Source organism: Atractosteus spatula, chromosome 2, assembly GCF_055471065.1.
Source record: "Atractosteus spatula isolate fAtrSpa1 chromosome 2, fAtrSpa1.hap1, whole genome shotgun sequence".
In the NCBI taxonomy this organism is placed as follows: domain Eukaryota; kingdom Metazoa; phylum Chordata; class Actinopteri; order Semionotiformes; family Lepisosteidae; genus Atractosteus; species Atractosteus spatula.
Window position 1 is genome coordinate 34857887 of NC_142707.1, and position 276795 is coordinate 35134681.

The 276795-nt window shown below is 39.1% G+C and overlaps 6 protein-coding genes across 6 annotated transcripts; 4 read left to right on the forward strand and 2 right to left on the reverse strand.

The window, feature by feature from the left end:
* Window positions 1-13506: 13506 nt before the first annotated feature.
* On the reverse strand, window positions 13507-39411 carry ints7 (integrator complex subunit 7). Its single transcript, XM_088908733.1, has 20 exons — window positions 39156-39411; window positions 37468-37597; window positions 36433-36579; window positions 35299-35436; window positions 33854-33900; window positions 32805-33004; window positions 31629-31751; window positions 31077-31194; window positions 30323-30457; window positions 29695-29792; window positions 28295-28534; window positions 27040-27177; window positions 24906-25112; window positions 21824-22018; window positions 20939-21042; window positions 20584-20652; window positions 20063-20195; window positions 19051-19149; window positions 18077-18262; window positions 13507-14146 (listed from the first exon to the last, which is right to left on the reverse strand). Exons 1-20 carry the CDS (start codon window positions 39247-39249, stop codon window positions 13835-13837), a joined length of 2913 nt encoding a protein of 970 aa, XP_088764859.1. The 5' UTR covers window positions 39250-39411; the 3' UTR covers window positions 13507-13834.
* A 456-nt stretch (window positions 39412-39867) lies between these two features.
* Window positions 39868-53142, forward strand: dtl (denticleless E3 ubiquitin protein ligase adapter). Its single transcript, XM_088908674.1, has 15 exons — window positions 39868-39919; window positions 40781-40906; window positions 42380-42472; window positions 42923-42984; window positions 43415-43535; window positions 44434-44499; window positions 44744-44859; window positions 45841-45914; window positions 46090-46193; window positions 46803-46907; window positions 48345-48457; window positions 49472-49561; window positions 50389-50527; window positions 51770-52446; window positions 52872-53142. Exons 1-15 carry the CDS (start codon window positions 39868-39870, stop codon window positions 52935-52937), a joined length of 2004 nt encoding a protein of 667 aa, XP_088764800.1. The 3' UTR covers window positions 52938-53142.
* A 16825-nt stretch (window positions 53143-69967) lies between these two features.
* On the forward strand, window positions 69968-171459 carry ppp2r5a (protein phosphatase 2, regulatory subunit B', alpha isoform). Its single transcript, XM_088928683.1, has 13 exons — window positions 69968-71035; window positions 119014-119210; window positions 134535-134636; window positions 138375-138467; window positions 146372-146502; window positions 152923-152982; window positions 157627-157735; window positions 161121-161174; window positions 161516-161566; window positions 163010-163129; window positions 163242-163369; window positions 168291-168392; window positions 170324-171459. The coding sequence occupies exons 1-13, from the start codon at window positions 70888-70890 to the stop codon at window positions 170466-170468; spliced, it is 1440 nt and encodes a 479-aa protein (XP_088784809.1). The 5' UTR covers window positions 69968-70887; the 3' UTR covers window positions 170469-171459.
* A 673-nt stretch (window positions 171460-172132) lies between these two features.
* pacc1 (proton activated chloride channel 1) lies at window positions 172133-186470 on the reverse strand. Its single transcript, XM_088928697.1, has 8 exons — window positions 186330-186470; window positions 185244-185319; window positions 184635-184850; window positions 181966-182120; window positions 178600-178742; window positions 177697-177841; window positions 175515-175622; window positions 172133-174932 (listed from the first exon to the last, which is right to left on the reverse strand). Exons 1-8 carry the CDS (start codon window positions 186363-186365, stop codon window positions 174771-174773), a joined length of 1041 nt encoding a protein of 346 aa, XP_088784823.1. The 5' UTR covers window positions 186366-186470; the 3' UTR covers window positions 172133-174770.
* On the forward strand, window positions 180997-196862 carry nenf (neudesin neurotrophic factor). Its single transcript, XM_088928710.1, has 5 exons — window positions 180997-181156; window positions 188652-188764; window positions 189412-189472; window positions 191893-191996; window positions 192912-196862. The coding sequence occupies exons 1-5, from the start codon at window positions 181066-181068 to the stop codon at window positions 193086-193088; spliced, it is 546 nt and encodes a 181-aa protein (XP_088784836.1). The 5' UTR covers window positions 180997-181065; the 3' UTR covers window positions 193089-196862.
* Window positions 196863-199491: 2629 nt separating this feature from the next.
* Window positions 199492-214230, forward strand: opn8c (opsin 8, group member c). Its single transcript, XM_088909522.1, has 4 exons — window positions 199492-199606; window positions 204782-205075; window positions 207780-208111; window positions 213772-214230. The coding sequence occupies exons 1-4, from the start codon at window positions 199492-199494 to the stop codon at window positions 214228-214230; spliced, it is 1200 nt and encodes a 399-aa protein (XP_088765648.1).
* Window positions 214231-276795: the final 62565 nt, after the last annotated feature.

Genomic DNA, 276795 nt, shown 5'->3' on the forward strand with positions numbered 1-276795 from the left:
GCCTGGTACCACCGAGCCGGGCATAGTATCCATGGTTGCAGGACATAGTATTTTAAAAGCATAATCACGAAATGTTACTATTTGTCTGTTGTAAAAGGCTTCTGATACTGTTCTGCCTTAGCTGAGCCAATACCGGCACTTTCTGGGCAGTTACACGGTAGTTTCAGTCTCTAAATACCCACACACGCACTACTACAGTGTCTCCAGAAAGTACTCCCACCCACCACTTGAACAATTGCAAATATTGTTGTGTTATAACCAGAGTTTTTAATACAGTGAAATATTTTTGCGTTCATATATGAAACAATATTTTTATTATACAACAAATGATTATGAAAAACTGAAATATCTTGTATACTTAAGTATTCACTCACCTGGGTCAATACTTTGTTAGAAGTAATTTTGCAGCAATTACAGCTTGGAGTCTTCTTCAGTATGCCTGTATCAGCTTCGCACACCTGGATTTGGGGATTTTTGCCCATTCCTTCTATCAGATTTGCTCCATCTCTGTCAAGTTGAATGGGAAGCTCAAGTGAACAGCAAACTTCAAGTCCTTCCACAGATTCTCAAGGGGATTCACGTCTGGGCTTTGGCTAGGCCACTCAAGGACATTCACCTTCTTCATCTGAAGACACTGCAGTTTAGCTTTGGCTTTATACTTGGGGTCTTTTCCCGGTTGAGATCTGTGCCACAGGTTTAAGGTCATTTGCTGACTGAACCAGGTTTGTCTAGAAGATTCGCCTGTAACTGGCTTCGTTTACTGTGCCCTCTATCCTCACAAGTGCCCCAATCCCAACCACTGAAATGCCTCTCCATATTATGATGCTGCCACCCCCATGCTTCATGGTAGGGGTGGTGTTCAGATTATGCCATGGATAGCTCTTTGCATTCAGGGCTTCATTAGATTTGAGAATCTTGTGCCACATGGTCTCAGGGTCTCTGCCATATGCCTTTTTGCAAACTCCAGGCATGTTGTTATGTGGATTTTTCTCAGGAGTGGCCCCTGTCTAGCCACTCTCCCATAGAGGCTAAATCTGTGTGGTGCTACAGAGATTGTTGTCCTCAGGACAGGCTCTTACATCTTAGCCATGGATCTCTGCAGTTCTCTCAGGGTGGTCATTGTGTTCTTGGTCACTTCTCTGACCAAGATCCTTCTTGCCCAGTTGTTCAGTTTGGGAGGACGGCCTGCTCTAGCAAGAGTCTGAGTGTTACTGTATTATTTTCCTGTGTTATGAAAGAATAGGTGGTGCTCCTTATAACTTTCAATATCCTAGATATGCTTTTATACTCCTCCCCAGATCTCTGCAGATCTATAAATCCTCATAATGCCATCACGGAGTTGTACAGACTGCTCCTTGGTCTTCACGGCAGTGTTTTTACTCTGACGTGCACAGTCAACTGTTGTATCTTATATAGACAGGTGTATTTCTGATGAAATCATGTCAGCCAATTGAACTGACCACAGGCGGACTCCAGTCAAATTTTAGAGTGATCTCTAGAGGAAATTAGATGCACCTGGGCTCAGTTTGGACTGTCGCAGCAAGGAGGCGAATATTTATCAAATCAAGACATTTCACAGACTTTTTGTAAACTACATCTAAAATCAAATCCAGCATTTACAATGTAATTTGATGCTGTAGGGTAATTTGTGTAGATCAGTGACATAGATCCCACTCAGGATATATGTTTACTGTCTACGAAAGGTGCTGAATTCAGTTTGCATCTGACTTTGCAACATAACTGTGAAAAAATCCAAGGGGGTGAATCTCTGAAGGCACTGTACAGTATATCCCATATCATTAGTCTGTCCTTGAACAACTAATTTAATTGTTAAACGTGACTTGATTTTATGATATAAGGTTTCATATCTGGCTTGTTTTGTGACCAGGCTGAACACACCAAACTAATTTGACTACTTCCTGACATTGTCCCAAGTGTTTGGAGTTTAAAGAATAAAGAATTAATGATTAATGACATACCACCTTCCTACAGTGAAACAGTCATATTCTCCTGCTATTCTAAGCTGGTGTGTTAATTTATGGGCTGTATATAGGAGTAACTATAGTATAGTATTCAGAATGAGGACACATGAGGCTTTATATTTGGCAGGAAAACAATCAACCACAGAAACAAGACTCAGTGCTCCTTACTAATGGCCAATGTGCTTAGAGAAATACAGTGCCCAAACAAGTCATTATATACTACAGTATCTGAATTTGCTTATCTGTATTTTCTTCTTACCAATGGCAGTAGTTTCTCTTATCTCACCACTCAACACAGAAAATACAAAACTGCTGCAAATAAATGCATAAGAGGAAACAAAACATGTAACCAGTGACAGTCTGAAAACTAGGGTGAGTCGGAACAATTTCTACAGTCTTAGATTAGTAAAAAAACATATTTTTGTTACACTGGTGATGCAATAATCGCATTTTCTATTACCACTCAGCCTGTTTTTTTTTTTTGCTGTCTGTGAGAGGGGGCTGAATTTAGCATTTACCTTTGAAATGATACTGTATATTTAACATTTTCAAGTCCTGATGTTTTGAGAAATCTAGAAAAGGGCAGTACAAGCAAATGAGAAGAAAATGGCAGGTGATTGTTCATGCATTTGGGATAATGATATCTTCTATTGTGGGCTTTCCTTCAATGTACTCAGAGGTCTGAGATGTTTGGAACTAAATTATCTGCATTGAGAGTTAAGACATTTCATTTCAAAGAATAAACTATGCTTTACACCCCTGTCCCCCGTGCACTCATTTTTGTGTCTGACAATCCACCACTGCATATTGGGCTCTTTTACATGTCTGCACTTTTGTGTGTCAATGCCTTTTGGAAAGCGTCGTGCTTTCCAAAGCTGGTGTTTTGAACATGTATGGACAGAAATTGTGTCTGCTGACTGCCCCCTGTTGGCCTGTCTCATAATCTTGAAACTAAAGGAAAACTTTTTCAAACCAGAACATAGTAAAGGTCTCATCGTGCTCACTTGTAGAAAGGATGCCAGCTTCAGTAACTTGTCTTGGCAGCAGAACAGAAACAGAGCTGCATACACTTTTGAAGAAGGATTAAATCAACATTTCTAGTCCTTACACAAGTTGCTCAAACCTGGCACTCTTGTTTTTCTCTGAAACTGAAACACACTTCTGGCAGTGGAAGCCCCCAAACTATCTTAGAGTTCAGTAAGCAGAAGCAAATAGTATTTGGAAAACATGCAAATCTACATTAAGCATAAAAAGAAATATCCCATATAACAAATTTAGAAAGTTATCACAGACTAGCGGAAGATGCCATGTCTTCCCAGCTCATCCCACAATAGAGTTTAAGGCTGGCAAGTAGGGTATCTGTGGAAAAAACATTTCCCAAGAAGGCTATTGTCACACCAGCAGCACGAGGATCTGTGAAGTCCTGCTGGGACATTGTACTGTACCTTCAGGAGTAAGGGAAAAAGGAGGTCACAGGACACTTGGGTCTCCCCAAACCTTATTGGCCTGTTGCACACTACTAATGCATTGTTCTGCACACTTGTGCCAGTCACTAACAAATCTAGAGAGGTTTCCACAAAACCTTGCTGCGAATGACCTGATGTCACTGCAAGGCCAACTGTGCTGAAGAAGCTCAGTCCAGCCTCCTGCACACCAATCACACCAAGGCATTTTTCTCTTCAAGGTGGATATATTGGTATTTTTTGGATTTCATTTTCTTAATTTTCATTCAGCCAGTTAAAACATCCCATCAAGTGTAACTCTAATGAAGTGATAATGCCAGTAACACCAAAAATAGTCAATCAATATCCATAATCCATGTACTTTATTTAAAAAAAACACACCCATGCACGCATAGAGTGATATGTTTCTTTCAATGTTCTGCATATGATGGACGCAAACTGCATTATATCCATTTAATTAATAATTAAAATGAGCACAGATTGATAAATTAGAGGAGGTTAATGTTCACTTGTTTATTCCTGCTAAATGGAAAATACTATCCCTCCTCCACCTTATTCATGCCTAATCACTTATTAATGCATAATCACATCTATTGTGAAACCAGATTATTTCTATCAAAATCTGAACTGGACACCATATGTTGTTTACTGTGATAAGTGGAACAAAATAGTGGTGCTATAAAGGTCTCAGCTCCCCTCTGGGGATTGAGATGAGTAGCCATGGCCTCATTAATATTCATTCTGCTCTCACAAGCAGATATGTGTAGAGTCTCACTCAGTTCCCTTCATCTGGTTAGTAATCCTGCAAATTCAAATGTGATTGCTTGGGGTGGTCAACCACAATGGCAGTTAGCCTTGTTGTCTGGAAACTCTTGGGTTCTGGGTTTGATTCTGTGCAATGGTGCCTCCTGTGTAGAGATGCCAATTTTTCCTAGGTTCGCATGGGTTTTACTTCGTTTTGCTCCCGCCTCCTGACATGCTGGCTGGGTTTGATTGGCTGTTCCTCACTGGCCCTTTCTGTGGCGAGAAGACTCATATGCTGTCAGCCCTGCTTTATGCCTCAGGCTTCCAGGAAAGGATAGGCCACAACCCTCACCAGAACACGTACCTCCCTGGTACTGGGTGGATGTGTGGACATTGCACTTATTTTTATCATGACAAATTAAAGTTCAGAGTTCACAAGGCTAAATAAGCACACTAAAATCAAAGGTCAGATATCAGCATCTGACAGCATACGGATTCTAAGGATGGATACTGCGTAGAATTGAAAATACAAGGAAATCAAAATCAAAAGATGCTATGGTAACAAAAAGATAACAACAACTAGCAGCCCACTGAAGCTAAGCAGGTGTGAGCCTGGTCAGTACCTGGTCGGAATGACCTCCTGGGAAAAACTAAGGTTGCTGCCGGAAGAGGAATTAGAGGGACTGGTAGGGGGCACTCATCCTGCGGCCTGTGTGGGCCCCAATTCCCCAGTATAGTGATGGGGACACTATACTGTAAAAAGGCGCCGTCCTTCAAATGAGATGTAAAACCGAGGTCCCGACTCTCTGTCGTCATTAAAAATCCCAGGGTGTTTCTTGAAGAGAGTAGAAGTGTTCCTGGAATCCATTTCCCTCTACCAATCTTGGCCTCCTTATAATCCCAATCTCTGAAATGGCTTCATTAGGGTTCTCTTCCTCACTGATAGCTGGTGTGTGGGTGGTGAGTGTACTGGTGCACTGTGACTGTTGTTACATCATCCAGGTGGGGGCTACACATTGGTGGTGGTGGAGGGGAGTCCCCATTACCTGTAAAGTGCTTTGAGTGGAGTCTCTAGAAAAGAGCTATGTAAGTGTAAGCAATTATTATTATAATTATTCAGGTGGGTAGCTGCGTCAGCAAGCGTAGGCTGCAAAGGAACAAGTAATAGGTTTAATTCTATGCTGAAAAGAGAAGAAAGAAAACACAATGTTTCGGCCGTGGAGCCATCTTCAGGTGTGAGATCTGAAGAAGGCTCCATGGCCAAAACGTTGTGTTTTCTTTCTTCTCTTTTCAGCATGGAATAAACCTATTACTTGTTCCATTATTATAATTATTAATTATAAGTATGAAAATAAAAAAAATAAACCGTTCTTTATATAAGGCCTTACAAATATATCCACCCCTAGCAATAATGTCCTATTTTGTAGCCTTGCAAATGATGGATACACATTGTTTAAAGTGATTATTTTCATTTAAAACTGTAATACTCAGACCAAAAACTTACTTTCCTACTAACACTTTCACGGATGAAAGGTAAATATCAGTGAAAACTGCAAGAAAGTATAAAAAACTGCATTAGAATTTACCCCCTTTGCTATGGCAGACCAGCACTAGTTCATGCACAGAATCTGAACACAATAATCTGAATGACCTATGTCTGTGTGAAGTAATAGTGATGATTTCAGAATAAATACACTTTCTCTGTAAGGTTACTCAGTCAGGTAGGGAACTTCAAGCACAGATTCAACCATGAAGACCAACCAGTTTTAAAACAATTCTGGAATAAAGCTGTAGAATGCCATAGGAGAAGGATGAGACACTGGACATCCCTTTGAACACAACAAAGTTTATCAGTAAAAAGCGGAAGATGTATTTTACCATCTGGACAATGGCTAAATCAGGCTGTCCCTCCAAACTGAGCAGCTGGGCAGGGGGAAACAGGACAGGGAAGCTACAGTACCATGAGCCCAGCATTGGCTTTGAGTGAGATACAGTGTTCAATGGCTAAGATGGGAGTAAATGTCCGTATGTCAACAATATCCCATTCATTCCACAAATAAGGTCTGTAAGTGACACTGCAAATATGTGGCAAATGTTTTTGTGGTCAGATTAAACCACATTGGAAATTTGGGGTCAAAATGCAAATTGTTATGTCTGGTGCAAACCCAATACAGGGCATCACCCAGTCAACACCATCCCTACAGTCAAACATGGTGCTGACAGCTTTATGTTATGGGCTGCTTCTCTTCAGCTAGTACCTAGAGTGACAGGAGTGACTGGGAAGCTTGCCAAAATTGACAGGAAACTGGATAGAGGAAAGTAAAAGGAAATCACATCACTTTCAATAACCGCTTATCCAATTCATGTCAAGGTGGCCCCGAGCTTATCCTGGGAAGCACAGGGCACAAGACCAAAGGGATGGGACACCAGTCCAGTGTAGGGACACACAGAAACGCACACTCTCACACCAGGGCCATTTTTTTTTACAGAAACCAGTTTTTGGACTGTGGTAGGAAACCAGAGAACCCGGAGGAAGCCGACATGAACACGAGGAAAAAATTCAGACTCCACGCAAATAGTCCAGGCAAATCTTACAGGAAAACCTGCTTCTATCTGCTAAAAATCTAGAATTGTGATTGAAAAAAATCTTTCAGCAGAACAGTGACCCAAAGCACAAGGTCGAAGCTGCACTGGATTAACAAGAGGAACATTCTGATTCAAATGTGATTGAAACTCTGTGGCAAGACTTCAAAACTGCAATCCGTCAGCAATCCTCCACAACTTGACAAAGTTTGAACAATTTTGCAAAAAAGAATGGGCCACAATTTGCTGTACAAATGTGGTAGAAACTTATTCTCAAAACTCACCGCATTGAGCAGCCTTAATTAAGAAAGAGGAACAGAAAACAGTACATGTGTCTTGTCTGTGCCTAAAAATACTGATATCTTCACAAAGGTATTTGTATTGGATTTTGATTTCTACACCATAAAAAGCAAACCAGAACTTCATATTTTTAACTCTTTTCACTAGATTGACATTGGTGAGTAGCTGTTGCTTACAGCTTCAAAATGAGGCACACTAACACGAAATAAACTGTCCAAATGAAGAACTCTATTTATAGCTTATATAACCATGGCAATCAGTCCCCATGCTTCCTGTTGTGGGCTATTGGATTCTGTCACTTGCTCTCTCAGCTGAAAGGGAAAACAATAATTTTCTCCCTGCTATGCTTAACAGTGAGAGGGATGAGGTCAACAGTTAGGGAGCAAAATATCAATTGCGCACAGTCAGAAATGTTCTTGCTCTGCTTCGTTTTATTGGAAAGCTCAGTGAAAGTGAAAAACAACAAAGAACAATCTCTTGTACAACTTGAAACACTGATTTTTTTATATACAGAACTGCATTTCTGCATCTCATGCGCCTACTAATAGAAGATGTGTGGTAGGAATCCTCAACTAAACATATACTGTCCCAAACAAAGCTACATGCGCCCTCATTTCAAAACAGTTTTCATCCATCCATCCAATTTCTAACCAGTCTATCCAATACAGAGTCACGGGAGAGCTGGAGCCTATCCCTGCCAGAAATAGAAGCAAGGTAGGATACACTCTGGACAGGACTGCATTGCAGGACACACACAGATACACACACTCACACCAGGGCCAATCTTCAAAAAGCCAATTATCCCTTACCACAAGCATAAAACTTATAGAACTATTTGTTTTTAAATTAGTTCCATGATACAGATGTAAAATTTACACAAAAAAGTGGCAAATCAGAGACAGGAAGGAAATGGTGTACTGGTGGTACCAGTAATTCAAAACAAAAAAAAACAACAGAAATTTCCAAGTGATTTAAGCAGTAAAGGTGTTCACTCAGTGTCACAGGGATTTCCCAAGCAGTGGTGAACAGTCAACAAGAGCACCAGTCGAATAGTGTTAGTCTACTAGAACACATTAATCAGCTTTCAGCAAAAAAGGCACTCTTGCATCTTGTCACACAACTGCAGGCTTGTAGTGAACCAGAGTGTCAGGCAGAGATACGCCACTCCTCCAATTAGTGCAAGCTTTCCTGTAAGGCGCCGTGTTGTTTACAGTGTGTCAAATGAAAAACAAGCCCAGAAGGAAGGCAGGCCTGTCCAAGGAGCATGTCTGTGTCTCATTCTCAACTGAGAAGGTACCGGAGGAATTGTTTATTTTGTTAAGAGGAACTTTCTGTAGCTTCTCAGAATAGGCACCTAGATTGTCCAATTTAATTTCAAATTAAATATAATGGAAAGTAAAAAAAAAAACAAATAGTTGGAGCCTCATTAGCAATATAAGTAGACAAATCAATTTAAAAAATCAGCCCTAACTAGTATCCCAATGTAACTATTTGCACTACTCCAAACATTTCCAGTATTTGCCCTGAGGGAAAAATATTGCTCTACCTTACCAATTCTTCTAATTATAAGCACTCAGATGCAGCCTCACCTGATGTTCTTCAAAGTCTCACAAAACTAAATTCATGATCAGAATTCTTATAACATAAAACAGATATCATAAAAGTTGAATGGAACTGCACTGATTCCACCCTCTGCTCCTGTTTTAATAAAGCCCTTTAACAAGCTTTTAATTTTTTTTTTGGACACTTCAACCAAAGTGAACAGAGTGGAAGTAATGAAGGCCCATGTGAAAAACAGCCGTCCGCTTTCAATAATCTCTTAAAGCTGTGGTGAGCAGGATCCAAACCCAGAGATAGATACAAGGAAAGTACCCCCTAGACAGGGCATCACACACAGCATAATTTAGAGGCTCCAATTAACCTAAACAAAATATTGTCTGGACTGAAGAAATCATTTATTGTGGAGAGAAATTGCAGACTCCACTCAGTAGGCTCTGCAGACTGGAATAAATTACAGGACCCAGGAGCTTGGAGGCAGCAGCACCAACTGCCCCTTCCTAATGTTACCCCCATCGTAAAAACAATTGCACACAATTTTAAAAAGTAACAATGAAAATTAAAGAACCCCCATGAGCTCTTTATTCAATATGAGTTTCACACCATCTTCCAATCCTTTCACTGAAAATGGATGAAAAGAATCGCTCAATTTCAAAATCTCTACGTTAACTCCTGGTTCGTTCACAGCTCACACCTTGCCTTTCAATGATTAAACAATATTCGATCAGCCTATAAATTTGACGGAAATGAATCCTGTGCAAGAGTAGTGGTGATAGTAATGGTGGAGGCAGCTCACTGTTGATCAGCGCTTCATACTGAATAATTGAAATATGGAGCTGCTGGACTACAGCAGGTACTCCAAATGCCAATTAAGATGATGCCATGGACTGATGCAGAATAGAAATACATTAGTTAAAATGAATAGGAAATGAATTGGCTTAAAGAATTCAGAACATTGAAGACTTGGGAGTAAAAGAGAGGTGTGTTTGTCAAGACCACCTGCAACATATATATAGTATACTGTATATTTCAGTTCAGTAAGGGTCTGTCAGCTTAAATGCTAAATTACATGTTAATGAACTAGACATGTACATTAATATCTACAATGTTAATGAACTAGATTGTAAGTGCTGATAGGTCATAACCAAAACAACTTTTCAAAGACGCAATCTTCAATGCCTAAATGCTCGTCTAAGTCAGACAGTGTGCCAGACAGGTACAGACTGAAAAGCTAAACCAGATGTTAATTTTTTTTCAGTAACTTTCCTACTGTATCACTGAGCTTTTCTAGGTATTCAGATTGAGTGCTCGTCTGTCTGTATTGCTAGTAGACAGACATCCATTAGGCCTGGGAATCTTTCTTTACTATGCAAGAAGAAAAGAGTTCAGCCAGGATCAGCATAGAGAACTTACCATAAAGGCCTACAGACATATTGTACAGGAGGCCAGCACATCTGAAATAACCTAGTCTTACCACTCCTGAAGAAGTAATGACAAGAAATTCTTAGGAAACAAAGATTTCTGACTGATAAAGTATGATGCAAAACTTGTGTTCATAAATTATTATTTTGCTAAAAGCTGTGAAAAAGCTATTTGTAAAAAGTGTGTTTTCTGATCCACTGTTGTCTAAAGGCTTAGCTTAGGGCAGATTGTGCTGCTACCTCTAGTATAGCAGCCTAATGCATTATGCAGACACAAATAAGAGGGGAATTAATGAGTAGCATTAGCTGAACAGAAACATGTATCCCTGATTATAAACTAAATTGAATAGAGAGCTCACTGGTGTTGACATATCTATTGAATTGCAAAAGCCCATGAAGCAATAGGCTCTTCATTTCTGAATTTATTTAAAAACAACATTGTTATATACATCAAGTGTTCACCTCATTACAAACAAAAACTGCTCGAAGGCTTTCAAATTATGTTTGAAATGCGTTGGTTTGACAGTAGGGTTACAGTCTAAGATGGGAAACATCCATTTACAAACCCATATAGAAATTAAGCATACATCTTGGTATAATGCTTCAAATGTGTTCAAGCCATGGCAGACTTTGAAAGCAAGTAGTAAAAGCCAAGACTGCTTTGTACTGGGGCTGTTTATCACAAAATGGCTGCTTGCCCAGTTGGTGCTACACTTCACTGCTAGATGAAGGTAGTACCCACCTACTATTTAAATCCTTCAAGGTGAAAGGCATTATATAAATTCAAGGAATTATTATCCAGATATTGGAGCAAACAGAGGCTGAAAATTAAGGTTAAATTAAAATTCAGGTTCCAACACCAGCTTGAATTAAGCAATTATGAAAACTAAAATAACAACACAGATTCACTCTTAGGGAAACCAGCTGAGGTCATTTGGCATCTTTTATCTTTCATAAATAATTTGGTTGTAAAGAAATAAACTACCAGGCAATTGCTTGGGACACATATATTTATTAGACAATCCTTCAATCATCCAAAAGAAAAGAAATACACACAAAAATTGCTAGTGTTTCTGATAATTTAGCACAGGAGAGAGTTCTCCGACCCCAAACTGTACCATCTAACTTTTTTTTACTAGATCCTAACCTTGATCACTTCAAAGCATTCAAAACCTTACAGCGATGAACAAGGCCTTTTTCATAAACAAGACAAGTCTCTACAAGTAGGCCTGCCCTCTGCACTGATGCAGAACAAGGACCCACCTTCCGTACCTGACAAAAATATGTTGCATTTGAACAAGACCTCTGCCTGGTGGATTCACAAAAAGAATTTCAGCTCCATTAATATGAAATTACAGCTCCCTTCCGTTTTAGATAACGGGAACATTTTGCTTCACTCCTGCCCCTTAGAGTTGGACATTCACACACTTTTCTGCTAGTGCTTTATAAAGCCTACCGCATGATGGTCATTCCTTGGAGATGGGAGGATTCTAGAAATTTCTAATCTGCCCAGTGAACCCAAGTGTGGTTCTCACTGTTACCTTAACCGATTAGGTGAAGGACTGCCTGCACAAACCCTAACAGTCCCCTAAACCTAGATACCAGCCTGAGAGGGGACTTCTCTCTTATGTACAAGGAACTAATCGATAGGGACCTTTCTTTAAAATAAAAAAAAATAAATAAAGATTTTTGTAACTCAGCACACATTATAAATTTCCAAAATGTCTGCCACTGAAACCTTACACACCTGCAGGAACTCGTCTAATTTTAGACTTCCATCAGTTAAGAAATGGCCTGATCTGGATTCGGAGCACACTCCTGGCTATTGCCTTTTGTCTTACAGCTGCAGCTGTAATGACACATGAAAAGAATTCCTGTGGAATAATGAAGCTTGTTCCAATACAGTTCTGCAGTGCTTTATGCTTACTGATTACACAAGGAGAGTAAGTAAAGGACAGGCACTACCAGAATGACAATTTGCAATTCCGTGTCTACGTGCTGTGAATTATCTGATATCAAAGTCATAACAGGGAGGGCAGTTTGACCTTAGCAAGAAATGTTGAGCTATTTGCTCAGCTGGGTCACTTCACTTCCTTTTGAAAGTAAAAACATTTCTGAAAAAGGCTTAATACTGACCACGCAGTAAAAATGAACAATTAATGCAACTTGTAGTTGACGGTTCCCTGGCTTAAACTAAAAATAGAAAATTATAAAAAGCATAGAAAATAGTGGCATTCAAAGAATGTTCTCCTTACTTAACATGTAGGACGTGGAGATTATTACTCAATTAATACAAATAATTAAAAAAGATTAAAAATGTATTTGGAAGGGAAGATTTTCAGCTAAAATAATTATTACTTCAGCTGAATTCAGTGTGAAACGAGGCTTAAGGCTTGAGGCTTGTATAAAATCAGTTCCTAAAAATGTAGAACATTAATGTAATTGCTTATTCCCTAGTGAGCTTTTTTAGTTATTTACAAATTTAGAATTCTTCATGGGAAAATAATTCTTCCAGTCTATAATAATTTAAGTGCCCGACTACTTATAACAATACTGTTATTTACTGTTCTAAATACATTTACTTAAAAAATCAATTTGCACCCCCCCCCCCCAGAATATCAAGATTAAAAATGAATTGAATTAAAATTATTAAAAAACTATTACTATTAAAACTATTTAAAAAATAACTATTAAAAAATACCTTGTGTGCCCCACACTCCTTATATAAGTAAACCTAGTCTCTTTGCCAACTTCTGCTGCTGGGTATTTTCGAAATAACAACAAAAATGGTTCTATACAGTACGTACCATAAAAGGACAGAGAAGCAAGTGTGCACAACAGGAAATGAGCTAAATAAAAGTTCCTCAGTGAAAAAAAAAGGCAACATAATAAACTGCATATGAAGTGATTATCCATAATAAGGACATAATTGTTAATGCCAGAGAAAGGTCAAAGAATTTGAGTATGTGATATATGGTGGAGTTTTGCTCAAGTGACAGAGAATTAAACTCCTGCACCTCCTGTTAGAACATTTTCATTGGCCCTAATTATCGTCATGTAACAACTGAAACAGTTTAAACTGAAAATATTTACTGGGTTTTTAAAAAGAGAAAGGAACAAATATCAGATTTTTCTGTAACAGGAACAACCAGACACAATCCTATGTTAAAATACATCTTACTGCCCCCAAATCAATTTTCTTTTCACAAATTGTATAACCTTATCATCTAGCTAGCTGTACATCACATTAATTTCATTGTCTAGAATGTAAAACACCACTGTGTGTACCATGAAGCTGAAATTCAAATCGAGAAACAATTCTGAAGCTTAAAACCCCTTAAGTGTGAATTTCCCATTACAATAAAGGTAGAAAAATAAACAGACAATTCTGCTCAACTTACCAATCACTGTTCAGCAGCAAACTGAAGGTGGGGTTAATAAACTACAACACCAGCTGCATTGGCCAGAACCATTTTATTAAAAAGACACCATTTATTCATTCTTATACACGACAGCATACTCTGGCACTTCAACAAGCTTTGCCCAGCCTTCGTCACAGTGTGAAAAACGGAAAGCACTATGGAGGTCGTTATCATCGGATAAAACAGAAGCTTTACTGAACAGGAATTCATTTTTCAGGAGATAATTTGAGAAAAGGTCAGGAGGTAAAACAGAGAAAACGTGGTCTGAGGGAGCGTTCTGTGAAAGACGCGCTGCTGGGGTGTCGAGAAGCGGTACTGTGCTCCAGCCCTGTCCCTCACGTCAGTAGCTGTGCCCACAGGCCTCACTGGAAGCGGGTGTACACGCTCCTCTGAGGCGGGGGCTGAGCGATGGACTGCTGCTGCTGCTGTTGCTGCTGCTGCTGCTGCAGCTGATGCCGGAGCTGTTGGGAATAGGGGTCCTCCAAGGACTTGATGGCCAGAGTGGTTTTTGGGCCCGTCTTCCACACTATGCCATTACAGTCGACCACCGACGCCTCCACCGTGACGGTGTGGTTTCCCAGGACGGCGAAGTTCAGCAAGAACTGCGTGCTAAAGTAATCGTTGTGGGGCTCGACCCTCTGCTCCATCTCATTGGTCATGTTATCCAGGGGAATCTGTGGAGGGCACGGAGGGATAGAACAGGAGTGTTACACTACCTCCTTAAATTCCAGAAATGTCCGGTAAAACAACATTCACGCCAATGCATTTGAGAATACCCATTTTTCACTACCGTAAAAGCACATCAAAAAATTAAACAAAAGCCTAGTCTGCGATGCAAAACCAAGAAACTACAAGAGTAAACAGATGCTCAGTGTCTCTGTCAAAACTCAAACTAACTGAAAAGATTAAACGACCTAATTGGATGCATAATGAGAATCTAATTCAACTACCACAGCCCATTCTAGACTTATGAAAGAATGCAAACTGGCAATAGGATGATAATAGACCAGATTTCAGGAACCCAACAATAGGGTTGGTAACAAATGGAATATTGATGAGCATTAGCATATAGGAATAAGGTCTGAAGCACAGTTACAACTCTAATTTTAAATAGTAATCCAGTCACATAAGTACAAGCTACAGTAGAGAGAAAGCAAAACTCAAAAGTTCAAGTGGACATAGGTGACATGAAGGGAGGAGATTATGTCTGCACCTTGTTATTAATATTACAAACTTATTTGTTTAACATTTGCATGAATGTGTTACACTGTTCAGTCAACAGAGGGAGGAGAATTAGAAATTATTGACTCATTTGATCACTTTATTGGTGACAGAAAAAAGACTGGCTTTCTCTCAAAACAACCGCAATGAAAGAAAGATATAGCTGCCTTGAAGGCTTCCCTATAAGCCTTCTGATGTTTATAAGCCTGTGGATAACCTGTCAGCCCCCTCTTCCTCCACAAAAGAAAGGAGACACTTTTTTATATGAGCTAGGCTCTCAGTAACTCGTGTTAGGAAGTCACTGTAAAGAGCTACAGAATCCTCAAGCAAAACAGAATGAGCCGTGCTAAGTGCGAGGTTTTGTGGTCTCCTGCACAAAACAACATGAATTCACCAGATTCAGTCTACAGAAGGTCATGGTTTGTATGCTACAGTAACTGCTGCTTTTTTTCCTGAACAGAGGCCCGGGTGGAAGAGTCAATATTTCTAGCCTGGCTGTCCCCTGAACATTCCCCTGAGAACATGCAACTGCCTGGTGGAGTAGACACTGAGCCATACCTTGCTCTTATACAGCAGGTGGAGCTACACCCTTTCTTGTTTCCCTCCAGGCCTTCTAAAATAATGGTACACTCCCTCTCCACTGCTGGGAACTCACCTGTGTTTGGTTATTTGCTGTAAAAAGTTAATAAAATCTCTGCTCAGCATTAAATTGGAGCTCGCTGTATCACCTGCAAGTACATATCTAACACCACATTCATTCAAGGCCCCCCCAGGACAATTCCGGATCACCCAGATGACATTGTGTACCTCCAGCAACCTTATTTACTGTATCTCTTGCAGTGAATGCCCAGCCATCTACATTGGAGAAACAGGAAGGAGACTCGGAGACAGCTTCAGAGAACATGTTAGGGCTGTGAAGATTAAAGATCTCTCCAAGCCCATTGCTTCTCATTTCACCTCTGACGGCCATGATCACACTAATCTCTCTGGCTGTGTTCTCAAAGATGGTTTTCCTAACTCCCACATAAGAAAGACTACTGAAACTAAAATTATCCTGCAGCTAGGATCACACCTTTCCCCCTCTCTCAACGACAGACTCATTTTATTCTAAATTCTCTCTATTCATTGTTGGTTTCATTTCACTCCTCTCCTCGCCCATCCTGACTTCACACTACCTGATTGGCCACTCTATCTGTCCCCTGCCCCCGCCTCTTGCTCCTCCTCTCTCCCATCTTTTGTTCTCCTGCTACATCACCTTTGCTTACTGCCCTGTCTTTCTCACACCTGAAGAAGGCTCCATGGCCGAAAAATTGTGTTTTCTTTCTTCTATTTTCAGCATGTAATAAACCTATTACTTGTTCCTTTGCAGCCTATGTGTGCTGATGCAGCTACCCACCTGAACTACATTAAATTGGAGTGATTAGTGAACCCCATTATTAACACAACGCTATTAGCCATACATAAAGGAGCTGCCAGGTCCAGTAAGACAACATTATAGTCAGAAATGCCCAGTTCAAATGCTTGTAGGTTGGAAATGGCCTAAACCACAATCATGAACTAATTACTAAAGTTATATTTCACATGTTGAGTAAAACCAGAGGAATGTAAAATAAGAAATTTGCAGTAGCCAGTAAAAAAAATTAATATGTATGTTGACAGAAATCATGAAACAAAATACTGCAGGGTAGTTATATACCTGCAGAGGTGAGTATCTCTGAAAACTCAGGTACAACTAAAGTAGGTTTGGTTTAGGGAGGATGCAAAATCCAGAACTGCCAGCTGAGGCCAAATATCCGTTTGTATTAAAAAAAACAGGCATTCAAAAGATGCAACATTCTGAACAGTGACAATATTCAGACCAGCATCTAAGTGATGAATGACTACTAAAGCACCACCCTGACCAGAGTCGTGAGAAATTTCTACATAGCCATTCTGTAATCCTATTCACCTACAGTACAAACACTAAATTCACTTTCAATAAACTTATCAAGAATCAGTGCCTTGTTATTTCATAATCAATCACTGAAGAGAGCAAATCCTGTTGAGACCCATTCCAAATTAAAGCTCAATTTGGAATGGGTCTCAACAGGAGTTGCTCTCTTTAATGATGCGGTTTTTGGAAGAATCAACGTCAGACAGGGGGAATCAACACCACTGCTCTAGAAGTAATACAGACATTGAAGGAATCAGATATTACATTAACAGGATCAACATTACATTTTACTAATATTGCATTTACATGTATTAATATAGACCGAATGGCAACCTGAGACCCTATGCTGATATAGGTGGCTGTGTAGAATTCCCAAAAAGAGCATACAAAAAAGAAAGAACATAGAACAGTTTTTTTTCTATGTATAAAACAGTGAAAGTGCTGTGGATTTATCATATGTACTATCTTTACAGACTAAACTGCTAAAAATGATTATTTAACTGGAGACAAATTCTGAAAAATAATTATCTTTAATGAATACATTCTTGATTATCTCAGTCTAAACAAAATAATCATCCTTTGCATCTGTATTTTAATGTTCCTGATCCTTCAATGCCGGAGTGCACTGCTCTCTGCCCACTGCCCTGTCAGCTTCTCTCCCTGATGGACAGAACTGCAGGCCTGTACTTGAAAAGGCTTTAAAAGGGCATTTTCCCAATTGCAGAAAGTTCTGGCACACATCGGCACTTTCGAAACAATCACAGCAATCCACAGCAAAATAAACAAAAATGAGCCAACATGCCTTTTTTTCCCAAATCAAAATAAAAAAGTCATAGTTCTCATAGCAGTTATCATGAGTTTCCCGCTCACGGCTTCAGCAGGAATCGTTTCAACTCTCTAAAATCTCCCAAATGCAGAGGGTAGTGTGATGCATCTTACAACGACAAATACAAAACACAGAACGTCATACAACTACACAGTCTTTCCAATTGATTTTTTTTTTACTGCAGGTACTGCTTCACAGCCTTTGCAAATAATAGTTTTTTTTTGTGAGAGTATCAACCCAATCCTAAGAATAAGTCACTCTGAACCACTGCAGGCTAAGCCAAGTGGAACATCTGCTGAAACAACAGAAAGCACAACAAAGAACACAAACATTTTACGCTGATAATACAACCTTCTCTGTCGATTCTAAGTTTAATTTACTGATGCAAACATTACTGGCCACAGCAAAAAGGGGGAAAATTGAGCCTGTAAGCTTTTTTTTTTTTACAGTATCTCAATTGGAAAAAAAGCATGGCCATACATTCTTAGATAAAGTTATCACGGGCTTCCCACTCATGGTGCTAAACTGTGCGAATGTGAATGCTGAACCACTAACGGCTCTCCAGGTAATTACAAAGCTTCTTGCGTCTAGTGTGAGTAGAGACACGATGGTGCTGTGTATTACCTTGTAGTCCTGCCCTGTTTTGCTCTGTAGGGTAGAGCTGACATTCAGACACACTGACTGGATCTTGCGGAAGAGACCAGGGCTGGAGCCGTGCTGGACCACCCCCTCGACCTTCAGCGTCAGCTGCTGGCTGTTCTGCACTGTGATTGGCTCACTCAGGCTCCGGGGTGAGGGGGAGAGGGCAAGCTGGTAACATCAACATGTCACACGTTAAAGTGCTTTACCTTTTAATCAGCAAACACAACGATAAGACAAGAAAAGTCAACAGCCTCATTCGCAGTACACTGTGGTACAGAAAAACTGCCAATATGTAGAAATTTCATCCCTTCAAGCTTCTGAAAAACTCTTGACGTGAATTGTACTGACAAAGAAGCTTTGTATTACATTTAACTCTATTTAAAAACAAATGTCTGCATGTAAGATGCACAAAGTTTCTAGAAACTTAAATACAAAAGCCAACTGTCTTATGTTTCTAATATTTTGTGTGGGCATTCCAGACTTTTCATGAAAAAGTAAACTCGCAGAGAACCACATGCACATGAAATAAATGTCACGTAGGTTAACTGCCGGGTGGACTGGAAAGGCTCATGTTCAGAGTGCAGTGCATGACTCAGCTTTCTGAGCCGCCCTGTGACTCAGTCCTCTGGCAAAACTTTTAGTTTTGTTTGCCCTAAACAAATCATATGATGTGGTTTCCTCTCTGCTCTTGATCTTGAAGATGAAGGACCTGTAACTGTAGTGCACTCTGTGAAACAGCACACGCTTGGCCAAAGCACTGAATTTTGTTTCTTTCTTCAGGCCTTTTCAGAACCGCTACTGTTAACATGTAAAAGTGACTGGGCAGTGCAGGGAACATCAAAGTTTCTAGTCCTTCCTGTGCTCCTTCATTCAAACAAGAATAAAAACTGAGTTCCTACTGGAAATGACTGCAGCAGCAATACCAGATAAACAGATAAAGAGTGCACTTTACTTACCTTGATGCTAGTGGATTGCAATTTTTGGAAGAAGTACCTTTGAAAAGAAAGCGGTACCTTCAGCAGGGCAATAACTGCATCACAGAGACAACCTGTGTGCTAAATGAGAGGGAGACCACAGAGTGAATGAAAGAATACAAGAATGTGAAAGCGCAGGGTGCATTCTCACTCTCCTATAGTGTATAAGATACACTCATAATCTATAGCTCATTGACCTATACATGATTATCTATTCAGCTCTGTAATAGTCCGGCCAAAACTGTATTGTCTACAGGGCCCTTTTAATGCTTAGAAGATCAAAGAATCATTACACATTTACAACACCGAGGGCCAGATACAAAACAACTGCTTGAAAATGTCGAGTCCACTGAACGCATTCAAACTCAATACATATAATATATTTTTGTACATAATCAAAGTTAGAACACCATATCCTAAGTAAAATTTCAAATATAATAATACAATATTATATAATAATATTCAAAAAAAAATTCCAACAGTACTTTAATGAATGATAACCTGATCATTCCTGAGAGTCAAACTTCTCAAATCTTATTCATAGTTTTCTTCTCAATTTTGTTCCACAGATAAACTCTAGCAAATATCAGCATTTGTACAGAAACACTGTTCACAAACACTGGCAAAACTGGCTTCCAAAGAAAACCAGGAACAGGATATACAGGATATGCAGAAACAGGAATGTGTAAAATAAGCAGGTTTGTTTGTTAGGCTATTGTATTGTAGTTGTAGACAAACATTCGTGAGATATCTTGACAAAGTGATCTGAAGCATAATTAGAAATAAAATTTTAAAACAGTTAAATGTGTGACCAAGAAAGAGATTCACATATTATGCAACTCTTAGAGTAAGGCCAAAACATTAATGACAAACTCCAAGATTTAGGATTATGATCTACACATTATAACATGGTAGCCTTTGTATATGAAACTAAATCTCATGCTACTTTTGATGAGGCCTGTACTTGTCCTTTGCAATCACACTTTTTTCTCACCAAGTAAGAGACAGGGGGGTACTTCCTGCCAAGTGATTCTACTTCCTCCAGGACACGATTGAAAACTGACATCATCTTCCTCTCGTATTCACTCTCCGCCTGCACCGCGCTTAAGACCCCATAGTCCTGAAAACTGGAGAGCAACACAAGTTCTTTTCTATTTCTTTGTTTTCCTCTTATTGTTGTCTGTTTAGTTTGCTACTGTTACTAATTTATCCAAATTAGTTCACCTGCAATCAAAAATATCCTACTGAATAAACTGCACGTTTCTGTGTGCTGGTCCTCAGTTTAAGAGAGAGCCAAGACACAAGATCTGAGCCTGTGAAAACAGTAGAAGCTGGAAAACCTTTACTCAAAATGTCACATAAAAATTAAAAAAAATTTAATCATTAACTCTTCAGTGGCAAATTAAGGAATGTTATATATAAACAACTTGCAAACAAAACTGTGTATTACAATATCCTCCTCAAAATATGTATATTATAATACAATATCTAAAATGCTTGGCTTAAAAGCCTCACCTTCCTGTATGTGGATCCAGGATAAGAGCCTCAATTACATGAGAAATCAACAGGCAGCTCTGTTGCTGTCTAAGATAAAGATTAAGGGCAAACTATTCAAATATGTTTCCATCCTGAAAAAAAATAATTCACAGTCTATCACAGTATTAATGTTATCATTAAGAAAAGTAAAAATTAACTTCACTTATGAGTGCATTATTTCACAAAACAAAATTAGACGTATGTTTCCGAATGATTAAAAAAAAACAAGTTTTACATATATCAACCAGTCATTCAGGCTTCTAAATTCCACATATTGTATCTGATTGCTCCAGTACAGACATATGTTATGTGTACTGTAGTTTAAGAAGGATACAACTCCACATTCCTGAGAGTGGCTGAATCAGCATCAAATGAAGACTGGTACAGATCTGCATAACGGGTGGCCAGGGCTCTGAATTCATCCATGGACACTTTCATCTAGAAGCACAGCACAAACAAAATTAAACACAAACGATCGAAAACCTTAATCACACTGCTATCTCACCAAGTAAGAGACCGGAGGGTGTTTCTTGTCGAGTGATTTGGACAAAACTGCACTGCTGGTTGTCAAGGCCCTTAACTGCTGTGAATTTGAAGCAGCTTGCTCACAGGCTGTTGTTCAAGTCTGCGCACATCACTTTTGAATAAGAACGCAGGTCTGCATTTTCAGCAGTGGATGGGTGTATGCCAGTGTAACCCAGAATTAATACGGATATCTTAAAAACTCATATTGAAAAACTGTTTCGAGTATATATCTGACAATGCTATCAGGACCTTATTGTAAAAAGATACTTTGTGTGAATACAAGGCATCAAGCACATTTACAAGGCCCTAAGTTACGTTATAAAATTCCACAGCTAATGGGCATTACAGTACCTTTCTTTCGTGGGAATGAAGAAGGAAGCAGCAGCACACAAAAAAGATACATACAATCAATATTCAGTAAAAATATCCACTTAGGAGTTGTGTTATCAATGCAAATATGGCCAAAATTGTTAAGGAAACCTTCTACAGATCACATCAAGGCCAGCAAAAGCACACTGTGCAAAAATGCAATTTTCAGAGCACGGTGCATCTGTAATTATGGCCTCTTTTTTTTGCCTCACGACTTCCATTCACCAGTTCACCTTCCTGAATTTCCAGTGAAATCCCAGGCTTCCCCAGGAGGAAGAACCCATGAGCTCCGGCCAGAGGAGCGCCTCTCCTCAATCCGCAGTACCTGCGTGGAGATGCGGCCGCAGCGCTGCAGCTCGTTGCCGGAGGTGAGGGCGATGGTGGTGGCAATGGCCGGCGGGGGGCTGGTCTTCAGGCTGTTGCAGGTGCAGATGAGTTGGGAGAGGGCCTGCAGAGTGTCAATGCGCAGCTTCACAAACTCGCACTGAAAACTCAGGGGATTCAGCGGGGTGCTGGCAGCCTGGGAGGAGGAGAGAAACAACGTAAACACCACACAGGCCTACTTTTCCCAAGACTTCTAGGTGGGGGTACCTTGCCGATAGTTATCAGCCGTTATTTCTTTATTTCACTAGATAAGTCAAATTAGTGCCAATTCTTACTCACAGTGGCAATCTGAAGACCTACAGTATTTATACAGAAGGGCATTTTCTGGAGCAACTGAGTTAAGTACTTTGCTCAAGTTAACAACAGCATCGGTCTCAGGATTTGAACACAGAACCACTGCTGCCCTTCTGGGAATCAGGATTCAGCCCCTCACCCAGAACGAGTTTAGACACTTTATGAGCTTTTGGGGGGCAGCACAGTGGCGCAGTGATTAGCATTGCTGCCTCTTGGCACTGGGTCCCTGTGTTCAATTCCTGGGGTGCCGTCTGCATGGAGTTTGTATGTTCCTCGCATGGTCCAAAGACATACTGGGAAAGCTGGTCCTGGTGTAAGTGTGTGTATCTGTGTGTGCCCTGTGATTGACTGGTGTTCCACAGGTCTACCCTATCTTGTGCCTGTTACTTGCCAGGACAGGCTCTGGCTCCCCTGTGACCCTGTATTGGATAAAACGATTGGAAGGTGGATGGATGGATAAGCTGATGAAGGAATGGTTTTTCTAACGTGTAGCATTTGTCCATAAGGACTCAAACCCCGTCTCCAATGAATGTGGGCAAACTTGTTTGAAGACAGGTATCCAAGCCATGGGCTAGCCAAGACAGAAAGAGAGTTATGGAAAAAAAGCCATTTGCATGACATGAGCTACAAAATACCTCTAAAACGAAATATTTCCACCCGCAATCCCAAGTGAGCATGAGGAGAACATACAAACTCCAGACAGACAGCACACCAGGAATTGAACCCAGGGCCCCAATGCTGTGAGGCACCACCATGCTGCCCCCCCTGTGATCTCTCAACACTCAATGTCATCCTTCAACACCCCCTACACTGTTATCGCACTGTGGTTTTTAATTCTCAGGCCATGTTATCTGCCAATGCCACCTACTGTATACATGGAACACATATCAACAGGGTGTTTAAATTTCTCCTTCCACATCCTCTTCTAGTTTTCTTCTGTTTTAGTCTACTTGCACAGCACTGGTAGAGCCCCTCCACTATGTCATAGCTTCAGTATTATTTTATCTATTATTTGTACTGTATTGTACCCACATTATGATTCTTTGTACCTAGAACATACCCACAAATTACACTATGCGTACGCCACCCTAGATATTGGTGTTTTCTATGCAAATAAAGAACAAACAGCATGACAGAAAATAACTGGATGAAAATAAGGAAGTATCGCACAGGTTCAATTTACATGGCAGAGTTATTTTGCCTGAAGAGTTGTCTGAGTGAGCGTGAGAGGATCCCTCATGGATGTGGAAAGGTGTTGAAAACACAGCGCAAGCCTGCTGTATCTTGGCTGCGTTTGGCCGTCACTGCTGTTCTGAATATTCAAGCCTTTCCGTTCAAAGCCTCAGGTAACGTCTCTGTGTTTCTTATTTTAACTTGATTAAGCAGCTAGTTGACTTGACTATTTAACAGTATACAAATTTGGAGCCAAATTATGATATATTTGCCTTCAAACCACCAATTGGTTACTCAGGTAAAATGAAAACTCAGAGATGACTGCATAAAAAAAACAGCGAATCCACTCTTTGTAGACATTTTGCCCAAGAGAATGATTTGGCAGTGCTGAGCAATACACTTTTACAATTACTAGATGAATCATCACTAAAATCAATGTGTGCAACTAGAAGGGAGCCAGTGCTTTTCCCAGCAAGCAACAGGTGCAAAGCAGGGTACACCCTGTAGGGGATGCCAGTCCATTCGCAGGGCACACACAGACACAGACACACACCAGAGTCAATTTTCCCCAGAAGCCAATTTACCTTCTGTGGACTGTGGGAGAAAACTGGAGCATCAAACAAATACAGGGAGTACATACAAACTCCACACAGCTAGCCCCCCAGGTGTGGAACTGAAAGCATGAGCCCAGCACTGCAAGGCAGCAATGCTAACCACTGCACCACCATGAGTCATACAAAACACTCTTTTTAATGCTGCTTTGATGGATAAAGATAATAAACAGTACTTTTAATATTGGGTGAGTATTTTGCAAATAATATTTTGTGTACAACTTTTAAAATGCTTTAAGAAGTACGATTCAGGAGATATGGTGGTCTTATATTTTATTACTATAGCAGGGTCTCGACATCTGCAAATTTGGTCTGGCCAACAGGGTCTTGAATGAAAGAAGAGCAGTGCAGGATGTAACCGAGCGGAAGGTTGCTAACTGCAGCTTTCAAAGTAGTGGCACAACGGACTACAATCATGAGGCGACTTTAGCTAGTGAGCCATCCTCTTCCTGCTGCCTAGCCAAGCACCCACCTACCCAGCGTCCATATCTCAATGCGATCTTGTTTTCGTATTGCAACAAATGCTACGGCTCCGTGTCAGCAGTGTGGGAAATGACAGGCTGGAGACGACTTTACAGGCTGTTAGTTTTATTGCCCATTTCATTGTAGCGGGGCGTGTTAATCAGGAGGCAGGGCAGGCATCTGCTGCACACAGATGAGGGATTCATGTTATTTAACTGATTACTATACGTTTATGGCTACTGTTGTTTGTTTTAGTTGATCAATGATATTTAAATTAACTAAAAGCCAATGCATTAGTACTGTAATTATCATATATGGGGAGGGTTTTAACCATACACACTATCTACTGCAATACATTATGCGATGGCCTAGGGGTGGACTTGGTTATAAGCTAATGGGGCTTTTCGAAATGGTTCTCTGCACCGACCCCTCGCGAATGTCGAGACCCTACTAGTAGAGAGCTAGCAGCTGTTGCACACTAACCGTAAGCGACGCGATTCCTTTCTGGTAGGACTTCAGGGCCTCCGCAATGGCAGCCATGGCCCCGCTGTAATCTCCTCCTTCCAGCTGGCTCAGGCACTGCTCGGCCTGCGAGAACTCCCTCAGGCTGTTCAGCCAGAAGTAGAAGTGCTCGGAGGCCACCCGTGTGCGCAGGCTCTGGTACAGCTCACTGGAGATCTCGTGGCAGCCCTGAGGAGACACGCGACAGCATCACTGTCCACAAATCTGGAGAGCACACCTTCTGCGGCAGGAAACATTCTTGACACAGTATCGCCTCTAATGGGCTGCACCACTCTATTTCACATTAAATAGAAATCAAAGGACAATTTAATATAAGTGAACAGGAGTACTGCCTGCATTCGATATGAAATGTGTGAGACACAAACCCACTGCACTTAGAAAAAAGCGTTAAAAAAGAAATATAGGAGTTATAGAGAGTTATAACTACGTCGCCTTTTATATAAATAATCCATTACATTACCAGCACGTTAAACTGTAGAAATTAAATGTAAAAATTACACTACAACAGAAATGATTTCAAGCGGAATTACCACTGTGCTGTGGAAAGCTGTTGTGATTAAGCCAGCGTTTGTTATGCTCCAACGAAGTGGAGAAATAACAAAACAAAACACTTCCAAACCATGTCTTTTTTTTCTAATTATTTTTTTTAGTCCACACAAGATTAAAACATCTTTGTGGGTCAGGAACTTAAACCTGAAGTTACTCCTGGAAGGTTAGTGTGGGAGAGCTAATTGGGAGAAATTACTGAAATGTTTCAGTCTCGACTTATTAATTATGCAAGGCTAAGACACAGGGGTGCTCAAGGTCCACCCCTTCATCATTACTAAACTCCAGCAGCAGCAATTGTATTACTGATTTTAATAACCAGTCTGAGAAATAAGGACTGCAGTCCTCTTGTAAGACAGTGTTCCTGGGAAGGCAACATGAGGATCCCTTAAATGGAAACATGGATCAATATGACTGAGCAGCATGATGACCACATGTGACAGCTACCCTGATACAGGCTACGAGTGGACTTTCCTGACCAATTCCCCTTCTGCTCCTGATTTAGCAATGGCAGAGCATGCATATGCAGGTAATGCAATAAAGAACTATCTGAAATTTGTATCCAGGTACAACCCTGTTTTTGGACTGGTACAATAGTGTGATTAATAGTGTCATTAAAACTGGAAGTCAGCTATTTGTTCTGCATTATAAACTCGCTGCACAGTCCATGCTCCACTCAAAGCAACACCATCATTGATAGAATTCATTGCTCATGCTACCAGGGTAGAAGTCAACCCAAACCTTTTCCTTCATTGTGGGTTCAGTCCTGTAGTAGAAACATACTGTATGTCACCATCTAGCAGATCCTAATAAGATCCCCCATCTGGTACTTGCTTTATGGACTGAATCTTTGCTGTCTATGACACACTGCTTGCAGTCATGAGGGGATACCTCGCCTGAACTTACCATGCGACAAAATGTGTGCCTTTGGAATAATTACTAATATCAAACACAACCTTACAGAACAAACCTAACTCTTGCTTATCTGATCTTTTCCCTTAAACTGGGGTTACATTTCTGAAGCATTTCAGCACAGCATTTGAATTGCTCTACTACTAAATTCAGATAAATGTTATGCTGAAGATAAGTATTGCATGATCCCTAAAAAAGACACCTTGAATAAAGAACCATACATTAATTATGTAAACAGACTTAAACTGATAATTTTAATAAAAAATCTAACATTTACTATGAGTACAAGGAAGTCTTGCTTAAGTGTTTCAGTTTATGACAGTTCATATCTCAGAGGAAAATGTAAGTTTGGTTCACCCTTGACGTTAACAAGGAATTATGGTTTTGAGAGCTATGACTTTAAGCGACTGCTCTAAAAGTCTGCATTTTCTAGTAACAGGTTTGTTTGTTTTTTTTAAACTGAAAACCTCGGTGAATTTTGTTGGCAAGCAATCTGATAAACCTCTAATGAAAACGGTACCAGCAAGCCAGCAATCAAACTGAACACCATCTGTTAATTCTGATTTCTGCTGCGTGGTACAATTCCACCGCGAAAGCGTCAGCAGTGGAGAGAATTGCTGCTGCACGCAGGACGTACCATTCTGGAGGCCTGTCTGGCGATCCTGTACACTGTCCAGCCATTGGCCACATCCTCCAGCTGCTGTTTGATCACAGTCTTCACCTCTGCGGAAAGAGCCGACTGACTGGCTACAAAGATCACCGTCGCTAAGGTGACCTGAAAGAAAGAGCCCTTCAGGTGAAGCCGCAGCCTGAGGCACAGCCGGAAGAAACCAAGCTGAGCAATCGATGAACAGGACCTCTTTGTCAGTGAAAGATTTCTAGCTGGGGCGGTCCCCAGTTCAGCAGCGCGGCACAATCACCTCATTAGGCTGCCTTAGTTGAATACGGATTGAGAGTCCCGTGAATTTGGCTTTTAAAAACCACTGACAAAGCACAGCCTGCTCTAAACAGCTGTGAATTAGTTCTACTTGAAGGCAGAGTAGTTAGAATCCAATACAGCATCATACATCATCACACACTGCTGCGAGTGCATAGCAATTACTCAAGAGCTTACTCCAGACCTTGGAAGCACCTGTAGCAGTTGGACATTAGACTAGCAGCAGCCCTGAGGACATACTCTGCCTACATGACTGCAATCTGACATCTTGACAGTCACAACAACCTAGCTTAAAAACACCCCAGCCAGAGAGCATTATTTCCCACAACTTCTGCATATTCAATTTTATGCAGGCTTTCTGCAACTTGCTCATTAAGAATGTGCTCCTTTCGCTCTGACTAAAATGTAATAGATGATCAGACACAATTATGATGAACAGGCACAGGTGGGAATGATAATGTAATATACAGGCCTAAAGCTACAGCTAATAAATCTGAACGAGGGCAGCTCTGAAACACACTAATTAGCACTGGGTTGATAAAAATTACTAATGCCCCTGCCCCACAACCAGGATTAAGAACCACTGTCAGGATTTGAACAATTAAAAGAAAAATGATATGTAAGTTAATTAAAGAGCTGAAACAGTGTACTGTATGATGATACATAACATTACATTTTTTCAGGCAACCTCATTCATGACTTCTTTAAAAAGTTGTGCAAAAAAATACATATACTGTATATAATGATAATAATGAGAATTTTGTGAGTTCTTAGGACTACAAATACCTGCTTATTACATGGAGATTAAGAAAAAATAATTTCAGAAAAGGCCAGGGACACCTCTGCTATTTAAAAGGCAAACTTCTATGTCTTTGCTGTCTTAGTGGTTAAATACAATCCTCTCAGAAAAGCTTCACTGGCTGAATACTAAGAAACAACAAAGATGTCATCTCACCAGTAGCTCCTGCTGCTTGTCGGTGGCTGAGCGGCCAATGACTTTAAAGAGGTCCACCAGGTCTCCCAGCATGCCCTCGCCGAGGACTGGCAGCTGCATGGCAATGGCCGCAAGGGAGTGGCACATGAGGATGCGGGCAGTGTCCTGCGCCGAGTGGAGCTGACACAGCAGGAACTCCACCACAGACTGGCTCAGGTGAGGGCGGCACTTCACCAGCTTCACCATGCAGGTGAGGGCTGTCTGCACCACAGCAGAAGAAAGGCGAGCAACAACGCGTTAAGCTACAGCGCCTGGCAAACTGATGCCCCCTCCTCTGGGCCTCCCATGATTTCCCATTGCTCTGGATTACAAATGATGTAATGATGGGTTTCGACATCTGTGAATTTAACATTTGCAAATTCGCTTATGCGAGATTCGGTCTGGTCGCCGTGATCTTGGAGCGGAGCAGGATGAAACCAAGCTAAAGGTTGTTAACCACAACCTTCAAATTAGCGACGCAACAGACTAGGATGGTGAAATTAATCTAGCTGGTGAGTGAGCTTCTCCCTGCCTCCTGCCCAAGTACCCACAGCCCAGCATCCGCATCTCAACGTGGTCCTGTTTATCTATTGTAACCAACGCTCTAGGTTCTGTGTTGGCAGCATGGGGAATGAGAGGCTGGAGATGACTTTTCTGAGCCTGTTTTACTGCTTGTTTAATTATAGTGGGGCATGCTAACCACAGAGGTAGAACGAGAAAGAGACAGTGGGAGGCTGGAGGCAGACGAGTGATTCATGTTGTTTATTTTAACTGTTTACTGTAAGGTTGTGATTACTGTTGTTTCTTTTAGTTGATCAATGTTATTTAAATTAACTTAAAGCCAACATATTAGCACTTTAATTATCATCTAAGGGAAAGTTACCTTTGTCTTTCAACATAACATACTTTATATTGTAATACATTATGCGACGGTAAAGGGGTGGACTTGGTTAAGATGTGCGTATGCGATTTGTAATTCAACATAATGGAACATCACTGGAAGGGGGTGAGAACTTGGCACAGTATTATAGAATCATCTAACCATGCAACTGTTTTGGGCCTCATGCATTTCAATGGGGAAGTTTAACTTTGTTTCCAATATAAAAAATAATCTGCTTGTTTTTCACTTACACGGGTTTAACCTCCTAACAGTTTCCTTTTAAATACTCCTGGCCAAAGTAAACCAGGAGCACATTTCCTGGATGCTCCAATTAACAGACTTGCACAATACTGTGTTAACATTTTATGGCTGTTTAAGGTACAGGATGACAACAAAATAGCTAACTCACCAACAGCAGCATTTTAGTTGAAGTCCAATGAACAAATACGATAATAAAAAGAAGAAAAAGAGAGGTTGCAGGTTTTAAATAAAAAAAAAATACCTTTAAAGTGGCCTGAGCACTGGCACTATCTTCTTGACTGCAGAGAACCAGCAGAGACTCCAGGCCGAGCACAGCATCTTGCTCCACCTGCAGGAGATCTGCAGAACAGACATGATAAACTGATCCTTTGCTGAAGGGAGAGACACCTCATAATCTCTCCACACCACTTTATTCCTGGTTTCAGAACAGCTCAAGAGAACAAGACGTTTCCTCCTCTGCCCATTACCCAAAACAATGGAATGTCATTTTCGTGGAATTCAGAATTGTGTTTTTAAGCAGATTAAATGCTAAAAATATCCTAAAATCCAGCACTATTCTATAAGGTTTACTGCAGAGCTCTTTAGGGCTGAAATGTGCAATTCACTGCTTTGTACCTCTCTCCCTCCGCGTTATCTTGGGCTTTAAGATGGATGAAAACTTATGTAAAATCAAAAACAAACTACATTAACCATATGGACCCTGGTAGAGAAACTATTTCCATAGAATTTTTGTATATAAAAGCAGAAAAGCAAAGATGAATGAAAAGTAAAGGCAATAATTAACGAGAAAGTTTTTAGAAAACTTGGAAAGGGTTATCCTTTTTGTTTGAAAAGGCTTGTGAAGCTCTGGAGTGTCTATTTAAGCCTACCTTTCTCCTGACAGGTTATTGCAATATTGGACAAAACGGTGACGCCACGAGCTACCACCGCCAGGTTGCTATGGTAACAGCACTCTTGCGCTAACCTCACTAGATCAGTGGGTCGTGGGGGAGCAGAGCTGCTTCCTGAGAGAGGAAAAAACAGGATGATTAGCCAAGCAAGTTATAAAACGTGCAATCGTTTTATTTTCTACTAGGTAGCATGGTGTCCAGTCTTGTTCCTCACTTCTTTTTTTCAGTTTTGTTAATGGATTTGGTCTTTTCTGGAGTTTATTGATAATCAAATATTAAATCCTAGAGGTCAGGCCAGACAGATTCCCAGATTTCTCCTAGGTCTGGTGACATTAATGTGGTACCAAGTTACGAAGTTATCACTAAGTGTTTTCCCATTTTGTTTTGGAAGTAAAAAAAAAGGAAAATCTTATCTTAAATTTACCTTTCATTTCACCTGAAATGAAAAAGTTACATGCAAACAGTAGGTTAGCTTTTGGAGTCCAAGCAAAATTTCTTAAGATAAATTATTTTGTTGTGTTAAAACTGCTGATCTATTGCTGTTCCTGTATCGCACCGGTCAAAGCACTGTAAAATGTTCTCTCTTAGAAGGTTTACAACAATGGACAATAATGGACTTTAACTTGTGAATACAATGTGACAATGCACCGTTCCATCCCTGCAATCACACAAATAGAAAAAATGAACGTTTCACAGATTAAATAAAATGTTCCTGGGTCACATTTCACTTTACCTGCTGCAGTGCTGAAGTACTGTTTGATGGCGATGGTCCCTGACAGAGTGGACAGCACAGACAGCATGCCAAGCTTCAGACTGTCATAGGGAGTGTTCAGGGCACACTCGCACAATGTCTGTAGCCCAGAGAAAAAAACACTGAGAGGTCACTTTACGCATTAAAAGAACATCTGAGATTTTGTTCCAAATGCAATTTATCACCCCTTCTTAAATTCCACAAAAAATGTATAATAAGCAACAGGAATTAAATTACTTTGTTGCAGCTTAATGCTTAAGGAGCACCTATAAATCTGTGGGCCAGCAATGAGAGAGGCCTTATATGTTGTTTTAAATTGCTGCAATGGAGAAAATGTTTAATGTCAGAGATGTCTTTAAAATTGGAGAAGAACTAAAGAAGTAGGCAAAAGCTTTAAGACAAGTTAAAACTGTAGATTAAAAATGGGAAGAACAGTAAATTCAGTAATACACAATGACTATACACTGCCTTAATTAAAATGTTTTAACAAGAGCCTAACTATGCTGAAAGATAACTTTGTGAAGGGTCACATACTTGAATATTCTCTCTCATCCACAGGTGAGGTGCCTTTTTTGCCAGGAATTTCAGGTCTTGAACAGACAGCCTTTTAACAGCTTTCCTAGGGTCTTCCTTCAAATATTGCAGCAAAAGCTGAATCTGGGAAGCGAGACGTTAAAAAGGTGTTACTCATCTGATTGACAGAGGGGAAACTGCTAACGCTGCATGTCTCTCTGCTGAAATGTAGAAAAAATAAGCAAGTTCCTACTGGAGCTGAAACTCAAAACTCAACCCTTAACCAGGAGGGCATGTGACCAGACAGCACTCCCGGGCTACAAGCATCCTGGAATGCAAGGAAGAGTAACTGTTTAATAGTTATACTGTCCACTGGACTGCATTATAGTGATGGTGGTTAAGCTATGACCAGGACCAGTGCTGAACATTTCCTTTGTTAACACAGCCTGTTGCAAATCTGTAGCATCCAAGGTTTTTTTGTTTAACTGCTTTATGGAAAAAAGCCTCAACTATTCCAATCTACTGAATTAAAAAAGCCTAGATAAGATAACTCCTTTTTCCAAAATGCTTGAGACTGCAGACTACTTGCAAAAGTTTATTAGAATTTTGAATGTGTTGCTTATTGCATGATAAGTACATCCATCCATTTTCTTTACACTTTCTTTACAAATGCTTTATTCAATACAGGGTTGTGGGAGAGACTATCCTAGTAATCAATGGGTGCAAGGCAGGGATGCACCCTGTTTGGGACACCAGTCCATCACAGGGTACAAAGACACACTCACTTTTCCCAGAAGCCAATTAACCTACAGCACCAGTATGGCATTGGCATTTAAATGAAACCCACACAAACATGAGAAGAACAGGAAACTCCACGCAGATTGCACTGACCTGATAAATTCATCTTTCCCTATGCATAGCTTTTGAGGCTTCTTGAATGTCATTCTTTAGTGAATGACAAATTTTCTTCGTAAAAGCTACCAAAAACTGAGCACATCAACCACAAAACCTACTGAGGTTTGCAGCTCATCTCTTCTTCTGACAGAGGACAAAAGTATCCTGGTCACCTTGACAATGCTGCTCCAGTCCCACAGAGCGAACCCATGTGAGACAGAAGAGCAGTGGGCAGGGGAGAACGGGAAGAGGGAGGAACGAGTGTGAGAGACGAAGGGACAGGGCGTGCTTGGGTAACCCCACCTGCTTCGGGATATCGATGAGGGAGGAGGCTGCGAGCTGGGTGAAGGTGTGCAAAGTCACGATGACCATCTGAGTGGAGGGGTAGGAGGTGACCAGCTGCTGGAGGAGCTGCCGGCTGCTAGAAGCCAGGCTGGCATCGTGGTGCATGTGCTGCAGAATGGGGATGAGCTTCAGCTTCAGATCCACGGGAGTGTCAAGACCTGGGGATACAAGAGCACAAGAACGGCTTCAACTGAGCGAAAGCCACCCAGCCCGAGTATGCCATTTGGTTTTTAGAAACTATCTGATCCAACAATCTCATTCAGCGATGGTACTGGCTTCGGCAACGTGGCTGCATAGGTCGTTCCAGACTCCCACAACCCTTTGTGTAGGGAAGATATGAGCAGAGCCAGACTACTTCCATGAAATGCTGTGGTGCGACCAGCATTAACAGATCCTGACCAGAGCCTGAGCGCAGCCCTGAGTAAAGGGCAGGTGAAAACAAGCCTACTTTATTTAATCCCTAGTATTACCCAAAAGAAATGGAAACAAACATACAGTTGTATTAGAAAAGAACTCAATGTGGTAATCAAATTCTTTCTATAATCCACATATGATTTGATATATTATAATGCCATTAAGAATGAAATGCTATATCTGTTGGAAAGCTGAGATCAGGTGTTCTAAAACAGTGTCATAAAATCAGACGAACAACACAGGCGTGTTTAGTTCGTTCACATAACAGAGATGCTGCCGTTGGCAATGAAACCAGTGAGTGCTTTGTCAAATCCACTGTCTTGCTCCTTGGCTTGGCAATTTGCGCTGTTGGCCAAACAAAACAGATGAGCTGTCGGACAACTGTTGTTTTGTTATAAATGACAATTTCCAACTGGGCTGTGGAAAACAAAATGCATACAATAGGGCGACAGCACCACTAACTGAACTAAATGGGAGGACAAATTTAATTTAAAGGTCAGTGACCGTATATATAACTAAGTAAGAAAATTACAAGACTGACAGAACAACACCTTTCAAGGAGGAATAAAATGGGCTTCAGCAGAACAACCTACCTTGGATCATTTCACCAATTTTGTTGCAAATTCCTGCTGCAAAATCTCTGCAAATAAAACGCAGACATACAAAATCAGACCAATGCATTTTATAACACACATGCATTTTCTTGTGGTGAATACTATTAAACCATTATCAGTCTTATTGTGTTCATCCATTTATTGTGTGACAACTATATTTATATAACTGTATGATAACAGTTGTGTAAACATATATAGTACTCTATCCCAAAGGACTTAAAAATGCTTTATATATAGGAGGGGACCAGTTCATCCATCATTAAAGTGCAGGTCAATCCCTGAGGTCTTGCAGCAGCCATAATGCATCAGCAGTCCTGCTACACAATCTATGAGGCGGAGAAGTGACAAGTTGCTTCACCAGTTCAATTAAGGAAATCTTTAGAGAAGCCTGATTCTGCAACCCCAGACAGAATCCCCAGCTGAACGTCAAATCGAAAAGATGAGACTACCTCCAGCACAGGAGAAACTGTTTGAAGTCCAGAGAGAAGGGTCTCCCATTCCAGTACTGTACAGGCCTAGCCCTACGTAGCATCCAAGATGTGACAAGATTAGACTAAGGAGGGGCAACCCTGCTCATTCCTCTGCTAAGGGTCAAGCAAGGAAAAGCGAGAGTCTATCAGGAAGTAAAAGAAGCAAGGAGGAATTATATCTAGCACCAAGTTCAGAACTAACACATACTGTTAGTTTATTGCAAAACAGAACCTGTGTTCATTTGCCCAGCAAGGATGTCCGCATCATTGTAAGGGAATGTGGCTTCAATCTGGCTATGGTTATTACCAATGGTTCCTTCAGTACTGACTGCATGACAAAGTCACATGAGCAGGTGTTAGGACCTGAGTTTACACTATGTCACATTAGTGACATTAAGTGACTAATGTTTCTTTAAAGAGCTTTATTTTTAGTGAACACGTCTCACTGAGACACTTAGAAAGCACAGAATAGTACCTGGCCAAAAACACCTAAGAAAATCAAGAACCAGGTAAGTAGCAAAGTGATATAACGGGCTCCTTTAATAACCACATGTTTATAGGAATATTTCACAATAACCACCTTTCATACTTACAGAGTTTCACTTTTTGGAATGTTTTTTAAATTGTCGGTCATTTTTCGACTGATCTCTCCCAGTTCCCAACTCTTTTGAGAGGCTTTGTGAGGAAATCACACAGGCGAGATCAGTTTCACACCACACTAACCTTTATGATTTGCTTCTTTCTGTGCCCTCACATTCAGCTTGACCTGAGAAGTTTTTTTTCCAGAACTTATTTTTGGTGGAAGGGTTCATTACCAAGGCAATTACCAAAACCAAGCGATACGAAATGTGGAGTGTGACAATCCCCGTGCATTCACTGTGTGAGATAATCTGTTTAAGGAAATGCTTCCCCCCCCAAGCGACCCCTGACTCTGGACAAAAATGTGACACTGACTTGGACTGGGCAGAGAAGCTAGCCGCAGAAAAAAGCGCTGCTTCCACTTCCACGTTGTCGTGAGAGTCCAGACTCTGGCGGATGCTGTGGTGGGCATTCTTCCTCTCTGGGATAATGGAGGCCATACTACCCAGCATTCTTCAAAATGAAAAGAAAAACTCGAGTCACCATTGAAAAAAATCACCAAAACAGAAACAAGCGGCATAAACGGGGATACGATCATCACTTGACAAGGAAAACCTTTATTATGGTATATCATTCAGCACACAGAGTGTACTACTGCCATTTCCCTATCCATTTATCTAGTATAGGGTTGTGGGAGGAGCTGGAGTCTATCTCACTCCATCACAGGGCACACACAGAAACAGACATGCACACACTCGCACCATGGCCAGTTTTCCCAGAAGCCAAATTAACCAACCAGTATGTCTTTGGACTGTGGGAGGAAACCGGAGCACCCGGGGGAAAACCACGCAAACAGGGGGAGAGCATACAAACTCCAATTAACCCCCTGTGCCACCCCATGAGGAACCACCTTCGTGTAATATTTCACCTCAACCCCCAAGGAGGTTTATAAATGGAAGCACTTCAAGGTGAGCTCTTTGTAGGAGAAGGAGTCTTGTAAGAGTGACAAAGCTAATTCCACACTGAAAAGCAGAAAGAAAAAAACAATGTTTTGCTTGTTAAGCCTCCTTCAATTGTGCAACCACTTCTTCCAGCCACACCTGAAGAAGGCTCAAAAGCCAAGACATTGTTTTTCTCTTTTCTACTTTTCAATGTGGAATTAACCTCTTCTTGTTCCTTTACAGCCAACGCACACTAACACAGCTCCCCACTCAAACTTCATATAAACCTGAACTTTCATCGGTGAGCTCCTCTGTTTAAGCTCTCACTTGCTTGGAATTTGTGAAAGCTTAGAAACCCACTGACAGCAAAATAACAATGACAGAGAGAAGTCTTCTGCAATACTTTTCTAAGCAATTTCTTTTTACAAATGCCTTAGTGAGGGATCTCTGAGTGTCATGTAACCGATCCGCAGGCTTGCTCTGGTATCTTTCTTTGAAAAAAGGCCATGTTTGATGATCCCTTTAATTATATAATTCTTACTTAATTATCATTGATAATTCTCGGTACCTGAGAGTGATGGCTCTGGCCACTGGATCATTGCTGTGAATGACGGAGAAAATCCTCTTGACAAACTCATCAACATTTAAGATTTTCTCCAGGTGCTTCTCACTCTGTTGAGTCACCTTCAGCACACAGAGCCGTAGAAAATTGTTTCTGTGACAGAAAGACAGAACAATTGGAAGATAATGCCTACTGTTCATAAAAACACAAAAACTAAGGGTCCATCTTATTTTAAGATGGTTAAAAAGCAGACATTTGTGACATACACCCTGGTATCACATTCAATTGGGTTTTAACATTACAGAATTTTAAAACAAGTCAGAAAGGAATATGATAACATTTCTCATTCAGCTCAAAAAACACAAGTTACTTTTTTATTTTTGAAAAACATGTAATGACTCATTGGAGTCTAAGTAATAAAATAATAAACTGTGACTGCCAGATGAGCTCTGTTGTTGCCTGCACTTTCAAAATTTTACAGGAAACAAAAGAGACCACCCCTTCACTTGGGAATTCAAGGGAACAAAGGTGACATTCAGAAATGATGCTGTGAGATTTTGTTTGTAATGTCAAATTCAGCTTTTGTAGAGTAGCATTGTACTACCATGCAGAAGTCAGTGAGTATCCCGAAATCACTCATTTCTAAAGTCTGGGACCACCTGTACTTTTTGTTCAATTAGGCCAGTAATTTTTCCAATTAAAGGAACACTTGTCCTTCGGGGCTGAAGAGTTTTGCTCCCAATAATCTTCATACTACTTAATTTAACAAATCATCTGTGACTGATCACGAGTTACCTTTTGCATGGCTTCAGAACATGGTGAGTTCATGCTGACATACTGTATAAAACCTTCTGTGTTGAGGCATGCAAAAACTAAAACAGCCTGAAAAATCACACTAAAAGCAGCTACGGAGTTGGCAAAGTTTTTTTTTTCCAATTTAGCAAGAAACCCTAAGAAGCAACTCAGTTAAGCAGAGCGGTAAAAAGTCTTGTGCACAAGACGAAGTGCTGTGCTTGGAGGGGAGCTCATTTCAACACATACCCCAGTCTGAAGATGTCTGCCAGTTTCAGAAAGGCGGAGTTGATCAGGATAGGGAACGGGTATTTCTGGAACAGCTTGGGAAAGAGCACCACAGCTTCACACTGTTCTCCAAGCTTGCCGGACCGCAGCCCTTCAGAGAGGAAACGATTTTTACAATACTGGTTAGTAAAAAAACTGTGCTGCTGCACATCTGAAGATTCCAACTTAGGATTTAATACAGTAAATGACTTAAGATAAAAGAATTCAGGTGATACAACAATCTTACAGTCTTTACAAGGATTGGTGCAGGATCTAAAAAGGATTTAGAGTCTGTATATACGATTCAATGACATATACAGAAATAAAAAGCTAATGGAGGAAAAACAGAACTCATTCATTACATTAAGCAATTAACAACCCAGCATTCTTAGGGTCATGTATAGAAATGCTGGACAGGCCTGGTTGCCCTTTATTATAACTTCAAGGGAAGACATCAGTGACTTTGAAAGGGGAGGCAGAGGTATTCTTGGGTTGTGTTTAGCAGGAGCTTAAGTGATCAAGAGTAATGGTGTCTGAGCTGATTTCAGCATGGAACTCAATAGAAAAGACATCTTCGGTCAATCCTAACAATGGGTCAGCATACTCCAGGATGGTGATATCCAAGCGTTAATTAGAACTGCAAATTTCAACCTGGGGCACAAGCAGCCAGTTTAATCAAAAACAGTCCGCTGAGAAATCCACACAGCAAGATCATTTAGACGGGTTGCACAGCACAAATCCCTCATTACCTCTTGTAACACATGCCTGTAAGTCTAGTGGTGCAAAGAGCACAGCAAATGGACTATCAAGTACTAGAAAAAGGTCATTTGTTTTGATCAATCATTTTTCACCATTTTTGGCACCATCCTATAGAACTCCACAGCCCTGGGTACAGTAATGTTAAGGGGTACATTTTCCTGGTACAGTTCGGGTGAACTCCTTCCCTTAGAAGGTAAGGTTAATGTAACCACTACTTAATGGCACTGAGTGATCACCTTCACCCTGTGTTGCAGAACTTCTTCCCTGCCTGGAGGGGAGTCTTCCAGGATGTCAATGCCCTTAGAGCACATGTGGTCACCCAGTGGTTTGATGAAGGCGACACTGCAGTTTTCCAGATCACATGGCCTTCTCTGTTACCTGATCCAAACTCTATCAACCATTTATGGGATATTCTGAACCACGGGTCGAGACAGTGTTTTCCACTTCCATTAACCAGGTGAGAGTTGATTGGCTTTCTCATGGAAGAATGGTGCTGGATCCCTTCTGCAGAATTGCATGGCACATGCATTCATTCCATTGGGTTTTGCATATTCTGTCTACTATCTGTATATGCATAATTATTAATATACTGTATATGCTACGATTTAGATTACACTATATAGCATAGCAAACACTGAATAATAAGGACTGAACAAATTCGGCTCTCTCAGTAAAATGATTAATCATTGATCCAACAATTACGTTAACTGCCTAATCTATACTGTGAGCAGCAGAGTCACAGTGGAACGGGAGAACCAAAACGGCCTAGACTGGTGTTTACATTAATCCACCAAAACAAAGTATTTTTATTACAGAACTGCAGCACCCATGAACGACCTCTTACATTTTTAACAGCTCGTAGCTCGAAGCTCAAATCATTGCACGCGTTTTACTCAGGTGTGTGTAACTACCTTTGTCCAGCTCCATCAGAGCAGAATTGGCATCTAATTCTTGCTCCCCGTAACCAGCTTCTGACAAGAATGATCGCGCCGTTGTTAAAGACATGATTCCTAGACTGAAAGTCAAATATAGTCAACAATTTTCTCTATTTCAATATACGTTTGAGAATCTGATTTTAAAAAGGACTTTTCAATTAAAACAAAATCATACTGCATACATGGCACAAAAGAAAATGCTATATCCCAGCAGTGCAAAGCGGCAGGAAGTGACATAATCACTCGACTACCCGCCCATGACGTAAACATGCTGCCGCCACTAGGCGGCAAGAAAGGCGCAATAATGTGACATCAGTGGATATTCAAAATGCTAGATGGCCGGGAAGTTTTGATACCTGTTTTAGGAGGTAATATTCTCTGTAGGTTATGGGAGATGGTTGGGATCTGTACTTTATTGAGTAGTTAATCTGGATCCAGGTATCTCTGACTGGTACTCGCTTTGTTACGCAGAGCGGGTGGAGTCTGACCACTCTGTGCTTTCTTGACCAATCATGTAGCGAAACGTCATTTAGGCGGGTGTTTCGTATTCTTTTCTCGTTTTTGAGTTCGCGGGAAAGGGTACTTGTGTATTTCATTAGGAAGAGATACACAGCTAGTCGTGCTGCATTGTGAAATTTAGATCCATTTAATTTGCGATTAAGTTTTAAACACAATAACAAATTGCAAGATGCTGTTTCGTTCCATTGTTGATAGAGGAGTTCTCAGTAGGAGGCACAATGGTAAGTTAAATTAACCGCTAGGTGATGATTTAATATAGGGTACTGGCTCTCTAGTCAATTAATCTTCAAAACTGGGAGAGGAATGTGTTAGATCTTCATATTTTGCCTCTTAAATACCTTGCATAGTAATTGAATCAAGACTTATTTAAAGAGAGAAAGTCACAAGATCGACCATTTCTTGTTTCACTTGTTTCTTTTTGGGCGATCTGAAATTTGCTTTTGTGTAAATGCTATTATCTTCCAATTACGAGGTGATCAACGCGGATGAATATATTTAAAGTGCTTTTCATTCATTTTATTTTTCCTAAAGTAAAAGGATTCACTTTTGCTGCTCAAAATGGTGCTCTTTCTTCCTCTACGGTGGGGTGTTAAAATGCAAAGATGAGGGGGTTGGGTGGGAAACACGCTTCAATACGATTCATTTTCGGCTTTTCTCCGTGTGAAACCATCTAAAATCAGATTCTTAACTCATCAGTTTGGAGAAAGCAATGCAAACATCCATTATATTGATGATATTGGTGATCGCGGTGTGGACACGGAAGCTTTTATCAATGCGATCAGTATTTCTAATGCAGAGACCACACTGTAAAACAGTGTGGCCTCTGCATTAGAAAGTTACTTCGTTTAGACCAAAGAAACTTTTATGATTCGTTGAATTTATTTATGAAACTCTTAACTGTTCTATTTAACGTTAAACTATATTTTAAAGGATTTAAGCAAAATCGCGTACGAAGTAGATCGTAGAAACTTACACTCGGACCGAGTTTTTTTTAAATGAATAGATGTGGACGGGAGCGGTCGCGCGGGTTCAACTTTGTCTCACAAGAATGAATGAACTCTCAACACTGTTTTCCCTTACAGGGCCGGAGCGTGTGTATCCGCTTTCCTCCCTGTTAGATTGTTACCAGTGTGCTAGACAAGATGAGCACATCTCGTATGGCGATATGGGGGTTCCAGTTCCTCCCTTCGGATGCACGTTTTCTACAGGTATAGGATCGCCAAAAAGTGTATTTGTGTTTTAGCCTGTTACAAGCTAAATATGATGTGGATTGAAATAAATCGCCCTCATCTTAAATCTTCACTTTTTCCTCATTTCCTTATTTGGTTTAATATTAAATCCAGTAACGTGACTGGGTTTTTTTCTTTAAATCCCACTCTGTAGCCTCACCTGGTGGGGGCACCTCGTTTGAGTTCTGAATTAGAAGAATGAATTTGAGGATTATCTTCGATCCTGCTTCATTTTGAAACCCACGTAGTGGATATAAAAAGTCTACACACCCTTATTGAAATTAAAGATTTTTGTGATGTAAAGCCAGAAATCAAGAAAAATGATGTCAGACATTTTCCCATCTTTAATGTGACCTTGCAAGCAACACAATTCAAGAGAAAAACAAATAGATAATTATTAGGAAAAATAATTGAAATAAAAAAACTACTTTATGCACAGTGCTTGTTTTTCCTTCTTAGAAATATTCTAGGTTACCTCCTAAGGTGTCTGCTCTTTAGGGGGGGAGGTTTCTGCATTTCTTTGTGCAGGAATCTCTAGGCTACTCTTAAATTACAGTATGTTCAAAATTTGGAAGCTAAATCCCGACTAGATCACTCACAAATGATCTCGTTACCTCACTCCTGTTTTGGAGTGTTCGGATTCCTGTTCCTGTTAATTTACAAATCCTTCTTACCTTCGTTAGTTTACATGGTGCGACCCTCCGGTATCTAGCCAGTATCTATACCCTTTTGCTCCCTTCCACTCTTTTTGACTTGGATCTTTTTGGTGTTTCTGTGGTTCATCTACACTTTCGGGGTGATACCACATTCTGTCGCTATGCTCTGGAATACCATCTATGAGTAAAGCAGCAACTTTTTAGTGCTTTTAATTCTAGTCTAAAACCTTTTTTCTGAAATTTTCCTGAAAAACATTGTCACTGTTTTATATTCCTTATCTCCTTTGTTTTTTGGCTTTGTGATTTGACTTTATTGTGAAATGTACTTTTTATGTATTGTAAATTCTGAAATTACTTTTTAACACAACTATATTAAAGCTTGTTATATAGATGTCAGGTATAGGTGTTTAGCTTTTAGTCTTTATCAGAGGTGTTTAAAGAACAAATTACAACTAAAGAAGGATGAGTTAAGACGAGCATTATCTTTTGCACAGCTGAACAGTTTACATGTATTATTAAAGGACTTTTATGTCTAGAAATACAGGGCAAGTTAATGACTGTTGACAAACAGCACACTTCTGTAAAATTAATTTGGTGTTGACTGGAGTTCATCTGCTTGTGAGATTTCTTTTCTGAAAATTGTGAATTAGCAGTATTTTTTTTTTAAATTGCTTAGTGTCAGATTTTTTAAGACGTGAAAATGGATTCTGTTACTTGTAGTTAGTTCCTCTGGTGTTATGCACAGAAAACTCTTCTCAGGATAACTGCCGCTGTAACGTGGGTCTCTGTTCACTAGCTCAAGGCCTGCAGCAGATCCTGGCTGTGGCAAACGAAGAAGGTGTCGTCAGGCTGTACGACACAGAGTCACGCAGGCGTCCACTTTTGAAAGGTATAGAGTGATTGAAAGGGTCTCCGTTCATCTGAGTCAACTCTGCTTCTTTTATAATAGTTATAACATCATCATACAGCACAAGCCGTTGCTTATAAAGTTTCCATTTAACAGACCTAAAGTGGGATGAACTACTACTGTTGGAGCCATTGTCCTCCCTGTTCCAAGACCTTGCAATACCTTATTGCCACACTTCACATCCTGAAAAGATCCTGATGTGAATAGTGTCCCCTAAGATGTGAGCACTCGTCACTTTTCTACACAAAAGCAAAACACCAGACCAGGAGGTGTTTAGTAAATACATCTGTATCTGTGCATTGATGAATGATAATTTCATTTTGTAAAGGAAGTAAAAACCTTTTACCAATTCCTTCACAGAAATGTACATGCGGGTGTCTTCTGAAAAGTATGCACTTGAACCTTAGCTCTTTTTCCCCCCCCCCTCTTTAGAGTGGCTGGCTCACACGAATGCCGTCTTTGATATTGCCTGGGTTCCTGGAGAGCCACGACTTGTGAGTGCAATTGATTTCTTACATGTGAAGAAACCGGGTCTGAAAAATTCTAAATTAACTAAAGTAACACCCAGTATCTTTTTAGATATTTAGGTATATTTCAAGCAGAGCTCAGACATTCCGTCTTGTGGTTGTAGATCCTCTATTGTTTCTGTCTGTTATCCTTAAGGAAAATGAAATTACTTGGAATTCAAGTGTAATCTCAAAACTCTGTACAGGACTTTGCTATTAATAAATATTGATCCTTTTCGGTCTGGAGTTTTTGAAAACTCTACAATGTAATGGGAGTTTCTGCAAACGTTTTCTCTGTAAGGGGTATTGTATCTCCTTTACTGGTTTATTACCCTCTAGAGATGGACATGTCTGTCCAGTGACTCAGGACTCATACACCTGCTGTTCTCCAGTAATGGATCCCCTTGTTACCTCACAGGTTACAGCATCTGGGGACCAGACAGCGAAGCTGTGGGATGTGAAGACAGAAGACCTCCTGGGCACCTTCAAAGGGCACCAGTGCAGCCTGAAATCGGTAGCTTTTGCAAGGCAGGAAAAGGGTGAGGCTCACATAACTGAGCAATGACTTTTCTACCCCCCAATAAAACATGTCTTGCTCCAGTGTTACGTCTGGAACCTGGTGAAGATGTGAAAAAATGGACACGACAGAAAAAGACGTTGCAAAGGTGGAGCCTCTCACCTGAAGTTCTAATGGGTTGGTAACAAGTTGGAAGGACCTCAGTCTGGTAGCAAAAATACCTTGTGATCTTTGGGGAATATTTTTGACAGCAGATATTTCTTATATCTGGGTAGATTTTCCACTAGAGTCTCAGCACTGATACTCTAATTCAGAATTGCAGCCAGCATTGACGGTTAAAAGTTGTTCAGTTCCTCATCACCTTAGTGAATAGTAATGAGAATCACAGCTCTGGGACTCATGCAGAATGAATGAAAAAGTACAATGCTTAAATTCTTTAGCACAACAACACAACACCCAGCGTATTAGTCTCGTTTATTTCCTTGGCTAATGTAAATTCAGAGCAGAAAACCAACGCGTTAGTCTGTGACACTTATTTAGCTTATGAAACTCATTGTTGACTGTATATAGTTATAAACTTTCACCAGTTCGGTCCATTACTGAAAATAGTATTGCAATGCTGCAGCTGTAGATTCATCATCTTGAAAAAAGTAAATATCCTGAGGTGGACTTAGAGGCTTAACCTAGTAGACACTCCTCTCTGATCTCCTCTCCCCTGTTGTCTTGGCTGCCCTTCGCTTGGCAGCTCTTTGAAATAACAAGCACTCTATAAATAGTCCTGGCAGGCCACTTTACTAGCTTGGAAGGGAACTTAAACCTACACATCAGCAGATGTCATAATCTGCAGCTATTTTTTCTTTGAGGCAGTGGAATTAAGCTTTATATCATTTCAGATTGTAACGTGTTCTTTCTTTCTGTAGCTGTTTTCTGTACTGGAGGCAGAGATGGGAACATCATGGTTTGGGATACAAGGTGCACTAAAAAAGGTAGGAGCTCAGTCACTTGTGTATCAGAATGTTGTGGTGTATTTAATTTTAGAATTGTGTTGTATCCCTGTTTTCTTCACTGCACCATTCCTGATATTATCTTTTAGTTTAATTACAAGGAGAATGTAGTTTTGTGGTTGTGGCCTAGGACAATTTGCCAATTTCAGCTAAAAATAATGAGGCTGTCGGGTCTTGCGTTTGCAAAATGGTGTGCAAAGCTCCTAATGTGTAAAATATTTTCTAGATGGATGTTACAGGCAAGTGAAGCAGATCTGTGGGGCACACAATAAGCCTGAAAAACACACTCCCTCCAAACCCAAGAAGAAGCGACAGGTTGGCAGAGGCATTGCACCTGTAGTGGTGAGTGTGTCTCTGGTCATTGCCAAAGAGATCAGCCAGGAGATGTCTTCGTTGTTCTACTCATGTCTGGGTACAGCAAGCTAATTGAGGTGAAAAACCTTTAAAGGTGAACGCGGTGCTGGTTTTCACTGGTCTTGTTGTGCAACATAGAAGAACACCGCATGGTTGCTTGCAATTCTCTAACTCAAGGACTCTTTCATTGGAAGTATATTTTTCAGATTTTTTCAACAGAAAAGGGTGGGATGGCGGAGCATTGGTAATGGTGCTAAGTTAGTTTTAGAACTGCATATTTGGAAACCAGGATTTCTGCTTTACAAGATAACAGTATAATGGTGGTTTGATCTTCATTAAATAAAGGAACAGTGAATAGAACCCATAGCTGATGATACAAAATATCTTGCTAAACCCGCTTTTCCGCTGATAAGAAAATGATAGTTATATTTTTATCGAAGTACATGGTGAAAGTCTTTCTAGGGTACTTCTCTATATCAGGGGTTATCTGTCCCAATCCTGAGGCACCACACAGCTGCTGGTTTTCATTCCAGCCTGGCTTAATTACTTAAGCAAAGATTTATTTGAGCTAACTAGTTACCTGATTGAAATATTAGCAATTTTTGTTTCCTACTCAGAAGTTTGTGATTCTGTTCTACTGAATAAAAAGTGAAAATCCTAAAGTTAAAGGTCAGCCTCTGACACATTTAAGAGAGAAAGTTAAACTGTTCCAATGAGTCCTGTTATCAAGTCAGTTAAGGGTTTAGTTGTGTATCTCAGAGCTTGGCTGAGATACAGAACAGCGGGTTGAGGGCCTCCACGACCAGGATTGGAAACCCCCGCTCTGTGCAATTGAAAATGACCTGTTTAATTTCATGGGTGATTGGAGAAAGCTGTGAATAAATTGAAAACGCGCCTCCTTAGTTAACAGCGTGGAACTAGCATGCTGTCATGGATCAAAACTGACTGCGAAAATTGCTTTCTTCCCAGGATTTCCAGCAGAGCGTCACAGTGGTGCTTTTCCGTGACGAGAACACCCTCATTTCCTCGGGAGCAGTAGATGGGTAAGGGTTCAGGGAATTTCTGCCTGGGTCCTGGGTACGAGGTAGGCTCCTGCTCAGGGTACCTCATGTGTTGCAGGATCCAGGTTTGACAGACTTTCAAGCTTTAGAAAATACAAAAGTTCCTAATGCAGACGGTACCGGCAGTGAACGTGCTCTGTGTCTTTTCTTACGCCAGTGTGATCAAGATGTGGGATTTGAGGAAAAACTACACGGCTCACCTCCAGGACCCGGTTCCTCTGCAGGTATACCCATACCCCGGCACCAGCACTCGCAAACTGGGTGAGGACCGCTCTGTTTTTCAACTCGAAACCTTTACATCCTTCATGTGGGCAGGAGAAGCAGTGAATATAGACCTGCAACGAGAGCAGTGTGGCAGTTAAGACATTGCCTTAAACACTTAAATTAGGCTGCCAGATCCTAAAAGACTCTCCTTGAGTTGTCTGTGTTCTCTATGGTCTCCATGGTTTTCCATAGCCATTAAAAGTCCCAGGGCATTTCTCAAAAAGAGTAGGGGTGTTTCCCCAGTGTCCTGGACAAATTTCCCATGAGCCATAACCGATCATGGCCTCCTAATAATCCCCATCTATGAACTGGCTTCATTCCTCTGTTCTCCTCCCCACTGATAGCTGGTGTGTGGTGACTGTACTGGCACACTATGGCTGCCGTTGCATCATTCATCATCCATCGTCCATGACTGCACACTGGTGGTGGTGGAAAGGAGTCCCCATTACCTGTAAAGTGCTTTGAGTGGAGTGCACAGAAAAGAGCTATATAAGTGTAGGGATATTTTTATAATTATTATAAAGTAGGTAAAAATGGTATTGTTTAGGAAAAACATACATATGTTGCATCTTAATGTTTTTTGCCTTTAAATTGTCCTTTGGACAGGCTACTCTGGATTGACCTTGGATTCTACTGGCTTAAGCTTGTTTGCAAACTGCACAGATGAGAACATTTACATGTTTAACATGATGGGATCGAAGGTCGCCCCAGGTAGGAGCCACGAGCGGCTTACATTCATAGCCCTACAAGCTGAGCTGTAGCACCTCAAGCATCTTCCTGAGAGATCCGCTTGACCTCAAACTCTTCCACAGTCAGTGTCTCGGTTGGAAAGGGCCATCCATTTAAACAGACTGACCTGCCAAGTGCAATCTTAAACAATTTTTGACTACACTACAAAAAAGTGTTTCCTATTTAAAGCACGAGGACTTTTTGTTTGTTTATTTGATTTTAACAAAATAAGAGCGAAGGACCAGAACAAAAAGTGTTATTTCTCATAGCTAATGATTTTCCAGCAGCAAATCCTTTTAACTTTCCTGGCTCGAGAAGTGCAATATACATTTCGGCTTTTTATTTTTTTATGCTTTTACAAAGGCTGTTTCAGTCTTTTTTTTGGAACCCCACAAAGATTGAAGAACAAAGTAAATCAGTACCTTTTATGTTGTACCTATGCCCTCATAGGCTTTTAAATGAATTAAACAAATAATCAGTTTGTTACACTTCTCCAACTAACACAGCTGAGACATAGAACGAAAGGAGCACTTAATTTAGCAATTAAGTTTAATTGTTAAGGGATCTTGGCTGTAATCCATTTCCCTTATGGAAATGAATTTGCTCTTCTATTTGCACTGTTTTCATCACCCTGTTGTCGGTGGTCAGTTTCCTTGGAGACTCAAATGAGCTAATCATAGAGCATGATGGGAGAGGGGAAAGCACCACATTCGAGTGGTTCATTAATTTTGCTGCATTCATCACACCATGTGCTTTACAATTTCAATAAAAAAAAGTATCTCATTAAAATGGTTTAAAAAGGCAAAGTGATCTTTACTTAAAAAAACAGAGGCCTGGCTTCAAAAATCTTCAGCTGAATTTGAAATACATTCAAGAAAAGCCATCTCCTGAGATCACATTGCCAGGGCTGGGTGGAGTAACACAGGAGAAGAAAGCACATGGAAGAGTTAGTGGTCCTTGTTCAAAAGGAACTCTGTACTTTAATTTCCATAATAGTTTCTTGTAACACATCTATGCACATTTTTTAAAAGTATAACAATTCACAAACCACTCTTTGTAGCTTTTGTTAGAGGTTAATTTACAGCATTCAGGGGGTAAAGGTATGACTACGAAACAGTGAATACTTAATATAAAAAAAATTAAAATCTTCAACCTCAATCTTGAGCTACAATAAATGTGTCCACATTGCATTACTTTGATAGACACTTATCCAATGTTGTCATGATGTTTTTTAAAAAGACAGATGTTTTTTCCACAATTTCACCGCATGTATTTTCCCTCCTTTCTCTTTTCATCTTTAATTTAATTAATTGGTTTCATTCTGCTTGGTTCAGACTTGCAAGGCCCCATGAGGAATCGGATCTGCCCATATTTTGGTTGAAGTGTGTCTGATGGTTTGTGTTTTTTGTCTCCCTCTAGTGGCAGTTTTTAATGGCCACCTAAACGCTTCGTTTTACATCAAGTCCAGTGTGAGTCCAGATGACCAGTTCCTGGCCAGTGGATCCAGTGACCACAATGCTTATATCTGGAAGGTAAGAAGCAGCTGTGGTAGCTCTATGTAGGGAATTTTCCTGATAATTATGTCACGATGAGGGAAGTGCAACAGCTGCCTTTTCATCTCCTGATAGCAACACCTTCCCACCCCTTTTTTTTTCCCCTTTCTGTCCTCCTCTCAAGGGTCCACGTTTTTAACCTACACAGGTACAATTATATCTGCTTCCTAGATGGATGTGTGCAGTCTCATTTCACAGCTTGAGTTGCTGCTGATGTGCCACAATCTTAGTTTGCTTTTACAAAGCTGTGAGCACGCAGTGCATGGACTGCCTGGAAAATTTCTTTTGCGGTTTTCTGTAACAAGTTTTCATTTTAAAACAGATGTGGCAAACATGGTACTCCGGGTGGATAAAAATGCAAGGTGATGAAGTGAGGCTGTAAGAAATATTGACACGTTTTATTTATAAACCAAGCAGGAAACCAGACTTCTGGAACAGACGAGGAATTTAGAGTTTAGGAAAAAATGCAGAAAGCTTGATTACCGGTTTTATACAAATGTGGTAGAACAATACCACTGAAACACATTTTGAGACAAGCAATTTCTCTGCTTTTCAAAAGGGAGATTTCACAACTAGTGGTGTGTGTAAACATTTCTAAAGAATGTAACCACTTATTTTTCAAATTCTACTTATTCCCACTAACTGATTTAATCAAATTAGTAGACGTGCAGGGAAATTATCAGGAATATAAAAAGCTTACTTTAGTAAAGGGGGCATGAGCTGAAGATGTATTGCAGAAGCAAAAAGCAGCACATGTAAATTTAATTTCTGGACTTGTAACCTTGGCTTGCTGTTTGCTCTGTGTTCCCAGAGCTACCAGATGCTTGATGTTGACCATTTCACCTGTTTGTTTTGATTGCCTGTGACGAAGCAGGCAGAGTATTATTTGAGATAGGGAGGTAGAGACAGGAGATTGCTAGTTGCCATGGCACTGCAGTAACTGCCTCTTCATACTGTTGAGTATGTTGTGACCTTTTTTTGGTTCCTTTGTAGATTTCTGACCCTACTTTCCCTCCCGTGATGCTTCAGGGACACTCCCAAGAGGTCACATCAGTTGCATGGTGCCCTACAGATTTCACAAAGGTGGGTTTAATTTATTACTTTTATCAAAGCTCAAACTGTGGTCTTGCACATTCTCGCCTACTTATATTCTCTCCTTAACCAATAATTTCTCACTTTACCATTAATGTGCTGTGGCTTGGGGCTACTGCACTACAATAGTGGATGGAGAGGGTCCCCGCCTTCAGAAGGAATGCCTTGGGATCCTTTTTAACTAAATTCAGGGTTTCTGTTTCGTAGTATTTGCTTGTGTGGATTTATGAACACAAGAGATCAGATATTTTGTGTTTGTAAGGATGGTAATAAATGGGTAATTACATATTGTTTTAAGAGACAATGCAGCTATGTTTTAGAATTGTGTAGGCCTCTTTTAGGCTTCTTTTTCTGTGGGAAAACGGGTCAGTAGTTTACAGCAGACCTGGTGTTTAACACGCCAAGAGATCTTATTTAATCTCATTCCTAAAATTCTTTCCTTAGCAAAGAGGTGTTTGAAACAGTTTAAATTCACTACATAATTGCACAATATTCTATCACTTCTCTGTTCTTTGTTTTTGTCCTATTAAAAGCTGACCTGATTTTTAACATGTTAATTTGGAAAAAAATTAGAAAGTATGGGGTATGTTACAGGTGAAGGCTGTGACTCTCTCCAGTACAGTCTATTTATTGCACACTGTCCTGTTGAAGTTAGAGGTGCGTGCCAGTTAAAACTTGGAAAAGCCCAACTTTTTATGGTTTACACAAGATTCATTCTTCTGCAGCCAATAAAGAAAGCTAGGGTTCGACCAAGCTAGTGAAAAACTCCCTGAGGAAGCCTAGACGGCTCTGTGTAATCTCTTGAATCCTCTTGGCAGATCGCCTCGTGTTCGGATGACAACACGGTGCGCATCTGGCGCCTGAACAGGGGGGTCGAAGGGGACAGGTTCTCGATCGGCACAGGAAACCTGGTGGGATGGGCCTGTCCAAAACCTCCCTCTGCGACAAAGAGCTCGGGTAAAGAAGCCTGGCGGTACCGCTGCACACCTCTTCCTGTGCGACTGCAATTTAATAAGCCTGGTAACTCTTTGCCAAACCAAAACGGGACCAGTGAGGCCTCTTCCTCTAGCTTTCATGGGGGGAAAAAGGAGTGCTTACACCTTACACCAAGAAAAAAAAAGCAATGCCAGGAGGTCTGCAAAGTAACAGCAATTTCTGAAAGCTGTTGTAGTGTCGCAGGCATGCCTCTAGGAGTAGATTATTCCTTACACTGGGCACTTCACTCAAAGTGCTTTACAGGTAATGGGGACTCCCCTCCACCACCACCAATATGTAGCCCCTCCTGGCTGATGCAGCGGCAGCCAGAGTGTGCCAGTCTGCTCACCACACATCAGTTATCAGTGGGGAGGAGAACAGAGTGATGAAACCAGTTCATAGATGGGGATTATTAGGATGCCATGACTAGTAAAGGGAAATTTGGCCAAAGCACCGGAGTAACATCCCTACTCTTTTTGAGAAATGCCCTGGAATTTTTAATGACCACAGAGTGTCAGAACCTTAGTTTTAAGGCACCTTTTTACAATATAGTCTCCCCCTCACTATATTGGGGCATTAGGACCCACACAGACTGCAGGTCGAGCGCCCCCTGCTGGCCCCACTAACACCTCTTCCAGCAGCAACCTTCACTTTCCCAGGAGTCTCCCGTCCAGGTACTGACCAGGCTCACACCCGCTGAGCTTCAGTGGGTTGACAGTTGTGAGTTTCAGGGTTATATAGCTACTGACAAAACAAAAGCGCAAATTGCTCCTCCACTCCCCCTTTCTTAGATGTGCTGGAGGAAGTGTATTTACACTTTCTCAGGCAGTCTGGACCTTTTGGCAAAGACCGCTTGTCTTTGGAAGTTTTCAATCCTCTTTGGGCATTATCAGAAAGATAATGGGGACAAGGTGCCTTGACCAGAGCTCTCCGCTGATAAAATCCCTGACAATCTTAATGGCTAAAACAGGACTTTTGCAGCTCCTTTTAAGTTTGCAGACCCCATAAATGTAGCACATAGCCAGTGGATTATGAAGCGTTCTGTGTTTTATCTTCTCAAACGCTTAAGTAGTTTGCCAAGCAACATTAATCATTAATCCTGTTTAACCGTTTTGCATGTTATCTTCTGTAACTGTACTGCTTTAGTTTTGTATTTTTCTTCAAAGCAACTTTTCATTTAGCAAATAGCATGTCTTAGGTTCTTTGCGTGTTTTGTCTCCTCAGGTCCGGTATCCCCAGCAGAGAGCACCCCCACAAAGACCTCCAGGATGGACAGTCTGGGACCCTTGGCGTCCCCTCAGGCTGCAGCCTGTGCCCCTAGTGGGGGGGACCTCCCCTTGCCCTCCAGCACCCCAGCCTTGTCCCTCCAAACCCCAGGGAGTAAAAGCCACCACCCTGGCACCCCTCGACAGGCAGCTGCTTCTTGCACCTCCATCAGGCAGTGGATGACCAGAACCCCCGATTCGCCAAGGCCCGTGGCCCAGGGCTCCCCCTCCCCAAGGAAGGTGCTCAGCCCCTGTGGACAGAGCCCCGCTCCCACCTCCGAGAGGAGGGTGAAGCGCCGGCTGGAGACGAGCGCAGAAGGGGTACAGGGCTGCGCTGGGGACTGTGACTGCGTGACTGAGCTTTACCCAGCAGCCAAGAGGAGTCGGGGGCTGGGCGTAGTCTGCTTTCCAGCCCAGGACACGGACAAGGCCGACACACAGGAGCCCGACGCTCGCCAACCTGGGGAACACAGATCCTTCAAATCCAACCGCCCAGACAAGGAAAACAGCTCGCCCAGACCTGCCGACTGGCTGTCCGCCATTGGGCAGAGGCTGAACGGAGGGCTGCGTAGCCCCTCTGCCTCCAGAAGCCCTAGTGCCACCAAGAGGCAAGAGAGCCGAACAGGAGCCTCGCTGGTAGGCAGATACTCTGTTTTCAAGGCTGTAAGCAGATCTGAGCAACAACTTCAATATTTTAAACCTTTTTCTAATTGACATGGACCACAATATGGGGGGGGGTCAGATTTCCAGTCTTCCATTAAGTGTCAGGCTACCAAACACTGTTCCTGGGTTTTCATATTCCAGTACGTGTGCATTGAATGATTGTAGTGCTGATTTTGGTGCTTTTATTTGTCTGTTTTTGGTTTTATCTAATACACAAAACAAAATCTAGGGGAAACAATATAAAGATTACAAATTATTGGAATTGTGTAAGCTGGTGTTGACAATAAAGGAGAAAAAATATTTTAGGAAGAAGGGAAAAAAAGGCTGTGGGAATCTGTGTAAAACATTCCCTGAAACAAACTGTTAGATTAACCCTCTTCTACTGCTCTTCCTTTCAGACTTTCTCCACACCTCGTTCCATGAAGAAGATCTCTTTCTATTTCCAGAAGAGAACACCGGAATAAGCCAGCAAGGGCTGGGTGACATCGTGGGAGGCCAGATGGTCAATGCAGTTGTAACACGGACTCTGAAAAGTAGTATTTATTTCATAGCTGCTCAGTGTGACTGGACTCGAGCCGGAAAAGGCTGTTTTTTACCTGGTGCTGAACATAGGTGCTCATGTTGAGCTCTCGGCTCCAGGCGCTCCAGCGAGCGAAGTTCAAGACGCTCATGTGGAAGTAACACTGTTGTCAGCTTTACGGCCTGCCTTCAAGGTTTCATCACCATGTAGCTTCCTAACACTGCATGGATGTTCACAGGCTGTTTCACTTCTTGTGGAATTAGTTTCTAAGCATTTTGTTTTTTTCTGTCCGTATTTTTGTATCCACGAATAACGCAAACTTGCACATGCTGATTTCTACGTTTTTTTAAACAAAATATGTTTTAAAACTTGCTGAGACAGCCTGTTCTAAACATCGGTATCCCAAACAGTGATTTCTGTTTTCCCATGCAGGTATTTCAGGCTGCTGTATGTTTTTAACCCTGTTTGTTTGTTCTGTATTTTAAACCATTTTTTAAATTGTGTAGAATGGATTTTACTTTGTTAATCTTCTTTCCCACAGAGTTCTTTAGCTAGAAATGACTTTGGCCAAAGACAGCTATTGTCCTTAAGAGAAACAAATGTTGGACCTTTCAGGAAAAAACAAGCACCAGGGGGAAAAGGTTATTTCTGTTCGTTATACATAACTTTAGAATTTTGTTGAGATAATTACTTCTCGTTCTGCATTTAAGCCATTTTGGGGAGAAATAAGAGCCATTCAAAGATGCAGTATCTGACTTTTGGCTGAATTTATTATTAACTACCTATTCGTCTGGACATGGGAGGATGAATTGTTTTGGAGATATTTAAGTCCTTAATTTAGAGAACTTCTCCTGTGTTTATTTTGTGGAGAGTGAATTTCAAGGTGAGGCGTCAAGAAAGTTGTAGCTTTCTTTTGTGTTCTGCTCACTTGGTAAATCTCAATAATACTCCTGGCAAGCCAGACGCTGTCGTGCCTGATGTTAAAGTGAGCTTTTTGTCCTCTAGAGAGCACTAGAGCTCAATGGATTGAATAGCAGCTGCCATTTTCTAATTGGTCGTTGAGTCATTTTTTGAGTTGAGAACTATAACCTGCCCCTTGTTGTTCCAGGACAAACTGACATTTCTGGCTGGAGCATCTGCTTCAGTAGTCACACTAATATAATTTTGAAATGGAATTTCATGGAAATGTCATGCTCCATGCACAACATGCCAGAAGGCAGGTTTACAGCAGCATAAACAGGTGAGGTTATTGAAAAACATTGCTGCTCAGTCAGTTAATTCTTTTTTCCATTTCTTTGATTTTAAATTAGCTGAAATTTCATAAAAATTTTTACTGACCTTTCACTGCCTTAAAAAAATAACCCTGGTATCGGGGGAACTTGGAGATGTAATTTGTATTGTTCCTATTTTAAATTGTGTAAAAGTTCATTTTGCATTGGATTGCAGTGTACCTTTGTGAAGATCCCTTTTGTATAAGCTCAATTTGTGTGAATATACTTTGACTTGGACTGCTTTCTTGCTTTAGTTGTGGTTTCATTAGTGACTTCTTTCATTAGTGTTCTTTTGATTTTATGGTTTGTTTCACATCTTTCTTTTCAAATTTGGTTAAGATACAGTATTCAAATATTCAAATCTTAACTATCTAGAAATATTGTATTCACTTTTATCCAATGTATCATCTCCCTTGTGATTTTTTTTCAGTTAGGTTATCTGCTTGACCTCTAAGGGCTCCTCCCTGTAGTTTCCACAGTGAAGCAGAAATACAGAAATCAAGGAGACAAGTGCATTCTGAAAAAGTCCAGAGGGTTGACTTTGTCAAACTCTTTGAGAATTGTTGGGACTTGAATGAGGTCTCCTTTCCTGTAGTGTTCCGTGTTCAAAGGCCACAGATATTAATTTCTTTAGCGTGTCAGAGCAGAGTATTCCTTTACATGCTTTCTTTCTCTTATTTTTTCTTATTAAACGAACTGGGCTATGCTTGCAATTTCCTTATTCTTTGTTTCATGCAAAATATTTTTAATATATTGCCATCCATTTTCTACTGATCTGTCCCATTTCTACTTCTCTTGAATTCACCCACTGCTTTGTAATATGCTTTGCTGAAATTCTAAACCTGTATTAGAACCACATTGCAATTAATTAATTGTCTCCTTCTCTTATCTCCTAGCGTTTTGCTTATTTGAAAAGACTAGACCACTGATATTCACTATAATCTTGATCCTGATCTTGGAGATCCTCCATGTTTTCTGTTTTTTATTCCACCCTGGACTCTTAATGGTTTGATTTGAATCAGTGGGTCATGTAACTGGTCTCTATTACCACAGTTTCCAGGTCTTTACTCATTGAGAATTATACGTTACCTATACAGTCTGGTGGCCTGCTACCTCCCAGGAATGGATATGAATAACATTGGCCTAGATAAACAGTCGTATCATTTTGTAGGTGCTCTAATGAGTGAGAAGGTAGTTAGCCATGTCTCCGGTGCTGTGTTCCCCTTGGTGCCTTTTCCCAATCTGTGGGAAGGATCCTTTAATTTATAAGACTGCATGACCAATCCTCTTTTCACATCGAAGTGAAAGTCTACTAAGAAATGATCATTTAAAAAAATGGATTAAAGCTATTCCCCTATATATACAACAGTACACTTTCCAGTAGCAATCCAAGTGGATTTTAACTCTTCAAACTATATGCATGAAATGGAAAACCACTAGATTCCAGAAGAGAGCATATACTTTTAAGAAGCACATTTTATCATTTTAAGTGTTTTCCAAGTAAAATGGTTCTGATGCATTCAGTGAAGGGAATTAAATGTAAGACTGCGTAACCCAGTAAACCCTTTGCAATTGTGACATTACACATCCCGTAATGATTTGGAAAAAAGCATTTTTGATTTGTCAGCGTGCCTACCCTCCTGAGTGGCTGAACCACTCCAGTCTCAAATTTTCTACAATTCCTGGAAAGTTTTGCATAATTGCAGTCTAAATACTGGATTGCTCCAGACAGGTTAATGCCTATTAAAGTTTTTTTATAACTACTTTTTTCAGTATCTGCATTGGATACTGGCACCACTCAGCTATCTGGTGGCTGGGGTAATGTTTTTGTAAGTTTGGTGTTGTGAGGTAGACCGACCAATAGGTGGGTTGTGAGGAAGGGAGCCTTTGTGTAGTCTGGGTGGACTGTGTGTTGGTTGAATGTGCTGTTTTTTTCTCTCTCAGGAAACGTTGTTTCTTTTCTTCTCTTTTCAGCATGGAATAAACCTTTACTTGTTCCTTTGCAGCCTACGCATGGTCACGCAGCTACCTACTATAATAATCGGGTTGAATGGTTAATGGTTCATCGGGTTTCTGAAGTGTTAAGTCTGTCAGACATTCTATCTGTAGAGTTAATGAGGGTCACTTTTAGATTTAAATAAATGACACATTAATAAAAGCAGGTCTTGTTCTTTACCAGCAGCAGTTCCACATTAAGGGAGGCTACCCAGGCTACTGTGTTAGGCTCTCTAGCACACCCTTAAGTTTTCACAATATTCTCCAATGCACACAATTCTTTTCATAATTTTTTGCTGTAAAAAGAAGAGCAACTGATAAAATAATGTAATGGAAAAACGATAGGAAGGCTGTGAATAACATTGCTTTCGATCTCATTGCACATAAGTGATCATCACGTACATTTTGAAAGCCAGCTTTTTATTGAATTTGCCTTTAGAAATGATTTCACACAAAAATAGTTCACTCAAAGTTTTGTAAGACACTAAAGAGTCTTAATAGGATCTTAGGATAATTTTGGGGGAACTCTGTTCTTAACTTAGACAATTGCAGGTGAAGATGGCATAACTATATCTCATGAAAAGTCCATTGTCTTGCCTCTCTGTCATGTGTTTCCCCTAACAGAGCCCACAACACGTACAGCAAAGCTTGAGGGAAGACTGAAGCTTCTCTCACTGGTACCTGGAAACCCAATATTGGAACGTTAGACAGGGAACATTATCCATTCCATAACTAGTGTAGCATTTTTTCTGAGTACATTTACTCCATTACGCTCCATTTTCTGAGGGCATTCACTTCATTGTATGAGGCCCAGCTTCTCAACATGATTTACTTGAGTAATGATGTAATAGCTACTCCATACCTCCTTAATAGTATTTGTTTTACAGGACATGAGGCAAAGTGGCCTGAGATCGCATAGTTTGGTTCTTGCACCAAGAGGGATCATCAACAGACTATAAAGCTGAAATATCGTTCTAATGAGCCGACTGTCAACTGTACAGCAGACAGAAGAGCATGCTTAAAATGTGTACAGCTTTAAATCCATTTATCAATGGGTGATTAAATCCACAGTGTGTGATTTGTGTGAAAAGGTGTTGCTACTTAGCCACCTAATCATTTTGCTTTAGACCTTCGAGCAGAACAGGATTGTTTAACATGTCCCAAGAGTACACAATAATAACAAGGTTAAATGTTGCTAAGGTGTTTTCTTGTTTGCTCAAGAGACAACATTATATGTAAAGTCTTACTTTGAAATTTAATTTTCTAATTTATCATATGCCTATGTTCAGTTCATTATCTTACAACTTCATACAGACAAATACTTCAAACAAATAGATCACACAGGTAAGTGTGAAAACAGATTTTTTTATGATAAGGTGCATGTTTTTAGGCAAGGATCTAGAGGTCAAAATGTTCTTTTTTGTAATTATTTTGTTTCCCTGTAAACAGGAAATCTGCAAATTCATTAGTTCAAGAACCAATAGAAAATAGAAAAGTTAGTCTTAAATGATGAAGGTGGTAAAAAAATGCATTTGAACGCCGGAACAAATAAATATTGATTTTAGAGTTATGCATAACACTTTATAACGTTTTTCAATGATTTCTTCATGAAGCTGCGTTTCAATAATTATGGAGTTTTGCTTTCCTCCATAAAAGTTGAGTTCCAAGCAATCCCAATCTTGTTAAATCGAAGAATGCTGTCGTCATTCATCATGCTGTGGGAGCAGAACAGCTGCCAGGAGATAAGTGCTACTCTAAGGACAGAAACAGAACACCGCCTTCCTCCATGACCTTTTCTTTACAATCTTTTCTGTTTCCATACTTCTCTGTTCAACTGGAGCGAAGTGCGCACGGCGCCAGCACTTCACAATACACTTTGACTGCAAGTTGCGCAGGAGGGATCAGTCCTGCCATAGTCCTGACGGCCTTCATACCTCTCTGAGAGTCGGACAGGGATATGAACAGGAATTGTCCAGCAGAGCGACACCAAGCGTGGAAAATGAGAGGATCGAAAGGGTGCTAGTTCAAACTTTTTTTCAATGGAAAAAAGCATTACAAAATCACAAACTGCACGGTAACCACGTGAATATCACCGCGCATCTTCGATTTTATTTTTTTAAGAGAGTGAATTCCGTTTTATCTTAGTTTATGAGTTTATGAGATGCATGAATTTTAATGATTGTACACATGGACATTTAATATATACTTTTGATATGTACAAAATCTATTTAATATATACCTTGCCTTGCAAAAAGATTTCAGAATATGTTCCTGCAGTGTCCCATTTTGTTGAGTTACAATTGAGATACATACAGAACACACATTTTTTAAAAAAAAGTTAATGTATTTAATCTGATATTCCACTTTCGCTATTGAGGGTGAAAGAAGAATTAAGTTAAATCAAAGAATAAGCCATTCTTTGCAGACTTACTGACTTTGTCAAGGTAGCTGGGGATTGTTGATGGACAGCAATTTTCAAGTCTTGTCAGAGATTTTCTATCAGATTAAAGTCAGGACTTTAACTTGGCCACTCAAGGTCCTTCAAACTTTTCTTGCCTAACCACTCTCTGTAGCTTTGGCCTTCTATATTTCATATTGCTGCTCCAATGTAGTCACAATGTGTAGTATAATATTCTGCTGTATTATATTCCAAATGCAATAATATAACAAGCTTAAACAATGGCAAACAATTTAACCTATTTTTAAATGTTTGACATCTGTCTTTAACTCTACTTTCTGTGGTTGATGTGGTTCAAAGACACCAAATCACAGACTCAGTTGCAACCCCAGTCAGGAATCCAAGTTTTCGACTGGCTGCGTTATGACATTACCTTGCACAGATAAAAATTAAAAAATGGGTTATTTATATGATTTGGGGGTCACAGATTGCAACCCCTAAAATTAGGTGCTTTCTCTTGCTCTGTAGAAGACCCTTCTTCCCTTGCCACAGGATCCAGTCAACTGCCAGAATCACCGGTGTGCCCACAGACCGGCAACAGACACTAGTATATTTAAGTGCCCTTTATATTTTCTAGTTTTAACAATATTTAACACTGTCTACTCAACACCCAGAGCACATTATTACAAAAATCAAGGGACACGCATTCCAGACCAGTACAAGTACCCCATTGGGCCACGGTTACCCAAGAAATGTCCCAAAATACTACAGTCCAGCAGTTCAGCCCTCTGTGTAGTTCCTTTGGTGGTTCTTAGGCTTGTTCTCCAATTCTGGCTGTCCAGAACAACAGGCCTTTGATCGGGGCAGGAAACACAGAGGATAAGACATGAAACTACAGTACATCAAGACTAGGATGTCACTGGCCCATCAATGCAACTTAAAGTAAAACAGCCTTTGGCTCCTGGGTCAATCACACCTATTCTCTGTGCTCTATGACACAGGCAGGGAGGCGATAGGGTACAAAATGCTTATCTTTAAAGTAGAGACCTGTAGTAGAAGAACAGAACAGGAGAAAATTATTTTAGTAAGATTTTGAAAACTGAAAAAAAAAGGTTGCAGGGAGATTTTTCCCCCAGACAGTAGTAGGCTTTTAGCATTCTGACGTAGCAGTGCTAAATAAGGACATGTTAACAACTTCAGTGAACAAAGGCTTTAATTATGTTGTTCAGAACCCCGCATAGTATTACACTTCATTTTTGGTTGCATGGCCCTGAAAACCCAACAAATCAATGGGTTCAACCTCTTTAATTTCAGGTAGGAGATAGTTTGTTTCTTTTCACATGTTATAATTTTTTTTTGGCCTGCAGTCCCAGAATAGCTCACTTGATATTCAAACAGAGCCTCTACTAATCCCCAGTGGGTGGTTTCCGTTACTTATCTCTCGCTGTGCCACTGGAAGCGCAGCCAAACTCTGATTACTTGCTCCAGCATGACAGGATACGCTTGACAGGAAAACAAAGCCATCAGATGAGACAGCGCGTCTTGAGAGCTGGCTTCCTTCTCCAGTGCTACACTCCTTGCTCTCCCCGTACAGTTGTCAGACCATTCATCCCTGTTGTCAGCTGTACGGCTGACTATTGTTTCAGTCGACATGAAATCTTCAAAGATGATTTCTGAGCTTTTAAAGATTTCAGCTACAGAATAATGATTTGAAAAGAGGGCTTGGAACACAAACAAAAAATGCCTGGCAATGGAATTTAAACAATTATCTAGAAAGTTACTTTGAATTAAGGATCTGATTCATAAATGTCCCTAATCATTTGATGATAACACAGTCCTCAGGCTATTTAATGTGTAAGTATATGAGGATATTTTAGAGTGTGTCACAGTCTTTTTTCACATAATTGCTGAGATATGTTTTTATAATCTGTAGTATTAGATGGTATTTGTTGTCTTTGTTCTTGGATAACTGTGATGAAAAATTATAACTAATTATAATTATAACGCTATAGTTTCATTATCATTTACAGTATATCATTTATCATTTATATTGTTTATGGAAGTAAATGTCTATCAGCAGACTCCAACCTGTTAATGCTGCCAAAACATTTAATAACCTCTGAAGCCCCTTGAGTACATTTCTTAAATTTTGAATTTAATATTGCATTGATATTTTATTATGGAAAACTTCATAACACCAGACTTTACCTATGATCTAGTGTTCATTGTTAGCTAGAGAACATCAAATGCAGATCTCAATTATAATGCAAACTTTAGATTTGGGAACTGGGGACATACTGTGTACAGTATGTAAACAAGAATCATGAGAGATTTTAATTTACCTCACAAAAGTAACTTAAGCACCTCAGACTGAAACTCTGTTAGGGCAACTGTCTTTTGATCACCTGTCTTTTGGTGCAGAATGTCTTCCCAGATACAGAAAACACACATTATAGAACCATTAGGGCAATATAGATAAGAATATAGAGTCCAAAACAAAAATTTACAAGCTCACAAAGGAACTAGGAGAAATGAAGAATAATTTAAAGAGGTAGAATGGGGAAAAGATTAGGAATCAATGGAAATTGGGTGGCAACAGTTCGAAGACATTCTAGAATAGATTTGTCCTTAATAAATAAAGAAAAGGCTAGATAGAGAAAAAGAAAAGACTGACCTAATTAGATCCAAATAATATTCTGGTTAATTTGAAGGAGGAGTTTGTATGCTCTCACCATGTTTGCATGGGTTTCCTCCAGGTGCTCCGGTTTCCACCCACAGTACAAAGACATACTGGCAGGTTAATTAGCTTATGGGAAAATTGACCCTGGTGTGAGTTTGTGCGTTTGTGTGTGTGTTTCTGTGATGATGGACTGGTGTCCTGTCCAATGGGTATCTCGCATTGCCCCCTTTCCATGCTGAGCCTTGCTCCGTCTTGCCTGTAACCCTGTATTGGATGAAATGGTTAGAAAATGGATGGATGGAACTGACTACATTCTTATCACGGAATCTCCCGGTTGCCCAGCTGGGACTGAGGTGTATAAATGAATAATCAATCCCAGAGGCCTGCAACCCTAACCCACCCATACAACACTTGTAAGTGTAACACTCTGTAAGTGTGTATGTCTGTGTTGTGTTAGGGATCTTGGTGTTTTCAGAACACTAATGTATAGTTTGATCATGACAACAAAATACTATGTTGAATACTGCATAATCGAAAACATTCTAGAACTGCAGCTACATTAGCTGAAAAGTTTAAAGAAGAAATGCAATATTTCTTCTTTTGAGCCTTCTTCAGGTCTCAAGTTGAGTTTCTTCTTTTTACTTTTCAGCATGGAATTAACCCTTACCTGTTCCATCACATGCTGACGCAGGTCCCCACTCAAACCTCTACATTAGATATCCACAATGGGATGGAAAAACAATGGAGAATAATTCACTTTTTAAATTTCACTCTCTGTGACGTCTGTCACTTTAAGTATATTTAATGATGTTTGACAACCATGGGACTGGTATTCCCTGAGAAAACATGTGAACTATGGCTGAGTGATTTAGGACCCTTGCATCCATTTATTTTTAGAATTCAAAAACTAAAAAAAATGTCCAGAAGACTCTGATAAATAATATTATGCATATATTTTAGTCTCTCAGGGAGTTTGTGCCTTTCGGTTTTGTATAAAGTTTTAAAAATCACATCTTTAAAAAAATCACAAGCTTTCAGAGACAGCTTCTTGTCTCAATTCTGAAATTGGTGGTTCTATTGAGAAGCTGCTTCAAAGAAATTTTGTTATTCTATTGCATCTGCAGTGCAGGAAAAATAATCTGGCCTCACAATTTCAAAACAGTTTTAGCAATTCAATGAGCTGTTCACTTCAGATATGTTTACAGTGCACAGAAATTATTTAGTACATCTGTTTTTGATAAGCAAGGTATATTTAAAATTGGGTTTTTGCGGCCACTTTAGCTTAATGAAGTTTTAATACAGAAGGCTCCTCACCAGGAAATAGAATAGTTTATTTTCTTTTGGCCTTTTGTTCTGGTTATCAGCACTTTATAATTAATTAATATAAATATATTAATATAATATAATTAATTACTTTTATAATTAATATTCTTAATAAATATCTTAATAAACTTTATCGTAATTCCATATCATGTTTCAGGGATCAGAGATCAAACATACAGCATGTGCATATAATAGTATGTTTTCAGTGAAAGTAATGCCTTCCACATAAATCAGAGTTCTCTTTTTCTCATTGAATTATTATTATTATTATTTTTATTATTATATAAACAAGCTAGATGGGCGAAATGACCTCCTCTCATTTTGTAACAGTTTTTATGTTGTTATGTAGCCAAAGGCATTGTCACTGCTGCAAGCACCAATTCTGTCACCATAGATTTGAGCATACTGTGCATGCTGAGTGTCAAAAAGAAGGAAAAAGACCCAAAGATTCCAGTGGTGTTGTCCATTACAAAATCAATTCAACCAGGCACAGGACTGAATCTCAAGAACCTAGTATATTGATTAACATGTAAAGAAAAAAAAAAGATATGTCCTCTTTTGGAAGTGAATCAAAATGACTTGGAAAAATGCACCTGAACAAGAGAAATTATTGTTAACTGTTGTCTTTCCTAACCTTAATGAGATGTGTTTATTTATACTGTTTTGCGTATATATATTAATGTAAAGTTTTCTCTTTTGTGATTCCCTGTAGAGAAAAGAAAATAGTTCTTAAAAATCGAAAATTGATTCAAACAGCAGAATCAACCAGACACCCTCTCTCCGCACTCCAAAACGATTTACTTATTAACGTTTGTCAACTTTTCAGTTTTGTTTTCAGGAAACACAAGCTTTCGCTATCACTGAGAATGTTATCTGTGCCCAGTGTGTCAATGGCTATGAGTGTCCCAAGGTCTCCCAGTGAAGGACCCTGCTCCTCCTAATTTGTCTATCAAACATACTGTAGACATTGCTGGAATTATAGACTTTCCTATTAAACAAGACATGCTGAGATCCTCGAACCAGGGCACCAATATGTCTGGCCTAAGTAAGGAACTGTCTGTCCTAATATAAAGTATGGAACATAAGAGTCCATCCTTAATAAGGCTTACTGGGTTAGCTCCTTCACCACCTGCTTCTTGAGCGTTCTTATGGTTTCTCAGACCTGCATTATTAAATTTGTGGGCAGGTACCCCTCTGATTGACAGTGGTCTGAGCACCATGAGAATTGTGACCTGCAGGAAACAATATGAGGCTGCTTAATGCAAAACTTATAATTCTACCATCACCAGATAAGGAAAAAAAATCATTGCACCTTCACTTAGAACAGTTTACATAACAATCCTATAAAGTCAGGCAGCGAATGGCTGCTGTGATAAGACTGCCTGATGAGGAAATACTGTAGCTTGTTTACAGATAAAAAAGAAAGGGTGGAACTCAGAGATGCATTTTTGGATTTTAACACTGAGGTTTGAAATGCTTAAAAATCTAAGAAAGATGTAAGAACCTAAGAAAGGATACAGTTGAGAGGATGCCATTTGGCCTATATTGTGTATAGAGATTTTTTTTCCCTTTAACTTAATCATTTATGACAATCCCCTTAGACCTTGAATCATTCAACCCGCTATTCCATGAAGTCTTCCTAAGGCTGTAATAGATTTTCTGTGGTATGGTGTTCAAAACTGAATACAATACTATGAGTGAGGTCTTACTAATGCATTGCAAAGCTTGAGCATAACCTCTCTGAATTATAATTCCACACTCTTCGCTATGTATCCAAGCATTCTGTTCGCTGTTTTAATTGCTTCCGCAGATTGTCTTAATGAAGATACAGAAGAATCTGAACACCCTGATTGCTTTCATGCACAGCTTCCTACAGCACAGAATCACCCAACCAATGTGTATAGAGCATGTTACTACTGCCAATGTGGATCACTTGTCAGCATGACATGTCTTTTGTCCGAGTGCCTGTCCAGTCTATGACTTCGGGTAAATCTTTCTGTTATTCACTTGATGCTATGTCTATTTTTGGATTATTTAACTAGTTTGATAACTACACAATAGGAAATACGATACAGCACTGTTTTAGAGGTTATACCTCTAAAAATCAAGTGCTGATTACTCTTCAGTGACTAGTTCTTGATCCACGTACTTATTACTCTTTCTTTCTAGAACGCAAAACTGGGTTTGGATATAGCGCTTTCTGAGCAAAATAAATATAAAGGTTTATTTTTCAATTATGACAAAACTATTGCTTTGGGAGTGCTGGTTAATTTATTTTCTCTAGTTCATGTTATTGATATCACAATTGTGTATGTTTTAGCTAAGTATTTTGTCAACATTACTTTATGTTCTAAAATAAACCAGATAAAATACTTCAGCTGTGTTTTTTTACACTGAGTAAACTTAGTAGTCACGTTGCTTACTCCTTCTGTTCAATACTCCTTTTACTTTATTAATGCGCTTAGTTATCTCATGTTAGGGAAATATTTGTATTATTAATTCACTCGATGAAAACACACTAAAACACTGTTATTAAGAAAGGACAGACAATGCAATAAAAACTGCATGTGTTTACTTCTATTGACTCATTGGTTTTTCAACTCGAGTTTATAAAACACAATTATTGCAGACTGTAATCAGTGAACTGACCTTTTATAAGATATTTAATCAAAAAGTTTGTCACAATAAACACTTAAACACTTGCTAGTTTCTTTTCCTTTCTAAATCCAAGATGGTTGTCTCTTAACGTGACATCGTTTCTTCAGTATGATAGAGGTTGGTTCTACGCTGCAAAGTAAGCAGTAGAAAAGTAGTGTTTTTTTTTACTTTTTCTGCTCGGGATGAACCTCTACCTGTTCTTTTGTAGTTTCCCCATCTAAATTCTTTCACCTCGGTTCAAACTACTGTCCTATAAATTCTACAACATCTATGTAAGACTGACAGATTTATAATTTTCTTGTTCAGTTTTGTCCCACCTTTTTATGACTTGCCATTAAATTTATAATTCTCTAGGGCGAGGTTAGAGCTCCTTAGCGAGAGCTTAAATAACATAGCTTCGGTTCTATAGATAAATGGATAACATCCCATCCCTCATTTATCTAAGCAGAACTGGGAAAAATTAATCATACCTCTGTAATCTATTAAGCCGTTTTAAAACTTCTGTGGAACCTCAGTTACACTAAAACCATTCAATATTGATCGAGCTCCTCTTATAACATGGGGTATAGACATCTTTTATCATTAAACCTTACATGAAATATTTATTTAGGACCTATTTCTTTTTCATCTTCATTATCTTGTAAACAATTTGCTTAACATTTTTAACGTTCTTTAACTGTTCTAATACTGATTCTTTGTATTATGTTTTACTCCACAGAAATATTCTATTATATTTCTTACTCTGTGATTCTAATGTCTTTTTTTTTCTGAGTTGCCAGCAGCTAGGTACTCTGTTTTTCTGTTTTGGGTCTTTTTAACGCAGCATGCAGAGTGCTGTCTTCCTTCTTTTCTTTTATCCTTAAAGTCTTCAATAAACTGTTTAGGACAAAGTTTCCTTATGTGCCATTTATCCTATTTCACGAATGAATTTCCTTTGACCCTTTAATATTATAACAATCCTTCTGTGAATCTGAATTCACTTATTTGCAGTTCACTCTCTGTGAACCCTGCCTTGTCTCTTCACAGTCTGCTTTTCTAAATTTATAAACCCTAATTTTAGACACCGCCTTAAGAGATTTAAAGTATGCCAATGGTTCCCATATCATGGTCACAAATTGCCCAGTTGTTCTGCTGCATCTGTTCCTTTATCCTGGTTGTTTGAAAAGACTAGCCCAATAAGAGCACCTACCCTAATGGGTGCCTTTACAAACTAGGTTAAGAACCAACTAAATCATTTTCAGATTCTGTATTTGCTATTGCAACATTTCAGTTTCTATGTGGAAAATTGAAGTCTCCTCATAATGTCATGTTACCTTGGCTACTTACATTCCATATCTCATTATACAGAAGAAAAGTTGCATTAGAAAGTCTAAAACATATACTTACTGTTAAACCCTTAAAATATATATTTTCCAGTTTAACTCATACATATTCTAAACTGCCCGTATCCTCTTTTTGAGTTGTCTAGTAGGTTGTACTATTTCTGACATATTGTCCCACCAGATCCCCTCTTTAATCCAACTTGTCTTCCTGAACAAATATACCTATTAATTAAAAACCCTTGTCTATGTTTCAGGTATTCCACTGATGTCAGTTACCTGTTAATATGGTATGCTATCTGGGAATGTATCAGGTTATTTCTGGAACCTAGTTCATTTTGTTTTATATCATTTAAGTAATAAACTAGATTCTGGACTTTAATGTTTTGTTAGCTATCCGAACACAAACCACACTAACATCTCTTCACTTTCTCTTTACAGGACTCTAACACACATTCTTCCACGGATTCTATTTAATTTTCATAAGCAAAACAGAGTGACCATCTTACGTGTCAGGTGACGTCCCTGTAAATGCAAATACAAAGTCACAACTGACAAAAGTGCCCAAGTATAAGTTCATAACAAGTAAAGGTTTATTATTTGCAGAAAGGTGAAGAAGAGAACACCTTTACACAGTTGAAGAAGGCTCCCCATTTGAAATGTTGTGTTTCTTTTCTATACCTTTCAGCATGGAATAAACCTTTACCTATCCTTTGCAGCCTGCGCATGCTGATGCAGCTCCATACTTGAACATCTTCAAATATAATTTCACTAGGAATAACTACATCCAAGAATTAAGCATATTGAAAAGTTTATGGAGTGTTTTAAATACAACAAAAATTTGCCTAAAGCTGCTTGGCTGAGGACTGACCTCCTGGCCAGAGGACGAGGAGGCCGAGACCCCTATGTGGAGTGAGGAAGACCAAGAGGCAGCTGCAGAGGTGGAGATGGGGTGGGGGTGGGATGCAAAATGATGTATGTGAGGGAGAGAAGGCCATTACGTATAGTACTTCTAATGTTAAAGTGAGAAAATGACACCAAGATTGATTACAAATTATTGACAGCTGAGACCGATTGAACCTGACGTTTTTCTATCCCTTCCAAACTTCATTTCACTATGAATAACAACACCCAGGAGTTACAGTAGGTGCATTGAACAGTTTATGGAGTGTTGTTGTCAAAATAAAATTTGGTTTGATCCATTTCAGAATCGGGGGAGAGTAAAATGTGAGAGAAGTGTTCTGTGATGTACTGTATGGTTTGAACTGTAGGTTGTATTGGGAGTTAGAAAGATGGAGAAGAGCTGGCTTAAGGGTATCTGTATTGAATCTTATGTAAGTGAGGTAGGCTTCTGATGACCAGAGGCCAAGTTGCTTAATGAGATAGTCAGTTCCTTCAGCCTGGCAGTGTTGGACATTCCCATAAAACCCAGATTGTATTTTGTTCCACCTCTCTGGACAGATTCCAGAGCAACAATTTTTTTTTCTGCAATGTGGTGACCAAAAATGTACACAAAATGAATAAATAAGACCTTGCTAGTGCATTATACACCTTTAATGGACACAGAAGGAGTCACTCATATTGAACCAGCAATTATATACTTTTAATGTTCTTATATTTGAGAAAAAAAATATTTTAAGTACTCTGCTACATAGTTATAGGAGGGAGAAATTGTTAAAATATTAGCTGTACAAATCATCACATTAATTAAAGGTCTAAAATGCAAAAATGATTATCTGATTATTGGGACAGGTGTACAATATCCTGTCATTACAATAGCAGTAAAGAACAGAGCCATAGCTGTGCATTAAAGTAAACAATCATATAATTGCTTGGTAGCACGTTTTATTTCTTAATAGTACAAAGGGCAATTTCCTCTGCTCAGATAGAGAAACATCCTAATTTATGATGCATTGAAGCTATGTTTGATAAAAGAAATTACCGATTGCTGCTTTAAACAGACGTTTTCATAGCTAATAAATATCACAGGTATACCTTCATTAACTAACACAGATGCAAAGCCATCCTTAGATATAATATCCTTGAAAATATTACTGTGCAACCTCCTCACCTATGACTTTATTATATTATTCTCTGCAGAAGGAAATAAAGTGCACTGGTTGCTTAAAGAACCGCAAGGAAATTAAAGTCACTGAAACCCATGCAACACACCACACACTCAGAAAAGCTGATAGTTATTCAAAATAAAGAAATAGTCAAGGCAGAGAGAGGGAAACAGATTGTTTGATTATGGTGTGACAGGCATCACAGCAATAACTGCATAAGAAGAATCAGCAGTTGGTCATTAGGATCATGCTATCTGACAACCAGACTCCTCCTCATTTAAACCTGTGCTGCCTTGCAGTGTGTGAGGGTTGTCTAGGAAACAGCAGCAAGAATACTCATGTCACTGGAACCAGTAACAAAGTCGTTTCTGTTTTAGGGGAACATGTTAGTACCTCCTTAGTTTATCAAAGGCCCAACTAGCTAACCCAGGAATACTCTGCAGTTCTTTTACAGTTGTGGGCAGTGTATGCAAGATGTATTCCGTCTAAACAGAAAATGGAAAAAAAGGGAATATTTTAGGGAATATTTAATGCCAAGTGAATGAAATGAGACTATTTGCCTGGGTATCCTATTGTAGAGAACGGAGTTACTATCTCACATACACACCTGTGCATTTTGGCCTACTCAAGAGTCCAGGGGGACTTTTGTTATTACAGTACACAGTTTATACTTATACTTAATTATACGTGAACATACTTGGAGACACACATAGCTAAATCACTTTTTTAAACTGCTGCTATAAAGTGAGATTTTTATTCAATCACAAAAATGTCTTCTTTCAAAAAATGGTAGAGAATTAAAAATGCACCAGTATTTTAAGTGCGAGTTTCATGGAAAGAATAAAACTTAGTTAATACCTCAAGCAACATTTCCACAACTCAGCTTTAAGAACAACGCAAACTACACTCGCATCAACCATTTTAACTTCCAATCCTGTGAATTTAAAAGATTCCCCGCCTATCAGAAGTTTGTTATTTATGACTGGATTGACTGTACGTCTGTCAAAAGACTGATCACGGCCTTCAGAGCACAAGTATATTTTGCTCGTCTATTGGCCAGGCAGCCACTGCTGTAACTTTTCATTGGCAGGGTCATTATCGCTCAAAGCCCGCCCTCCCTGTCCAAGTCTGTCTAGGAAACCAGTTTCCTGATGAATCTCATTGGATGAATATGAGGAGGGAGGAGGGGTTTCTTCGGCCACCACTTTTCATTGGAGAGAAGGCCTGTCTGCCATCTGCGACTCGTGTGACGAGAGAAGCTGATATGCTGCTATTGGCTGGACCCTGTTTATGGTTGCGAGAGTTAGGGGGGGGATACAGACTGGGTACATTGTAGCATTTTATAGTTACGAAATTTTATTTTGTTTGCAGTAAGGGTTGAAAGGAAGCAGGAAGTCTCATAACAATAAAGCCGAACAGAAAGTTTCTATGAAAGCGCCCGTGCCTTTGTAGGTGTTACTGCAGAGACTGACGCCTGTCGGTGCGAGAATGGTGGGGCTGGAGCCGCGGCTGCTGAGATAGCTGGAGTCCGCCCGGCTGCCTTCCTGCAGCGCGTCAGTGCCAACAAACAGCTGCGAGTCGGCGAGCAGAACAGACCCACTCGGCATTTTTATAGAGAAAAACTGGATGCATTTCTACAGGAGGAGAACAATGTCTTTTTGACATCACCGATCATCTTAAAGTTTATTTTTTTCATTTTTGCGGTTGCCATTCACAGTTTTAAACGAACTGGTTTATTTTTTTCTTAAACTTATTTAGCATCAATCTATTAATTTTAAAGCTGAACTTCAGCGACCTGTAGATTGTCCCTTTAACGCGAATAATGCTCCGGGGTTTGGACTTGCTGTGTACATTTTATGATTCAAAGAAGGAAAGGTCACTGATATAAACCTGGACTGATAAGGTTTAATTATCCGGTTCTGTCAAGAGTTTGGTGCTTTTTCTTGCCGTGGAAAGCTAACCCTGCGTTTATGAAATTACGTTATTAAATAAGATGTTCTTAATGGGACATTCCGATCAAGGATTAAGCAACGGATGGTTTTAATATTTCATTTTAGGAAGTATTCTTCTCCTTCAACATCGGAGCGGACTTTTAAGTTTTGTGCTCCCTCATCGAGCGGAAGACTGTTGAAGTGGTAACCTTGAAGTGGATACAATATTGAGCGCAACTGCAACAGCATCAACATGTCGGCTATCTCTGCGGCGGAGAAAGTAGATGGGTTCACTAGGAAATCGATGAGAAAAGCCCAGAAACAGAAGCGATCGCAGGGATCGTCCCAGTTCCGAACCCAGAGCAGCTTCATTGAGCTCTCGCCTCTGCCTCAGCTCAAAGGTAAGAGGATAGAAGCGCCTGAAATAGCTTCTGTGCTGAAGCAGGGGTCGCTTGACGCCGTATCCCGATTTAATACTTGAGAGAGTGGCTTAGTGCAAGCAGTAAGCCAAACTGTCTAGCCCATTCCTAGCAGCCAAGCCTAGGAGAACTGCAGCTACAAAAATACGTGCGGCTTACGGTTCTCCGATATGGACATTTTAGGCAATGAATCCTTCATGAAAACCACAGAATATGTCTAGATTAAGCTACTTTTATGATGTACATTTTTAAAAGTAAGCACGCAATATGAAGTTAACGGGAAATTAAACATCTGTAGTACAATAATCGAGCTGAAGGCTCGGTATCTGAATTACATTTTGCCCAAGGTAGGAATAGTCTTAGCTACTGTTTTCGTTTTCGTTTTTGGTCGATTTGTTGTCTTCTTGATATTCTATTAAGAAGAGCCTTAATTTCCCCCTCAATCTGTGCTTTGTGGTGACAGATTTTTTTTTATTGGAAAACGTGCATTGTCGTTTACCGTGTTCAACAATTGGACTTGTCAGGTTTGCTGCGCGAGTCTAGTGGCTGTACAGTATTTTCTTGCAGGAATACAGTACTCGGCACCTATTTACAGCTCAGCTCTTCCTGTGAAGTAGATAATCTCTCCTAACACGACTCGTCCAGTGACATGCTCTACATTATTTACGTAACTGTGATTTCAAAGGCAACTACTGAACTAGGAATTTATATTTTTATCTCCCAGTGGAGTAGTCGACTCATTTTATTAGCCAAAGGTAAAATATGAAAGCTTTAATTATTATTTTCCGTGGTTTGGGGCTTCTCATACAGAGCATTTTGCTTTACTGACCATAAACAAAATTCACCCCGTCTAAATCGATTTTCCCAGAATGTTTCTTCGAATGCATAATGTAGTTTTTAACATATTGCAAGTAATTTGTTACTATAATGTAGCTTTCTTGCAAAAGAGCGCGTTTGATGTGAAAAGTTTGAAGCAAGCTTAGTTACAGTGAGATGCAGGGTGAGTCAGGAAATGCATTTCAGGGATGAGTACGGATCTACAAGATTATATCACTCTGTGCACTGGTAAAAGCTGTTTGTTGGTACAAAATTAGCATCTGTCTACAGTAATGTATAAAATCACGTTCAAGATAAGTGAGCATTAATGAAGGATAGGATTGCTTTGTAGATTCCTCTTTATCAGGTGCGTATGATTATTACTCATGAAAATATAAAGCATTGGTTTTTTAAAAAATCTAAAATTGGGAAGTTTAAATGTGGGCTACAGTTTTGTGTTTTTTACTATTGCCTTCGTGTTAGTGTTTTTTAGTGGAAGCAGCGAAACAAATGGGAAACGTAATGTTTATTATTGGATGGAGTTGGGGGGAGATGATAGCTGTACAAAATGTGTTGATCTGAGACAACACCTCTGCTGAGAAATCAAAATAAAAACAACCAGATGCTCTTGGACACTTTAAAAGTAAATTGAAATACTGATATTTTCCTCCAGTGTCGTTCTACACCAGTGTAGTTGGCCTTTTAAGTAAACAAGTATGTTTTTACATCATCATAATAATGTCCTTTTTGTTATTTTATTCTTTTAACAATACTGTTTTATATGTTGTTTTTAATAAAGGTTGTGTGTGGTGTGGGGACTAATTGGTTATCTATAGATAGTTGAGAAATGTCATAGTTAATCAAAACCAAACTGGAAACTAATAACATCCGTGACTTCTCTGGTTTTTGAAAATCGATTGGCTTCCTTCGTCATATTTCTGTTCAGGTTTTCTCTCATATGAGGTTTTTCCTGCCTAAATCTCAGGCCTGCCTACAGATCCAGCCTGTTAGGTTCTGCGTGATATGTAGGCCTACTACAGTGGTGACAGGTGTGACTGGCTGTATGAGCACACATACGAACTGATAAAATATACTGGTTCAGACAGATCTGGAGAGTGAAACCATGACAGCAAATAAGCTCCAGTATGACTGTGGTTTTATTTTTGGATATTTTTCTGGTACCTGTGTGTGTCAACCTTCGGTCAAGAACATTTGCACACGGTAAATTAAGTTGCAGTCAAGTGGATTTTTCCAAGCTAAACAAATTGCGAGGATGCCTGGCAACCTTTGCCATAAAGGTCTGGTAACAGGATTGATTGGATTTTGGTTTAGCTGACCCTGTCAGAGCGACAAAGAAACAAATAATTAAACTGATGCAAACAGTGCTTGGATTAGGGCAGAGCGACTATTTGAAAAGAGTTTGACATTAAGTACTGAAGTCAGATGGTGAGAAATCTGTCCCTGCTCTTCATCAAATTTTGATTACTCTTATTATTTATCGGACGGTTTCATCTTTAATAGTACTTTGTGGTCATACTATTGACTATGCAATGTAATAGGTTTACTATACTTGGAAAATTTGAAGTTTCATCTAGATTTTTATCATTTGCATACTGCAAACTGTGAGCTTTGGGCTTTTAAATGTTGGCTATATACAGTATAGCTGAATAAGATTTGTAAAATATATTTTTATAGTTAGTATCCAGGTACAGGGCAGAAAATGTATAAAAAAGCAATGTATTGTAGAACCAAGATAACATTTAATACAGAAGCTATTTGATGAAAGGGAAATGATCTGTGATTCTCACAATTTTGTACAATATTTATAAAATCCATTTTTTGTAGTATAGTTCCACAGAAAGGTTTAACAGTTCCAAAACATGTTCTAAAATGAAATGTAATCATAAAGTTTGCTGTGCCATTCAGTAGATCACGTAGTGACACAGTGGTAAATAATCTTTAAGATTTGGAATATATTTTAATTTACCCTGTTTAACAGGGAGAAACTCAAAGTGGAGTGGTAATAATTTTGGGATATAAAGATCTGTAATTACACCAAGTTAACAATTGATTCAGTTATTGGAGTTCCTTGTTTGCAGCTGCTGTACATCCTGCATAATCATAATCACTGACTGCAACTGCAGTGCTCTGGGATTCAGACAGAATGAAGGTTTTGATGTTCTTTCACACTTAGTTTTGTGCTTTACAGCATCTAAATGCTATAGTTCGCAACTATGGTAGCACTGCTGTGTTTGGCATTGAACGAAAATGGTTACTTTCACATGGGTTCATGCTTCTGGCTTAGTGTATTGGTCATGTGAAGCACTTTGGGTTGCTAAAACAAAATTAGTTTGTATTACATTAACTAATATAGCTGTTTAACTTCAATACTCACCTGCAAATTTTGGTAGATTGCTCTGTCGCACATTTGGCTGCTGCTACCTAGGATTTGTTTCATTCTTGATAAAGGAAAGACAAAGAAAAGTTAATTTTGTTTTGTTTTTTACAAATACATCTAAACTGAATATACATATGCATTTTTTTGCCACACAAAATCGTATGTGTGACAGTGTGAGAAAACTCATGCAAATGGAGGGAAAATATACAAACTACGCATAGCACCCGTGGAATTGAACCCAAGACCCCAGGGCTGCGAGGCAGAAATGCTCACCACTGTGTCACTGTGCCACCCCTGAGGTGTAATAATGTAGCAGAAATACATGGTTGCTGTTCAAACATAAGTAACTATAAAATATTTATTTTGACTAATGGGAAAACAAACAACTTTCAGTCCTTTTTTTTTCACTGGAAATTTTTAAAGTAAAAAAAAAATCTTGCATCTCTGTTTTGCTATCACTCTTATCACTCTTATTTAATCTTTCTGCAGACTGTTTGTAACTGAGCATTATTGACTGACTAATTTGAGAAGTGTCCACATGAGGTTGGAGAAAAGAAAGAATTGTAGTTAGTAGCCCATCATATCTTTGAACACTAGTTAGTAGCCCATCATATCTTTGAACACTGTGCAGTAAGTACCAACTGCATTTCCTGGAATTTGCAGGCTGGTTTTATTTACCTGGTAATCAAGGCTGTCCACTCTTTGTAGCATGTCTCTTGTCTTTTGTTTGTCTTTGCAGAGCAGTTCATGTGCTGGGATAAAATCTTTCATTGTTACAAGGCAAATATCTTATCATAAAGCAGTCACATAATTGTTAGATGCCTAACGGATTTTAATGCAGATATTTGTTTCCTTATCATGTTAAATGCAGCCGGCAGACTTCAGTTCACTGATATGGATTTGCATTTACTGCAAGAGAACTGACCCAGTTTTGAACTCTAATGTTTGTGGAAGATGTCTTGTGAAGTTTAAGTGCCATACTAACTGTATTATATGTAGTACATTAGATCAGTTGTTGGAGAGGAAATTGAACTAGCGTAAGTCAAACATGGCTGGGTTTTAATTGAATTGTACATTTCCTGTAGTGCCTGTAAGAGGACAATGCAGTTAGTTACACTCCAGGTGTAACTACAAAATTACTAGAGAAACATAAAACTAGACATTGCTTTATCTTTTCTTGTTTTTTTTTTACTTACTGACAACCATTAAAATAAGGCAAGGGGCATATAGGTCAAATAACACTTTTAAAGGTTCCACAAGATGTATATTCAAATTATATTGAACCAAACCCACTTCAAGAAACCATGTCCTAATTCTGAAAAAATACAATATAATACAGCTGTCAACAATTGTCCAGATTCATACCATGCAACAGCAAAGAGATTTGCTGCAAAATAAATTAAAACCAAAAATCAGTTATAACATCATAAATGTTACATTACTGCATCCAAACCATCTTGTAGTACATTGTATGAACAGGATCGAACTTCATTGCTTATACTTGGTAATATTGTATAGTATTACTATTTAATTTTGTACAGTTGTAGCATACAGTCAATGAAGCGGTGACATTATTATATATATATATTTTTAAAACTGATGTTTTTCAACCTCTTTTAAAACCAAACAGGATAGTTTTGCTGCCATAGGATCTTGGGGTATTTTATGTTTTCACAGATAAGATTGCTGAATGAGGATCCTTTGTGTTGTGTTCACATATTAATATGAATAAATAAAGCTCATGAACTCAAATGTACTTTCAGTAGCAGCCTTAAAAGGGTACTGCAGTCCCAACTGCTCACTAGTCACTGTCATGATTAAAGTAATGGGATGTACGAGTGAGTAGGTACAGGTTGTGCAGCAGGCATTTCACTGCAGAATCACTGTCCCAATATGATCTGCATGCAGAGTTAACAAGTGGGTAGTAGCTGTTGACAAAACATCTCAAAAGTCGAGAGCAATATTTCTATTGGATTGAAAAGAGATGTATTCACAAGCCTGCTTGCTTACAATGTAAAGGGCCTTTTCGTGTCACTGGAAGTTTTGTTGCCTCGTTCTAAATCGTAGACAATGCCGACAATATGGAACTGCACATATCTGGAAATTTAGTCTGTTTTGTGGTGTAAATTGGAGGTTTTACATGTTACTGTGTACATTTAACTTTCCTTGTGGTTTGAAATGCAATCATCAATGCCAGTTCTTTCTAACCTTGAAATACAAAAATAGCTTTGCAGTTCCCCTTTAAAAGAAATGGACCATGAGAGATGTGCGATTTCATTATGATATACAGTATGGTCCAAAACGAGAAGAAATTAAAATAACAAAGCTGCCCATACCACAGACACAACAGATTTGCCCCAAAATATGTAGGATGCAGTAAAAAAAAAAGAAAAAACTTTGAGATTTCTAAACAGACAAGCATTTCAATGATATGCTCAGCTTGTCTTTTTGGGACAGTGATTAATGAATTATCAGCAAGTGCTTCCTTGCAGGAAAACATTTACTCAACTACTGCATAAAAATGCTGGGTGCTTTGTTGTTGAACAATAAACTGAGTCCTTTTGGATGGACTTTGTCTCTTATCTTGACATGTCTTGTCAGGGCTATTGCTTTAGTAATTAGATATGAGACAAGAGTTGCAGTGTGAAGTTTCTTTGATCATTTATAGAAATACTTAAGAAATAGTTTACATTAAAGTTCTTCTTGGTTGTTATTAGCAGAAACAGTGATGTGATGTAGGGTATTTTGGGGTTATCAGATCCACTTGAAAATGTGCTTGAAAGTCGAAATTAATAAGTTTAAATATATTTTTAAGGCACAACCTTATGCTGACAAGGTTTTTTTTAAACAAGGTAGTTGATTACTATTTCAGGGTCTTGAACTTGAATTTTGAACTTTTATTGCCATATGTAACCAGTACAGGTACTGGTACAATGGAATTCTTACTTACAGAATGTCTCTCGATTGTTTAAAAAAAGAAGTGTTATACATAAAGTGCAGACAGTGCATCAAGACAATATACAAACAAAAAGTAGGCAATGTACAAGTAAACTGCAACTGATACATTGTTTTTATTGTTTCTAGCAGGTAAAGAATCAAGGCAAAGCAGAAAAAATTGAAAATCACTTCATATGCCATTTACCAGTGAAGGAGTTAGCTCACTGCCTTTATTTTCCATTTTGTTTTATCACTCAATGTAATGTTTTTTTTAAGAGGCATTTTAATGATGTACAGGAAAAATGTCTCAAATTTGGGTGGGAACAGAAAGAAAGTTGAAATTCTTGAACCCCTTCTCTCCTTCTCTCTTTTCATAAAGAGCCAACACAATTTTCCTCTTAGAAACGTTCTCTTCAGAAAAAGTTTAAAAGGCTCAGTTAGGGAAAACCATTTAATGATAGAGAGACCGTTATAAGAATTGTGTGTATCTATATGGGTCTGGCTGAGATATCTACCTCTTCTGTAAACTGAGCACTTTGAGCACTTTGTGAGTTGAAAACTACAAGAAGACCAAGGTAGACCGAAAACCACAGTAATAAATGCTGACCTTCTTTAGCTCTGCTCCACTTTTATGCTGTAAACTTTTGTCATAAGAGTCCGCAGTATCATGATTTGGGAAAGATTTAGTGACCTTATTCTGAATATACTGTTATTTTTGCATGAAGGTATTCTTTTTGTACATCTCATAATCCATCATTTTTGAGCATGTTGTGATTGTACAGTGATAGTTCCAAAAAAAGTAAAAGCAGTTCTTAATAGTCTTCAAAAGTGGAGTTGATTACGGTTAATAGCAGCTCACTAAATCACCAATGTTGAAAGTTAGCAGTGACATGGGAAATCGAAAGAAAGACTCTTTAAATTGTAGTTGAAAAAGCATTATCGACTAGCCCACCCCCAGAAAACCTAAAGGATCTTTTTTAATGAATGACTTAGCAGAATAGAGATGACATGATTCTGGAGCTTCCATTAACGTTTTGTCATTTGTCATAGTGTCTAGACAAGCGTAATGGAAATTTTTAAAGCTTTTCATTAGCATACTCCAGGAACGTGTCATAGAAGTTGTAAACAAATTGGTAAGCTGAAGTGTAAATAATGAAATGTATGTCATGATTTGGGCCGTACCTCTAAAATCTAAGCCATAACATTATAAGATATTTTTGGTATGCAAGTATTAATATTAATAAGTATTAAGTATTAATAAGTTCACAAAAATTTAATCTGTTAGAAGATCCTAATATTACCCTAGCTATTTAAAATATACTGTTGATAAATGCAGGTATTTATCGAGCAAAAAAGAGCTTAAAAACTGGGAGCATTTGTCTCCACTTTAGGGGGTCTTTTTTATACAGCCGTGATAAGAACTGGACAGAAGATTTTTTTGGCCCAAGTAATTTAAAGAAAGCCCACTTTTGGGACCAGCTGCTGCTATTGTGCTGTCTCTCCATCAGTTGCTGACTAGAAATAGTTTCTGTGTGAACACCCAGTGATTGATGCAGTGCGCTATTAGTTTGACAGGCGTGTTGTACACTTGCCTTGGTTACAAAACGCTAACATAAGCAGAGCCCTAGTAATCAAGGGGTATGATGGCTCAGAGAGAGAGACAAAAATTAAAACAAAGTTGCAAGTGCGTGGCCTGAATTACAGAGCTTGCTGTCCTGATTATTTTTAAATAAGTCAGAATCGATTAGAAAAGTCGCAATTATTGCAGCTACAGCACGTTATTTCCTTGACAAATGTGGTATTAAAATTTTTTTTTTCCTCTTTACAACTGACAGTTCATTTGTACAAACGAAGCTTTGCTTGTTTGCTCATCTGAAACATGAAATCCCTTTATTTATTTTGAGGTTTGCACGTATACAGTATTATAATGACAAATCTGTGTACAGACTTCATACTCCGACAGTTTTACTTTTCTGAGGTCACAAAGAACGCTTACTTTAAGATTTTGCAAGCTGAGACAGAGTCTTGATTAGAATCCTTCAAATACTGCAGCTTTTTGGATATTTTACTACTGTATCACTCGCCTGGTATAATTACTAAATACAGAAAAAATATGGAAGTGGAAGAAAATTTCCGGTGGTCTTCACAGGACAAAGGAAAAAAATCTTTATTATTTTTTTCCTCGCAAGGATAAGGATGATCTCAGCTCTAAAAGCACAGCTCATTGTCTTTCTAATAAACAATTAGAGGAATTTTTGTAAGTTATATTGTAGATCACCAATCTTGGGCCATGACTGTCACATACATTATACTGTATATGAGGTTTAGGATTAGTGTCTAAGACCTGGCAGAAAAAATGCACATTTACATTTTTTACATTCAGTCACTTGCAGATAAAAGCATATCTACATTTTCTGAACACCAGTTGAATTCTGCAAAGCTCTCTCCACATGCCTGCACTTGTCTGACCCTTCAAAACACGTATAGGAAAACGCCCTGTAAACCAGCTTAATCACACACAGTAAAATAAAAGACTTTGACTGTGAAGACCTTCATGTCTTTCCAACATACTTTTAAATGGAATGCAACAGGTCACAGTATAGTCTGTGATATTTATTGCTTGAAATTGTTAATCATTGCTTTACATGGAACATGTTTTGACTTTCACCTGGTATTTTGGTAATTTAAATTCTTATATATATATAACGATATAATTAATTTGTAAGGCAGTTCTGCAGAATTATGTCTTTAGAGCCACACAGCCCATTCTATTAAGGTATATATTTTTTGGAATTTATTTGGAACTAAAGTGCTTTACAAATCATTTGCAAGAATAAGAGACCCAGGAACCCAAAGAATTTCCAGACAATGCCTACTTTGTGACCCATTTTTTGCTAGTAAAGAAAATTAAGGACTGTTATTTGCTATTTCGTAGTGAAGCCAATAAAAATGGTGGTTGACAGACCATTGTATGATCCAGCAGACATCTTCTGGTAGGCAGTACAGAAGATCACTCTGTTCATCTGTTTTGAGTGGGGAGGGACAATTCATTTTCACTTCACTAAGGTTGGACCATATTGTACTTACAGTTGATAGTTGTATCCCCATCTATAGTATATGGCTTCATTACTCTGTTCTCCTCCCTTCTGGTAAGCTAATGTGTGGTGAGCTACTGGTGTACTTTGTCTACCATTGGTGGTGGTAGAGGGGAGTATTACCTGTAACATGTGTTGAGTGGAGTGTCCACAAAAATAGAGCTATATAAGGTACAGTATATAATAAAAGACCTGTACATATTTGAATGCATAATGAATTGAAAGACATTGAATTGTCTAAAAATGAAGGCACATATTTAGAATATTTTATCTTAGTTTCCTAGATGCATTATTGAGTCCTTAAATATTATTTTCTTCTGCTTTAGCACCCTGTTGTTCTTGGTCATATATACCTGCTGATACTGAGTCCAGAGGTTAGCCCTTAAAAGAAACCATGTTAGGCCCAGTGCTTCTGAAATTTGTAAGCAAACGGGGCTTATTGCTTTATGATTAAAATGTTGATTTTATGTAATTAATGTTGTTCATGCATCTGATTCCACTGTAGTAGCATGTATGTTGGTGCAGTAAAAGCAGTTAATTCTGTGTGTTTTTTGTAAATGAATTCTACTTCATCACACTTAACATTCTTTCAGCAGCAACGTATATATCTTTTCACTTATCAGGGTAGACTTTTGTCCTTTTTAAGATTACTGTAAAGCACCACATCATAGAAACATAAGAAGTTACACACAAGAGCATAAGACGTTACATGAGCAGCTACACACAACAGGCATTTCATTTCATTTTTCCTGTTTGCTTATTAGTAGCTAATTGATCCCAGGATCTCATCCAGCTGCTTTTTGAAAGTAGAAGCCAAGGTATCAGCAGGGTAGTTTGTTACCCCCTCAAATGTCTTGCTAAAGCAGTGCCTCCGGTGCCTTCTTGGTTTTAAATTCGCTTCCAAATAGTTTCCACTCTGGCCCTGTGGTTCTTGTTTCAGTCTGAAGACATCCACTGGGTCGTCTTTGTCAGAGCTCTTGTGGAGTTGGAATACTTGGATCAGGTTCTTCTCTGTTCGACTAAAAAAAGTTCAGTTCCTCCAGCCTGTCAGTGTAGGACACCCCTTAAGTCCCAGAAAGTATCTGGTATCTTCTCTGAACAGATTCCAAAGCAGCAGTATTTTTTCTATAACCAAAAGTGTACACGGTATTCTAACTACTTCATACTACTGCATTATACAATTTTAACATAACATCCTTTGATTTAAATATGACACATTTAACTATATGTTGTAGCATTGTGCATGCCTTTTTAATTTCTTCCCCACATTGGATGGGTTATAACTGCTTCCTCGCATGTCGTGAATCTTAAGAGTACAGGTCCTTTAAAAACCATCAGTAGCCGTCTAAGAAAAGGATTATGCAGGTTACGTGGTCAAAATGAACTGACATAATCTTTCCTAACCGTTGCCATAAGCCACAGTTGAAACGGCATGGCTTGAAATCGATTTTGCCGAAAACTGAGAAGTGGAGTGAGCAGAAGGGGCTTGGGTGCAATGCCAGTTGAAAGATAGCGATGCAGTCTCCAGGTGTTCTGGACAAGCTGTCAGCTGTCGGCTTCTTGTGTTAAAAACTGGGCTATCAGGCTGTTTTGACAGATTTACTGAATTTCCAGACGTCTAGAGAAGCGAGAAATCTTGCAAAGCCTGTTTGGTTACATTTGACGAGGGGTTGTGTTGTTTAGCTTTGGTGGAGTTTCAAACGTATATTTAACCCCCAGGGGACCATGTTACAGTGAAATACATTGCATGAAATTGGTGTTTAAAGATTTTAAAAAAATGTAATGTCACTTTTGGACAACATGTGCAATATTCCCTTACAAACTGTTTTATCAGGACTTGTTCATTTCTGGACAGTACATCTGTGTACCTTAATTCCTGTGTATGTTTTTTCAGGCTTTGCTTCAAGCAACGTTATTTTTGTGTTAACAGTGGCATTATTGTTAGTGTTGTTTTATGGAGATGGATTTGGTAAAGATGGTAAATGAATGACTCATTGTCGAGATGTATATTATTTACATTGGGTCTAGTAGTGCCTTTGCTTATAGTTTTACACATTTTGACCTTGGGCTGGGGAAATTAAGCCATGAGTGTCAAAGACGGTCAGAAATTCAATTTTAGTTGTATTCTGTACAGTCGACTACAGATTCTACATCTTTTTTTCAGACAACTACATTTTTAATTTTTGCAGTGATCTTTTTTTTTAAATGATAGTTCTGGGGTTTTCAACTCTTTCAGGGGCAGTAAGATGTACTGGTGTTATTAAAAGGGCAGTACACAGAGGAACCAGTATATGTTAAGACAGTACCATTCCACTGAATTTTTGGCTGTAGTGTGCTTTGAGAAAGTTTTCACCCCCCTGAACTATTGAAACTATTGTTTTGTTTTGGCTCTATGCTTGGAGTCATTGTAGTTGGAGTGTGAATCTTTGGTCCAGTCTAAGGTCCTTTGTTGTCTAAAGCAGGTTTTCCTCAAGGAATTGTCTGTATTAGGTGCCATTCATTTCTCCTTCTTTTCTAAAAAGTGTCCTAGTTCATGAAATACATCCACATAAAATGATGCTGCCACCACCATGCTTCATGGTAGGGGTGGCGTTCAGATTACGCCATGCATAGCTCTTTGCATTCAGGGTGAAGAGCTCAATATTGGCTTCATTAGATTTGAGAATCTTGTGCCACATGGTCTCAGGGTCTCTGCCACATGCCTTTTTGCAAACTCCAGGCATGCTATTATGTGGATTTTTCTCAGGAGTGGCCTCTATCTATCCACTCTCCCATAGAGGCTAAATCTGTGTGGTGCTACAGAGATTGTTGTCCTCAGGACAGGCTCTTCCATCTCAGCCATGGATCTCTGCAGTTCTGTCAGGGTGGTCATTGTGTTCTTGGTCACTTCTCTGACCAAGGTCCTTCTTGCCCAGTTGCTCAGTTTGGGAGGATGGCCTGCTCTAGCAAGAGTCTGAGTGTTACTGTATTATTTTCCTTGCTTAATGAAAGACCTGGTTGGGCTCCTTAGAACATTCAGTACCCTAGATGTGCTTTCATACTCCTCCTTGGCAGTGTTTTTACTCTGACGTGCACAGTCAAATGAGGTATCTTATATAGACAGGTGTATTTCTGATGAAATCATGATAGCCAATTGAACTGACCACAGGCAGAGTCCAGTCAATTTTTTGGAGTGATCTTAGAAAGAAATTAGGTGCACCTGGGTTCAATTTGGAGTGTCATAGAAAAGTGGGTGAATACTCATCAAATCAAAACATTTCAGAGTTTTCTTTTAAAATGCATATAAAATATTACCAGAACTTGTATTCCACTTTGACATTGTAGAGTATTTTGTGTGGATCAGTGACTTAACTTAACTTTTGGAGATGGTGAAGATCTGTGAAAATTATTTTTGTCACACAAAGCATTTAAGGAGGCTAAATAATGTGAAGGGTTTGATACAAAAAAGATTTGGAATTTTCAAGGTACAAGGAGATCTGTAGTAATTGGAGAGAGCTTGATATACAAATAACTGTTTTAGATCAATTAATCTTATATTAATCTTCAATACTGTATGACTGTTTCCTCCCCAAATCTCAATTTATTCAGGAAAAAAATCCCCATTGATCATCACAGCAGACATCAGTAGTAAATGTTTAACTAAACTGAAAAATGTATTTCTTTTTCATAATTCACATGGTTTGATTTACATTTCCTCTCTGCAGGACACTGCTAGTAAACTGGAACTTTTCTACAGTACATTCTGTAAAAACAAATTCTTTGTTGATATTCCTGTTATTTCTTAGTTTTCCTTGGTCCTAAAGGTCAGGTTAGACCTTTAAACCCAGGTACAGCTTTGGTACACATAAATGTTAAGCAAACATTTGAAAAGGAAACGGTCAGAGGTTGGGATTTATTTTAATTTTGGTATTATTTATGTTGGTCCTCTTTTTCACAAGCCATAACCATTAGAATTTCTGAGTTAGACCAAGTCAAACACAGTACTACTTGATCTCCGTCCAGTGCTCTTTCTGTTGATACATCCAGAAAAACAAACATGGCTGCAAGGGCTTGTTAACAGCCGAACATGGAAACAGGACAGGTGGTGACTTCATTAATACTTACATTTTTTCCACAAAGCATTCTCGGTTTCCTTTGGTGTATATATATGCATATATGTGACATGGTAGGCTACAGTGTTTTGTAATTACAATGTTTTTGTGCACCAGTCACCGCACTGTTACATGTGTTGAATAGTCAGGACATAGACTGAGTAGGAATGTGTGGATTTGACTGGCTTGTACTCACATCTGTTCATTATTTTTTTTTTTCCTGCTGGATACCTTGGGTTGAGCATGCACTACAGACTGCTGGTCATAATACACCAATAACCAATAAAGGCAGAAAGTCAGAATTGTTTTTTTCTAGAATTTCATAGGCTGTCAAAATTTGAAAGAGGTTAACATTGCCTTTCTAACATAGTAAATCTGACCATATAAATGAGCTTTTGAAGTAAAGCCTTTTGGTTCCTTACTGCATATGGTTTTGTCTGTACTATTTTATACAAAAGAAATGCCAGTTCCCATGACTGTGTACTTAAAGGGCAAAACCTAATTAGCAAAGGGTGTCTTGAGATCACATGAGTCTCTGGCACGAGGCCCTGCAGCACTGTCTGAAGCTTTCAAACCAAGGATAAGGCGCCGTTTTGTTCTGTACACAGGGACCCTTGTTGCAGTCACAGGATGTTTCTTGCTTGGTCGTACACGCTCTATTGTTTGGCTAAGCTCTGCTCTTCACTGTTGTTTTGTATAACCAGAAAATCACACTGTGAAAGGCCCAGTGCCCTGCAGACACCCCTGTTATCATGTCGCTTTCCAGATGATTTAAGAGACATCTGCCAAGTCTCTCCTGCCTGCTCGTATTTAGATGATCGCATGCCGACAGGAATGGTGGAAATTGCTTTTTGAAGTATTCCTTTTAACTGCCATTATTTTTGAAGATACAACCCTTTATACATGTATGGAGGAAAATTTTGCGCTCCCTTTTGTGCTACAAAAACCATACATTTCTGTAATGCACCATAGTAAAAATGTGTAATTTGACCAGGTTATACGACATGCCTGATTATGTGTATTTCAGCATTGTCACAATAAAGAAGTTGTAAATACAAAATATTTATTTTCCCCGACGTGGCTTTTGCTGTAGGCTAGGCCCAACACTGTCCTCAACTTTCGGCAATCATCACGTAGAGTACTGAAATAAAGTGCAAATGGAGGCTGACTCTTCAATACTAACTCCCTGAGGTACTTTAACTCTTACCAGTTTTCCGGTTATGCATCATCCATACCTTCTGCAGAAAGAAAACAAGTTAATTAGCCTAAACACAGCAAGCTGGATGCCAGCAGGCACTGAACTGTTGCTCATTTAGGAAGCTCTGCTGCTCTTAGATTTCTGTTCTCATGCTGCTGGCGCTGTGCTGTGGTTGAGCAGTGAACTGTGAAGTTCTAAAGGTTATAGTTTTTTTTTTGCTGGTGCTCTGCCGCGGGGTGTTGCCGAAGCCCGTGAGGTCGCGCCCATGGGCCAGTGCCCTCTGCTGGGGAAGTTACTGCCACCTCGGCGGGAGGAGGGTAGCACAGACTCTCTTCACCACGCCTGCCCCCGCTTTCCACTTCCCGCCACGGCCAGTGGAGCTTTGAGGTTAACAGCAGGGCCTCGAGTCTGCTTGCGGTACATGTGACATGTAACAGTTAAAGGACCAAAGGACGGCGCCTGTCTTTGCAAGGTTTTGCTGATCAGACCTCTGTAAGAAATCTAAAACAATAGCATGGTAGAGTCTGTACCAAACACCCATGAATGAAGTCTTTGCTGCTTGCAAACAAATTACATTTAAATTCGGAGGCAGTCAATGAAACCTAAAAAAAGTTGCCCTTTTTTTAATCTGTCAGTGGGTCTGGCATGACTGGTTTTTCATGTGTTACAGGGCTGTAGGTAACACAGTTGTGTTGGTCGAGCAGCTCCTTGCGGTTACTGGCTGTGGTGTGAATTGCAGCTTAGGCAGAGACGCCTTGCTTTTTTTAATCTGTTTTTCAAGATGTGTATGGAATTTGAATGAAGACCTGATGGAGTGGAAGGGAGGTTCAGTAAATTTCCCTGTCTTTCTATACATTGTGAGTGCATATTCCAAACTCGAGAGAAATCCATAGGTTTAAAAAAAGAATAATATTGCAGAGTAAGAGAGTGGAAATAGAAAAGGAGAACTCTTATAGATAAGAAAGGTGGTGTTTTTTAGCCTTGTAGCATTAGGTCTGAGCAATTTTGAATGTTTTAGCTGGATGTCTTATGTTCTGTTGGCAAAACCAGTACTATTGCAGTTACCATGTAAACATAGTGGAAATATTTGAATTCCATGCGTGTGCTTAGAGCTCATTTGGGAGACGCATTCAGAATAGTTCTATAGTGTACTGTATGTCACGTAAAACACTGACTGGCTTTCTTGGATTTCCCCTGGTATTTTTTTTTGTTGAAGTTTTTGCCATTTGTTCAAACAAATGTATGCACTGAATTTTAAGATTGCTCCTGCTGACATCTGTACGTCAGCAGTACCATGTTGTCATTCTTGTGAGAACCTGTGAAGTGGCTTGGTAATCAGGCTTAATTAGCAACCAGAATGAAGAAATCACACATGCCTATTTACAGTTCAGTTGTTGTTAGATTTTTACCTCACTTTTTTTCAAGAAATCTGTCAAATTAATTTCAAATTTAACAGATTGAAATCAAGTTCAGATAACGTTTAACTGATTTAATCTGTTTGGGGTTCTGCATTTTGGAACTTTTGAGAACACGCATTAATAAAAACTCAAATGTAAAATTACCTGTTCTGTTGTTTTATTGAAAAATGTATGTGGAGTATCTGCAGTAGATGTATAGATGGTTTCATGTTTTTTGGATAAAACATATTAAAAGTCATACTATTATGGCCTTGATAGCTTTAAAACAATTAAGGTTTCAGTGTACTCCAAAAGTAAGTAGTAATAGGATCCAAAATTGATATTTTACAGTGTAAAATATCCAAAGGTGTTTGCAGGTAATGGATTTGAGACATCAGGCATTCCAAAAGATCACAGTTAATTGATTATGACCATGCTTATCTCACTTTTGTGATTGCAATGCTAAGTAGGTGCAGATCTCCAAGCAGTAGTAATAGTTTCCATCCTGTCATTATGGCAAGTTAAAAAATCTGAAATTGCAGAACGTCTGAAGCTGCTACACAGACGTAGAGAAGAGATTCAGACAAGCCAAATGGCATTGATTTGAATGTATTAGTCAGATCTGCCACGAAAAAAAAACACTGTAGTGAATGTGGGTGCACTGAAGAGAAAGTCACTATTACTACGGGTTCATCACAGCAGGCAAACCAAAGAGAAAGATGCTTTGCAGCTTGTTGTCCAGTGGTTTGTTTTGCAGTCTTTCCATCTGTATCATTATTGTCTCCTCCTAGATCTGCACCTTCAAAATTATATAATTAATAAAAATGAAGAGCAAGCTATATTCTAGTGTAAAATGCTTGCAAATGTCTGAGTTACAGTATAAGCAATGTCCCTATTTAAAGGAATATTTTTACTGCCTTATATCTTTGAATATTTTAAAAGTTCTGATTGATAGAAAAAGTGCTAATAAGTGTACAATCCTGTTAGCTACAGTAAGATTTATTCCATTTAATTCCCGTTTCAAAAAGCCTGCTTTACTGCAGAAAGACTGATTTTATTCTCATCTTCTATCTGTGAAGCATGTTGAGGTTATTTAGTATTGTGTAGCATAGTTGTGTGACAAGGAGAGGTTTTGAAAATGATTTCCACAAGCAGGCTTATTTAACGGAGTCCAGGAATTCTCCAGGTAACGGAGCTCCTTAGAGTGAGGGCTCAGTTTCATCTGAAGCAGTTTCCATGTCTTCTTTTAATCTAACACTTAATTAGTAATTTGTCTTGACTTGACCCAAATAAATTATGTACAGCACCTGAGGGAAGGGAAATGAACTTCAGATGTGGAGCCCCATTCCCTCTTAGAATAAATTGTTAGTGGTAAGTTTTAGCACAAAATGGGAGAGAGTTTCAGCACTAAACCTTTTAAAAATTGTATGATATTTACAAGCTGAAAAAATACTTTCAGAAGGCCAGCTGAGGGTTATAATAACCCAAGTATTTAATTCCAGTTCATTTCATTTCTGATTGTCTACACCTACTGCTTCACACACAGTAAGGTGGATTTTACACGAGACCACAGTTCCCTTCTAACCTGCACGAGCGGGTTGGAGTGCTGTTTGATCCGAGGTCTGATTGCATATGTCCTTGTTTTGCTCTGGTTCTTGGCTTGTATTTTTGGTGGACAAACTTTAATGAATGTGTAGACACAAGGGAAAGAGACAGGTGCCCTTTTCCATAACAGGCAGGATGACATGAATGTGTTTTGACTGTACAAAGGAAAATTGCTGAACGTAGCCCTGTCTTTTCAGATTGTGTTAGGTATTGTCATAGTGCCAAAGTACAATTCATTCATTCTCACTCCTCTCACATGGGTCTTCATTTTTATAATTAAAGATAAAGCTCAGAAGAAGAAGAAGCCACTCAAGTATAGTTAATTTCATATGTCCGTAAAACATTAATTAAAGTTCTTAATCACCACCCATTTGCAAGTAAATACGAGACGTCTCATACAAAGGGTTTTCAGGGAAAAATTTTAAAAATGATAGAAAACAACATTATTATCATCATAACTAAATTCCAGAAAATGTGTAGCTGTTTAAAGGAGGAGGAGAATCTGTACTTGAATCTTGCTTTTGGTTGACCATTTTAAGTCCCTCTTCAGCCTTTTCAAGAGCTCACTGTCTTTATTGTGATTCAGTTCATTTACTGAATTGTGGAGTTAAAATGAAGCCTATTTTCGTGACGCACATTCCTGTGCTTTTGCACATACCCTGTAGTGATGTATACTACACAAAATAACTTGTATCTCTGAACATGTCTCAGAAAGGGCTAAAGACCTAAGTGTTTTGTGTTTATAAAATAGTGTATTGCTTTCTTTTAATACAGTAGAATGTCCTGTAGCTTAAAATCTTTTTCTCCGCTGTTTAGTTAGAGAAGCTTTAATTTTGAAAAAGGTTACCACAGTTGTAATGATATTGACATTATATTGATACTGATATTAAGTTGATGCACATACTGTGAAAAAGACAGTGTTTGGTGGATGCATTTACACCATAGATACATTTCTACAGAGTTATAACTGGGAGTTGTCAGTGACTCACCCTTATATAGGCAGTGAGTAACAGACTGTTTGGCTTAGTTCCATCAACTCTGTATGCCAGTGGATTGGGGAGATTCACACAATGTCATACAGAATCAAGGCTTGTTTGATCTCAAATGACTTAACAGCCGTGCATTTTCATGAATTATGCTTGACCAGCAAGCAAAGGATACTAATGATATAGTGTTCCCTGACTGAGACCGCGCAAGTTCTAAAATTTGGTGATGTCTTTCTAGCAGAAGAAAAGGAGATTTGGGGTATCTAAGGACACTTGTGGATGTTATTAAACTTTGATTTCATAGTTTAGGTTAGTAAACAGCTGTCATGGTCTTGATAATGAAGCTTAGTAGACTTTTAAAAGTGCCATTTAATTCTCCATTTTGCATGATAATAATGAGTATTTATTTTTTTAGCATTTTGGAATCCTATGCCTACATCTAGTGGAGTTAAATCGCCTCAGGACCTAGAAGAGAATTTTAACATGTTCTGCAGTAGCTCTCCAGAACATAGCATGTAGTCCATGTTATTCGGAGGGAGAATGTCTAGTCACATTTATTTTCATTTTAATTGCACGTATTTAAAAATATATGTAAGTGCTTTATTTGGAGTTTTCAGATTCTTATTTATGTGCACAGTATTGCAAATTGCTGTGCTTTGTTGGTTTAGGCTCAGCCTTTCTTCAGGAAATCTGTAGAGGGCGTTCTCTTTGAAAGTGCATGCCCTGGTCAGTGTGCTCTGTGCCAGGTCCGGATTCGTGGTAAGAGGCTGTTCTCTGCCAAGTTGCACACAGGATGGGTTAGCTGGAAATGTGTTTTGCTGCCCAGTTACAAATGTCTTTCTCCTACAGGCCAGCTGCGTCCCATCTTGCCCGGAGTTTCTTGAACAGTTTCGGCAAATACTTGACTGAATTCCTGTTCTTTTAGTAATCACCCTTTTGATGGGTGTCTGCAGAGACATCACGTGTTTTGTTCTGTGTCTTTTGATGCAGTGTGATAGTTTTGTTTGTTTGTTTCTCGTACACTGCATAGTAACACTTGATTCTAAGATATTAGAACTGTTGGAATGTGATGCTTTAATGTATCTAATTTAGGATTTTTCTTGTGGGGAAGAATAAAAAAGTTTAAAATGTACATTGAATAGCAAAATGAACATAAGACTTCATGCATGTTTTTAGAAAAAAACAAATACACAACTTCCAATGTTAAATTAATGTTTTTGCCATCATTTTGACTAATTCATTGTGACTGATATGCACTTGACTTGGGATTGTTGCTGAATTGTGCTTTAATCAACTCTTTAGTGAGAGATTTGGTTTGGTGATGAGGTGGTTCAACCTGGTGACTGTCAAGCCTGGTAAAAACTGCTAAAAAACAGTGAGTGCCTCCAAGTCCTCCTCTTCAAGGTTTAGTAAAGCCTTTTTCTAAAAGATATCGGCAGTCATGACGCAAATTTGCAAAGCAATATGGTAATTGTTGTGCACACTGTCCAGATGTGAAGGTCTAGCCTCTACAGAACCTCACTTAGAGAAATTATGGCAACTGTGCTGCATGGGACTGTGCCGATCAAGACGTTGTCCTCTGGACTTGCCACAATGTGACAATACATGTCCTTCTGCTACTCCTTCCACTTGTGTAACGATGGTTTTAGAACGAGATGAGGATGTGACAGTTATGCTGGAGTGCTAGGCTTAAGCCCGTTTTAATATTTGTTGGCCAAAGTGCGGTACATTGGTCTTGTATACCAGTGAATAGATACGTTACAAGGGGACCTCATACAGGTATTGAATATCCTCAAAGGCACCAACAAAATCAATCCAGATGACTTCTTCAGAATGAACTGAGAAGCAAAAATCAGAGGGCACGAGTGAAAACTATGTGAAAGTACTTTTCAAACCAGGAACAGGAAGCACTTTGCCCAAAGGGTAGTGGAACTAAGGATCAAGCTGTCCAGCCATGTTTTTGAAGCTGATACCCTTGAATAGGACAGGAGATTTTCTGGGTAAAGGTGGTACTGGTGTGACATGCCTGGTTGGCATGGCAGAGGTACCAGTGGGTTTTTCTCCACCATCTAAAATATCAACAGAAAGCTCGTTTCAAATTCAACACTTGAAACCTATCTTATGGTGAATGCTCAATAATTCCTTCTGAACAATCGCTGACCTGCGAAACGCTGGTCAATTTATTTTAAGCAGTACATAAACTAGAGGCTTCTTTCAATAAAAGGTCCTTTTTCATGGTTCTTACCAGCAGGCCTCGCCATATTTTAACATAACTGTTCTTATGCTTGTCTACCTTGTGCAGGAAGGATTGAGCCAAATCCTACAAGACAGCATCTGCAACATCACAGCTACAAAAAAGACATTTTCCTGATAATAACATGTAATAATGACAAATTCAATTAATTCAGCTGTTCCTTTTGAAGATCAGTTTATGTTTTGTGATCCATCCATCCATTTTCTAACCACTTCATCCAATATAGGACTGCAGGGGATCCAGAGCCTATCCCTAAATGCAAAAGTTGAAAGGCGGGGTACAACTGGGATGGGACAACAGTCCATCACAGGGCTCATACACACGCGCACATCCACACAACAGGGCCAGTTTTCCCAGAATCCAGTTAAACTACAAATATATCTTTGGACTGTGGGTGAAAACTAGAACACCTGGAAGAAACTCACGCAAACAAAGGGAGAACATCCAAACACACAGATAGCACCCCAGGTCTGGAACTGAACCCTGGGCCTCAGTGCTAACCACTGTGCCACTGAGCTGACCTTTTGTCATCCATTAAAAGAAAAATATTTGATGAGACATCTGTTACTGCACTACACTTTCAAAACAACTTTCATGATGAAAACCAGGTCAAATTTATTCAATTTTTTTCATTAGCTCATAAGCATTTGATGTTGGTTGCGGTAGTGCCGGCCTTGAAGTCCACACCAATGTGAAGCAGGTGTTTCCAGGGTGTTTAAGGGTCTCTAAAGTGTTCATTTGCTGAATGCTTAATTCTACTTGTTGCTCAGTGAGCACATGTGATGTGCCTTTGCTGAATGATAGTTTCATATCTTCTGATTTTAACATGGCCAATAATTCAGAAAAATTTAAAAAATAATATTGTACTCCTTTTCATTAGCAGTTCATTTTACATCATCTTTAACAATTTGGGTACTAACACAGTGCAAAGTTGCTCTTCCAGAGCAGCAGTATCTTATTGGGAATGGGGTGACCAAAAAACAAAGGAAGGAATGTACTGTTTTTTTGTGTAAATGTAGCCATTTGACCCTGAAACTGCAATATTGAACTCTGGGGGATCGAGGGAGATAACAGAGGAAAAAAAGCGTTACCAAACTGTAATCCTTTATAATAGCTGAGATTATACTGTATGTCAGCATGAAAATGGAAATTTGAATTTCAGTTTCTTATCTGTTTTTATTGTTATGCCTCGAACTCTGCCATGCGGTAAATTCAGTAGGACAAAAAGAGAATTTCTCTTTGTTGTAGAACATTACAAAGGCTAACGCATATAATGACAAAAGGATAATTTATTTTTAACTTGCATGTTTCTGACTTTCAGTGCCAAACATGGTAATGTGTCTATCACTAGAGACCATAAAATAACATTATTAATTCAGCATTGGAACCCATAAGGGCTTTCATATTATCGCCACCAATGAGAGAAATTAGGTTCATTCTGGGTAGATGATCGTTTCCTTCTTGAGCTTCTGTACAAAGCTGGCGCATGACTGCTGCCGATTCCCACTACTGTTTCTGAGTGCAGTAATCAGCTCCATGCATTTTTATCTGCATTGATGAATTCTTGTGTCCTTCTCCCTCCTGTGCCTCTTTTGATTAATAATGATTTGAGCACTCAAACTGAACACTTCTATGGTGAAAGGTTACCAGACAGAAATCCAATCAAAATGTATTGATTGAATCAGTGTTCACTCCCCTGATACTTGGTGGATGCACCTCATGCAGAATTTGCACCTACAGTATTACTGTTTTTTTAAAATTTTCTACCAACTTTGCACACCTGGATGGTACAGTTATGTCTCATTGTTCTTTGAAAACCTGTCCGAGGTCCGTCAGGTTGTTAGGGAATTGTTGATTGACAGCACTATTCAAGTATTGCCATAGTATTCTATTAAATTTGAGCCAATACTTTGACTGGGCCACTTAAGGACATTTACTTTAGTCTTTTTAAGCCACTTAAGTGTAGTGTAGGGCTTGTGCATTGGGTCATTGTCCTGTTAAAAGTTGAAGTTTTGAACCATTGTTAGGTCTGAAGTAGGTTTTCCACTAATATTTTCCATCCATTTTTCCTCAGGCTTGACACGCTTACCAGACCCTACTGATGAGAAGCAGAACTAGAACATAATGCTGCCGCGACCCTGTTTGGCAGTATGGGTGGTGTGGACTAGGTTATGTGTTATTTTGAATTTGTGCCAGTCATAATGTAAGAAAGGTTACAAATGTCTTGTATAATGACAGAAAGTCATTTAAATGATTTGTTGCATATTATTTCAAATTTCAGTTGGGTTTACCACTCTACCATTCAAAGTCGCCATTAGTCTCATGGTGGCAACTCTTACCAGTTTCTTCCTTGCCTAGCTTCTTTGTAATATTCTTCAATTTTGAAGGGACAGCCTGATCTAGGCCATGGGTGGTTACAGTACTCATTCAATTTAGTAGAGGTCTTCAACATGATGAACGTATTCAGTGCTCTTGAAACTTTTTATACCCCTCTCCTGATCTGTTCCTTTCTACTGCTCTGTTCTCAAGTTTAAGGGTTCTATAGGAATTTACAGAAACTTCTGTGGCCCTTATTTTTGTACAGAGGCACCTGTTTTGTGCAGGTGATTCAATCTACATCCATAACGAAGGGTGTGAATACTTATACTATCAACATATTTATGAAAGATATCAATATTTTAAATCAAAATTAGGATGCTCAAACTGCACATATTTATGAGTGAAAAAGTTAAAATATTGACTTTACTTCTAGACTAGAATACTAGACTTTAAGAAAGTCTAGTCATTAATCTCATGCTCATGTGTTTCTTCAGGTTTAATGCAGAACAACATGGTTTAAAAAAGCAAACCTCTGCTGTTACACTTGATTCTCTAATAAAGGATTATTTTCATTATAGTATTCAACCTCACTTGCCCCAGAGCCTCTGTGGTTTCTTATTGAGCGATATCCAAGGCTTTAGTAATGATCTTAATAACTGCTTGAGTCGTCTTAGTCCTGCTGGCATGTTTTCACTAGGGCTGATTGTGGTAATTGGATCATTACTGTAGAATGCAGTAAAAATAAAGCTTTTACTCAAACGAGTTGAGAGGTTAATTCAATAAGGCCATTAAAGAATATCCCATCGTCTCAATGTGGACCTGAAGGGTTTAATAAGGAACCCCCTGTGTTTCTTTAATGAAGCTGGAAGGCCCTTGGCAGTGCACTCAGCAGGACTCCAGATTATGATTCTCCTGGTATGCTGTACTGTACTGGGCTTTTTCCCTGTTTGCTTTTTTAGGAATGCAGGAGTTTTCACCTGCCGCGACTTGACTGGGTTGTGTTACCACAGAGGGTCTCTTGCTGTGTTTCGTCTAGTACAGGGATTCTGCACTTCCAGTTCTTCAGAGATCTAGTCCCTGTGATCATGTCACCTGGTGACAGTTCATCCCTGTGATAAATTGCCTGGTCACATATTGGTCAGCAAGACAGTTTGACCCATTGTAATTGAAACAAATGTCATCCTAGTGTTATTGTTGGAGGGGAAAATAATACTGTGAGTATGAACACAATATAGAGTTTGAATGCAAGTTTGATTTTGTCTGTACTTATGTGGTTAAATAATCCCAGTTACGATCGGTCTACAGCATGACCTAGTTTCAAACCAGTGTTCTAAGCCTTAGGGCAAAATCCATAGTCTATATGGCTCCTTTACTTGTTGAGCCACTCGGGAGACAAAAATCTGATAACACTATGTGATTCACTGCACATCAGGATCACATTGCCGAATGATAATTGTACAGTATCATTTGTGAGCTTGATAGTAGCACTGCACTTTGACCAAGGACTAAGGTTTCAAATCATTCCTGGTGTCACCTGGTGTAGGCCAAGTGGCAGTTAGGAGTTACAAGGACATACCTGAACAGGATTAGTCACTCACAGTTTGAGTTTTGTGTTTTCAGTGAGCAATTATTACAATAACTGTGCCCACACACTGTGATTTTTTTCAGCCATCAGGAGTGTTCCCCATGTTCAGGCTACTTCCCTTAATAAAGTCAAAATGAAAGTTAAAGCATAGTAACTAAATGGGTTCAGGTTTCTTCAGAGTTACTTTCAACTTTCTCATCAATCTACTGTGAGATACAAGTTGTACAAATTGTACAAATACAAGTTTGCGTTCCTGTTCACATTGGCTCTAAATCTAAATCTTCTAATAATATTTAAAGTTAGGGTTATTTTTCAGATTTGAAATTACAGAGGAAAGGCTTCAGAGTAGTTTGAGGATTGAATAGCAATTGTTAAAATTCCAAAAATGTAGCATTGTTCTTTCCCCATATGTTGTTACTGATGTTTACTGTAGCATACCTGTTAAATTTATGTACATGGGGGTTATGAACTAGATCAAGTTTTTTTATATGAATAAATGCCTCTTTTTCTTATTTTCCATGACCTATCTTCCTAGACAGCAGCTTAGGACTAGCACACTTTTTGTAAACAGTTGAATTTTTTTTTTTTTTTACATGTGCCTGGCTATGCTTTGAATGTGCAAGACTGAGGAGTATTCATTGACTGTCAGTGGTGTTTGGACTGATGTGGAATTTCTGTGTTCAGATTTTTGTATTTCGTTTGACATTTTCGGTTTTGCAGTACTCACTGTGAAATATTCCCAGATCCTCTCTCCCTCTTCTTTGCAACACAACTGAGGTGAAGGGAGCGAGGAGGAGTGGTGTTGTGGCAAATCTCACATGTTGCATCCTGTCCTTTTTTTGTGTCAGCTCTTTCTGGCACGGCATCGCAGTTCATCAGTGCAAATCTCCTGGCAGTTAGTATTTATTATTTCTGTGAATTGTACGTCTGACAAACACGGACACCCATTTAGCTTTTTGCGCACGGATATAAAGTTTGGTTTCTTTATTAGTGGTGTTTTAACAGTTTTCTTCTTTAGTTTTATTAATACTAGGATAATGAATGCTTTCCATATCAGCATGTTTTGACAAAGACTTGGTTTATTTTAAAAATAAAGATATCTGTGCATATTTTTTACCATTTCTACTTTGTGAGTAGTTATTTCATTGCAGAAACTCTTACAAAGTCATTGCAGATAAGTGTGTTAAAATAATAATACATTCCTCACACATACTGTACAGGGTGCATTTCTGGACATTCCACTCAAAGTGCTTTACAGGTAATGCGGACTCCCCTCCAACACCGCCAGTGTACTGCACCCACCTGGATGATGTGACAGCATCCATAGTGCACCAGTACGCTCACCACACATCAGCTAACAGTAGGAGAACAGAGTGATGAAGCCAATTCAAAGATGGGGATTATTAGGAGGCCATAACTGATAAAGACCAGGGGGGAATTTGGGTCAGGACATCGTAGTAACACCCCTTACCACCACAGCAGTAAACGCATAAGTCTTTAGTATGAAAGTCAGCTGTCTTGACAAAGGGACAGTGATTCATTTTCATGCAAGCTGAGACACAGCTGTCCATGGGGGGCTGTGGAAAAGGAGTGCAGCTGTCTGAAGTGAGGGACACTGCAGCATGTGGTGGGTGTAAGCAGAGAAGGAAAGCAGTGGTCTGACTAAAGCGTTCTAGCCTATAATTATGTAATGTTTCAGAGGTGTGCATTAGCATGATGCAGACGTAGGGAAAAACGACAGCAAGTTTGGGCAATTTCCCTCTCTTTACCTGAAATTTGTTTCACCTCATCTGAACACATGATTTAACATTTGTTGTAGTGTGCTTAGCATGGCCTAGAAGAGATGAATATGCCTTGCTTTTAGTGCACAGTGGATTGTGTCTGCTAAAAAAGATAACCCACTGGATTTTGGAAAGATTTGGAAAGCAATAACAGGCCACCGTTACCTGCGATACCAACACTTGCATGAAAAAACAACCTACAACAACATTGAAGCGGAAGCAGCTACTGGTTTCCATTTTTAATAGAGGCAAGTTCCCCCCCAGAGGCTGAAGGAGGAGGCACTTCCTTCCCATTGCAGGAAAATTTCTTGCTGCGGCATTGAAAGCAATTGTCAGGAGTGATTATTTTAGTGTTTAGTGCTTGCTTCTACCCATTATTTACCAGTGCACTTTTAACTGTGCTGAAGGAAATTTCATTATTATTATTCTTGTTTAAAAAAATAGCCAGCTGGATTTGCTTTGTTTTATTCTCATTTTGAAAGGAAAATGAATAGTTTTACGTTTGTCTTTGATGAGTTTTTGCAGTTTTTTCCCCCCACTAACATAAATTGTACATTGAATGTCAGGCTGTATGTTAATTGGCTTCTGAGCCCTGGTGTGAGTGTGTCTGTGTGTGTTGTGCGATGGACTGGCGTCCCATCCAGGGTGTATCCTGCCTTGCACCCTGTGCTTGCTGGCATAGGCTCCAGCTCCCCCATGAACCCGTATTGGATAAAGCAGTTAGAAAATGGATGGATGTTATAATCCCTGTCCCCCAGTACTCTTCTTCCCAATAAATAGAAATTGTTTGTAATATTTTTATTTTACACAATGTGCTGCTTGATTTTTTTCCCTTCGTGTTCTACACGTAAAATACTTTTTTGATTCATCTGTGTCCCAAAATAAATATACTCCTGAATAAATTGCTGACATTTCTCCGTTGAGAAATTATTTTTTTTTCCTTGATTTTTCCAAACTCAACATACAGTATACTGTACTAATTGGATATGTTGTGCTTAAATGGCTTTATGCTCTTATTAAAGAAAATGACAGTTGATATCTCATACAGTATGTAACTAGAACTTGAGCTCCAGCCACTAAAGGTTAGGCAACAAAGTTTATTTAGAATATACATTCATGGAGAGGATTTTAGAAATGAGAAGTTGTGGCTTTGTGTTTTTGAGCAGGCATTCCCCCGTTCATGATACTGGGTTTTTTATGCAGCCTGTTGGGTGATTTGTATAGACTGTCCTGGTTATCCTGCTTAGTTGACAGAATTTGAGGTAGCAACAAATCTCTGACTGGTTTGACACCATACTCAGTGGGGTCTTAAATATTTAAGCAACAATAAGCAATTTCTGATACCATGGCAGCCAGGATGAACAAATTACTATAAATAATATATATATATAGAACAGTGAAAGGGAGACTATAAATAAACAAACTCATTCCACTTAACATAGACTGGAGTAAAGTGTCTTTGGTTAATAACAAGAAGAACTTTCTGTTTTATGTCATTAGCCTTTGGCTCCGTTTACCGTGTACTGAAACGTTAAGACATTGCATAAATATCTACAGAACCTTGTAGGTCAGAGCTTAATGTACTACAAATGTGCTTTCCAGTGAAGCAGGTTTCAGGAGTCCTGCACAGACATAAATGTTATTTTTTTCAGAAAAATAAGTGGAGTGTAAGGCAAGCTGATGCCCCACTTTGTAATTCAGCCTTCAAAGCTGACAACTATGTGCATTTAGAGGACAAGTATAGGGAATTTTCAAAATGTTTACAGGATGACATTTAGCAAAATATGTTCCCTTCTCTGGGTCTCTCGATGAACCATAGTTCAGATCTCAATGCTAGAAAGTTACGTCCCAAAACAAAATATCTATTTCCATATCTGCTGGTTAGGTTGACAGTCAGGCAGCCAGATGGTCTGAATGGCCTGCTCTTGTTTATCTTTTTATGTTGTTAAAATATGTTCAGTTACTTTAGGAAATCATTGGCAAATGTAGCTGTAGGTTAAAAAAAAGCTTTTCATAGAGTGTGGCGGCCTTGTAAAAGTAACATCAGAAACAATAAATATTAGTTGAATATTTTTTTCCTCTATTTCTACTGGATTATCTCAGCAAAGAATTGTTAAAACTTGTTCATTTCAATACAGCAGAAGTCCTACTGTAGCTAGAACAAAACAAGCAGACATTGAAACTGAAGACTGACCTGATTGGAGGTAGGCAAGAAAAACTGCACCTTTTTTACCTTGGAGAATGCTTAGAAGACATGATTGAGATATTAAATAGAATTGAATTAATACATTTTACTGTATGTGTTTACTCATCTGGATGCTTGAAAAGTGTTTTGACTTTCACATTACATTATACCTATTTTCACTATACATTATTTGACACCCCTTGAAGAAAAGAAAATTAATAAGATGTGAAAGACTACAATAATAATAAAATGAGGCAACTTGTATAGCTGCTAAAATGTAAACCTGCCTTTCTTAATGGAAAGAAAAGTGTGCACCAAAGGGCTGTACGACCTTAGCCTTAGGCATTGTGATTTTTGACCATAATTATCTGTAGCCAGTATGTGTATTTTGAATTAAGATATAATTAATATTTTTCTTTAAAGAAGGGCCTCTTACTATGATTGTGCACTGTAAGCTGGTACTAGTACTTTGAATTGATACTGAACAAGTTGCGACTCCAGGGTGAAAACTTTATTTAATCGGGTGCGTAGTTTCTGGAATACTGTGAGCATTTTTATGCACATTGCCTTTTCTCACAAAACCAGTTCTACTGTAAGATGCACATGTCGCAAGTTCGCAAAATAAAGTTTTCTCCCTAGGATCCTGCAGAGTAAACTCTGTAATTTTACATCATGTGCTGAACTCATCATGAGCTGTTACACCCTTTGGTAACAGACCAACAGCAATATCTCCCGGACAAAAAATGCTCAGTGTGCCTTCAAACCAAAAATTAGTGTCATTTGAGACTGATAAATTTTATGCCAACATGGCTAAGGGCCATGTGACTCTGTTAGACTATTTTTGTCCCATAGTCTTTGTGGTCTTTGGCCCCTTCTGTTGGACACTCACTTGAAATGAGGAGGTGCTGGGAGGTTGTATGTTGCAGCAGACAGGACTACTGGCACCTGTGTCACTCGACTCACCCTTTGGGAAGGGGTTCTCAGTAAACAGCCTGAACCAGCTCCTATAAGTACGGCAACAGCTGTCTTCATTACCAGGGATTAGGCAGAGGAATACAGAACTTCTCTGATTTCAGGATGGGAGGTTTGAAGCTGGTCATCAAGACCTAAGAAGTTATACTTGTCCTGATTGTTTGATTTATTTTTTGACTCTTAAGCTTAGGTCACTGCGTCAAAATTTTAGACTTTTAAAAATCAATCAATATACATTCCTTCTGGCCCTTTAATAATTGTAGATGCTGAAGAGAGATGTTTCACGATGTGTATGTCTTCGGATTTTCCTAGTGTACACCCATTCTTATGACAAGCAGTGCTAGAAAGGGCTCTTGAAAGATTTCTGTAATCTCGTTCTCAGCTCCATCTGGGACTATTACACACCAATTAATGCGCTCAAAACTAATGAAATTTTAATTATGAAATGTTTGTAATAATTTAAATAGAGTAGATTGAAAAAAATAAGAATACATCATAGTATTTGTACAAAATGTATTGTATATACATGTATTGTAATGTATATGTTGTCCAAAGCAATGCTTTTGTGCAAATTTGTAAGCAGAACTTAATGTTTGTGATGATATATACCGGCTTAAAAATAGGTTTGTGCCTTGGGATACATTTGTGAATATTTTATCTGTATTATTCATTATTCATGTTGATGATGATAATGGGTCTTCTGTAAGCACATTTATAACATTTAAACTGTTAATAAATACATTTATAATGTGTAACAGTTAATATGCCTGTGTGATAATTATTTGTAAATATTTATACAAGCATTGTATTTTTCCTATGTAGCCATTAGAAGGTTGGCGACTGTCCCTCTGTAGGTAACTGTAAGGTAGTGAGAGATGAATTTGAGCAAAAACCACTTCTCAGCAGCATTCCTTGTCCTCAAGCTGAGAGATAGTCTAGATTGCAAAGAGTCCTGAGTACACACTGATCTTCCCATTAACAGATATCTGGTCTCAGAGTGAGTGTGTGAGATGAGAGAGAAACAACTGTTGCTGCTGTGTCAGGGGCACAAATGTTGTTTACAGTGAAGTGTTCCTGGCCAAACAGGATTAGCCAGTATAGTTAGTGATGAGAAGAGTTGCTGGTTGTTTGTGAAGATCTAGTGCATGTTGAAGACAATGAATAACCAGTTGAAAGGTAAAGAGCGAAGATTTGAGTGGAAGCTAATGATTGTGATGCATATGCAGTGTTTTGTAACTAATAAAAACAGAGTAAAGAACTGACTTCTGAGAAGAGCTTAGTGAGAGGCAACCTAAAAGAAAGTAGATCAGGCAGATTTCCCTCACAGAGGAACACCATGAACCAGCTAGGATCCTGGATAGGGAGGGGGTTCGAAAGAAGACAGAGTGAAAAACTAAGTTGGCAGTCTGGTGGGAAACAGATAGGGGTGACGTGTATGCCAGTGGTAATCACAATGAGTCACACCTTTTGAATTTGACACCAAGTGTCATACTATGTCTTTAGCTATGACCAAACTCTGCCCCACTTTCCGATTAACTTGTTTTCAGCAAGTTTCAGTAAGTGACGGCTTCCGTGAAGAATAGTCACACAGGCATCCCACTCATCCACCCTATCTTATCCGGTCAAAACCTTTGACTGGGTGACTGAGTGCCCACGCCAGACTCTAAGGCTTGTAGAAGCTCTTGTAATAGGTTTATCAGTTAAGCATGCCGATAGAGGCACATGACCAAAGTCACTGTGGGCTGTATTGTTCTGATTTTCATCATTTTTGAATACAGTAGTTTGTCAGGTAACATAAAGTAGTTAACTCTACAGTGAATTGTTGTTGTTTTCACTTTATATAATGCTGAATTTAATTACCTTAATGAATTATGGTATCAAGTTGACAAGAATGAGGAATGATTTTCTATGTAGATGAACTACGGTTATCTCATAATGACATGCTCCTGAAACTCAGCTTTGCTAAAAATCAAGAAGTGATGCTTTGCGAAAAGCCTTATGATTTGAACACAGTTAAGAGCCTTTTAACTAGATGGCTTTCTGAAACCTATGAGAGTGCATTTGTTTATATTAATATTGTGTATATTACTGCAGGGTCAGTGCTGACTTTATAGATGTGGATTACTGAAGCAGAAAGTTAGTGAATTGCTTAACATTAAGCACTGGTGCACATAATTTAGTGCAAGAACATCACACATAGAAATAGTGTAGAATTTAATTCATTTTTTGTCATATCAGCAGGTATTGCAGTAGTGAAATGTCTTTAATTCATTTAAGAATTCTCTGCATAAATAACAGTACCATCTCAATTGTAATCCTCTCTAGCATTTTACCATTTGTTGTGCTTGATTGGCTACCTTTAGGGTGTAATGCTGAACCAGAAATACAGGGCATTTTCTGAATTTTCTAGGAACAAAACCCATAAGATATATCCTTTCATTGTTTTTTTTAACCTCCTCGTGAAGGCTGGGAGATAAAAAGAGACAGTAGTATTCTGTCTGCTAGAACTTTGAGTAGCTCCTAAAAGTCCTGTGTTTATGTACTGGCAGTCCCTTTAAGACAAACCCGTATATTGCACCCTCAGCATGCCACTGCGATTTGATGCTATCATGTTGCTAAGATACCACATTCACAGTTTGTTGCAAGTACTTCCTGCTCACAGACCCAACAGGGCCTAGGTTACTAATGTATTCAGGTATGATAGACTTTACTTTTTTCACAAGATTTAGTTGTGAACTCTTTCAAAATTCAAAGAAGTTTGAACCATCAATGTAATCTACTTGTATATCCGACAAGCAATATGTGTTTATTAAAATTAAAAAAACAATCACATTGTGCTGAGAGCAACTTACTCCCCCCCTCCTTCTCACTAATGCGTTTGAAGTGTTAGAGCAGGAATGGGCAATTACTCCAGATCTTTCAGTGAACATGGTCTTCAGTACCAAAAAGAATAATTTCCCTGTTATCTAAGTAACTGATTAAAAATACCACCTGGAGTTTGTGTTCTAAGTAGACAGGAGGGGTACCTCTTAGACCATACACAAGAGCCTTAGCTGGGTCTTATTATGAGAGAACCACAGTGACTGCAGATATGTGAGGAACTGCTTCTCAGACTATAACAATATTTTGTAAAATTTGTACTTTATGCTACCCAAATAGCCCGGTTTGCTGTAATGCCTCAGTCATTTATTGAGGAAGAGCTGAACAAGCCAGTTCTTTCTAACTGAACAGGCAAAACCTTAAACTTTACCGAGCAGGCAAAAATTGGGAGGGTGGCAGATACCAAAGGTGATAAAAACATTACACTTTAAACCTCTTGCACATTTGTATGCCATCTGTATGATTGCTAATACAGTGTGAGTTTGAGAAACTTGTACTTGTGATGGGCGTGAAACATATTCTGACCACAAGGCCTCTTGTTCTTGTTTTGGAGGTATGGGTTTCAAAAGGATGTTTTCACTTGCAGAATTATATTATATTGCTTCTTCAAACCACAGGAAGCCGCAGTTTTGTCAGCTAAAATGTTGGTATGTGACAGTGTGAAACCATCAAACAGAATAGACAAGTGCTCTTATGTTAAACAGATTGATCTGCCTGGCCCATCGGCATCAGTTTCTTTTTGTCACTGGAGGGACTTTGGTTTGTCCAGGTCATGTTGCCCTTATTGATTTAGTGTAAAGCGCTTATCTAATCTCTTTTTAATCTTTTAAGAGTCTGAACAGTAATGTTGCATTTATCCTACATGTATTCCAATTGGGTAGCACCCTACCCAAGTCAAGAGCTGTATAAAAAAGCGGAAACTGAATTTACTTTTGTGGAAAACCCAATGAACTTTTTTTTTTGCCAATGCATTCCCAAAAGGCAAAGGGGAGCATGTCCTTATAAGTCCTCAGCCGAGTACTAAAGTATAGATTTTCTACACTTCTCAACCACTTTCGATCACAAAGCCCATTAAGAGCAGATTAGACAAATGTCTGTGTATGCTTCTAACATTTAGTGCAGGTGCAGGTGTGAATTAAACATTCATCCTGATTTTTGGGAGCTTTTCTTCGTCAGTTCAATTTTAGAATATGGATACAGGCTCTGTTCGGGGACAGGAATTGAGATCTCAGAGTAGTATTTACAATAGAGGTAAAGATGGGAGAAAATGTAGGACTGTGCAAAGTTGCTCAATTTTAGATCTTGGTTTTAAAATGATTGGGGGATTTAAGATGTGTTTTGTTTATTGAATATATAGTGGTAATCGGCAATACTGACTTACTGGTACTGTATTTACTCTTAAAAACATTCATTTGTATATATAGCAAGTGTGCCATCACTATTCCTAGAGAGTTAATTCAGCAGATTTAGATGAGTCACAATTAAATCAAAATTTTGGTTTTGCAGAGTTGCACATATCCAACTTAAATATTAGGCTTGCTAAACTGGTAACTAGCATGCATTCCAAGTTTTGGCAAATTGCTGAGTATATTTTTGCAGATAAATACACCTAAAAGTTATTTCATTACTGTGCTACTTAGAGGCATGTCTGGCTAAATTGGTATCAGCATTGCACAGTGTGGTTATGAAGCTTTAGTGATGTCTCAGTGTTCTTGACACAGAGTCTTGTATGTATTTGCAATTCAGCAGAATCTCAATTAAAGCTCAGATTTATGGAATTTTAGAATGTCTCTTCTGGCTAGAACTTTCAAAATTAATATTGTAATCTCTCCAGTCTGTAAAAACAAAGTAAAGTCCTTTTTCTTTGTTGGGTTTGAAATGATCCTGATATACCTTAATTTTGTGTTTAAACTGCTATTTGAGTTTAACACAAATTATTTCTTTTGGCTAACTTGTAATACCGATCCTTTTTCTTGTTACTTACAGCAACACTTACAGCAAATATAAAGTAAATTGTCCATGTTGGATGTTTAAATTGAGCTTCCCTTCACAGTTTGGACTTGTCGGTTTTGCATTTAAGATAAAGAAACATCTGAACAATTAAAAATAAGTGGAGGCCATTGAACAGATCTGGCCGTTCGGTAAGTAGTAGTTAAATGACCCAATATCTTTCAGTCCATGGAACTGTTCGTAAGAACAGGTATATTAACCTAAAATTTCTGCCTAAATTACACTCTGGACCTGAACAATCTGACCTCCCTAACTGTCTCGCCTTAATTCATTTGATAAAGAAATTTCTCACGTCTCCCCCTGATCTGCTGAATAGTAGTGATGCTGACGTATAAAGGCTACTGTTTCAGCACCCTTAAGTGGTAAATGAAGTCGGTCTCCTCCCATGCATCAAGCACTTTAAGATCCTTTGGAATTAATAGAGTTAAATAAAAGTAGTTAATTGTAATTATATGATTTTGAAGTATTTTTATTGTTTTTTTAAGTTTGCAATATCTGAATTGAAAAAATTTAGATCATTAACATATATAATAGAAATAGCCAAACCAACCTGTTTGTATAGTTTGGGGTACTTGGAGAGAAGAAGAGGTCTAACTTTACTTTTGCAGTGGTTGAAAGATGACCTGTCATCACAGCAGGGTGAAATGCTTTTTGTTACTAATAACTGTTGGCATTGTGAAACTGCAGGTAGGAAATAATGGCCAGCAGTAGGAAGAATACAAGTAATGACACCAGCAGCATGTGTTTCTTGAAAGAAACCAGACTATCTGCTTCAACAGCATGGCTGGGTAGCTTGTTCTACACTCTTAGACCCCTTTGCAAACAGATCCATGTATTTTGCATCAGACAGTGGGTTCTGTTCTTTGGCATTTGCCCAGAGATTCCATTTTTATAATATAGCATTGCAACACTGACTGTGTTGTACAAACTTGTTGAATTGTACAAAAATATTTCATTTCAGGAGTGCATGTTTGTGGTTTCCAGGTGTTTAGTTGGGTTTGATTCATTTTTTTTCTGCTGTCCTGGAAACAGCTGTGTTTTCTTTCTCAGTTGGCAAGACCCGACATCAGTCACACGTCAGTGCTATTCAAGGTCTGAGTGTGGTGTGAAAATAAAAAAAAATCAGAAACTGTCCACAGAACAGCTGGTGTTATTGCAGGAATCACCTGAATGTGTACTGTGTGCTCTGCATCACTAATGACGTTTTGAGTTTATAAAATGAAAGAAACACTTCAGATTCTTGTGATTTGCATATAAGATATTCTAAAAGCATCTGTGATGTCACGCTGTTTCGATATTGGAATATGTTTGCTTTTGCTGGTAATGGTGTGAAACAATGATAATTACACTAAGTGTCTGCTCTGCTCTGCTCCTTTATTGTTTGTTACAGGTTTGAAAGCTAAAAGGTACAAAAGATGTAGCAGCTTCTTACAGAATTATGTTAGACCAATTGGTTTAGTATCGAAAGCTAACAAGCATTCATTTAAAGATTATATTGAGCAGTTAGGCCTACTGTTTAGTATTCTTGACTTTTCCACAGACAAATGTTAATATCTGCAGTTGAAATCATCTTAAAACCTGTGTGAGGCTGAGACCTTCACTTTACATGAATCTTACATTCTGTGCCTTTGCCCTGACAGAATGTTTCACTGCACTGACTTTGGTTTAATACAATGAATCATTTTCTCTATGGAATTTTGCCTCACAAAATATAATAAAAGGGTTCCAAGAGTGATTGGGAAGGTTTTCTTCTTCATTCTTCTGTGTAAATTCTGGCACATATTTCTACTTATATCAATTTTCCTCAGTGCTAAATTAATTCTTTTTTGAATAGTTTATCCTTGTCCCTATCACACGTAAGGTATTTCAATATCAAAACTATTTTTCCTTAATAGCCATGCATCTATGAATAAGCTACTCAAATATATGCTTCATGTGCTGGTATTTCAGAAATGATTTGGAAATAGGCTCAGGTTTTAGAAAATGGGAACATGCTGTCAAAATACCTTAGCTCAAGCAGTATTAAAACTTTTAGGAGTTACTGGTTTGATTTCAATGAATGACTAGTGGCATAGAGATGCAACTGCACTTTTGGGCATTAGACAAAAAATTGCCTTAAAACCAGTAGTGAGCATAACCTTAACACTAGTTAATTGGAAATTAGTGTGATTTAAGCATAGGAATGGAATACTGGTAACAGTAATGGAACATCTTCCTGGCCAGACTGATATTTCAATTTAAAGGTTTTACTGTTTATCTTTTTAGAGAAAAACATCTCACCATGTGTGGTCTGGCTTCCTGTTTTAATGAACATCTTACCAGGCACATCTAGCTTTTTGCAGCACACATTTTGTTAAACTAGTTTTTTTTAAGATATGGCCTGTTGTGCCAATGCTTTTGTTTGATTTTTCAGTGAAATTTATGATATTGTTTGTCGATTTCTTGTACCATTCTCTACAGCATGTCAATCTCCTGCTGTTTGTTGCTGGCGCTATCTCTTTGAAGTGACTGAAGCTGTGCTGGCTTGCCTCTGAGTCATATCACCATGATGAAGTGACAGCTAGCCCTACAAATGGACATTTATGTCCAAAATCACAACATATTATATGAAATTCATGATTTAAAAAAAAAACTCCTCAGCTGTAATCCTTGCTGCCATAGTTTAGAAGACTTTTGATTTGTGACGTCCTTGCAGAGGTTACTCTGAAGGTTTTTTTTTTATAATTCAAAGATGCGTTATTTTCTCATCTTATAATTAACATGAATAATTAAAGTGAGAAGTTCTTGGCTGAGGGGTTGGCCTCTTGCGGATTATATTGTCTGCAGTACACCTGTCTGGCCCCTCATTTGGGATGACATTTTAAGCAGGTTTTACATGACTGTGGGTGAAATACTAGGGGGCGATGCTGTCACTGTCAGTGGTGTGCTACTACTGTACGCTTTTTGTCAATGGATGGTCGCATCTGGGGAAGGAAGAGGAGCTTCAGATAGGAATTGTATGAAATTTCTCAGTTCTCTGAGCTATAATGTAGTACTTGCTTAGTAATGTACTGTATATATCACCACATGTGACCTCAGCATCTACTGGCCTACAAATGCAGTTTTGGCAACTTAATGCTAATTACTGGAAAAAAAAACAATTACTGATGTTCTGAAGTTTCTAAAATACTGGTGGTAAGTTATTGCTGTGTGTTATATCATGGTGAAACTCTGATGCAAATATCATTGAATGAATCCAGCTGCTTTTGTTATGAAGGGTTAATATAGAGGCTTGTTTGGTAATGGTAGGCATCTCTGGCCTCTAGATCGAATAATTTTACTAACTGGAGTTTTTCTGTTTACATTACTGTGGTGCTTTCAGAAAGCAGCTCCCCAGTTTTGTTATAATATCCTTAAGCCTTTTTTTTAGATTGAGTAAAATGTCTATAAGGTTCATGGAACAAGATGCTAGGGGTATTTCTGTGGAGAAGAGAACTGCGATGACATGGTACAGCTGTGCATGTTTTAGTCTTGATTTAGACTTCTTCGGAATGTGCAGATTACAGAGTTGGAAAATAGTGCTTCACAAAGTTTCATCCACTTCTCCCCTTCCCTTTCATATTTGGTGTGCAGTTTTATTTTTGTGTGAAGAGGAATTTCCAACTCAGATATTTCCTCACTGCTGTAGTCCGCTTTGAGCAAAAAAAAAACGAAGGTGGATGAGTCTTTGGAAAAATTTCCAAAAAATGTTTTGTGTTATAGTTGCAAGGGAATGGTTTTCTTTTGTTCTTCTCTTCTCTTAGTTACTTCCAAACGTTTTTATATAAAATAATTAAGGAACCTATAATGCACATTTAAAAAGAAAGCTTCAGAATAAACCCAGTGTTGGAGGAAATTCAGAAAATTGGTGTTTTTAATGCGATCATATGTAAGTAAGGAGTACAATAACAGCCAAAGCAGCTTTTAACAAGTTTGTCTTAAGTAATACAGGTGGAGATGCAATTGAGGTTGCCTTGTTGAGATGTATAATGCACAAATGGTACTCTGTCTTGCCTTCCTAGGCCCTGAGCTCTGTGTTTGCAGAATCCATGGGAAATGTTCTATGAGCTTGAAAGCATGACCTAAAAATAAAGCTGCACGACGTGAGCTGCCTGTGAAGCAGATACCACCCCCCCGATGTGTGTGGCAGCCAGGCTGACCTTGGTTAGTCCCACAGCGGTGACCTGTGACTTGCTGACTTGCAGGGCAGCCAGAAGCTTATAGCGTTGTCACTCCTCTGATCGATACTAATCTTCCTATAATCACTTCCTGTAGTCGTTTCACAGTGCGAAAAATAGTGGGAGGCTTGATGATTGTGCAGGCCGCCGGTGGGGGGGAAAATATGTATAAACAAACACAAAAGTAATTGAATGTGCAGTACCTTGGTAACCAGGATAATCAGCTAGAAGAAAGCTACAAAAACACCAGTCATACTTAAAATAAACACCAGGTCGGCCCCCCTGAATAGATTTAACAGTATGATGATCTTTCTACTTGATAAAAAATGGCCCAGAATAGTTCCACGTTCCCTCACTTAAAACACCTAGAAGCGTGATGGTTGGCCCTCCCCACGAAGGATGCTGGGATAGCTCCACTGGAGATTTTTAATCAGTGCTGCTGTGTTAATGAAAGGAAGGTGGAGCGGAAACTGAAACCGGAGGAGAGCGAGTGCTTCACAGTGGCGTCCTCTCTCTGAGCTGTGTCTCGCGTGTCGCCTGTGAACTGCACACCAGCTCCAAATGTGTGTTCACGCAGCAGCTGTTTTCCTGGGGAGTGGGTGGGGGACTACGATTTGAAATCATGCAGGTTTTAGAAAATGCCATCAAAATGGGGTAGTTTGTTGTCTCTCTTTACTTTCAAGTGTGTGCTCTTTGCATAGTTATGTTAAATGACTGGTGTGAAAAGTATCTTTTTGCTGTGAAGTCACTAGTTTTTTTCCCCGCTTTTGTAGCATTTCTCAATGCACACCTTGAGATCTAACCAGTGCCTAAAGAGCTAATGATTTGGTGACTCTTTCATATCTTTGATTTCCATGCAGATTACATTTGGTACAGGAGTCTGGAATCGCAGAGAATGCAAGCAGGAGTCCTGCACAGTGTGATAGAGATTAAATTAGGTCTTGCACATAAGACCTGTTTTATGGTTGTGCAAGGAATAGATATGGATTTTTAACAACTGATTTTGCAACTAAATTTTGTGCATTTTTCCCACATGGATATTATGAAACCTATGATACCATTCCTTGAGGTTTAGGAATGTCGTCATGAGGTTTAGTGGAACATTCAATGTTTTTGTGACCGATAAAAAATATATGGGGCAGCATATAATTTAGAAGCAGCCGGTCGCTATTGTTGTAAATGTGAGAGGTGGCAATTTCACATTTGCCAGTATACATGAAATTGGAAATCCTCACTAACGGAATTAAAACTTGTTTTAGTTATATAATGCAACTCTTCTGCTATTCACATGGTTATATGCAGTGGTTTTCAACGTGAATTTGTCATATGCTATTAACACTCTATAAACTGTAGTTTGTGTACTATACTGTATACTAAAGAGTAAATTAACTTCATTTGGGAAATGTGGTAGAGTGCTATTTCAGGCATATCCTTGAAAACAGAGTTTTCAGTTACTGTTGATCTTTTTAGATGAAAAGTGGATTTCTGATGGTCTGTGGAAATGCTAGAAGTCCAGTCTCAACTGTGTAAGTTGGGATGAACATTGCTGAGTGAAATTTCCTGCGATGGACTACCATCGCATCTGGGGAGGAGTCACATGCTTCATTAATACTTCATTAAAGCTACTGAAACCAGGATGACCTCTGGCTCCTTGAGGTTTTATGGCTCAAATCTATTTACTTTTTGTTGTTTTGTGTGAGATGACTGCTGGTGCAGGAATGTACTCAGTTAAGTATGATTTGCACAAAGCTGGAAATCATAGGATCCTTAGGTTTGTCGATCAGCTAGTTTCCAATAGGAATAATCAGTGAGCTTTAAATGGAAAGTTAAGCCCAGAGGAAGCAGTTTTGTACGGGATCTCTTAATGGAGAACCAGATGTAAATGTATTTTTTTGTTGCAGGAACATACAACCTTTGTGCTATGTGACACAAAAGAAAATTATCATGAAAAAGAAACTGTGAAATAACAAGTGCGGTGAGAATTAAAGCACTTCATAGAATTGTCTGAGACTGAGAATGCTTTTTAAATTGAATGAATGTTCTTGTTTTGAAGGCTACCGCTACCTTGGTGAGGTTAATGGGCTTTTCATTTCCTGGCGTTTTACATATTTGCCACACATTTTGTAAATGCACCATTAAAAGCTTCAATTTTTAAGTTCTCTGCTTTATCTTTTTCCTCAATACTACTTTAATTCAGGTGTACCTGTGAGTATTTATTAGAACAAGAATGTTTGATTTGGACAGAATGAAAAGAAATGCAGGGCAGTGGCTTTGAAAATGGACAGGTGTCAACATGTCATCTGTGTTTGCACATTACATTAGCACAGGACTAACATTTACCAACGTAAAAATTCCAAACCTGCAGTGATTGTTAGTCATATGAAAATCATGTTCAATATACAGAAAAAAAAACAGAACTCCATCTTTAATCAAATCTTTAATCAAATTGTTTTTTTTTCATTAGTTTGCAAAAATGGTGAAAACTGTGAAACTTTCAAAACCCTGTGTAGTCTCAAGATGTTAATGTGAGAGAGAAAATGAATTCTGAAACTCGGGAATCCTGAAGTACTGCTAGCAATTGGGATACACATTCAAACCATTGTTCGTTGTCTCATTGAGAATTGGTAGTTTGTGTTACACAAATGGCCAATACTAGGAGATGTTATGTAATGTTGTTTGACTACAGAACATTTGAATCCATGGTCTACTGTATTTGTCCATTTTCTTGCCTTGTGTCTTATCCAAACCTTTGTATCATATACTGAAGGCTTGCTATTGAAGGAATCTAAAAATGTTCCCTACCATTTAAATTTCTGAAACTTGAGGTAGACAGGCCGACAATATCCAGTAATAGTGTCAGAGAACTAAGGGTTCAAAGATCACTCCAGTTGATGGCCCCCCATATTACCTCAACTGTGATAGTACAGACCTTTCTGTCTCCATCCTTTCACAGGAAATCAAACACTCCTGTAACTCTGTATAGAAGGCCTGCAAACTAACTAGCTATATTTAGGCAGTCCCCATTCTGAATTATGTTTCATTGTTTTACAGTTTTTGTGTGAGCCTTGCAACCTGCATAAAATAACAAACCACAGCTTTTATAGTGACTTGAATATGTAGAACCTTCTAACAAAAGCAGAGTTTTGAGTATTAGAAAGTGCGAAGAAGACCAAATACCAGTTATTTACACCATTTTAAATATTAATTAACTATTTTTTAAGACCTGTCAAAGAGGGAGATCCTTCTTCCAGAATATGGAGAATGTTTTAAAGGACAGAGGTCTGATTTGGTCTACCTCTGCACACTCCATACACGTACAGCTTTTAATCTGGTGTATACCAGGTATTCACTATTCCACTTCAAGGCTCTACATCTAGGTGGCAGAGGGACAGAAAGGGTAACCTACACCTTTAAATGCCAACCTCCAGTCGAGAGTGTGTTAACGTAATCATGTTGTCATGGCAACCCAGCCCTGTCTGACTTTGTATGTAGCAGCTTTGATTTTTTTGGCAGACACAGAACTGTGATAGTTTAAAGTGTTCTTTACTAAAAAAAATCAGAAGTAAAATGGTCTTTTCAGGAAAGAAAAAAAGAAAAACATTATTTCATTCCATAATACAAATTCTGATTTTGAGTCTAAAATTCAGAACACACAAGGTTTTAAGCTGTGTAAAGGAAAATGTGTATAATAGTACCCTTTTTAAGTGAATGGAGATCTTGTGTGAGCATAGAGACTGTAGTGAGACCAGATGAATCAGACCTTTTTTGCTCATTCACATCCTCATATCCACTTTTATGCCTTGGATCTTGAAGATCCCAATGTATTAGGTTCAGTGACAGCACATAGCAGCTTATTGCCATGTGAAAAACACCCATTCACTAAAATCTCCTTTTAGCAGTTAATTAGTATTCTCCTGCTTATGTTCTAAATTGTGTCCCTTCTTTCTGTTGCATGCTTCAGTCTTGTTACTTATTCGTATCACCAGGCACATCTGTAAGACTGTGACCGGGTACAGTAACATAAGAATGTCAAAAGAAATTCAATGCAAGTTCTGTCCTTATGACATCTGTTGTTAATAGTTTTAAGTTTAAGTTGTCCTTTCTGACATGGAAGTTTTCTTGTGACTTTTCCAAGTACACTGAAAAATGTGTAAAATCTTGTTGCAGAACACTAGGTTTATCCTAGATCATGGATAACATCTTGTATAAAAATTTGAGAAACTTTTAACTAAGGCTATGCTAGATATGGAATGTAAGTAACTGCATTATGCAAATAGATATTAACCCTTGTATTCACCCTTCCATCCATTTTCTAAACTCCTTTAAACGATACAGGGTCCCAGGGGGAGCCAGAAACTAACCCAGCAAGCAAAGAGCACAAGGTGGGGTGTATCTTGGACGGGATGCCAGTCCATCACGGGGCACAAACTTATAACCCAGTTCCCCTGCCAGTATGTCTTTGAACTATGGGAGGAAATTGGAGCACCCTGAGAAACCATGACAACATACAAGTGTAGACAGCACCCTGGGAATTGAACCCAGGGCCCCAGCGCTGTGAGGCAGAAATGCTAACCACTATTCCATCATGCTGTTCCTCTCCATTGTGTTATTGCTAATAATTATGTTCCATAATATTCTAATAATGGTGCCCTACACTGGAATTCATCCTCCATTAATGCGGTTATACAAAAGCTGCGCGGGAGTAATTGGATGTACTGGAACACTCGTATTAGAAGGGGCACTATAGTTTGTATAGTTTCAGGTGTGATGAAGTGAATGTAAGAAACTGCTTTTCTTAACATTAAAAAAAACGGAGAAGGGAGTTTGGCTGTTTAGCTGCGTGTAACTGACTGTAAAACCATGGACCTTTCAGTATTTAAATTTGGGGAAAAACCTGTGCAGAACTACTGATTTTACTCCACTTGGTGGAAAGTAAGCAAGGAAAAATCAAATGTAACAGATCCTATTTTAAATCACGCTGCAATCACAGCAGAAAAAAGAAACAGCTCAGTGATGAGAATCCAGAAACGGCCTTATCACGTTCAAGGTTTTTTGTATATGTACTGCCTTTTAGTTAGATCTCTATTTTTTTATTATATTATGTAGGCAGCACTGCAGTTAATCCCGCTGATATAAAGTCCTTCATAATCTTTGTGATACTGTACTGTTCAGCTACTCTCTGTATGTAATGTGTTTCACTGCCAGTTGGTGTTTGTTGTCACATTGGGGTCAGTTTGGGTTAATGTCTTTAATACAGTATGCAGCTTTGAATCCGGAAATGGCTTAACATTATTAAAAAAAAAACTACTGCAACCCTTCAACAGCTTCTGATCCAATTACTGCATATTTATTGACCATGTCGAACAGTAGAATACTGTCAATAGTGGTTATACAGATGTGCAACTTTTCCAGTACTGTAGAATTGTTTTGAAGCCAAATGGTAGTGAAAACTTTTTTGTTTTAGCAAAAAGTGGTTACCTGTAGTCTCTGTTTTTTTGTCGGAGAGCTGCTCTGAAATATACTGTCATTTGCATTGAAGAACTCTGATACTCTAGAAGTAACTAGACTGATGTGGCTCACAGTACAAAGTACACTTAGTGCTCTGAAAGCAAATATGCCGTCAGCGGTTACCAGGGTAGCAGGGTCATTGCATTAAGATGGACATCGGTGCTTTATAACCTTCCTTAAAATATACCCCACATCCTTTGGAAACTTGCAAGAGTGGTTCTGCCATGCCAACAGAATAAAACAGGCTATTATGGACTGCTTTTCTCACTCACCCCAAGTAAGGCCTCCTAAAACAATTAGCCACACATTAATCAAAGGTGAAACAGAAATGTTCAGTGTGCATTTTATTATGAAACAATGGTGTATTGTCCCAGTAATAAAGAGAAATTAGGAATTATGAGAACATTTCTAAAAAGATTCCCCAGTCACTGTTTTTTTTTTATTTTGGAGTAGTCATGGGCTGAATTGTTTGAAGAACTGCAGAGAGCAACACTTCATGAAGTGTAGTCTCCTTCCCAGATTTGTTGCATGACTCATTGGGACCACTGTGGTCAGGATGCATCTATTCATCCAGTTAATATTTTATTATAATCCACTGTTTGGTGTTTTGCCTTTGTAATATTTAATCTGGAAATGCCTTTTGGAAATGTGAATAAAGATGAACAGCATATCTTCATTTCTGCATTAATTTTCTAAAATCAGTCATGCAGTGCACGTTAGAATAAATAAACCTTTTCAGCATTTTATATGGAACATTTGAAATCCTTTAGGTGATTGTGAATCTCATTTATTTCTGTAGAAAGCCATGTTCTGTTGTATTTCCTAAATAAGGTGAAGCTTACAGATTCTATAAACGTTAGCCACAGCAATACTTTGTATATAGCAGACCTAGAGGTGCTTTTCTGCGGGAATATAAATAAATCCTGGTTGCTGCAGAATGTGCCAGGATAGGTTTACAGGGAGAAGGAGTCTGTTGCCCATGAAGGGAATTTGCTCTCAGATTTTCAGAAAGTAATTGGGAAAGCTTAAGGCGTCACATGTAACAGTTGAGCTGGAAGAAGTAAAAGGGAGGGGGTGATGTGTTTGTGCTAGAGCTAAAAAGCATTAAAAGTCATCCTGTTAATGGGTTAGACTTTGGGTCTTTTCCTGTGATAGCTACATGCCTATGTTACAGGACACATTTGACCAAAGACCAAAGTTACAGTACAGTTTTAATTTTTCAAGGAATTGTTTCCCCTTTGAAGGCTGAAAATGTTACTTCTAATATAAAGTAGTGCAGAAGCACTACTGAAATAGTGCTTCTGTAATAAAGGTCTCATCTACAGAAGGTTCTGATGGGATTTGAGGCACATAAGCCAGTTATCAGGGGTGTGTAATGAAACACTGTATTAGCAAACCATGAAAGGTGCATCCAAAAGCTTTACATAGGTGTAAAAATGTGGATATTTAAATTTACATGTGCTGCTTGTGATAAATGCATATCAGTATATACAGGTGATATGCAGAGTTGGAAGGAGGAAAGCAATAACTGCACAGTGTTCACAAACTTTCTTAATGTAAGACGCCTAACTTGCTGCTGAAAAGCGGGTGTAACGAGCTGAGATTCTTCTAATAAAAACTGCCATGGAAGATGGATGGTTTATCTGAACATGAAAACACCACATGTACAGAGGGGGAAAAAGGAGGTAGAAAAAATGTCAAGACCTTGAAAGACTGTGATACCCATAAAATTGTTTTAAATTGGAATGTCATATTTTAAATAAATGTTTTAGGAATACTTCATGTGCTCCAAAAGCCACAATGAGAACACTCTTCTTGACAAAAATTGCTGTAAAAGAGGAGTTCTCTAAGTTAAGTAATGATTTTATTATGATAATGCTATGCTTCGTTAACTGAAACTACTTCATTAAAATGTTGATTGAAAATTGAGATAGATGTGGCTCTACAGAGGGGAGCTGTTCATTTAAAGGGGCATCTGGACTAATATACGGAAACTTTTAGATTTCATTTCAGCCACTGTATGCATGGAATAAGCATTATATGTTCTCTCAGTATTCTGTGTCAAGCATTGGATGAGCATTGTTCTGCCAGGATGCTGTAATTCCTCAGCAGTGTTCAGGACCAAGGGAAATTAAAAACAAAGGTACTGCTTTGTTTACACGACAAAGCAGTACCTCTGACTGCAGACCCGGCTACTGTGATAACTTGTCTTCCAAGTAAATCAACAACATAACCAATCTTTTATAGTTTTATTTTATTACCAATAAAATACTGTGTCACTCCTGTATTAGTATTTTTCCCCTTCAGAATTACTGGCATTGCATGTTTTTTTAAACTACCGAATTTGATATACAGTATAATAGAAGTTTTACTTGGTGCTCTTTAGTTTTTGCTTTGTTTAGAGTGTGTGCTAATGTCCCCTGTCTCGAAATTAAAGTATAGCTTTGTTCATTTTGTAGCATCAGAAAAAATACGCATTATGTTCTCACCTGTATGTTTTGTTTGTTTTCATTCTTCAAGGCCTTGTGCTTTCATCGGACTTCAGACCTAACAGTTTTTCTGTAATTGGACTCTAAAATGCTTGCTGTGGGTCAACAACCTTAAGTCCCTGTTTATTCTTAGAAGTTTAATTTTTATTTACTTTTTAAAAACATTTCATGCACATGACATTCATCATTCCTGTAACATGGGCATTTTTATGTGTGCTCGTTCTGCAGGATGAGATTGGCGTGGTGTTTCAGAACATGGTTAAAAAATCCTTTGATTAGCAGTGGGGTGTTAAAACAAGACTTTTCCTAATTAGACTCATTTATAATTACAACATGTACGTCAAACAATTGAAGGTTTACATTCTTATTTTATACCTCAGGGTAGGTTTTTTTTACACTTACCAATCCCAGGATTCTCAGAAGTTTTAAGAACTTCTGAATTGCCTCTGAGCTGCACTAAGTAGTGTGCCTCAGAGAATGCAGTTGTTAATTGAGCAGCAGGATAGTGTTAAAAGCCTTCGGGTGTGTCAGCAAGGACATTTTGGGAGCTCCAGTCTGTGCTAATTCAGTAAAGAGCCCTTAAATAAGGGGTTTTGGTTTTGCTTGGTCTTTTCAAATCACAGTTGGTTTATATTAAGGGAAATTAAAGTTTGATTTAGATCTGGCAGCAAGTGTGAAGACTTCAGTAGCCTCTTTGTCTTCCTTGATTTTGGCTTTTTTTGGGCTGGAGCGAAGGATGATGTAAGCTTTAGGCCTGGGATCACTTCCCACGCTGAATTACACCCCGAGCTGACTGGTCACATTCTGCTTTTAACTTTGGATTTCTCCACTCAGCCTCAATGGCTTTCCTCTCTTCTCTTCTGGTTGGCACCAGTTACTTCTTTGTTGCTGGCACCACTGCTGTCAGGGTCCAGTAGCAGCCTGTTTAAATGACATAATGAATGTGGAAAAGGTAATGGTCATTAAGACCGTAATGAATGAGGAAAAGATAATGGTCATACTGGTGAGTAAGTATGATTGTTTACAGCATTAGCAACCATAGATATTTTAATTAATATGTTACTTCATACTGTAATTTTTTCACTGCAAACCCTGTTTAAAGCTGTTCCAGTTTGTGCACTTAGTAGTTTTACCCACAAGCATTCTGGCACGTCAGATGACAGACCACTGCTACAGCAGGGCTTGGTTTGGGAATCCTCATTTGGGTTTGGTTTGTGTCAGCAAAAGCCCTGACGTGACCTCTTGTTCTTCTTTTCAGATGCCCCTTCAACAGAACAGCAGGAGCTCTTCAGCCAAAAGCTGCAGCAGTGCTGCATGTTGTTCGATTTCATGGACTCGGTTTCGGACCTCAAGAGCAAAGAGATAAAACGCGCAACACTGAACGAGCTGGTGGATTTTGTCTCTACGAACCGGGGCGTGCTGGTTGAGTCGGCCTACTCCGACATAATTAACATGGTAGGTGGCTTCGTTCCTTTTCCTTGTGTCACACTGACTGGTTGTGATGCAAAAAGAGTGCCAAATGGCTTAAATAGTATTGGAGAGAGTTTGATTTAATCAGTTAGCTGAATGTACTCAGCCTTCCAGCTCAGAAGTAAGACTGAGTTGATGATAATAATAATAAAAAAAATTACTTACACTTATATAGCGCTTTTCTGGACACTCCACTCAAAGTGCTTTACAGGTAATGGGGACTCCCCTCCACCTCCACCGATGTGCAGCATCCACCTGGATGATGCAACAGCAGCCATAGTGCACCAGAATGCTCACCACACACCAGCTATCAGTGGGGAGGAGAGCAGAGTAATGAAGCCAATTCATAGATGGGGATTATTAGGAGGCCATGATTGGTAAGGGGCCAATGGGAAATGTGGCCAGGACGCTATGGTTACACCCCTACTCTTTTTGAGAAGCGCCCTGGGATTTTTAATGACCACAGAGAGTCAGGACCTTGGTCTTTACGTCTCATCCGAAGGACGGTGTCTGTTTACATTATAGTGTCCCCGTCACTATACTGGGGCATTAGGACCCACATGGACTGTAGGGCTGCTGGCCCCACTAACACCTCTTCCAGCAGCAACCTTAGTTTTTCCCAGGAGGTCTCACACCTGCTTAGCTTCAGTGGGTTGCCAGTTGTGAGTTGCAGAGTGATATGGTGAAATGCAATGCTGTTATTACCATTGTTTTTCAAGCTGAGTTTGATAAATTGATGTTAGTGAGGGATGAGAAATTATGGCAGTAAAATGCACTGAACTGGGGGTCATGGTGCTACAAAATTGTGTCTATAAAAATATATGACAAACCCGAATAATACTTCAGCTTCCGCCTCAGGATACCACAAATGTTAACTTTCACCATTTCAAAACTAGCAACTTGTTTCGACTTTCCAGTGCTCCCTCAGATGAGCTCGCCATGCCACCGAGCACTTCCTTAACTTGCTCTGTCACTCTTCTTGAGCATTGCAAGAGCATTGCAGCTGCCTTTGATTCGAAAAGAGAGCCTTGTGTCTGAGTGGGCTAAGCTGAAATAGATTTGGAGAGTGTTTATTGACTGATGGCTCTGCTAGCTGAATCTGCTGAACTTCAAAAGAGTGCTATTTTCCCATCTAGGTTTTGCAAAATTGTGTCATGATACCACACTGGAAAAGCAGAGCCAGTGGACGACTCCTATGTTTCAGAGATGTGGCCAGTTCTTGAAGCAAAATATTAATTCTTTGCAACAGGTTGGCATTCGATATTCGTGTTGTAGCTCTGTTGTGTGTAGCTCCTTTAGGATACCCTGCTTCCTAACCCTATGCTTTAAATGATTTAAGTGCATTCAATGTCTTTTCAACTGTCTGTTGTACTAGTCTGTGTACTAAAGAGGATTTAAAGCAGACGTTGATCTTCCTTCTCACTGAGCTTGCGGTGAGGAAGTCTTGCCTCTCCCTTTTAAAGAGATTCAGGATGCGATGCCAAAGTGTGGGATTGAAATAAGAGGACACATTGAGCTATATCTTGGCAGTATAAACCCATAATCAAAACGAAATTAAGAACACTCATTTTCTAAAAGTATTTTTCATAGGATAAATGGATATAATGGTTGCTGTTTTCTGTTAGTCTCTTTCTGTAACCTTAAAATATCACTAAGAGATGTGGTGTTTTGCAGAAGTGATAAAAGCCATCTCTGCAACAGCATCCTACTCAGTCAAGAGTGTAGAGGCTTGTACAAAGGAAAGGATATGGTATCCATGTGGCTCATCATCTGTTCATCTCAGATTCTCACAAAGAATTTCCTCTGCTACCTTTCCTTTTACATTTTACTTGTATGTCATTCTGGGTTTTTAACTTTATTTCAAGTTTAAATACCCCTCAGACCCCATTCCCCTGGATTCCATACAGCTTGAGATGGTTTGAAAGGTTAAGATTCTGTAAACTCAATACGACTAGCTGGAGTCTTTCTGCTAAAAATGAGTTTTGAGTTTGTGTGGTGACCCTCATTAACAGTGTCTAATAAGGTCTTGAGAAGCGTAAATTGTGGTTGAGTATGTTTATGACTTTAATTAATATTTTTTTTTCATGAGGAGCAGTGTGGGAAAAACTGTAAATACAAAGACCCAACATCATTATATTTCCGTTCTGTCTGTTTATAGAGTATGTGCAGTCAGTGCCTTTGGTATTCATAATTGTCTTAAAGGCTGTTCTTGTTTTTTGGGTCTTCTTGTTGATGGAGCTTCTGTAGTTTTTAATACATATCCCACAGAGCCATCCATTATACACCTGTCCAGAAAAAAGAAAAGAACTTTGGCGAAAGAGATCACTAAAGAGCAAAACAAATCTGGCATGTCTTCCAATACTCATAACAACACTTTCAATAACTGCTTATCCAATTCAGGGTCGCGGTGGCTCCGAGCCTTCCCCGGGAAAAATTGGGTGCAAAGTAAGATGCACCCTGAACAGGACACCAGTCCATCACAGGGCAAACATAGACACAAACACACACTGACTCACACCAGGGACAGTTTTTACCAAAACCAGTTATACTACCGGGAGGTCTTTGGACTGTGGGAGGAAACCAGAGCACCTGGAAGAACCCTTATGTGAACACAGGTAGAACATACAAACCCCATGTGGAGAGCACCCTAGGAATTGAACCCAGGGCCCCAACACAGCAAGGCAGAAATGCTAACCATTATGCCACCATGCTGCCCTCTTCAAAAACTAATTCAGAAAATGATGGTTATTTTCCAGTAATGGAATCTTTCCCTGCCTGGGAAATATACTGTATCTGCTGTGCCATAAACTACATGTGGAGAAACAGTATTTGAATTTATGCAAGGTAATTAAAATAAAACTTCTAACAGGAAGCAAAGTAATATTTGTTCTATTCTGCAAAAGACTGATAAAGTCATACATAAATCATGCACTTTTTGACTTATCTTTTCTCCAAAAATATTTAGGCCTGTTGCTATTCTTGCATCTGTGTGACTCATATTGCCATACAAGTGAGCTGCTTCTCTGACGCATCTAGAATTTGCCAAGGGCAATGCTAATTAAATACACTGAGGGATAATCTATAGACACTGTATGGGTCCTCTTCAGTGTTTATCCCATAGAGCATTGTGAGAGGACAGACTTGCAATTACAAGACTCAGATTCTTTTTAATGCATATGTAATAGGGCTCATTTGATATACTGTATTTCATCAGGGGTTTGCAGAAGTATAGTCACCGGTGCTATAATAAAGATTTTGTTATCAGAAAGTGGGGGCTTTGTACATTCTACAGCAATTCAGTTCACATAATTTCAGTGTAAATTAAAAAGATATTTCTGTATGTTCAACCCATTTTAGGTCTATAACTGAATGATAATGGTCCTAATTTGAAACACTTATCTCTTGCATCCTTGTGAAAGGTCGATTCCCTTACATTCTAATTCCCTGTCTCCTTATGAAAAAAGGTCTCGAAATTCAGGCACTTAGGTGTGAACAGGGAAATGCACATTTCTCTTTGTTCTTTGGTTTCCTAGGGAGCTTCTAAAGATTGCAAGCAATTCTGTTAAACATTTGAATGATTGCATGGGCTTTTTTGTCATATAATAGAGCATTGGACAAGTTTCTCAGAAACTGACTTGCGTGCTTTGTAGCTGAAAGTAAAAAAAAAAGTCTCATGTTGTTTTTGGACTGCTAGGTATTTTATTTTCTGCTTTGAGTGAGCTGGCACATTAAACCTGATCTGATCTTGTTGTTTTGAGTGTGGCAGTCTACCTCTTCTTTGCCTTTCTTTACCAGTTGACCACATTCGCATTAAAAGGATTATGATTGCACCTTTGTGTCAAACGACATCACTGTGCCTTTGGCCCCTTGATGTATGATTTGGGTTATCTTGCAGGCAGCAAACACTTCCTCCTCTTTGGCTACTGTCTGGTTTTGGGATTTGCCACATTTCAGTCATCACCTCCAGTAAAACACCTTTTCCTTCTTTTTCTAAATGCTTCTTCCTATATGGGGTAGCGGGGGAGCCAGAGCCTATTCCGACAAGCAACATGCGCAAGGCAGGGTACATCCTGGACAGGGCACACACAGACAGCAGTACTAACCAATGCCTCACTGTGCTTCCAAGAAATATCTTTTAAAAGGCTTAATTTCTTTTTCTTGGGGGGGGGGAGGAGCAAGGGGATTTTGTACATTCATTGCAATGAACCTTCAAAATACTACATAAATATAAAAGACACAGTACATTACAGCATAATTATAAAGGATTAAGTTTTGGGTGATCGATTTACCTTTGTATTAGTCTCGTAATATTTGGAAACATCCCAGTGCAATGTTCATAGTGGACAGGCAAAGATTATGAATAGGGATATAAACTGGAAGACATCTTTACACATTACTTTTCAGTCCCAATTGGCAACAACATAGCTTCACAGTTTGTCCTACACTACACTCATACTCTCTCTATGCAGACTTTGTGTTTCTGTGTGTAAATGTCTTTGGTACGTTGTGTACTGGGCTGCTTTCATAAGTAGCATTTTTTGATTCCATCAAAAAGGAAGTCCTGGAGATGGGAACAACTCTTATTTCCTGGTGTTTTAGTCCATTTCAGATTTTATGAGCTGCAAGGTCTTCTACAAATAAGGTCTAATGAAGCAGAAAAGCAAATCTGTGTATATTTAGCTGCACGTCTATGTAGATTTACTCATAATAAAGTAACAAGCATAACATTTCCAACACTCGGTGTTGTGCACAAGCATCTTTTCTATAACCGAGGTTTAATTCAAACTGCTCTGCAGTGGGAGCCTACAGTATGTTTTTCATCTTTGGGTTTGTCTTTCTTTTCTGAAATTATAAACATTTGAACTATAGGACAAATTGAACGTCAAGGTGTTTTCTCTTCATTAGACAGTAATCTTTCCTTGAGTGCAAGGTATCCTTCATCTTTGCCATTTGCTTGGAGGTTGCATTGAAGCTGAAGTGTTTTACTTGACCTCTGTTTATCAGCACTGTATCAGCTCGCTTGTTCTGTTACTGTACTGTATGCTAAAGCACTACAGCTCAAGCTGCCTCAATCTTCGGAAGCTATTAACAGGAAGATCTGATTTGTACCATTCTCAATATAATGTAGCCGGTTCATCCCTAATTTATTTAAATAATTTACTATAAACATATACAGTATGTATATATTAAATGTGATGACAAACCGCACTGGAAGATTGCAAATTATAAATTTCCTCAAAGAAAACAAGGTTGAACACACGACACATTATTTGTGATTAAACGTATTGTATTTATTTTTGGAATCTAGCTTTTATTACATTAGGAAATCAGGATTAGGTTATTATCAGTGTAAGAAAATTATTATACAGACTCTTTACGCTGGGCTTAGTTTGGTCAACCTTTTTACTTTGCTGCACACCTCATTGTAGAGTAACTACAGAGCAAGCAAAACAACAAACAAGAAGCATCAGAAGATGCCATAGCAACATTTGCTTTTGCTGTTCTGCCTACAACAGAACCATTTTCCCTCAAAGATTTTGTATCTCATTGCCAGCTATCATGAAATCATGAAGTTGTTGAAGAACGAAGATGTCATCCTTTTCTGTCCTTCACTGTCTGACAACATAGCTCTTCCTAGTCAGCATGAAAGGATTTTATTCCTTTTATCTCTTATCTGTCACAGGTGAGCTGGATTCTAATGAGACTAGACAAGATTACCTTAGGACAGGAGGATACCTTTCCCCTGACCTCCTAGTACGCACACTTCCATTACGTCAAGACGCCCTTAGGTTCACTTAACAGGGTGATTTGAGTCTGACTGCTAATCAGCTCCCAGTGTAGCCCTTGCTGTTCCATTTGCCTATGCTCTTTACTGAAGTGACAGGAGATCACAGTCTTTCAAAACCCCGGTAAGGATAAGCAGCTCTCTTAGTGACTGTGGATTTGAAGCAAGTTTCATTCTCCTAATTGAACAGGCCAAGAATGTCAATGAATTCCTCCTTAGCATTCACCAAAGAATATGGGTTTAAGTGGATTTTGTTAAAGTCACTAGATTGAATAGCCTTTAAGGTGTTTGAACTGTTAACTCCAATTGCAATGAGCTAAATATGATGGTAAATACCAGTAAATACTGGTTTGTAACATTTTAACAAAAGTGCATGTCTGTGACAATTTATTTTCTTCTTCTTATGTTCATTTGTTTATTTCAGCATTTGTCATGCATTGCTGCGTAATGTGAGTAGACAAAATGCATATAAGCACTTTCCCTGGTATGGTTTACTAAACTTTCAAGGTTGTGCAAATTGTGTTACTTCCAGCACGTTGGCAAGACGATTTGTGTATTGATTTGTGTTCTCACTTCCCTGACCTAGTTTTCTTCTTTTCTTTTTCAAAAACCAGAGTATTCCCTGTTACTTTAAAAAAATCAGAATACAAAATTAGTTCAAAAAAGTGTTCAAATCCTCTTAGTCTAATCATAGGCAACCAACTATTGTAGGGCACAACTAAAGCAATCTTCATTTACTTACCTTTTTACACTACACCAAGGATATTTGTAGTTCAACTTGTTTTAAGTTTAAAATAATAATATTTGGTACTGTATTTATCCAAGACTTTGCTTGCAATGATTTAATTAATGACACTGATATTAGGAAAATTAATTCAACGTTACTTTTGTTGTGCTTTCTTAAACTAAACTAATACTTGTACAGTAATTTCCACATTTATTTTCTTGATAATGACCATCATACTGTAGATACAGTCAATAACAGCTGCTGATTGGTTTCGCCCAGTTAGCGGCACATCAGTGCATCATTGCCTGATTATTCTCCTTTCCCTGTACTGTCCTCTACTGGGGCTGGCAGCACATATAGTTTCTTTGGTTGATATTCCTTAAAAGGGGAATCAGGACATGCATGTGTGAGGCCAGATTTCCCTAATGAAGCCCCTTTAGTTTTAGAAATCGTGTGCTCTATTGCTCATCACAGTGTGGGATGATTGCTTGGGGACCTGAAATTAGAGGGCACTTCTGAACGTCACTCGAACCAGATTGATGTTTAATCCTCCCACCTGTTTAGCTTGGCCCTGCAGGAAGCATTTATTTATTTAGCAGTCTCAACAAGGTGGAAATAATGTGTTTTTAAAATATTTTCTGCATTTTTTTTCCTATAATGCAGCTATTACAGTTGAGAATAGTAGTAATAACAATACCCTTGTGTTTACATTGTGCTTTTCATCAGAATTCAATCCTTCAGCCATTTTATTTCCTTGGAATGTCAAGTACAAGATGCTAATGATTCTTGTAGTATAAATTAACAGGACTTCAACTTGGATGTGGTGGATGAACACCACTTTCTCATTGCTCAGCTACAACTGTTTTATTCTTGCGAAATGGCATAACTGAAGTGCTTATTATTTCTTTCAGAAAGTGCATCTCTTCTGTTTAACTTGCCTTTTTAAGAAAAAGAAAACAGCTCTGCAGTCTCAGCTGGTTGCCTTTCTACATTTCTCTCTCTCTAGAGCTCTTCTAAAGCTGCTAGTTTGATTTATAAAGGAATACTTTTTTTGGACAGCTGTTGCTCACATTTCTTTGGAAATTCAGGTTTTTTACCAAAATGGTTAGTTTTCAATTATGTATGATTGCCTGTTGAAATGATATATTGATAACAAATTGCAAGAAGTCAAGTAAGATTGTAATGATATACTAACAAGATGGGATCACCTAGTATGACACTTAGTATCCCGAGTTCTTGTTAAAAACACATTTAAGTATTGTAAGTATTTGAACAAAATAAAATTACATTCATAATGTAAATGCAGACTTTATGGTGTGATGTTCTAAGATTTTTGGAGTCTTGAGCAAGACCCTTCTGCTGCTTCTCTGTCTCTGTCTTCTCTGTAAAACATTAGGGCATATTTATTCAAACAAAGTGTTGCTTCTCACATGTACAGTAGTTAATCATTTTATTCTTACTTCTGACACATTTGTGACACGTACTGTATATTGTCTTACAGTATTACAGTACATATTACTAAGATCAACTAACCAAATTGAAAAGGAATTCCTTACAACCCCAATTGTGAGCAAATTAAAAGTGGAGAAGGTAATCTGTACTGAAATGATGTTTAAGACATACAGTACATGTTTTCAAACATTTTCTTAATGCATTTTTTTAGAAATGGGATACCAAGAGGAGTTCATGTCCTAAAACATTAGCTGAGATGTCTGAAAACATCTGTATGAGTTATAAAATTAACCCTAAAAATAAGACAGTCTTTACTCACTGACTTCTGTAAGTATGTCTACAAACTAATAAAATGGACTTCCTATTTTATTTTTTGAACAAACCTTTAACAAGATGGTCTCCTACCCTGTGACACTATCATATAACTAAATGGCTAATGTCTATGAAAGTCAGCTATGGTGACCATGTGAGAGCTCAAAGTCTTGTTTGATTTTTCCTTGACGTTTCCCAGATAATTTTAACAGTTACAGTATCAAAGAAAAGGGCTTGATCAGTTTTTACTTTCTCTCTCCAACTTATCTCTCATCTTTAACACTTTATTGTTTTATTCATCATTTTAATTCCAGACTCTGCCTCCCTTGTGTAATCATCTTACTTTTTAATTTGAATAAGAGCTGGGTGTCTTGTTCTGTAATTCCCCTTTAGAAAAAGAGACAGTACAAAATGAAACTCCCAGCTCTGGCTTGTCATGCATTCGTACTTTAAGCTAAAAATAACTGTTATTATTGTTGTAGCGATGACCTGCCTCAAAGCGATGTTTTTCAAACATTGAATTTCAATAGGAGTATGTGGATGCAGAGGCAGCTAAAAGCTGTTAGTTTTTATAACTGATTTTAGTGAGATGTATAGTCGAAGTCAACTAAGTACTAGAATATTATTCCTGAGAACAGAGGTAACTTTTACCTTAGTAATTAGGGTTAGTTACCAACGATTGGTTAATTACCAACTATATTCATGGAACATTCTTAAGAGTTTTTATTTCACTAAGAATATTTCTAAATACATTTCAGTGTGCAGTTTATTGGGATGAAACATATTCGAAATATACATTGATTAAGCTCTTGGTTCAACGTTCTTGAAGGATTGAGAAACTGAAATACTGAAATGGATTGAGTTTGTTTAGAAGTACAAATGACACAGAAATACTTCTCTATATGTGATATAAATTATACTTGTAGATATGGAATTATAAAAACATCTTTATATTCTTCTTTACAATGAACATCCACCCTATAGAAGCCTGTCAAGTTGCATTACCAGATTGTTTCATTATCATGGTGTCATGGTTGGCTTTGCCCCACCAGAAAATGGGGTGATGCTGCTGGTGTTACAGACCCAAGACAATAGGTATGACGGACCAGAGAGAGTGACTGGCTTTCTGCACCTCGGGCACAGAAGAGGGGCTATCACCGCGTTGCACCAGTCCGAAGAAGAACTGTACACATAAGTCCGCCGACCAGGAACTTGGAGCAGGGGCCACCAGGGGTGTTGCTCTCTTCTGTCGGGGGAGGAATTCCTCTTGCAGAGGTCCCAGGAAAAGGTGGTTGTATGGTGGAGGTGGACAGCATGCTGGAGTTGCCTGGGGTGCAGGCAGGCAGCAAAGGGAGGATAGTGTAAGGAAGGCTTTTGAGGGAAAGGAGAGCTTTGCTGAGTCCAGAGGGCTTCACAGGGTGGAAGGGTCTGACCTTCCAGGCTGGGCAGGGAACTCCAAACTGGTGTTCTCTCCAGCCAGAGGGCACCAGGACACAGAACGATTCAAAGCACTCACCCTTAAGGGGGGGTGTTCTCCAAAGACCAGGCCAGGTGAGAGCTGTCAGCAAGGTCTCCTGGCAGGCAGTCCTCCGGGGAAGTACCTTAAAGAGGATGGAACCAATTTCCAAGGCGCCATTTGGACCTGGCCGGCGGAGACATCTGCTAAGATCAGGTCTTCCCTTCAGGCTCATCCTCTGGTTCCCTCTCGGCTATGGGAATCCTCCGGGCATCACAGCTGTTGGAAAAAGCTCCCAGAAGGAGCCCAAGGAAACTGGAAACCAGGAACAGGAAGGGCTTTGCTGGGAAGTTGGAACGATGGCTCAGAAATGAGATGTGGACGTCAATGCCAGATTGCCGAGGAGAGGCTTAATAGGTTTTAAACACCCTCAGAGCACCCGGTGCAGCGAAAACTCTCAGTAATGCCAGGTGCTCTGCATTGCTGTCTCCACTGCGAACAAAAAGTCATGGGCTGAGGTTAATGGCAGAGGAAACAGGTCCTGTTGTGGTTTCAGGGGAGGATGTCTATGGCGCGAAAGATGAAATTTGGTGCCTGAGAAGAGTCGGAAAAAGGGCTGAGTGGCTCCGTCTGCCTGAGAAAGAAGAGGTCTTGTTCTCTTACCTCTCATTTACTCTTTAAGTACTAAACACCCCTCCCCCTTCACACATTTAGCTAAGTTGCATAGCTGCAAAAATGTCTTTACTGTATTTTGAGTTGTAAAAAGTTGCAGATATGATCCTAATCACTGGGTCTGTGTGCAGGCGTTTAGTACACCCTATTCAGTTTTCATTTTTTTAGTGTAACACACCCCGCGGGAGAACAACCCCTTGTGGAGCAGTTGGGCGAGCATAACGTGGTATTTTAACATCATAATTTCTGTATTGGTGAAGATAAAAATAATTCTTAAATATTCAACTTTCTTTACAATGGATTCATACTCCTTAGCCTTAATGTTGCATTGCTTCAGTATTTCATTTTTGACAAGTGGGACTTGTCAATGTTTGCAGTTGAAATCTTCTAGGGACAACCTTTCTGGTAACATGTAAATAATCTGTTGCTTTAATACTAAACAAAAACAAACAAAAAAAATTGCCACTACTCCACATTCTTGGCAGTAGTAGTAACTGGAGTTGTATTTAAGCCTGTGGACTCGATCCAGAGTGTCATGACTTCACATGCCAGGTGGTACACTGCCGCTGTATCCTTGAACAAGGTAATTCTGTCAGACTGCTCTAGTAAATCCCCTGCTGTGTAAAAGTGTTTCTTGGTCATCATTGTAAATACTAACGTGTTGATATATTTTTTTTTATTTGTTAAAGTAAATAAAAAAACATGGATACAAAAACACAGCAACATACAGAGGGGGATTCCACCTTTTACATTTTCTAGCACTTAAGTTTCCATTCATCCATTTCCTAACCTGTTTATCCAATACAGGGTCGTGGGAGAGCAGGAGCCTATCCTGGCAAGCAGCAGGTGCAAGGCAGGGTACACCCCAGACAGGATGCCAGTCCATCACAGGGCGCACAGACACACCCACTCGCACATGAGCTGGTTTTCTCAGAAGCCAATTGACCTACCTTTTTGACTTTGGACCGTGGGAGGAAACTGGAGCACCTGGTGAAAACCCGTGCAAATACAGGGAAACACACAATCTCTATTTAGATAGCACCCCAGGAGTCTAATCCAGGCCAGTAATTCTACCCCCTGCACCACTATACCAACTCACTTGTGAATTTTAAAATACCGAATTACTTTTTTTTTACATATAATTCAAGTAATCTATGGTGGTCAAGATAATTAATCTTTTCCCAGTTATGCAATCATGTCCTCTATATTTATTGCACTCAGGTCCGATTTGGCAAAATCTGTGGGTTCTGAGTGACAACTATTTTTGTTTGTTTAGCAGCTGAAGCTCACAGATGCTTTTTCCATTCAAAAGAAAAAAAGCCACAGAGGCTGGATGTTGTGCTGTGCCTGCGAACTATTTCTAGCTGTGTGATGAGCAGACTTTTTACTTGCTTATAGAAACATTGAGTGGTCTAAAATGAATAATTCGAATTCTTTGTCACAGGAGCAAAAGCTTTAAAATTGATGGCAAGGCATAGCATGAAGTCATTTACTGGTTCAAGTGGTACAGTAACTGCAACATTTTTACATTTACCCTGGCCTAATTCTAAACTTCGGCATGTTTATTAACAGTGTGCTGCCACACTGTGTCTTTAAGATTGACAGGTGTGCTGTGATCCATACCCAGAGCTGAACTTCAAGTTGTGTTGACAGTATGCAGGTTATTGTCGGTAGAAACTTCGGCTGCAGCTATTTAGCGTACACTGTTAAGAGTTTCAGTGCTAAACACGAGAGTTAAATATCATATGGTAAAACCAGTAGTTAGTAATGTTTGCAGTAACGTTTCAAGACTGAGGTTTAATTATCAAAAGCAAGTTTTATGCTATCTAGTTCTATCTAGTTTTATGCTTTCGAGAGACTAGTTTAAACTTATTGCATATTGAGTATAAATCCTTAACCTCTCATTAATCCAACTCGTTTTGGTAGAATCCTGGAGCTACATTTTCTTTAAGGTTTGGAAGCATAGGAACTTTAAGAAAGTGTCTTTCTTCAGCCAGATCTCTGATGTCGTACACCTATATACAATATGACAGGGCTAAGATTTCTTTATCTTAATTTGACATACGGTGAGATGGGGTCAGTATTGTTAGAAATAGCATTTAATAAAAAATAATAAAATCCTTTGAGCTCCAGTTATTTCAGATTGCATATAGAGTATATTAATGATTACATATTAAAAGCGAGTCTAGATTTCAGTACAATAAAATAAATCTTTGCACTCTGTCTGGGTGTCGTATAAATGCTATTAACTTTAACCTTATATATAACAAAAATAAGTAAAGTATGAAGAGTCTTGGCATTGGTTAGAAGCTCACAGTGCTGCAACTGTTCCCTGCCAGGATGAGGGGAAGTTGAGTTACAGTTTAGAAATCTGGTTGAAAAGGCGGGTGTCAGTTCTATCTCTTATCAGTCTTCCAGGAGGGACATACAGAAAGCTGTTTCTGTACCAAATCACAGGTTGGGAAAAAACACTTGCTGTCTGCCTGACAGCATGTCTCTGGGGATAGGTTAACCTCCTGTGGCTTTTTGGAGACATGTAGTCAAGAATTCTTGAAGGCTTACTCCTCCCTTTATGTACGCTGTGCCAAAGTACTCATGCCATTTTTTCACAGATTTAAGGAGTGCCAGGATGTGGTTAGATTCTACAAACACGTTTATTGCTTTGTCCCTTTTTTCTAATTAACTATATGCTTTGTTCTCACCTACTACTAGCTAAATAAATTGAGTTTATACAGTCTGGCCTTCTTAAAGGTCCTTCCTAATTCAATACAGAGGTAGTGTCTCACATGTCCTCCTAATCTGCTGTGAAGTGAGGCTGTTGCTCATTAACCAGCTGGGTGCTGCACATCATTGGTGGGTGAAGGTGATCTCCTCCTGTATGTCAAATGGTTTGACAACATTCGCAAAGTAAAGTGCTATATTAATGGCAGGATTTATTATAACTATTACTCATGCTGATTAGAAATTTTTTTCTAATGTGGGTAAAAAGATGTTGACTCTGTTGGGAGCCACTGCATTCCTTTCCCTGGTGTGACTATATCCTGAGCTCTCTTGACCTGATTTACATGGAGATCTACTGTATATTGCTCGATTCTGTGGTGCCAGGGAAAGGTTGAGTGGAGGCTTACTGTGCTGCTTTAAAATCGTTATTGCACAGTCCTTATAGTGTATGTTGTTGCCATTGTGGGACTCCTGTGGTAGAAACTCTGAGGTTGTACTGTATCATTGAGGGGAGTAGGGGTTTTAGAGTGTGGGGACACAGGGGAGGGTTTTGTTGTATTGTTTAGTTCTCGTGTTATTTGGAAAATTTTCAAATGAATTAAAATTTTGTCACAAAAAAGTTTGAAGGACAGTGGTGGGACTGTAAATTAAGGCATGATCAGTAGGAAAAATTCCCCAGATTAAAGAATGTGTAACAGGATAAAGAATCTAGCCCTGGACCCTTATTGTTATCAGGTGCTTTTAAAGGGGGACAGCAAAATTTGTTTTATATTTTGGGATTAGAATTTGCATTGAAATGGTATTTAAAAACCACAATTAAAGTAAAATGTATACAGTAATGTGTAAAACTTCCAATTTCCATCACAAAATAGGTAAAACTTTCAGATATGCACAGCACTATGTTCTGTGATTCAGAACGAGGCAACTAAACTTCTGGTGAGGTGAAGTGGCCCTATTACATTTCAAACAAGCAGGCTTGTGAAGAGATCTCTTTTGATCCAATAGAAATATTGTTCTAATCTTCGAGGCCATACAACTTACTTCTTAACTGTGCATGTAGATCACATTGGAACATTTCTGTGGTGAAATGTATTGTAGCAGCAGACATGTACTCTTATTCGCTTGTACATCGCATTACATTAGTCGATATGGAGACTAGTGAGCTGGAAGACCTGCTTCACTTCAAAATATGTGGGAACTCTTGCCCTCACCCGTGGTGAGACCAGGGTTTTTTGACAACTTGGTGACTATCCAGTACTATTACAAAGTTCATGATTTTGTGCTTAATTTGGAATTTGTAAAATGTTGCGATTCCATCAATAAATTAATTTTGTTACAGAGTTTAAATAACTGGTCTGAGAAATGGGGACTGCAGTTCCCCTTTAACATGTTTAGACTTGCACGACTTATTGTAATAGCAGACTTTTTTGTGCCTTCACTTTCAAATTAGTCATGCTCTTTAAAGCCTAATTCCCCGTACACATGTGTAAGCTGTTTTGAGTTTGGAACAGACAGCCAAACCATCCATCCATTATCTGAAAGATGCTTGTTCCTGGTAAAAGTGACGGTAACCTGAAGCCTATCCGGGAAATCATGCATGCAAGGCGACTATACCCTGGAAGGAATGGCAGTCTGTCAGTGCCAAACCATGTGATATAAAAATATTACATTTTGATTAATGAGGCTTTGTACAGCACTTTAATGATTTTGATTTAAATACATTTTAATCATATAACATTTCAAATCTTTTATCCGGAAAGCCCTAAATTCAGAGCTGATACTAGTTTGGGCCCATGATTTCCACTGAGACACACTCGATATTAGTTCCCGTTACAAAAACGACACAGTTTTTGACATTTTAATGGTGAATACAAAGTCTACGCTGTCTTTAGAAGCCTTTGACTTTGACTCTGGGCAGGGAAAGTCTGGCACTGTGGTAGTTTGTTAACATTGCATTTCCAAGACTATGACAGTCGGTACACAGTTAAATTTCCACTGCTGTCAGATCAGCACTTTGAACTAATTCTAAAAATAAGTAAATATGGTTCTCAGAGAAATATAAATATCCCGATATTTTTAGACATTTGAAAGAGATCTGGGAATATTGTCAATGTCTCTACTGCCTTTTTATCCAGGCAAAATTGCAGATCCACATGCTTAGTGCATTGCCTTTTTTCTTTGCAGATTTGTGTCAATATTTTCCGTACTCTTCCTCCAAGTGAAAACCCAGACTTTGATCCAGAAGAAGATGAGCCTACCCTTGAAGCCTCATGGCCCCATATACAGGTGGAGATGTTTTTTTTTCTTTTTATTTGTTATGCTCTGCTGTTGTAGTCTTAAGATGAGTTCCATAAATTTTACAAAACCACAATAGCAGTGATATTAGTTAGGTGTGGGAGATTTAATAGAATTGTCTTAGATCTAGTAAGCCAAAATGTCTGGAAGTAACAGACTTTATAACACCACTATGAGAAATATAAATCTACACTTTACAACTGAATAAATGTTTATAAAAATTATATTACAATAAAGTATTAAGTGTTTTTAACTCTTTAGAACCAGCACATCATATAATATCTCTTATTGAAAGTGTCATGCTATATTGATAGGTCTTTAATAAGTTAACCAGATCTTAGACTTAAGTATTTCCTATTGTTTGTCGTTTTAGAGTGAATCATTTATGAGAAACTCTATCACAAGTGTTCTTGAAGTCTACTATATCATGTAACATTACTTCTGTCCCTGTTCACGTCCATCATTTCTAAATATGTGATAACAATCCTCTAGAATCCTGTTGCCAAACGATGATCTTCTAGTGTAATTCTAGTTCTCATGTGCTTAATGTTGTAACTAATAGAAATAAGACTTATTGATCTATAATTATTTGGTATCAGCCTGGATTAGTACAGCATTAGGAGTTTTCAATGCATATTACACTCATTGGAGGAGGTATGCTAACAGTGTGTGAGTAATATCTGTTTGTGAACTACAAATAGTAGCTTACTATCGGGACATGGAGATTTGTTTATTTTCAGTGCTCCTACTAACTGTAGAATTTCAGCCAATGCTTATGCTATTTTAATGCTTTGTCTTTCCCCAGCCTGAGGCCAGTTGTGAATTTTGTCCTTGGTAAATGTCCAAGTGATGTATTCATTTAATACATCAGTCATTTCCCTTTCATTGTCTAAAGGCTTCCTGTTATTATCTCTTAGATGTTTTATTCATAATTTAATGTCATCTTGCTATTGTAATACTTAAAAATACTCTCTTTATTTTAGACTACATTACAGTATTATTTTCAGTCTCATTCATTTCGGCTTTTCTAATATAACTTTTTGTTGTTCTTTGAACTCCTTTTATCAACTTTTTATAATGGGCTTTGTTCCTCCTTAAAGTGGATTATTGGAGTATTCAGACTACTGATTTCTAGTCTTTGATTTATTTACTCTTAGGATGAATTTCCTCTGTGCTTCAAGAGGAATATTTTTAATTGATTGTCATCCATTCTCTTCTGATTGCATTCTATTCTCTCTTTATATAAAATTTTATCCTGTATTGCTTTTTTCAACTCTGTCATTTCATTCATAGTCTGATGTCCTGAAATCAGAAACCTTTGTTGTGGACTCTACCTGCCCAATTTTAATATTAATTAATAATAATAATAGGTGCCATATAATGATCATGGTTCCCTATTGATTCTTTGATCTCTTTACTATTTATTTACTCTTTTGCTTGAGAAGATTAGCCATTCCCTCTATCAGGTGCTCTGCCAAAATGATTATGAAAGCAGTTGTTTGCTTTTTATACAATTTCAGTTTCATCTGCTGTTTTTCCTAATGGATTTTTTCATGTTGGGGAAAAGTAAAATGAGACTTAGTTGATTTTACACATACTGTATTCCTCATTTTATTAGATAAGGTTTGTATTATAAATGTCATCTGCAAGGGATGGTCTACAGCATGCCCAAGTGCTATGCCTTTATTCTGATGATGTCTCTGATGATGATGAGGTTTTTTTAATCCGCATGATTGTACTGTGTCTTCAAATATATAAACTAAAAAGCCATTGAATTTTTTAAAACTTCACATTAGTGTTATACTGTTTGATAAACCCTTGCAGTGTCATGTACTATAATCATTTTGAATGGACAGTTGGGAGACAATTTTTTTACAGACATTTTTACAAAGAATTTTTTAACCATGAGGCTACATCACATGTCATTTCCAACCTTAGACCTGTGAAATCAGCAAGACAAAGTCTTGGTACAGCTCTGAGGGGCTAACCATTAGTTATGCTGGGTCAGTGCAAACTATGTCTGCATTAATGCTGGAACTAAGAAGTATGAAAGAGTAATAAGATGAAATTTTACAGGAACGAATTTGCTTTTAGGACAACCAGCTTTGTCATTTTCCTCAGTTTGCAGTTGTAGCTTAAACAATACTCTTAAATTCCACGATTGCTTTGGGTTTTTCATTCACAGTTTTGTTTTGCTTTGTTTTTGCAACAAGCTGGTGAACAAATGTACATTTTCACACATTTTCCTTCATTTCTACACAACATTGTTGCTCTTTGTGCAGATTTGAAGTTCAAATGAACTGTACTCCTTTATATAACACACAACCAATGTGCTGTGAATATTGTGTTGGCAGACCATTTGCACAGAGCTAATTCAAGCATATTGACTGAGCCTTCATGTTTGTCTTATTGTAATGCTGATGAGATGTAAAAGGATAGCCAAAGGCTTTTAAATTGCAGGCAGAGGGTGGCTGGCAAAAAAAACTATGCCTACTTTTCAAATTTGAAATGTTAACTGATACTGCTTATTTATTTACAGTACTTCTGTATGTACCTTGACAGTATAACAGAACTGGACAGGCAGTTGAAAGATATATGTTTTAAGAATTTGAACAAAGGTTGTGTTAAATTAATAAATCATAAGAAGTAGAGGTTTGGGAGATCACAGACTGTTTATAGAAAATTGATGACAATTTCAAGGTACAGTAAATTGCCAGTTTGCACAGAGTGTGCAAGGAAATGTGTATTTAGAATATACAGTTTATTGCACAAGTACTCTGACCTTCATAGTTTGTTCATAGTGCTTTATATGCCTCTTGTAATTTCTTTTGTACCAGCTTTAACACACACTGCATTGCTACAACCCATCTCAGCAATTTCCAAGATGGCAACTTTTAATGACAGAAAATTGGAGAGTAGAATCACTCTGAACCATTTATATGCAGTATGTTTTTGACAAAGTCAGGACTTCCGGGAAACTTCTGTACCACTTATATGATACCCTGTAAGAGTCTTTCATAGTCAAGAATAGCAAACACATTTGAGCAGCGTCAATAAATTTGTCTTTTTTATTAATTGACAGGTTGGAATCTGCATATAAAATTGTAGTTCATACTGTATGTAACAAAATACAAGTAGGAGATGCACATTTCTTACTTGCATCTGTTTTAACAAAAAGTGCGAAAACATGTTGTTCAAAAGAGAAATGTTTAGCAAGTACCATTCTTTGTGCAACAAGTAGGAAATGCCTACATATGTATAAATATGACTGCTTGTGCGATTGACATTTACACTAAAATAATTTGTAAATAATCAAGCTAGGTAAGCTGTGCACCATTGGTGTAGTGTTTCAGATTTTCAGTTTGCTTAGTTTGCATTTGTAAATACTTAGTGTCAAATGGGTAGGATTTGCATTTTGTAAACATCTTTATAACAGAAGCAAGAATAAATAGGTGAAATTGTATTTTAGTTAATCCATATGAATAATAGTTAGTTATTTAGGAAGTTAGGAAGTCTGTAAAATGTAATGTTATTATCAGTTCTACTGGTATATTGACACAGATGAAAAGCATCTCCAGTAGATGTCTTGATGTAAAATATTGATGGATCATATACTAGAGATACCTAGAGATTTAGGCAATGTTTTTCATATTATTGCCTCCAATGATGAGGTTTTGATCATCAGGTTTAGATTGTGTGCAATATATCTGATTCGTTCTTTCTTTACAGCTGGTGTATGAGTTTTTCCTGAGATTCCTGGAGAACCCAGACTTTCAGCCTAGCATTGCAAAGCGATACATTGATCAGAAGTTTGTGCTTCAGGTGAGTGCTTTGTCTCTTATATCTTGTTGTTGTTGATGAAGAAACATGTTTCTTGTGCTGGTGTTGAGAGTCAGCATTTAATTAATATTAAACCTAAGGTGGATTTTATCAGGTCATTCTTAGAGTTAATAACTGTTCATTAAGTAAGCATGCTTGTATTCAAATGTGCAATGGTCATTATCTTCATGTGTGGACAATAATTTGGCAATCAAAATTGTTGGTCTAGTGATTTTGTTTTACGTTTATGTGGTTTTTCAATATAATTCTTGAAACAGACACAGGAACACGTCTCACATGACACATGAGGCCCCACATTGAATCCCTTTCATCTAGCTATTGACAAGAACATTGTTTGTACCTTTGTACTGTACGTTATGTGTTACCTTGTTCCTTAGTGTGTGGAAGAGGTTGGCTTGGAGGTCAGGAAATACAATATCATAAAATGTTCCTTGTGAAAGGACTTGTTATATGATACATAGATTGAATAGTTTATTTTGCTGTAATATTCACAGTTATGGTTGTGTCCAAACTGTTAGCAATATGTATCTGACTTGTCAAAGAAATCACATCTTTTCTTCAGCAAGAAGAAGGAGAATTGGCAAGTTAGGTATTAATGAATTAATTATCCTACTGGAAATTAGTTGCCTGTCATGGTTTTGAATCAATAGAATCAAATATGAGTGCTAGCTGTGGAATGCCATTAGCAATAAGGGTTACAGACGTAATGACAAAGTGGACTCAGCATGCAATCTGAAATCATTTTCAGCTCTGTGTATAAACCAAGCACAGTTCCTGCTGGCATATGGCATTTTGTCCCTTTTCAGAATCTCATGCCCCAGAGAATATTGGCAAATCTGTGAACGGTGAATTCCAATGTTACATTGGCATGAAATTGAAAATATAATATGAGCAGACCATTTATACATACAGAGAGCTTTCCAGTTGTTTCAAAGTAGAAGTATTGGTATTGGCAGTATAGTGGTAAGTTTTAGCCACAATAGGATTGTGATGTCTACTCTCATTGGGTTTCAGTCAGACTTTGGAACAAATAAGAGAACACGTTTCATTCTAAATTTATAAGGGCATCTTCAGTGCCTATTGAATAAACTACAGCTCAGTTCAAGCTTGTAAATGTACTGTGGACTTCTTACAATGTCAGGGTTAATTTTGAAGTGATATACTGTAGGGTAATTAATTTCATAGCCAACGAAACTGAATCATTGTTTTTTCATGCTGATCTAATTTGAATCTTTAGCAACCATAATTTTGTTAATATGTGGTTACAGGAAAAGAGAAACATACTGTAGATCTTAATGTCGGTTAATGAGAAGTAATAACATTCTGTAACATGGAGGTGTCTCCTGTACTTTGGTGTAGCTGGCTGATCGTGGTATACAAAATGGACCAAGGGATGAAACAGCTCTCATTTATTCTAAACAGAGGAAGTGAATCCACAACCATTCTGGCAGAGCTTTGTGGGGTAAATTCGCCAAGGCCACACGTCTTTGCTTCAGGGCTCACTTCGGTTCTTATTTCAAACTAATAGTCGCAACAGTAATAATCAGCTTTTCCCCAAAAAATCACAGAAAGCTCTTTCTCGAAGAGTGTCTCATTGTGGCTTTCCCTTCAGTTCCACTTTCTCTTTTGATCACTTTTACAGATGTGAGGCCTTGTCGGCATGGTTTGGTATTCTCTCCTTGCCCTGTCATTTTTCTCCTGCTTCTCATGGCATCTCCTTTCGACTCCCTCTAGCCCTCTTGTATCCTCTTTTTTCGCAGAAACATAGGTTAGAAAAAGGAGATCATAGCCGCTCCTCCTAAAGTCCTCTTTGCCAGCAGCTGCGATTGTGTCAGTAGGGGGTTCACCCACATCCTGTTGCAGTAGAGAAATTCAATTTTGTGTTCGATTCTTGGAAGCGTGCTTTTCAGGTATTTGTTAGTTTCAGGACAGTATGCGACACTTTGGGGTTTTCAGCTTTTTTATGCCAAGCCTCGCATTAAATCAAAAGATTGGCTGATGCCATCTTTTACTGGTTGGGACACAAGGTTCAGTTCAAGTCACCATCCCAAACCTTGAACTTGGGCTCATGTCACACACCACCTGTTGATTCAGTTGTTACATGAGTTGGGTGGAGTGTCTGCCCATCCTCAGTCTACTCTTCCATAGGTGGGCAGGAGGAAATGGGAGGAAATGAAACATACGAACAAAATGTTGGGAGATGTTCGGACCTGGCTGTCTGTGGGACATGGGGGGTGGGTTTGCGATTGCACTGAGCCAAGTTAATCTACCAATTTTTGTCAGTCTGCTTTTAGGGTATTGTTTCAGATATTATTTATCCCAGAAACATTTGTCAGACTTATGTTTCTAGGCAGAAACTACTGCAAGGGCTATAACAAAAATTCACATAACAGGGAATCAGCCATGAAAAAAATGCAAAGTAGAAGGTGATGATACGGTGTCCTGAATTAGACTGATTAAGTACAAGTCATTATTACTTTCTTTAAAAGAGATTTTAAAATTTAAATTTAAAGAGAAAAAAAAAATCTATTTTTATTTAAATTTTAATTAACATTTAAGTCTTAAAGAGAAAGTTATTAAAAAAAACTAGCTTTTTAGAACAGTTTGCCATGGGTTGTCACAGCCCTTCCACAAGATTTTTGTGATGAAAGGCAATCTGTCATTGATGTTGTTCTGTTTTAAGGTGTATATTTTCTTGTCTGGTTATGTCCTGCCAGTGAGATATTTCAAGTTACTGCTGGGTGTTTATCAAGTGGGACAGCCAGTAATCTAAAGAGAACACTTCATAATAGAAAGCCAAACAGTGTAGTGATAATTAAAAAAGTACAGTATGCTTATTGTAAGCAATATAAATAGCCAGGCTTTGTCTGTTAATGCTTTCATGTTAGTTGTTGTACCAATATTTTTTGCAGGAAAATATAGTGTAATTAAATTAATTCTTTAAGTAAGGCAAGGTAAACGTATGAAGAAGCAGAAAAAAAGCCTCTTTGTCACAGGATGTTCTAGATATTCACCATGCCCAGCTTCTCACATAAATACTTTCCCTTGCAGGACTTCAGGGAGAATTATCGTCCTGATAAATGACGTTCCAGTTTAGATTAATCGCTTTGCCTTCTATGGTTAAAGATATATCCTATAAAAACATACTTATGTATCATTTTCAGGAGAATTCTGTGTGTATTCATTAATCATTCTGGGATGTTACCAACAGCAGAATATAGATAGATGGCCATTCTCCATTAAGTTCTATATTTGTACTGTACATACAGTATGTTTTATATAATGCTAAACAAAGGGTAAATACGCCTTTGGCAGAAATGTGCTTGACATTTTTTTCCTGTCTGTGTTTCAGCAGAGAGCATGTTTATTGAACAGTGGTTTGACACAAAGAGAACAGTCTGGAATGTTGGCAGGGGTACATCCGAGGTGCAATAACTATTTTTCATTGTGTTTCATTTACCATGAGCTTTAAATAGTACTACCTAGTTTGCTCCGGGTTAAAAAGACAAAAAAACAACAACTTTTGTTACAAACCTACTGTTTGTATTTCATTTAGGTTTTTAATCTGGTGTTTTCTATTGGGTCTAATTCTACCAGAAGGCACGACTGTAACTTCCAAAAATACATAATTAAGACTTGTAGGTGCTTTTCTGTAGATGAGGAAGTGCTAAGAAAAAGAAACAGATTTGGTGTACATATTATAGGTTATGGCATTTTTGTTTAGCATAGATTTCTGTCTTTTGATGACTGAATTCACTTCAGTTGAAGTCTACTGTAAACCATAACATTGACCTTACGCAGTTCCTTAGTAATCATATGTTTCTATCCTTATAGTTTGGCTGTATATAGCAAATTGCATCACAGATCTTTTTATTTTAACTTTTAAAGCTGCTGATATGACATAAAAAATAGAATATCCCATTATGCAGAAAATCATGGATCACTTATTTGAGATTATGCTCTTTGCTTCGCTTCAAACTTCTTGTTTTTTGGTTAGGAATGTGTGAGATAATTGAAAAAGTCTTCATCTAACTTAGACACTCATGGACAATGCAAAGCTTCTCAATGTATGGAGTAACTTTTTCTATATCCAAAGATGCTGGCTAGCAACTGGGACCACACATGACTTGTCATCATTGTCACAGTTAAGAAATGGTGGATGTAGGCCTTGAAACTGTGACTTTTTCATGTGATCTCTTGTTGTAAAAAGCTGCTCGGACTTGCATAATATTTAGTGGGTTTAAGGGTAACAAAATGTGAAGGAAATAGCTTGTACATTGTCAAAGTCAAACTGCAGTACATTATTGTGGACTACTACTGTACAATAAATAAAACACCACAATGCATTTACCATTTATATGGTATCTTTGGCTGGATAGTTAATACAGGATATACACAGTGCCTGGCAAAGTATTCAGATCCTTGCTGTGGTGACTCAAGCTGAAGTCTTCTAAGGATAAGAATCTAGTTCTAATTAGTCAGAAACTAAAAAGAAAAAAATGTTACTTACCCATTCTCCTTGGCAGGTTTGCTTAAGTTGTTTGGGGGCTTGTTTGAAGCAGATTTTCCTCTATGTTTTACTAGATGGGAACATGGTACTGTCTATGTTGCCATCATTCTTGACAAGCTTCACAGTCCCTGCTGACGAGATCCAAGATATAACATTATGCTGCCACTACCACGGTTGACCGAAGGGATGGTGTTGACTATCAGAAAGGTCCAAGCTTGTCTCGTCCAATCACAAACCTTTTTGCCACATGATTACAGTATCACTTTGGAGTTTTGTTGCAAATCACATGTGGGATGCAAGACGTTTTTTTTTCAGTTCCATCCAAGACCTCTTTGGGGAGTGACTGAGATATTGTTGACTGATGGACATTTTCTCGAATCTCAGCCACCGAACTTTTTAGCTCCTTCAAAGTCAACACTGGTCTCTTGGTGGCATCCTTAACTGGTTTCCTCCTTTCCTGGCTGCTCAGTTTTGGGGGGGCAACCTGACCTAGGCAGTGCCTGGGTGCATTCCACTTAATTTGGAATGTTTGTGCCTTTATACAGCTTTACCCCTTTAAAAGTTTCTTGTTCTTAATGATTGAACCAGTGTTTGAAATTTACTACCTGAATAAGGGACATTACAAGGAGAGACCACTCAACTAATTGTGTGGCTTGTTAAGGTAATTTAATGCATTTACCTGTATTTTAGGTTTTCCACAGAAAAGTGTTTGAATACTTAATGCAGCCATGGCTTTCCGTTTTTCTTTTAATGAATTAAATAAATTATAATAAAGAAAGAATGTTAATTTTACTTCTGTGTTTCTTGCTTTGAATGTGTGTTGTACCTGAATGTAACAATTATAAATTCCTTCTTCAGAGTGTTATGATTGCAGGCTTTAAAGCATCAAAATGTGAAAACTGTGCAAAGGGCTTAGTAGGATTGTACAAACAATTACAAATGAGAGGAGGCCATTTGGCCAATTTAGCCTATTTGGCAGTTATTAGCTTATTGATTCAAGGACTTAATACAGCCCTTTCTTGAAGAAAGCCAAACTACAGACTTTAATCACATGCCCTGTCAACTTGAGTAAAGAGTTATCTTATTATCCACTTCCTTGTTGTTTCCACTTGTTTATTTTTTTTTTTTGTGGGGCTCATTATGTCAAAATTATGGGTATAGGAATAAAAAATGAATGGTATACAAGACAAAAAAAGGTTTCTTAAATTGAAAAAGACAGCAGAGGACATGCTTTTCTAATCAAAGCACCTCCCTTTGTAAGCAATGTCTGCAAATTAGGCTTTCTGTCCACAAGTCCCAACAGGCATCTGCTTTTGGCCATTTAGTCCCAGTCTTCACCCATGCCATATTTTGTACCTGTTTTTGCTCTCTTGCTGGGCTAATTCAGTAATATTTCAGTCAGTGTAAGATCAGGTGGCTGAGGAGATTTAAGATATAGTACCATTGTTGTTGGACTATTAACATTATTTTGTTCACTTTTCAATTTTATGGTGGCTGCCGTGTCATGTACTGCCAGATTCCTTTTTTTGTAACTGTGACTATAGAAGTTAGCGAGAGCATTGTTTACTTTTTTCTAAAGCTGCTTTATTAAGTAATTATTCTTTGCGCACTATGCTAACAATTACCTTCATTATACAAACTGCATTCTCTATTCAGCAATAATACAAGATTTATTTCTGCATCAACTGCAGTAGTGAAAAAAGTAGATTTCTAGTAGATTAACTCTTTGGATGGAGTGTCAGAAACTCTACCTGCAACTTTATGCATGTCTTGTAGACTTTAGAATTGTCCTCATTCACCTGTTTGGTAAAAATAGCATTTATGAGCACTACAAGCATCAAAATCTCATCATTGAGACCAGTTATCACAAGCATGCAATGAAGATTATTATACTGCTGTTTAGTATCATTTACATTCACCTTTACTTTTGGAGTAGATTTCCCCATTAAGCTCTTAGGTGCCTTAATGATCTAAATTTTCCTTGAGCTGGAGTGTCTTAATATTTTTAAGGTCTTTCAAGGCTGATCATTACAAATGTGAGTTTCATTTTGAGTACAGCAGATGTAGGCTTAAAACCTAAAAGCAGAATTAACTATTTCATTTATTCAGATTGACCAATAAAGTAAATGGCAACCTGCGTGTAATGAAAATCCAAAATTCCACAATATAGTATGTTGTTTTCTTCTTTGCAAAATTACAGTTGTAATCCTACTGTTGTGATAAATGTCTTCATGAATTTTAATTTTTGACCTATCTGTCTGAATTACTTTTTTAAGTGCATTATTTTTCAATCACTAAAGCTATTTTACCCCCTTTTTAATAATGTGACTACTTAATCTCTTTCATTTTATTTTTACTTCTTTGTCTTGTCCCTTTACCTGTATTCGTTGTCCAGTCCCTGTGTAATACCAGAAACAATTTTCTCCCTGACTAATAATTAAACACATGTGGCACCAAGTTCTATTTTAGATTATGTCTTAAAGAAAATTATATTTTCACTAACTAGGCCTATAGAGAAAAAATTCCAATCTTCTTGAAAATATTGCAAATTGAATAGCAAATCTTGCCATGATAATAATTGGATTTAATTTTAAAAGACTATAGAAATAGACAGGATGTGAAATGTGGCACTGGTTTAATAAGTTTAATAAGAATGTCATAACATGCTTTATCCTTTAATGGTACAAAAATGAAAGGCAACAGGTCTTAAAATCACTGTGCTTGTGTTTCCAGTTAAATCCATCCATTTTCTAATGACCAGTGCAGGGTTGCTGGGGGAGCCGGAGCCTATCCTCGTCTATCATGTCAATAAATGAGAGAGAATTTTATGCTGGTTTCACAAGTTATCTATTTAATCTTGATGATGACTGGAAGTCAGTTTTAAAAATACCCATTAACTGACAAAATTGCTAATATTGATCTCACTTATGAACCAAGTATAGACCAATAAGTCCTTAATTTCATGTAAGGGTTTTGAAATGATAATTTACATTAATTTAAGAGCATTAAATTGAGCTAGAGGGTCAGATACATGGACATCAGATTCTAGTAGATATCAGTGTGGATTTATAAAAGGCAGGGCTTGCTAACCTAACCTGTTTAGTGTTCTTTGAAGAAACAACAACAGTAATATAATGATATAGTTAGATTTTCAGAAAGCTTTTGGTAGTATTCTTCATAAAAGATGAATTCTCAGATTGCAGGCTGTTTAAGCATTCACGTTAATGTACGTATTGAGAGAGGTTAAGGAGGAAATGTTCAGACTGAGGTGATATTTGTATGATAATGTAAAGCATCAATGTGAGATGATAAAACAGTCAACCAAGTTTTAGTGAAAAGTGCTGGTGACGTTTCGATTGGTGTTTTGTTGTTGCAGCTACTGGAGCTGTTTGACAGTGAGGACCCGAGGGAGAGGGACTTCCTAAAGACTGTCCTGCATCGCATTTATGGGAAGTTCTTGGGGTTAAGAGCATTCATCAGGAAGCAGATTAACAACATATTTTTGCGGTAAGTAAAGGTCTTTAAACTTTATAAAGGATGAAAACTTCAGGTGTCCTCAGGAGTAGGACATTTTATTGTACTTATTTATAATGATATCATGCAGTGTTGTGTTACTTTAGCTGTGTGTCCTTACATATGGTACAGAATAGAATTCCATCAAATATGGGTTCTGGGTGTGAGATATTGCATGCCAAGTTATCAGTTTAAACAAACACAAATACAATGAAAATCAGAATTATGATGAGTATTACAATTTAACCCTGGAGTTACCTATCTGGTCTTAGTATTTCTTTATTTGTTAAGAGTTAAAGGCTTTTAAATCCTCCTTCTCAGGTCTCATGTGGTTGACTTTTTTGATCTTTTAGACCACCTGTGAATGGACTGACATCTACATACTTTATCTGACTGCTTTTTTACATTGCCCTGTGAAGTCAAATCATTAAATCTATCAATCAATTAATCAAGGTTTGTTTATCAAATGCACAACAGTACAGCATACAGCGGTAGTTGTCGGCAATGAAATGCTTGTTCCACAAGCTCGCAAGGAGAGATAGGGCAGAAGTTGATAGAATTAAGGTTACCGAGTAGAATACGATAAATTCTACAATTTACAAGATTTACGCCATGAATAACATAAGGAGATATAGTAGGGATGGGAGGTGTTGGGGAAAGAAAAAAAAACGCAGGTGCACCTTATCAGTTTCAAGTGCACTGACTATTTATCAGTGATCGTTCGGTAATTGCTAATGGCTGTCATGGTTGCCTGTTTAGCAGTCTTATTGCCTGAGGGAAAAGGCTGTTTTGAAATCCGTTGATCTTTGTATGCTTCGGTATCATTTTCCAGACGGTAGTAGAGAAAACAGATTATGGTTGGGGTGACTGGGGACCGAATAGACCTGGTCTTCTTGAGGCATCTAACAGATTAGATATCCTCGATGTTCGGTAGCATGCAGCCAGTGATGTGCTGTGCTGATTTCACCACCCTCTGCAGTGCTTTGTGCTCTCGGGCGGAGCAGCTCCCATACCAGGCAGTGATGCAGCTAGTCAGGACACTCTCAACAGTGCACCTGTAGAAGTTAGCCAGGATATGGGACAGCATGTTGAACTTCTTTAGTCAACAAAGAAAGAATAGGCGCTGCCGTGCTGTCTTGGCTACGCGGCTAGTGTGGTGGGACAAGGTTAGGTCTTCTATGATGTTAACACCTAGGAATTTAAAACCGTTGACCCTCTCCACTGTGGACTCGCTGAAGTAAATGGGTGCGTGGTCTGCTCTCTGATGTTTTCTGTTGTCCTCGATAAACTCCTTGGTCTTACTGGTGTTCAGAGAGAGGTGTACTTGTGCCTACCCTAACCACTGTGGATGATCCGTCAGAAAATCCAGGATCCAATTGCAGAGAGGGGAGTTTAGTCCTAGGTCCTAGGTCGGGGAGCTTGGTGATAAGCTTTGAGGGTACAATGGATATGAATGCTGAGCTGTAATGATTACTCATGATGACTATTGTGAGTGCAACGGGGCGGTAATCATTTAGGCAGCTAACTCTGGTTTTTCTTGGAGATTGGAACAATGGTGGTTTTCTTGAAGCAAGAGGGGACTGTGTATTGAGTAAGGGAAAGATTAAATATGTCCGTGAAGAATTGAATATGTCTGCCAGCTGGCCTGCACAGGCCTTTAGAACACAGCCAGGGATAGCGTCGGGGCCAGGAGCTTTGCGTGGATTTGTCTTCCTAAAAACTTTGTCCTAATCATACAAAAGCGAGTCATACTGTATAGCGTCTTAATGTCGTCTTATAGTAGTGCTACCATTCCTTGACCTGAATATTACAGATACTACCTTTCTGATCAACTTCATTTTCGTAATCACAGCTTGGGTTCAATACATTTTAGAAATAAAAATTTCAATCTAGCAATTTATTCAGGCACTGCATACTGGAAATTAAAGCTACAGTGAAATTAGTTTTATCTGTGCTCTGGCTGTGCTCTGGCTGTGCTCTGGCTGTGCTCTGGCTGTGCTCTGTACGTGCTCTGTACGTGCTCTGTACGTGCTCTGTACGTGCTCTGTACGTGCTCTGTACCAGAAAGTCTGCTTTCAGTTTTACAGACCTACATCTTTGTCCCATACTCTTTTCTTATCCTTCTGTGGTTAATTCTACGAGTTTAAATTGTAGGCTTTGTGTTCTGTACCAGGCTAACAGGTTAAAACATTTTTCCTTGTTTTTTTAAACAGAATAGGCTGATCTTGTTTTTTTAAGAAATCTAATGTTTCAGATGTTCTTTATGTAACCTTTTATTAAACACAATGTCTGTAGACCTGAGGAGAGATGTATTATCTTAATTCTTTGCACCCTAAATACATGCTCCTGCTTTCTGAAATTCCTTTAATCTGGGATTTAGATGAGATTTGGACAGATTATAGACATGTAGTTTTAAACAAGATACCGTCTCCTTTATGAAACTACAATCTCACCATTTTCTCCTCCGTGTGCTGTATAGTGTTACATGGTGAAGTGCTGATTGTTTTCTAAGCAGTTTTCAAGGTTATGGTACCCGAGGGCAGAGCATGTTTACAGTTGTAGAAACAAAGATTAAGTATGTTGTTCATTCTCTTTGAAGTATCTTGTCTCGCACACTTAAAGTCCTACAGTAGCTGTGATTGTTCCAAAAAGACAGTTCATGTCCTGCATTAAACTACTTCATTAAAGACCTTGGAAGCTTAAGGAAAACCTGTTTAACTGCTTTCTAATAATTTGTACTCCATACCCAGTATATAAATCATATTATATATGTAATATATTACTCAACAGTAATATTACTATTTTGCGATATAACCAGAAGTGGGAATAGACAGTCTGAGCTGTCTATAGTATTTTTTACATTACAAGGGAACTTTAACAGTAGTTATGGATGGCCTGGCCCCATGTACTTCAGAACTGGGATCCCCAGACTTTACAGAGAAGACTATGATGTTGAAATGTAGTCAGTGTCCATTTCAGGGCTTTTTTTAGGTCACATTGTTACTTTGAATTACAGATTCAGAGTTTCATACATTTTTAAAACACTGCCTTATAAAATACAACTCTGGTTAGTTTCACAGACAGGTTAAATTGACACATTTCTCAGACTCCAGGAAAAGATGAAGACTTTTCACATTTCTAATGAAAACAGGCCCCTTGACCCATTATGGATATGTTGGAGCAAGATGGGCCCCAAGGAGACTGTTGTTGTTTCTGAGGTATCATTATTAGTCCAGTCTACAAAGATGACAGGCAGCATTTTGAACAATAATTGGACTATGGCTGAAATTCTCCTGCTGACTTAAAAAATGTAGAAAGTAAAAATACACATTTCCAGATTTACCATCCTAACTCTGGTAATTTTGCAACCATAATGGATACTTGATCATCACCTTAAGAAAATTTCAAAATTGATTTTGGTAACCTCTGCAATTATTACAAACAATGGTGGTGAATATTGCCTTAAACAATAAAAGACAATCCACTTTGGTATTTCAGGTGTTTACAGACATGGTCTTGGAGTAGCACTGTATCACAGGTTTTACATTTACCTAACGGTAACCTTGAGTGAATTCATAATTTGCTTTAATAGGCCTTTTCATATGTTTCTGGCTGCTTAAAATTGATTTTGGTTTAAGTTACTTTGAAACGTCCAGCTGTTTAAGAACTAGTGAACAGATAAAAATGTCTAATGAGACAAAATTCTTAAGATCACTTAAGGATACAGTTTTTCCAACTAAAAACTCAGTTGACACAGTAGTAGTCCAGGTTTGTGTTTGGAGAAAAATGTTTCTGGTGAAATGATTTCTCTCTAATTAAATGAAACCTTTGCACATACAGCATGTTACATATTTTTTTTCTAGATATTTCTAAAAAGAAAGAATATTTTCATATTAAAAAAAATCTGAAAAAAATGAATACGGTCATGCTTGAAAGTTTGTGAGCCCTTCAAGGCGGTCATTATTGTAGGCATTATAGAGATATTATATGAACCTGAGCTGTTAATGAATATATAGAATGAATATCCTATATAAAGACTTCCCACACATAAAAATGGAATTGAGCTAATTGATTATTAGACTGTAATATTGAACAAATCACCAGCTATTCTTGTGTGCAAAAGTAAATGACTTGTGGCACCTCCTTTAGCAGCAATAACTTCACACAGCCACCCCCTATAACCAATTATCAGTGTCTGACATCCGTTCCTTTTTCCCATTCTTCTTTACAAAACTCCGCCAGCTCTGTGAGGTTTGAAAGATGTCTTGCATGAACAGCCCTCTTCAGGTCCTGCCACAGGTCATTCAGGTCAGGGCTTTGGCTTGGCCATTCCAGGAAACGGAACATCTTCTTCCTAATCCATTCTTTAGTGGACTTACTTGAAAGTTTAGGATCATTGTCTTGTTGAAACATCCACTTTGTGCCCAGCTTGAGTATTCGAACTGATGGCCTGACATTCTTCTCAAGAATTCCTTGACATTTCTCAGAATTCATGATTCCCTCATTGATTTCAAGTTGCCCAGGGCAACATTTCAACTTTAAAACAGCCCCATACAAGGACACTCCCACTACCATGCTTGACAGTAGGGATAAGAGTTTGTTGGTGGTAGGCTGTGTTGGCATTTCACCCAACCTCTTGTGCCAGAATAGTTCAGTTTTGGGCTCATCTGTCCAGAGAACAGACTTCCAGAACTCTTCAGGCTTGTCCAGGTGGTCTCTGGCAAACTTCAGATGGTTAGCTTTGTTTTTTTTTGACAGAAAAGGCTTCTTCCTTGCGACCCTTCCATAGATGTCGTTTATGTTCAGGATTCTTTTTATTGTTGATCTATGCACCACTACTCCAGAGGCAGCTAGGGAGGCTTGTAGATCTCTGGATGTTATTTTAGGATTACCTTTTACCTCTTTTATTATTCTCATTGTGGACCTGGGTGACATTTTCGGAGGATGTCCACTTCTTGGCAGGGTTACCATTTTTTAAAATGCCCTCCACTTGTATACTATTTGCCTAACAGTGGACTTATGGAGTCCAAATCTTTTTGAAATGGCTTTATAACCTTGTCCAGATTGATGAGAATGCACTACTTTTTTCCTCAGTTCTACTGATGTTTCTGTAGTTCAAGGCATGATGCTTTCTTCAATTATTTATGTTTGCTCCTCCCTAACACATCATTTCAGATCTTCAATTTCATTGGTTATCTCGGTTAATTGGTTAACACTCTGTCATTGACCTACCTGATCCTGCTTTGCCTTGATGTAAGTCATAGAACTAAGGGTTCACTTGTTTTTGCACCTGCACAATTTCTGTATACTGTGTGTATTATTTTGCTGCATGGACATTTTCTTTCAAAAACTTAAATTGGTGAATAATTGTACTTTATTTCAATTAGGAAGTGAAATAATTGATTAAATTAGCATTTTGTGGTTAAAAAAACAAAGAAATCTCAAATTATGCACAAACTTTCAAGCATGACTGTATTTTGTGGTCTGCCGTATGCATTCTGGCACTGCATTGTACCTTAGATGATTGATATGTTTCCTGGGGTTTCAAGATGTTTCCCAGAGTACACCAGTACTATTTAAGGCCTTGCTGTGTTCCTGTGTGGCCCTTTCCTTACCACAGCAACTGCTCAGCCCTTTTTGTCAGTTTTTATGCCACAGCAAGAATGAATGGATTTGTAGGATTGATACAATCCTCCACCATGCACTGGACACAGCATTAACGACCTCTGTGTCTCTGTGTGTTTGGCCTGTCTGCTGTGCCTTACAATACAGAAACAATCTTTTTTGCACTGTATACTGTACAGTATGTACACTTTGCCTGTAACACTCTGCTATTAAGACATTAATCTTTACAAGTGCTTAAAGGGCCATATGCAAGAAAGAAGCTGGGCTGTTGCCTATGCCATACTTGTTGACCATCTGCTATTAGGAAATAAAAGTAGTGCTGTGCATTTCATGACTTCTTTGGAATTATAAGCGTGAATTGTGTCAGTTAATATCCTTATGGAATCTGAATTCGGCTTGCTGAAAATAGGTCATCTAAAACCGAGCTAGTGTTGTTTAGCATAATTATAGTCGGTGTTGTATAATAACATGACAAGTGGGGGAAAATGTACTAAAAATGGATCTAACATTAATTAAGCAAATAAAATGAAATATTGTAGGTTGTCATTGTAAACAATGCCTAGTAAATGTCTGCCTTGAAATGCCAAGTTGGTTGTGAAGATATATTTATTATTTCATGCATTTAATTGAAAACCAATTACATATTTATTATTTTGTGGCTACATTTGATAGTGGTTGCATATTCTAAAGTTAACATGCCTGCAGGATTGTATTTTGTAATGATTCAGTCTTGTGATGCAGCAATACACTATTTCTGTGGTTTTAAATTACAGTCTCTCACTTTAATAGGTTCATCTATGAGACGGAACACTTTAATGGCGTGGCTGAGCTTCTGGAAATTTTAGGGAGGTAAGTTTAAAGCTCACTGGAGACCCAGTGTTTTTGCCATTATAAACTGTTTGTATTGGATATACAGTAGCTAGATCTCATTGGTATGGAAGTGCCATTCCAAATACTGTGGACCCTTCTCCAGGTGATTATTGGGGTTTCACTCTCAAATACAGAATTTGGAATATAAGTTTTTTTTCCCCGTGCAATTCTGTTTATTAATAGATTGTTGTAAGAGATGGAGGATACCAAAAAAAGATGATTTTATTATTTCTAAAATTAGAAAATCTCTGCTATTATTAATGTTATAAAAATGGTATAAAATATAAAAATGGTGTGTGAAAAGGACATTAAATAGTTTCGTTTGGGAAACTACATAAAAGAATGAAAAGTCAAAAGTTTTAAATGAACTTTATCAATTCACTTTGAGAAATTAAATATATGGTTAGTTTTAATTTTTTAAGCATTTCTCAACTGTATAATAATAAACAATAAAAATGTAAGTCTTTTAACTTTTAAATCACAAGCTTATTAATGGTGTACATAGAGTAAACCATTTTATTTACATTTTAAATAATGAGCAGTGATCCGATTAGGAAGGTCACCTGCTTGCTGTCAGCCTCTTTATGTCAGAGAACACCTGAAGGGGAGACAGGGAATGCAGTGGAGTTTATTTTTTAGTGATGAATGCCATTTTGCACAGCTGGCACTGTGAGCATTTTTCAGGCCAGTAGGTGGAGTTGTACAAATGTAATGGTTTGAGGAGAGTGACAAAACGACCTGTAAGTAACCAAGGGTGGTAACGAAAAATCATAAGAATACCTACGAGAGATTGTGCAAAAAAGGTATTTCTTTACTTAAAGTGTTCTGTGCATAATAACTATAGTATTTACTAGAAAGAAGATGTAGCAGAATATTAAAGAAAGGAATACACTGTAGTCTTTCAGGATAAATTCCTACTGGCAGTTCCAGCTGAATTAATAACACCATGCTGTGTAAGTCACACAGACAAGGTATAGTACACAAAAAACACTGAGATAAAGGCAAATCAAAGACTAACTTGTTACAACATTCAGCAATGAGGAATCTTTTTTTAACATGCATAGACACTTGGTGCACATTGAAGTCAGCCTTACTGCTCAGATATAGATTGAGAAAGTCCTTGCTCCCTGTGTTGAGTTTTGCAGCAGGACAATGCAAAACTGTAGATTACTAGGATTACAATAGCACAACTCAACAAAACAAAACTAAGGTCTTGTCATGGTTAACTTTACTCCTGAGCTGAAACTGGATCCCATGGCGCTCTCTCCAGAACCTGTACGTGTCTTTGTGAGTTGTTTTAGTGCTCATGGAGGTCATGTTCAATACTAACTTTTTATAACGTTTTCTTTCTGACAGTACTTACATTAGACATTTGCGTTTTATGTGATTGTTTAAAATATTTGATTAAATCCATTCAAGGTGAGAGTTGCGTGTCTTTGCAGTTCTGTATATTTTGATCTCTGCTGCATTACCCAAGCATGCTGGGCAGATGAATCCAGGGAATTAACTGTCTTTTAATGGAATTTATTTGACGACTTGCACCTCACAGATTAGAGTTAAAAGGCAACATAAATACTAATTGAAAGATTCCTCATTGGCAGGCAGGGATCCTGTTCCCAAATGGAGCTGGCCAGAAGATTGTTAGGTTCAAATTATAAGGCCAAAGCCTTCACAATCCTGATGTAGTATTTGTGAGGAAAGGGAAATGCGATTACCCTGGCACAGGGCTTTGAAGTGTTCCACTGCAAGATTCGTCATACTGTTATTAAATCAAAGAGAGCAGCTTGTCACAGGAGGCTTGGCAAAGTGTGCAAACTCAGGAGGTGGAAATTGCCTTTAACATTCTCCTCTGAGGGATGTGCAGACCTACATTTAGGGAGCTCCATGTGTTTTATAGATGTGTCACTGCTATCTCCTCTACCTCTAGGAAGGCTTTGATTAATTGTACCAGTGTTTCATGTTAATCCCATTATTTTTTTTTGCATGTTCTGTGGCGAGTGTTTGCAGATAGTTAAAGAATGAAAATACCAGCCCTGGCAGAACATCAGACATGTTTCTGGTTGAGGGGAGTGGTATGACCCTTCCGCTTGTCTCAGCCTTGCTTTCCTCTCAAAGCTGTCACCCTCAGCTTTCCTTTTTAAACATGCCTCGTTTCCACTAAGTGTTGAGTATGTGTATAAATGGAGAAACTTAACGTAACTATTTGAGTTTGCCCTCTTAATCTGAGCCTGGGCTGTCTGGAGAAAAGTAGCATTCAAGCCTTTTCACGATAGCAAACTGTTCCTTGATTCGTCATTGTCAAAAGTCAAGGTTTTACACAAAGAAAGGGTGCCAAGTTCTCAAAGCCCCTGCTTGAGTCATCTGTAAGAGGCAAACATCAATGTCCCCTAACTTTTAAGGACTTAATTTGAAAGGTCTTTCTATGGCATTACACAGCAGCATTTTGATGTTGCTACTCCCCAAATTTGATAACTAAAAAATGTTGCTGCTATCTCTGTGTCATACACAAGATCCTGACTGCTATGAGTCGGTGTCATTGTCTTTCTCCTGTCATTACTAATACTAATTTCATACCATGAAATGAAAAGGAATTAAAATTAGATCTATGTCATTGTTTAAGAGATGTAAGCAATTCAACGTCAGCATTTTGTCTACTTAGTGCCCAGTGTCCTTTAATAAGAGGGTTTTTTCCCAGCATGCACTGCAATCAAGTGCCACTTAACCAAGGCTATTCCTTTATTTTCTGTATTTGATCCCAAGGCTGTAGAATGAGGGAATGGGGCTTATTTAATAAGTCTGTTTTTTTTCTGTCTGGTAGGCTTTTTCTTTTATGAAGCCCAAGGTAAAAGCACAGACAAGTATATTCAAAATGGTATTCAGAATCCGATTATGAATCTTAATTTTGTAGAGGTAGGCACAAGCATGTTAACTCATAATAGATACCATCTTTGTATGTTATTGGACTACAGTTACACTTGTGCCTGCCAACCTCAAATGGTAAATGATTCTTCTAAAGGGAATATAAGTGTGAAGTGTCTAAAAGTTTTGCATGCTACTTAACTGGCTTCTTTGCTCCATGTCTAAACTGGATTGTTCTCACAACAAGCTAGTTTGTCAGGGAATAATTAAAATTCTATCCTTATTCTATTCTATCAGTTTCATGTTTTCTAATAACATTTTTAATGTTTTGCAATCTTGATAAGAAACACCCCCACCTTAAAGGTGGAGAAATGAAATACTGTACTTGAGTGCTGAGATACAGCTTTAAAAAACACCATAATTATCTGTAACATTAGCTTTAATCTTGAAGGAGGCCACATGATTGTGGAGTAGCAATTCTTAAAGGCCGCTCTCGAACATGAATATGCTCAGTCACAGGACTGCATCACAGTGTCTGTTTACTCTCGTCAAAAGAGGCTCTTGGAGCATTTGGAGCATTTCAAGGATGGCAAAACTATGCTGCCTTTAAAACAAACTTCTAAACTGGTGTCTTAACAATGTTTTTCCTCCAGGGCAGAATGTTTATTAGTGAAGGGATTGACACTGGCTTTGGGGTACAAATTTTAAAAAAGAAAATGAATTCTAAAGAAATACATTTTGATTCATAGAAAAGCATCGTGACGCATCTCTCAGTTAAGACTGAAGGCTTAGTATCTTTAAGTGGATGTTGTTTTTGGAAGTAAATTCCCAAGACATTTATAACTCTCATAACTTGTTTCATAACTTGTTCCTCTCTACTTAGCACAGAGAAAAATCCTGATGTTCATTAAATTGTCAGTTATGTTTTTTATGCATCTGCAATATTGAAGAACTAGTAGTTGCCAGTGCCACTTACTGTACTGCTACGATCCATAGACTGCTGTGAGATTGATGAAATGTGCACTGTCAAGTTATATGGTTCCCTTTTCCCCACTTTGAGAGCCCCTCAGTGTCTACAGCAGTGTTAACTTCAAATGGAGGAAAAATCCAGCTGTTAAAGGTCAAACTGGAAGCTTCCAGGTGCTACAGTGGTCACTATGCTGTATGGTGGACTCGAGCCTGTAAGATTGTCCACACTGCTGCAAGGGGAATCCTGACCACACTGCAGTTACGGCATAGCTTGAACTCACACTGAGAGAGGCCTGAAGCTTTTTTGTCCTTACCATTGAATTACAGTGTTGCCAGAGGAGATATAATCAACACAACATTTACAGACATTTACAGTACAAACTTGTAATTGGACAGTTACATGTATCAAATAAAATGTTATTGTGGGACAGGCTCACTGTTTGTTTCTGTTCTTTGAATGAGAAATTTGTTTATTTATTTGTTTTATCTTGAAGGAAACCCAGGATGTTAATGTTTTATGCTCCTTTTTGGAAGCTACTTTTTTATTTATTCAAGGTCTGACCCTGAAAGCTGTTCAGAAAAATATTTTGAGGAAGCGTTTGCTTTCAGTTGGGTGGACACTTTTTTGTGTGTGTTTTTGGACAGCTGTGAAGCGAGCGCTGAAAAGCAGCGCTCCTTGGCTGTTTAAGTAAAATATTAATGCCGTCAAGGACTGTGTAATCAACACATCATGTAAGAAAATGTATTAATGCTTTCTCAGAGTTGTATTTTGACGTTGTTGATTTTTTTTTTCAGCATCATAAATGGCTTTGCCCTGCCATTAAAAGCAGAACATAAACAGTTTCTGATGAAAGTTTTGATTCCTATGCACACGGCAAAAGGACTGGCTCTCTTTCACGCACAGGTATTGTACTTTTTTATTGGCATGAATACAGTGCTTTCCTTCATAAGCTCACTTCCATAACATTTCATTTTTAAGGACTTTATTTTCTTGTCACAAAGAATTGCGGAACCAAACGCTAAACTCTACAATGTCAGATATAGTTCTGAATGCAACATTTTCAGCATGTTGTGTTCAACAACCTTGTGATTCAACAGAATCACATTTTCCCTTATGTAATTTCAATATTAATATACAGTCATCTCAAACCTGGACTCCTACGTCCTCTGTTTACCAGAGATCGTCTACTTCCTCTCTACAAATCTCTCAGGTAGTAATTTTCTTCAATGAGCCAAACTATCTGCACCCTCAACTAAAATGTCAGTGCCTCTGAACAACCCCATGTTCCTGATCTTCCAGTGTGTGTCCTTTCCACTATTCACTACAGCCCACATCCTGTCAAACATGTAAGAGGGAAGTTTGACACAAGAGACGCTATATGCAATGAAACCTGAGATCAAGGAAAAGCTGGACATAAAGGCCTGTAATGAATCTTGAAATTCAGCAGCCTGAGCTAGCGCAATAAGGGCTAGAAGCAAGGCTTGACAGTACTTAAATATTTGTACTGGGCAAATGTGAACTTGATGTCTTTGTGAATATTAGAGAAAACCCCAGAGGATGTGTGTTTCCACCCCTTTCTTGTTTGGGCTTCTGTTAAAATGCCCGCAGGGGGCACCCTATCTTTATGAGGCATGTCAATATTTTCCAGTTTATGGATACCGATATCTTGGAGAGTAGTGTTCCCAATAGGACCAGATCTTAAAAAGTCTCTTACTACCGCATTAAGAAAAACATATGTTTCAAAGTATGGGATATCCAGCTTGGGTCTAATATCCCACATTCCGAACACCTCCTTACCCCAAACCTGGCAAAATGACACAGCCATTCCCGAGGCCTTCTGGGCGCTTACAGCTATGTAGTGCCATTGGTAAGGGACGCGCCTCTCTCCAGTCAGTGCTAAACCCCCCTGTCTGGGGATGTGTTGCCTGTCACATATTAGAAAACACGTGGCTCGCAGGTGGGTGGATTGCAGGAGTCTGTCTGGGAGTCACAGCGGTGATGGGGTTTGTAGTGGCCTATGATTGGCTTTTCCTAATCAGATGGGTGTAACAAAAAAAAAAAGATAATTGGTGCTTCTAAATTAAACAAATCATGTATTCTAAGGGCAGCACGGTGGTGCAGTAGTTATCATTGCAGCCTCTCAACGCAGGGAACCCTGGGTACAGCTCCAGACTTGGGGTGCTCTCTGTGTGGAGTTTGTGTATATAGGCATACTGGCGTGTGGCACAATTACAAATATTTTGTGTGTTTGTGTCCGTGTGTGCCCTGCGATGGACTGCCGTCCTGTCCAGGGTGTATCTGCCTTTCCTGCCTTGGTTCTAAAAGAGTTTGGAGAAGAGTCCAGAGAGATTGCTTTGCTATTTCTTCAGAATGTTAGGCTTCTCCTTTCTGTGTATTTTGATTATTTATGCATCATCCTTGTGCTTTTTGAGAACCAGCAAGCAGTGGTACATGAAATTAAGAAGTTCAACAGACTCACCTCTAAAAGAGAATAGGACCTGTGAAACTATGAGCACTTTAACCATTTAACTGTTTTGCAGAAGAGGAATGCACATACTGTACTTCAGCTCTTTATTAATAATCTGTCCCTGCCGTTTGCTCACACCTTTATTCAGCAGAACCAAAATGTTATGATACTGAGAAAATCAAACCATTCTTTTTCACACCTGTTCTTTTCAGTTTTTGCCACATGCTTGTCGATTGATTCGACAGTAAGACAAGCTGTCATGAGGCTTGATCCAAATTATTGTTGGGCATAATGGAGATGTGAATTCAAAGCAAACTGTTTTTTATGAGCTATGCCTCTGTGTTTTACTATGATCAAAGAAGCCTGTTCTTTCCTTACAGAATCCTGTAGTTCAGTATCACTGGGGCAGAATGAAGATTTTTCATTACAGTCTAATCCTCTGAAGCATTTTGAAGCGTCTCCTTTCTTTAGAAGTTTTTATCCTTAGACAATACTGCCCTCTTGTGGTTCTGGCTCCAAACCAATTTTAAGAGCTGTAACGAAATTAGATGGACACTCTGCTAGGCTTTTGAAGTATTTTCTCATTGTGCAGTGAATTGCCATACTGTCCCAGAAATAAACCAATCTTGTGCCATTTCAGAAAGACTGGGATGGCGTGCTCCCCAATTATTAAAAAATTATTTTCCATGAAGTGCGATTGTTCTGTGCCCCTGATAATATTTCAGAAACCATACTGCAAAAATAAATCACTGAGTCATAGTAGCCAATAAAGGCTCTAGTGGTGTTCACAGTTGTGTGCACCTTCTCAGTCTCTTCCTTGGCGTGGAAAATGCAGATAGATGACACTATGGCTGCCTTTTCAAATAAATCCATTTGTGGACTTTGCAATGAAGTGTCACTTCTCCTCTTAGAGAGATCTGTTTCTCATTTTTATTAGACCAGGAGAGAAATGAGACATCCGGATATTTGTGCCTGTTTTTTTTATTCCTTTTCCAACGTCATGTGATATAAACCAAAAGGGTATAGTCCATACCACAGCCGCAGTGGCTCATCGGATCACAGCTCATCTTGGTTTCCGTAGTGTTAAGAGGACTAGATAGTACATCCCGAGCTGGGATGCTGATCCATCACAGGAATTACCTCACAGCAATGCTGATCCCGTTATACAGCTGGGTGGACTGGATGGTGAAGTACTTCTCCCAAGGGTCAAACAGCTGCATGGATTTGAACTCCCCAACCTGTCATAGACGAGTCCAGAGGCTACTTTATGCTCTACTAATTTATACAGCCCCTGTATTATATGAAGTACGAAATCCATCCATCCTTTTTCTACCACTGTGTCGCTGAACTGTAAGAGGAAACTGTGGCAACCAGAGGTAACCCACGTGGAAACAGGGAGAACATACAAACTCCACACAGATAGCACCTCAAGTCCAAAACTGAACTCGGGGCCCCAGTGCTGTGAGGCAGCAATGCTAACCACTGTGCCACTCAAAGTACTAAAAACGTTACAAGTTAAGAAATTCTAACCTTAAAATAATGTGATTTTTAAAGAAATTTTTAATTAAAATGCGACGGTTTAAGGATTCCATAAATATACAGTAGGTCAAGTAGGGAGCTGCGTCAGCATGCGTAGGCTGCAAAGGGACAAGCAAAGGTTTATTCCATGCTGAAAGAGAAGAAAGGAAACGCAACATTTCGGCTGTGGAGCCTTCTTCGGGTGTCATAAATATGATTAAATATGGAATTATTGTCCAATATATGTCTACAGTGCAAAGAAAGACCAAGTGTTGATGTCTAATATTGTCTTTTGTATTACAGCTGGCTTACTGTGTTGTGCAGTTCTTAGAAAAAGACCCCACTCTCACTGAACCAGTAAGTATGTAATTTTGATGTAGCTTCCCCACTGTGCTATAATTCGGAAGAGTAGAAAAAATGCCCCATTGTAAACCGTGGATAAAAACCACAGTCCAAATGGAAAGCACAGATGAAACATTTCTTTCTTAAATAATGTTTCCTCTATCTGTTCTTTCTATCATGCTAATATTATAGAGAACCAGAGCTTCAGGAGAAAAAATCTAGTTTCCTTTGAACTTTCTGTGTAACACTGTATATAATGTACTGGTGTTTTTTTAATTATAATTGTAGCTATGAAAGTAGATGCACAGGGTGATTTGAATGGCTGTGTACAGCATGTTGGTGTGTTTTCTGTGCAGGTCATTAGAGGGCTGCTGAAGTTCTGGCCTAAAACGTGCAGTCAGAAAGAGGTAAGTCTGCTTTCTTCACTGGTGCTTGAAATCAAAACGTTCAGCTGCAGCAATATAACTCTCAGTTCCATGTCATCTTGCCAAAACGTCAAGAGTAACCCTTTGAAGAAATGCTGTGTATTCCAAAAACAAGATTTAGTCTAAATGACAGTCTAAATGACGCAGGTAACCTGGCTTTTCTTTTCTCAGCGTGTGGTATGCATCTGATATGGTATTTTAAATACACCCACTCCACACTTCTACTTGTGTCAGTTTTTTCTGTTCTTAGAAATGATTCTCAAACACATCTCTAATAATGTCAAACATTTGTAGAACAGGACAATTTTGTTTTCAGAAACATTTTTTTTATTGTAAATGAAACCTAGGCTAGTATTTTGTTTTGAATAAAATAACTTGGCACCATATGCTGCATGTTGGTCATACAATATTACCATTATGAAAACAGAACATAAAGTATATACTGCAAATGATCCATTCATCATTATCAATAACTGCTTACTTCAGTACAAAGATGCGGTGAGTTGGAGCCTAACACTAAAATCAATGGGAGCTTGATGGCACCCCCTACCGTACAGACAGGACACACACATGTGTACAGGGGACAGTATATATAGACACCTAGCACCTATAGCACCTAGTGAAAACCCACATGACCTCAGGGAGAATATGTAAACTCCACACAAAAGGATCCCCAGACTGGAATCAGCCCCAGGATTCAGGAGCCATGAGGCAACTTCCTTGTCACTGTCATCCTACTGCAAATTATAGTGAACAAATATTTACACACAAATAATTCTTTAATACAGAATGCATGCATAAATGCACTGTATGAACATATTTGAGAACATTAATGTTTGGTATGTGAACACTTTTTTAAAATTAAATGTTGTTTTCCTGTTCCTGTACAGTTTGCTAAGGAAGCACAATTAATTGATGTCTCAGACATCTTCTAACACTTTTCACAATTCATCCAAGTCGATTGATTGCCATTTAATTTTCTCATTATCCACAAAACCTCCACATCATCCACAACCCCACAAAACCTGTGATATTCAGATTGGGACTTTGTGAAGGACTCTAGACATTCCAAATGAGAATTTCACTACAGTTCCTGTACATATGGCATCAATTTTACCCTGTCCACAGATATTTCCACTGCTGTGTTTTGTATCATTATTAATAACATCCACAGCCTTCTCAAGTGAAATGCATTTTTTTTTAAGTTGAAGGTTTTACCACTCAGTCAGAACTTTCTACATACGTTTCTTAAATGCCACATCATAATGTGGATTTTTGGGTGTGTGATTTTCTCTGAAGTCATGTTTCTGTTGTTTGACCTGTCACGATCCCATGAGAAATCAAATAGTAATAACCACTTTAATAATACAGTAACTGCCTTATCCATGCGCTGAGCTCTTTAGCCTGTCACATTTTGCCATGCAGGTCATGTTTTTGGGAGAAATTGAGGAAGTTCTTGATGTCATCGAGCCAACACAGTTTAAAAAGATTCAGGAACCCCTGTTCAAGCAGATAGCAAAATGTGTCTCCAATCCTCATTTCCAGGTAAACCATTCCTTTCCCTTCATAGTTAACTGTTCTTATACTTCTTTTCAGGCTGTCACGCCAGTTTCTGCCAAATTACAATTGTACTGTGTCTGTGTCTGTGTTTCCGCAGGTGGCAGAAAGAGCTTTGTATTTCTGGAATAATGAATACATTTTGAGTCTCATTGAAGAAAATATAAACAAAATCCTACCAATCATGTTTGGGAGCTTGTACAGAATCTCCAAGGAGCACTGGAACCCGTAGGTATTTCTGTTTTTCCGTCAGGGATTTAGGATGACCACACTTCCTGCTGTCTGTTTGCCAGCCTCTTGCAGAGTCCTTAGGTTTTGATCCGATCAGTTAATCTTTTGATCAGTTGATTTCAGCTTTTTGATTGTGTTTTTGATCAATTATGCCAAGAAATGTATTGAATGATGGGAACTCTTGTCCTATTAGGGTGAGGATTTGTCTTCCTAATGATCTGTAAATTACTCCAATTCCCAAATCACCTCAAAATATTTCCAGGCCCTTCCAAAATGGTTACCTGTAAAATCTGCAGGAACAGGGCTGGAGATGCCATATCTAAACCAGCTTTAGAGTCTTCTGTTAGGTATGCTAATACATTGAGCAAATGTACTGTACAAAGTTTTCACAAAGCAAATTCTTAATCTGGAATATGAAGATTTAAAAAATAAAATAAATTTAGCATTCACATAATGAATGTCTGTATAAAAAGCCTCCTTCGGTGTTTTATAGACAGTATTGTTTTGTCTGTGACTGTGAAGATATGTAGACCCCATTATTTACAATGGGTGTGTGGGCTTTTCTTCCCCACAATACAGTATGTGTCTCATCTGTAAACTTTGAACGCTTATTGCTGATCCAGCCTTGTTTTCACAAATACTTTGTTTATTCATCTTTATTGCACCGAGCTGCAGCAGGAATGTGCATGATTTTATTTAATGTATAGTTTATACATAGTATATAATGAGTAAAATAAATAACCATGACCATCAACTTCTAAAGCATTTTTCCATGAATATACCTGAACAGTTGGTATAGTTAGGGGCACATGAATTCTTTGTTCTCTGGCACAGCTTGGTAAAAAGAGTATTCAGGCAAACCTGGTTATACAAATATTTATTAATAATGACAGTGACACACACTACACTACAGACAAGATAAACATACAGCAGAAAAGTTTCTCTATTTACAAGTTTATAGACAAGGTCTTTCAGAGACCTACTGCATGTCTAGACCACCCAGAAAACCCCAGACTGCTACCAAGTATTCCACTCTTAAATAATGCCTACAGAGGGCAAAAGAAGAAACAAGCTGCCTTCTAAACCTGCAGTTAAATCTCTCTCTGCAAAGCTGGATGCCACAAAATAAATGGGAATCTATCTCCCTGTTTTAAAATGCACCCACAAACCTGCAGAGGTCATTTCTAACAGAGAAATCTGAGTTCCCTAAAAACACAGACTAGCAAGCTCTCTTAGCAAGGTTCAAATGCATGGCTTTAATCTGGTCTTCCCAGTTGATCTTGAACAAGGAGCTCTCACCTGGCACACGTTTTATGTTCTGCATCCTCCTTCTTGTGGTCTGTCCTCTTATCCTGTACTGATCTGATCTAATATGTTGCCTTTCTGGACTATTGATTGACACTTAACCATTACCCAGAACTTAATTAATTAACTAAGGTAAATTTACTAAGGTAAATCAAGATAAACGTTTACGATTGCTTTGATCACCAAACTGTACTCCCTGTCAGCAAACATCCCCTTTGCTTTGAAGCTGGAAATGTTGACACTAGCTATGCATTACAGGTTGTTTCTAGATTCTTTCAGACACTTCTGTAGTCACCTGACATAGTCTGGAACAGAAGGCTGGGGATTTCACTGTTCGCACAGCATACTGTTCCATTGTAATTGAAGCCTACAGGGAGATCCTGGCCTACACTGATTTATGGCTGCATATTTTTTGAGACTTCGAAGGTGTGCAGTAAGGTAGTGCCTCACCTTGGTCCAGTAGTCCAGCTGGCTTATTTATTTAACTTAAGAAAGGTTACAAAACGAGAGGAGGCCACTCAACTCATCTAGCCCGTTTGATAGTCGCTAATTAATGCAAGGATTTAATCCAGTCATTTCTTGAAAGAAGCCAGGGTATCAATGTTAACAACATGGCCGCCTATCTTGTTTCCTGAACTAGCATTAGTTTGGGAACAGTTATGTGCTTTTGGGCTTGCTGGTGTCTCGTTTTGGATTCTTCTCCTGTCTAAGGTATTGTTGTCGTTTACTTGACATGTAGGCGGAAGAAAACAGGCAGCCTGGACGCTGACTAAAGGCAGCCTGACAGCTCAGCTGCCACCAGCCCTCAGGTTGCTCTAGTGACAGACACTACCTGGTGGAGCTCTCTGTGCATTCTATCAGTATTGTGACCGATGGGAGGCGTGGGAAAGAGCAAGACTGGAGATTTGCTATTATTCCAGTTAAAGAAGCAAGAAATGCAGTCTTCCATTTCTGTAATTAAACCACTTATACAGTGTAAGTGTAATTGAGTAAAACTAATTCAAAATGCCCACAAGCACTTATCACCTCGCCTTCCTTATTATAACAACTCTTAAGTAATATAAGTTTTGCACAGAACAGACATGTTCTGCAGGGAAGGCAAAGCTGTTGGTCGTTACTCTTCTCATGTAGTTCTGCTCTATTTGCAAATTAATTTGTAAATGCAACTCTTTGCTCAGAAATCTAAAGCAGTTGTTTAAAACCGGGAGAATGAATAAAATGGAAGAGGTTTCTCCAACCTTTTTTGGGTCCAAATTACAGCCTGCTTCAGAGCAAAACTTAATTCCATTCTCCCTAAACCTAAAGGTTAGTTTCTCCCCCAGGCAGCTCCAGGTTATACGGTAATTTATCAAATCTTATTTTGTCATCTGTCACTCACAGTCAAGCAAGAGAAATATTACCAGCAAAAACAAACGATATACAGACCTTGGTTACATAATATACAGACACATATACCACGATTAACTAATGATACACAGCAGAAAAAAATCATTAGTTTATATTGTTTGATTTAGTAATGAGGTTTTTTAAGTTCTTGTATTATTTATCCAATTTGTTCTTCACACTGTGCTTTATAATTTAGAAATACAGTATACAATACTTCTTACCTATAGTACTTTATGATCAGCGTTCAGTTGTTGGCATGATATAGCCTAAGGGTTTGATCCATTTATTTCACTGAGATCATGGAATTGATTAAACACTTCCATATGGCCAGCAGCCATATCACTCTGCAACTCACAACTAGCAACCCACTGAAGCTAAGCAGGTGTGAGCGTGGTCAGTACCTGGATGGGAGACCTCCTGGGAAAAACTAAGGTTGCTGCTGGAAGAGGTGTTAGTAGGCCCAGCAGGGGGTGCTCATCCTGCAGTCCATGTGGGTCCTAATGGCCCAGTATAGTGACGGGGACACTATACCGTAAACAAGCGCTGTCCTTTTTAATGACTCTCTGTGGTCATTAAAAATCCCAGGGTGTCTCTCGAAAAGAGTAGGGGTGTAACCCCGGCGTCCTGGCAAAATTTCCCATTGGCCATTACCAATCATAGCCTCCTAATAACCCCCATCTATGAATTGGCTTCATTACTCTGCTCTCCTCTTCACTGATAGCTAATGTGTGGTGAGCGTTCTGGCGCACTATGGCTGCCGTCGCATCATCCAGGTGGATGCTGCACATTGGTGGTGGTGGTGGGGAGCCCCCATTACCTGTAAAGCGCTTTGAGTGGAGTGTCCAGAAAAGCGCTATATAAGTGTAAGCAATTATTATTATTATTATTTTGCACTCTCCGGACCATATACGCCTTATATTGTTGCTTGTAATGCTACGTTTGGCCACCAGAGGGCATCGTTCAAATAATGCTATATATATATCGTATACTGCCAAGCATGACTACAAAAAGCGTCAGTTGAAATCCACGTTTTTATCTCTTGTGGAGGGTATTGAGTAGCGCACAGCACAATAAAATAGATAAAAATAGATTCGTTTTTAAGAGCATATTAGTTATGTTTAAAAGACTTTTGTTAAAAGATTCGCTTAGGTTGTTTCTCAAAGTTCAAAAGAGTATAAAAGCTGGGCATAGTAAAATGTTTACATGGACTCTGCACAGTTAAGAATTTTGATTTTGTTATAAGATTGTTTTGGCTATAAGATGATCTGAATGCTATTTCATTTATGCCCAGGAGTGCTATGCTGCATTTTCTGACTTTCAGCATGCATTAAAACCTGACACCAACAAGAGGAGGTTATAATTTAATAACAAACCATTCCAAATTGCTTAACAGACCATACAAATTTTTTCTTGATCTCAGCAAGGCATGTTAGCTTCTACAGATGATTACCCTGACCCCGATGCTGGTTTTCTTTATAAAATATGTGCTCTATTTTATTATGATGCATAAAAGGTACAGTACAGAGCTCACAGTATCTACTTTACTACGAAGGAAGATGATGTGGGCCATTAAAATTATGCTCTCCTCTAGGCCATCTTGTTAGTGGTAGGTACTGTACAGTGAAATGACATCAAGTAAATCATACTTTTTTCAGTGATTTGTTCATTGAATCAATTGAATTAAGAGAACAAAAGTTTTGTATTGCATTACTTAGCTCTCCTGCAGTGCCATGCATTCTAGTTGCCATTTGTCCATACAAGTGGGATTCTGAAGAGGCTAGATGCTTACACTTGGACGTCCCCAGTGGCCTAGCAGTGTTGGTCCAGATCGCAGCCTGTCACTGGCCAAGTCTCTTTAGTTGCTGGGTTAAAAATGACCAAATCAGTCAATACCTCATATAGTGTGCTGACGTAGTTCAGCTGTCTACACACCGATAACATGAAGGAATTACCTTGACAAGCAGAGCATGTTAGTTCCTTTCTGTGTTTTTTGTTCCGCTGGACTTGACATTGAGCAGGTTGATCACTCATCACCTGTGCCCAATCAACTCTCTCCCTAATGAGACGATTTTCTTGAGTGTATCACGTACAGTCATCAGTGACCAATTAATCAAAATAATGTCAAGAACATGGAATTAAAAGATGCCATCTGTATACTTTTACTAAAACCAAAAGAAAAATATATTTCTTTTGATGCTAAGTACAGATTTCTACTTGTGTTTTTCAGAACAATAGTAGCACTCGTTTACAATGTGCTGAAGACATTAATGGAGATGAACAACACCCTGTTTGATGAGCTGACAGCTTCATACAAAGCAGAAAGACAACGGTAAGAAAAGACTGACATTTCCTGCAAGAGACCCTCTTGACTTGTAGTCACTTTGTACAGTTTTGCTTTTTGCTGTTAGCACGTTCTGTCAGCATGGGCCTACTCAGCATCTCTGGTTAAATGTCACTGAAAAATGAGGATGCATTTTTCCTTAGCCTGAGACAAGCAGTGTTCTCCTTTGTGAAAACCTAAATATTGAGCCATAAGAAAGGTTATAAACAAGAGGAAGGCACTGGGCTCATCTAGTTTGGTTGGTGTTTAAATAACTGATCCAAGAATTTCATCCAGTTCTTTTAAAAAGCCAGGGTATTAGACTTGATGAAATGATTCAGTAGCTTGTTGTAGTCACCCAGGATTTTCTTCTAACAACTGCCTCCAATTTGGCATTTGAAATGCAGTTCCCTATAGTTTCCACTTGTGTCCTCTGGTATATATTTCACTGTGGATTTGGCCTTTTTGAAGAGTAGAAGCCTTTTAACCTGTCAATGTTGGACATTCAATCCTATCCATTCAGGACGTATTCTACCCCCTTTAACATCTATGATTAACCATAGTTTTTACGATTATAGCTCATGGTACTCATGTCTTTCTCCAAGTTGTGTTTCTTTTTAAATGCTTCATTATAAAGTATTTTCTTATTGATGGTCATGTCATGTCAGTTGCCAAAGTGCTTTATACGGTGTCACTAGAAGCCAGAGCCTACCCGGCAAGCAAGGAGCGCAAGGCAGGGTACACCCTGGACAGGGAGCCAGTCCATTGCAGGGCAAGTGCAAGCCAATCATACAACCCTACTCTATCGAGAAATGCCCGGGAATCTTTAATGGCCTCTGAAAGTCAGGACCTCAGTTTAACGTCTCATCCGAAAGATGGCGCCCATTATAGTATAGTGTCCCCGCCACTACACCGGGGCATTAGGACCCACACAGTCCGCAGGGTGGGCGCCCCCTGCTGGTCCCACTAACACCACTTCCAGCAACAACCATGGCTTCCCAGGAGGTCTCTCATCCAGGTACTGACCAGGCTCAAACCTGCTGAACTTCAGTGGGTAGCCAGTTGAGAGCTGCAGGGTGATAATGGCTGCTGGCTCTTATTAATGGTGTTCTTGATTAATGTGAGAAACCTGTTTCTGGGTTTAGCTTGTATGATATGGAGACTGAATTTTAAACTCTTAACAGAATGCTATTTTGCCGTGCGTTTGTGAAGGAAGAGAACAGGAAGAATTCCCCTAGTGTTTCCACAGCAAGAAACCCAGCAAGCCCACTGGCAGTGTCTATACACAAGAAAGCGAAAATGAGGTGGAAATTGTCATTTCACCTTCCCATGCAAGCTGCTTCCTGCTTGGCTTTTATTCAGTCATCTTTCAGAGTACAATGTCACATTTAGAGGGCATCACCTTCTAGCTGTGACTTGATATTAGTGCCGCACATACAGTATTAAACCATTTCATTCATGGCAAGTGATATTTCTACTTCAGTGTGTGCATTGTGAAAGCAGTATTCTTAAGCCTTCTGGCTCCCCGCAGTTAGTTATATAGATCAGAGTAAGGAAAAAGAAAAAAAAAGGTTTTCTGTTTGCTAAAAAGTATATTAGTATGGTTCAAGGTTTTTCCTCTTTTGAAATGTAAAAGCATGTGGTGTGAATCCCAAGACTTAGTTCCATCTGTGAACTTTCAACATGGTTTATTTACAATTACCAGATACATTTTATGTAAATTATGATAGCTCCCTCATTTACTGTATGTCATCATAGATTTAATTGGAACTGCAAAACTGAGGTAAAGGGAATTTTCTTGACCAAACCTGAGACTGAACTGTCCCACAGTAACACTATATATGGAAGTGAAAGAGTTTCCTGCAGGCTAACATCCTGTAGTTTTCCTTGAGCCCCAAAGCATGCTGGTAGTGACAGGTGTGGTCTGGTATGGGTTTTAGGGAGAAGAAAAAGGAGCAGGAGAGAGAGGAGCTCTGGAAGAAGCTGGAGGAGCTGAAAATAAAAGGGACTTCAGAACTGCAAAACAGCCACAGCCTGCAGAATGCCCAGAACAACAACAATAACAACAGCACGTATGCCAAATGACACAGGTCTCAGCCTTGCCATAGTGTCTGCTGTATCGGAAGCGGATTTCCTGTTCTGTATCGGAATTGTCTGAGAACTGTCAGGGGAAGGGGGATTAAAAACCACCTCATCAGTATGTAAAAGAAATCTATATAGAAATATATATATATAAGAAGCCAGTTATTTTTGGCACGGAAGATAAAAATCTGTGGACTTTTAAGAATATTTTTTGGATGTTACAGCGTGGCCACAGTATATTTGTAACTTTTGTCTAATCATGAATTTATTTTTGTCACTTTTAGGTAGTTCACTGAGGATTAAATAAACTTTATCTTGTGATACGAGTGAGGAAAAAAAAAGGGTTTGGTGAGAGGTATGACTTGAAAATGTTTTGATTGTGCTGCACATAGATAAATTAGACCGCTATTTTAAGATTTTACTGTTTTATATGTACTCTCCACACTTCATTGACACTGGGGGAGAGAGGAATGGTGGGGAATCTGCTGTGCTTCTGATGTGATCCAGAAGAGCAAACGTCACTGTGTGTTCTTGTATATTGGTTCTTTCCTCTTTCTGATGACAAAGGTTGCTTGCTACTGTAATATATTAAAGACAGAATTAATTGCAGCCATAAAATACCTATTTAAGTATTACAAATTACTGAGACTAAATGCGGACACAGAGTATAAGTTCTTTTAAAAGTATTTTTCAAGAAATAAAATTAGTAAGTGAGCTGTTGTAAACAAGAAATGAGCCATATAAATAAATATATTTTTTTCCATTAAACTCAAAAGCACCTGGGTGTGATTTCTATAGGAGATTTAGGTAGGCAGGGGAAAACAAAGCTGTAGTGACGCTGTATGTCTGTCCAGTCTTTCTGATGCCTTCTGTCAGAGTACCATTCCAATCTCTGTTAACATACTGTTGTGTGGAAATCTGTTTTGTAATGAAAGACCTTCTTGGGGGTTTTGAACACCATCAAATAAAGTCTACTTTGAGTTTCTACTTGGAACTGAGGAAATTGCCTTTACTCCGTGTTCAGTTCGGTATTATACTGTATATTTAAGGAAATAAAAAAGACCATGCTTCGGCTATTGTTAAATTTTACGTTTATAATCAATTTAAATTACAACTTTCTGTGTAACACATTCTTAACCCTCATTTAAAAAACACTATATACATATAAAAATAATGATCCATTTACATGTGTACTGAATTTTACAAGAAAATTTGTAGAGACCAACAGGAGCGTGGTTATTGGAAATTCTACAGCTCACCCAGCAAATGTCTTTGGGTCCAAGAACAGACATCGGCCTTCTTTTTATCTAATGAGAAATTCGTCCATAGTGTGAATGGAGCACCTGTGTTGCTTAATTAGCTTTAGAAATTTGAAAATAAAGTGCTATCCTTATCTTGGCAGAGTGTTTGTACTATTTATCATCTGTATAAGATAAGGAGGGTATCATCATTACCTCAAAAAAGATACTTTCAAAGCTGGTGCACAGATAAAAGAAAGTTTACATGGGTGCACGGGTAAAAAGTTTTCTAAACATTTGGAAAGATTGCATAAACAAGACAAGGCAATAAATGAATAAGAATGCTTTTCAATATTTTTTTTCAAGTCATTCAGACCCTGCAACCCACATACTTGGTGGAACAATAACACTCAATGACATCAAAGAATGTTAAATTATTTATTGAAAAACCTTAGAAGATGTCCATTATTCAAAATCTTTTAATACTATAATCTATGATTTCAAGTATGTCCCAGCTAACAGTAAATGTTCCCTTTTCATGAATGGGCCAATGATCTGTTGAAATTCCTAGGATTAAACAAAACCAGCTAGAAATATTTTTTTTGACCTTTTTTGTATAGTCTTCCTTCTTTAAATTCCTACAGTGTTAACCTAGTCATTAGCTCAATAGATGTTTTTTCATACAAAAATTGAAAAAAAAAGAGTTCAGTCAGGGGTTCACATAAAACATCAGTAAAGACAAAATAACATGACCAATGTTTCAAAAAACGACAAATGTTTGTGCACTGTATGCAAATACAGATCAGATTGAAATCAACAGGACAGCTGCAGATCACAAAACCTTTGTTAAAAAAATAGTTTTGAATATAATATTCTGATACAAAATGTCAAAGAAGAAATGTTTACAGTTTATACTTGTTTGAAAGCAACCTTAGTCGAGTAAAATGAGTAGAACCTCCTTTTGAGGTTTGCAGGAAAAAAAACTAAAAACATTTCAGGTTTTCTGAACAGTTAATCTTGATCCAATTAAAACAAATCCCGCAGCCGGCAGAGGAATCCTACTCCGTTGGGCTCCTGAGCAAGGCCCTTAACCCTTAACTGCTCCAGGGGTGCCGTACAATGGCAGACCCTGCGCTCTGACCCCAGGCTCTCTCCCTATCTGTGTTGTCTGTGTCTCATGGAGAGCAAGCTGGGGTATGCGAAAAGATGATTCGTAATGCAAGAAATTGTAAAGGGTTAATAAAGTGATGATATTATTATAAATGGGGGGAAAAAACATTACTTTTGCAGTGAGGTGGTACAGACCCAAATCATATCTATCAGTACAGATCCACTGTTACAGTACATGTCTGAATTACTTTAGGATACTTTATTTGCAACCTCTGTTGATACAAGTTCAGAACTTGCTGTAACAATACTGATAATGAGCCATGGCAAAAAAAAACAACAACTTGAAAAGCAATTGTCTTTTAAGCAATAACTTCACAAAGCGAATGGGAACTGAGTGGCTTGGGTGGATTTTACTTGATGCAGGGAAATTATATCACTGATGCTGCCACTAACAGACAAGCTGCTTAGTGCACTTTTCATTTACTAAAAACGTACCAAACCGTTATCTTCCTGAAAACCTTCTATGTGGTCTCATGCCACTTTTGTTCCATTAACACATGAGTTTCAGATGAGTTATTGCTGTAATTTCAGTACAATGTTATCTACTGTATAATTCTGGCTTTCCAGTCAACTTGAGAAAAAATTCAACCTATGAGTAAAAAAATGTTAATTATTCATACAACTTTATCTTTAACATATTTGCCTATTTACAGCTTGCTTCTATAAAGCCTAAATAAATCATCACTCTTATGAAAATAAAAGTGATAGAATATTATAGTTTTCTTATCAGGAGTTCAAGACATAGGATCCAAACTAAAGGTTATCTCACTTTCAAAAGATTAGTGCATGTTCAGTGCATTATACTGTGCATAAAATGCACTGATTAGCACACAGGGAAATGTAAAACCTTGTGAGATGCAAATTATTCACAACTAGATGCACTGCAAACCCAAGAAAACAAAGCATCATTTCAAGACAAGTGTCTTCCTGTTACTAATCAGCTGGATACAGAACTAGTGCTACTAAAGCTAGTCAGCATTGTTTTAGATATCCACTATCTTCATACTTCAGCTAGTGAGAACTAACGAAAGATGTCTGTGCTATTTACAGCCACGTCTGCTACTTAATTACCTTTCCTCCTTAGACAATAGCTGCTGCGCTTATGAAATTGAAACCAGTTTCACTCCTTTCAGTCAGTACCTCATCTAATTACTTCTGTTGATCCACTTAAACTGCATCCAACGCAATTAACAGTTTGTTAACATTTAAAGCTGGCATGAAGCTTCGTAATATTTACTCTATACTGTATGTATACATATGGTATTCGAAAAGATGACAGACAAGTCACCTATATTGACAGTTAAATTTAAATTCCTTTTTTTACAAGCATGGAAATAGACCAGCATGGAAAACCAAACAAAATGCTGTCTAACCTTTTTGTCTTTCTGACTATGAAACAGAAGCCAAATGGGAGCACACTGATAAGACAAAACGTGTACCTGGACTGTTTTACACTATGTTGGGGGAGGTTGGCGAGTTTATTCCTCTGGAATTAACACCTGCAGAGGAAACAGCAGAGGTCCCAGACACAGTCACAGTAACTGCACACAGCCATTTTTCTGAAGACTAGTATGGGACTATTTGCCTGGCCCAGTTTTGGAGATTGAATCTACCATCTTTCAAGAAAGAGCTTGACTACACATTTCTGAATAAAGAGCTCCAAAAAGTGACCGTTTTTGTGTTCAAATTCCCAGATAAGTCTAGATCGTGAGCATTTATTACCGAGCATTCGCACAGGCCGGTGTCCTCCTATCCCGTCCCATCTTGCGGGTGAGTGGCATGTCGTTCCAGCTGTGCGAACCGAAGTTGTCTCCTCCCCCACCTCGGTTTTTTCGGAGAAAACAACGGTTCAGAGAGAGGCAGCAGGGAAGGGAAGTGCCCACGGTTCTTTGGCCTCTCAGCCAACCTGGTTCAGTTCCCTGGCCTTGCGCTTCAGCTGGCGCTTGCGGATTTTGATCATCCACTTCACGCTGAGCTTGGCAAAGTCGGCGGCCTTGAACAGGGCCAGGAAGACTCCGCACAGAATGGCAATGGTGTTCCAGGGATTGGCCGTGATGATCTTTGGGAAGACAGATAAAGGCTCTTTGAGAAAAAACAGACTTGCCAGCGGAGCAGGTGAAAGTCAAGTGAAACTGCACTTGAACTAAAAAGTGGTGCTGAGAGAAGCAGGCTTGAATGCTCCCATAAATTTAGGAACTCTTCACACAGCACATTATTAACATCCGGTAATTGCCTTATACACATAAAACAAGATATAAAAAAACAGCGGTATCGGGGTGTAAGTATTTCCATGTAAAATTAATTTTTATATCTAGCCTCTAGTTACAGTAAGGTACTAAAAAGGATAATAAAATCCTCATTCATCTTTTCTATATTAAGTGCAGAGAATGATTTGACCAATTTAAATGTGTAGTTTCTTTAACCTGTAATTTTAAGCACACTGTAAAAATCTCACTAATTATTCTAAAATACATTTGCTGCTCTGTTGTGTGAAGAGTGCTAAGATATAGTATGACCTCCATATAGTTAGGTACCCTGTAATGAAGTGCAGAGAAAACATATCGGCACATTTTTAGTCTATGCACTGAATATTTGTTTTTACACGAAAATTAAAGATCTACTGTATCTGAACTCAACTTACGTCCCGGACTTGCTGAATGAAGGGGTCCCTCCACTCAAATACAACAAAGAAGAGCTGATTGGTTTTTTCAGATTCCAGCCTCTTATCGTAGTACTTCACAACGCTGGACTGGATAGGAACAATTCAAAGATTCTCAGAGAAATATGGACAGTGGATTGCGTAGTACTTCCCCCTCTGTATTTTCAGAGAAAAATGAAGAGTTTATACAACTCTAGGATGTGATAAGGATAGGATCCCATTTTATTACTGGGACATACTACAGAGGTCATTTACAGAACTATGGAGGCTTACACAATTGTCCACTGTCACAACATCAAAAAAGTACAATTTAAATTAATTACTATACTGAAAAGAAGTAGTGCACCATCAGAAATTAATTGTGTTGACTGAGCTCAGCTTCTACTATTAATAAAAATTTCAGTTCACACATCCCACTGTTAAATCAATGTAAGGGATTTCTGGAAACGGTAAGTGAGAAGTTACCTTGGAGATGTCTGAGATACAAGGATAATTCAGAAATCTGATTAAGGTTATTATGACTTTGAAAGTGGAGTGAAGCCATATGATCTACTCTAAGCACAACTGTTATATTAATTTTGCAGGAACGGACTGTCCTAATAAAACCAAAACAATGCTTAATAATAATGATTGCTTACACTTATATAGCGCTTTTTCTGGACACTCCACTCAAAGCGCTTTACAGGTAATGGGGACTCCCCTCCACCACCACCAATGTGCAGCATCCACCTGGATGATGAGATGGCAGCCATAGTGCGCCAGAATGCTCACCATACATCAGCTATCAGTGGGGAGGATAGCAGAGTAATGAAGCCAATTCATAGATGGGGATTATTAGGAGGCCATGATTGAGACCTCTTGATTAAGACCTCTTGACTGTAAAATCAGTCCAATTTATAGGTAATCACCCTTTACCTTATTACACTTATTAGAAAAAATATTTACTGTATAATCCTTGTATCTGTGAGTAGCACAGAATGGAAAATTGTTTAAAATGCTATATATCCTGTGGCAAAGGCTAAACGGAAATCTTACACAACTGCAGTAGAGTGCAGGTTACTATTTTTTAAATTATGGTTCTCTCTTCAAAATACATTTGCTGGGGTCCTGCTACTTAAACTTTAAGTTAAAGAGACATCCTAGATTCTGCATCACTGTTGGATTAGTGGAAAACAAAAACAGGAAAGAGTTCAAATTACAACATTGTCGCTTTTGACAATGCAAACGTTCAGAGTTCAAGGGAGCCAGGTCACCAAAAAAATAAATCTTTGCCTAACACGGAGGATGTACAGTGACATGTCCCTACAGTATGTGCGTCTCCTTTAACTGAAAGGAAGGTTCAGTTAGAGGTAGCAGCCTCTGGGCCAGACTGAGATTCTTATCTTAGCTACAGTAGGTAACAAAATAGAAAAGGCTGCAAATACAAAAAAATATTCCAAATCTCTTTTCTAATTCTGATCTTATGTACAATAGATTCTTCTCCAGCAATAATTCTAAACACAATATGGTGAAAACAGCGCTTTCAGGATGAAGCTATTCTTTAGGGCAATGGTTCTTAATCTGGGCTTGTGAAGGTATATCACAAATTAAGCACAGGCATTTAAATACTCCTAGTTTGTTTCACCAAACCTATGTATTTATTAACATTATGCATTCATAACAATTACTGCACTACGCAAACAAGATTATTTTCAAGTTTTTAAGCTAACTTTAGTGAAATCATCTCTGTATGAAACTGTGCTCAATTAGCATATTTTCCACAACTGAAGAAGACTGCAGACTCTTGTGACTGCTTGTGAGCTATAATTTTCATCACTCTTACACATCAAAACAAAGGCCAGAAACCTCTTAAATAAGAGAGGTGACAAGCGTGAGGCTACTTAAAAAAACTTCCTTCTTTCTCAATCATTGAGCAAAAGCAATAGCAGAAAAGTCACAGAGCCAGTAGAAAAAAAAGCATAATTTGTCATGCATTCTTAAATATAAAGTGTGATCCCTTTCATCCTCTTTCATGGTTAGATAATGAGAGCTGGCCTGCTTCAATGATTTTTGATAAGGGGTACAAGAACAGATTTTGAGAACTAAAGGGATGCAGGCTGCAGTACGGGTTCCGATCCAAAGCTTCAGAGAATGGATCACAAGAGCACCGGTTCAAGGTTCTTACCTCCTGCCTGAACTCCACCGACTCGCTGCCGTCTTTCTCAGACGTCTGGACCAAGGACATCTTCACCCATGTGCGGAACCCCCCTGAGAAGGTCCACACAGAATAGGACTTTTCACAGTCTTTCATGAACTGGGCTTTGTTCTGGCTGAAGGGAGAAAAGGCCTGTCAGCTTGGATTCAAGGTGGCGGTTAAGTCACGCAGTAAAGTCTACATGCTGAGTATTTCCAGGTAAAAAAAAACCTCACTATCACAAGAAAACAGTACAAAAAACAATCATTTTCCTTTGTTCCCTCTTAGTTTGTAATGGCCAATTGTGAACCACCTTGGATCACCTCAGGACGTGCGTTTAAGCTGACTTCTGACACTGTGCACTCCAGAGCCATCTTACACATGGTGAGCCTTACATCAGAGCTTGCATAACCTGCTGGGGCCATATACTGTAGCTCTCGTGTGCAGCAAGCTCAAAGTTGTCAGCCAAATGTCAAAAAAACCTCATGGTTGTGCAACATCCCTCAGGAAAATTGCAGTTACAGTCCATTTAATCACACAGTCCAGACTACAACTGGACATGCTCAATGTTTCCTCTGAATGAACATTTCAACCCCCCCCACCTCTTCAGAATATTGTAGTGAATATTTCTACCAGGACATTGTGTCTCTTCTTGTGAACTAGCTGTGAAAACTCTGTTGAAGTGCTCCTGACCTCAAGCAGAGCTTAAAGTAAATTAAATCCTTGACCACAGTTAATAACCAAAGACATTGTTTTACACGTTGGCAAGTGTTTCCTTTTGGCTTCGCTACTGTTGCCACACAGCTGCCTACTGCCCAACTGGTTCAGTGGAAACTGAACAGGTCCTTTTTCCCCATTGCCTCCCCAAACCTTCTACCTGTCCCCAGTTTTTACCTTCCTTTAAATTCTTTAAAGGAGTAAAAGAGCAGGTAGCTAATGGCACTGAAATCTTGTTCAGTTTCGTTTTGGCTGAACTGCAGAAAAATCAGCTCCTTCTTTCGGACGTCTGTTGGCCCTTGAACAACCAGAGCATGTTTCTGTAGAGGCAGAAGGACAGGGTTAAGAAGAACATTCAAATTTCAGTGTTTAACCTATTAACATCTGTAACAGCCATACTGAGCACCATATCTTTTATTCATCTCTTACTGTTTATTCAAGAATACGTCAGCTCAGACCAGTTAATAGCTCCTACACTCACCAGCCAAACCAATTCCTAATCCCCACTTTGCTATTAACTAAACTTAAGAGCTTGGATATGTAGTACTCAAGACAGAGCAGACAAAGCAGCAGAAATGCCCATAAGGAGGTGACCAAAGGAGAATTCCACTGTATTATCTGGGCTGATGAGTATAGCTTCAGTCTATAATCAAGTTAAAAAAAGGTATGCCCATGGTACAATTTCTGGAAGAAACATACAACTCATTTGTGACACTGCTATGTGTACATTCTTGGAAGTAGTACATTTTATTCATATCCATATGCTACAAAGCTAGTTCTAATCACTTTAGTACAGTGATTTGAATAATACTAGAGGATTAATACTAGGGAGCAATCTCCATTATTAATAGAATACTTTTGACCCACTGAGTGAAAGAAGTTCCTGATAAGGGCACTTTAAATACTGCTGAAGCCGTTCATTACTGCTGACTTAGCTGATCCTTGGGCCCTGGCTGTACTGGCTGTACCTGTTATATAGATCACGTATTGTAGTCTGAAACACTGTGCATTTCCTTTGGAAAGGATTATTTAAATACAATTCATACTAAAATAAGTAATACTGACAAAATGCAGTAAAGTTCTAGCACAGTTTTTAGAAACCTATGAAAGTACCATTGTAATTGTAAGTGTACACAGATGTTCTGTGTTCTGAACATGAACAAGCAAGATATTGTAATCAGTAATATATGTGCTACAGCTTAGCTTCCATGGGAACAGCAGATTCCACTCTAAAATTGCACTGATCTACAACCCTAACACAATTCTTTATCTTTAGAGAGCTATGTAACATCTTAATGTAAAGACGAACCTCACAAGCACAAAATATTCTTCACATTTGTGAGAAATTTCTGAGAACTAAAAATACACCAGACTTAAAGATGATAAAAAATAACTCCCCAACTAACAATAAGAAAAACAGGGCTGAAACAATCACTCTAAATACCATGGCCTTCACAAGTTTTTGTACAGCAAGGCCAAAACTGTTACTATTGCTTTGCAGCCAAGCAATTTGTATTCATGCTCATGAAGTTCATATGGACAAGGACAATGTAATGCATATTTTGAGTAACACCATGTACAGTACATATAGTATTTGACCATATTAGAACAAATCATTATGTTCAACCCAGTGATTTCAAGTGACCATAAGCATCGCCATGCATTTACTTTAAGTAAATTTCTATTTAATATCAACCATATACCCCGTGATCCTAAATACAAATTATCTAACTTTAAGCAAAAATTACTGTTCTGACTTCATCACTCATTCTTTTTAGAGGCAATACAGTGGACTCAATTATTGGCAAAATAAAAAAATAAAATATACAGCAACAATAATCAGATATATTTTATGTTGCAAAAAATGAGAAAACTACAGGTGTTTTATTTTAAAACAAATGTTTTCAAATGAGTAATGCTATTTTTTTCCTCAAAAACATAGTTGTCAAAAGTATTGGATCCCTTGTGTCTAGTATTTGGTGTAACCTCCGCTGGCACAGATAACAGCACAAGGCCTTTCCCTATAATGTGTAATAAGGTTGGAGAACACACTGGGAAGGATCTTGGTATATTCATCTATGCAGACATTTTCCAGATCTTTGATATCCTTAGGTCTACTCCCTCTCAATTCAGACAACAGGTTTTCAATCAGGTTTATGTCCAGACACTGGGACAGCCATTGTAAAATGCATATTTTGTATTAAGTCAACCATTTCTCTTTTAATTTTGAGGTGTGTTCAGAGTCATTGTCATGCTGAAAGGTTCACCTGTGACCAAGTCACAACTTCTGGCACGTTTTTGGTCAGAATGTTCTTTGTATGTGCCATTGACAATAAACAGGGCCAGTGGCAGCAAAACAGCTACACAACATCAACCACTGCCACCTTTCAGAGTGAGTATTAGGTTCTGTTCTTTGTAACATCCCTCTTCTGATACCACACGTACTGATGGTAGGAGTGGCCGAAGAGTTCAATTCTGGTCTCAACTGACCACAGCTGGTTCTAATCAAAGTCACAACAGTATTTGATAAACTCCTGCTGCTTCAATTTGTCAGTAAGGGGTTTCTTCCGGCAACCTGTTGGTGTGGATGTGCCTTCTAATTGTTGATTTGGAAACCTGGAGATCCCAAGATGCAACCAGACAATGCAGTTCCCCAACTGTGAGCCTTGGATTCTTTTTCTCATTATCTTCCTCACTGTGTGTGGGGACAGGATGCACTTGCAACCTTTTCCTGGTAAGTTAACCACTTTGCGATTATTGTCCTAGTAGTGCTAAGTGGTATATGTAACTTTTTATGTACTTTCAACTGAGTTCAAATGAACTGTCCTCCATTACCTTTCCCCATGGTGATGAAATGGATGAGAAAAGGTTCCCAAATGTGTGTTACCTGTTTTTTATACTCTTGTGAAACAGAAAATTCAAAATAATTTTATTTAGGACTGAATTGTATTTAAATAAGCAGAAGTTCATTGCAGATTTTATTTTGTTTGATTTTCTTTAAAAAAAACTAGTACTAGACACAGGGTTCCAATAATTTTGACACCTATGTTTTTGAGAACTAAAGTTACTCATTTAAAAACATTTGGTTTGAAATAATTGTATTAGACTAAAACTCTGTATTTTTCCCATTTTCGCACAGAAAATGCAGATTATCTGTGCGGTTTATTTTATGCAGCTCTTTCTGTTCAGCTTTATCAAGGGTTGCCAATAATACTTGAGCCCACTGCATACCGAAACAACAAATCAACATGGTGATTGGGTTTTAAACAATGTTACAAGAAATTCAAAACATAACAGGTTTTCAAACAGTGAAACAACACTTCATTTTGTATACAAAAGCGATATTTTTCTTCCATGGGTTTCATAAAAGGCCTTGTTCCAAAGCTTTTTATGGAACACAAAACATTTTGTTAAGCTTTACAAAGAGTTCTGAACAGCTGAATTCTATAATATATAATATGTCACAGAATTGTAGCCAATGTCGTTGGGAATTAAGTCCCATAGAAGCCCAGTTGTACAGTACTTATATTCCTGGTTCCTTACCATGGTGTTATTAGTGAAGGGGTCTGTGTAGTTAATGTGATCCTTGACACAGTCCACTTCTCCAGGTTGTCCTGGTTTAACCAGAGGGGGCATGTGGTCATGGAAATAGTGCTTACAGCTCAGAAGTTGAGCCTTTCCAGGGTAAAGAGCAATTCCTGGGAAAAATAAATTAGTTAATGTGTAATACATACTGTAGGGACACAATTTTAATGAAATTTAAGTAACAAAACTTAACAGTAACAGAAAACCTTACGCCATTCATTCAAACAATGCCGGCTTTTTGAATGCTTTTTCAGTGTGCTTGGCAAGCATTTAGTCTTTATGGAAGATAAAGTTTCCACATTACAATTGAACCCCGTGTCAGCAAAAACAACAAAAAAATGCTAACAAATAAAAATTCAAAATATTTTTTGGGGCAGCTGATGCAGTTAAGGAAACAAATGACGGAACACCAGCACAAAGAGCTGAAACTTAAGATTTTTTTTTTTTAAATGTAAATTAAACCTAAAAAAAAGACAGCAGCTGAAAGTGAAGACCCAGGCGTCTTGAAAAAATAAAGGAGCTAAAATGAAAGGTCATTCTCTACACTCCCTTACCATTTCATTTAGACTAGATCCAATTGCATGGGGGCAGTTTTGTGTCCCAGCTCACAAAGCAGAGCTTTTATGGACAGAAAGAGCAGCATGACTGTCAGCTGACGAGCAGACTTTGGAGTAGATAAGCTGCCCTGCAAGTCTGGATACTCTCCAACCTGCTCGCTCAACTCAGCAACATACTTCAGGCTTTCAACCTAGTATTTACCACCTCATTAGTATTTCAAGCAGGGCTATTGCCATAATAATGACATCACTCTGTAAAATTAGCTTTCTTTACTTGAACATAGTCTTGGGAACAGCTAATGTATAAAAGGTAAAACTCTGAAACACACACAAACCCTTGTGCTCTCTCACCAGTAGAAATACCTGTGGGGAAATAAAACGCATATTATAGGTTCCAGCAATATTGCTACAATTAGGTAATACTGTTTAAAAGTCTTAAACGTAAACGTAACTGAAAAATAATGAGTTGTTCAATTGAGGCTTTGCAACAACATGTTCATGTAATGTCATGTTTGTGATTGGGAAAAGTTTATGCGTGTTCAAAATCCATTGTTTGGCATAAGAACAATGACAGATTGTGGTCAAAGTACAAAGTAAAGAGCACTAGGGCATGTAAGCGTGTACTGTATATCTGTTAGAAATCTTCACATATGCAATGAATAGTCCATAGGCAAATTGCTGTCTTTTCTTCTTTCTTTTTAGCTTCAGTGTGGAATTACCTGTACTTGTTTCCAAACACTGTATGTTGTACAGTATATGTACACACACATTATAATCGGTATTTATATCAACCTGCAACTCACAACTGGCAACCCACTGAAGCTACGTAGGTGTGAGCCTGGTCACTACCTGGATGGGAGACCTACTGGGAAAATCTAAGGTTGCTGTTGGAAGTGGGACCAGTAGGGGGTATTCAGCCTGTGGTCTGTGTGGGTCGTAATGCCCCAGTATAGTGCTGGGGACACTATACCCTAGAAAGGTGCTGTCCTTCGGAAGAAACGTAAAACCAAGGTCCTCACTGTGGTCATTAAAAATGCCAGGGTATTTCTTGAAAAGAGTTGGGGTGTTACCCCAGTGTCCTGGCCCAATTTCCCTCTGGCCATTATTAATCACGGCTTCCTAATAATCCCATTCTATGATTTAGCTTCATCACTCTGTTCTCCTCCCAACTGAAAGCTGATTTGTAGTGAGCGTATTAGCGCACTTTGGCTGCTATCGCATCGTACATTTGTGGTGGAGGGGAGTTCCCATTACCTGTAAAGCACTTTGTTATAATGTATAATACAATCAGTCAGTGTAATAGCCATCTCTCATAAATAATGGAAGACTGGCCTTCTGGTGTAGTCACGGGATGTTCTTGTGAGATATAATTCAAGTGCAAGGAACAAGCTGGGAGTGCCACATATGCAACATCTACACTGATAGCTCAGTGCTCTCGTAGATTTTGTGAACAGTAAATTAATGTATTGTAACCCATATATTAGGTTACAATTAAGTTGAATATCTCAGAAACTAAACTTTTCAATGGGGAGTGTGACTGAGCAGGAGTGTCTTGTCACTACAAAACTCCATTTATGCATTGATCAAATCCTGAGACCTCACTTGCTGCCCTTCCTGTGGGTTCATGTTCTCATGCTGCTGGTGTGACGATGGCTCTTTTGGAAAATGAGACTGTGACACAGAAAAGCAGCTGCAACCTGTTGCAAAGGATGCACTACAGATGTACAGCTTGTGTTGCTTCCAGTGGTGGCCATACAAACTACTAGCCTGTGACATTCATAGTAGATGCCCTGTTGATAATGTTAATCAGCTTTATTTGCCTCTGTCATGTCCAGTCAATAAAATGCCAATGACACCTTTGTGAATTTGTTGCAGTTATAAGCAGCAACTTTCTTTGTAAGAACAATATGTATTCAGTATATATATGTAAAGGAACAAGTAATAGGTTTATATATGTATGAGGCTTTCAATAAACCAAGCAAACTGTGCATATCACCAAGTAATGTATGCAGATAAAGAAATCTTTTTTTTCCACAATCTTTTGTACATTTAATGAGCAACCTGACTCACCTGGAGCCTCAAAGCTGTCCACCTCTTTATACGTGACAGACATCACAGGGTGTTTCAGCTTGTCCTGGAAGTCAGTGATGGTCTGGTAAGCCAGAAATACAGCCACGGCCATGAACAGCAGGTAGATGAGGATGAGAATAACAGAGAACACATTCTTCAGGCAGGTCCTGCTGAACCCCAGGGAAGGGTTTTTGCTACCAGCCCCATCATCCACATCTACCAGACAAAAAAAACATTAGATACAACTGAGGGATTAGCACTCACTCCATTTTAATGCAGTTTTCTCTTCTGGAAGCAGTATCTTTAATGGTTTCAAATACTGCATATTCTAAATAAAATATGAGTTTAATGTTCAAAACACTTAATGGATTCTTATACAATGCAACTTTTATATTTTTCACAATTCATCTTAATAACTTCAGACTAGTTCTAGTTCTTGTTAGTTACCTCTTCAAACCAGGTTTAATTACCTACTTGATATTCCAGAAACAATTATATTTACCAGTACATCATGCTCTATAATAGTAGTCTTTGTGCTGTTATGCTGAAGAGGAATTAGGTCTAGTTTTATAGCCTGTAGTAATTACAATTATTTCATTGTCATTCTACCTGGTAAAATTCCATCGTTGACATCTTCTGCTTCTGTGTTTTCCAAATTCTGATCCTGTTCAACCTCATCGTTAAACTAAAAGAAAAGAAAGCTACAGGTATGGATTTCACAGTGTAAACTACACTGTACAATACTCACGAATTCCTACAGAAGCAGTGCAAATTTCCATTGCGAAGCTTTCAGGAAGAGAAGGTTGTTTTAGCAATCTGTAAGTATTATGATTAAAAAACGAAGTACCACGTGTTTGTCAACCAGCATCACACAAAAATAAGAATGCCCGCTGTTCACTTTGTTTCCAGGTACTTTATTGGGATGCGATTCTTGGGGGTTTTCAAACACCGTGGAACAGTGTGGTTTGTTAAAACAATAAAGAATCTTTTGCTGTACCTGCAAACGTTCGTCTGCAATTTTCAAACACTGTCATTCACTTAGGTGCGTGTATTTAGGTAGAGCTAAACTCAAATGCAAAATGGATAGTTTCCTGTATTGTATGATACAATTTAGGGTTTGGGTATGGCCCTTCAGACAAGTTAGGACACAGGACCCAACCAAAAGCCTATCATTATCAGAGAGTACAGGTTCGTACAGAGACTGCACTTTTTCTGAAGCTTTTAACATTTCACAGAAAGACTACTGCTCGTTTCGGAGCTATTTTGCAAAACGTGTTGACGAAGTGCGTAACTTGCCTGGAGTCACTAATACTTTTAATAAACCTGAAACTTACATCAGTTTTGAGGACTGATTTTCTGTCATTAATTTCTTGACACTAATACAACTGCGGGTCGTGTAACAACTGCAGTTCAACACATACAGAAAAAAATCAACTCGCTAAAAGAATAGAAGCTTTTATCAGGCAGCAGGTAGTTCTTTAAGATCTTATTAGAGAACTTCCTTCCAACTTAAATGAAAAATTAATTGCATGAGAATTCAAAATTAAAAAAATTTAGACATGAAGGGACACATACTGTACAACCGAACTCCAAATTGATCTTTTCGGTGATAGGAAGATATAGATATATAATATACCTTACTATACATGACATACAAATTCAATCTGTTACAAAAAAAACAAGAATTCACTGTACCTCTTGGTAAGATCTGAAGGTTTCCGTCCTCATCATCGTATCAGCATATATCAGCTCCGAAGAGCTTACAACACCGTCGTTAGCAAAACTGGGTACAAAACCTTACCCAACCACAAAAACAAAATACAAAGTTTATCATGTTGATTTCCACTGATCAACTACAACTGAGAACCGTTTAATTGCACGGAATGAGAAGAATATACTATACAGGAAACATTAACTTCCCGGGTATATGGGAAATGTTGTTCTCAATGAAAAAATCTGAACAGCTGCAGAGACATACATCAATCCACAGGGGGCGCCAATTTAGAGACTTACAGTATAGATGCAGAAAGATTGCAACTGTCATTATCAGTGATGATCAAGATATCAATGTGTTTCAGGTTGGTAACAGTTTTGATAGCTTCCATTTCCACTCAGATGCTGGTATCGAAGCTTTTGAAGAGAAGTGATAGCGTGAATATGATTAAGACAGTTTTTTAACATGCTATAGAAGCTGAGGATGCCAGGTATGTTTGTCTACATGCATGCATGGGATGCCCTTATGACTACAGAACAATCGTTAGTTTTAATGATATGGATCAACAGAGTATTTCTGAAAAGAAGGCTTTTTTGAAGACCTACTGTGCCTAAAGCAAGTTTAAATCACTTTCGAGATTAAAAAATAAGTCAAACATTCAAGTAAGGGTTTAAAACGGTTACACACTTGATTCACTTAATAGGACTAAAACAGTCCTTAATAGGGCAATCCTTTATCGAAAGTTGTTACGCATTTCATGCTATTTATTTTGCCTTCACATTATTAGATGGTTTTATTAAACACAGTGTCAAATGCTTTAAACTACTGTACCTGGTGTACGGAAAATGTAACAAGAAAATAAGCAAACTACAGGTGTTTATCCCTCTCTCCACACAAACAAATAATAGTAAAATAAATGTTTAATAAAAACAATGCAAGCTACCGACTATTGATACACAGAAAAGTAAACATTGGAAATGTGATTTAGGTAGCCTGACTGTACTTGCTGTTTACCTTTTAAAAGCTCGGATCGCACTTCAGCCTCATGAAAATAGAAAATTTTCTAGCACTGGCTCCGTGTGCACTCCACCTCCAGAGTTATTAGATGTATTCAAATCAAGTACAATATCATATCCTAAACCATGGTGTAAAGAACCAGATACACTGGAGTTCTTAATGAGCTCTTCTGTAGGGGCTTGCGGTATCTGAGCGGACAAAACGAGAAAGGGCAACCGCAAACAGTGCTGGTCAGTGCTGCAGTAAAGCAGAGATTCTCTCCTTTGCGTTCGGGGGGCCCTGTGGAAGAAGAAGTGGGACAGTGCCTACTTCTACCTCAGTGCTGCAGGGGGATGTATCGCCCAGAAATAGCCTTGGACATCAACTTCACCACCGGCTATTTACTGTAATTTCCACTCTTCACTGGAAATCTAGTCGTGTCAAAAACTGGATATAATTTTACAATTTTCTTAAAAATGCAATGTTCTTCTGTAGTTCATATGTTAATATCTGCTCTGAATCTTTAAATGTATTTTTAAAGTAAAGAAAAAATCACTTTAAGGAAAAATAAAGCAATTGCATATACACCATACACTATATATTAATACCGTATGTATCGTAAACTGTTCATAAATAAGATTTAGGAGTGTTCTAATTTTAAAAAATAGCAGTTACTTAAAGTGAACATATATACTCAACACTTTAAGAGTTACCAAATACGCCACAAGTATTGTGAATTATATTTTGAAAGTTTTATTTATAATTTGCATTATTATAATGATAATTCATTGCATTATATATTTATAGTGTCTCATTTAACGTAGATTCACACGGGAAAACTTTCTTTTTATGGGGGGAAATAATGGCATGAAAATACAAAGCTAGAGAAAAAACGAGAGAAAAAATCTTCTGTTTTGTTGAAATTAAACAATCTTTGGTTTTCTAGATTATTTTTCTGGACTATTATGTTCCTTTCTCATGTTGAACATAATTCATTTTTACTTTTTCTTGTGACTCGGTTTTAATTCTTTCCAATAGAACGTAAAATATTAATGTAAGGTTTTCTCTTATACACTCCTTTACAACTCCCTCCATCCATTTCGAGCACATTTCTTATGAAGGTTACAAGTTTGACTACATTTCCCAGAGTTCCCATTGAATAGCTTGGTACTACTATTACTACTACAACAGCTGCGCCAGATGGCTGTATAGGAGACGGAAGTATTGCTGCTGCTTTTTTAACTTGAAGCTTTAATATCTTGAAAAAATGCCCGCTGTCCATATTTGCCTAATTTTTCTTTTTTTAGCGATTGTAAATTGGGGCTTCTCGGAAGATTTAAAGTTGAAACACAAACCTGCAGAGACCAAGCCAGTTAGGTTATTCACAGACGAAGACTTGGCAAAATACAATGGACAACAGGTAAGTTGCAGTGAGTTAGTGCTTGTTGCAGCACGTATTTTCAAAGACATACAGACACTCATGGCTTGGGCTTGGTATGCAGTAAGGTTTTGTTTTTGTGTTAGGTATACGGAAATACAAAATGAAAAAAGTCTGTGTGAGTTGGGATTATGTGTGAAGTTGATCAGTTAACTTGTTAAATCATTATTCTCTGCTAATGTACAAAAAGCAGTTTCACGCTACTTAGGCAAAGGCAGTATTTTAGCATTGGGCTGCGAGAATCTTTAGAACAGAACATAGTTTAATACAACGTAATGATAACATATTTTCAGAAACACAGCTTACTTATTTTAACAACAAATTTAAAAGTAGTACACATCTAAGAAATCTTATATCCCTGTTTTCTGGTAAAGGAAATGTATTAGAAATCTTAACAGGGAACATTGTTTGAAAGAGGTCAGTTCAATTTAATAAAAAGGAGAGCTACGTTAATCACTTTCCAGTATAACCTGTGGTTTGTGTTGCAACAGAAGTAAGATGGCTTACACTGCTTGCTAAACTTTGTTGCATATTTTAAGAAAGAGACTTGCAAGATGCATTCAGTTTTATTTGGAATAGTTGGTCTATATAACACCCAGCCCACTGAAGGACTAGTGTTCTTTTTACAGGAAGACCATCCTATTTACATGGCAGTGAAAGGAGTGGTGTTTGATGTTTCTACAGGAAAAGGTAAATTTAAAATATTCTACATTCATTTTTCATAAGGAAAGTTACAAATAGAAATAAGCCATTTGACTCATTTGGCTTGTTTTGTTCTTTGGCTGCTAGTATTTCAAATATCCAAGAAACTCAATTAACTTAATTAATTCCTAAGTATGTTTTAGACCTTTTTCGTACATACAACCCTCTGTTTAAAATGGTGCCTCCTGTTCTCAGTTTTATGAGCCTTCCCTTGAAGTTTTCATTTGCATCTTCTTCTGTTTCTGAAAATCTATTGGATTGACCTTGCCACTGCTTTTGAAGACTGAATACAATCCAATTTATAGTCTTCTGTGTTCAAGATGAAAGGATTCAGAACAGAGTGAGTCAGTAAGTACAGGGATTAGTTTTTAATCTAATTACAAAACTGTAACTGTAACTGTGTACAAAAAATAACTACAAAAAGACCAATATCTTTTTAAAATACGGTACCGAAATTGCATAGTAATATTGTAAGTTAGGTGTTATCAGTCTATTGCACAATTTTAACATAATGTCTAAATAAAATCTACACTTTTAACTATATGTCATTGTATTTGATTTGCCTTTTAATAGGTTTAATAACCAATAACCACTTTGCCTAGAATGGGAACTATCAATAAATATGTTTTCTTAGGAAGCCAGTTAAAGCTCAGTGTCTCTTTTGAAAGTTTTGAAAATTCAACTTTCAATATTGCTTCTCAGCAATTTCATGTCCTGCTAGTTTTGTATTCTTTGTAAACATGACTAATTCAATGGCCTATGCCAGAATACAAATGTTTGATGTAATTTTAGAAAAGCACTGGTCCCGAGTAGGGATCCCTATGCTACTCTTCTAATTAAAAAGTCATGCAACATTTATTTCACTTAAGCCTAAAAAATATTGCTTCCTTAAGGCTATTTTTTTGTAGACACCACAGGTAGTGGACAAAAAATAGAAGCACCAAAAAAATGAGGGACAACAAGTGCTGTGAAAGCAAGGTCTTCCATACAGGTGTGGCTCATTAATTAAGTAAGTAAATGATACTCCAGTATGCTTAGGGTTGTGTATAAAAATGCTGGACTGCCTATAATTGTGGCTCCAGGACTGTGAAATCCTCATTTTTTGGAAGTGCAAGACAAACAACTAAAGATCAGTTGACTACAGACCTCTACCTATAATGCAATCAACCAGTGTAATCAAAACGGTTCACCACAGAGCAGGATATTATAGTCAGGTGGAAAAACGAAAAGTGCTTATTACATTTGGCAACGCACATTTGTGAGTCCAGTGGTGAAAAGAGCATAGGCAATGTGCAAAATTTCTGTTCTGGTCAGATGAATTATCCTTCACCATGTTCTCAAGAAACAGCTAACTGCATGCGTGGCACCAAACTATAGAACTCTACAACCTTGAACACTGGTTCCAACAGTAACATGTTTTTGTGCATCTGTAATGTAATAGGACACATTTTTTTAATAATACTGAGTGATCATCCTCACCCCCTTTCTTGCAGCATTTCTACTTGCCAGGAGGGGATGACAGTGCCCCCATCTAAAGAGCATGTGTGGTCACACATGACAGGGTGTGTGATGAGCATGACTCTGATATTATCCATGTCATGGGCATCTTGGTCTCGAGATCTGAACCTATCCAGCATTTGTTTTTTCTTGTAGGAGAATGGTCCTCTATAGCTCCTAGATAATTCCAGATGTGGGTAGACAGTATTCCATGATGTGTAAATGTCACACTCATTGCACATAGTGACTATGTAGTTATTTTATATTACTTTCTCCACCTGTAGGTTGCCAGTTCTAATTGATTTAATGTACTCTTGTTTTCATCTCATTGTGTACTGTATAAAAAATTGAAACCCTCATGGAGAAAGTAGTTGATCAGCAAAGAAAATCTGCAGTATGAATTAGGCCACTTTAGTTTTTAGAAAAAGTTAGTAAGTTGAATAGCATGTGCATTTTCACATTTTGCACAAAAACGTCTACTCAAAATGTGTCATATGATATGCAGTAAGACGTAAAAAAGGTTTACGTTCACTTTAAATCAGTTCCAGTTCAATTTATTTATTGCCATAACTAGTTACATGGAATTTGGTTTGATGAGCTCATACGATCTCACAGCCTCCGGGTAGGTGGTGTTATGAAACCTAGCAGTCCTTGTCTTGATACACCTAAGCCGCTAACCAAAGGGGAGGAAAGTAAGCAGAGGTTTGACAGGGTGGGCAAGGATCTTTAATTCTTTAGTCAGGAAATCACCTTGCACTGGGGTTCTTAAGAATTTTAAGCTATAAAGTGGTTTGGTTTATAGGTCAGTGTGTGGTATAAATGTTTGCCTACTGTTGTGTTGGGGGAATAAGACATCGTTGCTACCTTGATAAAGAGTTTAATTCCTGCATTCCACTTTCTTGTTCTTACAGACTTCTATGGAAAAGGTGCACCTTATAATGCCTTGACTGGGAAGGACTGCACAAGAGCTGTGGCCAAAATGTCTCTTGATCCAGAGGACCTCACTTACGACACTGTACGTCTTGGTATCTGACATCTCTTGAGGCCCACAAGTCTCGTGCAAGATGTACGAGACGTACATCACATTGAATTCAATTCATTTGCCCTCATCCAAACCGGCAGTTCAGGAATGGTGCTAAGGCACAGCAAGTTCTCCAAAATTATAAGTCCTGCTAGAGTTTTTCTTCTAGGTGTGATTTACCATAAAATAATCATCAATGTAAATGAGAGTGTGGTTTCAGGAAAATATTTCCTATGAATATAGCCGCAAGGTTTGCTTGGACTAAAGCTTGTTTACAATGCAATAAGGATGCTTTTGCATCAAATGTAAGAATAGCATTGCATTTTCCCTTTAATAAATTTCTTATTTCAGAATTGCAAACTTTAGTTTTCAAGCCTTTTATTGCCTTAGTTGCCCCCCTTTTTGTGAAACCAATTAAATTCTTTACAGCCAAATGAGAGTACTAATTTGCAAAAGATGAGAAATATCTATCCCTTCAGTTCTTAGATCTCAGTTTGTTAAGGTTATTTATTTTTCAAGTAATGATGCTTCAGTCTATTTGTGTGTTCCAGTTAACATACTGTACAATGTATTATGTATTTATTTGTATGCATTTATTACATATTATGTATTATTTATTGTGTTAAAATTAATATATTGTTAATGCACAACTATTGCAGGCTTATGGGTGAAATTAACTTGTGTTTTTAGAGCACTTTTGTGCCTTAACAAAAGTAATTCCTGCCAGGGCCAACATAGACAAAGACAGCATCTCCTAACACAGAAACAAAAGCTTGCACTGTATAGGATTTTGGAATCAGTTAGTTTCCACCAACATAATGAGTAAGGTGGACCCAGAGATCTCTGCATTGTAACCCGCAGCTCTTTCATTAACTCTGATGATTTCTTATGTCTTATTTATTATGACAGGCTGGGCTCACAGAAGAACAGCTGCAGTCACTTGAAAGCATTTTCCAGGATGTGTACAAAGCTAAGTACCCAATTGTGGGCTACACAGCCAGACGCATTCTTAATGAAGATGGCAGCCCAAACAAGGACTTCAGGCCGGAAGATCAGCCAAATTTCAAGATCAAAGATGAATTTTGAAAAAAAGAAGAGGCGTTGACCTCTTTATTCACTTTTCTATTCTTTTGTATTATTTGCTGTGCATGTCCTGACTAGCTACTAGTTACTCTTCTAGTGATATACTTTTGCTCTGCCGCCATTCACTGATGGAGACTCTTATTCATAATGGTGCTAGGTTAAGAACAAATTTTACTTTTTAAGACTCTGTCCTTCACATGGTTTCTTTCTCCAGAAAATAGTATTTTTCAGTACATTCATATCTGAGTGTACACAATGTTTCGGATCACTCTTTCGTTGCTTTAAAAAAATAGCTAAATAAAACTTTGGGCCAGCAATAGGAGAAGGCAAAACTACAGAGAAGTGATTTAGAACTGAGACCCAGGAGATACTAAAATTTGTCGGAGTCAGGAATGGGCTAGTCAGCCATGTTGTTGAAACGGATACTCTGGGTTCTTTCAGGAAGTGGCTGGTTGAGATCCTTGGGGTGTTTATCTACTGGAAACCAAGGAAGCAAAATGTACCTAATGGCACCTTCTAATTTGTAACCTTCCTTATGCTATTATTTCATTTAAAATGCTTGTTTCTGATTAACATCTACTAGTTATTGACACTTTGTCTCCCTTCACCTCTTGGAAGGTAAGCAACCTGATCAGTAAGTATAGAGAGGGGAGGACATGTTGTTACATTGATTGACCAGTAGGTGGTGTTCTTTCCTATGCTCCAAAATGTCAAACCAATGTAACCTAAGCCCAGTATGGTGAATGAGGATACTGTGCTGTAGAACATGCCATCATTCAAATCGAATGTTAAGGGTTGGGACTACTTTGCCATCAAAATCCCAAGTAATTGTAAAAGTAGATGTTTTAACCCCGTTTCTGTGCCCTGGCTAATTTCTACTCTGGTTCCGTACAATCTGACCTTCTGATGGTTCTTACTTAATTAAAATGGTAATTCACATAATCCTAATTATTCTTAGATTAATTTTTGCACTGGGATAATTTGTTAGAGGTGCTCTGAGAAGTCTGTTAAAAAAAGTTAAAATATGACTGCTATTGTGCTAAGAAATTGATTTTGTAGTATAGTTTTGGGGGGGCATCAATGTTTTTTTTAATTGGTAAAAAGCTGCAGAATTTTGTAAAAGAATAGCACATACTCTGAACATTACTGTTCAAGAATGTATCATTATCTTTAGCGCCCTGAAGGTTAATCAAGGAGTTTCTATGTAAAATCATAGCACAGTGATGCCTTAATCCATTTGTCTGACTGGCATTTCACTGTTTTTAAGGATTCAGTTTTTGTTAGTCTGAAAGATCCTACCTCATGCTGATGATTGTAGTCTTGTTCATGGAAAATCTGTAACCCCTTCTGTGGTTATGTGAAAAGAAATTAATTACAAAGTGGAACAAATCGTTACATACTGTAATTATCAGAAACAAGTTTACTAATCAAATCATTTCCCTGTAGTGTTGGATTTCTGTGATATATGCTTTATATGAAAGCTAGTACAATTCATTTGCAGTGGTTACTTTTAGGTGAACAAATTGTAGATTTTTAAGACTTGATAAATCTTTTCACTATCTTTTTCACTATATTACTACAACTACAAGCTTAATGGAACATTTTCTTGCCGAGTCACAAGGAAAACGGATGATCCAGTCATGCTTAATTCAATTTAAGCAGCCTTTATTTTGAAAATAAGACTTTTGTTTCACAGTAATAGATGCCCTTTACATGCTGCAAAAATGTCATCTGAACATGAATCAGAAGAATCTATTGTAACGCATGAAAGTTGTTTGAAGGATTTTAAAAGGTTAAAACATTTCTTATCCAATATTTTTCTGTCCTCACTGCTAAAATATAATGTTCACTAGTTTGACAATGGTATAACCATAGACAATTCCATACTTTCTATGTAAACACCTATCATGCTTGTTTATCACAACATGATAGGTTCTTACATTGAATACAGTCTGCACTTACTACTCTAAATGGCATCTGTTACAGGCTAATACTAACACCTATTAGTGAAACTTTTTTGTTTCAAATGATTTAACCTTCCCATATGTGTAATTGAAAACAATACAATAAGGTCATTAAAAAGACTCCATAATCTCCAAGGAAGACTCAAAAATAAAAGTGTAATTAGTGTAAGTTATGTTATTCCTTTGTTTCATATTGACACTATTCTGTTTTAGTTAATCCTTATTATTTAATTTAATCCTTATGTCTAAGTTTTGGGTTGTATTTAGTTGTAATTGCGACGTGTTTTCAAAATTAAAAAATTAAATTAAAAATTAAAAAAATATACAAAGAAGTGTCAGAGCAGATGATTATAGACCAAATGATCAAATCACCGTGTGTCGTGTTACATTCTCCTTTTTAATGCTGATAGGTTAAGCAGACTGAATATTGAAAATTTAAAAGTCAAAGACTGAATGTCTTCCAACATTTGAGACAACTTTTAAGACCATTTGAGAAATTTCTGAATCGCATTGGATATTTCTCTGACACTGTGCTGCATCACCCAGGTTATAGGACTATAGAAAAATAGACCTCAAAGAGCAGAAAGACTCCTTTCATTTCTGACCTTCATGATGTTCTGCTGTTCATCATCATTAGTCATTCTGCAACAGCAGCTGTCTCTGGTGTTTCCCTGGGTGCTATTATGCTTAGATATACTGTATCTATGCATATATCTACTGTATACAGAGTCTACTCCCCCTTAAACCTTTTAACTCCACACTTTTAAGGGGGGACAAAAGATTTTATTGGTGTCGTGGAATTTTATCAAAGAAGAGCCAGGAGAGGTGTTCTCATTCACTCAGTAAGGTCTTTATTCATATAGCAATAAGGGAAAAAGCCATCACCCGTCTGTGCAGAGAAGTGAAAACTGATTCAAAAGCAACCAGGAAGAGCCCTTGTTTTATATCTTTTTTTTAAGCTGATACAACACTTCAAGGTTTTTGCTTTAAGCAAAGAAGAGCAGTTATTCAAATAGTTTCTCATACTCCCTTCTTCAAGCAGCAGAGATAAACATTAAAACATCCCGTGCCCTTGACGAGTTGGGTGCCATCACACTTTGTATCACACAAGTATCCAGCTGCCTCTGCAGCACAGCTCTGTCCGTAAACAACATTTTTAGGATAAAACACTTTTTCTCAGTAACTTTCCATTACAATTGGGAAAACTATCTTTAAAATCCCAAACTGAAATACCATAATTGTATAAATCTCCAGTCCCCTGAGTTAATACTCAGTTTAGCCATCTTTGGTAGCACTCATAGTTGTAAGTCTGTTGGGTCTCTACCAACTGTACATACCTATATTTGGCGATGGTTGACTGATGTTCTTTACCGGACTGCTCGAGTCTGTCAAGTTCCTGGGGGAGTGTTGATGGACAACGGTTTTCAAGTCGTGGTACAACCTTTTGATTGGATTTACATTGGGGTCTTGACTGGGCCCCACAAGGACATTTACCTTTTTGTTCTTAATCTGCTCCAGTGTTGCTTTCTCTGCTGTGTGCTTTAGCTTGGTGTCATGCTGAAAGGTGAATGTCAGTCCCTGTTTCTGCTTTTTTGCTGAAATTTTCTAAAAGATTCTAGAATGGATGTGTAGATAAAATAACAAAACTGTTTTCATTTCTATTCTATTTTGTTTCTAGGCAACAAAAAGTGAGTATTTTTTAAAGGATTGTTGGCTTTTTATAGGCACTGATTAAGAATCATACATATTGTAATGCTATATGTAACACGATATGTGTGTTTTAGGTAGACTTATTAAAATCTTTAGAAAACTCTCCACTTGTATTTTAACTGAGTTTTTGGGAAACAAACATGTAATATTGGGGTTAGAAAGTTTGTTTATTGTTTATTGAAATAAATGCACACCTGTGCAAAATTTTGGTGATTTCAAGATTCAAGTTTTAAACTAAGCACTATATTCAGTGGGAGAAGCACATGGCTGTGACTAATTCCTGACATGTGATCCAGTTACATTTTCAAATGTAAAAATGAAAAAATAGCTTCACTGCGCAAATCACTTAATCTTTCAGGGTTTTGGGAAGCAAATAGAAATCTCAAGAAAGGCAGAATATAATTAATCAATTAGTACAGATGTAAATAGTTTTTTTTTTTACAATACTAGTTGCATCTTCTAGTGGTAAGCAGTTCATTGAGTATATTTTAACAGCTAAAATGACAAAACTCAGATGTGAGGACATTGTAGACCAAATGATTGCACTTGTCCATAATTATAGCTCAGGACAGAGAAGAGAAGCTTGAGTAGAGGGCTATGGAGGTTATGAAATCAGGTAACAAAAATAAGATTATTGTCTTACAGTTATGAACTACCTTTTAAAATGATCACACGTTTTGTTTTAGCACATTATCACATTCTACTGTACATTTTTAATAAACTGAGACCTATTCAAATCTCAAGAAATGCTAGTTTCAAATATTAATTTTTTTGTTTTTAATACCTCTTATTGCATGTATACTGTACTTCATTTATAAACAAAATTGTGCTCTACACATTGGTTTGCTGCAACGTTTGCACAGGACATAACAATTATGAATATTATGAACAGTAAAATGGTTGCCAACGTTTCAGAATTGATATTATTTGGTGTTGTGTCACTGTGAAAGCACTGAGAAAAATTGAACAAGTGTCAGATTAAACCAAAACAAAATGAAGCAAAATCAAGGATGCAGAAGAGGGGAAGCACTCATCACTGAATAAGTTCTTTTTTTTCTTAACTACAAAGTAATGATTTGTTGAGACGTGTATGTGGGCAGTGCGGTGGTGCAGCAGTTAGCATGCAGTGCTGAAGACCTTTCACAAATGGGCTATCAATAAGAGTCATTCCTCCCCCCCCCCCCCCCCCCCCAATGCTTAAGGATTGTTTTTGGTACCTCCAGTATATTCCTTTTAGAGCAGGGATTTCTTACACAGGTATGTCTCCTCCTCTTAAAAAGAGTTTAAGCAAAAGAACGTGTATTCCGTCCTTCCAATTTCTAATACCCTTATCCAGTACAGGGTCGCAGAGATACAGTAACCAGAGCAACTGGCGCAATGCAGGTTACTACCTGGATAGAAATCAATATATCATACTCACAGACACAAACATGCACACAACGGCCGATTTTTACAGAAGCTAATTACCGTGCTAGCATGTCTTTAGACTGTGGGAGGAGACCCATGCAAACTTGAGAACATTCAAAATCCATACAGATAGCACCCCTATAATTGATTATCAACTGTGTCACTCAACAGCCTGCATAAATTAGTAGGAAAATAACACTGAAAAATATTTTATGTATGCAATGCGTCCAATTTCAGTAACTCCCTACAATGGCGTTAAATGCTAAATTTATACTGTGTGTCATTTAAAAAGTCTGGAAACAACAAAATCATTAATATTGAGTCTTGCGGTGTTCAGTCCCCTGTTAAACCCTGACAGGATGCCATACTACTAATAAAGAGAAGTTCTGACTTTGCATTCTCTCCACAGAAAGCCCATTACTGCCCTCTCTCATTTTTCTAAACATTGATCTGCTTCATATACAGTACTCTTTACTTTGCAGCAGGGTTGGTGACTCTTAGTGGTCTTTTCCCTTGTACAGTATTTTCTCAGGCCTTTATCTCATTAGTCTGCAATTTATATTGTTTTTTGTTCAGGCTTATCTCTGAAGAACACAAATCGAGTTAATAATTTTCTTCATCACTTCCATTCACCATGTATTCCAGGTCTTAACATCGATTATTTAAATTCCTGGGGAAAAAAACCCAAAAGCTTTCTATATTATTCAAAATCTCCTTAAACACCGAAAATATAAGCCACTTTTAGATTTTATTAAAAACTGAGCGACTTTAAATCGCATGTACAGCGTGATAACAGTGGCGCCAATTCAAGTTAAAACGCACAGTTTAAACCGCATCGCAGGGGGCGGGGAAGATATTTAGACGCAATTTGTGAGGTGCGCTGTCCGCAATGAGAAATAGTTAATGTATGCATTTTCTTTTTTTGTGTCCAAAAACGCCTAAACCGTGCACTCCCCTTTTAAAACACATACTGTATATCCTTTTTTTCTTGAAAGTTATTTTAATCTTCAGAATTGTTTTTTTCCTAGGAAGGCAGCGCATTCATTAAGAGGTTATTAGTCCAAATGTATACGAATAAGATAATAGTTTTAACTAACATTTTGTCATTAGTAGATCTCATTTTAGGGAAAAAATACAAAACATAGTGAACCGAATTTCCTTGATGTTTAGGCTGCAGGCGATAATGACGTACTGTCTTTATGATTCGTTGCCAGGTTAGAAGAGCCGAGTTAATACAATCTTTAAGAGATGTTTGCCGGATGGCTGTAGTCCTAGATCAGCTCAACCACTTTGTTTCATCTTCTCGGAATTCTCATCTGTTCTACATGTTGGAATACTTATCTGTGAGTTCTTTGCCGGTTGAAGGGAATATCTCAATATATAAATCTAAATTATCACCAGCAGCAGACTATGGAGTGGGATTTACCATAATGTTTATCGGTAAGCTTTTTTTTATTTTCCTAAAGCGTATTGCCATGCTTAGAGTACATCGATTGGCTTTTTTTGTGTGTGAAATATTATAAACATTTGCGAGCGGGATATTAACGGTAAACAAATGCAAAGAAAAACCCAAAACATTTGAATATTTGTAATAATGAATATTTAATAGTTAATTTTTTTTCAAAACGCATTTTTGGTACAGTTCTTAGCGTAGGTATTTTCTCCTTGGAAAGTTTGAGCAATCTGTTACTATCAAATAGTGCATTATATTTACAATTTACACAACCTACTACAAAATGATAAGACTAAAAACAATACTCATAAAATTACACAAATAACAGTTTAAAAGAAAATTAGATTCTTGGCAGCCTAAGTATTCAACCTTCAAGTCTTTGCTGTGAACCCTAAATCAGTTCAGGTGCAAAAATATAGTTTGAAAGGACACACAATTAGTGTAATGGTTTCCTTGTGCAATCAAAATGGTTTAATTTGACTTGAAACTATCTGTAAGTTCCTTCAGATATGAATTATAGTGATAGACATATCAACCATGAAGACTAAGGATTTTTAAAACATATTGGGAAGAAAGTGGAAAAGTTACACATCCCTTTGAGTCCATCAATAAGTGGAATGTGCATCATACCAAACGGACTAGATTCCAAACATAGCAGCCAACAGAAAAGGAAGGTGGTTACCAGATGCTGCTGTGAAGCCAACAGTTCCAAGTCTGAGAAGGAAGCCAGGCATTAACAATACATCAGCAATATTTCACTCCCTACTCCAAGCTGTTTGTATGGGGGAGATTCAAGAAATATTACTTTCCTGAAAAAAAGATGTATAAATCTTGTATCAGATATTGAATAGATTTCAGATTCTTTTTGGTCTTTCAAAGCCTTACAGATGGCATAAGCCCAACTCAGTGCATTACTCAGTGAGCACCACCCCAACAGGCAAGCATGGTGGTGGTAGAATCATATTATAGGGATGCTTTTCATCAATAGGGACTTGGAAGCTTGCTAGGAGTGATGCTAAAATGGTGTTGATACTGTAGATTTTGCAATATACAGGCACATTGTAGAGGAAAAACATGCCTGAATTGCCCACAAACTAAGACAGGGTTGAAAATTCCCATTTCAGCAGGACAATGACCTGAAGCACAAAGTGAAAGCAACAAATGACAAGAATGGTATGGATGTCCTTCAGTGCCCCTGTCAAAATCTTGGCTTGAATCCAATAGATTTATGGCAAGGCTTGATGATTACAATCCATCAGTAATTCCCAGCTTGTCAGGACTGGAGCAATTTTGCAAGGAAGAATGGGCAAAATTACACCTATCCAGAAACACTGACAGCAGTAATTGCAGCCAAAAGTGCTTCTATTAAATACTGACCTAGGGGGCAGAATACTTATACAATCAGTAAAATTGGCTTTCTAATTTGTTTTTTGTTGTTGTTCACCCACCTTCACGTATACTGTAAGTGTTCATTTTTAAAATAGATACTGGTTATTCAACAAATTTTGATATTCTTTTTTAAAAGAGGATCTTCCTCTGACACTTAAGTGTATACATGGATGCTTTCCTTTTCATCCTGCCTTACAGTAAAGAATCTTGTATTTAATTTTAACCTCCATTGCAATATTGCTCCATTTATTTATCTCTTTTGGCCTTTCAAACATTTCTTTTGACCTCGGCTTACAATTCATAATATTCCTTTTTTAAATTATATTTAACAATTTTATAATGTACTTAAAATCTCCTTATTTTGCCTTATTTGTTAAACCATTTGGGCTACTATTTTTTAAGCCATTCATTTACTCTTGGGATAAATCTGTTCTTCAAGCAGAAGATCTTTAAATTTTTGTCATCCATTCTCCTCCCACTCCATACAGTATTTATCCTGTCCCATTCTATTCTTCAGCTCTTTATCATTCCTTCAAAGTCTACTTTTCTGAAATTGTAAACTCTTGGTTTGGACACTACATGTAAGTTTCAAAGTATACTTCAAAATGCCATATTATCACAGTTCCATAATGCTCATTAATAGGTGTTTATGGTGATTTCTTTGTGATTAATTTGCAGTTTCCACCTTCAATAAGTCTACAAATGCACAAACTGCTGCTATTGCAGATTTCAATTGCAATACACTCCTTGAATATCTCTTCACTGCGAGAGGTCCAAGCATATGTGCTTCTTTGTCTCCAAACATGGCACAGTTTCAAAATGCTGTACAAGGGTATACGTACAACACAATGAGTTCCAGTACAACTAGCAACTACTGTACAGTACGTGTAGTCAGCAGTGTCATGATTTTCATAGCATATCCTCTATTATGTGGGATCATCACTTTAACTTTGTGTGGAATTGCCAAACTTTCATATTGACTCACTTTTTTTTTATACTGTAGGTTTGTTTGATATGCGTGGAAGTGGTAATAAAAATTTAATTGTTCCTTCCCATTTTCATTCCTAACAGTTTCTAATAAATTCCTAGTAAGTTTCCTGCAGGAGTAAGCACTGCTTATAGCTTATGCATCCATCAACATATTCAGTTATACTGACCCCTTTTGTTAAAGTTTTATTTATCCCTTAGTTTTATAGCATGCAAAACGTACAGTAGTTTTATCCTTTGGCAGTAAAACCAAAATGTGATATGATTGTTATGATTACTGAACAATCCAGTCCGAATATGCATTTGTAGCAGGACTTTAGGGTAAATTACCATTTCCAAAGTATGCAAACAGACTTTTCCCAGAGCATTTCTGGGTGCTATCCAGGCACAATTAATTATAATCTATGCAGATATGCCATGTTGTATCATAAAGTGCAGGAGGTCTTTAGTTTTCATTACATTTTCAAATTGTAAAACATGTTAAACCATATGGTAAGTCCTACTGTAAGCTCATGTAATAGTTTACATTTACTGTTTGTTTCAAATTATCGATAAGAATTTATCAGAGAATGTTGTTCATGGGTGGCATTGTGGCCATGGTTTATCACTGCTGCCTCACAGGGCTGGGGCCCTGCATTTAATTCTTGACCTCGGGTACTATCTATGTGGAGTTTGTATGTTCTCTCCATGTTCATATGGATTTTCTCTTGGTGCTCCAGTTTCCTCTCTCACTCCAGACATTCTGGTAGGTTATTCGGCTGTTATAGGGAAATTATCCCTGGTGTGAGTGTGTGCATGTTTGTGTCTGTGTGCCCTGTGATGGACTGGCATCCTGTCCAAAGTATATCCCTACTGGTGCCCGTTGTTTGTTGGGATAGGGTTCCAAATCTGTACTCGAAAAAAGTGTTTATAAAATGGATGGAATATTATCCATCAAGTCCTTTTTCCAACAGAAAATGGCTCAGATCTGTTCATCAAGTTGTAATTAACAACAGCTTTGATATGCATGCTCCTAGATTGAAAGCAGCCACTGAGACTTGCTGAGCACTAACAGCAGAAATCACATACAGTATAACCTCCATTACATGCTTCTGTGAGGCACAGAGGAAGTTAGAAGGGGGGAAACAATGATAAAATTCTTGCTCAAGAATATAGATAGCAGCTGACAAAAAATATGAAAACTGGATGGCAACCTGATTTTGATCACAAGATCATCACTCCATGATAACACCGAGATGAAACTAAAGATACCTCTGTAAAAGAGGTCATAGCATAATGCTGTACATGTGGACAGTTATGCAGCATATTAAGTAGATCTATTCAGCAGTTAAGAAAGAAGGCAATAGAACAGTAATCTTTGAAAATCAAAGCATGCAGAAAGAACTGTTGAATTTTAAAAGCTCAAAAGACATTTGTTTGTGTTAGGAACTCTGGTGTTGTCACAGATGTTGGAATGGACAAACCTTGGAGAGGCAGGAGAGCAGAAAAAGACCCATATGTGTAGCGGCGGAGTGGGGAAAAAGTCCAGGCTCAGCAGTTCAGGAGTCGTATAGAAACCAATGCCCTCAGGCAGCGGATGTGGGGCGACCTGGATGCTAGGCGGGTCTCAGGACATCCGAACATCAATGCTGAGCACAGGAGAATAAGGGACCCGCAAAATATATAGCCCCAGAGAGAGAGACACTGGAAGGAGAGCAAAGCACAGGAAACTAGAGACAGGATAGAGTAGGAGCGCCCTCTGGCTGCAGAGGGCATGACAGGGGTGTGTGTGTGACAGTGTGGAGGATGGCTGGTATTGACGTGAGTGTATTTAAGCAAACTGGACTGATTAAAAAAATCTGACTGGAGAAAGTTAAGAAATGTAGGAAGATTTAAAAGTCAAGACAAAGGCAAATATTGCCTTATTTGTGTGTATCCAGTAATCATTTACCAAATTTTATACTATAAAAAGCCTTAGGATCAATACCGTATTGTTTCACTGGGTTATGTGATCCACCTTCAGCTGCCATTTCAACACCTTAATTTCATGGTCCATTAATATTCATCATTATTGCTAGATATTTTATCCTCAGTCTTCTAGTACTTCGCAAGGGAAAAAAAACAACACAACACTCATTTTGTGTCCTGACTTGTGTAAATTCAGTTTTCTTGCCATCTTGTGGAAGGTCTTTATCTTGAGTTTACAATCTCTAATACAACATTGATTGTGTGCTTCACTGAAATACATGGGGATATAGACATGGCTTAACCGTCCACAGTATTGATCCCGATCTGCACTGAGATAGTGTAATCCTGTTGGGAAGGTAGTAATTTCTCTCTGACAGAAATTATCTGTTTTCTCTTTCAGGAGATCAGGTTCAATCCAGCTCATGACACCAAAATATGGGGATGGAAGAAGTGATAGCACAGTTCAGTGTAGCTATGAAATTTATTCCAAAACTATTTTGCAGAATAAGAGTAGAGTGAACATTTGTTTCTAAGATATTAGCTCTGAAGCACAGGCATTTGTTCAATTTTAGACAGCCATGAGCAGTCTCCTGTGTTACCATAAATACCATGTTAAGGAGGAAGATGACATATACAGGTACATATCCATGACATTCAACCTGTAACACAAAATGCAAATACTATAGCTTCAGCTGCTCAGAAAATGTAACACATCCTACAGGGGCCCTATAAACCTAAATAAATATTCAGAGTTACAGCAGACATCTACGTCTCAGACATGGTTGGAAACAAGTGTACATTTTAACAGCATCAACCCTTGTTATATTGTCTCCCTCCAGTTTTGCTGTCTGTTCTGGGCAATGGGCTGGTTTTGTGGATTTCCTACAGAAGGAGGAAGAAGATCACCAGTTCAGAGCTCCTTTGTGTCAATCTGGCTTTGGTGGATTTCCTCTGCTGTATATGCCTCTACCCTCTTTCCATCATCTCCTCATTCAGCCACGCTTGGTTGGGAGACAAGGCTACATGCACATACTATGGACTTGGAGGATTTCTGTTTGGATTGTGTGGGATGTTTACTATAGCAGCTATCAGCGTGATAAGATACCTCAAAACCTGCCACAATATATCTTATGGTGAGAAAAAATATCTAAAGATACAAATTGCATTTTTATGAGAGAAAATGACTGAAGGATATGTTTGATAGATATATTGTATGTCTTTGTGAAGTACAGGTGTTTGTCTCTTTTCTCAGTGCTAGAAGGGAGCAATACAAGAATGACAATACATTTGATGGGAGAAAGGGTTGCCTAGAGTTGTAATGCAGAAATAGACTTTAAGAAGCCAATTGAGTAGCTTTTCAAACATTGTATGTAATGTACTGAGCTCTGCACCTTTACAAGAATAAACCTGTTCAATGATGTATGAGAGACCATTAGTTCTCAACCTTGGTTCTGTGGTATTCCTGTGTCAGCTGGTATTTGTTCCAACTGGACCCATAGTCACCTGGGCCAAGTACAGGTACCTGCCAGTAATCGATCTGTTTGCTTATTTAGGCTGTTTTTTTTTCTCCAGCCTTGATTAGGCGGTTTTGTTTTTGTAAAAATATCCTAGTAGAGTGGTTCTTAATCCTGTTCCTGGATTATCCCCATGTTTTCTGGTCTTTATAAATTTGTAAAATTAGGTTTACGGTCTTAACTTGAATGAGGCCAGTCCCAAAACTCTGTTTAGCACAGGGGTCACACCAATTACAAATCTCATTCATTTCGAGTTGAAATATAATCAACTGGAGTTGGGCAGAAAGAAAATACTCATGGGAGAGAGTGATTAAGTGTTGTAGTGAATATCACCCTGTAACTCACTTTGTAACCTTTGTAAGCAGGTGTGAACGTGACCAGTACTTGGATGGGAGACCTCCTGGGAAAAGCTAAGGTTGCTGCTGGAACAGGTGTTAGTGGGGCCAGTATGGGGCGCTCACCCTGCAGTCTGTGTGGGTCCTGATGCCCCAGTTTAGTAACGGGGATACCATACTGTTAAAAGGGAGCCATTCTTCGGAGGAGATGTAAAACCGAGGTCCTGGCTCTCTGTGGTCATTAAAAAAGTAGGGGTGTTACTCTGGTGATCTGGCCAAAGCTCCCCCTGGCCTTTACAATCATGTCGTCCTAATAATCCCCATCTATGAATTGACATCATTACCAGAGATTGCTTTTAGTGCAATTTCCAGAATTTGCAGAATTTGCAATTTAGTGCAATTTCCAGAAGTATCCAAGTGTAAGGATGATTATTATTACTATTTTTATTATTTCCACCTGTGTCTGTAAAAAAGCTGTTTAAACAGAAATGAGGCAGCAATTTTTTTTGTTGACAAGGAGAAAAGGGAGCAACCTGACTTTCTGTGTGCTAATTGTGTTGGAAATCATGCTTTTTAATTTGGAACATTTTGAAGCCAAAAACTAGGCACAACTTGGGCCGCAAAGTGGCACTGTTGTTAGCATAGGAACAAGTAAAGGTTTATTCCATGCTGAAAAAGAGAAGAAAGGAAATGCAACATTTTGGCTGTGGAGCCTTCTTTGAGTGTGAAAAAGACAATGAAGTCAGCAGAGATTATATAGCATAGGAGCCCAGGGAGGGGGAGAAGGAATGATGAAGAGATCTAGAAAAAAGATTTAGAGGAAAGCATAGTGGGTCGCAGCTGAAGTAGTTCAAGTAGGTAGCTGTGTCAGCATGCGTAGTTTCCTTTCTTTATTTTTCAGCATGGAATAAACCTTTACTTGTTCCATTGCAGCCTACGCATGCTGACGAAGCTGCAGTACCTGAACTACTTCAGTTGTTAGCATTGCAGCTTTAGAGCTGGGAGTTTGTAGGATCTCCCCGGGTTTCCAACTGTGGGCTTTGGTTTGCTGTCACAGTTCAAAACCAAACTGGTACAATAGGTTTAATTGGCCTTGCTTTAGGTGTGTGTGTGTGTGCCTGCATTTGTGTTTGTCCTGTGATGGACTTGCACACTGTCCATGGTTTACCCTGCCTTGTGCCCGTTGCTTAAAGGAATAGGCTCCACAACCCTGAATCGGAAGAAGTAGTTAGCAAACACATGGATAGACCGGGTACAAAAAACTCTAAAACATCAACCTTATTGGTTAAAGGCACCGCTCAGCCCTGGTGATTAAATGCGGAGCTGAAACAAAAACCAGCAGATCAGATTCTTCAAGATCAGGATTGAGCAGCACTGAAGAGGTCATGTACTGTTGGAAATGAGAATGTCAGTCACGCAACTCCTTAAATAGCAGCACATTACTGTCTTGTATCTGATATCATAAGATACGGTATTTGTATTTTTTTAAATCTATTTTAAGAAAAAATTAAAAGCTCCATCTTTTGATTATATGAAAAGCAAATTTAAAACCAGTCATTATTGAAGTGATAAATATTTGCCAGCAAAAGAATTGTAAATTTCATAATGTGTTTCAGCTTGCCTGTTCAGATTCTCTACTCCCGCAGGCTGTGTGGGAGAGTCTGACAGCTTCTACTGTATATCCTCTCACTACACCTTCCATCACGTTGTGGGGCTCAGTGCAGCTAATAGACTCACTAGGGAAAAGCAACCCTTGAGCACAGTTAAAGCCACTATCAATCCTCCTTGGTCTCCTCAGCCTCAGGGGAACATGAATGGAAGTACCGGAGGTGACTGGGAGGGGGTTAAACTAAATTTATTACTCAATTCCTCCCCCAAAAATTATAATACTTTCCTATGGCTAAACATACAGTAATGCATCTACTGTACCAGAATTATTTTGGCGCTCTCATGTCGTGTTTTATCTGTATCTCTTGTTTTTTTTTCAGTAGTATGGTGTGAGGGAGCCATTACTCGAGCCCTGTGCATTGCTACCTGGCTCATTGCAGCCGCCTGGTCATGTTTCCCTTTGTTTGGATGGGGAGAATATGCTCCAGAGCCCTACGGTGTGTCCTGTACTGTGGCCTGGAAGAGTTACCACACTTCAGTTGAGGATGCACTCTTTGTGGTCTGCTCCTTTGCCTGCTTTACTCTCATTCCCATCCTCCTGATCATGACGTCTCAGTGCCAGATCCTGTACAAGGTCTACAGGTTCAACTTTTCTCTGTCCGCCAGGGGAATCCGCTCCAATCTTCACAATGCTGAGAAACACATTTCTGTAGTAAGTGGTCTTATTTGTTTTGGTCAAAGGAATAGTTTCTCATTCTGGCTTCATGCTGTGGTATTGCCAGATTCGAGCATCACAAATAGGCAAGAGTAAATACCCATATACAGCCACTTCCTTACATAAAAAACCAATGTGCCTCAGGCAAAACACACAGAGGAAGGTAATTATGATCAATTTAAATTCTTTCAGCATGTCATGTGCAGGGATACACAAAACAAAATTCTACTGTCAAGTTTAATTTAAACTGAATGCATAAAAGATCTTCATATTTTCATTTTGTTAGGATCGTCATCTGGGCAGCATAGGAAATCTTGTGGCAGAAGGAAAGTTTAATTTTAGCAAATTATAATGACAAATTAACATTTGCAGGGCAATCTTGAAAATCTCTTGTTTCACCTTGAAAAATGTTATTCTGAGTCATGGGGAAAATTAAAAAGTCATGGTGGTGAGCAGTTCCATTTTTGTAATTGAAGGCAGAAGGAACTACAGTAAATATTTCTGTAAACATTTCTACCTATAAGAACAGACAGCGTTGTACCAAGACATTACACACAATTGTTGTGAGATACTGTACAATGTCATCGTTGGCTTCTACAGTACATGTTCTAATATTTACAATAGTGATATACTGTATTTATTACAGTGAGCATTGCAGTAAATACCCCTATGGTAAAATTACAGCTCAGCAACAAAAATCTGCCTTGATGATAAAACACCATTACACAAGGCATATGTGAAGACATCATGCATCTTCAGAAATGACTAAAGTGGTGGACAGTTGTGGTTCCCTCATTGAACATACTGTATGTTACTGCAGGAGCACAGGCATGGGATGGCATTATCATAGTTAAAATCAGATTTGTTTTTGCTACAATTTTAATTTAAGATTGCTGAAAAGATGCCCATGTTTCTCAGATGTCATAAAACTGTACCTCGCCAGTGAATGGGGTACAGAAAGGAAGATGTATGAGAATTTACCACTTGCTTATTTGTGATTTTCTATGGCTGAAGAAGTCTTGTTAAAAGAGCGATGTGGGATGAAACCGAGCTGAAGGCTGTTAACCACTACTTTCAAATTGGTGGTGCAACAGACTAAGATGGTGAAATGGAACTAGTTAGTGAATAAGCTTGTCTCTGCCCCCTTCCCAAGTACCCACAGCCCAGCATCTCAACATGGTCCTGTTTTTATATTGTAACTAAACGCTCCAGGTTCTGTGTCGGCAGCATGGGGAATGACAGGATGGAGACAACTTTTCAGGCTCACTGACTGTTTTATTGCCCATTTCATTACAGTGAGGTATATGTAATGAACAGTGAACAATTACAGTGAGGTAATGAAAAGGGCAGGAAATTAGCTGTAAAGGCGGAGAGATAAAGTTCATACATCAACTGCAGAGGAGGGATTTAGACTTTATTTTAGCTGATTTTTAGGAGGATTTTATTACTGTTTTAGTTGTTCCGTGCTATTTTAATTTAAACCCAATGCATTAGTAAGATTATTACATAATGGAAGGTTACTTATGTAATTTAACCATATATATACTATATAATACAGTACATTATGCAATGATCTAGGCATACACTTGGTTATATACAAATTTGGCTGATTGCGACAGTTTTCTGCACCGAGTCCTTGAGCATATCAAGATCCTACTGTACAGACAAAACCATTAGGTGACTGTAGAGTATATCCCACATGTACTGTACATCCCACTTGATATCTTAGTCTTTTTTTAATCAGTGGAGCACTGCAGATAATATGGAAGTGTGATCTATATTTGTAGTTATGTAACAACAAAAAAAGATAAAGATCTTACGAGCCTTATACTTTGTTTGATTAGCAGCTAAGTGGTACAAGGAATTAATTCACTTGCGTTTTGAAAGTAGCCAGGTTATTGGCTTCAAAAACATGGATGAGTAGTTTGTTAGAGACTCACAACCCTCTGTTTAAAGAAAGTACCCTGAAGTTTCCACTTATCTTCTGATTTTTATTTCACTGTTGATTCCAATAGGTTAACTTTTTCACTGACTAGAGAGCTGTTTATGACTGAAGAGCAAGTAATTTTGAGGGAAAGAGCAACAGCCATTGCAAATAGATTGGGCATCACAAACCAATATGGAATGTGTTGAAAAAGGAGTTTAACACTTAACCAAGGAGTTTCATTAGGAAGATGTGAAAACTTGAACTGGCCAAGTAGTGTCCTGATTTGTACAATTTGATTTGAATCCTACTGAGCACACATTTTACTTGTTAGAGAGGACACTGAAGTCAGAAAAAAACCCACAAAAGCAGCAACTATAGTGAAGTCAGTTAAGGCTTGGCAAAGCATCTCAAATGAAACTACCAAGAGTCTGGTTCTGAAGGGCTGCAGATTTGACGCAGTTATTACTTGTATCCGGGGTAGGTAACCCAATACTAACTTTACACTAGCTTACACTATTTAATTTGTCCTAATACATATACTGTATGTTAACCTTAAATAGTGGAGAAAAAAGATGACAGCATGTACTATTGCCTCATTTATTTCTTTATCTGAAATATAAAATAGTAATTTGGATAGAACACAGTGGAAAACGCAATTATAATTGTAGAATACTACTGCAGTCTAAATATGTAGTCTTTTATTTTTGTGATGCTTCGGTGGACCCTTTGTCTACTTATGATCTCACTATTCTCTACAGGAAGAGAGACCCCCAGATGTACATGTGAAAAACAGTATTATCATTCACATAAATATCAAGAGGGAGAATTGGAATAAATCCCAGTCTACAGATAGGAAGATTATCACCAAAATACTAACAGCAGTAGTTTAGTACAAATTTGTTGGTAAAATGTGTCCACATTGTGGTCTGGGCAAATTAGGACTAGTTACACCAGACTAGTTAAATTATAACTGCAGCTGATTGTTTCAAGTAAACAGTGTGCTGTTCAGACATCTTTAAAAATTTGTAGGTAACAGTACCTGGAGTGGCATGGTGTTACAGTGGATAGCATTGCTGTTTCAAAGTGCTGGTGTCCTCAGTTCAATTCCAGACCTGGGGGGCTGTCTGTTTGGAGTTTGTATGTTCTCTGTGTGTTCGTGTGGGTTTCCTCTGGGTGCTCCGGTTTGCTTCCATAGTCCAAAGACAATCTGGTTCACACAAAGACATACAGGTTAGTTTGCTTCTGGGAAAACGGGCCCTGCTGTTTTCCATGAAAGTTTTCCATGATACAGTGGGAATTGCAGTAAGAGTTTTAGTTATACAAAGTTCTGGCTATAAATTTTAATCTGTCCAATCACTTACACTACAGGAGATGGTACTCATTTATTCTTCCAAGTATACTTTTTATACATAAGAAGACAGATTTAGCCTTGACTTCTTTCTGAATGTGGCTGCTAACTTTGATTTATATATGCACAAAAAATGAATGAGAAGTTGTGCAATAGCTCTGTAGTTTTAGTTCTTACAGCTGTGCAAGTGAAACTCGTTTTGAAAGACGAATCAATTAATATTCAAAGACATACATCCGTGTTATCTATTAGAAATGTAACCTGTTGGGCAAAATGTCTGGGGATGATGCTGTCACGATGTAGAATTTTGAAGTAATTCCGCTCAGCTTCCTCCACTTTTCCTTTGGTAGAGGGGTACAGTAATTCAGGACCAGAGGAATTCTAATGTCTACGAGTTTCTTACTAGTAGCTAAAGCATTTTGTTATTCTCATGCAATCTGTGATGGCACATCACATTTTTTCCCTGTAGAAAACTACCTATTTATAAAAAAAGCCAGACATTTAATCATTTTTGTTCATTCCTGAGTCTCAAAAGTTGAGAATTAGGAACTGAGTCTCTACAAGCCTTTGGGTGAGAAGAGCTTAGCTTTAATAACAATTAGTGTTGCTATGTTTGTGGTGGATTGTGGTGTTAATAGAGAATCAGGAAGCTGGGACATCTCTCAGGATGAATTTATTATTGCCTGCAGAAAAGTTTCATATGCATTTCAAAGCTGGGAGGATATTTATTTACAATTGAATAAAATGTCTCAGCTCATCATGCAAGATTGTAAAAATACTAAATGTTATCCAAGTATAAAAAATACCACTTAAAGTGTGCTGCCATTTTAGTGCTGTAAAGACATGTTTCTACAAATCCTACATTAAGGCACATTCTCAATCTGACTCCTGACTTGAGTAAAAAGATTTTTCTTTCACTTGTTAAAGAGTTTTTTGTATACATTTAAAACTTTCATTATGGGAGAGAGAGGCCTTTAATGTCTCTTCTAGAGAAGAGTATGAGATCTTCACAACAATGCTCTTTGAAGTTGTTGAATATTTACAGAACTATGTAAGCTTTTGGGGCACCCTGGATAGTTTTGTGGTTAGGTGCATTGCAAAGAGAACAGCAAGAATTTTTTAATGAATTAGGTACTATGCCAATACTGGTAATAGCTTGATGAAAGTCAGTCCTGGAAATTGCACTGTTCGTTATCATTGAGTAATATCACTTTCCATCTCACAGTAGAAGTTTGGAGTGCAGTGTTTTGATGGTGTGCTTCCTTTATTAAAATATTTTACTTCTGTCAACTATGGCTGTCCCTTTGGGAACAATTTTAATTACAATATAAGAAATATGACAACCTTTTGGCCTGATCCTGTCAGATCTCAGAAGCTGAGCAAGTCTGGGTCTGGTCAGTACTTTGAGGGTAGACGTATAGAGGAAAAAAAAACAGATGCTGCTGAAAGTGATTTTGGTGTGCCAGCAGGTGGCAATCTTCTCTTCAGACAAGAATTTCTAAAACACTGCTTTAGTGTGGTAACTACAATGTGCTGTTGGAAGTACTGTCCTTAAATGAAGGCTCTGTTTACTTGCTCATTAGAGATCGCATGTCACGTTTTGAAAGAGTATGGTTGTCAAGTCGGGTATCATGGCTAAGTGGGCTAAAACTAGCCTACTTTTTTCTAATTTCCTTGCCTGATTTGCTATGTAGTCAGGTTGCTGGCACTTAATGGCTGCCACACATCACCCAGTTGGGGACTTCCCTTCAGTGGTGTATTCCTGAATGTAAAACTGCACTGGGATCCTTCAGGATGAATAGTGTTACAGTAAGCCTTCTTGCTATGCTATGTTCTAACAACATGCTGTGCTGTAGGAAACCATGCTGAAGTAAACTAAAAATGTATGGGAAAACTGGGATTGGAGGAATGTGGTCATGCAAAATCTCTCTTGGCACTATAAACCAGACTTCACACACAGTTTATATAATAGTATTGTAATCAATATAACTGATATGTGCAATAACATGTATATCTGATAATAAGATTTCCTAAAGAAACAAACTGAAGAATCCCAATGTTTATTTACCTACCGATGACAAAAAAGTATAGAATGCCTGTAATAATGTGTACATATGAAAATAAAATATTTCTCCAAGGCAAAAGAGCTATCTTAACATTCACAGAAGCTGAAGCTTTACTGCTGGCACATCTTCTCCTCATTTTTCCTAATTGTACAGATTAGTTTATGGTCTAAAAAATAAAAGACAGATTCTGTAGATAGTGAGTGAAAAAGGCATATGGATGTGCAACAGTATTTCTCCTCCAATTTTAAACCATTTCTGGGTTTGTGTCATTAATCTGTTCAAATCCATAATTCTGCAAATCCTTTTTCTCCCACAGATGTTTTTCTGCATCAGCCTTGGTTTCATCACCGCGTGGGCACCATACGCAGTGGTTTCCTTCTTATTCATTTTTCACAAGGACACTTGGCATCTGGCTCCAGAAGGTTTCATATTCCCAGCATTGTTTGCCAAGAGTTCGCATGTCTATAACCCCTTCATTTACTTCTACTTCAACAAGACCTTTCGTCAGGAGCTGCAGTGCCTCGTTAGGTCCTACTTCACAGGATCAGCTCAGAACAGAGTCTCTGTCTCTGTGAATCGGCCGCAGGCTCCTGCAGTCATTGAGGTGCAGCCTAGGGGTCAGAGTAACCTGGATAGGAGCACTTCTCATTCACAGTCAAACACTAACCGAGTGAATGCTAAAGCCATTTACCCTTGCTGGGTTTCCAAAATGATAGTGGCCCCTGCTAGCCCGGAGCCCAGGCCTAACAAAGAGTTTGTGCTCATATCTAGCTGACCTGTGCTCTTGACAGGAAAGAAATAGAAGAGAAGAGTAATTGAAATTATAGAGACTTGGGACAAAAACATACAAATTGCTGCACTAGTTTACGAATGAAATAACTGTTTTGTCTTGTTTTTTCATTATTCTCAGTTGGCAATCCAACTAATCTTTGCGTCTTTAGTGAAAGTGCAGTGTTACAAGTGCAGCGTGTAAGTGAAAAAACCCTGGTCTTTCTAAATGTCTAAACTGGGTTTCTCTTATTGTTGTAGCACATGCAGTGGTCAGGTTCTTTATTGTTAGAGAACTAGAAATTGTTTTGTGTACATGTACAGTATGGGTGATCAGTTCTTACTGTGAAAGCTGTATTCCTCAATTCCTCTTGGGCCTCTTGATAAGTCAGATACTGTATATAGTATAAAGCTGATATAAACCTTGCACTTTTGGACGTTTATGAAGATTTTATGTCTGAGAGCAAAAGATCTTTTGTTCACATGAAATTAACCTTTTGTGGTCAGTTACTACCACATTAATTCTATATCTGAATCTATTTTTTTTTTAATTTTGAAGGTTATAAATACTAACAAATTATGATTTCCAAACTATGAAAACAAAGTTTATTAGAGATCTAAAAATTGCATTTTCCTTAGCCACTGGTACCACCTGTGCAATGGTTTTGTCATGCTTGTAAATACTCTAGTGTTGGAGATGTTTCATATACTGAAGTGCTTGTCGGAATACCAGGGCTTTGTCCTGTCTCTTTTTTTCTCTGAATTCAACACAATTTTCAATTAGTCTGTATACTGAAAGTCATTTGTAGTAAGACCCTGAAGGCAGGAACATAAAATTGAGCCATACAATGTTTGCTTGAACAGGCCAAAGTTCATTTTTAGAAATAGTCAATGTTTAGTAGGAAATATATACTTTTATATATATAAAAATTCACTATTATTGAGTACTGTATATGTTGTATAAGAATATTGTTTGAACATTATGATATTCTGCATTTGTATATTGTTGTCTTTTTCACGTGAATGAAATGGGTGTTCCCTGTTGTTTCCAATTTTGTTATTGTTTTGAGTGAAACGTTAATTGAAATATTAAAATACTACCCATTGTTTATCCTTAACCGTGTTTTGTCACTTTGTGTCTGAAATTCGTGTAAACCTAATTTTCTTAACAAGACCTCTATTTTTTATAGTGTCCAAACATTGTGCTTCTGGAATAGTTTTCCATATAGCCCCTGCCCATGTTAATATTGTAATTTCCAGTATGAACATTAATATCTCTGGGATCAAGAACTGCAGATGAGTTTGCATCAAACCACTCAAACCTGTTGCCTCTTTACCAGCCCAGTCCTGAATAGCTGTTCACACAGTGTATTTACAGATTTCTCCATGCAATTTAAAATTTGTTTTTTGTTTATTTCACAAGGCTGCAAATAACTCTGGATTAGGGCATCTGCTTAAGCAACCAAATAACACAAAGTTCAGGAGTTTAGCCAAGCCCTAATTTTGTGATTTGAGTTACCATGCTTTAATGGCAATTGAACCAAGGAGTACTGCACTGCGAGGCAGCAATGCTAATTACTGTGCTACCTTGCCGACGTCTAATATGTTTCTCTAAAATTCATTAAGGTTTTTTTTCACTTTAATTTGGTAAAATTAGGAGTTTGTATTTTCTATTTATGAAAAGGAGAGGTAAAAATAACACCATGTTCTGAATCAGAACCATGAAGTACTGATGCAATCTGTGCTGAAATATCCATCAAAAACAGGTGTGAAAACGTAACTCCCCCAATTCACTTACAAGTGTTGCCTTGGTTACCGGAATAGTACACTGTGGTGATTGAATTGTGAAACGTCATCACCTGAAAACATTCCCATTCTCTTCATACCGATATCCAATTAACCTTACCCAGAACATTGTTTTCTTTTATTGTGTTGCATTTTTCAAGGCCTTTTTTTGTTAAGTCTAATAGACTTCCAAACACAAATGCCACTGAAGGAGATATTTCCTCTCAACTACCAATTTAACCAATTGCTTACAATAGATCAAAATGAATATCTTCCTGTGCCCATTTTTTTGGCATGAACTATTAACTGTTTTTTTTTTGTGGCCAGAGAAATAAACAATATGTTTAAGGAGCTATTTACAACAAGCAGAGCTAACCAGGGTTGGAAGTGCCTGAAGAGTGTGGAGACACTGAGAAGCAGGAAGTTTACATATTTGCCACCATGTTCAAAATTCCCTTGTTCGACTACAGATTAAAAAAAAGAGAACTATTTGCTTTAATTCTAATCTTAAGCTTTCTTATGATTTCATAGCAAATCGGGGGGATAAGAATGGACCATAGATGCCTCTAAGATCTTGGAATCTATATACTTTATTCTAAATTGCCTATCACACTGTATATTCATGACAACCAAAGCAAACTTTCTGTACAAATCAATTAGCGTTCTTGCATGCGTGTCTGCCTGGATGTGAACATAGGAATTTCCTGTACATAAAAGAAGTACTCAAATCTTCAGAATACCTTCAAAACATGAGCCTCAAAGATATCAGGTACATAAAAAACATAAAATGGAGTAAAGGCCTTAGCAAGGTGTCCTGTTACTTTAATTAACCTGTGGAGCTGACGGGTACAGTCCTTGATAAAACCTGAGGGGCTGTGTTTCTTTAGCAGTGGAGTCTTTTGTGGGTTTAATAAGCATTCAAGTGGCGTTCACACACTGTATAATACACTCTACATGGTTGTGTATGATGGAGCATAAGGTTTTCTGTGAATTAAGTTGTGATAAAATAAAACGGGTAATAGTGGTGTGAAAAAACAATATCTCAAATGCATTGAGTTAAGAATTGAGGGGATTCTTTATATTGTTTTTGAGCAATGCATAAAAGTCAAATGATGTTCATTGCTGCCACCTTCTGGGCTTTTAATTTACTGTATTATATCTGATGCAGTATTGTGTTGTAAATTTAGCTGACACAAACCTCTATTAGATTATTCTATTCTTAATGTACAGTATAAGAATATTTTCTGTTTTTGGAATCCAAATATAATGTAAAGATTTTGAATTCTTTTTCAATTTTTTTTATTTTTTTTTCCCACTGCTGAATGTTGTTCATACTACATACTTAGATTTATCTTTGAAATAAGAGTCTGTGGCTCTTTAGGACCGGAACTGGAGATCTCTGACCTGCAGTAGGCTCTATCTAGGAACTGTGCACACTGTATGAGGTAGAAGGCTTCACAGCTGAAACGTGTTTTCTTTCCTCTCTTTTCAGCATGGAATAAACCTACTACTTGTTCCTGAGGTACAGTACATGAAGCTCTTAACACTTGCTCCTTATCTTGGATATCTTGGACTGCATGTGCTTCATATTTAGTGACTACTGAACTAAAACCCTCTGTCTCCTCAGTTTAGGACAGCGTTCATTATGTGCTTGGATTGGATGCGTTTGTGAGGTTATGATTTCAAAAGATTTTTTTCTTTGCCCTGAATCTGCATGGACAGAGCTGGTATTCTATACAGTAGGGTTCTTATTGAAATAAATTACATACCCTCATTCTTGCTTGGAAGAATATTTGTTGCATTACTGTAACTTGAGGAATAACATACAAAACACTAGTAAACAGTTTTTCTTTCCTTGATAGATTGTAAAAAATACATATAGTCATTTTTACATATGAAATGCTGGCTTCATTGAGCTTTCATCCCAAATCTATTTGCTGGATCAACTCAAATATCATTAGAAAGGGATTGATGGCAACAATACATTAATATAACATGAAAGTTCTACGTTTCACTGTTTATAAATGACAAAATCAACAACTTTAATAAAGGTCAGGTGAATTTGAATCCAGAATAATACTGAACTCATGCAAACACATTTTAAATATAGCACTGGTATTGTCACGATTGTAATCCCTCCCCCTTAAGGGCGGTCCGGCTCGTTCACATTTCAGTTGATTTTGTGCACCTGTTCCCTGTTCCAGCCTCCCTACAAAAGCCAGACGCTCACACTGTTCTATTGGAACTCTGACGCTTGCTTGCCACTGAGTTACTCCATGTCCGTGGCTCCGAGAGCATTCGCCTCCTATCGGCGTCCAGAACCGGCCGAGTTCGGGACTTGGACTCCAAGTTGGAGCGCCTGGTCCCTTTACCCCTTTTTTCCCCGACCCTTCGCTGGATCCCGCTCCGGCTTTTAACTTTCTTGTTCGTCTTGGATGGATCACTTGGCTCTGGAGTTCAGCCTACAATGGATTTTCCCTTCGGACTCCCTTTTGGACAGTTTGCCAGGACCAGCCCCCCCCCGCTTCGTCTACCAGCCCAGTTCCTCGTCTCCTCCCCGTGTGTGTTCACTCCCTGCCGGATTGTGCTTGTCTGCATAGGGACCAGAAAGACGCTTCGTAACAGGTATGACTTCTGCCTTGCTAAATCAACTCTAGCTGAAGGTGTACTATACAATTATTGTATTGAATGTTTATTGGATTGTGATACTTGTTTTCCTCCATTCTAAAGCATGCAGAGATATAAATTCCATAATTGTCACGGGCTTCACTAACTTTAAATATACAAACTGTAACAAGTAGTTACAGACTTTCATGAAAATATACCTTTTTTTGAAATGCCAATAGAATATCTGACAAGATTACATAACTGGTCTATCAGTGCCTCTTTTTTTTTTCTTGCTTCCAGTTCAGCTTTGACTAACGCACCGTGAAAATTACTTGCAGTGGTTGTTCCACACAAATAACCTTTGAATGAAAGTTTCAGTATTGGGGGGTGACAGGAAAAACTGGCATTTCTTCCAGTGTAGAGTCATAAACCCTTCTGGTATCAGATGGAAGCCTGCCAACATTAAAGTTGAGTATTGTACATGACGGGTTTTTCGTATACCAAAAACTAAAAATCATTATCATTGTACAATGTTACCAAATATACCAAAAATGTAGTAAGTGTGTTTTACACAAACCCTAATGGTCTGGAGGGTAAAGGTTAATTTTATAATTACACTTCATTAAACTGAAATGGGTGGATGAACAATTTCTTGCTGTTCCTGAGGAATGGCAATTGGGGTGGGGGGAAGAGCTTTTGGGGTGACTATTACTCTAGTGAATGGCATAAGTCTTTCAGGACTGTGACATAAGTATGATAAAATGACTTTCAGTCCCTGGATCAAAAACTGTAGGAATTTGCAGTTTTCTTTAGGATTTTTTTTTAATGGAAGAAAGTTAAGTACAGTTAAGTTTGGAGGCAGAGGACCCCAATAATACAAAAGTTCTCAACTGTTTTATAAGCATGAGATGACTTTCCTGAGAGTTGTGATTCCATAGTTGAAAGAGGATTCAAGTGCATCTGAGTAAAAGTGCAGATTGAAGCCCAGGTAAAGCCCTATGGTAAAGGTATTGCATCTTGAACCTTCACAGATATTTGTGACTGGAATCTCCCCAAGTGGTATAATGCAGTTAGCTGAATGTTGTTGATATTTTTCTTTTTTCTTTGTGCAGTATTTTGTTATGCATAGTCTTTAGAGAGGAATTTTAATATTGGGGAAAGAGGTCTGTGAAGCTTGTAACCAGTTTAGCTGTCCAACAATAGAGAGGAGTCAAGTTAGAGACATTAATGATGTGAAAAAGGAGTAACTCAAGCCTCAGACTGCTGGTACAGTATGTTGCTCTTTACATTCTAGGTGCAAGTTTAATGTGGATTAGCTGGTGTGCTAAATTTCTGGAAGAAGATTAAGTCTACTTTCCAGTTATGGATTAAGACAGTACTAGATAATCTGGGTTTTCAGATACTTGCATTCAAATAAAATAAACTAGATTTTCAAAAACCTTGAACTAATGTTGTAAAAGCTGTAGATGTTACCACAAATGTGGCCATTTCCAAATAAACAATGTTAATATTGCAAAAAGTGTTCCTTTGTAATATTTTTATAATAAATTGTAGAAATCCTAATTATACAATGCAAGATAAGAATTTGATGCCTTCTTCTGTTTTTTCCTTGTTTATGGAATTTTTTATAAAGTTAACTGGGAGGGGGACATTGTAGACAGTCAATTTTGAAACGATTAGATCAGCTAAACGGTGACAGGGTAAAGCAATATCATAACTGTGGTGCTGAATGGAGTCTGAGAAAAGTACAATCAGTTGGACAACCTGTGGAGTGAGCAGGTATTTCTCAGTGCCAGAACTGTGCTCAGGCCTTTGTCACCCTAGAAACCACCAAGTGTTGAGGGTTCCACATCACTTGGCCGTCTGCATACAGTCAGTTTCTTTGAGTCCAGAGCTGTTGGCTCTGCCCACACTTATGGCAAAATCTGTTGCACAGACAGTGTAGAGGAGAAGAATTTGGGGAGATGCGGACTGCAGCACTACAGGGAAGAAGAGGACTTGACAGAGTGGTGGAGGAAGGCTCTGGTATTGTCTTCCCAACAATCCAGATGCATTCCAGGGCTTAAATTCTAGTCTTGAGCTGACCGACTAGAAAAGGCAAATCTTATTCTTCAAAAGAGAAGACAAAAAAGCAACATGAACCAACTATTTAAAATCCTCAAAGGCATTGGCAAAGTCAAACCAGAGAACCACAGAAACAGCTCTGAAACCCAAACCAGAGGGCAGTAATGTGGAGTCTGAGAAATGGGACACTTTTTTACACAAAACAGTGTAAAATGATTAAACAAACTTCCCAGCCGTCCTGTGACTGAGGTTTTGTTCTCAACTCGCCTATCCAGATATCCAGTTTTAAAATTGGATTCTATTTACAATGACCCCCTGGAGAGTGACCATTTACACAGCTGGCCTTCTATGGAGTAGTCGGAGTGACTACCCAGCAGAAGACTGTATTGGCTTTTTTTCAGGACATGGTTAGATGAGATTTGGATTCACCAATGGCTCTCCTCTTGTTTGTACAATATCTAAAAGAGAAGTACAAACCAGAGGATGCAAGTGAAAACTGTTTACTTGCATTTAAAATGCAGAATAGGAGGCACTTCTTTCTGCAGGAGGTTGTGAAAATATGGAACAAGCCAATATGTTAAAGCTGATAATCTGTTGGATACTTCAGTCAATGAACTGCTGAGGAAAAGTGATATTTCAATGTTATCTTCACTTTTTTTCCTTGCCTATATGGCTCTATGCACTGCATTGCCCTAAATGGGAATGATGACTTAATTACTCTAAAAGCAAAAGTTTGAAAGAAAAGGCTTCAGCTTTTCAAACTGTTGCGTTTGGCATTTAATGCACTGGCATTTGAACGGTTACAGCTAATATGTTTTGGCTGTTCCTGACTCTTAACCTATTTAGCCCTGAAACAATGCTTATCGAGAATACCATTCAACACAAAATTTCTAATGATGGAATACTTGTCAAAATAAAATTGTAGCACAGTTCATATATTTTCTTTGGTTTGGCAAGATTGTTGAGTGTTTTAAAGCTAATATTAGGCTGGGCAAACAATTATTTTTAGTTTTAAAAATATTAAATTGTGTTCTTGCTTAACTTAGTCATTGCATGACTTTAAATGCTCTAAAAAAAAAAACAGGTGTAGATGGTTAAAAACTACTTTTTATGCATGGAAAACGGGAGATTTTTCTTCCTGGTGATCAGCTTAGAATCTTTGTGTATGCTGTAAGATTTTTACTTCTAAATTAAACGTTTTAAAATACTTGAATTTCATAAACAATACATGTTTTGTACAGAATAAAAATCCCATTATTTTCTCTTCCCGTTGTGTAAAACTGATCAGCAGGTCTCTTTTTCTTCCCCCAATCAGAGGCTCTGAAAATAGTGTACTGCCCACTGCGCTCCATCAGAGAGGGGGGGGGCAGCACAGAGAGGGAGGAAGTGCGGAGCTCAGCAGTACAGAATGAGCGTTCCGCTACCTGAAGGGCTTATGGCACCGATCGCGTCTGCATTTATAACTTAGTTTTTAAAATTAATCAAGCAATATAAAGCATGTCTTTTTAGTTCAAGTCCTTTACTTCTTGAACAAAGCTTTTTTCAACAAATTAATGTATCATTTGATAACTTTATTAAAACATCTTATTATACTTCCTAATTATATTGCATGTGGAAAATAATGTTTTTAATCTTTAATGATTTATACATTTTGGAAAGGCTTCAATTATATAAGGTATGAATGACAAATGGTAATTAATATTAAAAGTGCGTTGGAATAAATTGTTGCACTTTTTCCATGTCTTGTAAAATGTAGTAATTTACGAGACTGGTCAAATGGACATTTGATCTGGTAAAATAAAAAATCATAAAGGACAGTAAACAAAAATAAATTGAAATGTGGCACTAGTAAAATAAGTCAAACTAAATTTTTAAAATGAAATTTTAAAATAGACTGAAAAATGTTCCTTTGCCCATTGGCAGCAATGGGCTGCTTATTCTTCAGAAGCACTCCGTTGCTCCTGAGGAACTGCACATGGTCCATCTGAGAAGGGAGCTGTGAAAGGAGCGTGGTTAGCTTCTTTCACAGCTCCAGCCATAAATGAGTCATCCCAGAGCCGTGGCAAAATTGTTCAAATTGCAAAATGAACCTTACAAGGAGATGCTCTCCTTCCTGCCACAATCGGTCCTTTCATATCTCTAAGGATGTGGGGGGGGGAGTCACCCTGAGCTATGTTATTTGTCCCTATGTTAATGATAGTAATGTATCCTCTTTCAGGGCCTGGAGGTGGTACTGTACAGGTGGTGGTCGGCACGGCACTGCAGTGTAGTGCCAGGGTGTAGCCACACCTGCTCTGCTGGCATCAGTTTTTCCAGGCCCCACAACATAGTTGCTGAGGACTTACACTTTCTTTGGACCTGATGTGGGGGGGAGGTTTTATCACAGCTACATAAGAAATCTTAAAAGTACTTGTATATAAACTATAACTGAACAGCAAACATTCAATGAATAACAATGTAAATGTTAAAAATTGTAACATATATACAGTGCTGGAAACCAGCTATCGGAAGGTATGGGGAAGTTACATCAGTTATGTATAGAGGATTAATTTCATATTGCTGGCTCTAGGCATCAGCCTTTTGACCTCCCTGGAATATGCATGTTTTCAAATGAATTTGCTTCCTAGGTATCTACAAATACAGATGTCTTTAGATGCTAGCTCCAGGGATCAGCTTTTCACCAGCCTCCCTGGCACATCGGCATCGGCTACAAGATGTTTTCCTATTCGTCTTCCTCAAAATCTGCATTTGACACAGTGTAACATTAGCAACAGCCTGGAACTTAAGAAACCTAAGCAACAATCCTCACTTCATTATCCATGTAATCATCTAACAATGTATTCTCAATTATGCCACTAACTTATCACCCTCCTCTACGTAAGCTGCAACAAACAAGTCTCCTGTTCTGTTTACATGGCCTACCCTGCCTGGCTACCAATATTCACTCCCATCTTCACTGCTCACAAACATGTGCTCTACTTTCTTACCTGCGAAGTCCTCTGCACTCACAGGGAGCAATTCTAAATAACTGTCCATATAATCTTTCCACAAAGCAAACACCACATTTTTCGAAGTCATCATATTTTGTTTTAGAAATATACTCGTGGCCATCTAGTCTCATTTCAGCGGCTGTGCCCTTGTACCACACCTTACTACCTTTTTAATCAAAAGCATGTCTAACTCTTTCCTAACAAGTGTTCTGGTTTAATTAAGATAAGAATTCTTAATCTTCCCATACCAACTTTTTTTCTACCTAGATTTATAGCCTTAAAATGCTGCTTAATGGCCTCCTTTAAAAACTCTGCCTTTTCTTGAACAATATGTTCTGACAGTGCCAAATAAACTGTCTTCTCTAGATGTACTGTACCTTGGCTTTCTTCTGGCCTGTAGGCAACACTTTTTAAGTTGGCAATCAGCTGTTCTAGACTAAGCCTTTTCCCATCCTTTGGAAAATTGAAAAATCAATTTTCATTTTTTTTATTCCTATCACTTATTTCCTAAACTTCACCTGTGCTGTAACTGCTTGAAGCTTCTTGTCCTCATCTCAATTCCTCAGTTGCGCATCTATTTCTTCCTTGCTGTTCCAAAGTCCCCCATACTTTCCTATCTCTACTGCTAGTACTTCCTTTGTCCTTCTCTTTCCTTTTCTATCTTTTTTCCCTTCTTCTAAGTGTCTGTAACCTGGCACCTCTTATCCTAGCCATCCTCTCCCAAAACGTATCCCTCTGCTCTTTAACGGATTCTCTAGCTTGAGATAAAACTTCTGCCTTCTTTTCAGCATCTAGTTTTCTATTTTCAAGCCACTACCAAGACCTGTTCTCCTTGAACATAATCGTACCTTCAATAGCTAATGCTGTTGCTCTGGTCTTAACTTGAAGTAAATTGTCGAAGATTACAAAATCCCTCTCACAGCTTATATTCGTCTTGAGTGCTGATTCAAGCTTTTCAAACATCTCCTCTGAAACCTCATCATACCAGTATATTCTAAATGATCTGCTACCATCCTTCAACACACCTTGACAAAACTAGCAAGGATCAGTTCCACAGCCTGTCTGGTCATGTCCTCAAAGTCAGGACTCCTCTGTTCTATTAGCTTCTGCAGAACAGGTCCAAAATGTACCTCACCTTGGACTAACGTACTATTATCAGCCTGCCATTCTTTCAGTTTGCACACTAGCTCCCTGTATTTTGCATTCATTTCTAAAGCATGCTCTTTTTTTTTTTCCCCAGAGCTTTCCACAAATGCTCTGTCACTAATTCACAAATAATTCCCAGTGCTCTGCATCCTGCAATAAACTGACCTACACTCAAAACCTTAAACCCTGCTTCTATTAATTAGTTTTAATATCATACATGAATTCCAGCAATTCAGCATGCAAAAAATAAACTCCAGCTGCATTGTGGAACATTGCATTAATTTGGTTTCCTTTTAAAGGGAACCAGAGGGACATGATCAGATTTCCCCTGACTCAACAAAAGATCTAAACTGCACAGATTTGCCACTTTTCTCTCACCCTCTTTCATGGACGGCTTTGCACAGTGATCTAATCAATCTAACTGTACCACTCTCTCCGAATATTCTATGCATCCAATCTAAACTAACACTGCCCACTTTTTTTTACCACCAAAAATCACTTTCCCAGACAAAGTGTAACATTTGCCTGATGTGCCAAGCCATCCATTAAATGCAATCCACAGAACAACTCATTGATATCTCCGATCCTAGCCTTGTCTGTTTCACTGAGGTCATCAAATCCATTGACAATTTCAGGCAGGATATCAGTTCTGTACTGCGCCAGGATTTCCTTAATTTTTTTTCTGTACTTGCCATCGCCAATTAGATTTGTAACTTTGCAGAATCCTTCCGAGAAGGAAATCGTTGCATCCGAATCCCTATTTCCACTGTTAACAGCATCTTGCACCATCTCTCTAACTGTGTCAAATATGCACTGAGCTGAACCTGATGCCTGCTCTCTGGGTCTTAAATGCATTCTGCTACCATCCTGGAAAGAAATTCCTTCTGTTCCACATTTATGACCATATTTAGTGGTCCCATTTGTGGCAAGGGGTAAATTACTTTCTTGCAACAGTTTTTCTTTCAGATGTTGCAAAGAAAGAAACTTGTCTTGCTTCTAACAAGATATTTACAAAAACTTTCCCCTAGTAATCTACCTGAATACCTACCAGTTTAACCAAAACTAGTCTGACTATCTGAGAAGCCTTTTGTGCCCTAATGCCCATGTTTGCTACTAAATCCATATAAGCCTCTCTTACGTCACTATACTTTCCTTTTCACACATGCTAATATTGTGACTCACTATCCTGTCTATCTCTGTTTTCAAGCCTTCATATTCTCCCTGCCAGAACTGTACCCCCTCATTCAGATCCCTCAACCTATGTGCTAAATCTGCTTCAGAATCACATTTCCTTTTGTAATACGCAGCCTTCTGGGATTCTTTTTTTTTTGTATATCTAAGCTTTTCCAACTGTTTTTGCAATTCATTAATACTCCTCTATTGTGCCTTTTCCTTCTGACTTGCTTTATCCTGTTCATTCAAAATGACTGCCTGCTCACACTCTACAACTTTTTGCACAAGTGTCTGAATTTTACCATCCCTGTGTCTAAGCCTTTTGTTCACATTCCTAACACTTCCATGTCCTAACTTTTCATTTGCCTTGCTTAATTTATTTGAGAGAGCTTGAATTTCAGTTTTAGCCTTATAAAGCACAAGTCCTCTCTTTTTTTTTTCTTGTCTAACCTACAGATGCAGCCATTCAAAGTGCGCGTTACAGACACGTACCGCAGGTGGCGTCGCGCAGTGTGACGTAAGATGACGCGCGGCACCGCAGTACGTGATTGGTTGACCGACAGGGGCACTCGTGGTCCGTTGGTCTGTTGTAGAAAGACTTACAGTAAACGTCTTTGCTGTGCCCGTTGTAGATATGGAATTTTACCACTGAAGGGAAATCTTAGTAGCTGAGCATAAAAAGAATAGGAGCATACTGTAATGCGTGTGAAGGCCATAAACGATATTCATTTTGGAACATAAACATACAGTATATGGCTGGTCTTGGTACTTTAAAGAAAAAATACACACCAGTATTCCATTTCTCCCTAAACATTTTAAGCATCGAAGTCTTTAACTAAAGAGATACCGGAGTAAACAAGCATTCTTTTAGAATTTGATTAAAAGGGAATATAATATTGAATCGCGTATCTAAAGAATTTAATAACGATATGATTATATTCGTGTACTGCAACAGGGCTGTGTAGGGCTGTTTCGCCTCACTCTTCATGCGACTTCCCTTGTAGCCTACTGGTCTACGTGCCTGCTTACCAACTCACGGGTTGTGTGTTCAAATCCAGCTGGTGTTGGACTTTTCTTTTAACAAACATTTCTTCGAAAAAATAGAATAGCGATATTATGGACAATCAATTGACTTTTATATTTCAAAATATCACAACATGATCGATTCTAAGTCTGCCTGACAAAGTATGGCTTGGACAGATTCCAAGTGCTTGTACAAATGTGCTAAAGAAATTATACTTTGAGTATACAGCTTGTCCAAAGTCATCCATTATTAATACTATTAGTAATATCTTCGGTAAAGGCTTTGATGCATAAATATTTCTGATAAAGGTAGGTTGTGTACTTTTGTCCAACTGAGCAATCTTGCTTTCATAAAATATACCAACATTTTAATGACTGATTATTAACATGCTGTAATACACAGTTCAAAATTAAAAGCTCAAATGCTGTACATGAGAGGTTAAGCTCCCCCTGGCGGTTTTACAAGGTGACGCCGGATAGTTTCCGGCATGACGTCGATTAACCGCGTGATACCGCGACACGCCCACCGGGGTATGCCGCGAAATACCCCACCCATTTTGGATGGCTGCATCTGTAGTTCTTTCATCTAGTTTCCTGCATTCTTCCATTAATCTATGCACATTTTTAAACTGTTCCTAATTCAAACTACCTCATTAGTGCACTTTACATCACTTAATTCACTCGTTCCTGATCTTGCATCGCAAGCTGAGCTAGTGCTAGCTGTTTGCTGTGCATCTTCTGCAGCTGAAATTTCACTGCTCTCCTTTCTTAGTAGGGGCAGGGCAAAGATCTGGCGGTCAAAATCTTTGCTTTCACTTTTTCTTAAGCGGGATTTCTTATTAATGATCCTCTGTACATACAAACTAATCATTCGCTGAAAATATTCTTTTTCATGTTCATTTCTAAGACCTAGGTTGAAATTGTGATTTAGGATATCAAAAAGCATTTGTTTCCTATTTGATTTTTTTTGGCTCCAGAAAACATGTAGATCTCCATTGCTGTGTTCGTCCAGATTTTAACTCTACATCTATCCCTAATTCCTCGCAATAGCTACTGATGTTTTGCTTCCCCTTACCACCAGGGCTACACAAGCGTTTTCTCTGGATTCATTTTTTTCTGTCTCGGTCTCTCTCATTCGCTGCGGCTCGGCACCAGAGCGGTTAAAGATGGTGACAAGTCAGGCACCCGGGGTGGGGGGGGCGTCTTCCTGCTTCCATAACTAAAATGCCAAATGGGAGTGGCTTAAGTGAAATACACTGTCGTGTAACTGACAGTTTGAGGTAGCCTATCGTGTAGAAAATGATTTGTTGCTGATAGGTTAAGCTTTCGAAACTCAGCCCCAAAGTCAGGTGACTGATTTTTTCGCCCTGTTTCGTTGGTTAAATGCAAGGATCACAAGCAGCACCATGTTAATTGAGATGTGTAGTTTTTAATTCAGTTTGAATTATAACTGTATGTACTGTCAGTTTGGCCAGGGTTTGGCGGATTTGGCCAGGGCTTTAAAGAGAGGGTGTGCCAAAAATTCAGTGCCGCCGTCGTGGAAGAATTTGACCTTGGAACGTTTGCCCAGCGTACTTATATATTGATGCCCTGAGTTATATTTTGCACTCAAATGAGTGGAAGGTTGCATTGATTCTTTGGAGACAATCTGAACCCCTAACCACCCAAACCCTTAGCTAGGGATAGGGTTAGAATTTTAGAAAACAGAGGATGTTGGATGGTACAGATGCAGCCATTCAAAATGGGTGGGGTATTTCGCGGTATACCCCGGTGGGCGTGTCACATCAAAACGCAGTATCACTCGGTATATCGCGTCATTTGACGTCATGCCGGAAAGTATCCGGAATCACCTTGTAAAACCGCCAGGAGGAGCCAATAAAGCTTAACCTCTCATGTACAGCATTTGAGCGTTTAAATTTAAACTGTATTACAGCATGTTAATCATCAGTCATTGAAAAGTTGGTATATTTTATGAAAGCAAGATTGCTCAGTTGGACAAAAGTACACAACCTACCTTTATCAGAAATATTTATGCATCAAAGCCTTTACTGAAGATATTACTAATAGTATTAATAATGGATGACTTTGGACAAGCTGTATACTCAAAGTATAATTTCTTTAGCACATTTGTACAAGCACTTGGAATCTGTCCAAGCCATACTTTGTCAGGCATTTTGTTTTACTGCATCGGACATAAAAACTCCCTTGCTTTTAACAGTGCGTTTCATAATTTCTAACTATGAAAATTGAAACTGTGACACTTACCATTCAACCAGAGCTCAAAATATCACAAGGATCCTCAAGAGCACATCAAAGACTGTATTAAAAGATACTTGTATCAGATACATGAGAATCCAGGCTTTTATATCAACGCTTTCTTTTCCGTATACCAGATATTATGGAACCACTTCAGAAGGGTGTCAGCCAGTCAGATTCCAGGAATTGTTACTTTAAAGAAAATACACACCGGTATTCCATTTCTCCTTAAACATTTTAAGCATCGAAGTCTTTAACATGTGAAATAGCGTGTAAAAAAGTGGTAGTTTTAAGCTTTTCTGCTAATATAATATGGAATCGCGTATCAAAAGAATTTAATAACGATATGATTATATTCGTGTGCTGTGTAGGGCTGTTTCGCCTTTCTTTTCATGTGACTTCCCTAGTAGCCTACTGGTCTACGTGCCTGATTACTAAACCTACAGGTTGTGTGTTCAAATCCAGATGGTGCCATGACTTTTCTTTTAACAAACATTTCTTTGAAAAAATAAAATAGCAATATTATGGACAATTAATTGACTTTTATATTTTTTTAAATATTGCAACATGATCGAATCTAAGTCATTTTTGATAACCAAGAATAGTCACCTTCTTCCAACTTCCTCTGACAACGGTCCCTGCTTCTGGTGTGTGTGTGTGTGTGTGTGTGTGTGTGTGTGTGTCCCCGTCCCTTTGGATCTTCCTTCAGATTTAAAAGGTTATTAATCATATCTTCGGTGTTGCATCTTACCAATGCAGCTGATCTTTTGCTGCCTGGGTTAACTATCACAAAGCTTTAGAGAACTTAACATTTCTTTTATCAACAAACTGTAAATACGACGTTTACATTGGCATTATTAATTGGGTGTATAGAGGATTGTCAGCTGTCACTGACAGTGGACCACCCTCTTTTAAATTTTTATAGAGAAATGGAGGCTGTACAGTATGCGTTACAATATAGACATTTATATTGATTTAAATCGCGTTTTGATTTAAATCACAAACGCGTGTTTAATTGTGTTTTTTAATCATAATCGGACAAATGCAACATAAATTGATACAGTATCTTTGTCTTCTAAGTATCTTAAACTTTCAGCATAGCTTTCTCCCCATTTAGATTTATTTTTCTTGGGATTTTGGGATCAAATGTGGAAAGATTTAGATTGTAATCGTTTTTATTTTTTAAATACGGTTTAGAAAAGTGTAATCTTTACTAAAAAGCTGTACACCACCTGCTATACAGATACATATTGTAATACTTTTGGGTTTGGATAGGACAGACACAAGAACTCAGACTTGTGGAGTTAAAGGAAGTGAAAGCCTTTATTTTTCTTCTCCCGTGCCCCCACCCGCCAACAGCGCGAGCAACACACCGCCTTCTGACGTCTGTTCCACAACTGATGAATACTACTGTGTGACTTTATTTCTTGCATGAATTGTTATTTTGCCTCAGGCCGTGGGTCTCTGCTCTCGGCCACTGGCCAGGGTGCCAACCTGTAGAAGCAGCACCTGAATGGAGACTTTTCGCCAGCAGCGGGAGCAGTACGACGCGTTACTGGGGAGGATTGGGAGGCTAGAGACACTCCTGAAAATGCAGAGGAAGGAGACGGTACAGATGCAGCCATTCAAAATGCGCGGGCGATACCGCATTATTTTCCGGTACGCTGTACGCAGTCTACCGTGAGTTACCGGTAAATACCACTAGCAAAATAATAGTATCCGGAATTTCCGCAAGGTGGAGCTAATAAAGCTCAACCTCTCATGTTTGAGCTGTAGCCATCAAAGTCTTTAATGAAGATATTACTAATAGTATTAATAATAAATGACCTTGGACAAGCTGTAAACTCAAAGTATTGCCCTGGTCCACATTCTTTTTTTCATTGACCGTCTTTGTAAAAGTAACACCACAGCATTTCGCAATCACACGTTTTTTTCCAATCAGGCAAAGTACAGTAATTTTTGAGAATCGATTCACCATGCCTTACACATGCTCATAAAAAAGATTGATTTAGGAACATAAACATATTACCGTATGCAAACTGTACTGTATACAGTATGTATATTTAATGTCTTAACTGTGCCCGTTTAAGTATTGAATATTTATATGGAATTTTACCACTGAAGGGAAATCTTAGTGCCTGAGCATAAAAAGAATAGGAGCATACTGCAACGCGTGTGAAGGCCATAAACGATATTAATTTTGGAACATAAACATACAGTATATGGCTGGTCTCGGTACTTTAAAGAAAACATACACGAAACATGGTTTCATTATGACCAGAATCGGTCTTGAGATATTTTTAACTTGATTTACAGTATTTGAGAGGTATGTCTTGACACCGATACTACGTAAGTACTGCTCACGTACTGTATATGTTTCTAGGTTTATATTATGCATTTCATACGGTCAAATTACTTTTGAGCAACTGATAAGAAGCGCGAAACGGTATGCCCAGGGCGTTTTAGTTTCGTTTTGTGCGGGGACTGCTTTAACTACAGTATATCGCCGTGGATTCATTAGAGATATCAAGTACATACAAGTCATTTTTTAAATGTTGTAGTTTGTCTTGTAAAAATGTTACGAGAACATCATCTGTCAACAATTACACAGGTTCTGTTTCCATATTGCGGATTTTGGTTACGTAATATTATTTTCTAGATTTCACGTTGTGAATATATGATTTGGGCAAACAGAGCCGCAAAGAAGTACATTATGGGTTGTTGTTTTTTTTTTTGCAGTTTTATCTAGAACAAGCGATGCTTAAACCTTTGTCTGATTCTTGTGAAACTATCCACACGACAGTTACCCACAGTAGGAGTTGACTTCAGTGATGTCACTGATGGGATGTTTCTAAAAATCCAGCCTGGATCTCTACATTTCTGCATGAACCACCTTAGAGGGCTAAAGACAGCTTGTGTTTAAATTGAGTGTAAGGTAATTTATGCTTCTAAAGTCATGGTCAGCATTTATTATTGTACTGTGCTGTAAACTTGTTCTGTGCCTAGTCACATTATTTTATAGCGTTATCAAATCTGGTGGCGCTGTGTGTTAGTTTCCTGACTCCCATGTCACATGGTCTGTGATTGAATCCCATGGAACTATGACTTTATTTTTTAACAAACATTTCTTTGAAAAAATGAAACGTTTCCCTTGGTCAGAGATTAAATAAAACCTCACTCGCACCAAACAAATTTATATTTCTAAATATCACAACATGATCGAATTTGTCTTTTTAATAACAATGAATAGTCACCTATGCGTTACAAAATAAACATTTATATTGATTTGAATCGCGTTTTGATTTAAATCATAAACGCGTGTTTAAATGTGTTTAAAGGCGATATACTGTACAAAAGCGCTGATTCTTATGGAGTGTGTTCCACCGGGGATTCAAAAAATATTTTTTTTAATTGTGTATCTAAGGAAAATTGCAGTATAACTTTGTTCATGCACAAACAGTGGCATGTTACATTATAATTTGGGTGTCTCCTCTTGCCAGAAAGCTCTAAATTGCATTTTGAGTGCGATTTTTGACTTTTTCTAAATTGCAACCCATAAATAAAGCTGATTAAGCTTAGACTTTATCAGCTTTATTACAACGTAAATTGCAAAAATGCACTTGGAATCTGTCCAAGCCCTCCTACGAAAATTATTTAAACTGCGACACTGATCATTCATCTCTAAATAAACTTTATTTTATATAGCGTTTTAGGTGAATAGGTAATTAGATTGCTCATAAACCTAATTGCTTTTTCTACATAAACACAGCATGATTGCTCTCTGAAAATGCTTTTCCTTTATATTTAGGCTCCGATTTCAACTATAGATCGCATTATTATAAACTTTCTTGGAAAAATGTATTTTATGTAAACCATGTTTGCTATTAATTCATTTAGGGCTAAAATACGTTCATTGTCTTCCAATCGAGTCGAGTTGACATTAGAAGCTTGCCACTCCCGGACTGTTACACCAACGCATTAGCATGTTAAAGCGACTTAATTGAGGTGCCCAGCTACCAGTTAACACTGTACTTCCTACTTTGAAAATACCTGTGAAACCGGTTTAATTCGTCACAGCCAGCACTCCTGCAGAGAGGGGGTTGTACTCGTAAAGTAGAAGCAGGCGAGATTTCCAGCGAAAGACACCTCCCCCCCCCTCAAAAGTAATGCTTTATGTTGAAAATTGAAGTGGATTTTGTTTATGATAAAGAGGAGAAACTGGGATGGGAGGAGGGTTTGGTTTTGCATAAGGGGCGGGATTATAATTGGAGGAATTGCGAGAGTATAATGGTTTGATATATTTGATTTTGTATTGTGGTCGTTATCTATGTTTTTGGTTGGTATTATGTTTATATGGTTGTTTTTGTTGGTTGGTTGTTATTATGGTTATTAATAATACGATCTATAGTTGAAATCTGAGCCTAAATAAAAAAAAAGCAAGTGATTAGGTTTATGAGCAATCTAATTACTTATTCGTTTAAAACGCTATATAAAATAGTTTATTATTAATTTGCTGGACAGAGCGGTGAACATTATTATGCATAAGACAAAGATAACGATCCTGATCAGTTTAGAAATCTGTGTACGCTGTAAGGTTTTTACTTCTTAAACTTTTAAAATACACGTTTCGAATAGAAAGAAATCCTCTTCCTGGTACAGTCGCATGAAGTGAGAGGCGAAACAGCCCTACACAGCCCTGTCGCAGTACACGAATATAATCATATCGTTATTAAATTCTTTAGATACGCGATTCCATATTATATTAGCAGAAAAGCTTAAACTACCACTTTTTCACACGCTATTTCACATGTTAGTTAAATTTAATTTATTTATATATTATATATTTATATCTCTGACCAAGGGAAATGTCTCATTTTTTCAAAGAAATGTTTGTTCACAACGGCGACTGTCAGAAGATAGGACACAGCGGCTCAGGCATGTAAAAGGGAATGGAAAAGGGGCACTTTAATGTTCTGTATGGCTAATACTAAAGCCAATACTAATATTCAATACTTTAATATCCTTTTCTGTATGTTTAACAATAGTGGGTACTGGCCTAATTCGTCCCTGCTCCCGTTGTTAGGTGTTAATGTGTTGTTAAGTGTGAATTTGTAGCTGTTTCCCTGGGGTCTGGCTTTTTTTCTGGAAAACCATAACTGGTCTTGTCCAGATTGACTGTCGGCACCCAGGTCTGACAGTGCTGCTCCAGCAGTGCCAGGTTCTGGCGCAGCCTCTGTTCTGTGGGCGACAGCGGGACCAGGTCGTCTGCACAGAGCAGGAACTCGATTTCCATTACTAATGCAGATCAGTAAATCAAGGGACAAAACAATTATTGCGCCCGGGTCCTCAATGGGCTTTGACGTGCTAATGCGTTGGTTTAACAGTCTGGGTGTGGCAAGCCTCTAATGTCTCCCGACTTTGAAAACCAAGTAATAACTTAACTATATGTGCAAACGTTTCATATGTTGATGTTGTGGATGCCTGTGGAGTGTATCTTATTTGCCGCGCGCCCTCCCCCCCTCTTTCCCTCAATTCAATTCAAGGTGTTTTATTAGCATGGCAGATGGGTTCAATCAGTGTTGGGTATTTACTTTGCTTTGAGATTCCACTTTTAAAGGTGATATATAAATTTGACTAAAATAAATTTATATCTGTCTTCACAGACATTCACATCAGCGACATATCATAAAACGTTTGCACATATAGTGTGCAAAAATGCACTTTATTTACTAAAAATAAGACAGATACTGTATCAATTTATGTTGCATTAGCCTGATTATGATTAAAAAAACACAATTAAACACACGTTTGCGATTTAAATCAAAACACGATTTAAATCAATATAAATGTTTATATTGTATCGCATACTGTCCAGCCTCCATTTCTCTATAAAAATTTACTCTATTACACACACACACACAATATAAGCAGGAAGCAGAAGCAGGGACCGTTGTCAGAAGGGAAGAAGGTGACTATTCATTATCAAAAATGACTTAGAATCGATCATGTTGCGATATTTTGAAATATAAAAGTCAATTGATTGTCCATAATATCGCTATTCTATTTTTTCAAAGAAATGTTTGTTAAAAGAAAAGTCCAGCACCAGCTGGATTTGAACACAACCCGTGAGTTGGTAAGCGGGCACGTAGACCAGTAGGCTACAGGGGAAGTCGCATGAAGAGGGAGGTGAAACAGCCCTACACAGCCCTGTCGTAGTACACGAATATAATCATATCGTTATTAAATTCTTTAGATACGCGATTCCATATTATATTCCCTATTAATCAAATTCTGAAAGTATGCTTGTTGACTCCGGTATCTCTTTAGTTAAAGACTTCGATGCTTAAAATGTTTAGGGAGAAATGGAATACTGGTGTGTATTTTTTCTTTAAAGTACCAAGACCAGCCATATACTGTATGTTTATGTTCCAAAATGAATATCGTTTATGGCCTTCACACGTGTTACAGTATGCTCCTATTCTTTTTATGCTCAGCTACTAAGATTTCCCTTCAGTGGTAAAATTCCATATCTACAACGGGCACAGCAAAGACGTTTACTGTAAGTCTTTCTACGACAGACCAAGGGACCACGAGTGCCCCTGTCGGTCAACCAATCACGTACTGCGGTGCCGTGCGTCATCTTGCGTCACAATGCGCGACGCCACCTGTGGTACGTGTCTGTAACGCGCACTTTGAATGGCTGCATCTGTATGTACTACATTGCCCTAAATGGGAATGATGACAAAATTACCCTAAAAGCAAAACTTTGAAAGAAAGGGCTTCAGCTTTTCAAACTGTTGCATTTGGCATTTAATGCGCTGGCATTTGAACAATTATTCAACATGAAATTTCGAATGACAGAATACTTGTCAAAAAATAAAATTGTAGCACAGTTCAAACATTTTCTTTGGTTTGGCAAGATTGAGTGTTTTAAAGCTAATATATTGATGCCCTGAGTTATATTTTCCACTCAAATGAGTGGAAGGTTGCATTGATTCTTCGGAGACAATCTGAACCCCTAACCCTAGCCACCCAAACCCTTAGCTTGGGTTAGGGTTAGAATTATAGAAATCATAGAGGATGTTGGATGGCATGGTTGTGTTCTAGGACAGAAAGGATATTTAGAAAAAGTAATATATCAATGTTATCTTCACATTTTTTTTTCTTGCCTATATGGCTCTATGTACTGCATTGCCCTAAATGGGAATGATGACAAAGTTACCCTAAAAGCAAAAGTTTGAAAGAAAGGGCTTCAGCTTTTTAAACTGTTGCATTTGGCATTTAATGCGCTGGCATTTGAACAATTACAGCTAATATGTATTGGCAATTTCTGACTCTTAACCTATTTAACCCTGAAACAATGCTTATCGAGAACGCCATTCAACACAATTTCGAATGACAGAGTACTTGTCAAAATAAAATTGTAGCACAGTTTAAAAATTCTTTGGTTTGGCTTGTAGTGGTTTGATGGGCTTACTGAGACAATTATTAATTGTAACAGTAATCACGAGGCTGTTCGTTGTAGCTTTTAGAAAATCAATCGTCGGAACAACTAACAACGCACACACACGGGTTCAATACACGAGATACATTTATTAATATAAATTGTGCACCAAAGATATACTAGTCTGCCTGGATACGAGCGGCAGACCTTACTGTGAGGGTTATCAATATACAAGGTATATAATCTCGAAGAGATGCAAACACAACAGAGAATATATGTCAATATATATCGTTCGGTTACCAAATCGCTAACCAGTGTTATTACCCACTGTTACTCTAAACTCGGAAGTAAATACATTACTCATGAATTAAATTGATAACTTGTGTTGAGGTACAATTGAGTTCTCGAGCCGCAATGTAGAACATGGGGTTTACTTATCCACTGTGTATGGATTTGGAATCTCCCGGCACGAACACCAGACCAGCTGACAGGCTCTGTTGCAGCCTCTGTTGCAGCGGTTGTCCAATGGGCGTTGTGTCGGCGTCCTCTGGCTACCGGCCAACCAGTCAAGGTGCAGCTTGGAGTAGGACGGGTGGAGGAATCTGACTGCGGCGCGCAGGGCAGTCGTTGCTCCGAGGGGGATCTACCAGCAGTCTGGCTGACTAGTAGAAAGTCTCTATGCACAGAGTGTGACCGCGAGTCCTCACAAGTCACTCTTTTGCCTGGGAAGAAGCTGGTTTGTTCCCGGTCCAGCGCTGCTTCTGAATAAGCTATTCAGGTTGTCGACGAGGGTCCAACTGTAGGCTGCCGTTGATCAAGCGGAGCATTCACGTTGGTAGAATTCTGAGTACGTACGGGATCCTCGGCCTCGCGCTTAGAACAAAGTCCAAGTCCTTTTGCAGACAACAGCAGTTGTCACGTGATTGTCTCTGAGGATGCGCGAAAATGGCCAAGGAGAGCCCCGATCTGAGCTTGCGCTCCCTTTTTGACCAAGACCCAGATGTGTGCTGATTGGTTGAGAGTTTGGCGGGCATTGGAGACCCACGTGGTATTACCATGCCCTGCCAGTCCCTGATTGGTTGGTCAAGATGAGATATAGGTCACTTACTCTTGACACTTAGGAATGCCGTCCAGATGTCCATTCGGCACTCCCTAGACTGATAGGCGCCAATGGATGACCATTGATCATGATAGCCAGGCTTAGCTAAGTGCATCCCCTTCTGGGAGCTTGTTCCTTATCAAAAGAAAACATCTTAAATCAGCCTGCATGAATACTTTCTCTGGCTGCACCACAGAGATGGAGGGTGAGATGGGGCCTCCTTTAGGACAGCATACCAACGCTTAATTCTGTCTTATTAACAAGCATTGCCGCTACAGGCTAGATTGTTGAGTGTTTTAAAGCTAATATATTGATGCCCTGAGTTATATTTTCCACTCAAAAGAGTGGAAGGTTGCATTGATATTTCGGAGACAATCTGAACCCCTAACCCTAACCACCCAACCCCTTAGCTAGGGTTAGGGTTAGAATTACAGAAATCATAGAGGATGTTGGATGGCATGGTTGTGTTCTAGGACAGAAAGGATATTTAGAAAAAGTGATATCAATGTTCTCTTCACACTTTTTTTTCTTGCCTACAGTATATGGCTGTATACAGTGCATTGCCCCAGAAAGGAATGGTATCTGAATTGCCCGTGAAGCAACAGTTCGAAAGAACCTGATTTAACTTTTAAACTCTTGCCATGGGCTTTGAAATCACAAGCATATTAACAGATCAAGACAAAATGTACAGTATTAGTTGTTTCGGATTTTTAGGCCACTTAAGCCTAACCGAACATTCATTCAGCACTCCGTTCAACACGAAGTTTCAAATGAAAGAATACCTTTTAAAAATTAATTTTACCATTGCTGACACACTCTTCTGGTTTTTGCAGTGTAGTATTGTCTGTTCAGACTAATATTTTGATTCAGAGAAGCAAATTCTCCTCTCAAATGAGTGGAATATTGAGCACAGTGTCTTTGAGAAATATTTGAACCCTAACCTAACTAGCAAATCCCGAAGCTAGAGTTAGGGTTTTATTCCCATACAGTGTAGACAGTTTTTGATGGCTTGACTGTGTTTTAGGGCTGAAAGGATACTTGGGAATCTAGTTCTTTCAATGTTTTCTAAATATTTTTTTCTAATTGAGTGGATTAGAAAAAGTAGAATGCGTAACAGTACCCCCCCCCCCACAGGGTCGGCTCCTGACAACCGGATAGCTGGCGCGGGATGGGTGTGAAGGAAGTCTCGAATAAGGTTTTGGTCCAGGATATCCACTTCAGAAACCCAGGAACGTTCCTCTCGACCATAACCCTCCCAGTCAATCAAAAACTGGCGCTTGCCTCTACACCATCGGGTGTCCAAGATCTTATTCACAGTATAGGTGGGAAATCCGTCTATCAGTCGGGGAGGAGGTGGGCGAGGTTGCTGAGCAGAAAGTGGGGATCTGTGGTAAGGCTTCAAGAGGGAAACATGGAAGGTGGGGTGAATCCTGAGGGTAGGTGGGAGGGCGAGGCGGTAAGAAACAGGTGAACACGGGATAGAATTCTGAAGGGGCCAATGAAGCGAGGACCCAGCTTGCGGGAAGGTTGCTGGAGTGGAATATTCTTGGATGACAACCAGACGAATTGGTCTCGACGTAAACGGGGAAAGGGGCGTCGGATTCTATCAGCAGAAGCTTTCTGTCTCCTAGCGGTCTTAAGCAGAGCAGTCCTGGCCTTCTTCCAGAGTTCCGGGAGGGAAGAAAAATATGCCCGAACAGCAGGGACATCAGAGTCGGGAATAGTGTCGGGGAAGAGTGAGGGTTGATAGCCCAGTGAACAGAGAAACGGAGACATATTAGTGGAGGAGGTATAAAGAGAATTGTGGGCATATTCAGCCCAGGGGAGAAGGGAAGCCCAATTATCATGGGCAGCAGAGACATAGGACCTGAGGTAAGTCAGCAGGTCCTGGTTAATCCTCTCTGCCTGACCATTGGCTTCGGGGTGGTAACCAGAAGTGAGGGAGGAGGATGCCCCTAAGGTCTGGCAGAAGGCCTTCCAAAATTTAGATATAAACTGCGGACCCCTGTCAGAAACAATATCCTTTGGAATGCCATGGAGGCGGAAAACATGTTGGACAAAAAGGTCTGCCATTTCCCGGGCTGATGGGAGGGCTGGAAGAGGAACAAAATGCGCAGCTTTAGAGAAACGGTCGATGACCACCATGATAGTTGTTTTACCGTGGCTTTTCGGGAGATCCGTCAGGAAGTCGACCGAGAGATGAGACCAAGGCCGTGAAGGAATGGGAAGAGGTTGTAAGAGACCAGCCCTCTTCTGCCGAGGGGTCTTGCTCCTAGCACAGGTGGGGCAGGCTCGTACGTTTTCTGTTACATCAGACTTTAGGGAAGGCCACCAGAAGTCCCTGGAAATGAATTCGATGGAACGACGGGTGCCAGAGTGAGCAGCGAAGCGGGAGTCATGGCCCTATTGAAGAACTGCGGAGCGCACTGAATCAGGAACAAAGAGTCGGTCTGGGGGGCACTGGGGAGGAACTGTGAGGTTCTGGAGAGCCCGTCTCACCTTGTCTTCGATGTCCCAATGTACAGCTGCGAGGAACCTGTCAGGCGGCACAATGGGCGCTGGAGGGTCTTCGGAGTCCATGGGGTCGTGAATGCGGGAAAGGGCATCAGCTTTGATATTCTTGGAGCCTGGAGTATAGGTAATGAAAAAACGGAACCTGGAGAAGAACAGGGACCACCTAGCCTGGCGGGGGTTGAGGCATTTAGCAGATTGCAAGTAGGCCAAGTTCTTGTGGTCAGTGAGGATAGTAAAGGGATGGATGGCCCCTTCCAGCCAGTGTCTCCATTCCTCCAAGGCAAGCTTGATGGTCAAAAGTTCCCTGTTCCCAACATCATAATTCATCTTGGCAGGGGATAGGCGTCTTGAAAAAATCATCCATGTTGCGAGAAAAAATTAAAATATCATCAAGGTAAACCAAAACATACTTCTGAACGATGTCCCTAAAAATGTCATTCATAAAACCTTGGAATATAGCAGGAGCATTAGCCAGGCCAAAGGGCATGACCTGATATTCATAATGACCCAGAGTAGTAATGAAGGCTGTCTTCCACTCGTCACCTTCATGGATGCGAATGAGGTTGTAGGCACCCCGTAGGTCAAGTTTGGTGAAGTCGGAGGCTCCCTGAAGAGATTCCAATGCAGAATTAATGAGTGGAAGGGGATACCGGTTCTTGATGGTAATCTCATTAAGACCTCTATAATCGATGCAGGGCCGCAGGGATCCGTCCTTCTCCACGAAAAAGAAACCTGCACAGGCCGGAGAAGTAGACGGGCGAATGAAACCAGATTCCAAGGAATCACGGATGTAGGACTCCAGGGCGTCAGATTCATTAATAGAAAGAGGGTAGATTCGTCCTCTCGGAGGAAGGGTTCCAGGCAGTAGGTCAATGGCGCAATCGGAGGGACGGTGTGGCGGCAAGGAGAGTGCTTTTTGCTTGCTGAAGGCGCGGTGCAGGTCAGAATATACAGAAGGGATTCCGCTGGTGTCCTCCTGGGAGACGTGAACAGAGGAAAGTCTGAGAGGCAACTGCAGACAACGATGATGACAATTGGGACCCCAGGCGAGTAGTTCACTGTTGGACCAGTGAAAGTGGGGGTTGTGCATCTTCAACCAAGGGTGTCCAAGAACCAGAGGATGGGAGGGAGAGTGGAGGAGTAGGAACTGGATGCTCTCAGTGTGGAGGGCGCCAATGCGGAGAGTAAGGGGAATTGTTTGCCATTCAAGAGTGAGAGGGGATCCGTCCAGGGTGAGGAGGCGAATAGGGGGAGAAACAGGGATGCGAGGAATATTCCAAGTGGTGGCGAGTCCGGAGTCTAGGAAGTTTTCCTCTGCGCCTGAATCAACAAAAGCCAGAAGAGATTCTTTGAATCCATCCCCTGAAACCAGTGCGGGCAAAAAGAGGCCAGAAGAGGCAGAAGGGGCAAGAATACCGACCTTGACAGAGGGCAGGGAAGTACGGGGGGGGCAGAGAGGGCATGAAGCTCGGAGATGGCCAGCAGCCCCGCAATAAAGGCAACAACCCTGGGAGAGTCGGCGGCGTCGCTCCTCAGAAGACAGCCTGGCGAAGGAGGTCGGGCGGGAGGTGGCAGGACGGGGTAGGAGCCGGGAGCGTTGTTCTTGGAGCCTGATGTCAATTTCAGCCAGACGGGAGATGAGGTGCTCCAAGGAGGGAAAGTCCAATGGGAGATATGTGAGGTGGTCCTGGAAAGCAGAAGACAAGCCCTGGCAGAACTGGTGGATAAGAGCCTCTTCATTCCAGGGGACTTGGGAGGCCAGGAGGCGGAATTCCATGGCATAATCTTGAAAAGAACGGGAACCCTGGGTGAGAGAGGTGAGTCGGGAGATGGCAATGTGGTGGAAGTGGAGCTGACCAAAAATGGACTGCATGGCAGCAGCGAACTGGTTGACATCAGCAGTCACGGGGAGATTCCGAGCGAGGAGGGAGGTAGCCCAGTCCAGGGCTTGACCGGAGAGGTGGGAGACCATGAAGGCAATCTTCGCTCTGTCAGAGGGAAAACAGTCTGGTCGAAGGTGGAAGGCCATCCAGCACAGGGTTAAAAAATTCTGAAGCTTTGCTGGGTCACCCTCAAATTTCTCCGGGGTGGGAGGGGGCAAGGGGCAAGCAGCAGCAGCCAAGGGAGGGACAGGCACAGGAGCCACTGGAGGGGGTAGTGGTCGGGTGGTGTGGTCCACTAGGCGTTGAACTGCAGAGGTCAGTTGCAGAAGGGCCTGGGATTGCTGTTGCAAAAAGGTGGTGGTGGACTTCTGGTCCGCTGGATCCATGTTGGCTCACTATTCTGTCAGATAGGGCTGCTAGGGCAGTAGGATCCTAAGCAGGATTCAAAACTAGGGAATGACACTGAGCAGATATGCTAGGCAAAAACGAAAACCAGGAGGCAGGTGAGTAAGTCGGCACACAGAGAGACAAGCAGGAAGCAACAATCCAAAACACTAGGCAAAAATCGAATCCAGGAAGCAGGTGAGAAGATCGGAACACGGCAGCACAAACGAGGAAGCAGCAATCCAAATCGCAAAACGAAACCGAAACGAAAGGCAGACTAGGAGATCGAACACCAGAGAGAAGCAAGAGTAAACCGCGCACTAGGGAGCTCGAAGAGAATCCGCAATAGTGAGCGAGGAAGTGAGGAAAAAGGAGAACTAAAATAGAGACGGGAGAGAAGGTGATTGGCGTTGCTAGCGGCGTGAGCTTGTCTTACAGGGTGTGCGCGTGGGAATGCAAGAAGGAAGAGCGGCGCGAGTGGAATGCATAACAGCCATGGGCTTTGAAATCACAAGCATATTAACAGATCAAGACAAAACGTATTAGTTGTTTCGGACTTTTAGGCCACTTAAGCCTAAACGTACATTCATTCAGCACTCCGTTCAACACGAAGTTTCAACTGAAAAAATACCTTTTAAAAATTAATTTGACCATTCCTGACACACTCTTTTGGTTTTGGCAGTGTAGTATTGTCTTTTCAGACTAATATTTTGATTCAGAGAAGCAAATTTTCCTCTCAAATGAGTGGAATATTGAGAACAGTGTCTTTGAGAAATATTTGAACCCTAACCCTAACTAGCAAAACCCAAAGCTAGGGTTAGTTTTATTCCCATACAATATAGACAGTTTTTGATGGCATGGCTGTGTTTTAGGGCTGAGAGGATACTTGGGAATCTAGTTCTTTCAATGTTTTCTAAACATTTTTTTCTGACCTATATGGCTGTATACAGTGCATTGCCCCAGATAGGAATGGTGTCTGAATTGCCCGAGAAGCAACAGTTCGAAAGAATCTGATTTAAGTTTTAAACTCTTGCTATGGGCTTTGAAATCACAAGCATATTAACAGATCAAGACAAAATGTATTAGTTGTGTCGGATTTTTAGGCCACTTAAGCCTAAACGAACATTCATTCAGCACTCCGTTCAACACGAAGTTTCAAATCAAGGAATACCTTTTAAAAATTAATTTGACCATTCCTGACACACTCTTTTGGTTTTGGCAGTGTAGCGGCAATGCTTGTTAATAAGACAGAATTAAGCGTTGGTATGCTGTCCTAAAGGAGGCCCCATCTCACCCTCCATCTCTGTGGTGCAGCCACAGAGAAAGTATTCATGCAGGCTGATTTAGGATGTTTTCTTTTGATAAGGAACAAGCTCCCAGACGGGGATGCGCTTAGCTAAGCCTGGCTATCATGATCAATGGTCATCCATTGGCGCCTATCAGTCTAGGGAGTGCTGAATGGACATCTGGACGGCATTCCTAAGTGTCAAGAGTAAGTGACTTATATCTCATCTTGACCAACCAATCAGGGACTGGCAGGGCGTGGTAATACCACGTGGGTCTCCAATGCCTGCCAAACTCTCAACCAATCAGCACACATCTGGGTCTTGGTCAAAAAGGGAGCGCAAGCTCAGATCGGGGCTCTCCTTGGCCATTTTCGCGCATCCTCAGAGACAATCACGTGACAACTGCTGTTGTCTGCAAAAGGACTTGGACTTTGTTCTAAGCGCGAGGCCGAGGATCCCGTACGTACTCAGAATTCTACCAACGTGAATGCTCCGCTTGATCAACGGCAGCCTACAGTTGGACCCTCGTCGACAACCTGAATAGCTTATTCAGAAGCAGCGCTGGACCGGGAACGAACCAGCTTCTTCCCAGGCAAAAGAGTGACTTGTGAGGACTCGCGGTCACACTCTGTGCATAGAGACTTTCTACTAGCCAGCTGGACTGCTGGTAGATCCCCTCGGAGCAACGACTGCCCTGCGCGCCGCAGTCAGATTTCTCCGCCCGTCCTACTCCGGGCTGCGCCTTGACTGGTTGGCCGGTAGCCAGAGGACGCCGACACAACGCCCATTGGACAACCGCTGCAACAGAGGCTGCAACAGAGCCTGTCAGCTGGTTTGGTGTTCGTGCCGGGAGATTCCAAATCCATACACAGTGGATAAGTAAACCCCATGTTCTACATTGCGGCTCGAGAACTCAATTGTACCTCAACACAAGTTATCAATTTAATTCATGAGTAATGTATTTACTTCCGAGTTTAGAGTAACAGTGGGTAATAACACTGGTTAGCGATTTGGTAACCGAACGATATATATTGACATATATTCTCTGTTGTGTATCTCTTTGTGTTTGCATCTCTTCGAGATTATATACCTTGTATATTGATAACCCTCACAGTAAGGTCTGCCGCTCGTATCCAGGCAGACTAGTATATCTTTGGTGCACAATTTATATTAATAAATGTATCTCGTGTATTGAACCCGTGTGTGTGCGTTGTTAGTTGTTCTGACGATTGATTTTCTAAAAGCTACAACGAACAGCCTCGTGATTACTGTTACAATTAATAATTGTCTCAGTAAACCCATCAAACCACTACATTTAATGGCGCCCAACGTGGGGCAAGTTTAGAATGAAATGAGAATCAATCGCACAGAATAACTGATGTTGCTGTGAGTCAAGTTCAGCACTGCACCGCGGCTTCTATACGCGAATACCGGGTGTGCTGATAACTGCGTAAAGAAATCCCCCCGTTTTCTAGCGTTTAGTGTAACGTGTGCTGATTGGAAATCCATCTGCTCGGGTGTTTAGATTCCATACTGTATTTTGGTAAAAGGAAAACAAAGTAATACACTTAAGGTTTCTCTGACGTAATGACAATGGCTGCTAAAATGTCTGAAGTGGAGTCGCTTATAAGTACTATTTCTAGCGACGACAATCCCGGTTACTGGAGCGGTATCGAAAAGTTTAACTTTGATATTGAGAAGCTGCAAGTAGATTTAGTAGCTAAGGTAGCGAACCAGCTTAACACAGGAGGGTCTGTGAACACAGTTCAGGTCCTATCTAGTTTCGCCTTAAATCTAGCTAAACAGCTGGAACTGTCTTTGTCTGAGCTGACAAAGTTTCAAAAGCTTCAGGGAAAGCTAGAAAGATATAAGGCGGAGCGAGTTGAGTTGTTGGATATAATCAGAGAAAAGAGAGTGAAAAATGAGGAAAGTGAAGACAGACTCAGGGAAGTTTTAGGTAAATTAGATGACCTGTCTGCTAGAGAAACTGCGGCTGAGGTAGCTAGGAGAGACCTGGAAGCGAGCTTGAAAGAAAAAGAAAAAGAAATTGAGCGTTTAAATGAGCTTGGCCAGGAAAGGCAAAAGGAGTTAGATGCTGCCGTACTGGAAGCAAAACAGGCTAGATCCCATTGGCATGCCAGCCCACCTAGCAGCCCGGAGCGCTCACCCAGCGCGCCGGGAGGAGGTTTCTCCCGGCCAGGGTCTGTGGTCGGATCGGCATGGGGGAGATCGCCGAGTCCTGCGCGAGACGCAAGGGCGATTCAATTCAGGCATAGACCCCCTGCTCCTGATCACGGCCGTCTCCCTGCCCGCGGAGAAACCGTAAAAATTAACCTCCACTCCCTGAGGCAGTTAGCCAAAGATGTAGAAAGGTTTGACCCGTCAGTGTCAGGGAATAATGTGGAAACCTACATCGATGAGCTGAGATATACTTTGCAGTTTATGCCCGAAGCGTCCGAACAGGAAAAGGCTATGTTAGTAAGGAAAACTACCAGCCGAGCGGTCCACGAGTGGATGTCTAGACAAGGACCGGAGGTCTGTAATAGCTTTGAGGAGCTGTGTCAGGCAATGATCGGAGAATTTTCGGCTTTTATCGATCCCATAGCTGCCGTGGCCGCTGCGCACCATATTAAGCACGAAAAAGCTGAAGCCCCTCGCGACTATTATGAGAGGCTTAGGCGCACTTATTTTGCAGGGTGGAATGAAGAGGGTTGCGAAGAGAACGTGAATTTCAAAAGTTTATTCATTGCTAATCTGCATCCCTCAGTCAGGAAAATGATTGTGATGCACACTGATGCAAAAGCGATGAAAATGGCTGATATTAGAAGGTTGGCTCAAAAAGCCTGGGGAGCTGAAGTCTCTGCTTCCTCAGAGCGAAAACCTGCTAAAACGGCCGTGTTCGCCACTAAAGCCAGCAGGGTTGACGACTCGCCTCAGCTCGAGGGAGCTGAGGTTCCTGAGCCCGCTAAGCCCTGGCGCAAAATAGGCAGGCAGGACCGCACTAAGCGTCAGAGCCGCCGTGAGCGCTACGGGGAAGGCAAGGGCTCAGGCAGAGCCTATCATAAGGCTGGACGAAGGGAGTCGACTGCAGCCCGCCTAGCCAGGCTTGAACAAGCCCTGCTTGAGAGATCAGGACAGGGTAAACCTTCCGCACCGAATGCCGGAAGCGTGAATGAGCTGAGGGGGACCACGCCCCTTCCCACTGGAGGAGGCGGGGATCCGTCCCAAGCCCCTCCCTCAGTCTATCTGATTGGGTGGGAGGGTTCCTGCCTGGAAGAAGGCTGTGACTCTGAGTTGGGCGCTGACCCCGCCCCTGAAGTCAAAGAAAAGGCAGGCTTCCAACAATTCTTAGGGAATCTCAGCCAGAAAGGCAAAGCAAGGCGTATTTATATCAAGGTTTCTCTTGAAAACGTCTTAGATAGAGAAGCACTGATTGACACTGGGGCTGAAATTTAGTTTGATGTCAGCCGATCTACTCAGCGAACTCAAACGAGTAGCGAAAGGAAAAGGCATCAGACTTAAGGTAGAACCGTGTAAGATAGATATTTCCAGCTATACCCAGGATCATGCCAGGATCACACACCGAGTGTGGGTGGCACTTAGGTTCGGGCCAATGAACGTGGTGCATCCTGTTTATATCTCTAGGTTTAAAACAGAGCCACTACTCTTTGGCCAAGACCTGCTTGACAGGCTGGAGCCTCTGGTGGACTGCCAGCGTGGAAAATTGTGGGCTCAGGTCAAAAACCCTAAGCCTGTCGCACAGCAGAAAGTGGGGTTCAGTGGTTATGCTGTGATCACACAGTGCCCACTGAACACTATAGCTGAGTTGGAGGTTCCTCCTGGTTCCTCTGGACGAGAAATAAATGTCTCTTCTTGCTCTCCAAAACTACAGGGAAGTCCTGCCCAGGCCAGCACTCCCACGGTCTCCCAACTACAGGAGCAGTGCTCCGAGCAGCTGCTTGACCCGCCAGGTAAAGCACACCTTTTTCATCCCTGAAGAAGAGTGGATCTCCCTGTCCGGTAATGAATGGGAGTCCTTTCTGTGCACCCTGGCACCTCAGGGGGACCAGGACTACCACCCCATGGTGGTGGGAGGGGTCCAGGTGGCAGGAGTGCAGGTTGATGATGTAATTCTCAGCCTCAGCGCTGAGAAGTCCATAATCAGTGAAGGTCTGTTCGAGGACCTGTCGTGAAGCTGTCGGGTGACCCTGGTGACGCAGTCACAGGTTCTGTGGTGGGCACCCCCACCTCATAGGTCCATTTGGAGTAAAGGAAGCTGTGTAGCTTCCATCTCCATCGGAAAAAGGAAGTTTGCTCACTACTTCCAGGTAGCACCTCAGCTGACCCATTCGGTCTGTATTGGTGCAGACCTGTTGGTTTGACTGGTCGCCCAGCTGGACACAGTAAACAGTGTGCTGTGGACACGGGTGAACCCAGATGCCCACTCTCTAAGTGGCGACCCCGAGAACATTCGGTCAGGTCAGACGATTCCTCAGGCCTGCCAGGTAGTAAACGAATCGGACCTGATCGTTCCTGCGTCGACAGCAGGGTTTCCGGTACGCCTTGTCCTAAAGAGGGGACAGAGAATGGACGCTGAGATGGTTTTCTTCCAACCATCAGCTCAGTTTATCAGACTGAACCTAGCAGTCTGTGGTACCCCCAGACTGGAACGGAATGGCCGAGCCACCTGCCTGTTGGTGCAGAACATAGCAAAACAAGATGTCAAAATCCCTGCTCGCACTGACATGGGACTGGTAATTGACAATGGTTTCTATGATTTCGAACTGGCCATCCCAGTACTGGGGCAGCTCCCTGGTCCCTTGGCCAGGGAGGGGGGAACCGAGCAGGTGTACTACACCTACCCCCGGCGGATGATTGCAATTATGCCAATAGAGGGACTCCACAACCAGGAGGTGTGCAGGGTGGACCTTAGCGATAAGGATGAGATGGTTGTGTACACAGTACACGCAGGTGTTCCGACGGACCACTCAGCCGAGAGTGCGACCCAGGATACCGCCATGCCGTCAAAAGCGGGGTTCCTAGAGCAGGTACAGGAACAGGTTGGTAAGGCAGATGCCCTGGAAACGGAAAGCCAGCGTCAGCAGCTGCGTCAGATCTTCCAGGATTTCCAGGAAGTGTTTGCACGGGACGCCTATGACTGCGGGGTGACGGATTTGCACACAGTGCGCATTCCCACAGCCCCTGGCGCCCGCCCAACCTATGTCAGGCAGTATCGCATTCCCCTCACGGCATACGAGTCCAAAAAGCAGACGTTGGATGCTCTACTAGAGCGTCAGATCATAAGGGAGTGTAACTCCACTTATAACTCCCCACTGTGGCCGGTGCTGAAGCCCAATGGTAAATGGCGTCTGACCATTGACTACCGGCAGCTGAATAAACAGGTTCCTTTGTCACGATGGCCAATGATCTACCTAGATCAGGAGTTAGCCAAGGTGACAACAGCGAAATATTTCACCACAGTGGATGTGGCCAATGGGTTCTGGACCCTTAAGGTAGAACCGACAGACCAGTACAAACTGGCCTTTTCCTTTGGAAACAGGCAGTTCACCTGGAATCGATGCCCCTTTGGGTATTCCAACTCCCCTGCGGAGTTCAACATATTTCTGCACAAAGCCATGAGTGATGCAGCCACCAGGGGCAACCTGGTCTATGTGGACGATATTCTGATGCGGAGTCAGACCTGGGAAGAACACATGGCCGAGATCAGGCATGTGTTGACCCAGCTCTCCCGTGCAAGGGCCAAACTGTCTCTGGCTAAGGGACAGTGGTGTAGGACCCAAGTGGAGTACGTGGGACTATTGGTTGGAGCCCAAGGCATACAGCCACAGTCCAGCAGAGTCCAAGCTATCCAGAACATGAAGTCGCCCACTAACCTGTCTGAACTGCGCAGCTTTCTGGGAGTATGTAATTATTCCCGGCAGTTCATTGAGGATTATGCTGAAATAGCAAGGCCCCTCCACAAGCTGTTGCAGAAAGACGTGCCCTTTGAGTGGGGGCCTTCCCCAGAACAGGCTGTGATGGAGCTGAAGCACAGACTCGGTAGTGCGCCGTGCTTGGCCTACCCTGACAAAAATAAGGTCTTCTACCTTTAAGCAGGGTTCTCAGAGCACTGCCTTGGGGCTGCTCTGAGTCAGGAATATGACCAAGAGCGAAGGGTGGTGGCGTATGCCAGTCGAGCCCTGAGCCCAGTGGAGCAAAAGTTCTTGGACTGCGAGAAGGCCCTGTTGTCTACGGTCTGGTCGGTAGAACACTTCCGTAGTTATGTTGGGGGACAAAAGATCATCATCGAAACCTGCCACCAACCTGTGACATTCCTGCATAGCCAGAGACTGAAAGCGGGCAGGGTGTCAAATAGCAGGATTGTGGCATGGATGATGGCCCTACAAGGCTATGAGATAGAGATACGTTATGCACAGAGCAAGAAAATGTACCTGGGGCTTTGGGCCAAGTGTGTCACGGCTGTAACACTGACATGGAAGCTCCAGACACCATTCCCGCTGCTGAGCTACCGAACAATCATCGGTACTACGATGTGAACGTGGGCCAGGGCTTACCCATGGCCTATGTTGACGGTTGCTCTTTTCGCCACGAACAGCAGGTGCTAGCAGGGGTAGGGGTAGTCTGGCAAGACAATACTCCCTGTGGGCCGACCCGCTATAAGCTAGGACCAAAGACTAGTCAGTATGCGGAAATAGCTGGGGTACTGATCACCCTCCAGCAGGCCCTGACAAATGGCCTTAAACAATTTTGTCATCTGTAGTGACTCGAACTACGCCCGACATAGCTTCGTGTCCCATCTTCCGTATTGGAAGGGTAACGGCATGAAAAATGCCCGGGGCAAGGAAGTAAAGAACAAAGAGTTGTTCCTGGCCAGTGACAAGCTCACGACCGAGGCTGGAATGATGGTTTACTGGAGGAAGGTGAAGGGACCCGACAAAGACGGGAATGATGAGGCCGACCGGCTGGCCAAATCTGGCGCCTTAGAGGGTGAACCCTGGCAGTTCCAGCAGGAATGGCTACCCCCAGAAACCGTGGCTGAGGTCAAGGCGGTCACCCGAAGCAGGGCTAGACAGGATGTCGGAGCTGACCCTCAATCTGTAGTGCTTGGGTCACAGGGTTTTAACACCGATCTTGCGGAAATGCAGAAACAGGACCCAGCAATTGGGCAAATGTATCAGCATATCGCTGACCCAGTGCGTCAACCTCTTTCGGAGCAGGTGCTGAGCCAGTCTCCGGAGCTGAAGGAGCTGGCAGAGGTGAAAGACAACCTAAAAATTATAAAGGGGTTGTTGGTTTGTGTACCAGTTGCACAAGGTGTTCCAAAGTGGGTAGTTCCCCGCTGTCATCGGGGGGTTATAATCCAACACGCTCATGACGAACCCTGTGGGGGTCACCGGGGAATCAAGGCTACGTACGACACTATCCAGCAGGTGGCATTCTGGCCTCACATGGGCCAAGACATCGCCGCGTATGTAAAGGGGTGTCTTGACGTGTAGCCAGTTCCAACCATCACGGCCCTTGCACCGTGCACCACTCCAGAAAAAGGGCATGACATTCCCCTGGTCCAATCTACAAATGGACTGGGTGGGGCCGCTGGTGAGGTCATCCAGAGGGAATAAATATTTTCTCACTGTTACGTGTGCATTCACAAAATGGATTGAGTGCCTCCCAGCACCCAACGACACGGCAGAGACAACTGCAGTGCTGTTGGTGAACCATGTGTTCAGTCGATGGGGACTCCCCCTGACCGTGGACTCGGATCGGGGAACCCATTTCACAGCTACAGTAATGGCAACCCTGTGGAATATGCTTGGGGTCAAGGCCCAGTTGCATATCTCCTACCACCCTCAATCCTCGGGCCAGGCAGAAAGGGCAAACCGAACGGTGGTTAGTATGCTCAAAAAGTTTGTCTCCACCAGCAGTAGGGACTGGGACATTAAGCTGCCCCTGGTTCTGATGGCCATCCGAGCTACACCCCATTGCTCTACGGGGGTCCCACCTTTTGAGATGACAGGTCGGAAGATGACTCTCCCCCTACACTGTCTTTATGGGGTGGAGGACCTGAGCACGACGGGGGCGGCTACGGCCCATCAGTATGTGTCAGACCTGTGAGCACATCTGCAGGCAACCTTTGCTTTTGCCCAGAACAATCTGGGAAGGAGTGCAGAGGGTAGGAAAGCATACTATGACCAAAAGGCAGTTAACCAGGAACTCCAAGTAGGAGAGAAGGTCCTGTACTTCCAATTTGCCAAACCCACAGGGGTGGCCCGGAAGTTCTTACCCAGTTGGACAGGACCCCACGAGATTGTCGATAAGGTATCACCGGTAGCTTATCGAATTCGGATTGAAAAGGGAAGGCAATCTCTGGTCTACAAGTGGGTGCATCGCAACCACCTCCGGTTGTATCGCCCACCTCAAATGGTCCTGGAGGACACAGAATAGGGTTAAAAGTCCAAACCCGATCAAGAGGGGGGTGCCCCTTTGTAGCTGCAGGTAGTTAGGTACTGTAGTGTAGGTCCTCCTAGGAAAATATATTCAAAATTATAGTGGAACTGTACCATGTGCCTCATCTGTGTTCTAGAATGGGAATCCTAAAACTGCCACGGCTGGTCCCGACAGTGCTGTGGATCACCTCGACACAGCCCCTTGAAGTTGTGGAACCCGGTCCTCCTACCGGCATAGTCCTGCAGGACGCTCCCGGATTGTTGTTAACAAATTGCAGAACATATACTCAGCGAGTGTATGTGCGGCTGGACCCAAGTGATGTGTTTCGGAAGCACATCAACATGAACAGTAGGGTGTCCTATCATGGCAGGCAGTGGGCTAAGGATGCTGTATGGCATGCCCAGCTAGACACTATACACATGCTCCGCCAGCTGAGGAAGGCAACAGTCACCCAGGAGGATATGACAGGCCTCAGCCGCCCCAAAAGGTTCTTGGGGGGTCTGATTGCTGCGGCCTCCGCCGTGGGTTCGCTATTTTCAGCTGGTCTGTTTGCTGCTAACACTGTCACCCTGACCACCCTGAGAAGGCAGGTGTCTGGGTTACGTAAGGAAATGCCAGAAATTCAGGACAGGCTGTATCAACAGCAGCAGCGGCTGGAAAGCCTAGGGAAAACCTTACAGGGCACAATATTAGCAGTAAACCTTCATGCAGCAGTGTTAAATAACACCCTCCACACCGTGGGCAGGATTGTCGACGTGTTACAGTGGGATTATGCTTACGTGCAACAGGTCAGAATGCTGATGCAGGATTTGCTTAGGGAGCTTAGTGCCACGGTAACTAGCCTAGCCATGGGACAGATTCCAACCTACTTGGTTCCACTGTCCTTAGTAGAAGAAGTACTTAGGACAACCACTTCCGAGATGGTGCAGCCATTGCAGGTACATCTTGCATACAGTCTAGGCAGTGCCATTCCCATACATGTCAACCCCGAAGCCAAGGAAATAGGTTTCCTGTTGAACCTTCCCATCGTGAGTAGCAAGGATATCTATGGACTCAATTCTATATCGAACGTTGGCTTCTGGAGGGGGGACATGCATGTGAAGTTGGCCACCCCACCGCTCGTAGCTTACCAGGAGGATGATCCAAATTTGTACCTAGTTCCAAACCTGGAACTGTGTATGTCAACCAAGGATATCCACTGGGTATGCCCAAGTAAGCCATTCCTTAGGGACACAACTCAGAGGTTGTGTGGCATCAGAAAGGGGGCTGCCACTGAAAAGTGTAAAGCTACAGTGACGAGCAAAAGTGAGGTTAACGAACCCCAGGTTGAGCAGGTGGGAAAGAAATGGCTGGTCAGCACACCACAGTTAACTGTTACAATAACCTATGACAGACATGATACAGCTACCGAAGTGCAGCTACCCAACCAAACAGTTTTTCTACAAGTTCCTGAAGGAGCTATAGTGCATCTCAACGATTTAGCACTATATCATCTGGAGTCAGAACTGTATGAAACGGAACTCGAGATTGTGGACGCTTTCAGAGGACACAGCGTTGACTTGGATGAGAGAATCCAAGAGACAGTAAGCCTTGAGGGTGTACAGTTAGTCGAATTTGTTCTCAACGACAAACTTAAAAACTACGCTGGTAGGTCCCAAGCACAGTCGTTGTGGATCCTCTGGGGCGCTGGAAACAGTAAACGTGGTCATCTTGACACTGCTGCTGGGTAGCTGGATCATGGCTGGGGTAATGTGTTGGATAATGTTCTCTTGTATCAAAGCCTTGCGGGGTAGTTTGAATGAGACAAAGGGAGCAATGGTGTATCACCGAAATCAGGTAACCACTCCCAAACGTCTGCCTGCTGCAGAGCTATCCGATACTGATAGTGAACTGCCGGAAGTTTAAGGTCTAGGGCTAATGATGATGCCCGATGCCTCATTTCTATGTACCTTATAACTGAGAGCAGGTAAACGCAATGTTCTTTCCAACACTATTTCCTGTACAAATTCTCGAGGGGTAATGTGAATATTGGGTGGTAGAATCCACCGTAGTACAACAGACACCACTTAACTCTGTTTTTGTTTTGAAGGCAACAACGCCTCAGGACCTCGTGACCTTCAAAAAGGGGGGATATGTAGCGGCATGGTTGTTAATAAGACAGAATTAAGCGTTGGTATGCTGTCCTAAAGGAGGCCCCATCTCACCCTCCATCTCTGTGGTGCAGCCACAGAGAGTATTCATGCAGGCTGATTTAGGATGTTTTCTTTTGATAAGAAACAAGCTCCCAGACGGGGATGCGCTTAGCTAAGCCTGGCTATCATGATCAATGGTCATCCATTGGCGCCTATCAGTCTAGGGAGTGCCGAATGGACATCTGGACGGCATTCCTAAGTGTCAAGAGTAAGTGACCTATATCTCATCTTGACCAACCAATCAGGGACTGGCAGGGCGTGGTAATACCACGTGGGTCTCCAATGCCCGCCAAACTCTCAACCAATCAGCACACATCTGGGTCTTGGTCAAAAAGGGAGCGCAAGCTCAGATCGGGGCTCTCCTTGGCCATTTTCGCGCATCCTCAGAGACAATCACGTGACAACTGCTGTTGTCTGCAAAAGGACTTGGACTTTGTTCTAAGCGCGAGGCCGAGGATCCCGTACGTACTCAGAATTCTACCAACGTGAATGCTCCGCTTGATCAACGGCAGCATACAGTTGGACCCTCGTCGACAACCTGAGTAGCTTATTCAGAAGCAGCGCTGGACCGGGAACGAACCAGCTTCTTCCCAGGCAAAAGAGTGACTTGTGAGGACTCGCGGTCACACTCTGTGCATAGAGACTTTCTACTAGCCAGCCGGACTGCTGGTAGATCCCCTCGGAGCAACGACTGCCCTGCGTGCCGCAGTCAGATTCCTCCGCCCGTCCTACTCCGGGCTGCACCTTGACTGGTTGGCCGGTAGCCAGAGGACGCCGACACAACGCCCATTGGACAACCGCTGCAACAGAGGCTGCAACAGAGCCTGTCAGCTGGTTTGGTGTTCGTGCCGGGAGATTCCAAATCCATACACAGTGGATAAGTAAACCCCATGTTCTACATTGCGGCTCGAGAACTCAATTGTACCTCAACACAAGTTATCAATTTAATTCATGAGTAATGTATTTACTTCCGAGTTTAGAGTAACAGTGGGTAATAACACTGATTAGCGATTTGGTAACCGAACGATATATATTGACATATATTCTCTGTTGTGTATCTCTTTGTGTTTGCATCTCTTCGAGATTATATACCTTGTATATTGATAACCCTCACAGTAAGGTCTGCCGCTCGTATCCAGGCAGACTAGTATATCTTTGGTGCACAATTTATATTAATAAATGTATCTCGTGTATTGAACCCGTGTGTGTGCGTTGTTAGTTGTTCTGACGATTGATTTTCTAAAAGCTACAACGAACAGCCTCGTGATTACTGTTACAATTAATAATTGTCTCGGTAAACCCATCAAACCACTACAGCAGTGTAGTATTGTCTGTTCAGACTAATATTTTGATTCAGAGAAGCAAATTTTCCTCTCAAATGAGTGGAATATTGAGAACAGTGTCTTTGAGAAATATTTGAACCCTAACCCTAACTAGCAAAACCCGAAGCTAGGGTTAGGGTTTTATTCCCATACAATATAGACAGTTTTCGATGGCATGGCTGTGTTTTAGGGCTGAGAGGATACTTGGGAATCTAGTTCTTTCAATGTTTTCTAAACATTTTTTTCTGACCTATATGGCTGTATAGAGTGCATTGCCCCAGATAGGAATGGTGTCTGAATTGCCCGAGAAGCAACAGTTGGAAAGAATCTGATTTAACTTTTAAACTCTTGCCATGGGCTTTGAAATCACAAGCATATTAACAGATCAAGCCAAAATGTACAGATGCAGCCATTCAAAATGCGTGGTAAAAACCCGCGGTACAGTAACCTACCCACAAGCCACCGCAGGGCACCGGAGGGCACCGCGGTAAGTAATTGGCTGGCCAAAATGACCGACAGGGGCACTCGTGGTGCATTGGTTGGTAGTGCAAAGATTTAATCATTTAATGTCTTTACTGTGCACATTTTAATCCGCTTAGTTTTGAATATTTATATGGATTTTACCACTAAAGGGGAATTTTAGTAGCTGAGCATAAAAAGAAGAGGAGCATAACGCATCTGAAGGTCATAAACGTTATTAATTTAGGAACATAAACATTACTGTATGTATGTAAACTGTACTGTGTATGGCTGGTCTTGGTAGTTTAAAGAAAAAATACACACCAGTCTTCCATTTCTCCCTAAACATTTTAAGCATGAAAGTTTTATGAAACGGTACCCAAATATGCGATTGCTGTATAGAATGAATTTTAATTTAAAAAAATTATTTAACACGAACATTAAGCTGTTTACATCTTCCGCCTGAGAACAGTCACCCGTTGCTACCCAATGCAGAAACACAGCCACTAACTAGCAAAGAGAGGACATTAGCTACCCAATATGATAAAGAAATAAATGATTATTTTGTTTATTTCTTTTGCACATTTATTTGAACATTTCCATCGATTGTACAAGCACTTGGAAACTGTCCAATCCCTAGTTCATCAGGCATTTTACCGGTCCGGCGCCGGTCTGTGTCTTCCAGGATATAATGCCAGCGAACTCTTGTTTTTATGTCCACTATAACAGACAATCTCCTTTGCTTTTAACCGAGCGTTTAATAATTCCCTAAAATGAAAATGATTTACTTTATTTGCCTCACGGGATCAATAAAAGTATCTATCATCTGTCTAAACTATGGGACAGAATTCTGGGGTCTCCCCATACCAGAGATTATGGTAGGGCTTCAGAATGGTGATTGGCTGACACCATCTGACACCCCTCTGATTGGAGAAAAAAGACGTGCTGGTTTGCTATACATACTGTACCAGGAAGAGGATTTCTTTCTATTCGAAACGTGTATTTTAAAAGTTTAAGAAGTAAAAACCTTACAGCGTACACAGATTTCTAAACTGATCAGGATCGTTATCTTTGTCTTATGCATAATAATGTTCACCGCTCTGTCCAGCAAATTAATAATAAACTTTATTTTATATAGCGTTTTAAACGAATAAGTAATTAGATTGCTCATAAACCTAATCACTTGCTTTTTCTTTTTATTTAGGCTCAGATTTCAACTATAGATCGTATTATTAATAACCATAATAACAACCGACCAACAAAAACAACCATATAAACATAATACCAACCAAAAACATAGATAACAACCACAATACAAAATCAAATATATCAAACCATTTTACTCTCGCAAATTCCTCCAATTATCATAATCCCGCCCCTTATGCAAAACCAAACCTTCCTCCCATCCCAGTTTATCCTGTTTATCATAAACAAAATCCACCTCAATTTTCAACATAAAGCATTACACAAAATCAATACCTCAACACTCCATACTCAACAACGATAATTCACAGCCAGAACATGTAACTACACATTCCCAAACAGACCTAATTTCCATAGCCCCGCCCCTTATGCAAAACCAACATCCCTCCCCTGTTCTCTCCCTCCCCTGGCGGTTGTAATTGTTTTTATTTTCAAATAAATTTTAGCAAAGTCATGTATTTTAAAAATCTTAAGATTTTTATATTTATGTCTTTATTTAGTGGTTTCATTAGTGACAAAGGCTAAACTTTCTTGGAAAAATGTCTTTTATGTAAACCATGTTTGCTATTAATTCATTCAGGGCTAAAATATTGTCTTCTAATGAAAGAAGGGTTCCTTTCGCCGTAGTCGGGTTGAAATTAGAAGCTTGCCACGCCCGGACTGTTACACCAACGCATTAGCATGTTAAAGCGATTTCATTGAGGAGCCTAGCCTTTAACTAGTAAGTACTGTACTTACTGGGTTTTTGAGGGGGGGGGGAGGATGTCTTTCGCTGGAAATCTCGCCTCCTACTTTGAAAAGACCCGTGAAACCGGTTCAATTCGTCACAGCCAGCACTCCTGCAGAGAGGGGGGTTGTACTTGCAGTGTATACAGTACACGCGTTATGCTCTTCGTTAATGTCTAAGCCGGAACATATCATTATATCTCATTTTGTATTTCTTAAAAAAAAATCGTTTTCCCAGCCTAACAGTATTGTTTTTAACCTGTAAAGCGCTTTGAGGAGCCACCTTTAAAGGCGCCATATACAATAAAGTTCATTATTATTACTATTGTAAATTTGCTGGACAGAGAGGTGAACATTATTACACAGAAGACAAAGATAGCGATTTACGTTGCATTGTGTATCGTGCTGCTTTAATACAGTTTTAAATAATTAAAAGTCTAAACAGTATCAGCTTTATTTATGGGTTTTAAATAAAGGTGATTTAAACGCGATTTAAATCAATATAAATGTTTATATTGTAACTCATAGGTGACTATTCATTGTTATTAAAATGACTTAAATTCGATCATGTTGTGATATTTAGAAATATACATTTGTTTGGTGCGAGTGAAGTTTGATTTAATCTCTGAGCCATACTGATTCTTCTGGAAGCCAGTTTCCGCCAGGGAGTAAAAAAAAAAACACGTTATGGTATTCTCTCCAATGCAGTGCAGTTAAAAACATACCTCTGATGCTGCTCCTAAATGAATATCGTTTATGACCATCAGAAGCTTTATGCTCCTTTTCTTTTTTCCAGTGGATTGAACAGGGAGAGGCATTTCATGATGTACTTTTCACTGATGAAACAACAGTGGCTCTGGAACAGTTTTCAACCATGTCGTTTTATAAAAAGGGGAGATATGTACACGTTACTGAAGCTAAAAGTTTAGCCTTTGTCACTAATGTAACCACTAAATAAAGACATATAGAAATCCCTACGTTACAGACTGTATATGGCTGGTATTGGTAGTTTAAAGAAAAAATACACACCAGTATTCCACTTTCTCCCTAAACATTTTAAGCATCAGAGTCTTACATGTGGTTATTTCGGAAACGTTTGTACGTGCTCCTTCTGACCATGTTACTGTTTACTGTTACTGACCATATTAAGTCTAACTTTCATTAGAAGGTTAGTCTGTTCTACTCTGAGAATGTAGAGGGGGTGGAAAGTGCCCGCGGTCATTTAATTAGTATTAAAATTCGCACTGATTCCCTTGCGAAGATACGGACATAGGAATATTCGTGCGTGGTCAAAAAATGGCATAAAAACGACAAAGTGAAGGCTGTGAAAACATTCACAATGTACTTTATACACAAAGCAAATATACCCCCCCCCCCCCCCCCAATTCAATTCAAGCTGCTTTATTAGCATGACAGATGGGTACAATCAGTGTTGGGTATTTACTTTGCTTTGAGATTCCACTTTTAAAGGTGATATATAAAATCAAGGCTTTAACTTGCTTTAACTCCGCAAGTCTGAGTTCTAGTGTCTGTCCTATCCGAACCCGAAAGTATTACAATATGTATCTTTATAGCAGGCGGTGTACAGCTTTTTAGTATAGATTACACTTTTCTAAAATGTATTTAAAAAATAAAAACGATTACAATCTAATCTTTCCACGTTTGATCCCAAAATAAATCTAAACGGGGAGAAAGCTATGCTGAAAGTTTATTAAGATACTTAGAAGACAAAGATATCAATTTATGTTGCATTTGTCTGATTGTGAATCAAAAAACACATATATTTAAACCCGCATTTGCGATTTAAATCAAAACGTTATTTAAATCAATATAAATGTTTATATTGTAACGCCTAGGTGACTATTCATTGTTATTAAAATGACTAAAATTCGATCATGTTGTGATATTTAGAAATATAAATTTGTTTGGTGCGAGTGAGGTTTTATTTAATCTCTGACTCAGTGATGGCCTGGCATGGTGAGGTGCGCTGGCAGCTATGTGGTGTTACGCAGTGGTGGCCTGACACGGTGAGGTGCCCTGGCAGCTGTATGATGCAGTGGTGGCCTGGCATGGTGAGGTGCGCTTGCAGCTATGTGACGCAGTGGTGGCCTGGCACGGTGAGGTGCGCTGGCAGCTGTGTGATGCAGTGGTGGTCGGGTATGTAGAGGTGCACTGGCAGCTGTGTGTTGTGACGCAGTGGTGGCCTGGCACGGTGAGGTGCGCTGGCAGCTGTGTGATGCAGTGGTGGCCTGGCACGGTGAGGTGCGCTGACAGCTGTGTGGTGTGGCGCAGTTGTGGCCTGGCACGGTGAAGTGCGCTGGCAGCTGTGTGATGCAGTGGTGGCCGGGCACGGTGAGGTGCGCTGGCAGGTGGGTGATGCAGTGGTGGCCTGGCACCGTGAGGTGTGACGCAGTGGTGGCCTGGCACCGTGAGGTGTGACGCAGTGGTGGCCTGGCACCGTGAGGTGCGCTGGCAGCTGTGTGGTGTGACGCAGTGGTGGCCTGACACGGTGAAGTGTGCTGGCAGCTGTGTGGTGTGACGCAGTGGTGGCCTGGTACGGTGAGGTGCGCTGGCAGCTGTGTGGTGTGACGCTGTGGTGGCCTGGCATGGTGAGGTGCGCTGGCAGCTATGTGGTGTTACGCAGTGGTGGCCTGACACGGTGAGGTGCCCTGGCAGCTGTATGATGCAGTGGTGGCCTGGCACGGTGAGGTGCGCTTGCAGCTATGTGACGCAGTGGTGGCCTGGCACGGTGAGGTGCGCTGGCAGCTGTGTGATGCAGTGGTGGTCGGGTATGTAGAGGTGCACTGGCAGCTGTGTGTTGTGACGCAGTGGTGGCCTGGCACGGTGAGGTGCGCTGGCATATAATGAATATATTCATGTGCATCCAACACACAGTTCAACGCTAGCAACTACACAAAATCTAAAATATGAGCTCTACTTGCCACTTACAATACTAACAGTACCAGCTAACTTTAGTAGTGACATTTTCATGGATCTTTTTAACAATAAAATTTACAACATCAGACTTCAGACACAATTAAACAGGCCTCAAAAAAGTCTGGTACAAACATTTTCAGCATGGTGAAACATGGTGAACATTTCCATCACTGCGTCACACCACACAGCTGCCAGCGCACCTCACCGTGCCAGGCCACCACTGCATCACCCAGCTGCCAGCGCACCTCACCGTGCCAGGCCACCACTGCGTCACACCACACAGCTGCCAGCGCACTTCATCGTGCCAGGCCACCACTGCGTCACACCACACAGCTGCCAGCGCACTTCATCGTGCCAGGCCACCACTGCGTCACACCACACAGCTGCCAGCGCACCTCACGGTGCCAGGCCACCACTGCATCACCCACCTGCCAGCGCACCTCACCGTGCCCGGCCACCACTGCATCACACAGCTGCCAGCGCACCTCACCGTGCCAGGCCACCACTGCGTCACACCACACAGCTGCCAGCGCACTTCACCGTGCCAGGCCACCACTGCGTCACACCACACAGCTGCCAGCGCACTTCACCGTGCCAGGCCACCACTGCGTCACACCACACAGCTGCCAGCGCACCTCACGGTGCCAGGCCACCACTGCGTCACAACACACAGCTGCCAGTGCACCTCTACATACCCGACCACCACTGCATCACACAGCTGCCAGCACACCTCACCGTGCCAGGCCACCACTGCGTCACATAGCTGCAAGCGCACCTCACCGTGCCAGGCCACCACTGCATCATACAGCTGCCAGGGCACCTCACCGTGTCAGGCCACCACTGCGTCACACATATTTCAGCGCCATATATTTCATGGATATTATGGAATATAATGGATGGATATCTTAGTTATCTTTCTAGTTCACAGGTTTGCATGCATAATTTAATTTTGAAAGCCACTGAGACATCAGGTACTACTGTTGTATTTATGAAAAAGAAACAAAACAAAAAACATACTAACAACTGTGCCATCCTACTCCTTAGTTAATACATTTTATTATTCATAAACAGTTAACATTGTTAGCAAAATATTTTGAATTATATTTAACCCTATTTTTTCTTTAGTTTTGTATTTAACTTATTATATGATAGTCAGACTTAATGTATATTTGAACAATGAAAATATATTTTTACAAGATTTTACATTAAGCACTTAAAATTAATATGGTTAATAATAGTAAACTGTAACATGCTGTAACAAGATCGGTTAAACTGCGAAGAAAATGCTTTCAGAGAAAATGTTTCAGGTGTGAAGAACATAGATCTCCAATGCAATTTCAACCAAACCTGTTCCCACACACCCTGCCCCCACTACCATTAGAATATACACAAAGCACTCAAATCTTTCGAGCTAATGATCAGGTGACCCGAGAGAGAGCGAGAGAAACACCAAGGGGTGCGGAACCAGGGAACTATTTACATGGAAAACGGGCGATCTCCCCAGACTGTCCGCCCGTTTCACTGTTACCTGGATACCTCTTTATTTAGAACTCACTAACACTGATTTTTAGTTTAGAAGGATTCAAGTAGGGTTTTAGATGAAAGGCAGCGACCTTAATCAAGCCCAAATCATAATTGAACCCATTCAGAGCCTACATTACATTTTAGCGTTTCATTCTGAGCAGAAGACCCTCACACCTGAAGAAGGGGGAGGTGTTTTTCGCTGGAAATCTCGCCTGCTTCTACTTTACAACCGGAGTGCTGGCTGTGACGAATTAAACCGGTATTACAGGTTTCAATCACAGACCATGTGACATGGGAGTCAGGAAACTAACACACAGCGCCACCGGATTTGATAACGCTATAAAAACGCAATAAAATAATGTGACTTGGCACAGAACAAGTTTACAGCACAGTACAATTATAAATGCTGACCATGACTTTAGAAGCATAAATTGCCTTACACTCAATTTAAACACAAGCTGTCTTTAGCCCTCTAAGCTGGTTCATACAGAAATGTAGAGATCCAGGCTCAGAACACACAGCTTCATTAGCGAATACATATGCAGGACAACTAGAGAAGACGTTTTACAGAGGATGGATTTTTAGAAACATCCCATCAGTGACATCACTGAAGTCAACTCCTACTGTGGGTAACTGTCGTGTGGATAGTTTCACAAGAATCAGACAAAGGTTTAAGCATCGCTTGTTCTAGATAAAACTGCAAAAAAAAAAACAACAACCCATAATGTACTTCTTTGCGGCTCTGTTTGCCCAAATCATATATTCACAACGTGAAATCTAGAAAATAATATTACGTAACCAAAATCCGCAATATGGAAACAGAACCTGTGTAATTGTTGACAGATGATGTTCTCGTAACATTTTTACAAGACAAACTACAACATTTAAAAAATGACTTGTATGTACTTGATATCTCTAATGAATCCACGGCGATATACTGTAGTTAAAGCAGTCCCCGCACAAAACGAAACTAAAACGCCCTGGGCATACCGTTTCGCGCTTCTTATCAGTTGCTCAAAAGTAATTTGACCGTATGAAATGCATAATATAAACCTAGAAACATATACAGTACGTGAGCAGTACTTACGTAGTATCGGTGTCAAGACATACCTCTCAAATACTGTAAATCAAGTTAAAAATATCTCAAGACCGATTCTGGTCATAATGAAACCATGTTTCATGTATGTTTTCTTTAAAGTACCGAGACCAGCCATATACTGTATGTTTATGTTCCAAAATTAATATCGTTTATGGCCTTCACACGCGTTGCAGTATGCTCCTATTCTTTTTATGCTCAGCTACTAAGATTTCCCTTCAGTGGTAAAATTAGATAAGAATATTCAATACTTAAACGGGCACAGTTAAGACATTAAATATACATATACATACTGTATACAGTACAGTTTGCATACGGTAATATGTTTATGTTCCTAAATCAATCTCTTTTATGAGCATGTGAAAGGCATGGTGAATCACTGTACTTTGCATGATTGGAAACAAATGCGTGATTGCGAAATGCTGTGGTGTTACTTTTAGAAAGACGGTCAATGAAAAAAAGAATGTTGACCAGGGCAATACTTTGAGTTTACACTTACAGCTTGTCCAAGGTCATTCATTATTAATACTATTAGTAATATCTTCGTTAAAGACTTTGATGGCCACAGCTCAAACATGAGAGGTTGAGCTTTATTAGCTCCACCTTGCGGAAATTCCGGATACTATTATTTTGCTTGTCGTATTATAGGAGAATTTACGGTAACTCGCGGTATTTACCGGTAGCTTGCGGTAGACTGCGTACAGCGTACCGCAAAATAATGCCCGCGCATTTTGAATGGCTGCATCTGTATTAGTTGTGTCGGATTTTTAGGCCATTTAAGCCTAACCGAACATTCATTCAGCACTCCGTTCAACACGACGTTTCAAATCAAGGAATACCTTTTAAAAATTAATTTGACCATTCCTGACACACTCTTTTGGTTTTGGCAGTGTAGTATTGTCTGTTCAGACTAATATTTTGATTCAGAGAAGCAAATTTTCCTCTCAAATGAGTGGAATATTGAGAACAGTGTCTTTGAGAAATATTTGAACCCTAACCCTAACTAGCAAAACCCGAAGCTAGGGTTAGGGTTTTATTCCCATACAATATAGACAGTTTTTGATGGCATGGCTGTGTTTTAGGGCTGAGAGGATACTTGGGAATCTAGTTCTTTCAATGTTTTCTAAACATTTTTTTCTGACCTATATGGCTGTATACAGTGCATTGCCCCAGATAGGAATGGTGTCTGAATTGCCCGAGAAGCAACAGTTCGAAAGAATCTGATTTAAGTTTTAAACTCTTGCCATGGGCTTTGAAATCACAAGCATATTAACAGATCAAGACAAAATGTATTAGTTGTTTCGGACTTTTAGGCCACTTAAGCCTAAACGTACATTCATTCAGCACTCCGTTCAACACGAAGTTTCAACTGAAAAAATACCTTTTAAAAATTAATTTTACCATTGCTGACACACTCTTTTGGTTTTTGCAGTGTTGTATTGTCTTTTCAGACTAATATTATGATTCAGAGAAGCAAATTTTCCTCTCAAATGAGTGGAATATTGAGAACAGTGTCTTTGAGAAATATTTGAACCCTAACCCTAACTAGCAAAACCCGAAGCTAGGGTTAGGGTTTTATTCCCATACAATATAGACAGTTTTTGATGGTATGGCTGTTTTAGGGCTGAGAGGATACTTGGGAAATATATTAACAGATCAAGACAAAATGTATTAGTTGTTTCGGACTTTTAGGCCATTTAAGCCTAACCGAACATTCATTCAGCACTCCGTTCAACACGAAGTTTCAAATCAAGGAATACCTTTTAAAAATTAATTTTACCATTGCTGACACAGTCTTTTGGTTTTTGCAGTGTTGTATTGCCTTTTCAGACTAATATTGTGATTCAGAGAAGCAAATTTTCCTCTCAAATGAGTGGAATATTGAGAACAGTGTCTTTGAGAAATATTTGAACCCTAACCCTAACTAGCAAAACCCGAAGCTAGGGTTAGGGTTTTATTCCCATACAATATAGACAGTTTTTGATGGCATGGCTGTGTTTTAGGGCTGAAAGGATACTTGGGAATGTAGTTCTTTCAATGTTTTCTAAACATTTTTTTCTGACCTATATGGCTGTATACAGTGCACTGCCCCAGAAAGGAATGGTGTCTGAATTGCCCGAGAAGCAACAGTTCGAATGAATCTTATTTAACTTTTAAACTCTTGCCATGGGCTTTGAAATCACAAGCACATTAACAGATCAAGACAAAATGTATTAGTTGTTTCGGACTTTTAGGCCACTTAAGTCTAAATGTACATTCATTCAGCACTCCGTTCAACACGAAGTTTCAAATCAAGGAATACCTTTTAAAAATTAATTTGACCATTCCTGACACACTCTTTTGGTTTTGGCAGTGTAGTATTGACTGTTCAGACTAATATTTTGATTCAGAGAAGCAATTTTTCCTCTCAAATGAGTGGAATATTGAGAACAGTGTCTTTGAGAAATATTTGAACCCTAACCCTAACTAGCAAAACCCGAAGCTAGGGTTAGGGTTTTATTCCCATACAATATATACAGTTTTTGATGGCATGAATGTGTTTTAGGGCTGAAAGGATACTTGGGAATGTAGTTCTTTCAATGTTTTCTAAACATTTTTTTCTGACCTATATGGCTGTATATAGTGCACTGCCCCAGAAAGGAATGGTGTCTGAATTGCCCGAGAAGCAACAGTTCGAAAGAATCTGATTTAAGTTTTAAACTCTTGCCATGGGCTTTGAAATCACAAGCATATTAACAGATCAAGCCAAAATGTATTAGTTGTTTCGGACTTTTAGGCCACTTAAGCCTAAACGTACATTCATTCAGCACTCCGTTCAACACGAAGTTTCAACTGAAAAAATACCTTTTAAAAATTAATTTTACCATTCCTGACACACTCTTTTGGTTTTGGCAGTGTAGTATTGTCTGTTCAGACTAATATTTTGATTCAGAGAAGCAAATTTTCATGTCAAATGAGTGGAATATTGAGAACAGTGTCTTTGAGAAATATTTGAACCCTAACCCTAACTAACAAAACCCGAAGCTAGGGTTAGGGTTTTATTCCCATACAATATAGACAGTTTTTGATGGTATGGCTGTGTTTTAGGGCTGAGAGGATACTTGGGAAATATATTAACAGATCAAGACAAAATGTATTAGTTGTTTCGGACTTTTAGGCCATTTAAGCCTAACCGAACATTCATTCAGCACTCCGTTCAACACGAAGTTTCAAATCAAGGAATACCTTTTAAAAATTAATTTGACCATTCCTGACACACTCTTTTGGTTTTGGCAGTGTAGTATTGTCTGTTCAGACTAATATTTTGATTCAGAGAAGCAAATTTTCATGTCAAATGAGTGGAATATTGAGAACAGTGTCTTTGAGAAATATTTGAACCCTAACCCTAACTAGCAAAACCCGAAGCTAGGGTTAGGGTTTTATTCCCATACAATATAGACAGTTTTTGATGGTATGGCTGTGTTTTAGTGCTGAGAGGATACTTGGGAATCTAGTTCTTTCAATGTTTTCTAAACATTTTTTCTGACCTATATGGCTGTATACAGTGCATTGCCCCAGATAGGAATGGTGTCTGAATTGCCCGAGAAGCAACAGTTCGAAAGAATCTGATTTAAGTTTTAAACTCTTGCCATGGGCTTTGAAATCACAAGCATATTAACAGATCAAGACAAAATGTATTAGTTGTTTCGGACTTTTAGGCCACTTAAGCCTAAACGTACATTTATTCAGCACTCCGTTCAACACGAAGTTTCAAATCAAGGAATACCTTTTAAAAATTAATTTGACCATTCCTGACACACTCTTTTGGTTTTGGCAGTGTTGTATTGTCTTTTCAGACTAATATTTTGATTCAGAGAAGCAAATTTTCCTCTCAAATGAGTGGAATATTGAGAACAGTGTCTTTGAGAAATATTTGAACCCTAACCCTAACTAGCAAAACCCGAAGCTAGGGTTAGGGTTTTATTCCCATACAATATAGACAGTTTTTGATGGCATGGCTGTGTTTTAGGGCTGAGAGGATACTTGGGAATCTAGTTCTTTCAATGTTTTTCAAACATTTTTTTCTGACCTATATGGCTGTATACAGTGCATTGCCCCAGATAGGAATGGTGTCTGAATTGCCCGAGAAGCAACAGTTCGAAAGAATCTGATTTAACTTTTAAACTCTTGCCATGGGCTTTGAAATCACAGGCATATTAACAGAACAATCCAAAATGTATTAGTTGTTTCGGACTTTTAGGCCACTTAAGCCTAAACGTACATTCATTCAGCACTCCGTTCAACACGAAGTTTCAACTGAAAAAATACCTTTTAAAAATTAATTTTACCATTCCTGACACACTCTTTTGGTTTTTGCAGTGTTGTATTGTCTTTTCAGACTAATATTTTGATTCAGAGAAGCAAATTTTCATGTCAAATGAGTGGAATATTGAGAACAGTGTCTTTGAGAAATATTTGAACCCTAACCCTAACTAGGAAAACCCGAAGCTAGGGTTAGGGTTTTATTCCCATACAATATAGACAGTTTTTGATGGTATGGCTGTGTTTTAGGGCTGAGAGGATACTTGGGAATCTAGTTCTTTCAATGTTTTCTAAACATTTTTTTCTGACCTATATGGCTGTATATAGTGCACTGCCCCAGAAAGGAATGGTGTCTGAATTGCCCGAGAAGCAACAGTTCGAAAGAATCTGATTTAAGTTTTAAACTCTTGCCATGGGCTTTGAAATCACAAGCATATTAACAGATCAAGCCAAAATGTATTAGTTGTTTCGGACTTTTAGGCCACTTAAGCCTAAACGTACATTCATTCAGCACTCCGTTCAACACGAAGTTTCAACTGAAAAAATACCTTTTAAAAATTAATTTTACCATTGCTGACACACTCTTTTGGTTTTTGCAGGGTTAGGGTTAGGGTTTTATTCCCATACAATATAGACAGTTTTTGATGGTATGGCTGTGTTTTAGGGCTGAGAGGATACTTGGGAATCTAGTTCTGTTGCCATGGGCTTTGAAATCACAAGCATATTAACAGATCAAGCCAAAATGTATTAGTTGTTTCGGACTTTTAGGCCACTTAAGCCTAAACGTACATTCATTCAGCACTCCGTTCAACACGAAGTTTCAACTGAAAAAATACCTTTTAAAAATTAATTTTACCATTGCTTACACACTCTTTTGGTTTTTGCAGTGTTGTATTGTCTTTTCAGACTAATATTATGATTCAGAGAAGCAAATTTTCCTCTCAAATGAGTGGAATATTGAGAACAGTGTCTTTGAGAAATATTTGAACCCTAACCCTAACTAGCAAAACCCGAAGCTAGGGTTAGGGTTTTATTCCCATACAATATAGACAGTTTTTGATGGTATGGCTGTGTTTTAGGGCTGAGAGGATACTTGGGAAATATATTAACAGATCAAGACAAAATGTATTAGTTGTTTCGGACTTTTAGGCCATTTAAGCCTAACCGAACATTCATTCAGCACTCCGTTCAACACGAAGTTTCAAATCAAGGAATACCTTTTAAAAATTAATTTGACCATTCCTGACACACTCTTTTGGTTTTGGCAGTGTAGTATTGTCTGTTCAGACTAATATTTTGATTCAGAGAAGCAAATTTTCATGTCAAATGAGTGGAATATTGAGAACAGTGTCTTTGAGAAATATTTGAACCCTAACCCTAACTAGCAAAACCCAAAGCTAGGGTTAGGGTTTTATTCCCATACAATATAGACAGTTTTTGATGGTATGGCTGTGTTTTAGTGCTGAGAGGATACTTGGGAATCTAGTTCTTTCAATGTTTTCTAAACATTTTTTTCTTACCTATATGGCTGTATATATTAAATTGCCCCAGATAGGAATGGTGTCTGAATTGTCCTAGAAGCAACAGTTCGAAAGAATCTGATTTAAGTTTTAAACTCTTGCCATGGGCTTTGAAATCACAAGCATATTAACAGATCAAGACAAAATGTATTAGTTGTTTCGGACTTTTAGGCCACTTAAGCCTAAATGTACATTCATTCAGCACTCCGTTCAACACGAAGTTTCAAATCAAGGAATACCTTTTAAAAATTAATTTTACCATTGCTGACACACTCTTTTGGTTTTTGCAGGGTTAGGGTTAGGGTTTTATTCCCATACAATATAGACAGTTTTTGATGGTATGGCTGTGTTTTAGGGCTGAGAGGATACTTGGGAATCTAGTTCTGTTGCCATGGGCTTTGAAATCACAGGCATATTAAAAGATCAAGCCAAAATGTATTAGTTGTTTCGGACTTTTAGGCCACTTAAGCCTAAACGTACATTCATTCAGCACTCCGTTCAACACGAAGTTTCAACTGAAAAAATACCTTTTAAAAATTAATTTTACCATTGCTGACACACTCTTTTGGTTTTTGCAGTGTTGTATTGTCTTTTCAGACTAATATTTTGATTCAGAGAAGCAAATTTTCCTCTCAAATGAGTGGAATATTGAGAACTGTGTCTTTGAGAAAAATTTGAACCCTAACCCTAACTAGCAAAACCCGAAGCTAGGGTTAGGGTTTTATTCCCATACAATATAGACAGTTTTTGATGGCATGGCTGTGTTTTAGGGCTGAGAGGATACTTGGGAATCTAGTTCTTTCAATGTTTTCTAAACATTTTTTCTGACCTATATGGCTGTATACAGTGCATTGCCCCAGATAGGAATGGTGTCTGAATTGCCCGAGAAGCAACAGTTCGAAAGAATCTGATTTAAGTTTTAAACTCTTGCCATGAGCTTTGAAATCACAAGCATATTAACAGATCAAGACAAAATGTATTAGTTGTTTGGGACTTTTAGGCCACTTAAGCCTAAACGTACATTCATTCAGCACTCCGTTCAACACGAAGTTTCAACTGAAAAAATACCTTTTAAAAATTAATTTTACCATTGCTGACACACTCTTTTGGTTTTTGCAGGGTTAGGGTTTTATTCCCATACAATATAGACAGTTTTTGATGGTGTGGCTGTGTTTTAGGTGCTGAGAGGATACTTGTGAAATATATTAACAGATCAAGCCAAAATGTATTAGTTGTTTCGGACTTTTAGGCCACTTAAGCCTAAACGTACATTTATTCAGCACTCCGTTCAACACGAAGTTTCAAATCAAGGAATACCTTTTAAAAATTAATTTGACCATTCCTGACACACTCTTTTGGTTTTGGCAGTGTAGTATTGACTGTTCAGACTAATATTTTGATTCAGAGGAGCAAATTTTCCTCTCAAATGAGTGGAATATTGAGAACAGTGTCTTTGAGAAATATTTGAACCCTAACCCTAACTAGCAAAACCCGAAGCTAGGGTTAGGGTTTTATTCCCATACAATATATAGAGTTTTTGATGGCATGGCTGTGTTTTAGGGCTGAGAGGATACTTGGGAATCTAGTTCTTTCAATGTTTTCTAAACATTTTTTTCTGACCTATATGGCTGTATACAGTGCATTGCCCCAGATAGGAATGGTGTCTGAATTGCCCGAGAAGCAACAGTTCGAAAGAATCTGATTTAAGTTTTAAACTCTTGCCATGGGCTTTGAAATCACAAGCATATTAACAGATCAAGACAAAATGTATTAGTTGTGTCGGATTTTTAGGCCATTTCAGCCTAACCGAACATTCATTCAGCACTCCGTTCAACACGAAGTTTCAAATCAAGGAATACCTTTTAAAAATTAATTTGACCATTCCTGACACACTCTTTTGGTTTTGGCAGTGTTGTATTGTCTGTTCAGACTAATATTTTGATTCAGAGGAGCAAATTTTCCTCTCAAATGAGTGGAATATTGAGAACAGTGTCTTTGAGAAATATTTGAACCCTAACCCTAACTAGCAAAACCCGAAGCTAGGGTTAGGGTTTTATTCCCATACAATATAGACAGTTTTTGATGGCATGGCTGTGTTTTAGGGCTGAGAGGATACTTGGGAATCTAGTTCTTTCAATGTTTTCTAAACATTTTTTTCTGACCTATATGGCTGTATACAGTAAATTGCCCCAGATAGGAATGGTGTCTGAATTGCCCGAGAAGCAACAGTTCGAACGAATCTGATTTAACTTTTAAACTCTTGCCATGGAAATCATGAAATCACAAGCATATTAACAGTTCAAGCCAAAATGTATTAGTTGTGTCGGATTTTTAGGCCATTTAAGCCTAACCGAACATTCATTCAGCACTCCGTTCAACACGAAGTTTCAAATCAAGGAATACCTTTTAAAAATTAATTTGACCATTCCTGACACACTCTTTTGGTTTTGGCAGTGTAGTATTGTCTGTTCAGACTAATACTTTGATTCAGAGAAGCAATTTTTCCTCTCAAATGAGTGGAATATTGAGAAAAGTGTCTTTGAGAAATATTTGAACCCTAACCCTAACTAGCAAAACCCGAAGCTAGGGTTAGGGTTTTATTCCCATACAATATATACAGTTTTTGATGGCATGGCTGTGTTTTAGGGCTGAAAGGATACTTGGGAATCTAATTCTTTCAATGTTTTCTATACATTTTTTTCTTGCCTATATGGCTCTATGTACTGCATTGCCCTAAACGGGAATGATGACAAAGTTACCCTAAAAGCAAAAGTTTGAAAGAAAGGGCTTCAGCTTTTCAAACTGTTGCATTTGGCATTTAATGCGCTGGCATTTGAACAGTTACAGCTAATATGTATTGGCAATTTCTGACTCTTAACCTATTTAACCCTGAAACAATGCTTATCGGGAAACCAACACGAAATTTCGAATGACAGAATACTTGTCAAAAAATAAAATTGAAGCACAGTTCAAACATTTTCTTTGGTTTGGCAAGATTGTTGAGTGTTTTAAACCTAATATATTGATGCCCTGAGTTATATTTTCCACTCAAATGATTGGAAGGTTGCATTGATATTTCGGAGACAATCTGAACCCCTAACCCTAACCACCGAAACCCTTCGCTAGGGTTAGGGTTAGAATTATAGAAATCATAGAGGATGTTGGATGGCATGGTTGTGTTCTAGGACAGAAAGGATATTTAGAAACAATGCTTATCAAGAACACCATTCAACACTAAATTTCGAATGACAGAATACTTGTCAAAAAATAAAATTGTAGCACAGTTCAAACATTTTCTTTGGTTAGGCAAGATTGTTGAGTGTTTTAAAGCTAATATATTGATGCCCTGAGTTATATTTTCCACTCAAATGATTGGAAGGTTGCATTGATATTTCGGAGACAATCTGAACCCCTAACCCTAACCACCCAAACCCTTAGCTAGGGTTAGGGTTAGCATTATAGAAATCATAGAGGATGTTGGATGGCATGGTTGTGTTCTAGGACAGAAAGCATATTTAGAAAAAGTGATTTATCAATGTTATCTTCACATTTTTTTTCTTGCCAATATGGCTCTATGTACTGCATTGCCCTAAATGGGAATGATGACAAAGTTACCTTAAAAGGAAAAGTTTGAAAGAAAGGGCTTCAGCTTTTCAAACTGTTGCATTTGGCATTTAATGCGCTGGCATTTGAACAGTTACAGCTAATATGTATTGGCAATTTCAGACTCTTAACCTATTTAACCCTGAAACAATGCTTATCGGGAAACCATTCAACACGAAATTTCAAATGACAGAATAATTGTCAAAAAACAAAATTGAAGCACAGTTCAAACATTTTTATTAGTTTGGCAAGATTGTTGAGTGTTTTAAAGCTAATATATTGATGCCCTGAGTTATATTTTCCACTCAAATGAGTGGAAGGTTGCATTGATATTTCGGAGACAATCTGAACCCCTAACCCTAACCACCCAAACCCTTAGCTAGGGTTAGTGTAAGAATTATAGACATCATAAAGGATGTTGGATGGCATGGTTGTGTTCTAGGACAGAAAGGATATTTAGAAAAAGTGATATATCAATGTTATCTTCACATTTTTTTTCTTGCCTATATGGCTCTGTGGTCTGCATTGCCCTAAATGGGTATGATGACAAAATTACCCTAAAAGCAAAAGTTTGAAAGAAAGGGCTTCAGCTTTTCAAACTGTTGCATTTGGCATTTAATTGGCTGGCAATTGAACATTTACAGCTAATATGTATTGGCTATTCCTGTTTCTTAACCTATTTAACCCTGAAACAATGCTTAACGAGAACACCATTCAACACGAAATTTTGAATGACAGAATACTTGTCAAAAAATAAAATTGTAGCACAGTTCAAACATTTTCTTTGGTTTGGCAAGATTGTTGAGTGTTTTAAAGCTAATATATTGATGCCCTGAGATATATTTTCCACTAAAATGACTGGAAGGTTGCATTGATTCTTCAGAGACAATCTGAACCCCTAACCCTAACCACCCAAACCCTTAGCTGGGGTTAGTGTAAGAATTATAGACATCATAGAGGATGTTGGATGGCATGGTTGTGTTCTAGGACAGAAAGGATAGTTAGAAAAAGTGATATATCAATGTTATCTTCACATTTTTTTCTTGCCTATATGGCTCTATGCACTGCATTGCCCTAAATGGGAATGATGACAAAATTACCCTAAAAGCAAAAGTTTGAAAGAAAGGGCTTCAGCTTTTTAAACTACTGCATTTGGCATTCAATGCGCTGGCATTTGAACAGTTACAGCTAATATGTATTGGCTATTTCTGACTCTTAACCTATTTAACCCTGAAACAATGCTTATCGAGAACACCATTCAACACGAAATTTCGAGTGACAGAATACTTGTTAAAAAATAAAATTGTAGCACAGTTCAACCATTTTCTTTGGTTTGGCAAGATTGTTGAGTGTTTTAAAGCTAATATATTGATGCCCTGAGTTATATTTTCCACTCAAATGAGTGGAAGGTTGCATTGATTCTTCGGAGATAATCTGAACCCCTCTCCCTAACCACCCAAACCCTTAGCTAGGGTTAGTGTAAGAATTATAGACATCATAAAGGATGTTGGATGGCATGGTTGTGTTCTAGGACAGAAAGGATATTTAGGAAAAGTGATATTTCAATGTTATCTTCACATTTTTTTTCTTGCTTATATGGCTCTATGCACTGCATTGCCCTAAATTGGAATGTTGACTTCATTGCCCTAAATGCAGAATTTTGTAAGGAGGGGCATCAACTTTTCAATCTGTTGCATTTGGTATTTAATGAACTGGCATTTTAACAGATACAGTAAAATGTAATGGGTATTCCAGTTTGCATTGTTTCTTTGGAGAAAATCTGAATCCTTACCCTAATTTATGCAAACCCTTAGCTTTCAATGTTATCTTCATATTTTTTTCTTGAATACTACTAGCTAGATGGAACAACACCTTCTGCAATATTTCTAATAGTCTTATGGTCATCCTTAGCAGCTCATGTCTTACTGCTCCTAACTTGTAGCATTAAGCAATCCATGAGATTGCGTGGCTCACGCTCCCTGGGATGCTAAACTATCGCAGGCGTACCTTAAGCAAAGCTGGTACTTATCTGTTGCACACTCCTCAATGGGCTGTGGCAGCTATTTACGATCTTTATTAAGGACTCAACATTAGTGTCTGCAATGGGGACTTGAACCCACAACATTCTGCTCAAGAGTCTAGAGCCTTTACAGTACCACCCTTATTAACTACAATAGGTTATATTAAAGCACATGTCCTGAGCACAACATTTTCAAAGTGTCTGCAAATACATGGAAATGCATTTTATTTCTAAGCCTCACCCAGCTCTTTCACTTGAGGTTCTGTGACAAGTTTAAACTGGTAGGTTACCTCTCCTCTTTTGCAAATTGTGTTTCTGTGTCCCTTTCTAAAACATAGAGAAAAGGCTAAAAAAATCCTTTAAAAATACAAATTGCTAATGAACAACCGTTGGGATAATCATTGTAGAATTTATAACATAAAAATTAGAATATTCAAGACTTTTTTAGATATCAGACCTAAAAAAGAGTCCTAACAATGAATCTCAAAAACAGCTTCTTTTGCTCCAGGTCACATCTGCTTTGATTAGGTTTGTATGGTTTTCTTTGTTTTTTGGCAGAATTAATGCGGGAATTTGCTTTCTGTGACCTCACCTCAGGGACACAACTGTGATTATTCTCTGATCGGCATCCAGAGCAGAGCCAGTTCTTATATTGTTGTTTTGCACAAAATAGTCTTCCCCTTGGTTCAGTCCTTCCTCTACAGTACATGAGGATGCCAATCTCCTCATCTGACCACTAGGGTCCTCAGCCAAGCAAGTTGAGCCAGCTCTTACTATGATTCAACATTGAATAAACTTTAAAATGCATCTAATTCTTGAGTGTTGTTATTCCTCATGACTGTTTAATTGGTTTAGAAATTGGAAGTGTTCTTTCTGAAGGTTTCTGATTTATTTTCTAATTCGCTATTCACTGACAAATTCCAGTTCTGTTTCTGAAATGACAGAGATTGTTAGTAAATATACTGAACCGAGTTTGAAAGTACAGTATACTCACCTTGTGACCATGTTATCTTTATTTTTTGTGTACAATTATAAATGGCATGTGCCTAAAAACATTTTTTTAGATCTATTTGTATTTTGAGATTGTATGTCAAAATTTTAAAGCTTTTGAAAAAAAAAAACTTTGATTGTGTCCTTTTCATGTGAGTGTGTTTCTGTGGTAAATACAGTAATAATATAGTTACTGTAGCTTATCACAAACATCCCTCACATAGCACTTTCTTGCATTTTTTAATATGTTTGTATCCACAAGTAACATGAAAACTTTCAGCATAAGCCACACTGAGTTTCTGAGAAGATGTTTGCAATCTTTTTTTTAAGGAGTTGAAAATGTATTCCTGTAGAGGGCATAGTCTTCACTGAATATCTAAAACAATGGTTGCATCCTTTACTGCAGATGTGAAACACTTTGCTGCGTTTGTCCTGTTGGAGATGTACTGTTACCTTAGCTTTGTGACATTCAGTAATCAAAAACATTTTCTGTGTCCTAAATTTATAAATGTCTAATTTAGTAAATACAACAATGTTTTAACATGCACAATATGAAAC

Excerpts from the sequence above, each read along its gene's own strand:
- ints7 (XM_088908733.1), bottom strand. The coding sequence starts at position 39,249 with ATGTCTTTAACAACGGCGCGATCATTCTTGTCAGAAGCTGGTTACGGG. Across the intron at positions 33,005-33,853 it reads AATTGGTGAAATGATCCAAG|GTCTTGACACTCCCGTGGAT; the intron begins GTAGGTTGTTCT and ends TTGTATCCCCAG. Across the intron at positions 18,263-19,050 it reads TGCAATCCACTAGCATCAAG|CTTGCCCTCTCCCCCTCACC; the intron begins GTAAGTAAAGTG and ends TGATGTTACCAG.
- dtl (XM_088908674.1), top strand. The coding sequence starts at position 39,868 with ATGCTGTTTCGTTCCATTGTTGATAGAGGAGTTCTCAGTAGGAGGCAC. Across the intron at positions 42,473-42,922 it reads CAGGCGTCCACTTTTGAAAG|AGTGGCTGGCTCACACGAAT; the intron begins GTATAGAGTGAT and ends CCCCCTCTTTAG. Across the intron at positions 52,447-52,871 it reads GCCGAACAGGAGCCTCGCTG|ACTTTCTCCACACCTCGTTC; the intron begins GTAGGCAGATAC and ends TCTTCCTTTCAG.
- ppp2r5a (XM_088928683.1), top strand. The coding sequence starts at position 70,888 with ATGTCGGCTATCTCTGCGGCGGAGAAAGTAGATGGGTTCACTAGGAAA. Across the intron at positions 146,503-152,922 it reads ATTAACAACATATTTTTGCG|GTTCATCTATGAGACGGAAC; the intron begins GTAAGTAAAGGT and ends TCACTTTAATAG. Across the intron at positions 163,370-168,290 it reads TCCAAGGAGCACTGGAACCC|AACAATAGTAGCACTCGTTT; the intron begins GTAGGTATTTCT and ends TGTGTTTTTCAG.
- nenf (XM_088928710.1), top strand. The coding sequence starts at position 181,066 with ATGCAGTTCCCCAACTGTGAGCCTTGGATTCTTTTTCTCATTATCTTC. Across the intron at positions 181,157-188,651 it reads GCACTTGCAACCTTTTCCTG|CGATTGTAAATTGGGGCTTC; the intron begins GTAAGTTAACCA and ends TTCTTTTTTTAG. Across the intron at positions 191,997-192,911 it reads AGGACCTCACTTACGACACT|GCTGGGCTCACAGAAGAACA; the intron begins GTACGTCTTGGT and ends TTATTATGACAG.
- pacc1 (XM_088928697.1), bottom strand. The coding sequence starts at position 186,365 with ATGATGAGGACGGAAACCTTCAGATCTTACCAAGAG. Across the intron at positions 182,121-184,634 it reads GGACAGCTTTGAGGCTCCAG|GAATTGCTCTTTACCCTGGA; the intron begins GTGAGTCAGGTT and ends TATTTTTCCCAG. Across the intron at positions 174,933-175,514 it reads TCATTCAGCAAGTCCGGGAC|ATCATCACGGCCAATCCCTG; the intron begins GTAAGTTGAGTT and ends GTCTTCCCAAAG.
- opn8c (XM_088909522.1), top strand. The coding sequence starts at position 199,492 with ATGTTGGAATACTTATCTGTGAGTTCTTTGCCGGTTGAAGGGAATATC. Across the intron at positions 199,607-204,781 it reads ATTTACCATAATGTTTATCG|TTTTGCTGTCTGTTCTGGGC; the intron begins GTAAGCTTTTTT and ends GTCTCCCTCCAG. Across the intron at positions 205,076-207,779 it reads CTGCCACAATATATCTTATG|TAGTATGGTGTGAGGGAGCC; the intron begins GTGAGAAAAAAT and ends TTTTTTTTTCAG.